The sequence below is a fragment of the Gouania willdenowi genome, chromosome 24, assembly GCF_900634775.1.
Source record: "Gouania willdenowi chromosome 24, fGouWil2.1, whole genome shotgun sequence".
Lineage (NCBI taxonomy): Eukaryota > Metazoa > Chordata > Actinopteri > Blenniiformes > Gobiesocidae > Gouania > Gouania willdenowi.
Window position 1 is genome coordinate 3,942,540 of NC_041066.1, and position 288,358 is coordinate 4,230,897.

At 39.4% G+C, this 288,358-nt stretch overlaps 6 protein-coding genes across 13 annotated transcripts; 4 read left to right on the plus strand and 2 right to left on the minus strand.

Moving 5' to 3' along the window:
* Positions 1 to 9,356: 9,356 nt before the first annotated feature.
* enah (ENAH actin regulator) lies at positions 9,357 to 80,294 on the plus strand. 6 transcript variants are annotated; one of them, XM_028440015.1, is made up of 14 exons: positions 9,357 to 9,626; positions 37,118 to 37,283; positions 44,916 to 45,093; positions 45,364 to 45,436; positions 50,130 to 50,368; positions 60,171 to 60,953; positions 62,192 to 62,499; positions 64,280 to 64,422; positions 64,544 to 64,592; positions 66,158 to 66,209; positions 68,136 to 68,202; positions 71,339 to 71,423; positions 76,431 to 76,488; positions 79,254 to 80,294. In XM_028440015.1, exons 1-14 carry the CDS (start codon positions 9,622 to 9,624, stop codon positions 79,289 to 79,291), a joined length of 2,244 nt encoding a protein of 747 aa, XP_028295816.1. In that variant the 5' UTR covers positions 9,357 to 9,621; the 3' UTR covers positions 79,292 to 80,294. The 6 variants fall into 6 exon arrangements, with proteins under 6 accessions (XP_028295816.1, XP_028295817.1, XP_028295815.1 ...); XM_028440016.1 differs by lacking the exon at positions 9,357 to 9,626 and adding an exon at positions 25,797 to 26,071; XM_028440014.1 differs by lacking the exon at positions 9,357 to 9,626 and adding an exon at positions 25,798 to 25,997.
* A 982-nt stretch (positions 80,295 to 81,276) lies between these two features.
* Positions 81,277 to 125,910, plus strand: lbr (lamin B receptor). Its single transcript, XM_028440021.1, has 13 exons — positions 81,277 to 81,399; positions 104,061 to 104,235; positions 106,679 to 106,876; positions 109,336 to 109,513; positions 110,018 to 110,214; positions 112,938 to 112,992; positions 116,958 to 117,152; positions 117,269 to 117,372; positions 117,543 to 117,668; positions 120,385 to 120,553; positions 120,676 to 120,756; positions 124,210 to 124,332; positions 125,692 to 125,910. Exons 2-13 carry the CDS (start codon positions 104,071 to 104,073, stop codon positions 125,850 to 125,852), a joined length of 1,752 nt encoding a protein of 583 aa, XP_028295822.1. The 5' UTR covers positions 81,277 to 81,399; positions 104,061 to 104,070; the 3' UTR covers positions 125,853 to 125,910.
* A 7,390-nt stretch (positions 125,911 to 133,300) lies between these two features.
* LOC114458044 (cytotardin-like) lies at positions 133,301 to 156,744 on the minus strand. The gene is made up of 12 exons (XM_028440289.1): positions 156,580 to 156,744; positions 156,293 to 156,513; positions 152,076 to 152,218; positions 151,617 to 151,770; positions 150,440 to 150,764; positions 150,195 to 150,378; positions 150,063 to 150,125; positions 134,907 to 135,035; positions 134,693 to 134,806; positions 134,470 to 134,615; positions 134,245 to 134,404; positions 133,301 to 133,306 (listed from the first exon to the last, which is right to left on the minus strand). Exons 6-12 carry the CDS (start codon positions 150,357 to 150,359, stop codon positions 133,301 to 133,303), a joined length of 783 nt encoding a protein of 260 aa, XP_028296090.1. The 5' UTR covers positions 150,360 to 150,378; positions 150,440 to 150,764; positions 151,617 to 151,770; positions 152,076 to 152,218; positions 156,293 to 156,513; positions 156,580 to 156,744.
* A 9,996-nt stretch (positions 156,745 to 166,740) lies between these two features.
* On the minus strand, positions 166,741 to 178,320 carry map1lc3c (microtubule-associated protein 1 light chain 3 gamma). The gene is made up of 4 exons (XM_028439689.1): positions 178,198 to 178,320; positions 171,389 to 171,444; positions 167,112 to 167,218; positions 166,741 to 167,044 (listed from the first exon to the last, which is right to left on the minus strand). Exons 1-4 carry the CDS (start codon positions 178,256 to 178,258, stop codon positions 166,870 to 166,872), a joined length of 399 nt encoding a protein of 132 aa, XP_028295490.1. The 5' UTR covers positions 178,259 to 178,320; the 3' UTR covers positions 166,741 to 166,869.
* Positions 178,321 to 199,314: 20,994 nt separating this feature from the next.
* mcm9 (minichromosome maintenance 9 homologous recombination repair factor) lies at positions 199,315 to 232,355 on the plus strand. Of its 3 annotated transcripts, XM_028439685.1 has the most exons (16): positions 199,315 to 199,332; positions 199,556 to 199,790; positions 207,360 to 207,537; positions 209,025 to 209,184; positions 212,463 to 212,575; positions 214,031 to 214,237; positions 216,100 to 216,181; positions 217,456 to 217,656; positions 217,744 to 217,869; positions 218,467 to 218,586; positions 219,712 to 219,886; positions 221,340 to 221,542; positions 224,688 to 224,891; positions 228,624 to 228,706; positions 229,536 to 229,681; positions 229,869 to 232,337. In XM_028439685.1, the coding sequence occupies exons 3-16, from the start codon at positions 207,370 to 207,372 to the stop codon at positions 231,238 to 231,240; spliced, it is 3,360 nt and encodes a 1,119-aa protein (XP_028295486.1). In that variant the 5' UTR covers positions 199,315 to 199,332; positions 199,556 to 199,790; positions 207,360 to 207,369; the 3' UTR covers positions 231,241 to 232,337. The 3 variants fall into 3 exon arrangements, with proteins under 3 accessions (XP_028295486.1, XP_028295489.1, XP_028295488.1); XM_028439687.1 differs by lacking the exon at positions 199,315 to 199,332 and having other exon boundaries at positions 199,372 to 199,790; positions 212,463 to 212,569; positions 229,869 to 232,334; XM_028439688.1 differs by lacking the exons at positions 199,315 to 199,332; positions 207,360 to 207,537 and having other exon boundaries at positions 199,370 to 199,790; positions 229,869 to 232,355.
* A 7,999-nt stretch (positions 232,356 to 240,354) lies between these two features.
* Positions 240,355 to 247,145, plus strand: gja1b (gap junction protein alpha 1b). The gene is made up of 2 exons (XM_028439767.1): positions 240,355 to 240,512; positions 243,259 to 247,145. Exon 2 carries the CDS (start codon positions 243,275 to 243,277, stop codon positions 244,436 to 244,438), a length of 1,164 nt encoding a protein of 387 aa, XP_028295568.1. The 5' UTR covers positions 240,355 to 240,512; positions 243,259 to 243,274; the 3' UTR covers positions 244,439 to 247,145.
* Positions 247,146 to 288,358: the final 41,213 nt, after the last annotated feature.

Consider the following 288,358-nt stretch of genomic DNA (forward strand, 5'->3'; position numbering starts at 1 on the left):
GAAGGCACGCCAAATAAAAAAAGGAGGAAAGATTGTGAAGATGAAAAGGGAAAAACCTTCCAAACACCTTCGAAAGAGGAACTGTTCTTGAAATAAAGGAATGCTAACAACGTCTGGCAGGGAACAAGGCCAACACGAACTACGATAGAGAGAAGGAGGACAACACAGATGAGAATACACAAAAAAGGATGGTTTTTAGAACAACTCAAGAATGTTTGACCAGAGAGACATGTAAACCCATGTCAATTTGCGATGGTAAAACAGGGGACAGGACCCGGATAAGCAAACTGCTTCTCCTTTTTCGGCATGTACAAAAAAGAAAAAAAAATGTGAAAAAAAAAAGTGAATGTAACCATGTCGGAAATAAACTGAATAAATAAATAAAATAAATAACTGATGATGATGAATGTCTTTATTTGTCATTGTACACATGTACCATGAGATTAAAAACAGCCAACAAAAGTGGCTGAGCAGAGTCCGTGAAGGGTATGAATATGAGATCAGCGCATATGAGAATTCAGAGTGGTTATTGCTTTTGGAAAAAAACTGTTTTTGAGTCTGTTTGTTCTGGCCTTAATGCACCTGTAGCGCCTCCCTGAGGGCAACAGGTCAAACAAGTCAAAGCCAGGGTGGCAGCAGTCTTTGGTGATGGTTTTAGCTCTGTTGAGACAGCGGGAGGTGTAAATGTCCATCAGGGAGGGGAGAGGGCAGCCAATGATTTTTTGTGCTGCCTTTACAACTCTCTGGAGCCTCTCCCTGTCTGCAGCGGTGCAGCTGCCGTACCATACTGTGATACAGTACGTCAGCAGGCTCTCGATCGCTGAGCGGTAGAAGATCAGCAGCAGGTTGGAATTTAGTTTATACCTCCGTGTAGCCGGTGCTGAGCCTTCTTGCAGACTGCCGTGATGTCCTCTGACCAGGACATATCCGCGGAAATGAGGACACCAAGAAACCTGAAGGTGTGGACCCTCTCCATGCACTCACCGTTGATGTACAGGGGGGCTGGGTCTGTGCTATGCTTCCTGAAGTCCATGATGATCTCTCTGGTTTTCTTGGTGTTCAGAGTGAGGTTATTCTCTGAACACCAGGCTGCCAACTTCAGGACCTCCTCTCTGTAGGACGTCTCATCGTCCTTAGAAATGAGTCCGACCACTGTAGTGTCATCGGCAAACTTGACGATTAGATTGTCATTGTGGGCCGACCTGCAGTCGTAGGTGTAGAGGCAGTACAGGAGGGGGCTCAGCACACAGCCCTGTGGGGAGCCGATGCTCAGCGTACGGGTGGAGGAGAGGTGGGGGCCAAGTCTCACATTCTGGGGTCGGTTTGTCAAAAAGTCATTTATCCAGGCACATGTGAGAGGTGGAAGGCCGAGAGTGTTCAGTTTAGTGATAAGTCTGTCCGGAATTATTGTGTTAAAGCCTGAACTGTAATCCACAAAGAGCATCCGAACGTAGCTCTGCCGCTGCTCCATGTGGTTCAGTGCAGAGTGCAGAGCTACAGAAATGGTGTCCTCTGTGGATTTGTTCTCACGATATGCAAACTGGTGTGTGTCAAAGTCCGGGGGAAGATAGTCCTTAATGTGCTGAAGGACCAGTCTCTCAAAGCACTTCATGATTACTGGAGTGAGGGCCACTGGGCGGTAATCGTTCAGGCTGGTGGTGGGGGACTTCTTGGATACTGGGATTATTGTGGCTAATTTTAGGCACGGCGGGATGACTGCCTGGGCCAGGGAGAGGTTGAAGATCCTGGTACAGGTGGGGGCGAGCTGGTAGGTACATGCTCTGAGCACCTTGCCAGGTACTCCGTCTGGGCCAGCAGCTTTCTTAGGGTTCACTGTCAGAAGCACCTGACATTGTGTTTCTGTACAGTGAATGGAGTGGTGCAGGAGCCAGATAGGGGTGGGGGCAGGGCTGGGGCAGATAAGTACTGCTGAGGTGTTTCAAAACGAGCGAAGAAGCAGTTTAACTCCTCAACCAATGCCATGCTCAGGTCTTCTGTGTACACATCACAGCCTCTGAGATTTGTGATGTCTTTTATTCCCCGCCACACTTCCTGTGTGTTGTTGAACAGGTGGGACTCTATGTGCATCCTGTGGTCTGCCTTGGCTCTTTTTGTTCCTCTTTCCAGGTCAGCTCAAGCAGCTCTGTACAGAGCTCTGTCTCCTGATGTGCAAATAAGTCCCAGTCTGTCTGTTCAAAGCAGTCCTGTAGTTTGAGGAGTGCGTTTCCAGTCCAGGTTTTAACAGTCTTAGTGGTGGGCCTAGCCCTACGTCTAAGGGGGGTGTAGGCTGGTAAGAGCAGGAGGGAAAGATGGTCAGACTGGCCAAGGTGGGGGAGGGGAACGGCTATGTACGCATGCTTAATGTTGGTATAAACATGATCCAAAGTGTTCTTCCCCCTAGTAGAACACTTGACTTGACTGCATAACTACTTTGGATTGCTTGGACAGCTTCATCCCTCTCACTGTTTGAGGTCGAGTTATCATACTCACTTCTTCCACCTGTCATCGCCTCTGCTTTCTTGCGCTTTTTTCGAAACAGAAAGATCTCAACGCTGGAGGATGAACGTGTGGAAGCTGCTATAAACTCAGTTTTAGAAGAATCCAGCATTTCCTTTTTGAAAGAGCAAAAGCGAGAGGCGCTTTCACCAGCGGAGTCGTGTTGTTGTAGCCATAGCAGCGTCTCTGCCATGTGATTGGCTAAAACAAATCATGGTGGACAGGCGCTTCGCCCAATCAGCTTCAAGCATTCTGTTCATGTCCCTCCCTGGTTCCGAAAGGATTTGCCTGACTTGGACCCAGACTGATGTGGAAAACTCAGCCGCCACATGTCCACACCTCTGGCATTTATAACACCTGTGTGGAGGGGGTACATAGGCCCTCACTGGATAGCTCATGTATCCTATTATTCTCTGCGGTAGAACCACTTCTTCAAACTCAATCATCATCGACTGACTGTTTACCCTCATTCCATTTCTAGTTGCACATAGCCTTTTTACTCTTTTCACACCTCTTTTCTCCCTTATGTTTTCCTCAAAACTCTCATCCAATCCAAGCCCAGATATTACTCCTCGTACTACGCTGTTCTTTCCAATCATCAACCTATCTAACACCTTCCTCCTACACAAACTCCCCATTTTCATTGCTTTGTCTCTTTGTTCTTTTGTTTTACAAATAATCAGCAAACCCTCATTCCTCACAAACCTCGCCATCTCAATCTCTGCCACCTTATTCTTTAACTCTCTCGTCAACTTTAAAGGATTACTACTCAACATCTTCTCGTTCTCTTTTGATTCTAATCTCAATATTTTCTTGAATCGAGTTTCCTCCTTCTTTCTCCTTACTATCCTTTCTCTCTCCTCACCTCTGCTTCCCTCAAACTCCCGTTTATTCCTTAACCCTGCTGTTCCATCATTCCTTCCTCGATTTCTATATCCTCCTTTATTGCTGTGGGCCAGTTCTGGCTGACAGATGTGATTTGGGTGTTTGTTGTTTTTTTATTTGTTTGGGTGCACATTTTGTATTATACTGTATTGTATTTATGTGGTCTTTACCTAAAAAGACAAAATAAAATAACCTTGAACCTTGTTCGCAGAACTGGGCTATATAAAAGTAACATGAGACTGATGTTTATATCTAAAATAACTACATAGGCTATATTTCACTGCTATGTATTTAGTTTAAATTATACTAGAAGTTACAAATGTAACATACATGGAACAATTAAATGTTTTTTATCTAAATAATGATTGAATATAAATGCCTTGTGTGTGTAGCCATTGCTTTTGCTGCTTTATATTTATGAAAGACTATGGCTAAAATTATGCATTGAGTTTGCAGGAACATACATCTCTGACCATATCTATCAAGTATTGGATTTTATTTTTCAGTGCCCACTGCGACCCGTCCCACTGCACCAACCAAGCTTCAGTATTTGTTGCATTTCAGCTGTCAAGTCTGTCAAATTGGGTTGAACCTGACATGGTCTGCCATACTTTTTATTAGTGTTTTATTAGACCAATAATTGGAGGTCCTGCTCGGCTGGAAATATTGTGAAAAACATCCACTTAAAAAATAACTCTTAAAACACATTTCTACATGATTTTGCATCAATTTAATGCAAAACGAATTAGGTGTTTTCTCACTTTTTACTATTTACTTCATTGGCAATCAACTATTCCATCACGTTATGGCATCAGTCAATATGTCATTCTTTTAAACAAACTGTATACTCATTCCATAGAAAAAAATGATAAAAATCCCTCAGCTGACAATGGCTATAGCACACCTGGATGCAGATGACACCAAATGCCACAAGGACAAGAATAAATAATAAATAAAATAATAAATAAATAAAAAGGTCTATGAGGTGGAGAATGCAGTTGTGCGGAACCTGTACTTTGTTAAGGACTTAGAAGAAGACAGTAAGGTGGAAGCGTTTGGCCATGAATGGACAAGTTGCCCAGCCTCTTTGTTTGAGCCAGATCCATCCCTTGACCAAGGTTACGCAATGCATAAAGGAAACAAGGCAGACAACCTGGTTGCAATCAAAACAGCCCTTGGCAGCTTATGGGGGTGTCATGGCAAATTTGCAGTTGCCCTCATTTGGAGACATGATTTGTGCTCTGGTTGAATGATGAAGTCCTGTCAAAGCATGATGATTTTATAAAAAAGGATATATTATAAACTAAATGAAAAAGAGTACAAAAAAGGTCTTGCATCCTGTAGGAAGGAAAGGCGGCCAGCAACTAACTGGAAAGTGCCACAGCTTAAACTTTATACAGATAGAGAAAAGTCCCACCCTGAGGAGAGGAAAAGGAGGGGTCAGATGCCACCAACAGTGGAGACGTTGAAGCAATGATATCTGTCTTGATAATGTGTGTGCCTCAATTGGTGTGTGTGTGTGTGTGTGTGTGTGTGTGTGTGTGAGTTCGGCCTTAATCAGATGCAGCTTATCTGTGTGCGTAGGTGAAAGAATGTGAGTCGGCCATCTAAACCCTGTGAATGGCATAAAACAAGAATCACATCTTAGGCACTGTTACAGAGCTTTGTTTATCAGAGCTTTGGTATGAGACCTTCAGCAGAGACTGTTTGTTGCTGGCACTGTGAATACAGTAGTGTTGTGGTGGTCAAGAGCGGTCTTGGTCTCGAGACCAAATTTTAAAGGTCTTGGTCTTGTCTCGGACTCTGAAGCGTTTTGACTCGGTCTTGTCTCGGACTCGGGATTTTCCGTCAAGACCGTTCGAGACCAGCACTAATTCCTGCTATTTTTAAACTTTTTTATAATGTGATAATAACACGGAGAAGAATGGGATAAAACAATCTTTTATTCATTCTTTAATCCACCTCGTATAATGACCACAACCTTCCTTAATGTGACTGAGTGACACACTCATACGTGTGTGACTACGGTGTCAGTTTGGACCGCGGAGCGCAAGGGAGATATGAACTAATAACCGGTAAAAATCCCAGTAAAACTCCAGAAAACAATAACCAGTAATAAATATTATCTCCCTGGTAAAGACAGTAGCTCTAATAACAGGTAAAATGATAAACTGATGATATTACAGCCTGTGAAGGCTGGATAGGGGACGCACTTACTCTGCTTCTGGGTCCTAGTGCCAGCCGAACGGTGAAGCCTGTTCCGTTTACCGTGTGTACTGAGGTCTGTGTGTGTTTAATAAGTTTGTGTGTGTTTAATAAGTCCGTGTGTGTCCGTGTGAAAGTCCACATGTTTATGCCTCTGTCCATCCACTCTTTTCATTAAATCCATGTCTTTTAAGGCTTTATTACATAATGTCGGCTGTAGTCCGGGCCGCCGCCATCTTGGTTTATGTCGTCACCAGCGCGTCATCGCCGCAGAGTTGCACTAGCACAGAATGAGCCAAATAACTGTAAAGAGGTCTTATATGAGTCTATTTTCTTTTTAAAGTGGTGTTTTTTTGTGTGTCTTTAGACTCCAATTACATTTATGTATATAATATGTTCCCCACAATATAAACAGGTTCACAATATAGTTATTTTTTATAGTTTCTGTTTCCACTGTATCCAGAATAATAATAATTATCAACAAGAACTATTGATTAATTTGTCACATGACTGTTCCAGGGTTTGAGTTTGTTTTATTTAGTTTCACATCTACCTGTAGCTCTTTGTTTTTTACACTGATGACAACTTGTTTGTAGTTTTATTTCAGAAAGTTTCACTTTTACAGTTACAGTTGGAAACCTTTGTTAATTGAATATCCTAGTTACATTACAGCAACCAAATTAAACTATATCAACTAAGTGAATTAATAAAAATGGCCTGTGTAAAGGCTTTTTCAAACTAAAAAATTATCTTGTGAACTCTGTGACCTGTTGACCTGCAAAACTCAAAGAATCAGAATCAAGAATCATTATTTCTTGGCAGAAATACTTTTAAACACTTGCTGTACATTCAGCTGACATAAAAATATTGTTTTCAAATATGTAGAATAATTGTGAATTTATCAGTAGCAGTAATGGTTTTAATATTTTAGTTAATTTTTTGCAGGCACCTTTTTTGTCCATCAAATGTATTTAAAATAAACTAAAATTAAAGAGAGAATGTTATTTAACTGTTGAACCTTGCCATAATTTTATTTATTCATAGATTTTTTTAAATTGGAAAAAAAAAATGTTTACGGTCTTGGTCTTGGTCTCGGTCTCGGCTTGTCTCGGTCTTGGTCTTGACTCGGTCTCGGCTCCTGAAAGTCTTGGTCTTGTCTTGGTCTCGGGGCATTCTGGTCTCGGGCAAGTCTTGGTCTCGGATAGTGTGGTCTTGAACACAACACTAGAATACAGCACAATCTGTCTGTACTGTGGGTAATCTAATCTAACATGTCTTGACAAAGGAGAACGTCTCTGTTCAAATATAATGCAGTCATTGTGTATAAACACATGACAAATTGTACACATGAAGGCACATTTGATGATATAATGATTGATATAATAATTGCCATAACAGGGGGAAGTGAACAAACTACCACCTTCTGACAAGCCTGTTGTAATGGTAGTAGATGCCATGGCGTTCATTCAACGTTACCAACATCTTAGGAGCAGCACCTTCCATGAACTGCAAGAAAGATACCTGAGGCAGCTCCTTGGAATCCTCCCAGAGAAGTGTGACTGCATCCACTTTGTTGGTGATCAATATGATGTCTCCCCTGCAGAGAGTCTGAAAGGTGAGTAATGAGAAAAGAGGACGAAGACCTGCCCCAGCTACATGAAGGAGTACAAGCCACATTATTCTCTACCTATACCTGAATGGAAAGGCTCCTTTCACAATCCACTGAATAACACAAATCTGTTGAACTACATGGGAGGAGCATGGGCAGCTAAGAACTAGTCACATCCTGCAGAATTTACACTTATTATTGGTGGAATCTTTTGTGATCCTGGTTGCACTGTCCTCTTGTCAGTGGATTGTCAGGTTGAGCTTCCAGAACTTTCCTGTGAGAAACATGAGGAGGCAAATACAAGGATCACATTGCATACTCAGTGCAAATTCTGCACCAAAAACGGGCTGTAGTGGTTGCGACTGACACAGATGTGATTATCATGTGCATGTACTACATCACAAACGGATGGGCTGCAGGAGCTGTTGGTGAAGAGGATGGATATCTTCCTTCCTGTTCATGCCATCACAGAAGCTCTGGCAGAGAAGTATGATGTTGCAGCTTCAGATTTTACATCCCTTTTCCTCAGGACCTACATATTTACCGGATGTGACATAGTGAGCTATCTGTACAGAAGAGGTAGTACTCTGGATGCACTGCGAGCCCATCTCTTTGTGAGAATCAAAGGAGACATGTGTTGTCTTCCACCAACTGAAGATGCCTTCCTATTACACATTATTCAGAACTCAAGCACAGCAAATACTGCCGTTGTAAGAAAAGCATGTGTCCCTGTGTTCCCGAGGATGCTGCGCATGTCTCTGCACCGGGGACCCAAACAGATATTCAAGGATTGAACTTGAAGACAGGAACACTTAAGTGGGCCATGTGTGTGTGTCTCTCTGTGTGTGTCTGTGTGTGTGTGTGTGTGTGTGGGGGGGGGGTGTTCTGTTGATCACCAATTGGTAATTAAATATATTGACTGATGACATAAATTGGTGGAATAATTGATTGCTAATGAAATTAAGATGTAAACGCCAATTTTTTTTGCATTAAATTGATCCAAAATCATGTAGAATTGTGTTTTAAGAGTTATTTTTTCAGTGTATGTTGTCAGCACATGTGTTCTGTGTATCTGGAATGCATTTATTGACAGCCTACCCAACCCACTGAGGATTTTAGGGGGAAAAAAATCGTTTTTCACATTTTTCTGATAAAAATACAGGGTGTATACACTTTTTTTGCAATATTTTCAGCAGTGCAGACCCTCCGATTTTTGGTCCTTAGGCTCAAAGTTAACAGAAAAAACACAAATACAAAGTATGGCAGGTCATTTTTGAGACTTTGGCTCCCCGACTACTTGGAAGTCATTTCTATTCCATAACCTTCTTGGCAGAGGTAATCATTTTGAATATAATATTGTTGCTATTGGCTAGAACAATTAAAGTGGAATATGCACCATCAGACCTTGGTAGTGAAGATGATTACATTTCTATATTACAGTGCTATTAAAATATAAAATGATTTTTAAAGCCTCGAAATATAGTTTACTTTTGGTCAATAGTGTTTTCTCAATTACATTGTCCTAAAATCCTCGAATAGAAATCTCAAACGTCATTTGATCTCCACGTAGCACCGGTAATTTTCATTACTGCACATGTGTTGAACAGATTGCAGATTTTGTGTCAGGCCATTCATGTCTATACTTTCCTTTCAGCATGTCTTGGCTAAGCAACCAACAAAACAGCAACATAGCCAACTCTGTTGTCAGGGCAACCCCTGCAGAACCATCTGAGGCAAGTTGCGTCAAATGCTGCATTTACGTACCATACGACATGTCTAACACACACTAACCACAATGACATTAAAACAGTCCACAAAAAATCTTTATCAACGAAATCCACGTTACAAGAGCTGTAGCAGTAGAGTAGGAATTATCACTGCTTCCTAATCAATGCACTGCGCGTTATCACTATGATAAGAAGGACAGTACACTGACATACAATTACAGAAATTCAATATGTTTTGCTCGCAAAAACGTACCCCCATAATCTTCATTTGAACTGAACATATTCTTCTTCCATGATTAGTAATGCATGCGTTTTAATGTACAAACTCTAGAGTGATTTTCTATTCCGGTTTGTGGTTGGACCGTTAGTTTTCAGTGTGTCCGTAAACGCAGCACATGTTGCCGCAGCACGTTGATATCCGTGCGGCTCAGCGCCGCATCACAGCCGGCCGAGTGCGCACAGAGCCCGGCTCTATGCCCAGCTCCATCATGCTGGATCTTCTGCACACCGTCACCGCCATGTAGTAGCTCACGTCTTTCAAAAACGTGTTTTTAGTTTATTTTTTCTGTACTTTCACGAGGTAGACTGGAAACTACACAGCTAAGCTCCACGTCTGTCCTCGTCTGTGTGCTTTGACTGTTAACAGCACGGAGAACTTCGTCTGCATCTGCTGCCATTCGGCCTGACGGCAGCTTCACCATGAGGTAAGAGGTGTTGCTGTGTGCCAGTGATAATGTTGGTGTTGGTGTGTGACAGTGCAGTTCATGTGTGCCAGTGTTTGGGTTCATGTGTGTCCGTGGTGGTGTTGATGTAAATTAGTGTTGTGTGCCAGTGTTGTGTCAATGTTAATGTGTCAGTGTTGGGTGTTGGGGTTATTGTGTGTCACTTCTGATGAAATAAATGAATAAACATAGATACAAAAAACAACCCCCCCCAAACAAACAAGTCATCCTATTTGTTAAAACAAACCAAACACGAAGAATACAACTCAAATACTTAAAATTAACTATAATTGCACAACATTAAAATGCCAAGCTGATGCCTTTTTACCTTTCTCTTCCTTGGAAATGAACTTTTCTTGTTGAATAAAGTGCAATTCCAACAGTTTGGAGAACTTAAATAATTTATTTATATATGAAATTAACTTTTCTACCTTTACTGGAATATAACATTAACAGTTCAAACTTTTGCCCTACCTTTAGGTAAAAAGTCCTTTGTTTTTGTCCTTAGTTTGACTAGGTACAATGAATGCATCAAACACGCTCATACACACAAGCGGGGGAGGGAAAAGACAAGGATGAAGAGACCACATGTCCAAACACTTTATGAAGTGCTTTTGTTGCACTTGATAAAGTTTTTAAAGTTGACAAGCAGGACATTTGTTTTTGTTTTTATTTATTAAATTGTATCTGCATCTGGTGCATTTAAAATCTAGTATACCATATTGTTTCATCTTAAAAATGCCTTAAAATTTTACATTAAGTAAAGAAAGTCAACTTCTGTTAGCATTACTTCATGTTGTAAATTGTTTACTTAATAATAATAATCACTTTATCAGCCTTCATTTTCATGAAAGTACGTACACAAAATTACTGTAGTTATCTGCTTTTAACCCATCGCTGAAGAGCAGGGATGGGCACTATACCACTGGTGGAGCAGTGCCAGTTAGGGTTAAGGACTTTCTCCGTTAGGCAACAACTATTAAGTGGTTAAGGACTATCCAACGGCTATTTGACCAAATCTTGGACCCACGTGCAGAGGAACGAGGACATCAATGATCTCAAACAAAAAGCCTTTTACTGTGAAACACAGATATTCCAAAATACAAAGTACAAAAGAAACAGGAAATAATGACTCTAAAGGCTTGACTATACTTAAAACCAAATCTAAATGATGGAGCAGACATCAGAAGGATGAGCAGGAAGAACAAGCAGCACTCCTATGAGTGAGGGAGCTACTTGAGGAAGGAAGATGAGACTCATCTGTGAGGAACCACGAGGAAGGAGAGGGGCTAGTTCAGGGGTCTGCAACCTTTACTCTCAAAAGAGCCATTTTGCCCCATCTCACCTCGATTTAAGTTCAACTGGAGCCAAAAAAAAAAATGTAGACAACTTAGTGTATAAAATTATATACAGTTAAAATTATATAGGATAATGTGATGTAAAGAATATTTTTTAGATAATGTATTTGAAGGGCTACAAAAAAAATGACATGTCAGTCAAGACATGCTAATTGCTAATTTCTTGACATATCAAGCATGCATATTTAGCCGGCATGTTGGCAGTTAAATGACTTGGTCTCCACACAATTGAAATGTATATTTACTTCTAGAATAGTCTTTTAGTTGATTTAGTTATCTTACCAGGGATTTAAAACTTAAAGTTAACCACAGGCGCAAGGAAAGTTAAAGGTCTGTAGATGTTTCAGGAGGTGAAGTAGGAACGTGGCTGAGTCATTGCACAATGTGGTTGATTTTTAGTTTGACAAATAGTTATATCGTGATTTTATTTGGTGTCAAAATCATTCATCATTAATACCCTCTGTAAGAAAATAATTTTCTATTTCAATATTTTTGAAAGCTATAGGGAGCCATATGAGGCTCCAGAGCCGTAGGTTGCAGACCCCTGGGCTAGTTAATCTTGCTCAAACCTACTGACAAAACTTAGAAGTGAACAAACACAAGACACATGCAGTTTGTACTCCATAGTTGCTTTTATTTGCTTTTTTACACTGTGTTTTTCCTTCCGGGATTTCTGACCTATCAGATGGTGGTGATTTGCACATGGCGTTTGTTTACAACTTTGTAGAACTACAGGCTGTTGCACTGTGAATACAAACAACCCAAATTAAATGTACAACAATTGTATCCATTTAGCCTCTAAATTGCACAAAATAAACAAGTCGCAGATGTGAATACAGCCTTAAAACCCTTAAAAACTACTAAACTTAAATTCCTCAAAACAAGGCTTACAGGAAAATAAAAGAAACCCCAACTTAAATATTAAAGCAGTTTGACTTGTTTGTAGCAAGAGTCTATTTCTTAAACCATGTACAGGCGATGAGCTGTGTGCTCAGAGCCGCTCCTGACCAAATTGGGGCCCTAAGCGAGTTGGTATCCCCAGGCCCCGAACTCACAGCATCTCTAATGTATCACCGGTACATAATGATTGTATTAAAACATGATTAATGTACGTAAACCTAAACATTCAAAGTAATTAAATAGATTAAGTAGTTTATATTCAAATTATAGAAAAAGTTCTACTAACTTAATTATGTCAAGTTGGTGTAACGTCCTTTTTTGAGTTACTTTAACGAATACTTTTGGAGTAAATGGAACTATATTTGCTTATAAGTAAGCATAACTTAAAAATACAACTTTTGTACAACTTAATAGAATTAAGTAATTCGGTGAATGATGAAGTCTAAAGTGTTCTGAGTGGACAGTGAATCTCTGCTCTTTCTCCTGGGCCTATAAATGAAGTTAGAAATCCAGGAGCGTTATTTCAGTCACATGGCTGCTTGACAGAAGTCAGGCGTGTTCAAGTACCATTGATAGTAAAAGTACAATGGCGGACGTTCCAGCAGAAGTCCCCATCGCGGCACAACAGTTACACAGCAAAGCAAGTGGAAAAAAGAAGACCGATGTGGAGAAGCAACAGTTTATACATACTCTGGAAGAACGGACCACTTTGCATCCTCGCAAATCCCCTTGTTGACTGCGCAGGGTCTGCCCACTCTCAGAGGGAGTGAGAACAGACGGGATCAATCGCATGGAAACTAAAGAAGCTTATTTAAGGTGAATTAATTTTACAGTCTGGATACGGAGTGATGGTTGTCACCAGACCTCGGTTTTTAGGGGGGCATGTAAAAAGCATGGGTGGGCACATTTATCATTAGTCTAATTTTTTTTTTTTTGAGCATCACTGACACAATTCCATACTTGGGCTTGGATATATACAGAGGCACACTGATATGATAATTGCCACCAAGTAGGCGTGCACTTACATATTTTTTAAACAATTGGCTTTAAAAAAACAAAGAAAACATGTTATACTATGATATATGTTGCAGTTTATCCAGGAGACCCCTGAAATGATGCCAGTCCCCACACCCACACACACACACACACACACACACACACACACAATTTGAACTTCCTTTAAGTAGAGGCGGCGGCTATGGCATCTTCTCTCCAGTTCATCCTGTTTAAGTAAGGAGATGGCGTTTCTATGCAAACGCAAGCTGAATCAGCTGGGCCTTTCGTTTGGGCAGCATACTTCACCAATGCTCCAAGAACATGTTTTTAAGTGTTGAAAATTAGTTTTTACAGGTGGCTGTTGATGCTCCTCATGTTAGAGCAAGGCAGTAAGCTGAAATGCAATGTCAAATGTGCTGAGGACATTGGAGATTGTCCATTTCTTTTTGGGGAACTGGGGTGTCACTCATCTTCCTCATCAGGAATTCACAAGCCACCGTAAATTCAATTTCAACTACGTCATAACCAGCCAATCTGAGAAGAGGAGTTAGATTTATTATGTTTATTTATTTCTAAATAATATCAATAAATCAATAAGTCAAACAAATTATTAATCCACAACTATTTCATGATGGAACATTCTCTTGTCACTGAGCTAATTAGCACATGGAAACGTTAACTCTAGCTTCACTAATTGACTAAGCCAGTCACCTGTGTTCAAGACAGAAGCTGTTTGTGTCAAAAATAGCTGTCAAAAATTCAGTAATAAAGTAATAAACCAACCATGCGCCAAGACACCATGGTTGGTTGTTTTTAACAATGATTTTTTTTTTGGCTCCATAAGTGAAAAACTGATGCCATTTTTGCATTGTCTCCAATTGTAAGCATGAGAGCAAAATCAGTTTGGTTTGTGTAGGACAGTCTGAAGATGAGCTGTAGCAAGTTTGGCATAAATTGAGTAAAAATTGTGGGAGATTAGTAATACGTTTGAGTGAACAAAAGTTTTTTCAGTATTGGGGCTACAATATACTGAAAGTTGCAAATCTGTACCACATATTTTGTATAATTTGTAGTAAATGTTTTAGATTGTGAACTTTAGAAGCTTTCTGTAGTGCCACCTTTAGGACTATTGCAGCTGGGGCAAACTAGGATGGGCCAGGAGTACAGACTTGTAAAAGAGATTATTAATCTCAATGTGGTTCTCCTGACTAAATAAAGGCAAATGAAATGGGACTGGACCTTTGGTGATTGTTTACTCGTGGGAAGTGAGATTTCCTCAGAAGAACAAGAAGAACTTGCAGGACAATTAGGAAATGCATAAGACTTTGTATATCTTCAACTATCATCCATCCATCCATTTTCTGACCCACTTGGTCCTTTGCAGGGTCACGGGGCTCTGCTGGTGCTTATCTCCAGCTCTCATCAGGCACTTGGCAGGAGTACACCCCACTGGGTGCCAGTCAATTGCAGTCCTATATCATGCTATATTAAGACCTTCCAAAATCAACTACAGACACATATGGGTAATATTTTACATTTTTGAAAAATAAAATACTAATTTATTAAGAAATATGACATTTTCTTTCAACCCGGTGGTTGAGACGTACGGTTTCTCGGATCGTCGCCTCCTCTTTAGGAAGTTTGAAAAAATTCTGAGGACTTTCGCAGTTGAACACGCAGTTTTGGTTGCCAGACGTTATCTTTTGTTACAAAAACAGACTGTTTATTTTCCCTGTGCAGACTGGATAAGAATAGACAATGACCATCCAAACAGATGTTCTTTGGCTGCTCGCATGCCTCTAGCACCAGAGAGAATGAGTATGTATGTTCACTGTGGAGGCGCTGCACTTCCTGGAGGGGACGGTTCAGAATGCTAGTGACATCACTAGCATTTGAACCTCTCATTTTTCAGAAGAGGGCAAAGAAGCAGCTCAGAGAGCAGGATTATTGAGGATTTCTCAGAGATGCAAGAAGGAATCCCAATAATACTTCAGGGGTGTTTTTGATAAGGAATTAACATTGTAACAAGGTTAAAAGCTCAAAAAGTTAATGGCATATTGACTGATAACATAAATTGGTGGAATAATTGATTGCCAATGAAATTAAGATGAAAACTCCTAATTTTTTTTGCATTAGATTGATGCAAAATCATGTAGAAATGTGTTTCAAGAGTTAGGGCTTGAACAAGAAACATGTTTTTTTCTCCAAATCAGCCAATTTTGACTCCAAAAGCTTGTTCTTTTATGATGTTCCTTACATTCAGCAAAGGCTATAACTAGTCCACGAGAATATGATTTGCAGGTCTCCCATAGAACAGAGGGATTGTGCATAGAGAATGAATTAATAGAATAGCAAACATTAAATTCAGAGAGAAAAAAGGAAATAAATTTGTTATTTAAAGGTGCAGTCTGCAACACTTATAAAAGTGACTTTTTGTCATATTTGCTAAAGCTGTCACTATGTAAGGACAGCTTTACATCAAACTAGTAGTTTGTGTGGAGAAAAACAGGCTCATTGAGTCCCTCTTGCTGCTCCCTTTGGCAGATTGCCAGAATGCACCGCGACTGAGCAAAAAGAAGCAATCAGAGTCAGAATTGTGTTTGATGGACTGTCTGACAGCTGTTGCTCACAGTCCCTGCCCCTCCACACATTTGTGAAACCAATATCATGTCAAGCAGAGGCGAGCACCTTTGCTTGTCTTGAAGGAGGGTGAGAGCCTGGTGGACACTTGTCAAGGGATGGATTGAGGTGGCAGTTAAAGTCTCCCCCTGTCACAGAGTCCTGAGACTTTAAGTTTTGTTAAACATTTGGACAAAAAGTGTGGGGGTGGGACGTATTCAGAATATTCCTTTAATAATGACATATATCTTCCCTGACTATCCTTTGCACATTCTAGACACCTAAATGCTACCTTCTTAGCAATCAGAATAGCTACACCACTACCGAAAGAGGAGTATGATACCTGCCCTACCCAATTTCTTCACAGCTTTGCCCTCCAAATGTGTCTCTTGTAGAAGAGGAATAGATATGTTTTCTTTTTTCTTTTCTTTTTTTACATTTTACAGGTTTTTGAAGGCCACAGACGTTTCAGGAGAAAATCTTTAGTGTATTCGGACAGTGATGTGCAGTGAGGTTTGTGGCTAGTGAGGCACTGACTTTTTCGATTGATTATTGATTGATTATACTACACAGTAGTATAAATTAATGACTTTATTAATCCCCGAGGGGAAATTCAGTTTCAGTTACATCCCAACCGAGAAACAAGAAAAAACAATCAAATATAACATGGGGGGACAGGAATGGGAGAAATGTGGAGCAGCCAGCAGCAGGGCAGCGCTCCGTTTCTGAGATGAGAAATATGGAACAATGGGTAAGAAGAAGAGGTAAAAAACACAAAACCAAACTAGGCCCTTGTAGAGAGGGGCAGAGTTTGGAATCATGGAAAAACTCCTCAGCAAATATCCAAAACCAACAAACACAACATTCATTTCAATACAACTGCACATTAGCACCAGGGGGATGGGTCTTTAGGATGGGTAGTTTGCAGATCAGCCACAGGGGGCACTGCCCTTACGGCCTCGCCTCTTGCTACCATCTGCAGGGAAGAAGGAAGGGTTGGAGCTGGAGGAGATGGTGAAAAAAAAAACAGGTTGTGTGGGGGGGGTGATCATGTGAGCGTATGCCTGTTTTCTGAGACTCTGCTGCAGTCTCTCACAGTTCTCCAACGCCAATGACGTGGGATGGGATTGCCGTAGAGATGACCTTGACTAAGATCAAAGGTGTTCATGGGAAAGTGAGGGAAAAGTCAGAGTGTTGAATCAATCAACATACCGTCCATGGAAGAGTGTGGAGAAGAAAAACAGACCTTGACAACAGGCTGTTTATCTCAGGGGGGCGAATGAATGAAGATAAGTTGTTTTCAGATGGGCTAGTCACAACATTGACTATCACCCCTATTGTTCCTGGTCATTCATATTCAATAATGTGGCCATTTCCTTTGACACAAACTCTCCATTCCTCCTTAAAAGTTCACCACAGTGGATTCCATCTGAGAGTTCTGAGAGTTTGGCCCTTCCGTTGATGACTAGTGGCTTCCAATAATGCTGCCAAGAATTTTGCGATAAATGCCAGTTCAAATCAGCAGAAGATTTGTTATCATAATTCCAATCTGGTGAACGTTTTCCACATCCTCAGGATATACGGGCTCTCCCATTGCCCGTCCTCCTTGTTGAGGAATTTGACCAATAGCGTTGAGAGATCAATTTGATGTTTGAGATTTAGAATCGGGATGCAGATAGAAGCTCATATTAGATTAAGACGAGACAAAAACAAAACAAATAACCATGAAATATTAGCTTGAATAACTTTTAGCAGTACAAAAACGTTTTTATTATTGACCTTTTTTAAACCCAAACAAACTACGACACAGTGACGTCATGAACCGCTGACCTGACCCGGAACTGGAAGTACTGCGGTCAATACTGCGCACAATACCGGGAGGGAGCCGTAATTTTAAAATTAAAATGAACGTTTTGAATGTTTTGCAACACCAAATTACTCCAAAATAACAGATGCACACACATGGTATTTGGAAGCCGTTGACAGAGTTTCAGGTCGAACAGACACTGCGCCGGGGAGATATTCGCTCCACAAACATGCACACACGCATACACAGAACTTTTTTGCTTTCATAGTCAGAACAGACACTGCTTTGGGGAGATTTTTGCTCCACAAACACACACACGCACACAGAACTTTCTTGTTTTTATAGGTAGATATGTCCCCATTATTCAACATTAACTTGGCAGCTTGTACATTGAATACTGGTTGTGTTTTATATCTCATATCACCAAAATTCTAAATTAAATAGACGAGTACAGTAGGAGTGTGATGATATCTCGATACGGCGATATATCGCAATATTTTTTTCACTGAAATGTGCAGGTAGGTCTTCACAGAAATTTTTGTCACTGTTTGTTGAAGGAACCAATTTTTTGTTCACTGGAATATTGCACTCTAATGGGGTCACTGGTAACAAAACCTTTTTTGTTTACAGAAAGCACTATTGGAGTACATATTCATTTAGATTAGTATGTTGACACCTATTTACAAAAGGTTGCACTAAAATAGTGTCACTGTTCATAGGGCACTTTTCCAATTTATTGTCTTTCAAAGATATAGTGTGTGTGTGTGTGTGTGTGTGTGTGTGTGTGTGTGTGTGTGTGTGTGTGTGTGTTGCGTGCGTGCGTGCGTGACTTGCTACTCCTCCGTGGGCACGGCCAATGTGTGAGACTTGAGAGCTTTGCTAGTATATCAGTGTGAGTCCAGCTGCTCAGACACCCCACCCCCCAAAAATACGGAACAATCAAAAAGTATGTTTCGTCAAAAGAGAAGTCCACTCAAAACTTGTGAAACAGCTCTTTCTATCTCTCACTCGTGTGTCTGCGGTCCGTGTCTGCTTGGCTGTGTGCGCGCACATCCGGTGCTACTCCAGGTCTTCAACGATTGGCTCTGGCCGCACACTTGACTTCAGCTTACCACTGTGATTGGCTCTGGCACGCACCGGAGCAGAGCTGTGCACTGAGGTTAAAAGCTGAATAGGTTTCACTTCTGGGTAAACATGAATGTGCCTAACCTTGCCTGCAAGATGGATTCTCCTGGTGTTCACAAACACCAGAATCCATCTTGTGCTGCTCCTTCCCTGTCTGGGTGTGATGAAGGCAGAAGCATTGAAGTAAAACTGGCGCATGCGCAATTGCAGGGAAAGGAACTAGCTGGGGTACCGCTTTTTGCATAGCTCTGAATCAAAACAGAAAGATATCGATGCAGGTGGATGAACGTATGGAAGCTGCTATAAACTCAGTTTTAGAAGAATCCTGCATTTCCTTTTTGAAATTGCAACAGCGAGAGGCGCTTTGTACATTTTTGGACTGCAAAGACTGTTTTAGACTGTTTTCACCAGCGGAGCCTTGGTGAAAACATATGTTGTAGCCATAGCAGCGTATCTGCCGTGTGATTGGCTAAAACAAATCATGGTGGACAGGCGCTTTGCCCAATCAGCTTCAAGCATTTTCTTCATGTCCCTCCCTGGTTCCGAAAGGATTCGCCTGACACGGACCTAGATTGAAATGGAGAACTCAAGTTAGAGGGAGGGCTACACATCAATCTGGCTCTTGCCAGGTTAGAATGTGCCCTCCAGGCTAAATAAAATTTAAATAAACGTTTTTGCAACACCATATAAGTCAGAAATAATGGATGCACACACTTTCAGGTCGAACAGACACTGCGTTAGGGAGATATTTGCTACACACACACACACACAGACGGTCCTTGATTTATTAGATAGATATAGAGTTGAGAATACTACCCTGGTTCAGGGTAGCATTTAATTACTTAATTAATAGAGAACAACACTGAATGGTTATTCTTCCATAAATTTGCAAATTTTGCATGGGGTCCCTCAGGGCTCTATCTTGGGCCCTTTATTGTTTCTAATTTTATATAAATGATCTACCCACATCTTGCAAACATTTTTTCCTATATTATTTGCTGATGACGCTACGCTTATAATAACTCACAATGACTTTAATCACTTGATTGAATGTGCAAATGATGAGCTATCGTCAATCTCTAAATGGTTTCAACTAGGGATGTAACGATTCACTCAACTCCCGATACGATTCGATTCACGATACTGGGTTCACGATACGATTCTCTCACGATTTATTTTACAAAATGGGACTGTATATAAATGACTGAAAAATATTCCTTTATTTTTTTTGGGAAAATACTATACTATTTTTCATTGTCAAAATAATCCCTTGATAAACTATTCAAAACAATGCAATTTAACTAACAAATAAATCTTGAATGAAATAAATAAAGAAATAATACAAATGAAGAAGAAGCTTATTATTTAAATTCTGGTTCTATGGTAAACAATACAAAACTGCATAATAGTTCTTTTTCTTTTTAAAAGTGCAACTGAAAATGTATTTTGTGCCTTAACAATTGGACTTAAAAAAAAAAAGTAATTTTACTGTATTTAGGTCAGATATTTGTTTGGACCAGCAGAGGGCGCTGGTAACCCAGTGGTCAGTTGGCATGCAGATATTTTGCAGTGAAGAAGAGATGCTATGCTAGCAGACAGAGCTAATAGAAAAACGTGACTTTTACAGATATTCACGTAATATTACAGATATTCTTTTGGTGCTAAAGGGGTAAGGAATCATTTATGAATATGTTTGAGAGTAGAAGATGGCCAGAAAGAAAGTATTAGCAGATTTTGCTCGCCGCCAACACTGCTGGTTAAAAAAAGTACTGCGATTCGATTTTCACAGCATCGATGTGAACCGTGATACCTATGAATCGATTTTTAACTGCCTTACGATTAATCGTTACATCCCTAGTTTCAACTTAATAAATATAACAAATGTAACTTCATGATCTTTTGCAATATAAACAAATCTTATCCTAAACAGTATCAGAATCAGAAATGTTTAATTTAATGGCCATGTACAGTTTTAAGGACAGTACAAGGAGTTTGTCTTGGTAGTTGGTGCACAAAACAAACAAACAAAAAAAATAAAAAAAACAAAGAACAACCCAGCAACAACAATAATAATAATAATGATAAATATAAAGGATGAGGGATAAATAAAGGATAGATAGAGAATAAAGGATAAATAGGATAAATATATATATATATATATATTCAGTGGGTGACTTGGGGTGTGTTCATGTGGATGGTGGCAGAGGGAAAGAAGCTGTTTTTGTGTCTGGAGGTTCTGGTCCTGATGGACCGAAACCTCCTTCCAGAAGGGAGAGATTGAAACAGTTTATGACCGGGGTGGGAGGAGTCGGCCATGATCTTTCCTGCACGCCTCAAAATCCTGGAGGCGTACAGGTCCTGGAGGGAGGGCAGATTGCAGCCGATGACCTTCTCTGCAGAGTGGATGATACGCTGCAGTCTGGCCTTGTCCTTGGCCGTAGCTGCAGTGTACCAGATGGTGATGGAGGAGCAGAGGATGGACTGGATGGTAGAGCTGTAGAAGTTCACCATCATCTTTGTTGGCAGACTGAACTTCTTCAGCTGCTGCAGGAAGTACATCCTCTGCTGAGCTTTTTTGATAAGGGAGCTGATGTTCAGCTGCCACTTGAGGTCCTGAGTGATGATGGTCCCCAGGAAGCAGAAGTACTCCACATAGCTCACTGAAGAGTCTCCCAGGGTGAGGGGGGTGAGGTGAGGCAAGCAAAGTTATAAATTTTGCAAGTCAGTACCACTACATTTTTGGGAATATTAGTTGATGAAAAACTGAGTTGGTCAAATCACAGACTTCATTTGCAAAAGAACTGCAAAGATGACTGGAATATTACAAAAAGTGTGCCCTTTAGTAGTTCCTCTGGTCATTTAACTTTATACAGCTTTTTATTTCCTTATCTAAATTATTGCACTATCTGTCTTGGCAGTATAATACCTCCCCATCTCAAGAAAGTACGTATTATTCAGAAAAGGTTTTTAAAATTAATTTCACATTCAAACTAATTTTCTACGTCAACTCCGCTTTTTACCAGTATGTGATTCTACCAATTCACACATTCAACATCTATCAGACACAAGTTTATTTATCGTAAGCAACATGTTTCTGTCACTTTTCAAAGTTTTTTTCACATTCACTTCAAATATACCGTACAAGACACAGTAATGACAATAACTATTCTCTATAGCTACCCTTTGCCTGTACATCAAATCACCAATTCAACATATCCTATAGAGGCCCTCTGCTCTAGAATAGTTTACCTCCTCCGATAAGATCCATATCCTTCTACTCACTCTTTAAAAGGCAGTTAAAAAAACATCTTATCATCCATGAATCCTCTTACATTACACCAAATTACTTCTTGTATTTTTATTTTATCTTCAATTGATATTTTGTTCGATATTTTTATTTGTCTTTTGATATTAATATTTGTAAACTTTATTTATATATTAGTTTTCCACTTATATTATCTTCTTGCTTCTCTCGACGAGGACAGTCGCACTCTCTGTTTCTCCCTCCCTTCCATTCTTATCTCTCTCCCAGCTGCTGCTTTGTCTGGTCTTGTGAGCCTAACAAGAGCCTCTCTCTGCAACTCATCCAAAACCAGAAAAATGAAACTAATTAGTTGATCTCTCAGTGCTATCGATCAGATTTTTTCGACGAAAAGAACCGGGGGTGGTGAACCCGCATGTCCAAGCGGGACGTTTGCGGCTGGATACACACTTGACCCTTGGAACAAGTGGCGAGTTGTGTGTCTGTCCATCCTTTCCATGGAAGACGTGGAGGACATCTACATGATTGGAATAATGATAGTAGGCATGCTGCTGATCGGAGCTGGTGGCTTCCTAATCTATCGAAAAGTCGGTACTACGCTGGCGACTGTTTTGGAAAAGCTGCCAGTGATTTCTGAAGGATGTAGCAGGGCTCTGAACACTCAGACTCATGTGTTGATCGATATCAAAAGCAAGCTGCTTTTGGATCATCTACGCGTTATGGATAACAACTTGGAGAAGTTGGAGACCCGGCTTGGAAGTGGAAACTAGGCCACTCATTGGATTACAGCAGAGAGACCCAGGGCAGAAGGCTATTGGAAATTGACAGAGCCTGTATCAAATCACATTGCTTATTTCCCTTTCAGCTCCCCAGCCAGCCAAGGTTGTCTCAACTCTCAACACCAGGAAGTTTCTGCAGACGGCGGCTCTTACCCCCACTCCCTCCCCCCGCTCCTTCCCTACATTCCCACCTGGAACTGTTGATGCTGAACTTTTCCACACGTCATCTGGTTGTCAGTAACGCAGCTACAGGTCTTCAACTTCAAATGCCTCGTTGGCCATCTTTCCCCACCTCCCATCCGCAGCTGCATGGAGGCGTGGTTGCAGCGCCCATTGGCAGCGCGCCCATGTCCCCAAACGGCTGGAATCCTGCTGTTCTTCCCACCTGACCCCCTCCCCCAGCCAACCTCCCACCCAACCCTTCCCACATGCCTTGTCTCGAGTTGTTTGACTGTGTCATGCTTACATTTGTTTGCGGAGGCGTGTTTTTTTTCCTGGTTTCACACTGCTTTCTCTGTTTAGGGAAATCAGTTTCAAACTGGCAGTTTTTTTTCCCCTCACCCCTCCTCTCCTCCTGTTGTTGATCCCTTTTTCACCTAAATATGTGGGCGCCTCAAATGGCTGCTCCGGTGTGTTGATGTGTCTTCTTTCACTGCAACTACCAAATCTAATTCCTCGTATTGTTCTAAACTGTACCTGTGTGCTAAATAAATAAATGAATTGAAATGAAACTCTATTACACACAGACATATTTGGCCATGGAAGAACATTATATTCATAGCGCCTCAGAGACAGTGCATTTGCACTGCACCCTCAATGTTTCCTTAATTTCCCATTGCATTTCTTAAATTCATTCTCTATAAAAATTAAACTGCGGTGTATTCATGGTCTTATCTTTACTTGTAAATTAAGTCCATTCACCTATACTTCTGGACAAAAATATCCGTGACTTTGTTGTAAAAGTCCTTATCTTCTTTTAGTTTTTAGTCTCTCCGTCTCAATAGAGTTTACCAGTGATGTGCCATGAGCACTGGGGTTGGGTAGGCAGGGCGTTGCAAATCGAGACCACCAATGTCAACACAAATGACAATTTCATATGTTTCTGCTGGCAAGTGTTAATTCAATTCAATACAATTCAACTTTATTTGTATAGCGCAATTTACAACAAAGTAATCTCAAAAATATAAAATTCATAATAAGAAAGAAAAAAAACCCAACAAGGACCACATGAAAAAGCATTTAGCCATCTAACAAAATGAACATTTTAAAACACCATTATAAAGAAACATAAATAATTATTTAATATAGCCTCCATACTCTCCCAACAAGATATATCTCATGACACGACAGCGCGTCCATTGTTTGTGTTGGAAACACAGAAAGACGGAGAAAATGACAATAACAACAACTCAGAACAGCCTCAGTGAGGCGCATCCACAAAGTCAATCCTTCCTTTGACTGTGGAAAATACAAACAATTTTCTGACCGTACCTTTGCTGAAGGTCTGGTAGCTCAGGTGTTGGTCTCCCATCTTTTAAAAGCTGTAGTTTTCCTCAAAAGAAAGTTGTTTTATCGTCTCTAGCTCATCGTCCTTCCTGTAGTGTCATCCCACTTCTAGCCAGAGAACAGAGAAAGAGCTGCCTTTTTACGTAAATGCATGCGCAAACACATAAAAACAACACATAAAAACATGCTATGGGAGTAGAGGCAGAACAGCAATGTGCTTTTGGGAGGAGGTGTGGCCTCCTCCTGCCTTACAGCGGAGCGACACTTGTGCAGCGTTTCTGCCGTACCAGGAAATAGTGATGTTAAGTCATTTGGGCTATGAAAAGCACAAAATGCTGACACTTTCAAACTCATAGGTACTGTAGGCTATTGGAAATTGAAAAATAAATCATTTATAATTATATTATAATTAAAACAAATAATCAATTCACCCTTGGATAGGCACTGCCTACCTTGCCTTCCCTGACTGCACGTCACTGGAGATTACTGCCAGGGATGAAAGTATTCCTTGGTCTTGGCCTTATTAGCCTCACGCTCCGTGACGTCATATAACACGTGAAATACATTACCTATTCTAGTGAGGACTTATAACAAATGTGTCTACAAACACTACATTGGTGCTAAATGGTTAGAAAGCAAAAGGCATATGCTCAACCAAATTTGTGAGGGATTGCACAATCTGAGATGAGGCTCAACTTGTTGCTGCCTCACCTTGCCTCCCGCAGAGAAAATATCGCAAATTCAGTGATTTTCTTCTAAAAAAATGATTGAAATGTTTTCGAATCATACAGAAAGTACATTTATTGCACAGATCAGTAGAAAAATATTTATTTTATTTGATCATTAATTTTTTTAACTTTTGATAGTGACAGGTGGGGCTTTGCTTCCCCTGACTGCATGTCTCTGTATTCGATTGGATATACTTACCAAATGCTGAAAAAAAATAATAAAGCAGGGAACAGCAGGCACCCCACAACATTTACTTTGAGCCAGTCAGCTAAATATATGTTACAGAAAGTACCCATCCTCAGGAATCATTGTATATAGAGGAGTGACAACAGTTGGGATGGTACCCAGTTCAGATGTTTTATATGCAAAGCCATAATGTGAGCCAAAAAAAAGCATAATTTAACCACAAGTCAGAAAAAGAAACGATGCTCTCAGAAAAAGATGAAAAGAAAAACAAGGGGTTACCACACCACCTGTCTGTAAACCGTTCGACGGTCATCAAAATGTTCATTTGTAAGCAAAGTTTTAAGGAGACATTATAAGCAGGTAAACTTATTGTAAGTGAAAACTATCCTACCAACAGTGTTCCTCAATGAAAAGTCACCAGTAGTTATTCAGGCAGGAGGATACAAAAGCACAAGTCATTACATTAAGTGATTTGGCGAGAGCTGGATCGAGTCTCTCCCAGGTGTTCAGCTCCAGTTGGTTGCCATCTTGTGCATCTCCTCCATGACCAGGCTGTGCAGCACCTTTGTCTTTATTTTTTCTCATTCCGGTCATATTGTCAAATTATTCCTGCCAATAGTTTTTTAGAGACATAGCCAACAACATACGTTTACAAAAAGTCTGTGTCACTAGAAGTCCTAATTCCTGACATAAGCCAGGTTGAAGCTGTGTTGAGGTCAGAATAACTATTTTGAGATGATTGAGAGAGATAGTCATTGGCCGGCGTATTTAGACATTCTGACATACCTCTCACAGCTGTTCCATTTTTAGCTCGGGCTCCAGTAAGCTGGGTTCATCGGTGCAAGTGGGGCGGGTGGGCGGGCAGGAGGGGTGGAGACCTTGCTGCTGGTCTTGTGGTTGGAGGAATGCCTCCTCACTGTTGCTGTCCGTCTGAACTTATGTTCACAGTTCTTCTTTGCTAAGCAACTGCTCAGGCCGTCAGGAAAGTGGACACTCCAAAGAATTGCACCAATCTGTTACAGCGAGCCTTTTCTTGTAACTGCTGGTCCTAGATTTACGCTTTGACTTCAGGATGACTCGTGACTCGTAAGTTTCAACATCCAACTGCTGACACACCATAGTAGATCAAAATATAATGGAGCTGAATTTAATCTCAACCTGTAAGTATTTTGACTTCTCAAACACATTTACTTCAGATGGTACAGACTGTAACAGGTAGCTCTACTACTGAGGAAGTAGCATTCATTACTATTTACCTATTGCTATATAGTAGAGATGTAAGTTGTGTCCATATAAGAGGCCATTATATTTATAGCGCTGCAGAGGCTGTGAAGCTCCTCTTAAACATTTTAAAGCTCTGTTAAAAGGGAGATTTTTCTGTTGTGGCTTTACATTTGGATGTTTCAGCAGCGTGGTTGATAAACTCATAATAATGAAACTATAGATTCATAACAGTTGATTGATTCATGTTGCCTTTACTTAATAATGACCTCTACATAAAGGCCTCCAGTGTGGACATCTTTTGGCACCTGTTGCTGGATTTCTTGCCAGTTTACCCAGCAACAATGATGTAATTGTCCAGACTGTGAAACCAAAGTAGTGTAGGTCAAATAACAACACAGAGTCATGTGCCTGTAACAGAGAGGGGTAGTGGTCTGCTGCCTGTGTGTGTGTGCCTCCAGGCTTTCAGTGGTGCTTTTTCCTTATGTCTCAGATTTAACATTTATATTTAGTAGCAGCAGAGCCATCTCTTGCCATGTGGAAAATGCTGTTTTGGGGCCTTCAGTTTGCATAACCCGATGGAGTTACTTAATCCATTGAGCAATGGTGACAAAGTAAATGGTGATGTCCATAAACTGCATGAGAAACACACACAGCAGGATGAAGAACACTGTGAATATGAAATGTCATCAGAAAAAATTGAGTTTTCAAACCTTACAAAAGATTGCTGCTTACAAAAAAAACCTCTTTACGGACATTACTGAAAACAGATGGAAAACGCAGAATTCAAGTTCTGAAATGGAAAAAGCAACCTTCAGAACTAGGGTTATTTTCCACTTTATTTAAAATATGGCCTCAGTATAACACGGAAATACATCCATTGCATGTTTTAAGATATTATCAAATATTTGCACATTATTTTCCCAGGTTATGAACGTTTAGGATGTGCAACAAATATGTCCAATTTTACTGCACCTCTGAGGTGGTCATAAGGAGCACTGGTGTACCTCAAGGCACTGTTTTGGCACTATTCCTCTTTACACTCTTCATCTCGGACTTCAGGTTCAACTCTGGCTCCTGCCACTTTCAGAAGTTCTCCGATGACTCTTCCATCGTCGTTGCATTAGCAATGATAATGAAGAGGAGTGTATGAAGGAAGGATGTGATGTGAGAGCTTGTAGAATGTGATGTGAGCTTGTGTATAAAAAATCCACACACGTGAAATAAATTTAATGTCACAGATGATGGGAAAAATTTAGAGATTGATATTTGATATTTACACATAAAGTTACAGCTGCAAACTTGTAATCCAACATTTATTCACGTTATTTAATTACTTGTGTGAATGATTGTTTACAACCACAACTCTCCGGTTACAACTTCTCCAATCTGCCGCTACAGATGCACAAACTACTTTTCTCGTGTTAATCTGTGCTGCTTGAGTTTTGCAACACTTTTTGCGAGATGTCTGTAGCAAAACTGATTCGTGCTTGTAGAAGTGGCCCCTCCCCTCCCCACTCCCCAATGTGTGGGATCAGAAGCGAGGATTTGGAGACAGTGGTCTGTGACTTTTTAGCGCAGCAGCCGGTGATCTGACCGAAACAACGTCATTTTTCTTCACTGTAAAGGCAGGATGCTGAAATTTGCCTCCACATATTGTTAGAAAAACATTGTTAGAGTCAGTCAAAAAGAGTCATGGAAAGTGTTTAAATTTAGGTAAACGCTATGTGGAGATGAGGATCGAGAGCTGACAATTGATGCTGTGGCCAAGCCCATTTGTGGCATTATGTGGTTGTTGTTTTCCCTTTGGAAAGAACAACATGCACACTGAATGATGCAAACAGGATCATAAATCTTATGAACTGAAGGTGATGATGATAGTAAGCAGGGTTGCACAGAACTTTGGTGGGTGGTGGGGGGATATTTCATCACAGTGGGCTTAAAATAAACAGGTTAACAGGATGATCCCTATGTTTATTCAAGCCATGTCTGACTAAGCTGCCTTTTTCTTTTCATAAAACTAAAATCATGCTGAAGAGGTGCAGTTCAGCCAAACCACTTCTCACTGTCTTGGCTAAGTGCGCGTCCAACGTCCACCTTCCTTTAGAACAGTGGTTCCCAAACTTCTGACAGTCCCGTACCCTTTCAGACATTTAACCTGAAGCCATGTTCCCCCTACTCCTGCACACTTAAAAAAACATAATAATGTAATGTCATACAATGTAGTCCTACAGTTACATATTATTCAGAATTTTACTTATTCTGTTAGGGGTCTATTCTCCTGCAGTTACGCACTTCTCTTCAACGCGTATTCTCCGGTCCAGGCTGCTGACACGCCCACCGCGCATAAGGAGCCAAAAGCACGTATGTGTGAATGAAGGTGGGCTGAAGGAAAGGAGGTGGTGATGTCGGAACATGGAGTTTTCCCAACGCTTGTAAATGTCATTGAAATCTGTGAAAATGATAAAGTTCACTTTTAATTTGAAATGCCTTCATTGATAAACAGGTTGATTTGATCAGATTATTGCAGTGTGACTGAGGATCGGCCGCATTCTGTCTGAGTCAGTTAAAATCTCTCTCCTCGATCATCATCATCATCATCATCATCATCATCGCTGTAAAGATTGACTGAGTTAGATGCGCTGGAGATATGAGGAAATAACCCGGACGCAGAGCGTCCTGCTTTAATACAGAGGGATGTTTGCAGTGAAACAGAACTATTGGCTTCCATAATATGCTGTTTTAAATATAAATTGTTTAAAGCGACCTGAGCTGAGCCTCATTAATATATATGTGGGAACAGTTTGTGTTCCATCCTCATCTGCATATGACAGCTTGTTTCACTCTGTAGTGAATCAAACTGTGACTTTACGTTGGACATAGTATGAAAATAGTTGAATCACAATTACCAATGTGGACAGAAGGAAAGGAGGCGGTGATGTCATTTTTTTTGTGCTGTTTAGAAATCACGGAACATGGAGTTTTCCCAACGCTTGTAAATGTCATTGAAATCCATGAAAATGACAGTTCACTTTTAATTTGAAACACTTCATTGATAAACAATGTAACAGGTTGATTTTATCAGATCATTGATCAGATTTGACTGAGTGTGACTGAATCACAGTTAAAATCTCTTTCCTTGATCATCATCATCATCATCGCTGTAAAGCGTGACCGAGTTAGATGCGCTAGAGATATGAGGAAATAACCCGGCCGCAGAGCGTCCTGCTTTAATACATAGGGATGTTTGCAGTGAAACAGAACTATTGTAATACACAGTTTTAAATATAAATTTGAAGTGACCTGAGCTGAGCCTCATTATTATATATGTGGGAACAGTTTCTAGTCCATCCTCATCGCATATGACCGCTTGTTTCACTCTGTAATGGAGCAAACTGTGACTTTATGTTGGAAATAGCTGAATCTCTTTGACCAACATGGACAGAAGTCTGCGTCTGTCAGAGTTTTAATTATTCACGCAGCAGCAGCTGAGTTATCACACCTGCTGCTGCCCGATGCAACTTAACGTAACTCCATATTTCTAGTGCAATATAATGTTTCACCTTATCGGGGCACTGCACTACACCAGGGTTAGAAGCTCGTAAGAGGAAAAGGACTTACACACACCGGAGAATGCACGTAAAGCCAGATTTGAATGGGAACACCCACATTTAAGGGCTGCTCCACCCAGAGTGCATAACTAGGATGGAGGCACGTAGTGACTGACTTAAGTACAGGGAAAGAATAGCACACAGCCAAAAACAGCACCGCTGCGCAGCTTTTTGGACTTACACACATGGGAGAATAGAGCCCTTATTGAATAATATACAGTCTCCTCCAAAAGTATTGGAATGGCAAGGTCAAATCCTTTGTTTTTGTTGTATACTGAAGATATACACTGCTCCTCAGGGATGGGTTAAATGCAGAGGACAAATACTATGTATGTAATAACTTTACATGGCCAATTAAAGGCGAAAGCCCCGATTTAATCTTTTTTAATATTTGGGTTTCAGATGAAAACATGAATATGAGACTGAAGTTCAGAATTCCAGCTTTTATTTCATGGTATTTACATCTAGATGTGTTAAACAACTCAGGACAGAGTACCTTTAGTTTGAACCCACCCACTTTTCAAGTCAGCAAAAGTATTGGAACAGACATTATTAAAATAACTTAAAGTGAATAACATTTAATATTTGGTGGCATAACCCTTACTTGCAATAACTGCATCAAGCCTGCGACCCATTGACTTCACCAGACTGTTGCATTCTTCAGTTGAAATGCTTTTCCAGGCCTGTACTGCAGCCTCTTTCAGTTCTTGTTGGTTTCTGGGGGTTTCTCCCTTCAGTCTCCTCTTCAGGAGGTAAAATGCATGCTCTTTTTGGGTTAAGAGCGACCGTGGCTCAGGTGGTAGTGGGTCGTCTTCTGATCGAGAGGTACCTGACTATGTGTCGAAGTGTCCTTGGGCAAGACACTGAACCCTAAGTTGCTCCCAGTGGTCGACTAGCGCCTTGCATGGCAGTCCTGTCCCACTGGTGTGTGAATGTGAGAGTGATTGGGTGAATGAGCTGATATGTAAAGCGCTTTGAGATTGCTTCAGTGTGGTGATAAAGCGCTATATGAAATCAAGTCCATTTACCATTTACCATTTAAGGTTCCTGTCTAAGACCTTCCACTTTTTCCCCCTGATGAAGTCATTAGTTGTGTTGGCAGTGTGTTTTGGGTAGGTCTGTAACGATTCACTCAACTCCCAATACGTTTCGATTCACAATACTGGATTCACGATACAATTCTCTCACGATTTTTTTTTCCAAAATGAGACTGTAGACAAATGATGACTGAAAAATATTCCTTTATGTTTATCGGAAAAAGACTAGAAAATAATGTTCTATTTTCCTTTATCTTTCATTGTCAAAATAATCCCTAGATAAACTATTCAAAACAATGCAATTTAACTAAAAATAAATCCTTAATGAAATAAACTAGTACAATGCCCGTCGGAAGTATGCATTCATGTGGGAGCATAAGTACAGTTGTCAATTATGGCCAAATGAGAATATGTTTGAAGGTTGGATGTACAAAGAGGTGTACATACTCTGTACTATGTAGTGTTATAAAGGGGTATATTCGTGGGTGCCAAGTAAAATAGCGTGTGCAATTTCCCTGGTTTAATTTTATGGGACATACGCATGATAAATGTGTTTGTTTTTTTTTATACTCATTTTTATTTATTTTTTGTTTGATGTATTTTTCTGTATTGTATGTTTTTTGGAGTAATTATGCATATTTTTGTATCTTTCTGTTGTGTTTTTGTGCATTTTTTGTATAATTATTGTTTTTTGTTGCCATTCTAGTGTGATTCTGGAGTAATTTTGTGTATTTTGGTTTTTTTTTTTGGTGTAGTTTTGTGCCTTTCTGTTGTCATTTGGTGTATAAATGTTTATTTTTTTGTGTATTTTGAGTCATTTTCATATTTTTTGTACACTTATTGTTTAGTTTTGTTTTATTTTACTCATTTAGTATATTTTTATTATAAATACTGTGTGTGTATGTGTGTGTGTGTGTGCGTGTGCGTGTGGCAAATATCTCCCTGACGCGGTGCCTGTTCGACCTGAAACTCAGTCGACGGGTTCCAAATACCCCAAGTGTGTGTATCTGTTATTTTTGAGTAATTTGATCATTTCCAAATGTTTATTTTCATTTTATTTCACTTCTGGACAGCACGGCAAGTGAAACCTATTCAGCATTTGACCTCAGAGTGTGAGGGGGTGCTACCGCACCATCTATATCTATTTCACTGTACAGCTTCACTCCTGAGCAAGAGTCATGTGTGCAGCCAGAGTCAATCGCTGTGCACACAGCCAAGCAGACACAGACTGTAAACACACGAGTGAGAGAGAGGAAGATAGTTTAGAGGGGGGAGGGGCTTCTGAGCATCCATGCTCACACTGATATACTAGCATTAGCCAACCAAATCACAAGCTGTCTGGTTCTTCAGACAGAGAAATGTTCCTTTTTTGTGAGCGGATGGGTCCACAACACGGCCCCACTATGATTAACGTTTGTTTTGCGCAAAAGAGAGAGAGAGTGGTGTTGCAAAACGTTTATTTTTCGTGATACTTTCGGGTGTCTCTTTCTCTCTCTTTTTTCTTTTTTAAATCTCTCAACAACCTGACGATTATGTGTGACGCGCGCACGTGTGAGAGAGAGATAGAGGTAGACACACACATTATGTGCATGACGCGTGTGTAAGAGATAATGCACGGAGGAGGTGGAGGTACACACACACACACATACCCGTTTTTATCACACCGTGAGGACCAATGACAGAATGGTGTCTTATGGGATCCACCCTTTCTGAAGGTCATACATATCTGATTTTAACTTCTAAAATCATGAAAAATTTAAGGGAACACACAAATCACTTGAAACATCTAACACTGACTGAAAAAGTTCAAACCTGAATTTTCCCCCCAGTCCCCACAGGGAAGAGTTATTGAGTAATAGTTTATTAGATTGTAGCCAGGATTGAACTGCATTGAAGTCATGCTGAATAGAGTGATCAATATCTGAGATATTAGATTTTGCAGAATAAATCACGGTGTCATCAGCATAAAGTTGGATGTTACAGTCATTGCATGCAAGAGGGAGATCATTAATAAATATTGAAAATAAAAGTGGGCCAAGAGAAAAACCCTGCGGAACGCCTATCTCAATAAATAAAAATTCAGAGTAGCTGCCATTGTAAAACACACACTGTTGCCGATGATGAAGGTAAGAATTGAACCAGAGGAGCGAAGACCTATCCAGGCATATAAAATGAAGCTTGTCTAAAAGCAAATAGTGATCGACCATATCAAACGCTTTGGTGAGATCTATAAATAAAGCACCAGTAAGCAGATTATTGTCAAAGCCAGAAAAAATATCATCGGTAAATTTTAATAAAGCAGATGTAGTAGAGAAGTGTTTTCTAAAGCCAGATTGAAATGGAGATAAGAGGTTTTTACTTAGGTCCGTGATAGGATCCTGGAAGATCATAAAACGCAGTTCGAATCAATGTGATTATAAGACACAGAATATAACAGCGGGGCGTGCTACTAGTCCCGCCGGACCCTATTGCGGAGACTCTGATGTAAAATTTGCAAGATGGAAGTGCCCCTAAGTGCTGTATTTTGGCTTCAGGAACGTTGAGTGGGAACAGCTACAGTGCATTCCCACTGATCCCACCTCTGCTGCGCACCTGTGAATACAGACTATAAGCAACAGCAGGTTTTGCGATGCCACAGTCAGGAAATATGTGTTTGCTCCTTAATGCTAATGCCATTCTGATTGAGGCTTTACGTAGTTCCAGTGTGGTCTGCCTCCACAACTTCACCTTTATCATCTATCTTCAGCTAAGGGGTTAACTCCCTTGCTTGAATCACAGCAGTCATTGAGTATAACATGGGACTCTGGTTTAATTCAACAGCTGCATCGTTTATTTTGCCAATCACTCAAAAACAGCATACAGCTTTTAATCGGTTTGCTCCAGTCACACATGTTCCCTCACTCAGCACAGTGGTCGAGTGAGCAGCACATTCATTCGCAGTTAAAGGGCCACACACCTACACGCACACCCACTAACAACAAATGTTTGTTATTATCCCGAAAGATTGTACTGTACAAGTATCACGGAAGGAATTTGGTCGTTATCTTAAAAAAAAACAATCTGAATTCATATGATTGGATCGGTGATTAGTGATTGTTTGTTTTTAAACTCACTGATCGGTGATTGGCCCAAAAATCCTGATTTTGTGTGGTTTTTTTGGGATTTGTGTATTTTTGTTGTAAAGATGTATAGTTTGCATTAATGCTCATTTGATTATTTTATATTTTATATATATATCTTTTATACACGGAATTAAAATGTAAGAAGTACTTTTTATTTCATTTTACAATTAAATTGGTTTTATAGTTTCTTTCTAGGGCGACCGTGGCTCAGGTGGTAGTGGGTCGTCTTCTGATCGAGAGGTTGGGGGTTCGATCCCAGTACCTGACTATGTGTCGAAGTGTCCTTGGGCAAGACACTGAACCCAAAGTTGCTCCCAGTGGTCGACTAGCGCCTTGCATGGCAGTCCTGTCCCACTGGTGTGTGAATGTGAGAGTGAATGGGTGAATGAGCTGATATGTAAAGTGCTTTGAGACTGCTTCAGTGTGGTGATAAAGCGCTATATAAATACAAGTCCATTTACCATTCTCACGATTGAAAAATTTGACTTTTAACCTTTGAAGTAATGAGTATTTTTTGAGTCATTTTGTGAGATACAGTCGGTGCAATGAACACACATGCACACGTATACTTTTATAAAATGAATATCACTAATGTCATAAAATAATTTTAATTATTACATGTTTAGTTTAAACAAGTATAAATTCAAAATGATATATTTTATATATTGTTGTTCTTGTCCAAATATTCAAGAGAGCACTTATGACTCTCTCAAGTGAAACAAATAATAAACCATAACATTGTTATGTTTAATAATACTCTGTATTAATTCTTGAAAATGGTCAGCTACGTCTCAAAACCTTAAAATTTCTGCCACACCTCGACATGCAACACACCTCAACGTGCGCCACGTCCCAAGGTGTGGTTGCGAGGACCCGTTCATCGTTGCTTGCAGCTTTAATTGTAATTGAACTTTATTAATTGAGAATGGAATTGTAATTTGCTTTCAGGGGATAAAAATATAATCATAATTTAATTGTAATTGTGAAAAAAGCTGGCCACTATAATCGTGATTTAATTGTAATCAAACATGGATAATTGAAGATGTAATTGTAACTGAAAATTTTATTTGACTCCAACCCTCCCTCACTGTAAATTACAATATTTCTACGTAAGGCCATTATTTATTATTAAAACTATTACATAGTTATTACATTTATTAGCTTGACAAACCACTGTTAACTGCAAGTAGAACAACAGAGTAACAGGTGAGAGTGGAGGATTTATGGCTTTCTTCCTGCAAGTGCAACGTTTAACTCTTTTTCTCTCTTTTATTCTCCCTCAATGTAAGAGAATGACCAAAAAATATACAATATTTTTTTTTAATTAAACATAATTTAACTAGGAACAGCCATTGTTGATAATCTTTAAAATAGAAAATGTAATTATTCATTAAATCAGTTAAACTAGAAAACAAGCATGCTAAAATGTTTATAGATAATATAAAAGAAAAAGTAAAAAAATAAATAAAAAATATCATTTTTTATTTATGTAAAACCATTTATGTATGGTTTGATGATCTATAATTTATTTCTTTTTAAACATACTTATAGATTTGTTTTACTATTTACCTCTAACAACATTGCATTCTATGTTATTGAGTTGTTTTCTGTTTAGGTTATCATGCAAGGATATTGATATTTCGTTTTGCCAAATATGGTTGTTTAATCATTCAATAAAAAAATGAAAAAAAAAAAAAATGTAACAAAATAAAGTTTGTTGCTCTTTCAAAACATGACCCCCTGAAGACAAATCAATCTGTCATCAAATGTGTTTTCAGTCATTTTTTGAATGAACCATGTGCCTGATTGGGCGACTTTGCACGCTGGTTTTGTCCAATTGCCCTGGATTAATCTTTTTCCCCGGAGCATTTAACACACACAAGTACACACAAGTGCTCGGCTGCTTGGGGCTTCCTCGGATGTGTGTATGGGGGGCGGTGGCTGCCTCTCGGCCTGGGATCTTGGGGGAATCTGGGGGGTTGCCTGGGGCTCCCTGGCCTCCGCTCTTTCTGCTGGCCTGGCTGCATCTGCGGGCCCAGGGCAGTTCCTGGGATTGCAGTAGCGGTTTTTTTTTTTTTTTTTGCACATACACTGGTCTATGATGCACTGGCACGCCTTGGGATGTGGGATAAAACTCATACTGGGCTTAACCTTAGACACGTTAATCCCAAATACCTGCTTTAGGTACTACCATTCACTCATTCCCCCTGTTCACAGCCACCACCATTATAGCTAAGCCTCACACTTGTCACCATACTGGCTGGATTACACAACATAATAAGCACAATATACTCTACAACCTCACATCTCACCCTCACTGCAAAACAGTCTATTCTTCCCCACCATTTCTATTTCATGCCTTGAGTCTCTTCTCCCTGCTCCCTTTCTCCTCCCCTTTCCCCTTCCCCTCCACTTAGGTGTAACACTGCTCTCCCTTTTTATATCCTCCCTCTAATAAAAGTTTTCTTACCCTTCCTTAGGGAGGGCTGGTGATGGTCACAATTAAGCAATAAAATAAAAAAATGTATTTTATTGCAATAACAAAATATGCGTTGCTGTCTCATAATGATTGCACTTCCTGTGGTGTTGACCTTTGACAGCATGTGCAGACAAGTAAAAAAAAAATAAAATAAAAAAATAACACACACAAGTAACCCAATTTAATTACAATTACAATAGATTCATTAAAATGCAGTATGAGTAAAGTGAAAGTTTTGCTGATGACTTGATATGAGGCATTGTCAAAAAAGGGGAGTTTTATTAATGTCTGAGGGAGCATGACTTCACAAAACATCACAGTAATCACTTATATTCAGCAGTGCATTATGGACGATACAGAATAGATTAGCTGACTTTTGAGGATATTTTCTGTTTCCTAAATATGTCAAAGTGCATGCACAGTGTCTATGGAGAGTGTTGGGCTTCTCCTTTCTTCCTCTGTGCTTCCAGTGATTTTGGGTGGTCCTGACTGTGTGAGGTGTTTGGCTGACACTGCAGCTACAAACTAAACATGCCCTTTGGGTTAGAGCTGCACAGCAGAGGCTCAAAGCTAAATTTTGCATTGTAGGATAGTTTTATTGATGAGTCCTGATTCATCAATAACAAGTTACGTATTTGTTGGCACAATAATGAAAGGGATCTCAGGGCTTGATGGAACCAAATGGTTTGTTGCTCATAATTTGGAGACTAACTTAATTTATTTTTCTTTTCTTTAGTGAACAGAGTATCTGCCAGGCGCGAGCAGCAGTCATGGTGTATGACGATGCCAATAAGAAGTGGGTTCCAGCTGGTGGCTCTACAGGCTTCAGCAGAGTCCATATTTATCACCATACGGGCAACAATGCCTTCCGTGTGGTGGGCCGCAAAATCCAGGACCATCAGGTAAGTGGATAAGACAGAGTGGGACTTATGCACTCATGGTGCTTATGATGTCCATTCAATCCTCAGTTCTCAAACTTGTTCAAAGAGAAAAACATAAAAACAATCTAAATGTTCTTCAAGTCGTGCTTCGTGTTTGCACAAGGGCAAAGGAGTGTAATTTTTTCAGTTTGGATTTACGAGCAATAACCAAAGGCCAGAACAATTTGGGCTCACTGAGCATTATCTTTACTGTTCAATTCAATTAAAATGTGCAATAATGTACAATTAGTAATCTTGTAGCACTCATCACAAAATATGAAATTGTTTAGAAAAAAAACAATACTTCCACGTGAACAAGCATTAGCGACAATGGGGAGAAAAAACTCCCTTTTAACGGGAAGAATTCTCCAGCAGAACCAGGCTCAGAGGTGGCAGCCATCTACCTCGAATAGTTGGGGATATTGGACAGAAAGAGAAGAAAAGAACAGGATAGAGAGAAAGAACACCACAGTGTCACAGACCAGTTGAGCCACAAACCACAGATCAGGAATCTGCCAACTCTAGCACCAAGACAGCTGAAACAGAAAAAGAGAGGTCAAGGAGAAAGCACAGACTGCAGTATTAGTAGGTCTGCCTACATGGCAACACCTGGTGCTAGAGTATGTGCGAGTGGAATCAAGGAGCTTACAAATTTCAATCAATGGAAATCTCCTTACTGATCATGACAAAATTACAAATGCTTTCAATACCTTTTTTATTCAGTCTGTACAGGAATTATCTTCAATATGTACTCCACCTCAATGTATTTCACTAGCATCAAGCCATGAATCTCAAGGGTCTTTCTTTTCTGAAATTACTCAAAAAGATCTTATCAATACACTACACTTAATGCCTTACATGCCCGTTTGCTTATCTGGGTCCCGTCCCCTGTTTTACCATCGCAAATTTACATGGGTTTACATGTCTCTCTGGTCAAACATTCTTGAGTTGTTTTGAACAGTCCTTTTTTGTGTATTCTCATCTGTAGTCAGTGTTGTCTTTTTTTTAATTTTTTTTTTTATTCCTCCTCCTCTCTATCGTTGTTTGTGTTGGCCTTGTTCCCTGCCAGACGTTGTTAGCATTCCTCCAGTTCAAGAATAGTTCCTCTTTCGAAGGTGTTTGGAAGGTTTTTCCCTTTTCAGCCATAATGTCACCACTCGGGAATGTCTCTTTTGGACACACAAGTTTGCTGCTTGTTTTGTCTCTACATCAAGGTTAATCCAGCTGTTGTTAGTTCTATTGGCAGTGTTGTATTTTCCACTGTTAGATTTAACTTGTATAAACACATTATTATATCTTAGTTCATAAGCAAGGTAGTAATTTCATTGTACAGGAAAACGTGTTTCTAACTGCACATATGACAATAAACACTTTGAATTTAAATTTAATTTAATCCTTAATCACCCCACCACTTAGCAATTGAAATCAATAAATGACAGACCTTTTTTACTCTTCGTTTCCACATTTAATTCAGTCTCCTTAAAATAATCACAGTCTGAGTTTTGTTTCCAGTGTTTATATAGATCTGGGTCCATATCCATGATTACCATCAGTAATGTTGTTGTTTAGGTGGATCTTTCGTATTTTCCCAAGTCTTCCATTGTTTTGATGAGGATTGGTTTTCCGTTCTCTTCTCCCAGTGGTGTGATGTAAATCCTGCAGTTCCTTGTCCACGTCTTTAGAATCTTTCCTCCATTTTTTTATTTGGCGTGCCGTCCATGTGATGCTTGCATTTTTTTTTGTTAGGGTTTCATTTATAAAAACCTTCGTTTCCTTCAGCTTTCTTCCTTGCTTCAGTAGTTCTCCTTTGAATTTCATATTCGTGAAGGTTATTTTTACAGGTCTGTTATAATTTTTCTTTGGCAGGTGATGGCAGGAGTTGATGTTGTCAGGGTTCAGGACAATGTCCTTCGACTCCAGGTAGTCAATGACCTGTTGTTCAATCGATTTTGTTTCTTCGTCACTCGCGTAACTCCTGGGTTTTATCTTTAGGCCTGTGATGATGACATCTTTCTCTCTTTCCTTTTGTTCCAGCTGTTCAACCCTGGCGTTCAACAATTTTATCTCTTCAGCATTTCTTTCATTCTTTTCTTTCAGTACCTTTGCTTCGCTTTGTAGGTTTTCCAGTGAGTTTTCCAGCGTCTTTTCCAACGACTTTATCTCGGCAGATAGGTTTCGTAGACCCTCGCGTATCATCTCCTTGACCTCTTCCAAACCCGAATTGGGTTCTGAAGGGCCTCCCTGTGGTTTTTTCACCATTTTCCTTCAGTCTTGGGCCCAATTTTTCAGGCTGTTCAGCTGTAGCCAGCTGTAGCCAAGGTCGTGTTATCGAAGCGAATGAAAACACGTCTGCTCTCTCCAAACCCAGAGATTTTTCTATATTACTTGAAAAAACACTAAACAACTAAATTGTGGACTATCTTGAGACTAACAACCTACTCACAGAGTAGTTTCCGATTCCAAAGGTCTACCATGTTCGCACTGTTCTTGTTCACTGAACAAATATGGGCTTCCCTGAACAAGGGGCACACCATGGGAGCGGTGTACATAGATAAAATCTGGGCCGCTGGGCTGCTTTATGGGAGCACCACAAGGCAGTATTCTGGGCCCCCTGCCAGATATATATAAATGATCTCCCACATGCAGTAAACCACTCACAAATGCTGCTCTATGCAGATGATACAGTGATTTTTGTATCTGGCCCAAACACAGAGGTCATTAATCAAAAGCTCATTTCAGATTTACAGTCCTTGCATGGCTGGCTCCAAGACAATCATTTAACTATCAACACTAAGAAAACAGAATGCATGTACTTCCATTCACCACGGAAACACCTATCAATCTCCAACCCCCATTTCATTGCACACCAAAAACTCTCAACTTTATTAAACTATAAATCCCGTGGCTAGCCTCTACAACAGAGCATACAAGATCCACCACAGGCTCGCTGGTTGGACCTACCATTGCACTGTTTTATCATATTCTGGTAGGCACCAGTGACTTTCCAGAGCCATCGGATTAAGCTCTACTTCCATTTGCTCAACAACTCCCCATCAGCCTCACTGTCTGCTCTGTTTCTAAGACCCAGCTCTTGATCCGAGCGTTCAACCAGATCCACCACAATCTAAATCTTACCCATACCTAACTACAGGAACACCTACGGACAAAATTCCTTTCTCTGTGAGCTCACCAGGGCCTGGAACAGGATCGCCATAAGATCCATACAGTCTCCTGGACTTTTAAAAAGACTGTGGTGAAATATCTGGCCGACGGCTATCGTTGTGACCACTAGTGACGGACACTGTAGCCTCACACCAGTGTGTTTCTCCTTTCGTCTGTGACTATGTTTTGTGTAGTGTTAAGCTGATGTTGAATGCTGTGTTTGTGTGTTCTGCAGAGCAGGAACCTACTGAAAATCAGTTTGTACTGAGCCATTTTCTTTTAAATCTTTCCTGCTTAATAAATAAAATGAAATAAATGAGTACGTGGACAACAGTGTAAATGGTGTGTAAACAGTTTGGTGGTTATGGTACAGGGGTAAGATGTCACTTCTGTGCCTGTGTGGACAGCACCTGTTGGAGGACTATGTGTAGATATCCGTATCGAGCAATACTTATATCGGTCTCGTATCAGAAGTAAAAAAGTTGAATCAGGACATCCCGAATAAAAACTGTAGACATAATATACGTAGATGCCGCTTCGACTGCTGCAGCCCACTAGAGCATTGCGTCTACAGGTCGGCCATCTTGGAACAGTGGCAATTTCTCCTACAGTGCGTTACATCTATAGAGGAATCATGTGCTTACACAATTAAAGTTCTCATAAATCGTTCAACTCTCAAGCAGTTTTCAGGGGATTTGTTTGAAACAAACGTCAGACATGATAGATTAGTTAGATAGATAGACAGACAGACAGACAGACAGACATAAACAGAACAAAAGGAACCCAGAAACTGCTCAGGTTTTTATTGACAACATTGCTTAAGGCTATACATTGCATTTGACAATTATTATTATTGTATAATTGTACTACTACTGTATTATTGCTATTACTATTTTTATAATATAATTAATTCTCATATTATTTTTTGTTATTAATGTTTTATATTATAGTTACTGGTATTCTCATTGTAGTATTATTATTGATATTGCCATATTATTAGTATATTATATTCTTATATTACATTATTATTATTATTATTATTATTATTAATATTACTTCCACTATTCATATTATATCCCGGACCTCTCAGTTGCCACAAAACCTTCCCGTTTTACTGCTAGTTCCCATTGTCTCCTTGAACTATTGTCTTTGAGACATTTTAAACATGTGAGCAATGTAGCTGAAAGAAAGAGTTGTCTACAACATGAATAGTTAAATAATTAATAAGGCCTGTAGACACGTCCCTCCACAGGGATATATACATATACAGTATATCAGAATCAGAATCTACTCTATTGGCCACGTAATGTATGTTATACACACGAGGAATTTGACTTGGTGAACTGTGCTCTCTCTAATAATGTATACATTAAATCATAACAATCAACTCGAAAAAATATATAAACATAAATATAAACAGTAGTTAGACTAATATGTGCAAAACTAAATAAAATAATATAACAGATAAGATAATAATAATAATAATAATAATAATAATAATAATAATAATAATAATAATACTAGTAATAATAATAATAAGATAATAGTGCAGTGATGAGTAGTGCAGGTGAACATTTAAATTAAATAGTATGTACATGAACATTCTCAGTGATAGATTGATCCAGGGTTGTTATGTTTAGTTCCATTGTTATTTCACAGAAACAGGTCTGACACTCATTGACTGTTTAGCGTTGATCAGAGTTACAGCCTGGGGGAAGAAACTGTTTTTATGGTGGGTTGTTTTGGCGTACAGTGATCTGTAGTGTCTGCCGAAGGGGAGGAGTTTGAACAGATTGTGTGCAGGGGGTGAGGGATCTGCAGTGATGTTACCTGCCCGTTTCCTGACCCTGGACAGATATAAGTCTTGGATGGAGGGCAGATCGACACCAATGATCTTTTCTGCAGTCCTGATTATCCGTTGTAGTCTGTGTCTGTCTAGTTTGGTTGCAGATCCAAACCAGACAGTGATGGAGGTGCACAGAACAGACTGAATGATGGAGATGTAGAACATGATCAGCATCTCCTGGGGCAGGTTGAACTTCCTCTGCTGTGCCTTTTTTCTGGTTGTGACTATGTGGGAGGTCCACTTTAGGTCCTGTGAGACTGTGGTTGCCAGGAACCTGAAGGAGTCCATTGTTAATACAATTATGTGATTAGAATGTGGTAGGCTGACCTTTATTAACATTGAAATGCTGTGAACATTCCTACTAGGGCTGGGTGATATGGACCAAAACTCATATCTCAATATTTTTTCTCAAAATTGTGATACAAGATATAGATCTGGATAATTTTATTTCAAATCAAGTCTAAACTGGAAAGACAATTCTGGGTTAAATTTGCTGATGCAAAATGCCACACAGGCTAATTTATTAACAAACAGCTGATCAATATGTGCCACCAGCCTAAATGAAAACATAAACGATATATGAAGCACATGTGTTTATTTAATATACTTACAGTTCATATACAAGTCAACACATTGCATATTTACTGTTAATTTTGCATTGCTTGTCCTTAAGTTAGACATGTTATGCTAATAAATTAACATTTTATTTTCTTTACGTATTTTCTTTAAATTTCTCATGCTCACTCATGTGGTTCTCTGGTATTCACTAATGACTTATTAGACACATTTGTAGCAGACTTTACATTCTTTAACACTTTTTGAAAGCAGTGTAGGAGGATAAAACTGCACACACACACACAATTCTGGCAGAAAGGTGGTTTCTCTCAATCAAAAATTCTAGATTCATAGTCCATAATTTTAATTTTGGTAAAGTTTTATTAATTTCATTACTTTAACTTTTCCTTTTTCCTCCTACTCCTCCTCCTCAGATGGCTAGAAAACCCCTATAAATCCCAAGTTCACACAAACATCAAAAACACTGTGTATATATGTGTATATACCACACATCCATGTCTAAAATGTACATTTTGTGTGATACCAATGAGTCAAAATAACTTTGAATAATTGTGAAACTGCCTATTTTATCATCATCCATGTATTTATGTCACTAGCCTGTAAAATAAAAATGCACATATTGTAAATGCTGATTTTTCATGCTGACTTACGCCGTTCCTTCCACCGTAGGAGACGCTAAAATCTCAGTTACTAATCTTACAGAAAGTGTAACTGTGTCCCATCCTGCTGCTCTTTAGGAAGGTAAACTCTATGTCCCATTTTACAAGGTATTTACACCAGTTCTTTGTTTTTTTTCGCCGGAACGTCTTCATTCATCATCTCTTTTCTGAATCTAATTGTATTTTTACAGCACTTGCTTCATCCAGAGACCATGCTGCAATATCAGCTCCTATGCTACCTTATATCGTATGATGCTAACAGTGTTCACTGGTTCACTGAAGTAGCATTCACAAAGATGATTGTTGTTAATATTTGGCACATTTTTGCTGAAAAATGTCGTGATTGAGGTGTAACGTCTTTAATTGATGCCCTGCTTCCTCCCGTGGGGTCCGGTCTGGGTCCAGTTTGGCCCAGTTTGCCGTCACCCCCTCCGATGCGCCCCCCTAGGTACCCAGCAGGGAGGCGGATTCAATTTCTCCGGAGTACACACGTTAATCCTGGTTTACCCTTGTCTCGAGTGCAAAGAGAATATATGTTTGGTGTCGTGGGCTTTTAAGTTTGGGAACCCCTGCTTTATGGTGTCTAATAGAGCGTACACTCACCCACAGCCCCCTGCAGTAGTGGATGTGCCATTACCCCCCACATCACCCCCTCCGATCGGCATCGTGCCACACCCCCCACCCCACTAATTGAGAAGGGCTGCCTTAACCAAAACCGTGCCTGTCTTGGCATCACCTGTATCCAACCTCCACCACTCTTCCCCCACGATAAGGGGGGGTGGTGGTGGATTGTGTTTGAATGCAATTTAGCTTCAGGGTTTTGTTACTAGTCTCGTCCTTTTTTGAATAAGTGAGTTTTAAATTTAGCCTTAAAGAATAGCAGTGGAAAGAATAGCAGCTTCCCGTACTGAGATTGGGAGCTGGTTCTAAAGGCGAGGAGCCTGGTAGCTGATTATCTGCTTCCTGTTCTCCTGTTAGTGTGCGTGAGTTTGAGGAAAAGTGCTGTAAGCATTAATGTAGGGATTAAATAGTAGTGGCCAGTGGCTACAAGTTATTAATAATGGCATTAAAAAGTTATTATTTTACAGAGCACTGATAATCCTGCTATTTTTGTTCAGTTGTATTAGGAGGGTTACTGAAACTGACTTTTGACTTGATATGGCACAGCCCCTCCAAGAATATTTTTCACCAGTCGCCACTGGTGGTGGCATAATGAACATTTTTGTTGAGTGATATTTGAGTTCTTTTTTGGTAAATGCAGACAAACCTTTATCTATATTCTACTGATTTTTGAAAGAAGAGAACATGAGAACCTTTCGTAGTTATCATTCATTGTGTATGTTGTTTCCTCCTTAACCACATTTTGGGTAGGTGGTGATAAACTGTGCCATTCCCAAGGGGCTGAAGTACAACCAGGCTACACAGACCTTCCACCAGTGGCGTGATACCAGACAGGTCTACGGACTTAATTTTGGCAGTAAGGAGGATGCTAATGTCTTTGCCAGTGCCATGCTGCATGCACTGGAGGTACTCACGTCCCAAGAACCAGGTGAGATTAGCCCACACTGGACAATGTGATTAAAAAATAAGCCTCAATGTTGCATTAACACTAGCTATATAAGCTATATAATTTTATATTTGACTTAAAAAAATCAGGCTCTGATTGGTTATTACTGCAAGCAAACACATGCATATTTGTCAATAAAAAGTCGTTTTAACAAAAGAAAACAAATTCAGGCTGCTGAAAAATGGAGGACTTCTTTTATAATGACTTAGTTGATTGTCTAAGATAAGTAGCTTTTGTTTTTCATTTCTACAGGCCCCATTTTGTGCAGACAGAGCCCACAAGGTCAAAATGGCCCCACACAAGAGGAAACGGAAACACAGAGAAGGTAAGCCAAGAAAATAACATCAAGTGCATTGTCATCATTGAAATGGCAGTATAGGAAAATAAAACATTTTAATTTCTATCTATCTATAAAAGCAAAATAGGTCTGTGTGTGTGTGTGCGGGTGTAGTGAATATCTCCCCGACGTGGTATGAATTCAAACTGAAACGTAGTCAACGGCTTCCAAATACCCCAAGTGTGTGCATCTGTTATTTTGGAGTAATTTGGTGTAGCAAAAACGTTCATTTTAATTTTAAGATTACAGCTCACTCTCGGTATTGAGCGCGATATTGAGCGCGCTACTTCCGGTTTCTTGTCTAATGACGTCACTGTGTCGCAGTTTGTTTGGGTGAAGAAAAAAAAAGGTCAATATTGAAAACGTTTTTGTAGTGATAAAATGAATTTAAGTTAATATTTCATGGTTATTTAAAATTATTCCAGTGATGGCAAACTTCCTTTAAATCGCGGGTCACGGACTTCACTTCCTCCTCCGTCTCCATGACTGTGGGCGGTGGTTGTGCTGACGGCCATTAGCCGACCATATCACAAACTATCTGCTTCTTCAGACAGAGGAATGTAACTTTTTTGTGAGCGGATGGGTCCACAACACGGCTCTACTATGATTATTGTTTGTTCTGCGTCAGGGTGAGTGTTTCTTCTTATATTATTCTAAGTGTTACGAAAGATGCTAGCAGCTACAATGTAAACACACACACACACACTGTGCATGATGCGCGCGCGTGTGAGAGATAACGTACGGAGGAGATGGAGGTAGACACACACACACAGTATTTATAATGAAAATATACTAAATGAGTAAAATAAAACAAAAAACTAAACAATATGTATAGAAAAAGTACACAAAACGGCAACATAAATGCACAAAATATAGAAAAAGGCTCCATAAACACACATGACTCCAAAAAACATACATTACAGAAAAATACACCAAACAGCAACAAAAAATATGAAAATGACTCAAGATACACAAAATTAAATATTTATACTAAAAATGACAACAGAAATGCACAAAACTACACCAAAAAAGATCCAAAAATACACAAAATGACTCAAGAATCACAATACAATGGCAACAAAAAACAATAATTATACAAAAAATGCCCAAAAGGACAACAGAAAGATACAAAAATACACATAATGATACATTACAGAAAAATACACCAAACAAAAAAATATATAAAAATTAGTAAAAAAAAAACAAACACATTTATCATGCGCATGTCTCATAGAATTAAACCATGGAAAGGAAGAGCCGCAGAGAGAATATGAGTCATCGATTTCAAAGAAGGTAGAGAAGGCAGAGCAGAATTTCTGAATAAGAAAAGGCTCCCGTCTCTATCCAATGAACAACAGGCTGCTCTGTGTCGGCCGATAAGCAAGGATGAAGTCTCAGAGGCTATATCCACTTTCAGGGGAGGCAAGGCCCCTGGACCAGACGGCCCAGGGACCTGAATTTTTTAAAACATTTGGTAAGATATTAGTCGGCCCCCTAACAAACCTGTTTTTAGATTCTTTTGACAGGGGCTGTCTTCCCCCCACCTTAAACCTTGCCAATATTTCTGTAATTTTGAACAAGGACAAACCACCTGATGTGTGTGGGTCTTATGGCCTATCAGTCTGATATCTGTTGATAGTAAGCTGCTCTCAAAACTTCTTGCCAGGCGGTTGGAAGACTTACTTCCAACTCTTATTAACTCAGACCAGACAGGCTTTGTTCACTGGTGCTTCTCAACTAGCAATGTCAGAAGGCTTTTCTTTTTTTTTTTTACTTGTCTGCACATGCTGTCAAAGGTTGACACTACAAGAAGTGCAATCATTATGAGACAGCAATGCATGTTTTGTTTTAAATTGATTTATTTTATTGCTTCACTATATATCGCAGCAGCCAATAAGGAGGCACCTTCGTGGGTGCTGCTCACCCCTCCTTTCTCTAAATCCTGTGATTGGAGCAGGAGGGGGTGACCACTAAGACTTTTGTCTTCCGGGGTTTTATTAACTAAAATAATTAATTATAAGGCACAGACAGCATGCAGACATACGATTTTTTCTGAAATTATTACTTTTACGATATGCTATATGATGCTATTAATAATTTTTGAATTAAAGAAAATAAATAGAGCGCCCTCTGAGAAGTGACTTTCTGAGCAGTTCTGAAATCGGACCATTTTGGGGCCTACTTATGCATATTCATGAGTGGGCGTGTCTATAGAGACTGATCAGTGATCACCAAAGTGACTTTATTTTTGCTATCCACACACTGCTGTTATTGTTTTCAGCCAAAAAACTTCACATTACAGTAAAACACATGGCTATTTAAGCGGCTATTGTTATTTTGAGTCTGTATTAGCTCTTCAGGGTCCGTGCATCTCAGCAGCAGCAGCAATCATTCAAACTCTAAGCCACTGCTAAGCCACTTTCTCCTCTTCCATTAACTACAGGAATAGTGCATTGAAGGTGGTAAACATTTGTTTTCTCCAACCGCTGCGTTGGATTGTGTCACAAACACGTCAGATCAGCAATACGAGGTGATAGAACAATGCGCCGAACCACAAGAGCAGAGTGCTCTTCCGCATGAACAAATAGTACTTGCACTACAGTGTACGTTCACTGTGGAGGCACGGCACCAGCAGCAGGAAAGTTCTGTATTTAGTTTTACTGGTACCCATCACTCCTTCGTTAGTGAGACAAGCAATGGCGGACTTTCACAAAAGTTTTGTCACGGCAAATTTGCAGTTGACCTCATTTGGAGACATGATTTATTGCTCAGGTTGAATGATGGAGTCCAGGCGAGGCATTGATGATTTTATAAAAAAGATTTATTATAAAATAAAATAAAAAGGAGTAAAAGAGAAGCTTCCATCCTGAAAGAATGAAAGGCAAAAGGCTCGTGGCAGAGCAAAAAGGCAAGACCCGCTCTAACTAACAGTTTCACAGCTTAAGCTTTTATACAGATAACAGAAAAGTTCCACCCTGAGGTAAGGGAGAAGGGGGGAGTCAGATGCCCAACAGTGGAAACATTTGAGGATGATGAAGACGTGTATATTATGAGGAAGATTGGGCGCCACTCTTATCTATCCTTGATCGTGTGTGCGTTCGTGTATATCTGCATGTGAGTTTGAGTTTTGGCCTTCAGCAGAGACTCTGTGTTGCACTGAGTACAATACGATCTGTACTGTTTAATCTAACATGATTCAGCTGTTCAAAAGTGCAAAGAGTAATGGAGTCATCATGTATTAAAACATGACAAATTGTACACATGAACATACATTTGACGATATGATGATGAATATAAAAATTGCCATAACATTTTCATCAGGTTGGGGGTGGAGTTAACTTTGACTTTTTACATCACAAATCTGGGAAATTTTAAATGGAGCAATTTTCTCTGTTGTAAGACTTACAAAGACCACAAAAAAAATGACGGGATGGATTTATTTCACATTTTGTGTGCCGGTGGACACTCAAGTTAGCTCATATGTGAGTGCGTGCGTGCGTGCGCGCGCGCGCTCGCTACCTGTCGCTACCTCCATCTCCTCCGTAGGTCCTCTCTCACACACACACGCATCAGCGTGTCACAGTTTAATAATACATTCCTCCTTTTGTTCTATATATGCTAGTACAGTGCCCGTCGGAAGTATGTATTAAGATAGTGGGGGCTTAAGTAGAGTTGTCAATTATGGCCAAATGAGTACGTGTTTGAAGGTTGGATGTACAAAGAGGTAGTACATACTCTGTACTCTGTAGTGTTATAAAGGGGTATATTTGCAGGTGCAAAGTAAAATAGCGTGTGCAATTTCCCTGGTTTAATTCTGTGGGAGATGCGCATGATAAATGTGTTTGCTATTGTAATGTGTATTTTTCTGTATATTTGTTGGAGTCATTATGTATATTTCTTTTTGTTGTCTTTTTGTGCATTTTTTGTTTTTTTGCTGGACATAGAATCGTGTTTAGGCATTAAATACATTATATTGATATTTAATCCTTATCACCTATATAAGTGCATTGCATTTTTTTTTTTATGGTATCAAAACCGTTGCTGGTCGACCAATGAAAATCTTGGTATCGACCAATTAGTCAACAAAACAACCAAAGTTGGCAGCCCTAGACACTAGTGTTACCATTCCTACATTAGTCTCCTAACCGTGGTTAAGGGACACAGGGGAGATCCGTCTTTTGTAGGACTTCACGTTTGTTAGTATTAGTAATAGCACAGAAAGAACAGGCTGTTTTGCTGCTGAAGAGTTGTGCTTGAAATATGCACACTAAATTTGCTACCTGCCCCAGTCCCTGTGTCTGTCTCTCACTGGCATCCCAGGCACACACACACCCATCTGACCCTAACATATTTTCTGGTCATATGCTTGCAGATCTGAGGCAACGGGAGCTCAACAGCGCCACCGTACTCCTAATGTAAAACAATGGCAATTTGGGGTGATGAGAACAAAGGGCAACTAAAATGCATTCTGACTGCTGGAAATGGGGAAAAAACATGTTTTTTATATTAAGTAAAATTTCAAATATGGGTAGCGGGCCAATACCAATCGCGTGCTGGCCAACTTTAGCCAACGGGCCCCGAATTGGACGGCCCTGATATATAGTAATAAATGCTTGTTGAAAAAATATGTTTTCCTCTTTTAAAATAAAATAGTCGAGTACTGAGTCTTTCTCTCTTTCAGGCAAATTCAAGAGCTGCAGAGACAGAAAGAGATGGAGCGGGAACATCAGGAACAGGATTTCCTGGAGAAACGAATGCTGGAGCAACTGGAGCTGGAAGGCGAGCCACACAGGAGGGAGCTTCAGGCAGAGAGGCACAGATTGGAGTCGTGGGAAAGTGATCAGCAGGAGGTGGTAGAGGGGGAGAAAGGAGAAAGAGAACAGCCAGTTTGGGAGAGAGGGAGATGCAGCTCCAATGCAGGTGAGTGTAAATGACCTGTTTCTAAATTAATAATGCAAATTAGCCTTATCGTCTTACAGATTAACTGTTAACAAAATATATGACTGCATCAACAGTTTAGTATCTTAATTATTGTGTTACAGTGTTGTTATATGCCCACATTAAAAGTATCATTATGGTAATGAAAAATGTTTTTAATTTACAAATGTTTTCCCTATAAAACATGTGATTGAATATGTACCAAGTGTTTTAATAAATTGAACAGGCAGATACAGTTGTGTGCAAAGTTATTCAAACTCATTGCAGAGAATGACTGGCCTTTTGATTGTTTTTTTTATCTTGTTTGTAAGGGTATCTTACAAGGGCTTGCAAATTAGACTAATTAGTGTACTGCCTTTTCTAATATATGAGCAAATGTCCTTTTTGCTATCACCTTGTAAGAATATAAGGGTAATTAATAATGGGTTATATGAATGAGAAGATTAATTATGATTATTAATATTAGCTCCATGGATGCCACCTCTTAAAAAGAGGAAATATGTCAAAGTTTTTCTTTAGAATAAACCCTATATTGAACCAGGGAAGTAGATTCGTACAGCACATCTACACCTTAATGGAACAACCTTTTATTTGCATATTTCAATAAGAAACGAGAACAATGTGGTGATTAACTCAAGATGAAATTCATTTCTAAGCTAATTAAAGTGAGGATTATAAATAGTAATGTGAATCACTAATGTAAACTAAATATTGTAAAATAAAATAAAAAAATAAAATCATAAAGCAAGCTCATAAAAACAAAGAGGGAAAGACAGACAGGGGATAACGGACAAACATATGACATGGTGCATGTGTGACACGTATTGGGGTGTTGTGTGTTTGTAGGAATGGGTGTTTTGTATGAGGATGTATTGCGGTTTAAGTGAGTCAGTTTTGCTAGTCCAATGTTCGCTGGTCCATACCTTGAGATGCGGTCCGGGTTGGACCTGGTGGCTGAAATGAAAGAACTGGAAACATGAGGTAGCGCGTTTGAGCGTTAACGCCTGCGTCCAAAACTGAAGTTTTGTGAGCGGCGCGTCTTTTTAAACAAAACCTGAGACACCTATTGTAATCGCTCGGATTTTTATTAGGGGGCCAAGCCCGTGGGGCCAGGGAACCATGTGTGTAAGCATACGCGGTTCCTAGGGCCAGCGGTGCTAGGAACCCTATTGTTATTGTTCCGATTATTACCTTTTATAGTTCCGTTGTTAAAAGTGTTGCTGCAGGCTAAACTGTGCAAGGGAGGGTGGTGCCCTTTGGAGGGTGGGTCCAAAACCCCGAGGGGACCTTGGACGCAAAAACTCACATAAGTCTGCCTGCAGGTGGTGCTATAACAAATGTAAACGCGTTTTGGCCTATAACTCCCACACCGTATGTCACACCATCAAAAACTTCATATCCACAGATTCCCTGAATAGCACTGAATCACCTGGGATAGACCACGTCCATTTCCACTTAACTTTTGTTGGAGCAAAATAGCAAAAACTGTAAAACATACTTTTTCAAACTACTCCTTGGGATTTTGTCCAATCAGCGTGAAACTTGGCACGTAGAGTCTTCAGTTGGACCTGATTTAAAGTTCAGGGAATAATTTTGTTTGGGCAAAATATGCACAAATTATTAACGAGTTAAATTTTATAGCTTGCTATGAAAATGCGAACTGGTACATATCTCGGTCAAAATAAATGCTAACACCACCAAATCTGAGATCCTTGGTTGGCATGTGACTGTGGGGGTACACAGCAAATTCGAATAATGTAGGCCACTAGGGGGCGCTGCAAATAAGGGATGTTTATATCTCTTAAATGGCACAACCGATTTTTACCAAATTTGGTGGGTATGACCTCGGGTCGCTCCTGGGACCGTATGTCGAAGATAATCACGATTGGTCAAAGTGGGCATGGCTTATTATGACATAACATATAAATAAACAAATATTTATTTCAGCTGAATTATTGTGTTGAGGGCTGTGAAATTTACAGGGTAGTTATAGAAGACCACACAGACCACCCATACCAAAAATTGCACCACTAGGTGGCGCTATAGTTGCAAACACATTTTGGCCTCAAACTTTCACATTTTAATTCACATCTTCATAAACTTCATATCTTCAGTTGGACCTGATCTAAAGTTCAGCAAAGAAATTTGTTGGCTCAAAATATGCGTGAGCAAAATTTGAATAATTTACGCCACTAGGGGGTGCTGTAAATATGGGAAATGTATATCTCTTAAATGACACGACCGATTTTTACCAATTTTGGTGCGTATGACCATGGGTTGCTCCTGAGGCCGTAACTCAAAGTTAATCGCAATTGGTCAAAGTAGGGGTGGCTTATTACAACATACACAACAAACATTAAATTTAACTGAAGTATTATGTTAAGGGCTGTGAAATTTACAGGGTACATATAGAAAAGCACAAATACCATCCATACCAAAAAGTGTGCCACAAGGTGGCGCTATAATGGGTGCAAACACATTTTGGCCTCTAACTTTGACAATTTAATTCACATCTTCATAAACTTCATATCCACGTGTTCCTTACATAGAGTTGCATCTTCTGACATAGGCCACGCTCACTCCCACGGCATATTGCTCTTTGTAAGTCACTACACATCAAAAACCTACTTTTTCGAACTCCTTCTTGGGGTGTTGAATGTTTTATCATGTAAAGCACATTGAGTTGCCTTCAGTATGAAATGTGCTATACAAATACAGTACATTTGCCTTGCCTTGCCTTGCCTTGCCTTAGACCTGATCTAAAGTTGATAAAAAAATGTGCTGGCTCAAAATATGCTTGAATAATTACAGAGTACAGTTTTCTAGCTCGCTATAAAAATGTATAACTGTTGCATATCTCGGTCAAAATAATTGCCAACAGCACCAAATCTCAGATCCTTCGTTGGTATGTGACTGAGGTATGAGCCAAATTTGAATGTTTTAGGCCTCTTGGGAGCACTGCAATTATGAGAAATGTATACATCTTAAATGGCATGACCGATTTTTACCAAATTTGGTGGGTATGAATTTGGGTTGCTCTTGGGGCCGTATCTCAAAGTTAAGTACAATTGGTCAAAGTGGGTGTGCTTGTTACAGCATAACATATAAATAAACAAACATTTATTTCAGGTGAAGTATTATGTTGAGGGCTGTGAAATTTACAAGTTACATATAGAAGAGCACACAGACCACCCATACCAAATAATGCACCACTTGGTATCGCTATAATGGGTGCAAATGCATTTTGGCTTGTAACTTTCACATTTTAAATAACGTCTTCCAAAACTTCATATTTACCTATTCACTGCAAATGGCACATTGGCCTGTGTCCTGAGGCTCGCCCCAAGCCCGTCATCCTTCGTGACGGACTTCCATGGGCTCCGCGAAACCTGGGGGCCGAGTCGCATGGGAAGGCTTGGCCCCCTTTCATGCTTGCAGTTCTAGTTATAACTGTAATTGTAATTTAAAAAATCTGTTGCTGTCATAGTCATAATTCAATTCTAATTGACATCTTTACTTTGTAATTGTAATTGCCATAAAAATTCTATTAAAAATTGTCAATTATGATTTAACGCAAAACATTAGGAACCATGTTACAGTTCTATGTACAGTTCTACACATATGTAGTTAATAATTATTAAAATGTGTTTCATATCAAGCTTTCCCACATTATACAATAAAAAAGAAATGTGAAATCGAGGGCTATACTGACACAAAAAAGGCTCAAATGCCCACACCAAAATTATTAAAACCTCTATTTTAATTGATTAGAAAGCCTAACAAGGTAACCAATAGATAGAAAATAAATTAAATGATAGATATTTGTTTTTAGTGTATTCTACAGCTGATTTCAGACCCATTATCATAAGATAAGCTAACACAAGAGGAAATGTTAAAAAATGATACTCTGTAGCCTATATTAACAATTTAGCCATTCTTATCAAAGTGTCTTGAATATGAATCAAATAAACACAAAGAAAATAATAATTCATTATCTTTTATATATCTTCTTTCAAACAAAAAGTGCACTTAACATGTCCACTTTAAAAATACAGCATGAAATAATAAATACTACAACAATGTGGTGTTAAAGGTAGTAGAAAACTTCAAAGTGTTTTGCAAATTCTAATTCTGTCTAAAGGCATTCCATTAGCAGGAATGCAGAAACGTAGTGCTTATTATGACAGATGCAATAATATTTGGGTAAGATTTTACTGTTCCACACTGAGAAATATGAAGAGTTTAATGTACAAAATGTCAATCAGTGTATTTTACTCACTTAGTGTGAAACCTGGGCCTTTTTGGATGAGCACAGAGCTGATATCCTGGCAGGAATTGAAGAAAGAAACACACGAAGGTCTTCCTCAATGGCTATCAGTCTCTCTCTGTTTTTAGTTTTTATAGCAGTCAAGCTTGAGAAGCTCACCTCACACAGATATGTCGCGGAAAATGGGAGCAATGTCAAAATAGCTTTGTTTGCCAGAATGGGGAACTCCTTGGCAGCAGTCAACCAAAAACTGTCCAAAGGTAGATCAGCAAAGCTTAGCTTGAAACCACGATTTTGTCTCAGTTCAGTTAGTTCCTCCTGCTCGTGTAAAGTCATGTCCTTTCCAACAACTGCTGAGCTGTATGGGTCCCTATCCCAGTCAAGACTGTCCGTGGAGGCTGAATAGAAATAAAATGACATCTTTTCCTCCAGAGTTTTCAGATGTTTACCTATTATCTCACACAGTGCAGCAGTGTAAACATGTTGCCATTTCTTGGTGAGTGGGAACATTTCAAGGTTGCCGCTTTCCAGATGTTGTTGCCAGAGGTGCATCTTTGAACGGAAGCCACTTATTTTATACGTACTTGTGAGCAAGTTTTTGTTTCATGTGTTCAGTTCATTCAGATGATGAAAAATATCCGCCAGATATGCCAGCCTTGCACACCACTCATCCCTTGCAAGCAGCTTTGCGTAATCGGATCCCTCATTTGTCAGAAATACTTTAAGTTTCTCCCGCAGCTCATACACACCGGCCAGAACCTTGCCGCGCGACAACCATCGGACCTCCGTATGGAACAGCAGGGCCTTATGATCCGCTCCCATTTCCTCACACAAAGATGCAAATATGCGGCTTTTCACAGGACGTGTCTTTACTAAGTTTATCATGTGCACAACATCATTCAACACAAGGGTTAGGTCTGCTGGTAAAGTCTTGGCCATTGGTCGAAGCCTTTGGTGCACCCGACCATGACTGCGGCTCCATCAGTGCAGACACTCGTGCAGTTTTCCCACTTAAGTCCTCCTTGTTCAAGATATTGTGATGTGACCCGAAAAATTTCCTCTCCTGTCGTTCTTTCTGGCAATGTCTCGCAAAATAGGAAGTTTTCTCTGATTGCGTCTCCATCCACAAAACGCACACTGGCCAAGAGTTGAGCATGTCCACTAATATCCGTATACTCATCAAGTTGCAGAGCAAATTTCTCACTGATATGGATCTTTTCCAAAACCACACCTTCGATGTCTGCAGACATGTCAGCAATATGTCTAGAAATGGTGTTATCTGAGAGAGGGACTTTGGCTATTTCTTTAACCGCTTCAGGTCTGAGCATCTCATTTACAATACAATTTACAATTTATTAACGTCTCTGCCACAGTGTGGGACCTTTTTGATTTAGCTACAAGTTCAGCTACGTGGTAGCTGGCTTTAGAGGGCTCTCTCATTTACCTTTGTGGTTTTTCTCATAAATGTTGCCTGCTTCTCCGTGTGTTCACGCAGGCGAACAAAATAGTCCACATTCTTGTTTTTAAGCGAAGGGTGTTTCGTTTGGAGATGGCGTTTAAGCTTGCTTGGTACCATAGTACAGTTAGATAGCTTTTCATCACACACCAAGCACAACGGAATCGGTGTCGTTGCATCCCCGGTGAAAGTAAATCCAAATGAAAGGTAACTCTCGCTGTATTACCTCGAGCTCACCGTCTTTGCTTTCTTTTGACCTCCACTCATACTAGGGCTTTCATCGGGATCCGAATTTTGTCCAGGGCCCAGTTAGCATTTTTCCTCTTCAAAAACCTATCCATCATTGACACCGCAGTCTCACTAGCCAAAATGCTGTCACCGCCACCTGTCACATTCATGCATCACTAATTCTCTTGTCTCAATGTACAATGCAATACGCTGCCAGTCACTACTACAGCGCAGACACTCGACAATGGCATATTATTTACAGATAATTCATTATTTGTTTTCAAAAAATGTTTTTAGACCAATTAGGTGAAATAGCATAATTTCCCACGGCACACCTGACGATCACACTGGTTGAAAAACACTGATTTGTTTCTACTCAGTAATTATGATTTATTGTAATAGAACTTTAGTAATTGAGAAGAAAATTGTTATTGACTTTCTGAGGTTAAAACATAAATGTAATTCAATTGTAATTGGAAAAAATGCTGGTCACTGTCATCGGAATTCAATTGTAATTGAACTCTGTAATTGACCATTTTTAAATTACAATTACGTTTTCAATTATCCATGCTCAATTACAATGCAGTTACGATTACGTTGACTAGCATTTTTCTACTAATCCACTCCTTTTTTATTTGTTGGCTCAACTGGAAAGCTGAGTAGCAAAGCTAACTAGCTACAAGTAGCTAACTAGCAGAAGAATGGCTCTTTCCACAACAGAATACAGTAACCTTCTCCAAAATATTACTGAACTGGAGACTACAGTGCAAGGAATATTACTAAAGTAAAGGTTAATGGACACTATGGATATGTGAATGAAATGACAATGCACAGCGGAGAGGATAAAGCTAACTTGCTACTAGCCAGTGCTAACAAAGCTATCAGATCTAAGGAGGATCCTGTTCCCGTTGATAAGCTGACAGGTGCAAGTTCACCCTTGAATACTCTTGGAGCTAAGCCTAAGAGAAAGTCATATCTGCTTCAAAGGCTAACGGGCCGAGCAAAGCGCCCTGATATCAGTAATGACACGGACTGGCCGGCACTCCCTTCCCATAGCGCTGCCTCATGTAGAATTGGACAATCAATTCGCCCCACTGCTGAATGACCTAGGATCCTGCTCTAATGAGGGCAGCACACAACATTCTAGAACTGTGAGGATTGAAAGAACTTCAGGAAAACAAAAGCTCCTTGGTAAGCCAAAGCAACAACCTCACACACTGATCGTGGGAGCCATTTCTGTTAAAGAAGATGTTCAGCAACAATGGGAATGTGATCTGCTTACCTAATGACACAGCATCAGGCTGACAAAACCTTGCATATTATTGCATATTACCCACATTTGAAAATTGTTGTGATTAGTTTTGGATTAAATTAATCCCCCAAAAGAGCATCAAACAGCTACAGCTGATTCAAAACGCTGCAGCTTGGGTCTTAACCAGAACAAAGAGGTCAGAACACATTACTCCAGTTTTAAAATCTTTACACTGGCTCCCAGTCAGCCTCAGAATAGACTTTAAAATTCTGCTGCTGGTGTAAAAATCTGTGAATGGGTTTGGTCCAGAATATATCAGTGACATGTTAGTCAGGTATGAACCCAGCAGGTCTCTCAGATCTATGGACACAGGTCAGATAGTAGAGCTCACAGTGAACATGGTGATGCTGTGTTTAGTTGCTATGCTGCAAAGAAGCTGAGCTGAAGTCAGCATCCAATGTGAACATTTTTAAATTATAGTTAATGGCATTCTTTTTCTCTACTGCGTATGATTGAGAGGGAGATTTTTGGTTATGTTGTTGTTGAAGTAATGTTGCCTTGTGCATGGAATGTGATATACAAATAATTTTGCCTTGCCTTGCCTAATTACAATTAAAATTACAAATATTATTTTCCCCCTGAAATCCGTTACAATTACTGGTACGTTCTCAATTAATAAAGATCAATTACAATTACTCACAATTATTGAGCCATTAATAAATAAGGCCATAAAAGTTAACCTTCTTCTTGTGTTAGCTTTCTGTTAGCATCTCTTATGATAACGAGTCCGTTATGACCCATGTCTTAAATCATCTGTAAAATACAGAAACAAATATTGTCATCCAATTTGTTTTTAATCTGTTGGTTACATTGTTAGGCTTCATTATTCATGACAATATTGGTATTGATATTTTTGCTGTGGGTGTCTGAGCCTTTTTTGCTTAAGTATACCCCTAGACTAAATGTTTAAATAGTAATGATCCTCAAGAAAACTAACAGGAAAACTTGATATGAAACATATTTTAATAATTGTTATCTACATATGCCTATGTGTAAGCCATAGAACTATAACACGGTTCCCCAGTTTTGCATTTAATTACATTGTAAATTACAGTTTTAATAGAATTGTTCATTCCAATTCCAATTACAAAATCAATTATCTGAACTCACTTACAATTTAATTATGATTACAACAGCAACATATTTTTTCAATTCCAATTACATTATGTCATAATTTTAATGAACTATTGATTACGCAATTACAATTATAATTGACCCCATCGCTGGTGCTTACATTAGGTCTTACCTGATTTCTCAGATTTTCCTTTTTATTTAAGGTTTTCGTAGTACTTTTTCCCATATTTTCTTTAATGTGGTGTTATTTATTACTACGGAAAACAAAAGAATGTGTGTTGGAGCTAATTCTGGTGTGTATGAAGCTGTTATTGTAAGCTCTTGTTTTACATTGGAGCAGTCGCAGCTTGCAGTCAGCTGCACTGTTAGCATATGCAACGGAGATCACACTCAAATGAGTAAAAAAAGAGAGGGGACTCGTCTGGGAGAACACTGGAGGAAAATCCACTAGTAGACAAGACAAGAGACCTTCATTTGTCCCACAGTGTGTAAAGTTGATTTGTTAAAAAGAAAATATCACTTCATACTTTGGGAATAAATAAACAAAATATCAATAATAAGAGTAGAAAATGTTATAATTCAGTAGAACAACAAGCACTGATCATAGAGGCCAGGCTCAACCACAGCAGATCACACCTATGTTGCCTCTGACAAGCTTCAGAGTGTCAGGGTGGAAGAGGCAGGATCTACTGACATGGTGAGGCACAATCAAGTAGCTGGCAAAAAGTACAGGAACATCTGTACCCAATATGAACTGGAATCTCTCAAATCCATTTGGGACACACCACAAAGGTGGTTAAGAACAACAAAGTAACTCTCAGTAACTCGATCCTCTCATGTGTCCCCCTCGCTTCTTACGCTGTGCTGCGTACCATGCTGTGTTTCTATAGCCCCGCACCAATGCTGAGATGAGACTGAAGCTACAAAAACCAAATCAATCAGCTCCCAATCAGGAGCTGACTCTAGAAAACTGTATGTATTCTTTTTGACGTATAACCACTTATAATTTGGTGGTTAAACCTTTCCTGCTTTAATATCAAGCAGCATCACAAAGGCTTTGTCTGTCCTGCTCACTCCAGTAGAACCTCAGCCTAGGAACGTACACACAACCCACAATTAAAGCTTGTATTCTTTCTCTGTACTTAACTGCATTATCAGCTTCACTTATTTTTTTTCCTGCCATTGAATGCCTTGTCTTTCTTTGACATGTCTTTCCCTCTCCTGTCTTTGTGATGGCCTCTTCTTCCTGCTTTCTTTATTTTATGTCTCTTCTGCCCTGATGTGTCCTGTGTTTCTCTCTCTCTCTCTCTCTCTCTCTCTCTCTCTCTCTCTCTCTCTCTCTCTCTCTCTCTCTCTCTCTCTCTCTCTCTCTCTCTCTCTCTCTCTCTCTCTCTCTCTCTCTCTCTCTCTCTCTCTCTCTCTCTCTCTCTCACACACACACACACAGCCTTTGAAAGCACAGTTTCTAGTGAAACAACTCAAGAGCATAGCAATACACCTTTCACACATGATGCTCCTTCCAGACAAACTTTTCCTGTTTCTGGGATAACATCACCTTGTTCGGTTGCTCCTCCAACACCACCGCTCAGGCACTCTGCCTCTCGCTTTTCCACCTCTCTCGGTTCTGCATTTCACCCTGTCCTTCCTCAATATGCAACTGTTCCAAGGCGACAGCAGGCCTTCTCCCAAGCCCCTACTCCTACCACTATACCCAAATCTGTAGTATGGTCCTCATGCACTATTATTCCTTTGCCTCCCTCACCACCTGTCATGATAAGCAGCCCCCCAGGGAGGGCTACAGGTACAAGGCCATTCATTCCTGTTGTAGTGCCTTCCCCTCTCTCCCAAAAGCCCCATTTACCATCTCCAAACAGGCCTCCAATGTTCTCTGTACCATCTCCTGTGACCATATCCCACAGCCACAGCATTCATGGAATCACTTGTCCCACTCCCCCTCCTCCACTGACACCTCCTCCTCTTACCTGTACCTTAGCCTCCCCTGTGTCTTCCTCCTCTGTCTTGTCTTCCCCCTCCTCATCCCAGGCCCCTGGTGTGCCCTCTCCTTCCACAGAACCTAATGCGGCGGCTATCAAAACACCTGCCTCTGCTGAAAACATGTCCCTTCCCATTGGCCTGGGCCTGTTGGAGTCAATAGAATCAGACACACCCACTGTCACATCCCCGGAGCCTCAGCCAGCTCAGGGAGACTTCTGTCAGCCTCAGCCTGAGGGTAAGGTCTTCTGCTCAGATTTTCATCTCTTTTTATCACTGCTGCACTACACACTTCCTCGTTCCCAGGGTAAACTGTGAAAATGTTATTATAAAAACGCACTCGATTACGACTGTTATTACAATCTAATGGTATCAAAATTAACCCTTGCGACTAAATTCAATGTCATGACAAATAATAGAAAGCTTTTCCATTTCATCTATTTGAAAAAAAACTAGGCCACATTAGCTTGGCCTTATAAAAATAAAAAAGGCTTTGTGCTAGTGTAATTATTGTATTTTACATCGACAGATCATCTGAAGAAACTAATAGTAGATAGATAGATAGATAGATAAATAGTTTTATTGATCCACCGTCATGGCTGCTCACATCAGATAAAGTGCAGTGAAAAAGACAAAAAAAGGCAACACACAGAAAACTCCCAAAAAACACCTGAAAACTAGTGCAATGAAGATAAGTAAGCAATACAATAACAGAAGCTATATATAAAATGAAATATAATTAGAAAAATATAAATATAAAAAATAGTATAAAAGGTATAAAGGATACAGATTATATACATATTTACAGGCAGGGGCAAGGATATATATTTACATATTAAGTACAATGCCCCAAGACTGTTTTATTGTACAGTCATACAGCGGTGGTGATCAATGACCTGCTGTCACTACACCCACAGTGTAGGACTGAGTAATAGTAACTTCTTCTTCTTCTTCTTTGGTTGTTAATGGCATTTCGCACCCAAAACATTGCATTACTCGCCACCTTTAGGAGAAGAGCTGCTGTGCAGAACCCCATATATGGATGGTTCGCTTCTGGAGCTGAGCGTGCAGGAGCTGAGTGTGCAGGAGCTGCAGCTGGACCCCTCTCCTGTTGAGGGACAAAAAGCCTTTTTGTGTGATTTTTGGTTTAATATGGCTATGCCTCTCCTATTGTTCTGGAAAGCAATTTCCATTACAATTGTCTTGACCGTTTTGGAGAGAGTGCACAAAGACATTAGGCTGCAGCTCATGCGGATATTCATTCTTGGAATTGTATTGCTTGCACAGTTTCTGCGAGCTCATAAAGTACAATATTTATTATATTCCAATGAAAACAGGAATTTTGAAAATTGACAAATGTTAAGTATTTTATTATGGAGGTTGCCTCAGTGATTACGGTTCTAGACTTCTGATCATGGTTTATTTATAATCATTATTTCTCATATTTTCCCAACCTTGATTTTTTACCCTACACAGACATGGGGTTACCTACTCAGAATAGTGCTCCACTCCAAGCATACAGCGAAGCCGCAACCTCTGTAGCCAACACACCGAATGTGTCTTCTCCCCACCCTCTACCACCTCCACCTCCACCTCCACCACTCCCACGTGCATTGACCCCAGGCGGGATGACTCTTCCAATAGGCCCACCTCCTCCTCCTGGAGCTCCACCACTCCCACCTGCACCTCCTCTTCCCAGTGGACTGTTTTCTCCTGCAGAGGACCGCCCTTTTGCAGGCCTTGCTGTTGCTCTTGCTGGAGCAAAGCTGCGTAAAGTGACAAGGGTGAGTCATTAAACATTTCGAACGAGCAAGGCTAAGCTAACCACATTCATATTTTTTGAAAGATTTAGTTTGTGGTGCAGTGCCCCACCATTCGTATCCACATAACAAGGACAAATCACATATTAAAAGTGGACTAAAACTTGACAATAAGGAGCTACAGCTCAACTTTGAAAACTAGAAAAGAAAAAGAAACACCCTAAGTAAGAAAATTGTTTGAGACAAAAAAGGCTTTTTCAACTTTGAAAACTGCAGTTAAGTGTTCAGAAAAACATAAAAGAATAAAATCTCAATAAACAAAGTAAAACAAGGAAAAAATACACTTTAACAGAGGAAAATAAATGGGGTCAAAGAATAAATAAAAACAACGAATATCTTTACATGCAATATCATATTCAATATGAGAGTATTTAAGGTATGCTAACAGTGATAAAACTATTGATTTAGTTTTGCATTGTGGTATTTTAATTGTCATGGGAGAAGCTGGACATCAGTGCAGTGAATGTCCGTATACTCTAACTGCACGATGTACAGAGGGTCTGTTTACTGCACTGCTTTAAAATCTGTTTTAGGAAGGTTTCAGCCCCATAAAGCCAAGCAGTGTGATACAGAAGACAAGGCGCATGTATTTGTAAAGCACATTATTTACACAAGGCCATTCAGTGTGTTTAACATGATTGAAAATTCCAACAGAAAACAGGAAGGTAAAGAAAGTTATAGCTTTGTATCAAAGGGTAATGAGGACAGTTTTTTTATGCAGAAAAAAATGCTTTCCCTTGTTTTTATACATTACAACTTAACATTTTGCACCAAAAGTGTATTTATTGTCAAGTACTGTTACCGGAACTTTGAGTTAATGTCAGCTGAGTTTAGCAATAACGACACAACTGCTGGTGACTACCATCATTGGTCATTCGGGTCAGTTACCTTTTCAACGTAGTAGACGTACAGAAAATAAAAATAAACCAAACATGCGGAGAAATACAGTAAATTGTGTATTATTGTTATCTTTTTCAGTTTTTTAGGTTTTTATTTTCTAATTCTTGCAACACTTGTTAAAAGCATTTCTATTATTGTTCTATAAGTATACAAATTGTGTTACAAGAACCAAGAGATTTACACAAGTGGTGTATAAGTAATTGATATGATATAAAACTGATACTGTGATAATTTGCATTTAAAGGGGCTGTTTATTATAAATTTAAAGTAAGCCATACTTCTTGCTTATTTATTTACAGGTATATTTTAAAGGGACAGAAATCATTTCTTACGACATACTGAGTAAAATATTAATTGGTCATTGGTCTTATAGCTCCAGATTAATTTTCAGATGGTCCCTACAGAAATTTGAATATAAATGGTAAATATGCAACAGAACAATTGTGGCTTGTGAAAATGGTGCATAGCCTCTAACTTTGTTAAAGCACCATGGCTAGTGAGCAAAAGGGTATTTGGTGAAGCTCAGGATAAAGTCAGATGTCAGATATATTTATATCAAGGTTGTTCCTTCAATCAAAAATAAAATGTTCATTTAAAAAAGCACTTCAATGAAAAAAAAAGAAAGAGTTTGAATGCAAAAAAAAATCTAAAACCCAAATATTGTATTTGAGCACTTTTTTACTTTGATCAAAAACATTAATGATTGAATAATAGACACATTTACAAACAATGTATCTTTCCGAAAAGTTTTTTTCTTTAATGCTGACACCCCATTGAAGCTTTAATTGTTGTCGCATTCTTTGTCAGTAATCTCTTCAATAATGGTTTGTTCTTGAATATTAAGAATGAGGATGCAGGGGCAGCCCTTGCAGCAACCATGTCAGGATTAGCTGTGGCTGTGGCTACTAAAGCTGATACCAGAGGCAATGGTCTACAGCCTGCAGGCGGAGGACTTATGGAAGAGATGAGCGCCCTTTTGGCTAGGAGGTAATGTCTCAAATTCTCAGCATCGGGTTGGGCTAATCCACATATTAATGAGATAATGCCAGATGTGGTTCCACTGCCAATTGTCAGACTAATGCTTGTGTTTGACCTTTTTTCTATGTAGAAGAAGAATTGCAGAGAGAGGCTCAACACCTGAACCTGAACAGAAATCAGTAGGTCTTAAGACTTCCTCGAAGATTTGAACAAACTTCATTCAAACTCTTTGTCATGGTGAACTCTGAATCAGAGTTGGAATGTTTTTGGAGGCAAACAAAAGCTCAAATTCTATGTAATTAACCCTGTTTGTGTATTAACGTGTGTGAAAGCCAGGGCTACAAATATTATACTCTTTAGTTTTTTTTTTTCAAGGATTTCTATTTGTAGTACATTTGTAAATAGAAATTGCTTTAAAGAGATTTGTGCAACATTACAAAACAAATTTACTGCTAGAACTGGCTCCGAGAACGGGGATGCTAAGTCATGTGGTGAATTGGTTTTGCTCTATAATATTTAGGTTTTTTAGGCTTAGAATTTAGGCTTTCCTGTGATGATTGGAAAGTTTTTAAAGGTGCAGTCCGCAACTCTCAGATCCCTCTCTCCCCCTCCCTCCCTCCCCGCAGCTCTTTTGCCCTGCCTCCAAACTTTTCAAAGTTCCTCCCTCAGAGGAGTTAACAAGCTAACGTTAGTCCGAAAGCAACATCACAGTAATATAACATGCTCTGTTAAAAGCATAGTACTGCAGCACTTCTCTCTCTCAATGTGCACACACCTCAGCAGCAGCAGCAGCAATAACACAGTGTCACTTACAGCAGCTCAAATGGAGGCTGCTGTTTGCACAAAAGCAATACATGGATTACAGAGTTATAGTGTAACAATTACAAATCAAACATAATGTAAATCAAGCAGCAGTAATTACTGTACGTTTCAAGCAGAATAGTCACCAATTCCATCTTCTACTCCTCCAGACCATACACTGTGAAAAAGACGGCGCTCTAGCCCTGGGAAAGGGGCGGGAACTGTGAGCAACAGCTGGACCTTGTTCTAATATATGATGTATATTGAATATATATATATATTCAAACACAATCCTGGCTCTCATTGGTTCATTTTGCCCGGTCGCGGTGCATTCTGGCAATCTGCCAAAGGCTGCAGGAGCAGCAGGGGGACTCAATGAGCCAGTTTTTTTTCACATAAACTACTAGTTTCATGTAAAGTTGTCCTTACATAGCGACAGCTTTAACAAATATGACAAAAAGTTACTTTTATAAAAGTTGCAGATTGCACCTTTAAGGATAATAAAAGTATTATTATTGATTTAATAAATAAAACTTTTGTCTGATAAAATCTTTTGATCCTTTAAAGATTAACTGATTGTTACAATTAAGCCTATTGTTCTCATCTACTCGGTAACATTTCAATTTACGACCTGATTTCTTGTTTTGCCAACACTATTGTTTAATGTTTTTGTCTGAGCTGTCATATTGCTTTTAGTACAGTTGAGGATGTGTGAACTTCTTTGGGTTATTGGCCCATAGTTGGAACTGGGGACTTACTTTGGAGGGAACAATATATGCAATTTATAAAAATACACACACAGCAACGGCACATCAACTTTTTGTTTTTGTAATAATTTACTGGTCCCAATCAGATTCATAGTGCACAATAATGGAATTCTGCCTGATTTTTGTGTGTAACCCTGGATTAGAATGCATTGACATATGAACCCTTTTCCCAACAGGATGATGGAGAAACAAGCACTGCAGCTAAATTATCAGCTTGTAGCACACCAGGTAAGAATGTAAAGACAGAGGGGATTGTCCCAAATGATAAAGCAAAACATATGGCCCTTTCATATTCTGGAACCCATGACCATCAGACCCTGGAGCAGGGTTAAATATGAAAGGAGTTGGCTGACTGGACTTAAGCTTGCTCACCTACCCACTCATATATCCATGTGTCATCTTCATTCTGAGTAAATGTTAAATGGACTTGATTTATATATCGCATTTATTATGAAGTATAGTTCCAACACTAAGCTTATTCACAAACCAATAGCACAGAGTTGCCATGCAAGACACGCAATCATTTGGAGCAACTTGGAATTAATTGTCTTGGCCATGGACACTTCGACAGATAGGCAGTTAGAGCCTTGACATTGAAACCACAAATAGATGAGGAGGTGGGGTTTATGACCTATACTGCAGCCAGTCAGCAGGGGGAGTTCTAAAAATAAAAGCTTCACTCCACCGTAGAGATTGTCCCGTTCATTCTTTTTACAGTCTATGGTACAGACATATCTTGTGTGTATTCCCGTCTGTCTCTGCGTGTGCTTGGACGTGTGTGTGCATCTTACTGCTGTGTGCGGGAGGTGGTGGAAGAGCTGGGCTGTAGGTCTGTGTGTGAGCTTCACGTCGTGAGTGTGTGTGCTTGTGATTGTAGTGACACATCTCAGCTGACCGGCTGCCTGACTGGGCGTGTCTTACAGAAGTAACGCCCATAACCAAGGCATTTTTTAAAAAAGCCCCCCCCCCCAGTGGGAGGTCAGTAGAATGCAGGGGTTTAGTTACTCTTTAAATTAAGATGAAGAACATGCAGGCAGCAGGATGGCAACAGGTTCCCTGCAGCTTAGACCGCCTGTCCCCTAATTATGATGATCACATAATAATAATGATAAATTTATTCATAGAGCGCTTTCAATCAAAGTACTGTACATCAATCACAGTGCTGTACATCAAATAGATCAGTCATTAAACATATTAAAATAATCACAACAATAGTATGAAAGACATACATAAAAAAGGGAATTTTAGGACTCATACGTCACAGTATACAAATAGGTTTTTAGCTTTGCCTTTAAACATCAATGGAGGGACCCAGGCTAATTTCAGCGGGTAAACTGTTCCATAGCAATGGAGCACGAGATGAAAAAGCACGTTCCCTTTAAGGACCTTTGGGACATTTAGAAGCCCAGTTCCTTGGGATCTCAAACTCCTGAGTTGGAATGCCATTTACAGTTTTATTCGTTACCATCAGTACCTTAAAATCTGCTCTGACCTGAACTGGTAGCCAGTGAAGAGAGGCCAGGACAGGAGTAATATGCCCATATCTACTGAAGCCAGTGAGAACCCGAGCTGCTGCGTTCTTTACCATCTGCACACCGCGGAAGCTCTTTTTGGGCAAATCAGACAAAAGCACATTACAGTAGTCTAAGCGTGATGACACAAACAAATTAATAAGGACCTCAGCATCCTGAGACAATAGAATGGCTTTAATCTTGACAATATTTCTGAGATGGAAAAAGGCCAATCTTGTCACCTCTTTTATATGACAAATAAATGAGAAAGTTTGGTCCAAGACCATTTACAATGAATAACATGATTGTCCACTGAAAGGTTGAGGTTATCAATATACATCATGTTAGAACAAGGTCCAGAGCATGATTAGAATGATTAATTTGTTTGTTTATTTATTATTTGTTTTATTTTTGGGATTAAAGATGCTCAGAGAGAGGCTTTCCAATTAATTGTGGCTAAATTTGGTTTTAGGAATGACTAACAGACTAAAGTGCTAAACTGCTACCATTCCGTCACCATATGATGGGTATTATAACTGGGAGAAGTGGCTTCATTAAGATCTACATACTCCTCATTTTTAAGCCAGGCCATACTAGAAATCACTTGTTTGATAGCATTACTGTTTATTTTGTGGCTCTCTAGACATGCCTCGGAAACCTTGGGAACGGACAAACGCCATGAACGGGAACATGTCTCCTGTTATTGGAAGGTATAACCTCCTTTTTCTTTTGTACTTTAATTCTAGATTGTATTATCAATAATTCAATGCCATTACATTTCTTTGACATGTGCATTTAGTTTGACAAAGACTATTGGACTTAACTATTTACACTTAAGTTTCAGCTATTCTTTTGTTTTTTGTTTTTTTTACCTTGTCAGCACATGCTGTCAAAGGCCAACGCGGCATGTTGTGCAATTCTTTCACTACAACAATGCATGTTTTGTTATTGCTATTATATAAATGAGGTTATTTTATTGTATAATTGTGACCAGCACTACCCCTCCCTAAGGAAGGGTAAGAAAAACTTTATTACAGGGAGAATATAAAAGAGAGAGCAGTGTTACACCTAGGTGAGGGGGAAGGGGTGGGGAAGAGTCTGATGTTTTAAGGTGAGAGTGCAGTGAGATGTTATAGTTGTACATGTTGGGTTTATTGTGTTGTGTAATCAGTTAAGCCAGTCTGGTGACAAGTGTGGAGAAATTGAAGCGAGTGACACAGCACCCAACTTAAGTATAATGATGGTGGTCAACGTGTCTAAGATTAAGCCCAATACGAGCTTATCCCACAGCCCAAGGCATGCCAGTGCATCCACAACCAATGTGTGTGCAAGAGTCACCTCTGCTAACCCAGGCGCTGCCCCAGGCTCGAAACTGCAGCCAGGCCGGCAGCAACAACCGGAGCTAAGGCTTTCCAGGCCACCCCCCCACGACAGAGCAGCCCCTCCCAGACACCCTAGAGACCCCAGGCCGAGAGGCAGCCGCCACCCCACGTACACACCCGAGAAATCACCAAGGAGCCGAGGACCCAGCGCACCCCGCCACCGCCCCAACCCCCCACCTCGAGGAGAATCCACATCACACAGTTTATTTTCAACAAATTTCCAAGACACTTTTGGTTGATGATCAAAACTCACTGTCGGATGGTTCTCTTTAAGGGTCACATTGAGACGGACAGTGATTACTTAAATCTTTGATCAGTGATCAGATTGGGGTCAACAAACACGACAGACTGACAGCAATTCATTACACACACAAGGGTTAGGATGGAGTGCTAACAAGATGATTGGAAACAAATGAGGAGCCCATGGAAGAAAAAGGAGAGTGAAGGAGCACACAGTAACACAACATTAAAGGGGACATATGGTTTTAAATCCTTCCTTTTTAGATATAAATCATACAGTTGTGGCCTATATAAAGCGGAACTGCACTGCTTGGGTCTGAATTCCTCATTATTATAGCTCCACAGGCCCTTTTTCTACCCCTTTTCTGATGTGCTTCTTAAGAGCAACTTGTTTTGGTGCGGTCTCTTTAAATGCAAATGAGACACTTTATACCCCGCCCCCTCTCCAGGTTCAACTCCACCCTGCTCGGCCATTTTTGTAGTTTGATAGAAGAGATATGGCTATGTAGCGGCGCAGAAAAAGTTTATTCACACGTTATTTACACAATGTCAACAACGGAATACTTGTCCATCCAGCTTTACATGTTTGAGCCAGAGTTTGACCCGGCGGAGCGAGATGAAAATGAAGATGATGAACCTGCAGAGCCCTAACAAGTGAGCTAACACAGGCACCGAGCTAACGCTAGCGCCAAGCTAACGTCACGAAATGCATTATAATACAGTCTTTTCGGAGACAAAAACGGCAAAATGAAATGACTAATGAAAACTTTAGACTTAAATTAAATCACGTAGGCCATATCATCAAGGATCTAAAATGAGGACACAGCGCTAACATATGAAGACGGTGCAACTGCTAATGCTAACAAAACAATGACAGGGACGTCTTATCATCACACTTTTTAGCGTTATTTACAGCTTACCAAAGTGCTCTGTTCGTCGTCTCTAAAGATAGAAGGAATTGACCCCTCAATCAGACAAAGTCTTTCGGCAAATCCTTCTTTATACTGGCGGAGGTTGCTGAAGCAGTCATCCTTGAAGTGCTGCGCGCACACAAAAATGACATTACCCACAGATGTGGGTACATTTCCGTCAAAAATAAAACTCAACCAGGCACTTTGAAAAGGTTCTGATGCTGGGAGACGTTGTAATGAAGCGTGTGGGTTACTACATACAACAATCAAACATTTTGATTTCTCCTCTCGTAACTTCTGCATCCTGAAGCTAAGACTACAAAATAAAAGCGAGAAATAAAAATGGCGGATTGCTCGAAGTGTTGGGCCTGGAGTCGATGTCCTAATTTGGCAGTTCCGCTGACGTTATTGTTCAAAAAACGTAATAGAGAATCGAAAAATCGAAACAGATTGAAAAATATGACCAAAACAGAATATAAAGATATCAACGGAGCACCTGAAGAGATTAATTTGAACTTTTCTGTGCTTCTAAACAATCTAAATATACATCAAAATTCATTTAAGGGCTAAAAAAGTGGATTTAGCATGATATGTCCCCTTTAACCAACAAGAAAGAAATCAAAATAAAAAGGTTTGTGAAAACTCAGTTCCACATTATTGCCAACAGTGTTTTTCTACTGCAGCATATACAAAAAAAATGTTTTTTTCCCCCCCTCAAGAATAGAAAATAATTTTTTGACAAGTCTCATCCTGGTATCCTACAGTAATGCTGCTCCACAATAGCAATTATTCACCATGAGACAACAACGTTCTTTAGTTTTATCAGATGATAGTTTCCTATGTTCTGTTGTATGGACAGTGTTTTATCCAGTCCATCATTTTTATGTGGACTGTAATGTGCTTTGAGGGCATTTCACACCAGCCTGAAACAGATGAGTATACTTAAAATTGTGCTGTGTTTAATGGCCTTTGTTTTGCATGGTCCTTTTTATTACTTTTTCTTTGATTTAACTTTTTTTATTAATTGTTACCATTATTCAAATATCCAAGTGAACCTACCAATTTTAGTCCATCCTCAATCAGAAGATGTTGTCTCTCCAAAAAGATGCAGAAATATGATAATTGTAGGATTTTTTATTCTGTTAAAGTTTCAGAAGCTACTGACTTTCTGTTGTTTCAAACCAAACATTGCTTGGTGCGTTCACCTGCCGTCATGCAAATGTATCAACTGGGATTCACGTACCTGATAAAATAATATAATCACCTCTGTCTATTTTTAAATTTTTTCTTTTTTTCCCTCTTCTCTTTTAAAGGTCTAAATCCATTCCAACACCATCTGCATTCACAGGAGCCAATGGAGTACCAACAGAGTCTGTTGATTATGAAAAACTGAAACAGGTAAATGAACAAATGAATGACGGAATTTAAAAGTGGCAATTCATTGTAGGACACCTTGCATAAGTGTCTATTACAATCGTGCTCTTTCAGGGTTAGGACAGATTCCTCCACACCAAATCTTGTTTAAACTAATTAAAAGCTTTAGGACTTAAAAGTTTGAATCTGCACAAATCTGCCTTTCATAATTTGTTAGCAATGTCATGGCAAAGACTTTCTTTTGAACGTCTTTGAACAAGACGAAGTAGGAACTGCCTGATAAATTAAGGTTTAAATCAACCCAATGTTGGTTTTTCATTCGAATGACAGTGGCTATACTTCTTGCTTCCCAACTTAGTGCCTGTACATTGGAGTTTACTCCGGTAGACAAGAGGGAAGCCTCCCTCCGCCTTAGGGTGGGGGAACGGATCCTGACTGTTGTTTGTGCCTATGGACCAAATAGCAGCTCAGAGTATCGACCCTTTTTGGATTCCTAAGAGGGAGTACTGGAGAGTGCTCCTTCTGGGGATTCCCTCTTTCTGCTGGGAGACTTCAACGCTCACGTTGGCAATGACAGTGAGACCTGGGGGGCCGTGTTTGGGAGGAACGTCCCCAGAACCCGAGCGTTAATTTGTTGTTGGACTTCTGTGCTCGTAACAGATTATTCATAACAAACACCATGTTCAGGCATAAGGGTGTCCATATGTGTACTTGGCACCCGGACACCCTAGGCCGCAGTTTGATGATCAACTTCGTAATCGTGTCGTCTAACTTGCGGCCGTATGTCTTGGACACTTTGGGTAAAGAGAGGGGCAGAGCTGTCAACAGATCACCACCTGGTCGTGAGTTGGCTCCGATGGCGGGGGAAGATGCCGGTTAGATCTGGCAGACCCAAACATATTGTGAGGGTCTGCTGGCATGCCTGGCAGAGTCTCCCGTCAGAAGGAGCTTCAACTCCCACCTCCGGGAAAACTTCAACCATGTCTCGGTGGAGGCAGGGGACATTGAGTCAGAGTGGGCCATGTTCCATGTTTCTGTTGTTGACCAGTGCTGTGGTCGTAAGGTAGTCAGTGCCTGTCGTGGCGGCAACACCCAAACGCGTTGGTGGACACCAGGGGTGAGGGATGCTGTCAAGCTGAAGACGGAAGGGGGAGGGGGAAGCAGTGCATCGTCAACACTATGTATGGTGCAGATGATGCGCTGCTGACTTCGACTCGAGACATTGCAGATCAGTGGAAAGAACACTTCAAAGATCTCCACAATCTTACCGACACGCCTTACCATGAGGAAGCAGAGCCTGGGGACCCGGGAGTGGACTTTCCTATCTCTGGGGCTGAGGTTGCTGAGGTGGTTAAAAAGCTCCCCGGTGGCAGGGCCCCATGGGTGGATGAGATCCGCCCGGAGTTCCTCAACGTCCTGGATGTTGTTGGGCTGTCATTATTGACACGACTCTGCAGCATTGCGTGGACATCGGGTCAGTGCCCCTGGATTGGCATTTTTTAAGAAGGGGGATTGGAGGGTGTGTTCCAACTAAAGAGGGATCACACTCCTCAGCCTCCCCTCTCAGGCCTATTCAGTGGTACTGGAGAGGAGGGTCCGCCGGATAGTTAAACCCCAGATCCAGGAGGAGCAATGTGATTTTCGTCTTGCTTGCGGAACTGTGGACCAGCTCTACACCCTGAGCAAGGTCCTTGAGGGTGCTGTACCAATCCACATGTGTTTTGTGGACCTGGAGAAGGCATTCGACCGTGTCCTTCGGGGTTCTTTTGTTGGGGGTCCTCCGTGAGTACGAGGTATCAGTCCCTGTACGCCGGCAGTAAGTCGAACTCGTTTCCAGTGAGGGTTGGACTCTGCCAAGGCTGTTTTTTGTCACAGATTCTCTTAATAACTTTTATGGACAGAATTTCTAGCCGCAGTCAGGGTGGTGAGGGGGTCAGATTTTGGGGCCTCAGGATTGCATCACTGTTTTTTTCAGATAATGTGGTCCTGTGACCTTCAACTCTCACAGGTTCGGTTTGCAGCCGAGAGTGAAGCGGTGGGGATGAGAATTAGCACCTCCAAATCCGAGTCCGTGGTTCTCGACTGGAAATAGGTGAAGTGCCTTCTTTAGGTTGGAGATGAGGTCCTGCCCCAAGTGGAGGAGTTCAAGTACCTCTGGGTTTTGTTGACGAGTGACGGAAGGGTGGAGCGAGAGATTGACAGGCGGATTGGTGTGGCGTCTGCAGTGATGCAGAGTCTACACCGATCCGTCATGGTAAAGAGGGAGCTTCGCCAAAAGGCGAAGCTCTCAATTTACAGGTCGATCTATGTTCCTGCCCTCACCTATGTTCATGAGCTTTGGGACATGACCGAAAGAACAAGATCGCGAGTACAAGCGGCTGAAATGAGTTTCCACCGCAGAGTGGCTGGGCTCTCCCTTAGAAATAGGGGAGTAGTTCAGTCATCCGGGAGGTGCTCGAAGTAGAGCCGCTGCTCCTCCGCATTGCGAAGAGCGAGATGAGGTGGCTCGGGCACCTAATTAGGATGCCCCCTGGATGCATCCCCAGTGAGGCATCCATGGAACGTCCCTTCGGAAGGAAGATCCAAGATATGCTGGAGAGACTGTCTCTCGACTGGCCTGAGAAGGCCTGGCGGACCATGGATGTACGCCCGAGTATGTTTGAGCCTTAAGTCCAAACATCTGTTCACTTGCTTATTCACTTGGCATCAATCCGCAATGGCTCAGATGGCCTGGATCATGCTAATGAGCCACACAATATATAAAAAATCTCCACATTCTCCAAATATTAGTATCTATACAAGGTTTTTCCTCATTTTGAGCTGCTGGAGATGATAATATTTTAACAGATATAGGTAGTGTAGGCCTCATAGATCAGTAAATCGAAGAACATTTGCTTGAAGAAAGATATGAAAGGTCTAATTTGCTGCTTGAAAGTTTATTTTTTATCTCCAATGTAAACACAAAAAAGGTGTCCAGTGAATCGTTGTCCTCCTTGTCTGACAAAGAAACACAAGAAATCACGGTAAGAATGAAGTAAAAACCCATCAGTCTACAGGGCTCCGCATCCCACAAAGCAATGCACAATTTTCAACAATGTCAGTAAACCAAGTGTTTAGTTACAGTAGCGATCAAAACAAACATTCTAGTGCAAATGCAACCTTTTACATCTTTATTTCAAGCAAATGATCTTCAATTAATTGATTCATGTGGCCTACACTATGGATTTAGCTGATAAAAGAATTGTCTCCAGCAGCTTTAAACATAAATTCTTAGTCAGCTTTAGAACAGACCCAACCCAATTGCAGTTGAAGACAGACGGAATTCTCTTTTTCATGTGAAATACGATTTAATTAATAATCGTTATAGTTTGTGCATTTAGTCATTTAACTTTCTCAAAAATACCTTTTAATCCATCAAAAAAAAAATATCTATTACATTTTTAATTTGTTACATTAAAACAGTTTGTAAAAAATATTTATTAGTATGTATTAAAAGTAAAAATCTGGAGGATTGGGTACACGTATGTTTTATTGTTCATCAGCCATATTAATGAAATCTAATTCGTTGCAAATCATCTCTTTTGGTGCATTATGATTTATAAACATTGCTTATGCCTAAAAACATTTACTACACAACAGTTAAGGATCTATAAATTACTATTGGAAATAATCAATCTGACCAATGTTTAAACTCACAAACAACAGAAAAGGACGAAACGTAAGCCTTCCAGTAGAAAAATAAACATAGTTGTTTGGATGAAGTTACATTCTATAGAATTGTTTCTTGCAAAATTCCTTCTTTTTTTCAAACCAAACAAATGTCTTAATTTTTCTCCTCCTTTGACACTATGAATGGATGAGGTCACCCATGTCCGTCTCTGTGTGAGTGTGTGTGACATCAGCCATGTGGAGGCAAATAACATGCGTTTGTGTTGTACGTGTGTACATAATATAATTTGTAATATACCATATTCATTTTAAATATATATGATATTTTCTACATTCAAGCTAAATAAATAATAATGGATTTAATAAAAGACTCTTGTACAACAGTTTTCATGTTGAATTTTATGCATCTGTAACCTTTTGCTTTAAATCAAGTGCACACCTTCATTAAAGTGGCACCAACACTATATGTGCACTAGGGATGTAACGATTCACTCAACTCCCGATACGATTCGATTCACGATATTGGGTTCACGATACGATTCTCTCACGATTTATTTTACAAAATGAGACTGTAGACAAATGATGATTGAAAAATATTCCTTTATTTTTTTGGGGGGAAAAAAAACAAGAAAATACTGTACTATTTTCCTTTTATTTTTCATTGTCAAAAGACAAAACTGTTCAAAATAATGCAATTTAACTAAAAATATATCTTGAATTAAATAAATAAAGGAATAATGCAAATGAAGAAGAAGCTTATTAATTTAAATTCTGGTTCTATAATAAACAATGCAAAACTGCATAATAGTTATTTTTCTTTTTAAAAGTGCAACTGAAAATGTATTTTGTGCCTTAACAATTGGACTTAAAAAAAAAGTCTTTGCCCTGTATTTACGTCAGATATTTGTTTGGACCAGCAGAGGGCACTGGTAACCCCGTGGTCGGTTGGCATGCAGCTAATCTAGCAGTGAAGAAGAGATGCTATGCTAGCAGACAGAGCTAATAGAATAACGTGACTTTTACAGATATTCATGTAATATTACAGATATTCTTTCGGTGCTAAAGGGGTAAGGAATCATTTATTAACATATTTAAGAGTAGAAGGCAGCCAGAAAGAAAGTATTAGCAGACTCCGCCGCCGCCTACACTTCTGGATAAAAAACCCTGCTGGTTAAAAAAGGTACTGCGATTCAATTTTCAGAAGATCGATATCAATCGTGATACCTATGAATCGATTTTTAACTGCCTTACGATTAATCGTTACATCCCTATTGTGCACCATTTTAAAGGTGGTGGTAACTTAGAAAACATGTGCAATTTTTGTAAGTGTGTTTGAAAAATAACATTCTCATTGTATTTTAGGACATTCTTGAGGAGATGAGGCGGGAGCTGTCCAAACTAAAAGAGGAGCTTATCGATGGTAACTATCACTGAAATTTATCACTAAACACACCAAAGGTATTCTACAAGTAACTCTTTAAGAGATGTACTGTACGTGTATTTGCTTTGTTTATCCAACATATATTACCAAAGCATAAGAAACTTGACTTATTGTTCCTAATTTCTATTTTTATTAATTAAGGTAGAGAACAGCAACAAGAGTAAAATATTCACCATCTTCACTAATGATTTGCTTTTTATTATATACCTCTTGTCCGGGTCGGGACAATTTTCCCCCTAGTGGCAGGTCAGCAGAAAGCAGGGGTTTAGTTACTCTTTAATAAGTGGTTTTTTTTGTTTTGTTTTTTTCATTCTTACTGTGATTTCTTGTTTTTCTTTACTAAACAAGGAGGACAGTGATTTGCTTGACAATGTTTTTTTCTGGTTTATTGAGAGCATGTTCCCTGTGATGACGTCATTCCCAAAGATTTAGTCCATTTTCAGGTGTTTTTGTCGACAGCCACAAAATAAACATCTGCTATTGTTTGCCGCATCTTTTAGTTTGTGAAAACAGAACGTGTGTGTTGGGAAGTCACTTTGGCAGTGTATATCAATGGCATCAGTAGTGGATGAAAACAACTTTGGGATGAAATACAGGTACAGTTAAAAAGGTTTAGTTATCATCGCAAGCAGCTTTAAAATATTTTATTTAATGTTGTGTAAAATCAATACAAATATTTTAAAAAGGCTTTTTTGTTTTGTTTTTCATTCCTACTATGCTGCAAGCAGTAACTCCCCCCATCCCCTCCTGCATTGGCCATTATGAAATCATTTTGGAAAGAAACCTACAATGGTCACAATTACATCAGAGCTTTAAAGCTGCAGTTTGTAAGTTTTATTTGGTCAAAAATCTATAATCATCTCATTATATTGTATTGCATATTGTAATCCAAAGTGTTCTGAGTGGACAGTGAATTTCTTCATGGCATGTTTTCCAGAAGAAGTCTCTAATGCAGCTTTTGGCACAGTGGTTACATGGCAAAGTAAGAGGAAAAAGGAAGACCGAGGTGGAGAAGCAACAGAATAAAGGCACAAACGTGTTCAGTAGGAACAGAGTCTGCGGAGTCGGTGTGTGCGGCGGACTGCGAGCGATTCGCTTTCAGTTAGCACAGTCCGCCCCGAGTCAGAGAGAGATAGTGATATCAGACGGAATAAATAGCAATTCATCTGCAGTGTGGACAGCGTGTCTGCTCTGATCAGCTAAGATCGGCTGCAGCTTGGCTTCTTGTGTTTGAGGAGCGGCTGTGAGCCTTTACTATCCTCACAGCAATGAGTGATACAAGCTTTCATGTCTCTAAAACATTGAAAAACTCTCCAATAGCACAAGATAAAGTCCATACATTTGTTACTAGTCTCTATGGAGAAAACAGTCGCAGAGAGTTATACAGTGTGCACATGCACAGGAAGACCGGTGAGGTTATTTCAGGAGGGGAGAGGGGAGCGTGGAGTGCCTCACGATTGTACATACCGCAGCTTTAATTCCCCTTTAATTCAGAGTCTTCTGATTAAGAGGTTAGGGGTTTAAATCCCAGTCTAAATCTGTCTATGTGTCGAAGTGTATTTGGGCAAGACACGAACCCTAAGTTGCTCCCATTGGTCGACTGCCTTACGATTAATCGTTACATCCCTATTGTGCACCCTTGTGCACCCTTTTAAAGGTGGTGGTAACTTAGAAAACATGGCAGCTCAGTCCCATTGGTGTGTAAATGTGAGTGTGAATTGGTAAATGAGCTAATATTGTAAAGCACTTTGAGACTACTTTAGTGTGGGGATAAAGTAATATATACTGTAAGTCAAGACCATTTACCCTTTATCTCCCTTCCCCTCCTCAGTTGACGTAAGTGAAACAGAATGGCTGTGTTGTAAATGTACTACTCATACGAAGTCTGACATCAAAAATAGTATGTAGTGCATTCACATTAGATAGTTTGCAAGAAATAAACAGTTCGATTAGTTTGTAACCAGAAGTTTTGTCAGTAGCACAATGGCAGGTTTCCGAAATGTCGGCATGAAATGTGTTTTCCGTGAGTTTTATGGATCAAATTACCACATGTTGATATTCTACTTGGTCACTTTCTTGCTTAAAATGTTTTCAGAACTTTCAAAGGTGGCGAATCAGTGAAGATATTTAGCCTCAGTGTGCTTCAGGTTTTTGTCATTGTAGGTTCAAAATGCATCTTGGGAAACTTCGAAGTATACTTAAGGGGAAACACTCATCATCCTAATCCTCCTAACCATACTTATAGTATATAGTAGACAGTATATACTTAATGGCTGTGTAGTGTGTAGTATGTTAGTATGTGAGTTCGAACACAGCCTATGTTTTTGTCGAGCTGCTGTTTCAAAACTACAATCAAAACAAATGTGAAAATAATACTTATTATGTGGTCTTCTATGTTGTAGCCAAAAAGAAAGGGTTTGTTGTGTGTTTTTCCCCATAGACGTGATATGTCACATTTGCCCCCTGTCCAGTCAGAACCCTTCCCAACCCCCAGACCTAAAGCGGAATTGAATAATCAATTTGGAATTACTATTTCCATGTAAATATGAAGCAGAATACTTTAATTCTGAATTATTTAATTCCCATATAAAAAACATCATGTGTCCGTGGCCAATATGTTTGAAATGCTATTGAGAAACAATCAGGATCAGATTCAAAATCAAGAGTAACATATTAGACTGTTTAGCCATGTATATCATGTATCATATTTTAAATAAATCTGCATGTTTTCTGTCTTTTCTCAGCAATCAGAGAGGAACTGGGCAAACCAAGGACCGAGTGAAGGACCCAGGCTCTCCATTATTCATGTCTTCTGCATCTCAGTGACTTTACTGACAAGTGTTTGATAATGCAGTCTGCAGACAATCTGCACTGTCCATTTCTGACAATAGGATATTGAAAAAAGAAGCACCAAAGGGATTTGGAAAATGAAGTGGAACGTATGTCATTTATAAAAAAAAAAAATGTTAAGTCATTTACAGCGTTCACGTAGCCCTGCCTAATGTCGATACACACTAATCTGCATCGCTTTGATCCTGTTCAGAGCCTTGCACAGTCTAAAAAAGGTCATCTTTTTATATAAAAATGTTTGTTTTTTTGTATAACCACAAGTACAAACCTGCTCATAAATATTGAATTTCACACTACTTGTAGTTTAGTACTCATGACTTCTGTGATAGCTCATTAAAGTCATTTTAATAAAGCGTTGTGAGATGCTACATTTTCTCTGTAATACTGTACAAATGTGTTTGGTACAATCAGGATGGCTAACGTGGATATTGAATATAAATAATGCAGACGAGAGCGTACATTGATCTATAAAGCATAATATTTATTCAGTATGTCTAATGTAGTGATGTCTGTAATCTAGTGTGTGGAATCTCTTAAATCTGTGACTCTTACCTTGGCGAAGGGAAAGTGTATCAGTTTTTTGTAATCATGCCTTTGCCTCTCTAAAGGGATACTCCATTTTATTATTTTTTTACAAATACTGTATGTCCCAAAATAATCCAGCTGTTCTTTTTAGAAGACCTGTGCTTAAAAACTGCCTTCTATTGATACATAGTCTTTTTTATTGTCTTTTAAAAATGGGACTTATTGCAGTTAAAAGAACCAGTGAAGAACCCATCTTGGATGACATGCAAAGGATTTGGTTAATGACGCGCACTGGGTGTACAACCGTTGACTTTATGTTGTGCAGCCCATTATTTTTAATGTGATTGTGGCTTCTTTGTTTTTTGTATTAGCACAGAGAAGCAGAGCAAAATAATAAGGTCCAGACTCTTTTTTTGCCATGTTTTAATTTCTCTGAAGATATTATTCAGGATGGTATGAGTCACCATACCATTTCCTAACTTTCCTTCTCTCAGAGGTGCTGATTTAGAGATTCATTCATGAATTCTTTAAACCATTGAAATCTATCATCGACTATCAACATGTTGTCCACCTCACTACACACAGAAAATAACCACAAAAACACAGGCATGTCCCTTTCACTCTCAAACATTGTTTTATGTTCATTCACATTTACACTTCAGTACTTTGCTTCAGACTGAATTATCACTTTATGCATGTGTTATTTGACAAAACAGAATGAAGTTTCTGATACAAAAATTAAATGACTCATGAATAAAAATGTTGAAAATTGTTAGGGTTGCCTAAACGTCTTCATACAACTGTATGTAAGAAAATGCAGCAGTTCCTAATATACAGATTTTGCCGATTGCACAGAAAAGGCCAAAAATAAACACAATTGAATTTTGCTATTAAAGCTGTAAAAACCCGGTGTATTTTTATTGTAAGACAATCTTAATTTGTTCAAGGAAGCAACATGTGATTTCACTGAGAAAGTCAATAGCTATTGTAATGTGGATTAGAGAATGGTACCCTATAGTTAGGAACTGTACCTAAAGGTAAAACATGTTATTGGAATAATAAAATCCTTAATCCAATTTACCAAGTAAACTTTAATTACAAATTATTTAGTACAAAACAGAGCACTTAACAGTTAATGAGATCACTGAAATATTGGGAAAAAATACAATTTTTAAAACATGTTACAACTTGTCGCTTTTACTTCGATTTATTTAAACGTGTGCTCCAATGAGGAAAGCAAGATAACGTTAATAACCTGACAACCAATCCTACCGTGGGTAGCGTTTACTGATAACCAATCAGAGCTTAGAATCAGTTTAAAAAGAACGCTGGATAAACCAATCGGAATGCTTCGCGCCTTAGCCACTCAGTAGTGTTCTTTGCTCTGGGTGGGTGGGACAAACAGTTTGCGTCAAACTAAAGCAGTTATTGATTCTCTACGCAGGAGTTGGATTATTCATACTTTTGTCTTTTTCTGAAACTTTACACCTTAAAGACATATTAGCCATTAACAAGGTGAGTGCATCTTTCTTTCACAGTTGGTTAGTGTAAAATGTTTGACCTGTTTCTCTTTGTGTGGAAGTTGCGGGAGTTAACGGATGCGGGTAAACAAGGATGGAGGCTCCGACTAATTTCTGGAAGCCTAGCGTAGATCGTATTTAAAGAATGATAAACGTTGCGTACGTGAAGTATTTTATGCGCTCGGAACCTTTAATTTTAATTTTTACGCATCTGAGTTGATGAATATGTTTTTCACAGCTGTTATTGTAACAGAAACTTTTCTAGAATTTAGGTTGGCAGAGCTTGAAAATAAAGGTAAATTAAGTCTAGTTACTGTGTGGCCTTTTGCACTATGTTACATCCCCGTTAATCAGTCATTCTTTAATTAGACCTTTACTGTTACTGCTGGATTCAATTCATTTCATCCGTTTGCATCTGGGTCACTCACTAATTTGAGTCATATGAAATCCTTTATCCGTTTCTGATGGCTTCGTGGGAATCAGCGAGCCGAGTCATTAAACCGTATCGTTTGACTCCAGAGTGGTTCCAGTAGGTCAAGTCTACATACGGAGAGTTTGCTGACCGCAGTTGTTCCCATAGAAAGACATTTCTATTAATATCACATTCATATGGTTGTGCCATTTGTGTGATCACCGGGAGCGTTTTATCATAAATCAGCGTGTTTCTAAGTCTTTGCATCAAAGAGGAAGACCATTACGTAAACGACGTACGATTTGTCGGTCTAAATATGTATAAGTATTGGGACGATAGTGTCCATGATACGATAAACGATAACGATAAATACGTTTTGGAAATGTAAAAAAAGACAAAAAAAAAAAAATGCTGGTGGGATAAATTATACATAGTTTCTTACTCTGTGTCTGACTTTATCAACTCAATAGGGATATAAAAGAAATATAATTAACAATAACATAAACAAAATAAGACCAATTTTTGCTATTTAAAGTGCAAAAAATGGGCAAATGAAATGCAAAAACAAAAACTGACAGTTCATGCCAGTTCAAAAAAAAAAAAAAAAAAAAATCCTCTGCATGAACTTTACATTACACTTTTTGAAAACATTAAACTAGAACAGTCTTCTACACAGCCTAGAATTAAGATATGCACCTGTTCTTTCTTAAAAATGTTAACATTAGGGCTGAACGATTTTGGAAGATAGTCTAATTGCGTTTTTTTCCCCCCTCAATGTTGCTATTGTGATTTAATTTGCAATTATTTTTTTAAGGTCTTCTTCTCATATATTTTTCAACAAACATAATCAATGTAATGTTTTCTAATAAACATTATCAGATGTATTATACATAAATTGTTCTTTCTTATAGGCTAGGTTTATGTTAAGATAAAGGAAAATGAAGCAAGAATTTATATTAAAGACAGTTTATGTATCTACTTAATTACAGTTGCAAACTTAAATACTTTGACCTGCAGTTTTGTAAGCATTCGCCATGACGTAACACAATTCTCTCAAACAGAATTAAAAACTAAAGTGCAGGAAAACTAAGAAGAACAAATTGCACATTTTTTAGGTTAATCAAATTCCCAATAAACACAAAAGTGTTTGTTCTTATTAAAGTTTAGCATACGTGGTTCCTAGGACCAGTGGTGCTAGGAACCCTATTGTAATCGCTCGGATTATTATTATTATTATATTTATTTTTTATTATTATGTTTCCCCCGGTAAAAGTGGTGCTGCAGGCTAAACCATGCAAGGTAGGGTGATGCCCTTTGGATGGTGGGTCCAGACCCCCGCGTATCTTGGACGCAAAAACTCACATATGTCCGCCAGCAGGTGGCGCTATAACAAAGGTCAACGCGTTTTTGGCCTATAACTCCCACACATTTTTGAATGTTGCACATTCAAAACTTCATATCCACAGATTCCTTGAATGGCACTGAATCACCTGGGCTAGGCCACGCCCATGAACTTTTCTCAGAGCAAAATCGCGAAAACTGTAAAACCTACTTTTTTGAACTACTCCTTGGGATTTTGTCCAATCAGCGTAAAACTTTGCACGTAGAGTCTTCAGTTGGACCTGATCTAAAGTTCAGCAAATAATTTTGTTCGAGCAAAATACGCCCAAATTATTAACGAGTAAATTTTTCTAGCTGGCTATAAAAGCACTAACTGGTGCATATCTCGGTCAAAATAAATGCTAACAACAGCAAATTTGAGATCCTTGGTTGTAGGAATGTGCGATATTTTATCATTTATGATTTATCATCAAAAATATTCTCACTGGTAAGAATATGTCATCCCACGATATAAACGATAAATTCCCATGTCGGAAATTAGCGAGGGCCTCTGGCCATTTGTCCCTCAATTTAGCCAAGAATGCCCATAAAATCCTTGTTCCACAGGCCAAAACTGCCCCTGTATGTTTTCAACTTATTATTCTCTGCAGCGGAATGCTGTTTACGGGAGCTCCTCAGCGTATCCTCCGCGGTCGCGGTGTGCACCACGCCTCCTGCCCTCAGCTCTCACACCCACAGATGGCTACCAGAATCTCCCGACCTGCGGTACATCATGGACCGCTACTTGGTTAAACCCAGATAACCATCCAACAAAGTGAACCAATCCAAGTTCCTCCGTCATGTCCACCCAAAGTTCCACAAACACAGGGACAGAGATGAACCCATTGCAACAATTATGAACTGGGAACTCAACTAAAGCTAACTATGCTAAGTTAACCTACCGACACACAGACTGGGCTAAGAGCTAATGCTAACCACTCCATATAAGGGAACAGGCCAAATAAAAAGAACACTTCTTTCTGTCATAAAGCCACAGAGAGCCATCGATTTGTTCATGGTCAGATTTAACACTTGTATGGAAGGATAAAAGCTAAACATGTCACACGTTGTGTGAAATAAATGTTAGCATAAATATAATTGTCACTATTTATCCATCCAAACTTGTGAAACGCAATATTTTTTCATTATATTTCACGCATTCACAAGACAAAGCTGGTCCCATTAGACTAATGTAACTATTAAGATTATTACACCAAAATATACTGAATGATTAAATCATCAGCTTGATCTTGTTTTTATTATAAAAAATCAGAGCGTTATTTATTAACCATAACTTTATGTAACTCATAATATGAATAAAACAAGATTCAGCAACAGTAAAAACACTGATGGAGTTAATTTTGCTTTTCATGTGCTTTTTTTGTTGTTGTAGAAAATAACTTTATTTTAAGTGAGGAAATAAATTAATTTCGTACAATAACACTTAGTGATCCGCATGCACTGATGTATTCCATAAAATATCAGCTCATGAGCTCCTTGAGTCAGCAGCTGTTGTAGCATTTTTTAATGGGTCGATGTATTCAAATGTATTTGTGTTTGTAAGGAACCTGTTTACACTTTAAGTTGGGAATTGTTTTATTTATTTATAGTTTTTTTTTATTTATCGTGATGTTTATTGTTATTGTGATAAATACCAGAAATTATTGGGATAATGTTTTTAATCCATATCGCCCATCCCTACTTGGTTGTCATGTGACTGTAAAGGTATGTGCCAAAGTTGAATAATGTAGGCCACTAGGGGGTGCTGCAAATATGGGATATTTATATCTCTTAAATGGCAAGACCAATTTTTACCAAATTTGGTGGGTATGACCTTGGGTTGCTCCTGAGGCCATATCTCAAAGTTCATTGCGATTGGTCAAAGTGGGTGTGGCTTATTACATCATAACATATAAATAAACATTTATTTCAGCTGAATTATTATGTGACGTACTTCCATGGGCTCCGCAAAACCTGGGGGTCGAGTCGCGCGGGAATGCTTAGCCCCCTTTCATAACTGCTTGCAGTTCTAGTTAGGGGGCCTAGCCCGCTGGGCCTGGAGACTGCTTTTGTAAGCACCTGTTTTTATTAAAAAGTTGTATTCAGTGCATACAACTGACAGCAGTTCAGCAAACTCATCCATGAATTCTCCAGAATAATTTGGGGGTCTATAAACGACTAAAAACTCTTGAATCACCCTTCAGTAAGAAGACATATATTCAAAGGAGATAAAATCACCAAATAGGGATGTAACGATTAATCGTAAGGCAGTTAAAAATCGATTCATAGGTATCACGATTGATATCGATCTTATGCAAATTGAATCGCAGTACTTTTTTTAACCAGCAGGGTTTTTTATCCAGAAGTGTAGGCGGCGGCGGAGTCTGCTAATACTTTCTTTCTGGCTGCCTTCTACTCTTAAATATGTTGATAAATGATTCATTACCCCTTTAGCACCGAAAGAATATCTGCAATATTACATGAATATCTGTAAAAGCCACGTTATTCTATTAGCTCTGTCTGCTAGCATAGCATCTCTTCTTCACTGCTCGATTAGCTGCATGCCAACCGACCACTGGGTTACCAGCGCCCTCTGCTGGTCCAAACAAATGTCTGACGTAAATACAGGGCAATGACGTTTTTTTTTTTTTTTTAAAGTCCAATCGTTAAGGCACAAAATACATTTTCAGTTGCACTTTTAAAAAGAAAAAGAACTGTTATGCAGTTTTGCATTGTTTATTATAGAACCAGAATTTAAATTAATAAGCTTCTTCTTCATTTGTTTTATCCCTTTATTTATTTAATTCAAGATTTATTTTTAGTTAAATTGCATTATTTTGAATAGTTTATCAAGGGATTCTTTTGACAATGAAAAATAAAAGGAAAATAGGACAGTATTTTCTAGTTTTTTTCCCCCCCAAAAAATAAAGGAATATTTTTCAATCATCATTTGTCTACAGTCTCATTTTGTAAAATAAATTGTGAGAGAATCGTATCGTGAACCCAGTATCGTGAATCGAATCGTATCGGGAGTTGAGTGAATCGTTACATCCCTATCACCAAATGTTATTTCTTTGCACTGAAATATTGATTTAAAAATGGCAGCAACTCCACCACCTTTCCTGCAAGTATGACACATTGAAATAAAGAAAGTCTTGTAGTGCACTATTCATTGAGAATAGTATTACTGATACCATCATTCAACCACGTTTCATTAACAAGTAAAAAGTCCAAGTGATGTCAAAATAATAACATTAATTAGTAGTGACTTGTTAACGAGATCTAACAATTAGAACTGCTCATTTTAAAGACTTTAATGGAGACACTGGTGGACTTTTTGGATGAAATATTATAGGAGTCAAATTTTTATCTCTATTAAGCTTTTTGTTTTTCTTTAATTTAACAATTTTACCTGTGTTACCTGTCACCACAGGAATTAAAGAAGCTGCATTAACTCCATAAGGCCTTGACTTTTTCTGGTTGTTCCTAAAAATAGAGGTATTGCAGTCCGGACCCAGCACACATCAGACCCGTGTTGCTCTAATTTGAACACAGCTGGCCTGAGGAGAAGAGTGATCCTGGGCCTGGTATCGTCGAGGAGGGATGGGTTCTGCTGATTGATTCTTTAGAGGAGATAAGATGGGATGTTGCGATATTTACTAGGGATGTAACGATTCACTCAACTCCCGATACGATTCGATTCACAATACTGGGTTCACGATACGATTCTCTTACGATTTATTTTACAAAATATTCCTTGATTTTTTTTTGTTGGGAAAATACTGTACTATTTTTTTTTTTATTTTTCATTGTCAAAAGAATCCCTTGATAAACTATTTAAAACAATGCAATTTAACTAAAAAATAAATCTTGAATGAAATAAATAAAGGAATAATACAAATGAAGAAGAAGCCTAATAATTTAAATTCTGGTTCTATAGTAAACAATACAAAACTGCATAATAGTTATTTTTCTTTTTAGAAGTGCAACTGAAAATGTATGTTGTGCCTTAACAATTGGACTTTAAAAAAAAACAGTCATTGTATTGTATTTGCGTCAGATATTTGTTTGATTCCAGCAGAGGGCGCTGGTAACCCAGTGGTCGGTTGGTATGCAGATATTATAGCAGTGAAGAAGAGATGCTATGCTAGCAGACAGAGCTAATAGAAAAATGTGACTTTTACAGATATTCACGTAATATTACAGATATTCTTTCAGTACCAAAGGGGTAAGGAATCATTTATGAACATGTTTAAGAGTAGATGGCGGCCAGAAAGAAAGTATTAGCAGATTCCGCCGGCCGCCAACACTTCTGGATAGCGCCCTCTGCTGTTTAAAAAAAGTACTGCGATTCAAATCGATTTTTAACTGCCTCACGATTAATCGTTACATCCCTAATATTTACTATTGCAACAACACAACATCAGTAGGGTAAAACTAACATGCCTCATGGCTTGTGAGACATGTTAGCTTTGTGCCAGCCAGAACCAGCTTGTTTATCTGGGCAGTTAAATCCAAGAAGGCAGGGGTAGGAGAGAAGCTGGATGAGGTGGAAGTAGGTGAATTTTGGGGTGAAGCAGGTGGGTCCTGAGATATGGGGGGTGAGTTGACCTCTTCATTTTGGCGATTTTGATTTCTTGCTGGAAGCTCATCAACTCCATGTTCTTTCCTTGTTGTTTGGTTCTCCGATGGTACATGTCCTCTGTCTTTATCAGGACTGATAGCAGTGTGACTGGTGAAGTAAAATAAGTTGGATGTGAAAATTTTCACTCCAGCCTTGTTTAGACACAGTCCAGCTGCTCTAAAAAGATGACAACGTTCCAAAAATAAGAACATTTTCTATAAAATTTGTGAAAGGGCAACACAAGCCGAAGACAAAAATTTATTCAGAGAGTAAATCCTTGAGAATTTCAGATCTTCTTTGCGGACTGGAGGTATCGGGCCACTGATAAACACTTTAGGCTGCAAACAGCTCACAGTTTTTAGCAGATGGGTGAAATCCTGCTTTAACACCTCAGACGCCTTGGCTAAATCATTTAATCCAAAATGAATCACAACATTTTTCAAATGTGGGTAATCTGCAACAATATGCAAGATTTTGTCAGCCAGGTCTGATACTGTGTCATTAAGTAAGCAGATCACATTCACGTTGCTGCTAAACATCTTCTGAGCATCTTTAACAGAAACGTCTCCCACTATCAGTGTGTGAGGTTGTTGCTTTGGCTTACCAAGGAGCTTTTGTTTTCCTGAAGCACTTTCAGTAGGGATTAGGGATGTAATGATTAATCGTAAGGCAGTTAAAAATCGATTCATAGGTATCACGATTCACATCGATACTGTGAAAATTGAATCGCAGTACTTTTTTCAAACAGCAGAGGGCTATATATATTTATCCTTCTCTTGTCCAGAAGTGTTGGTGGCGGGCCGAATCTGCTCCTACTTTCTTTCTGGCCACCTTCTACTCTTTAAACATGTTCATAAATGATTCCTTACCCCTTTAGCACCGAAAGAATATCTGTAATATTACGTGAATATCTGTAAAAGTCAGTCGTTTTTCTATTAGCTCTGTCTGCTAGCATAGCATCTCTTCTTCACTGCTTGAATCTCTGCATGCCAACTGACTGCTGGGTTACCAGCGCCCTCTGCTAGTCCAAACAAATATCTGATGTAAATACAATGCAATGACTGTTTTTTTTTTTTTTTTTAAGTCCAATTGTTAAGGCACTAAATACATTTTCAGTTGCACTTTTAAAAAGAAAAAGAACTATTATGCAGTTTTGCATTGTTTACTATAGAACCAGAATTTAAATTAATAAGCTTCTTAATTTGTATTATTCCTTTATTTATTTCATTCAAAATTTATTTTTTACTTAAATTGCATTGTTTTAAATAGTTTATCAAGGGATTCTTTTGACAATGAAAAATAAAAGGAAAATAGTACAGTAAAGGATAGGGATGTAACGATTAATCGTAAGGCAGTTAAAAATTGATTCATAGGTATCACAATTCACATCGATGCCCTGAAAATTGAATCGCAGTACTTTTTTTTATCCTTCTTGTCTAAAAGTGTAGTCAGCGGGCGGAATCTGCTACTACTTTCTTTCTGGCCGCCATCTACCTTAAACATGTACATAAATGATTCCTTACCCCTTTAGGATTGAAAGAATATCTGTAATATTACGTGAATATCTGTAAAAGTCACGTTTTTCTATTAACTCTGTCTGCTAGCATAGCATCTCTTCTTCACTGCTCGATTAGCTGCATGCCAACCGACCACTGGGTTGCCAGCGCCCTCTGCTGGTCCAAACTAATATCTGACGTAAATATATTACAGACTGTCTTTTTTTTTTTTTTTTTTTTAAAGTCCAATTGTTAAGGCACAAAATACATTTTCAGTTGCACTTTTAAAAAGAAAAGGAACTATTATGTAGTTTTGCATTGTTTACTATAGAACCAGAATTTAAATTAACTAGTACAGTGCCCGTCGGAAGTATGCATTCATGTGGGAGCATAAGGAGTATATTTGCGGGAGTGAAATGTGGGTGCAATTTTCCTGGTTTAATTCTATGGGACATGCGCATGACTTCATCATCACTTTTATATTTTTTTGTTGGGTGTATTTTTCTGTAACATATGTTTTTTGGAGTCGTGTATTTGTGTATTTTTTTGTTGTGTTTTTGTGCATAAATGTTTGCTGTTTTTTATTTTTGTTTTTTGGAGCTGTGTATTTTTGTATAATTATTGTTTTTTGTTGCTATTGAAATGTAATTCAGGAGTCATTTTTTGTATAAATCTTCAGTTTTGTGTATTTTGAGCCATTTTCATAATGTAATGTATGTTTTTTGAAGTCTAGTACAGTGCCCGTCGGAAGTATGTATTCATATAGTGGGCGCTTAAGTAGAGTTGTCAATTATGAGCATAAAAATAACATACTCTGTATCATTATAGAGGGGTACATTTGCAGTTGCACAGTAAAATAGCGTATGCAATTTTCCTGGTTTAATTCTATGAGACATGCGCATGATGAATGTGTTGTTTTTTTTAATTTTATTATTCATTTATTATATATTTTTTTGTTTGATGTATTTTTCTGTAATATTTTTTGGAGTCATTTTGTGTGTTTTTGCAGCCTTTTGTATATTTTTGTGCATTTCTGTTGTTGTTTTGTGTACTTCCTGTATAAATATTGTTTAGTTTTTTGTTTTACGTCATTTGTGCATTTTTTGTATAATTATTGTTTTTTGTTGCATTTGTAGTGTGATTCTGGAGTCATTTTGTATCTTTTTTTAGTGTAGTTTTTTGCATCTCTGTTGTCTTTTGTGTATTTTTTTATATAAATCCTTAGTTTTGTGTATTTTGAGTCATTTTCATATTTTTGTTGTTTGGTGTGTGTGTTTGGGGGGGAGGGGGGTGAATCCATTCTAAATTCATGCGTACCAGTCCATCCACGTGTACCTGCCTAACTTTCACTGAATTTATCTATTTTCAGTAGTTAGGTGTAGGGGCAGGTGTGACGTGAGTGAAGCTGCAGTAATCATCAGGTGACCTTCACTATGTAGCGACATGTAAACACTTAGATCTGACTCAGAGCGTAATACTGCAGTCCCTACCACCCTATGGACGGGTGTCATGACACAGACTGTAACCAGACTAAATGGTGGTCCGTTATACACTCACATACTTGCACGCAGGTCACGTAGACGGTGATCGATAGTGAAGCGCACCTGATCAATGTGTGTGCGTGAGACTCTCGCATTGGCATGTAACAACATTACCAGATGTACTGAAAAGTCTCTCTGATGGTGAGCAACTCGCTGGTATACAGAGGTATTTTGTGGCCAATTGACTCAAGAGCGGGAAGTTGACCTGATGAATACGCCACCAAGATAGAGGGTCATCTTTGCTGTCAATGTTTTTGGCTTCTTTTGGATGTCTCCAGGTTGATCCATGTGGTCACGTTGAGCATCATGGCTTTGCTCCTTAAATATAGAATTTCAAATTAGTAAATTATTAGATTGTTATTTAACAAAGTTTGAACATATTTATGTGTTGTGTGTAGACACCATTTACCTTTGGAAATGTTGCTTCAGTTTCTGATATCACTCTGTCTTTGATGTCATGCAAGTTGTGACTGCTAATGTACCCTGCTTTAAACCGAGGATCCATGAGGCAGGCCATATCCAGCAGTTATTGTGTGGTCAATGTATTTTGACATTAAGTAGTCCAGGATCTTCTTCCTAATGGATTTTGTCAAATCACTGTCGAGTTATTTTGCAGCAAGGACTGAGGTGTTGAAAACGTGTAGTACTGGATTCACATATGAAATGCTAACATAGCTTTCACTTGAAAGAGCATCAGTGAATTCTTGTAGAGGCTGCAATGCCTGGTCTTATGGATTTCAGTACATCCACATTCTGCCAAGTTGGAACCAAATGTCTCGACTTCTTATCAGCTGACAGGACGTCACTCAGGGCTTTCTGCTGCTCAAGAACTCTCTGTATCATCTGTTGTCTAGATCCCCACCTGGTAGGGCATTCTGTTATCAAAGCATGCTCTGGGAGGTTGTGGTCTCTCTGCGTTTTTCAGGGCAGTCTTCTCCTTCCAACTATGGGAGAAGTGTCCCACCAACTTCTTGCAAAGTCCAACAGCTCTTATAATGCGATCATCACCTTTGACTGCATTCTCTGAAACAAAATACACAAATACAAGAAAAGTTTAATTCCAAATGCATTTTTTACTGAAATAAATACATAAATAAACGCAAAATAATTTCAACTTGCAGTACAGAAACATTTTAAAGTTAAATGTGGTCACTTAATTGTTATAACACATTAAGAATGTGTTAAAGGCTGTGGCTATTGTTATGGCTATTGTTATGATGCATCTGAATGATAGACCCGGTGACTATTGTTCACCTATTGAACTATTGTTCCGATGCGCCCCTCATTGGCTAGTTTAGGTGAAGTGACTAAGTAACTTTCAGTGAGTTAAACTTTCAGTTTCATTTTAGCTAATATTTATTTTTAACTACTTAAAAATGTTTAACTAGTTAAAAAAATGTAACTAGTTAAACATTTTTAACTAGTTAAAAATAAATATTAGGGTGCACACGTCACTTAAACTAGCTAATGAGGGGCGCATCAGAACAATAGGGGTCTATCGTTCTGATGCATCATAACAATAGCCACAGCCTTATCATAAACACTCACCAATGGCCAGATGTAAGCGATGACCAAAGTGCTGCAGTCTGAGCCAGTTGTTGATCTCGGCAGCCTTCACCACATTCGTTCTATTTTCGGTTGTGATGGCCACTTGTTTGTGTTCAGGCAAGTTTCAGTTGCTCAAAACATCCCGCAGGGCAGCAGCAATGTTTTCCCCGGTGTGTGAGTTGAGAAAGTAAGCAACTTCCAGGCAGCGCGTACGGAGTCAGGGCTCAAGACTGCGACCAAAATGGTCGCATATGCGAGTATATTTTCAGTATGTGTGAGTGAAAACACCAATGTGCTCCTTTGGAGTGTGCGCGGTCCGCTATGAACGGAGCCAGGCATAACGAGCCCTTCACTGAGAGTGCGCTCACAACTATTCAAACAATGCAATTTAACTAAAAATAAATCTTGAATGAAATAAATAAAGAAATAATACAAATGAAGAAGCCTATTCATTTAAATTCTGGTTCCATAGTAAACAATACAAAACTGCATAATAGTTATTTTTCTTTTTAAAAGTGCAACTGAAAATGTATTTTGTGACTTAACAATTGGACCTTAAAAAAAAAAAAACAGTCTGCACTGTATTTGCGGCAGATATTTGTTTGAACCAGCAGAGGGCGCTGGTAATCCAGTGGTCGGTTGGCATGCAGCTAAGTGCAGTGAAGAAGAGATGCTACGCTAGCAGACAGAGTTAATAGAAAAACGTGACTTTTACAGATATTCACTTAATATTACAGATATTCTTTTGGTGCTAAAGGGGTAAGGAATCATTTATGAATATGTTTAAGAGTAGAAGGCGGCCAGAAAGAAAGTATTAGCAGATTTCGCCCGCCGCCATGACTTCTGGATTGCGCCCTCTGCTGGTTAAAAAAAGTACTGCGATTCAATTTTCACAGCATCGATGTGAACCTTGATACCTATGAATCGATTTTTAACTGCCTTACGATTAATCGTTACATCCCTAAAAAACACTATTCTGGAAGAAAATATAGATTTTAATTGTGTGGGAACAGATTCATTTAACCACCAATGTGACAGTTAAATATGCATGCTTTATGTGTGGCAAGAAATGAGCAAAATTAGCATGTGTTGACCACATGATCATGGGTTATCAAATTCAAGTTACTTTTTGTAGACTTTCAAATACATTAGCTTCAAATACATTAACTTCTTTATATAACATTGTGTTCATGTAAACTGAGATGTGTAAGAATTTGAAGATGAAAGATACTGTTTTTTTTCTTGATGTCAATTTATTAAATTTTATTTTAAACTGTTTTTAAGTTTTCATTTACATGATCAATATAAATCAAATCAAATTAAATCAAACATTATTCTGTATAATTTTAACTGTATATAATTTAATACACTGTATTGTCTTCATTGAGAAGGTATTTTTTTGGCTCCAGGAGGACTTTAATCCAGGTGAGATGAGGTTAAATGGTTCATTGTAGAGTAAAGGTTGCAGATCGCTGACCAGGGGAAGAGGGTTAGGAGACCCCACTATAAGAGCTGGACCCTCTGAATTTAATTCCATGGGGTGAAGCAATGCAGATGCTGAGTTGGTTATGCTACTGTTCAAGTACAGCTTTTCTGCAAAATAAAAAAAAAAACAGAATACATGTAACCTGTTGTTTTGCTTTGCTGTTATTTAAAAAAAATTGTTACATCTTCTTTTAAAATTATATCAAATAAATTACCTGTTATTTCAGCCACTGCTTGTTGCAGAAAAACTTAACATTGACACAAACACCTGAAAACATTTTGCAAATATCTCAAGTTATTGTCAATCTTTACTTCATACAACACTACGGTACGCCAGTTAAGTCAACTATTCATCAGCATGCGTAACTATGCTGTACCCTACCCCCACCCCACCCCCCATTCAAAAAAAGGGGGCGACCAAATTCTGTGCAAAGTTAGTGGAAAAGTTAGTGTAGAGCCCTGTTCAAAAAGTGAACAGTGATGCTCATATAGGGCTCAGTAGTTCAACTGGAACACAAGTCTGTGGTGCTAGCGTAAAAGTCCACTTCAATAAGCTCTGCTTTTACAGACTTCACACATGTGTCGTACATCTCCGGAATGGCAACTGATATCTCCGCTCGAACTCCTTTACCATTTCCAAAAAACCCTCTTTACACACAACATTAATGGAGAGTGTGCATTTTGCTATGTATCGCATAATGGCTGTAGTTAAAGCTTTGTGTCGCTTCGAAGTTTTATCATAATGAGCGACAGACGCGAAACTTGCATTAATGCTCGTTTGCAAATGTGCCTTTCGTTTGCCTGACTTTTCTGGTGTAGGCTGTGGAGTTTTAGATTGTAAATATACAGCATGAAGTTCCTTGTGGTTGTGTTGAAGGTAGCTGTGGAGATTCGTCGTGTTTCCTCTCGAAGTCGCCACCAGTCTCTCAGGGAGCTCAACTGTGTGGACACTTTTAAAAATCTGTTGAAGACTTCACTTTTCAGAAAAGCTTTTAGTTAACTGGATTTAAAAAATTTTATTATCCATTAATGTTGCTGCTCTTAAGATGTTTATGCACCCATGTTTTATTATTCTATTATGATGTTGCATTTGTATTTTTACCACAACTCTGTACAGCACTTTGTGATTTTATCTGTAAAAAGGGCTTTATAAATAAATTACTTACTTACTTACTTTCTATTTTTCGGCATGACCTGCAAAGTACTTGCGTCTGTGATACGTCTTGTGTTGTAAAACCAAGGTAGTCCCAAATTCTGGAGGTGCAATGTCTTTTAGCAACAAGTTTGTCTCTACTTTCCTCTTCATTCGCCTCGTCGTCTCCCGCCATCCTTGTTTTCATATGGAAGGTCTTTTTCCTCTGCCTCTACTGAGAGCGTGCTCGCACTGGCCAATAGCAAAGCGGCATCTTGCTTGAGACACATTTAAGGTGGCGCCGTTAAGGTCGCGCCGGATTAATGAAAGTGCGCTTGTAAAAATACACAATAATAGGGATATTGCATGTGCCAATATTGCGAGGATGATATTTTTTCAATATATTTTTCAGCCTATTTATTCCTGGTTATTGTTTTTGGAGTTTTTATTTACTGGTGATTAGGTCCTATCTCTCATTCCAAAGTGTATTATTGTCAAGCTGTTGCTTCAAAACTACAATCAAAATAAAGGTGAAAACATTTCTCATGTGTGGTGTACTGTGTTACAGCTGACAATAAAATGATTGTTGTGCGTTTTTCCCGATAGATGCCTGTCCAATCAGAGCCTAAAGTGGAATTACCTAAAGCCGAATAAACCGGTTTTCCATGTAAACATCAGTTCGGGAATGACTATTTCCATGTAAACACGAAGCAGAACACTTTAATTCCAAATGATTTAAATCAGAATAACTAATTCCGAATTTAAAAACATCAACTAACCGTGGCCATTTTTGGGTTGCATCTCATCTTCAGGTGCATCTGAGAATGTAATGAATGAAATAGATTTATTTAAAGTGGCGCTTTGTAAGTGAGCTTTGAGACACCGCTTTCACTACGTTTAGCAGGGACTGTCTGATCAGCAGTTCCCCTGTGCTGTGTGTTGCTTTTCTATAGTGATTCTCTCTGGGCTCTTTTCTCTAATGCTGACCTTGCTTGCCCCACTTCATTGTGTCTTTCACAATGGGCATTTTGGTTGGATTCTGCTGTTGGTGGTTTCTCATTCATGTTATCTTTCTGTTGTTTACTTTCTCTCTCAACATTTAATGAGGCAAATCAAAACAAAGGCTGGAGCTAAAACTTATTTGTTGAAATGGTGAAGGATCATGATGAATGTAGTTATAGTGTGAGGTATGAGGCTTTACACCAGGGGTGCCAGGGTGAATTGGGCCAGATTTTTTTCAAGCTAGACCTCAGGGGGCCGAATTACACTTTCGGCCTGAAAGACCAAACACTGACTCAACACATGGATATGCTGCTTGAAATCATTCTTGAAGGCCTATACATCAAAAATAAATTGCATTGGCATCACAATAGCCTCACAATGAGGCCTACAATTACATAGCAAGTTACCCTCTAAAAACTAAACATTGTCCTATCCATACAAGTAGCCAACATTTATAAATGACAAATGCAACAAAATAGATAAAACACATTTCCTATAAATAATACAAGTGTAAACTGTAAATTACTTTGATCATATTTATTGAAGGCTTGCACATGAAAACATTCCAATGCATAAGTAGGCCAATTAAAAGAAGGCCAGGCCAAGTAGGCCTAAATGAGTCACAGTAGACCAAGTGACTGAATATCCAGTAGGAGTTAGTAAAACAAAAAGGTTCTTGAAAAAATAGCCAAATATGACCTATCTTTAAACATTACATTGGCTCAATAAAAGATGGCACATTAACTTTGCCAGTCAACACCAGTAAACTCCAACCCACATTTCCACACACCCATGCCTATGGCACTAGCCTACTGTACAGCCTACATTAGTCAACCCCAACCACTTTTATTCCCTCCCACCCATATAACACAGGATTATGTTGACACCTTTTAACTTCCACCAGTGTAGCTCAGCTGCAGCTGAGGCGGGCAAAAGCAGACCAACTGACGATTTCCACGAAAATGAAAGGGGACATATTATGCTATTTTTCACCCAACTCCATTTGTTCTAAGAACCCCAACAACATAGTATTTGAGGTTTACTTCCCCAAACCCACCTGTTTTCTGGAGTTTTAGCCCTCTGAAAAGCGACTTTCTGACCAATTCTAAAACCAGGCTGTTTGAGTGGGCGTGTCTATTGACGCGGACTCCACATGTGAGTTGATCACTAGCAACTTCATTTTGCTATTCACACACTCTTGTTGTTGTTTTTATTTAAAAAACTGCACATTACAGTAAAACATATAGCTATTTAAGGGTATATTGAGATTCACAATTCATCAGCATGCATAGCCATAGCCATGTGACCTGTTTGCATTTGTGTTCGTTTCTGTAAATGCATTCACCTGACACTTTCCAGCCATCGTACGATTCCACACCAAAGACAGACACACTTCAGAAAAACAAGCATCTTTCTTCACACTGATACTGTGGAGGACCTCATCAGAATCAGAATAGAGGGGCCAGAACTGATGGACTATGATGCCAGGCGAGATGTTCAGCTGTGGTTCTTCCAGGGGAAGAGGGATGGGAGACCCCACTATAAGATATATATTATTATCCCCCACCACAAAGTGGAAGGGGGATATGTTTGAGCTCTGTCCATCCGTCCGATTTAAAGGGGACAGCTTTTCTCAGAAACCAATTAAGATAGGATAACCAAATTCGATGTGTGGCTGCAGGGTATCAATACCTTGACGGAGTTCCAAAATGAGAAGCGCGCAATTATTTTTTCTGGAGTTATTGCCCTTGTTTTGGTTGTTTTTACTCTGTTCGAGGTATCTTCAAAGGGGACAGCCTTTCCTTTAAACCGTTTAAGATAGTAATTTTATATTCTGATGTGATAATATTTTCTTATGTATGCCATTTAGGAAAAGGTTTTGAGTTATAATGAGAACCAATTTGGCAGAGGATGTTGATGCTGACTATGTCTTTTTGTTATATATATTATTGTTGTATAAGAGCTGGCCCCTCTGAATTGAATTCCATTGGGTGAAGCAATACAGATGTTGAGTTGGTTATGCTACTGTTAAGTTAGCCACCACCCCGCTCCAAAAAAAAAAGGGGTGCGACCAAATGCTGTGTCGGTGCGACCAATTGGTAGCACCAGTGCCAACACTGGAAAAGTTTGTGTAGAGCCCTGAGGTCCCACATAATACCTCATTTAAATTTGAAAAGTGTGTCTTGGAATCAATCAGTTTTTTTAATAAAATGTTATAACTTGTCTATACAGTGTCTGTGAGTATTTATTAGTGGAGGACCTGGTCTGCCCATCTTTGTTGGAGACAATAAATATATCCCTATCAATAGGCTACGTGCCACAGTCCTTTAAAGTAGCTGTAATCAAACCCCTTCTCAAAAAACCTACTCTTGATTCCAGCACTTTAGCAAACTACAGGCCTATATCTAATCTTCCTTTTATTTCAAAGATTCTTGAGAAAGTTGTGGCGGCTCAGCTCTGTGACTTCCTTCAAAACAACAACCTGTTCGAGGACTTCCAGTCAGGTTTTAGAGCTCAACACAGCACAGGGACTGCTTTAGTTAAAGTAACTAATGATCTACTCTGGGCTTCAGATGAAGGACGACTCTCAGTGCTGGTTTTATTAGATCTTTGTGCAGCTTTTGACACTATAGATCACTATATTCTACTTGAGAGATTAGAGGAATTACTTGGAATCACAGGGACTGCCCTAAACTGGTTTAAGTCCTACCTATCTGATAGGTACCAGTTTGTACACGTGAATAATAGGTCTTCTGTGTACACTAAAGTAAGCTACAGGGTTCCTCAGGGCTCTGTGCTAGGTCCAATCCTCTTCTGTATCTATATGATCCCCCTTGGTAATGTTATGAGAAAATACTCTGTTAACTTTCACTGCTATGCTGATGATACCCAACTGTATGTATCAATGAAGCCAGGTGAGACAAATCAGCTATCTAAACTTGAGGCCTGTCTAAAGGACATTAGGGCCTGGATGGACCAAAATTTTCTTCTTCTTAACTCAGACAAGACTGAGGTCATTGTACTGGGCCCACGACACCTTAGAGAAACCTATGCTAGCCTAACTGCCCTAGATGGCATTACTCTGGCACGAAGCACAACTGTTAGAAACCTTGGGGTTCTATTTGATCAGGATTTATCCTTCAACTCTCACATAAAACAAACTTCAAGAACTGCCTTCTTTCATCTCCATAACATTGCTAAAATCAGATCTATCCTGTCTCAGGGCGACGCCGAAAAGCTAGTCCATGCTTTTGTTACCTCTCGACTGGATTATTGTAATTCTCTTTTAGCAGGCTGCCCGAGCAAGTCGCTTAAGACACTTCAGCTGGTTCAAAATGCTGCAGCACGTGTACTGACTAAAACTAGGAGAAGAGATCACATTACTCCTGTATTAGCCTCTCTGCATTGGCTTCCCATAAAATATAGAATAGAATTCAAGATTCTTCTTCTCAGTTATAAAGCCTGTTACGGCAAATTTGCGGTTGACCTCATTTGGAGACATGATTTATTGCTCTGGTTGAGTGATGGAGTCCAGGCGAGGCATTGATGATTTTATAAAAAAGGTTTATTATAAAACTAAATAAAAAAGAGTACAAAGATGGACAAAATTAGTGACCGCCCGGGCGGACGTCCGATGATCGAGTGGCCCACAGTTCTAACTCATCACGTATAATCCCCCTCAGTCCCCCTCCCTCCTCCCCCCAGGAGATAAAGAGGACAGAGGAGGTGAAAGAAGAGGGTGAAAAGAAACACTTTCTTCTTTAGGTCAAAACAACCAGTTCTCTGGTATCTCCTGATTGTCGTGAGTGTTGGAGGTGTGTGCGTGTATGGTGTTATAGTTAAGATGTAATAGGTATAGACTGCCGGTGGGGGGTCTGGCATGCTCGATTGGAGAGAGGTTGGAGAGGGCGTTAAGAGATAGGTCATTTAGGTGAGAGAGGGACCGGAGAGGGTCCCATTCCTCTCTCAAACACTCCCTCTATGTTTGCTTCTTCCCTTGTGTGTTTGCTCCTGTACTCCTTCTGGCTTTTGTCTTGCAGGTCCGTGGGATCCTTAGTGTGGAGTTACAGAGTTTCAACAACTCTGTCTCCACCCTTTCCTCTGCACACACCCAACACAGCATAATGTGGATGGCTGTTCATCATAGGAATGGGATCCACACAAGGTTCCTGCTGCTTAACAGAAGGTTTTCCTTGCCTCCATGATGAATTCATGTTGGGTGTGGGATACATATGTATGTGTATATACGTATATATGCATATGTGTGTATCCATAAAATGAAGAGTCCGTCCTTAAGACTGCTCTACTGTAAAGTGTCTTGAGATACCATTGATTATGATTTGGCGCTATACAAATAAAAGATTGATTGATTGATTGATTGATTGATTGATTGATTGATTGATTGATTGACCTATACCAAGCAAGAGTAACGACATTCATCATGACCCTTCACCAATTCAACAAGTAACTTTTGGCTTTAAAGTAAGGCTGGAACAAAAAAAAAAACTCAACTTTAGCTTTACTTCACTAAATTTGGCCCTCTGAGAGTTAATTTTCTGAGAAATTATGGTGCTCGCTTGCACGCCCTACAATCCCCCTATGCCGTGAAAAATTCCTGGTGACAACCCTGGTACACACGTCTGCACACACACAGAGACAGATGGGAATACACACATGATGTGTCTGTAAATACACACAGCTTGATGAATCCTCTGATTAGCAGAGAATCTGCTCTTTATAGAAGCACAAGAGTCAAAAACACCACTGCTGCAGCTGGCTGCCGCACACGGAACAGTGGACTTCCCCATTGAGGCTGTGAATGAATGCTCACTGAACCAGCAGTGAAAGTTGATGACTCCAATCCAAAGAATCTGTCTCAGCCACTAGCAAAATTAAATTGTAATAGCCGGCGTTCAACACTTTGAGGCCAGTAACTCATTTTACAACTAAATACTCAAAATTGAAATATTTTTACTAAAATGTGTATAGTGGGACTAGGATTAATAAACAGCACTACTTAAAGGTAGGGTAGATAATTTCCTCCAGATACACTTTTTAAGTTTTTGGTTGACATTGTCTTTATGTGCTGACAGAAATTGAGATCTTATGTGCTCTGAAAAAGGAACGAAGAAAATCCATCATCCGTAGCAGCTGTAAGCCTGTAAAAACGTCAACCAATGAAAAACCAATTGGTTTTTATTAACCAATCACGTCTCCCTGTCTCCCTGCTCGTTCTCGACTTCTTGGGTGCACTAGACCACACTCAAAGTGCGTCACCGGTGACAGAATATAAAACAGATTTTATTCATGTTTTTTTTACATATATAATTATAAAGTTTAGTGTTTACTTACCGCTGAATGAGACAACGTAGTTTCTACACAATACAAGTGATGAGCTGAGGTCCGCTTATGGAGCACCAGTGTTTGTGCATGTGAGTGAGGGGCGTGGCTTTAAAAGGAGCACAAAGGGGAGAGGGCGGATAAAAGTGGAGCACCCGGAGCATGATACGTTCAAAATAATGCTAGTTTTCGAAAATTACCTACCCTGCCTTTAATTCCCAAATACATATGTATTCAGCAGAAAAAAGTGAGTTTGGGGTTTAGTTAATCTTTAACGTTAGATCCAGCGGGAGCCCGACAATACACGTCCTACTCCATTTCGTCTGACTATAGCGACCCCCCCTTTGCATCTTATTTTAAAAAACGGAGCCATACTTTCGACTTGAACCCGCAACTAATGACGTCTTGACACTTGTGTGCACAGTGTTGTGTTCAGGTCCTCCATTGGAACTCGGCAACTCTTCTATTCCCTCACAGTCACAAGGATGCGTTTAGGTACCAAAACATGGTACTGTTTGATCATCCATGAATCAGTACCAGTTAGTACCAAAGGAATTCGCTCTGTACCAAAAAAAAAAACAACCCCAAATTCGGTACCAATCCCTATTCATATGATCGGCTCGGTGATCGGTTTAAAAAAAAAAAAAGGCTTATTGTGTAAAGCCTTTTGATTAATCTGTGACAGGCCAAAGTCGGGCTCTATTTCAGTCCACACAGACATCCAGAGCAGACGCTGACTCTGTTTTCAGAGCCGGTAGACTCTGGAAGCAGAATGGGGCCAGCTGTTCCTCTCTGTCCGAGCTACAAGTCTATTTTTGCCATTCGAGGATAGGTTTTCACTTTTGTGCATTGTGAGTGAAGTGCTTGTACTATGTCATGTCACATAGAGAAACATTGTTGGTGGTGTGAAATGTCTTCGGAGTAAATAAGACTAATAATCAATTCAATGGGAGCATCTACAAAAGTTTTTATCACGGCATTGACGTCATTAATCGGATCGACATTACAAGACATTACAGCTAATCACACTAATTGTATAAAATGCTAAATATTGTCCGATCTTTTATCGCTAATCAGATTGTGGAAAGCCTAGGCTGCCTAATAGTAATTCCTAAAATAGCTTCTGTAGCACTTTGTAAAAAGATCTCTGATTGGGTGTAAAAGAGCATGTTTTCTGAAGCTTAACTACAGAGCCAAGAGGAAGCGCAGAGGTCCAGTGTCCTCGTAGAACACTTTGAATTACAATATGCTGAAAGGTTATTATGGATTTTTGACCAAATGGCGGCAAAAAAATATATACATGCTTCAGGCTTATCAGATTACTCAAAAGAGAATAGAGACAAAATTGGTTGAATAATCAGTAGGGATGTAACGATTCACTCAACTCCCGATACGATTTTAGTCACGATTTATTGTACAAAATGGGACTGTAGACAAATTATGACTGAAAAATATTCATTTATTTTTTTGGGGAAAAAACTAGAAAATATTGTACTTTTTTCATTGTCAAAAGACTCCCTTGATAAACTATTCAAAACAATGCAATTTAACTAAAAATAAATCTTGAATGAAAAAAAAAAAAAAGGAATAATACAAATGAAGAAGAAGCTTATTAATTTAAATTCTGGTTCTATAGTAAACAATGCAAAACTGCATAACAGTTCTTTTTCTTTTTAAAAGTGCAACTGAAAATGTATTTAGTGCCTTCACAATTGGACTTTAAAAAAAAAAAAAAACAGTCATTGCATTGTATTTACATCAGATATTTGTTTGGACTAGTGCTGGTACCCCAGTAGTCGGTTGGCATGCAGACAGAGCTAATAGAAAAACGACTGACTTTTACAGATATTCACCTAATATTACAGATATTCTTTCGGTGCTAAAGGGGTAAGGAATCATTTATGAACATGTTTAAGAGTAGAAGGTGGCCAGAAAGAAAGTAGTAGCAGATTCCGCCCGCCGCCAACACTTCTGGACAAGAGAAGGATAAATATATATAGCCCTCTGCTGTTTGAAAAAAGTACTGCGATTCAATTTTCACAGTATCGATGTGAACTGTGATACCTACGAATCGATTTTTAACTGCCTCACGATTAATCGTTACTTCCCGAATAATCAGTTACTAAAAGTATTGTTTTCTGCAGCACTAAAAATTTACTACTGTTCAGTATTAGAAGAGAAACATCCATCCATCTTCATACCCGCTTATTCCCGTTTAACAGGGTCGCCGGGGTCTGCCGGTGCCAATCTCCGGCTCTCATCGGGCGCTGGGCGGGGGTACATCACAGGGCAACACAGACAGACAACCATTCACTTTCTCATTCACTCCTATGGGCAATTTAGAGACTCCAATCAACCTTACAGTCATGTTTTTGGATTGTGGGAGGAAGCCGGAGGACCCGGAGGAAACCCACGCAGCATGGGGAGAACATGCAAACTCCACACAGAAAGGACCCTAGTCCACCCCAGGGCTTGAACCCAGGACCTTCTTGCTGTGGGGCGGACGTGCTAACCACTAAGAGCCCAAGAGAAACATTAGTCGGATAAAATAAAAAAAACAGTTCATGGGAGCTGAACATTATGATTGAAATGATTTAATTTTACTACTTTTTTTCACATCTTGGGGCAAAGTTTCATTCATGCTTTCTTCTTTTTGTATTTTCTTTTTACTTTATATTATTCTCTTTCCCCCTTAGGTTGGTGAAAATGCCTCCTGTCAAGTACCAGAGAGGAGAAATGGTGATGGGGCGCTGGCCAGGCAGCAGTTTATACTATGAGGTTAAAGTGCTGGGCTTTGATTCTAAAAGTGAATCCTACACTGTCATCTACAAAGATGGTACAGAGCTAGAACTCATGGAGCAAGATATTAAGGTACAACCTATGCCACAGTTGAGTTATTTTTTCATAATACAACCACAATGTTAAGGTAAAGTTTCATTTCCTGCTGTAAGGCAAGGCTATTTCATTTGTATAGCAAATTTCATACACAAGCAATTCAAGGTGCTTCCTTTGACAAAGCCTCGGACAATAATTAATCAATAAATCACACGGTAAATGAAATCCAGCTTGATAATTGTGTTGGCCTAGCAGGGTTCTTGCCAACGCTAATGAGTGTAGGGGCCTCCGACACTGTGAGTTTGATCCCCTACGTTCTGATTATGTTTTATGTTGTTTTATCCTTTTTACCTTCGACCAAGGGTATTGCCATCAGTTTGTCCGTCCGTCCGTCTGTCTGTGTGTGGAGTGCAATACCCACCAACCATTCTCACACCAAAATATTGGTACTATCGGGGGGATTCCAGGTAATGAAAAAAGATTCTGGTCGGTTGATTTTTGGCGAAAAAAACGCGTTTTTGAGGATTTTTAAAAAAAACTGTTGTGTACTGATTTTAAAGAAGGAAAGGGCTGGACCATTGATTCCTTGCTGTAAGGTGACATTCACTCATGGCTTCAGATTTGTGCTTAAATCCTTCCGATCTGATAATTAAAAAAAAAAAGTCTATTTTTGGACTGATTTTATATGTAGGTGTAAATCTGAATTCATAACCCAGCAACAATTCATGCATCAAAACATTGGTACTAATATGGGGATTCTAGGTAATTAAGACAATGTTCCAGTCGGATAGTTTTTGGTAAAAAAAAAACAGCATTTTTGACGATTTTGAATTTTTTTTTTTGTCGTGTACTGATTTTAAAGAAGGAAAGGAGGTGGACCATTGATACCTTGCTGTAAGGTGACATTCACTCAGTGATCCTAATTGTTGGCAAAAAATGTTTATCTTTGTGTTTGTCACAGAAACTACTACGTAATAAAATTCTATGCATAAACAGTTTTATTCCCCTACCGGTATTATAAATGTAATGGATGAACCATTTCCAACTATAAATTCACTGAAGTGCTTAGCTTGGTCACAATAAATCAATGTAAATTTTTTTTTGTGACAGTTAATATTTTGAGGATTTTTCAAATGTCAGGCTGAGGGTTTTCAACTGCTGGCGCTATGTTTTAATTTGCACCATCGTAATAACTGTTGCACGCTTGGAAAACGGTCTTCCAAGCGTGCATGGATTGTTATAATGCTCTTTTTTATTTGCATAACTGAAAAACTCACTGCACCACATATTTACTACAGGCAAATTAAACAGCGCTCAACTTTAATAACGCATAAGTTGTTGACAAAAAACTCGGGGGCAATTATGCCCCGTGGAACAAGGTTTTTAGGGGCATTCGTATCGCACATTCTTATAATAACTATCATTTATTTATTAATTACAATTGTGAATTTATCAGATACTATTATCCAAAGTATATAAACAGTTACCACTTCTAACACACGCACACATGCGCTGTAATAATGGCCTTCTGAGGACTGTCCTTTTAAGGGCCATGGTAACATAAAGTCAGACTTGAGTCAGACCTGCCTTCTTCCTGATTTGTACTGAGTGCATGGACGAAGCTTTACGTTATTTTTCTGTTATCATCCCGTCTAAAACGACATATAATGAGCTTCCCTTGCATACATTAAACATGCAGTGTGACTGTAATGAGTTGTTTTGAGTCCTGTTTACAACGTTATCGACCCGTGAAGATCTCTACCTCTACAGCGCACACACTCACACACACACACACACACACACAGTGTTTTACTGAACATTCCTTACAAAGCACACTTTGCTGCTGGTCATCTGACACTCTAAAGCCAAACCATTTCCAATTTTTTTACTTGGGTGGCGGACTCTTTCTCCTTGTTGTCACTGCAGATGTCAGCATCTCTTCTTCACTGCATGAATATATGCATGCCACCCAACCACTGGGTTACCAGCGCCCTCTGCTGGTCCAATCAAATATCTGACGTTAATACAGTGAAATTATTATTTTTTTTTTTAAAGTCTAATTGTTAAGGCACAAAATACATTTTCAGTTGCACTTTTAAAAAGAAAAAGAACTATTATGCAGAACCAGAATTTAAATTAATAGGCTTCTTCTTTATTTGTATTATTCCTTTATTTATTTCATTTAAGATTTATTTTTAGTTAAATTGCATTGTTTTGAATAGTTTATCAAGGGATTCTTTTGACAATGAAAAATAAAAGGAAAATAGTACAGTATTTTCTAGTTTTTTTTTTTTTTTCCCAAAAAAATTAAAGGAATATTTTTCAGTCATCATTTGTCTACAGTCCCATTTTGTAAAATAAATTGTGAGAGAATCGTATCGTGAACCCAGTATCGTGAATCGAATCGTATCGGGAGTTGAGTGAATCGTTACATCCCTAATGACTAATTTGACCTTTTTGTTCCACTGTTTTCCCTTAGAGTACTGCTGGTTTCCTGTCTCGGTCCCGGTCTCGTTCCCGTTCACCGGGTCGCCGTCGGAGTGGGTCACGCTCTCCTTCAAGAACTACACGCGGTTCTTCTCGTAAATCCACAGCTTTAGGTGTTGCAGCATCAACAGATGCTGCTCCATCATCTGTAAAGGACTCAAAAATGAAGGATTTTGAAGAAGACATGCTGGTAATTGATCTATTCTGATGGAGGTTTAGTATGCTATGCAACTGTAGAATGTAGTAAGTTTTAATTAAAAAAAATTAAATGATTAAGAAATTCAAGACCAGAAGGGTCAAAACACAAAAGGATCAATGTAGGACAAAATCTTTTTTTTTTAAAACAGTACCTGTAGTGAAAATGTAAATAACAAAAAAATTATTTATTGTATGAATGATGTACAAAATATGTGCACATTAAAAGGGCTTTTTAGAACGATTTTATACCTTGGGGCATAAACTATGTAGAGTCGCAATTTTTGGTCATGATATGACGTGTTTACGTTTGCTAATTCCTGTTAGCTGTTGCTTGGCAACAGTGTTTCGTTGATCTACATTTTCTGAACAATGGCGTAAAGCCAATGGTTGCAACAAGAGAAAAACCCAGAAGAAACGTTTCTTTTGCGTCTCTAAGCAATATACATACATTCGCTTTTCGGTGAAATTCATAGTTTTGAACTCAAATTAGGTCATTTATGTGAATCGTTTAAATTCGATGAGTTTTTTCTTTGGGGGGGGGGGGGGGGGGTACTAGGCCGGTTTCACTTGACAAATTTGATCAAATTAAGTTGATCACAACTTAGTAAATCTGCAAAACTCATACTGGGCTTAACTTTAGACACGTTAATCCCAAATACCTGCTATAGGTACTACCACTCACTCATTCCCCCTGTCCACAGCCACCACCATTATAGCTAAGCTTCACACTTGTCACCATACTGGCTCGATTACACAACATAATAAGCACAATATATTCTACAACTTCACATCTCACCCTCACTGTAAAACAATCTATTCTTCCCCACCCTTTCTATTTCCTACCTTGAGTCTCTCCTCCCTGCTCCCTTTCCCCTCCCCCTCCCTCTCCTCTTAGGTGTAACACTGCTCTCCCTTTTTATATCCTCCCTCTAATAAAATATTTCTTACCCTTCCTTAGGGAGGGCTGGTGATGGTCACAGTTAAGCAATAAAATAAATCAATTTATTTTATTGCAATAACAAAACATCCTTTGCTGTCTCATAATGATTGCACTTCTTTTAGTGTTGACCTTTGACAGCATGTGCAGACAAGAAAGAAAAAAGAAAATAGACTAAAAAATAAAATGAAAAAAAAAACTGATATGGAAAACACAGAATTAGAAAAAATAAAATGTATTTTATAGTGCCCTATGTAAGTTCTGTTAATGTTGGCCAGTTATTACAATTCAATTGAACTTCACTTATATAGAGCAGAATACAACAAAGTCATCTCAAAGCGCTTAGCAATATAACATTTATATTAAGAAAGAAGGAACCCTACGATGAAAGTGCAGTGCAGCTGAGAACAAAGCAAAAGCAGTGGAGAAAGAAAGAGGGACTGGTAAAAAGCACATTAATCAACAAAGAAAGCTTGAGGCTTGTCCAGCCCAAAAGAGGAGTGAAACAAGGCACATGATGGAAACAGTTAAAAGGACTATGAAACCAGTAGCTCAGCAGTAGTGGTGTTAAGTAACAAAGCGAATAACTGTACCAATGTTAGGTACTTTTACTTCAACATCACAATTCTTCATATAAATTGTTGTTTTTCACCAACCACAACTTGAGTGGCGTGAATACATGTTTTTTTCCTTGAAGAAAATATTGTATTTTGCCTTAGTGTACTCTTCAGTGTTCAAGATTGCCTAATTTTTGTATTAAAATTTAAAAAAAAACTCTCTGGGAGAGGATCCCGTACGATGGATTTTTTTAAACCTTTTTCACACCTTTGGTGTTTGCATGTCTGAATATAACGACACTAAGTCAGAGTTAGCCAGACGGCTTCACATCGGTACAAGATACACACTTAAAATGTTTCTGTTTGGACAAAATTCGGTGGTATGCAAGGACCGCTTAAAGCCAAACTGCTCTGAGAGGGATCTGCAGGCTAAGCTAATGGGCACAAAGCCAAAGTTACGTATAAAACCAGACGTGGTGCTGAGAAAGGTGATATTTAATCCTCTCCCAACATACATCCTGGATGCTGCACTTTATCACACGGCTGCTTCATGCCGAGAACAAAAAAACTACTCTTCCCACAATGTAAACAGACCTGCTCTGCCTTTACCTCCCACATTGCACCATTTCTATAAAGCGACAGGCCATGCCGATCAACACAAGAATCAGAATGTCCAAAATGGCGGCTCTCCATAATTTATGCCTGAAGGTATAAAATCATTCTAAAAAATAATTTTAATGTGTTTAAAAAAAAAAAAAAGTGCACAAATTTTGTTTATTGGTGTTTTATTAAACACAGTTTTTGTTATATACATCACTACAGGTACCCTTTAATCCATAACTGCCAGGCTACACATGCTGTAATAAAAAAAAACTAAATACATCAAAAAATTATACATTTAAAATAACAATTCCTTTTTGGTGCAAAACTGTGATTTATTAAGTTTTTCTTTTTTAGAAAACCAATGCCAATGTGGAGCCAACACCTGATAGGAACCAACATCGTTATAATCTTCGCAGACGGAGGGATGATAGCGAAAAAAAGGAAAGAAAACCAAATCTACAAGAAGACAGTAACAGGAACACTGTTGTTTCAGGTGACGCTTCCACCCCGCTCGACTTTGGTGGTAAGATTGGTGAGTAATAACGATAGTCATTGGATGCTGTGTATCAGTTTAGGCTGAAAGTGCTTTTCAAATGTTCGTTTAATTTTAGGAACATTAATGTGTATTGTTTGTGGTATATTTCCTGAACATTTAAACAATTAAAACCAAAACGAATTTTTAAATTTTGGTACCGTTTGATCAAATAAAAAGAATAACTATCTGTTGAAAACTAGATAGCATATTTCCAGTGTTCCTTTGTAGCATCCCTTTTTTGTCTCCATTTTTAACTTTAGTTGGTAATCTGTGTAGTGTAACTGTTTTACAACATACATAACTTGCAAACGTTATATAATGCAAAATTGTAGCAATCACCAGCTCTTCCTTAAGGTAGGATAGGATTAACTTTATTAGGTATTGATATATATTTATTGTTATTCTTGTTTGGTATTATATATACTTCTACAAATGCTGCATATTTTTTAAATCCATGACAGGTATCTTTTGTGTTTTTTTTCTTTCTTTAATTCTATCCAGGAGCCTACTTTTGGCTACTTTTTCTCCCTGCGTGGGTTTTGTTCATGATACTCCAAGGTGACCTCGAAGATCCCAGTCTGGTTAACGCACCTCCACCTTTGCCATCACTTGACAGTCTTTGGGATTACCAGAGTTTTGGCTTTGTCGTTCTGTGGATTGTATTCCAGGCCTTACTCTACATTTTGCCTGTAGGGAAGGTCTGTAACTTATTTATATACTTTTTTAATCACTTGATGTAACAATGAGCTATTAGTAAAGTCAAATCAGGACTCAATAAAGAAATTATTGAATAACAAATCACAGATCACCCAATAAAAAATAACTAAATCCAAATTACTCCAATTTTATATTGGAAAAAATGTAGTTGGATTCCAACTATTGCTATTGCTATTCTAGCGGTTTCTTCAGTGTTCTGTCTTACACTCTTGAGTCCAAAGGCTAAAGCTTGAACTAACTGCTAAAGGCGGTAATCACCTGTTGTTATGAAAGCAGCCAACCTCTGTAACTCTGTGTTACACAGGGATCTAGGGCTGGACCATATTCTGCTACAGTGATACATGTATACTGTACATGTAAAAGTTATCATCCATGATATGGAATCAAACAATATCATTTATACCAAGGGAGTAATATTTGTTTGAATATTGGGGGGGGTCAAGAATTAATCCCCTCCGTGGGATCTTGGGGTCCTTCCCAAGAAAAATTTTAACAAAATGCATGCAATTTCCTGCATGCATCCTGGTGCATTTTGATACGGAGCCCCTAAAGGGACACAAGTGATTTATTTATTTTTTATTTTATTGCGTGCTCACGTAAAAGATACACGCGAGCACTTGTACGAGTATTGCGTAAGCAAGCACGTAAAGGTAATTGTTAACCCTAACCATAAGGCTGAAATAAAGCTTTACCAGATCCTCTAACATGATTAACTCCTTACGAGCAGAGCATGCAGCCTGATGACTGACGTTTATAAGTGCACATATAAAATGTTTTATGCTTAAAACTATTACGTACTCCCTTAAAACTATTTTTATGTGCTCATGTATTAGTTTTGTGTGGAACTTTTACGTGAGCACGCAATAAAAAATATATATATCCTTGTCCCTTTAGGGCTCAGTATTTTGGGTTCATGAGCAAGTAAAGATTTTGATAAAAACGTTGGTACAATAATCTTACTGAACTCAGCCGCACTTCTGTCACAACAGTAAATGATGAATAAACAAACTTTATTTCTTTACTTTTTATTTCATGTTGCAACAAATAAATCATAGAATTACAGGGTTGATACAGGTAGAAGCAAGTCAAATTCAATGCTTTTTAATGCCCAAATACTATATTTTAATGCCACAAATGCAGAAAAAAATCAGCGCATATTTCATTTAAGATTTGAAGACAATTGATCAGAGGAAAGAGAATTGGAGAAAACTAAAGTGTTAAATTGATATCACATCTCATTTTGTCAGATGTACGTGTTATTCACTCCACAGTGACAGTAAACAGGCTTGTATGTTATTATTTTCTATACACTACCTGTGACCCAGATGTAACCTGTGGTATGCTGCGACCATCGGAAGCATAGATATTATATACTGGCGACTGGTCGGAAGTAGGTCGCCAGTTAATTTGAACCAAAACAAAGTCATAGTTCTGGACTCTGAAGGCACCACGCTGAAGTTTGGCTCCACAGATTGTTTGAAAAATGTTCTTAGAGTAATATGTGAACAAAAATAATTATGGAGATAGCTTCTCCGTGTGTAAATTCAGGTAAACGCGGTCACAAGTTAACTTGGAAACAGTGCAATTCCGCTGCGTCCTCCAGTAAAAACGGTATGTAGAGATTAGAATTGTTTGCTGACAGCTGATCAGTGGCCAAGCGGTTAATGCGGTAAGGATTTTTTTTTTCTCATTGACGCAGGATCGACTTTCAGTGGAAGCGACTCAACTGTTTGTTTATTTATTTGTACGACACAGATCATATACAGTAGGTGTTCATTGCTCTATTGTTTCATCATATTTTACACAATGTGTAAAAATGCAAAGACCACTTTGCACCGAGAAGACCGGTGTTGTACATGTGAAGTGTCCGCACACAGAGCTGCAAACACAATCACATATTAACATTTTAAACAGTTGTACAACATAAATAAAACTTACCTGGCATGAACAAGGGCAGTTTAGCACCCTGCTGCCGCAACTAGCCACACTACCGGCAGTCGGTCGCAAGGTAAAATGGCCGCCACTTACACTATAACACCCCAAAAACTTCCACCCATTCTACTGAGAGGCGCGCCGTAAAATAGACACAGAGTGCAAGGATATTCCCAGGAAGACTATAACACTTTTAATATAAATGCGTTACATATTTTGTCATTAAATGGTTGTAAAATACATCACACATCAACATAGGAAATTTTAAATTAAATGTTTTGGAATTCATGTTTGGACAAATACATTTGGATATTAAATTAGTTAGGTTTGAACTATGATTTATACTATTATCGATTTTTTTTTTTTAAGCTATTTTACGCAAAGTATAAATACGTACTTTTTTTAATTTATTTTTTCCATCTCACCCAAATAACTCCCTGCAGTGCTTCTCTCCCTTAGAGCAAACTGACTCTGCACTCACATGATTTATATTACAGAGACAACATAATAAAGGACACAGACTGCAAGTTATAGTCCGTCTTTGTATCATGTGAAGCAGAAAACTGCAATATGCAGAGAATGGTGAAAACAAGTTCTAAAACGCGGTTGTGGTTCAGTGTCAGCTGTTTCATGGGTGGTGGTAACACAAACTGATGACACTGGGTTGGTTTTACTAACTAAGGGGATTATCAAATCTTTTTTAGTTTTCAACGATAAATGTGTTTGTTACTAGCGATGTTTTATGTTCTTGTTTTGTTTGTTTTTTGTCTAGCTCAGTGAAGGCATGCCTCTGAGGACTGGGGAGAGGCTGAAGTATAGAACTAATGGTGGGTATAAGTGTGTATCTATCTGATAATTGGCAGAAAGTCTTAAAGAGATCCTCCACTGTTTTTACAAATGTGGCCTCAAACCTTTGTAATGTCCTTATCAGAAGATCTATGCTTAACAAAACAAATTATTTTGCTGCCATGTTGAAATGACGTCATTGATGACGCGAATCGCCCCATTTAATCCATTGAGTTCTATAGGAGAAAAAGCTTTCAGGATCATTTAGCAGCTTTTTCAGTCAAAATCTCAACTTGTGCTGCTTTGGGTTGCTCTAAAAATCAGTAAAAGTAAAAAACCTCTTGTCTACCGAAATTTGATAAACAAAATCTGTGAGCTGAAAAAATCAGTGCCTGCATGGGGCGACAGTTCAGACTCTGCTGTTTCGTAGACGCATGAAGAAGAGCTCCAGTTGCATGTAAATACCATAAACTGTAAAAAGAATGGAAGACTCACGAGGAAGTGAAGCTTTTTTTTTTTTAGAGCTCCCCCTGCTGACTGGCTGCAGTATAGATCATAAACCCTGCCTCCTCAATGATAACAGGATGGGATGTTGGTCAAACTGTAAAGTTAAAATACTCGTCACATGTTTTTTTTTTTTCAAACCTAAACTTTGCTGTGATCATATTTTATCACCCTACATTGTGTTCAAGTGCTCATTTTTTTGTGAAGTTTGTTTTAAATAAGTTATTTGAAGTTGAAAAATGGGATTCGACGTCATATATGACGATGATTGACAGCCGATGATTGGGCAGTACACAAAATGGGCAGGGCGTGCTGCTTGGGCTCCTCCTGCCAGACCCTACTGCGCAGACTCTGGCTCCAAATTACGTAAAATTTGCAAGATGGAAGCGCCCCTATGTGCTGTATTTTGGCTTCAAGAACGTTGAGTAGTAACAGCCACAGTGCACGCCCACTGGTAAATACAGGCAACCATGATCGGACTGCTACACATTTCTACCACAACAAAGTTACAATAACATGGAGGTCAGTAAGAGCAGCAGCTATAGATGAGATTTATAATGCTCCTAAAAACTTCAAGTCATGCATGTAAAAATGGTAAACTTCACCAGACACAAGTGGTCTGTAAAGAATGCCGTGCTGCTAAACTTCACAGAGACTGAGGGGCTCACTCTTATCGATATGGCCCTGCTGCTCCCCCCAGCTCAGATTCGTCCGGGCTCCAGCTAAACTGCTGAGAAAAGTATCAGAAATGACTCTAGCAGCTCCCTCTAACAGTGATAAAGCCATAACTGACACCAGATCTGTTTTTGAAAGTGTATTTCATTTTATTGTTTTATTTTGTTTGTCTTATGGACATTAAATATGACTCAGGGAGGGTCTGTTTACAGCAGCTGTGACTAGTGATAAATAATAGTTTGCTTATTTCTTTACACAAGCAGTTCTGAAAGCTTATTCATATTGGAAATGTTAATGCTTTCTGCTGTGTTAGTCTAATACCTGCTGAAGAGTTTATATTAGTATATGTGTGGCAGTCAGGAATATGGACATTGTACTATTATTTTACGTGTCACTTTAAATCACTCATTGAGAGTGACGTTGTTCCACTGTTTACTGTTTAAGTTGTGACAGTGTGATAAACAGATTCCAAATGTGAGGAACCCATTCCTGTTCGTCATGTTGAATCTGGTTCCAGATCCCAACGCTACTTGTAAAAAAGCCTGATTTTTTGTTGTGCTTTTTAAGAGGCCAAAAATAATGCGCTTTTTTGTTAAATTTGCTGCTTATAAGGAATACAATAAATCCTCTGCCTCAAGTACCACTGAATTACAGCTTCTTATTTTCTATTTCAATTTTTGGTATAATTTCTTCTAAATGCATTGAATCGCATCATATCGCACAAAATCACATTGTATCGCAATGTGTAGAATTTAATTGCCAAATCGTATCGAATCGGTAACGAGTGACTCGTATCACCAAAGGATTTAATGTATCGTATTGCTGGTAGTGTCAACGTGCGTATCGAATCGTTGTCAGTGATGAAGATTCACATGCTTAATCAGTGAGATGTTAGTCAGGTATGAACCCAGCAGGTTCCTCAGATCTACTTACACAGGTCAGATAGTGGCGCAGAGTTCACAGCAAACATGGTGATGCTGCTTTTAGTTGTTATGCTGAAAAGAAGTCTGCATCCAATGTTAACATGTTCAATCCACTACTTTTCCAGAGTTCTCGTCAGGACTGTTGTGCATAAGGGCCCCCGACGTTGGAATTTTGCTCCCCTATGAAGTAATATCACCTTCTGCGTTCAGTTTTCAGCAGCGGAGGGGGGATTTTCTGTTGTTTTTTCTTCTTGAATTGGTACCATTTTAATAATTGTTGCACACATGGACACAAAAAGGACTTTCGGTCGGGCACAGGTTGTTTAAGCACTTTAATCTGCATAACCGAGAAACACATACATCAGCCGCACCATCTATTTAACGCGGGCAAATTATCGGATGCCCCTGTCTTTACCTTTAGTTGATAGGGCGTGTCCATAACAGTCCAAATTTTACTGCGGGTATAAATTATTTATATATAATAAAATGTTATTTCTTGTCTATATATATATGTATATGTACCAGGCATAAGTATCTCTTTACTTACATTCATCACCAATTGATTTGATTTAATTTAATTTCAAACATGAACACAACAGCAGTGTATTTACCACAATGCAAATGATAGTCATTTAAAGAAATCAAACAAAGCAAAGTGAGAATAACTGCTTACAAAGTCATGCACATGAAGCAAGTACATGTTCGAAAAGGAGTAGGAGGAAGTATAAACTTATGATCCTACCTTTTGTGATAACGAATAACTTTTGGCTTTAAAGTAAGGCAGTAACAAAGATTAAAAAAAAACAAAAAACTTTAGTTTTATTTCACCATATTTGTCCCTCAAAGAGTTATACATGTCAAAGTTTTCCACACCAGTGGCTCTCGCTCGCACACCATGCGATCCCTTTACGCTGTGAAAAATTCCTGGTGATAACCCTGTTTTCTCTACTGTTTATGATTGAGATGATGGTTTTGATGCTTCATGCAAGTAAAAACTTAAGTTTAAGTTGTAAACTTTTTGTGTTTTATCAAAGCAATCAACACTTATCACATTTTGTAAGGTAATATTTTTCTTTGTTGTAACAATGTTTCAAACAGTAAATCTTATAATGTTGGAAAGCCTGTTTATTTCTCTGTGAAATGGTGCTATATTCATAAAGAACATGTATTTATGGGATGAGCAGCAGAGCAAAGGATGTGAACAATATGCAAAATGTATTTATTTAAAGGGCGCCATGTATATTAACGAACATTTAAATGCAAATATGCCAGAATAAGCCAAAAGCTACTTTCCATCTGCATCTACAAATGAAAAATACAAAAAATGAACAACACGGTAGAAGAATTGGACAACTGACACACACCAATGACAGTAACAAAGAACACAGAGTGTTTTTTAGGATTGTCTTTAAAAGTGTTAATTGTGGTACAGTCTCTTATTGGAGCTGGAATCTTATTCTATACCTCAGTACACTTTGTGTGTCTGTGTGATACTGTCACTACCAGTGGAGGCTTTGGGTATTCTCCCACTGGTACTGGATTGGAGCATAATGAACTCACCCAAAGACAGTGGAGCAGAATCTTATACAAAGAGCAAGCAAGTTTAAACTTTCTAGAATAATCAAAATTTAAAATATTGTATTTCTGTAGAATAGGGCAGTAATGGGATGGAAATTATTTTCTGTTCAGTGCTTTTTTAGGTACCAACTAAATTACTTCAACTTACGGCAATTGCAGTCAAAGCAACTATAACCTTTTTAAGCTGTCTTGGTACGTTATCAGTTATTTCTTTAATTCACTCTTACCATTTCATATCCGGTTGTGTATAAACAAACCTATTTTAGGTTTCCTAATTTTGTCTATCACTTCTGATGTCTATGTGTTTTACTTTTGTACCTTTGCAGGTTTCTTTGCCCTAATGGTAACCGCTCTAGCTGTGGCAATAGCAGTACACGAGGGTGTTGATCTCACCTACGTTTACAACAACTTCTTGCAACTTGCTGTGGCAGCCTTCCTTATTTCCGTCCTTCTTAGCTGTTATTGTTACGGCCACTCTCGCAATGCTAACTCAGAGCAGCTAGCCCTTGGAGGAAACTCAGGTAGGATATCAGTTAGCTCTTTTGCTTCTCACAGTGTGGAATCCTGTGCAATTTAATCTTATAATTCACATGTTTCCCTTAAATTACATCTTACAAATATCACTTTTTTCCCCCAGGGAATGTGGCTTATGACTTTTTCAAGGGACGCGAGCTCAATCCTCGCATCAAAAATTTTGATCTAAAGTTTTTTTGTGAAATGCGTCCCGGGCTAATTGGCTGGGTGAGTCGCCTTGGGAAACTGTTATGTTATTCAAAGGTTTTTTCTTTCAAATTATTACACCTGTATAGAATATTCCTCAATGCCATGGTGTATATGTATATTTTTGTCATGTCATCCTGTATATATTAAAGGTGAATTTGTGATAACATTTATTTTTTTTTTGTATTCAGTGTTTGATCAACTTTGCCATGGCAGTGACTGAGATGAAACTGCATAATCTGGATAGTCCATCATGTTCCATGATCCTGGTGAATCTGTTCCAGCTGCTCTATGTGTTGGATGGCCTCTGGAATGAAGTATGTGCTTAAAATTAGCCCAAAGTGTTGATGAAACATTTTTGAAAATTTTTACCTGCTACAATCATATTAAACCAACAAACCAGTATTTTGTGACATTCTGCCCAACACTGTGTCAGATTACAGAGTGCCTTAGAACGAGCAACTTACCATATTTTTCGGACTATAAAGCGCACTTAAAATCCTTTAATTTTCTCAAAAATCGACAGTACGCCTTTTAGCCTTTTGTATGAAATTAACGTCAAAATGTTTTAGTACAACTTTGGTAAACTATGAAGCTGCACCGCTTGATGGATTTTTGGCGCTTCAGGGCTACCATAGTCTGGCACCTCATGGAGTGATATGTACCAGTACTGTGCTTCAACATACTGAACTGAAAAAGTGAGTGTAATGTTTTATATTTTATGTGTTAAACCTGAACAATGTTGCGACTTATTGTCAATGAGTTGAATAAAGTTTAACTTATCTGACTATTTTGTTTCGCTTAATGAGCCTTAATGATAATAATAATAATAATAATAACAAACCGGTGCGCCTTATAGTCCAAAACAATACGGTAAATTAGTTTTTTTTAGCAACTTTCTTTGACAATAAAACTTTGATAATGTAACACAAATAACATTAAATGCCATTAGTGTGTAACTCTAAGGTTATACTTTTACTCGTGCAATGCCCGTAGGAAGTATGTATTGCTATAGAAAGTGGGATTTTTTCATGGATGGTAAAATGAGGTTGTGTTTGAAGGTGGGACGTGCATTTTTTCTTTTATAGCCATTAAGAAAAAGCAAAAACAGTAATGCAACAGCATGGTATTTGTGTTTTGAAGGCTATATCTGCTTAGATTTCTGTTTTGAGGATAATTAAAGGGTATGTATGGTTCAATATTGTAGTAAATATAAATTTGTTATCCATCATGGTTATGCTGTTGCATTGGTGTTAAACAAAAACCCTTAGTATTTTTTAAACAAACATGTTAAGTTTTGAATTATTTGTTTTAGGACAGAAATTGGTATGGTAGATAGAGAATGACGTCTGTTGTAGCACAGTGATGATTTAATTAAATCGAGAAATTGTTCAGTAATGGTGAGGGTCAGTGTTAGTGAGGGTCATTTAAAGGGCGGACAGTTCCTTCGGCCTGCAGGCTCGTGCTTACAACACGCACTTATTCACATACATGCACACAGAGAGAGAGAAACTCGCACATTTAAGACACTGTGAGACAGTGTAACTTACAGAATCCACAACAGTCACAGAATGTGAGCGAACCTCTATTTACTGCTCCAGTTTGCGCTGCAGGTCCAAATCTGTGCTTGTGTGCAAATATGAATGTGTGAAGTAGTTTAACAGTGTCAATATCAAAGCCAGCATAGGCTCATCCACAGTGGTGATGTCATCAGTTCAAACTCCACAGTGATGATGTCATCCTTCCCAGGTCTCCAGTGATTAGCTCTGGCGCACACATGACCGTACTTGCTCCGCTCCCCGTGGACATATTTTTGAAACAATTCATTACCGGTATTATTGCAGTCCAAACAAATCTGACGTCGCACACCTTTGAACTAGAGTTTTGATCGGACCCAAAAAATCCAGCCCGACCCGACCCGACCCCACAGGCATAAAGCCCGACCCTTTTAACTTAAATTGTAGGCTCGAGCCTGGAACAAACTCGACGTAAATTATTATTTTATTGAACGTATTGCAGCCGGTAAATTAGTATCGCGGTGCCTCGGGAGAGAGGGGGGCGCGCACACACGCACCGCAGCCCAAAAGGTATTGTAATGACGTGACTCGAACCGTTATCACAGTTTTATAGGCTTTAATAGAGGTTGTAGTAACGCCAAAAATAAACAAACACACAAAGGACCGTCATACACTCACACTACCGCTTACGCCTGCCCTTTCCCGAGCCTCCCAGCAAATCAACATTCAGAACACATGTAAACAAAGACACACATTGCCAGAGAAAGCTGCACGTAACCATGATGCTTTCTCGGCCATAGGAAATATCAACATCAGTTAACCACTGAATACACACAAAAAGTTAAAAAATTAAGCCCGAGTCCGGCCCGACTTAACAGCTGAGTGGGAAACTGAATCTAATCTCTACTTTGAACCAAGCAGCAGCCATGTTGAAAGTGTCAGCTCTGTCTGAGATATTTAAGTCACACACACACACAGACAGAGATTTCTTGCTTTATAGATAGATATCTGATACTATTACTCAACAGATAATGTTTTTGTCAACTGGAACTGTGCTGCTAACTAAGGATGTTATCAACTCCTGTTCTTTTAATCTGATGTTTTGTATATTTTGTGGATTTTTTTTCTAACCCCCACACACACACTCGTGCCCTTAATGATACATCGTATGAATATCGCGATATCTTTTTGCACAATGTATCGTCCCACCTATATATAATACATGTATATTTTACTTAATATATGAGTCTAAACAGTGTTTATGAGCAGTTATGGTCAGGCATGAAGGAAATTATTATACAAAGAGAATTAAAATCCTGATAAATGTATTCCTTACATTTCAGGGTTTTGCCAACATTTTTCGAAATTTTGTGTAACATAAGAGTTAAAGTCTAGTAATAATTTTAATTAAATAATACTAAAAATGATCAAGTGTTTTCACCACTGTAGTGAAATTAATTCAATATTGAAATCACATGAGCTGTAAATAAATGTAAAAAAAAAAAATTATCACCAGGAAGCAATTCTGACGACAATGGACCTGATGCATGATGGCTTTGGCTTCATGTTGGCGTTTGGCGATCTTGTATGGGTTCCTTTCACGTACACGCTACAAGCTTTTTACCTGGTCAACCATCCTAATCCACTCAGCCCTCCTGCAGCCGCAGCCATCGTCCTACTTAAGCGTGAGTTCTTTCAACCTAATGCTAATAATTGAATTGTTGGTACAACTAATTACACCATCAATAAGGAGTCATATTTTTTTTAAATAGTAATATTAACATTTCCTCCTTGTTTTTTGTTTCAGTCATCGGCTTTTATATCTTCAGAAAATCCAATTCTGAGAAGAATACGTTCAGAAAAAACCCATCAGACTCCAAACTTTCCTGTAAGTTCTCCCTGAGGGAAAAAGGTTAACATTCTGTGAGAATATGCATGTTTGTTTTAAACAGTGTTTTAGCTTTACAAGGCAGATCTATTTGTTTGGCTCATTTAAAACACTAACTCAATGTTTACTGCATCTATGCAGCATGATAATGATAGATTTTATTTGTATTGCACTTTGCATCAGCAGATGCTACAGTCAGGGTGTGCAGTTGGAAATTAATATTATGGCAAAGCATACATTTATTAAAATGAATTTTCCTGCAAATATACAGAAATTTGTAAACATTTTTACAACACAAGTCATCTGATATTGGTATTAAAAACATCTGGTCTCACACCTACAAGCATTGCCACTGTTTACAGCCCCCCAAGCAGCACAATGACTTTTTAAATTAATTTTCATCCCTCCTCACCCACCTTTCCACTCTCTCACCTAATGTATTTTGACGTGATTTTAACATACACATGGACAATACTGCTCTTCCTCTCACCAAAGACTTCTCCTCATCCCTCAGTTTCAGCTTCCAAAAATGATCTGATTTTCCCACAAACATAAAAGGCCAAACCCTGGAATTAATCTGCTGCTCTGGAGACACCCCCACCAACTGCACTGCTGATTAACTGCATATTACAGACCATTTTCTTTTTTCATTCAACATCACCGTCCGCCTCTCCATTACTAAGCCAACTCGTGTCATCACCTTTCGTAACATTAAAAACATCAACATGGACTCCCTCTGCCCCAGCATTGACAGTCTAACCCCGGACACCTTTTCCTCCCCTGATGAACTCACAGTACAATAATGGCCTCATCTGCATTCTTAACTCACTTGTCCCTCTCAAATCACGTTCTGTTTCCTTAAACCATTTCTTCCCTTGGTTCACCCCCAAATTACGCACCTTGATATCCAAAGGTTGTTAGCTTGAGAGGCTTTACAGGAAATCCGGTCTCACTATCCACAAAGACTTGTATACAGCTCATTTATCTCACTACAAGAATCCGTTTCTTCATTGATTAATAAGGCTAATAACATCCACCAGCACTTATCGCACATGACAACCCCCGCCCCCCCCCCCCTCCCTCTGAACTGCTTCAGCCCAGGCAACCGTTTTCCTCCGCCGCTCTCTCACTTCACTGCCATCCAGGTTCACCCCGTCATCACTTCCTGACTCGATTTTTGCAACTCACTCCTTTTCGGTGTCCCTCACAAATCCCTCCAATAGCTCCAACTGGTCCAGAACTCTGCAGCCCATATCATAACCGGAACTCCCTCTGACCACATCTCCCCTATCCTTCAGCAGCTCCATTGGCTCCCCATCAAGTTAGAATCATCTTCAAAATCCTCCTGTACACTTTCAAGGCCATCATTAACCTCGCCCCTCTTACCTGTCTGAGCTCCTTCATATCATTACTCCCTCTGTCTCCCTCAGGTCTTCATCCTCCATCCACCTCATTGTACCCACTGTGCGCCTCAGTACCATGGGGAGCAGAGCTTTTAGTCCCTCTGCTCCCAAACTCCCTCCCACCCGACATCAGAAACATTGATACCTAACCCCTTTTTGAATCTATGTTTTAAAAGAATTCTGTAAGAAACGGGGATAGTGTTACCGGGAAGAGAAACAAAGAACTCGTGGCCCTTCCTTAGGCATTGTCATTGCAAAAAGCCTCGATAGTTTTAACAAAACAGCAGGAATGTTCTCTGTTTGAGATCGATGTTGACAGTTGTCAGATGACAATTACAGATCCCATAGAGCTGAGAAAAGGTTGGGAGAATAATGGCCATAATGGAATAATGGCAAATAAATGCCCCCCTGCATGTACATAGATATAAATACTTATTTGATTCACAAGGATAAGCAAAACTTGCTGTCACGTACTGAACAATGGGAACCTTAAAATGACCTTACGCAATGTAAATACTGTAATAGTAGGTTGTTCCACTATGATAGTATGACTTTATCAGGCTTTGTTGACAACATGGGTAGTCGTGAACTCTAACCCAGAACACATTGACCCGCATGTGTACTGATAACGCTGACTTTGCTTATTCTCATTCCTAATTTCGCCTACATTGCTGTTTTTCTTTTCTCTTGTTCTTTGTATTATTATGTTTTTAATATATTGCACTGTTTTTATTATTCTGTTTTTATTGTTAAGTGTCTTTGGGTGGCTTGAAAGGCACTTTTAATTAAAATTAAATATTGTTATTATTTGATTATTAACTGTAATATAATGAGTACCTTCCTAATAGGAAGTTCCTAATATAAGTTCTCATTTATGGCAGGTTGTATTTCTTTGTTCTGTTAAAGTTACTGTAAACTGTTTCTACAGAAAGACAAAGAAAGGCTGCTAATGTAGGTAGAAATAGTATTGAGGCTGGTGGCAGACCTTCTACATAAATAGCAAGGTCTGAACATTTGCCCTCCAGCCATGAGGGGGTACCTCTAAAATCAGAGCCTTGGCTTGCACTTTTGAAATGTTAGTGTTGCATTCTGTTGTGTGGCGTATAAACACCAAGGATTAGTAAATTGATTAACTGCATCAGAGCTGTAAAGTTTTCCAAATAAAATTAAAGTTTCAGTGTGATATTCACAATGTACAGCTAACATTTTCAAACATGACAGAAAATTACATCATGAAAACATTAAAAGCTACTAGTCAAATGCAAGGATGAAAACTAAAGAAAGAATAAGAAGAAGAATTCTTCCAAATGCATTTTTGAACAAGAAACATGCATGTTTATTTTTTAAAGGCCTTGATCAATGGCAGTGATTACAACTGAAGAACTAAAAAAGGCTCCTTGTACAAAAAAGATAAAAATAAAATACTAAACAAACAACACAATTCTACAATTCCTTTAAAATGCACCAGTGGTGAATTTTAAATGAGAGCATTATCTGAACATCATTTAAAATACTACAGGTTTTGTTTGGTTGTTTTCCCTCAAATTCATTTTGGAGCAAACAGGAGTTCATTAAACATGTTTCTACAGCTGGTCAATAATCAACTAAATAATAATCATAAGTTGGTTTTCTTGCCACTGGATGTTGAAACTGTAGTGCTACAGGTTTAACACAGTACCACAGTGTTTCTGGACCCCATCTGCAATCTCACACTAGTAATGCTTCCAAATGACCAAAGTGCTGTTTTTTTTTGCTGGTTAAATCCCTTTATTTTGCTTGTGATTCCACTGATGACGTTTCAAAACACTTTACAGAGCTAAGGAGACAGCATGTATGTGTGAAATAGCTCACTGCAGATCCTGGGGCAGTTTTGATCACATGATCACGTTGTCTAATCATTTTTTGATCGAAATTGTGATTTCAATTGTTTTGTACATATTTTCCCTTTCTTTGATTGTGGGCTGAGCAACATTTGTTTTACTAAATCAAATGTACACACTGTTTTTTTTTTTAAACACTATTGATTAAACGCCGATGTGTTTCTCTGCAGGCATGAGAACTATTCCCACAGCTACAGGAAAGAGTCTCCTGACCTCTGGCTGGTGGGGCGTGGTCCGCCACCCAAATTATCTTGGAGACCTAATTATGGCTTTGTCCTGGTCTCTTCCCTGTGGTGAGTTTGTCAATCAATCAATCAATCTTTTATTTGTATAGCGCCAAATCATAACCAATGGTATCTCAAGACACTTTACAGTAGAGCAGTCTTAAGGACGGACTCTTCATTTTATGGATACACACATATGCATATATACGTATATACACATACATATGTATCCCACACCCAACATGAATTCATCATGGTGGCAAGGAAAACCTTCTGTTAAGCAGCAGGAACCTTGTGTGGATCCCATTCCTATGATGAACAGCCATCCACGTTATGCTGTTTGTGACTGAAAACACTTGGATTATCACTTACAATAAAGACTGGCATCATTTGTTCCTTTCAGGAGCATTATTGTTCCCAAAAATTAAATTCCATTTTCCTTTGAATTAATTGTCTGAAATAACTCATCCTCATCATACATGGTTAACATGTGCTTACTGTATATACTTGTGAGTTCCACAAAATCTGTTTTTATCATTATAACACTTAGAAAAAAACCATAGAAAGTAGTGTAGGACTTATCAGCTCTGATACATTGTACAAACTCACAAATATAGATACAGATGAGAGACAACTGTTTTTAGTAAGTGTTGCTAAATTGCTGTGTCGGTTGTGTTTGGGTTTTTTTTTTTAACTAATAGTTGGTTTGTGTAAAATATGACATAATTGGTAAATTGTACAACCATGTTACATGTTTTATGAGTAGTTAAAAGATGTTAGTGGCTAGTAAAAAAGGAACATAATGATTTTCTCTGAAATGTAATGAAAATGAAACAATTAACAATAAATTAGCTAAAATTTAAATGTAAATATTTCCTTTTTTAAGTCACTCCTAGTCTTCATCATTGTACACTCTAAAGTATAACTGAAAATGTATTATCTAAAATGTGGTTTTCAAACTTCTGATTCTTCAGTACCTTGCTTGCAGTTTCACAAAGGTTGGTGATCCCTCGAGTAGAAGCTTTCCAATGATGTATCATACATCTATATCAAAATATTCTTCAAGATTTGCCTGAATGTCAGCTTCTAGTTTTTGCAGCTAGTGAGAAAAGCAGGGCCAAAGTTTCACCACCAAAAGAAAGACTTTATAAACTACATCCTGTATGCTGCCCCCTAGTGGAATGTAAACAACAAGCAGAATGAATGATAGGAAATGATATTTTTGAAGAGAGCTACTTTAGAATGCAGACCTGCAGGAACCTTTAGCGGCTTTGCTTATAAATGTATTGTGGAATTCAAACAGTCAACTTTTAGTCTTAATCAGTCTCTGTTGTTTGATGGTGATTTAAGACAATCATGGGGATTAAATGTGTACAGTGTGTAGATGTAAGTTCTTGCTATGAATCAGGTTGTGTTCTCCTTCCTCAGGCTTTAGCCACATCCTGCCTTGGTACTACATGATCTACTTCATTATCCTGCTCGTGCATCGAGAGTCCCGTGATATGAGTGAGTGCAAGAGGAAGTATGGATCTGCCTGGGACGAGTATTGTCAGACCGTTCCTTACAGGATTATTCCCTGGGTCTACTAAAGCTCTCTGCAGTCCATCCTCCAGGACTGCTCATCATTTTTATTACATACTGTAGATATTAATACCAAGATGAAGACAGAATCATTCAAGTCTGATTGAAGCGAAACATAAAAGAACCCCAGTGACAAACATTACAATCATCAATGTTATTGACTTTCACTTCCTGTTTTAACTTTGTCATGTTCAAAAGATTAAACCTCCCGCTCCCACATTTTTTAGGGAGTGGTTCAAATTAACTCTGAGACTGACTCCTGAGCTGAGGAGTTTTACAGAAAGTTTGAGGAGACTCAAAGTACAGCCCAAAACCTTTTTTTTCTGCTGAATTCATATATGATTCAGTATGAAATAATGTAGTTTATTGATCCTAGTCCTACTCACATTTTAGTCAAAGTATTTAAATTTAGCGTTTTTAGTTGTAAAATGTCAGAGACTGCCCTCTATGGGTTAAACACGGGCTATTACAATTTCAGGACAGCACAAAAATATATCATGTCTCAGACCACTTTCAATGACAGACTTATATGCGTTGGATCTATTTACGCGTGGTGGGCCTGTCAGGAGCCTGGATTGAAAATTATGCGTAGAAGATTCGCGCGTAACTGCAGCGGCTGAAAAAAAAAACCTGCTGAAGTCCAGAATCATAATTCCTTTATTAATCCCAGGGGGAAATTGCTTTTGTTACAGCCACTTTAGAAAAAAAAATCACAAATAAAAGAATAAAATGTTTAACAAAGACGTTAAATAAGTGTATAATTAAGTAAAAGACTGTTAAAAAATAAGGATCAGATACACACACATTACAGTAGTAAAAAATAAAGTAAGATAGACAATACTACTAATAATGATAATACAAATTATATACAAATATGATATTTACAAAAATAATACAAATATGATACAGATGTTTACAACAATCAAGCTGTGAGGTTACAGACTGGAGAATAGGGTCTAGTGAGCACAGCTCAGCTTTGGACTGCTGTGTCTGGGCGTGTCTTAACTGCTCCAGGAGCAACTCCCTGAATCACCCCTTGTGGCAGGTCAGCCAAAACCTGGGGTTGTACTTAGCTTCTCTTAGGTTTGACCTTTCAGATCTATTCGAACAAGCATCAGTGCCGACAGTCTTTTAAAGCACAAAATAATTTTCAGTGTGTGTTATTGACAATGGTGGGTGCAGCTAAAGCTCTGGCTTACTTTCAGCAAGGGTTGGGCTGTGCTTCGTTCTCTGCCTATCAACAAATGTTAAACACATGGACGTGCTGATGATAATTTCTTACAGATGGATGTGTTTTTATCTTTAGGGTTGTTGTGCGAACTTAATATAGTTAAGATTTTTAGTTGAAGTTTTTATTCAATTTACTCGTGTTTTATAAATAAAGTAGGCATTCATAGTTTTCTCCTTTAGTTTTGGCTTTGCTACCTCAGGGTTTTGTTACTTTGTTTTTATGGTGCTTCAAAATGCATGGCCAAATAAAATGCACAGAAAATAAGGACTTGTTTATTTTTATTTAGATTTTTCCTTTCTGATGCCCTTTGGCGATAAACTTAAAATCATTGGGAAGTCTGATTATCTTCCTTTTTAAACATCTTGTGCATTTATTATAAAAGTAGCACATGTTTAGGGGTTTGCCCCGATGAAATGTTTCTATCGATGCCAAATCGCTTTTCTTTGCTTTAGAAAAAGGCCAGTTAGTTGATCATTAAAATGAGTCATTCTAGCCTTTTATAATGTGTTCATTCTTCAAGCAACTTTTCTCACCAGTCAAACCAGGGAGAGGATCAAATGAAATGAAATTGAAAAACAAAGGAAAAGCCTACCAAACACACATTTCCTTACTTCTCTGCACACAATGCAAACACACACCTCTGTCTGTTCGTGTTGTCACTACTTAATGTTTACTTGTTTAAAATGAAGGATTTCTGAATTAAAAAGCTGAATGTAGAAGGAAATGTACACATTTTTGTTATTCACTATGCAACTGCTATACAATTTCTACATTTCATTTCAAATGTACTGCTCTGAATCTTCAGCATTAGGGCAACGGTGTAATGCTTTGTCTAAATTCAACATATGCCATTTTTAATTATATTCATCTTCATATGTTGACTGTGTTTGTGACTGACATGCATTTGCAAAACCAAAAAAGTATTTTTAACTTATGGATGTGTAGGTGATGACACAAAAAGCAATGTCAATTTACTTGTTTATGTAGCATTTTATTGTCCTGTTGACAAATGCTTTTTAGAAAAAGAGTGTCAATTTGTAATGTTTGAATAGTGAAATAAATTCATTTTTTGATTCAAGCTCCCTTTGTGTTTTATAGCTAACAAAAAAACAGAAAACAGGTCCTTATTACCTAAAAGAAGAGAGATTAATATTGTCCCAATTGTCACGCTATGAAAAACAGACAAACTCAAGTGACCCAAAGGAAATGGGAGAAAAAAGTTCATTAAATAAATGTATTCATATAAATCGACAAACCAAAATGATTCTGAAAGCCAGAAGTTGACAGAAAGCCAACTGAGGGTGTTGAATTCTGAAGAAAGTTCAACTCCTGAGCGAAGCTTTATTCTCTTTATAAACTCTTGCCCAGCTGATCCTCATCATCTCTGAGCTGAGCCACTCACCATAGGTGTCCGCAATGATTCTAAAGAGCTGCTGTGGAAACCCCAACAACTCAATAATATAAGAAATACACAATTTAATTATCAAATCAATAACAACACAAGTCACATTTATTGGAACATGAACAAATCATGCTCTTCCTGAGCACCATCATTAGAACAGTATCCCTAACCTTCTCTGTTGGGCCCACTTTTTGAGAAATGAAGAATTTCCTGGGCATCCATCACCAAAAAATGGGTAAAAACATATTACCTAAAAGATTTGACTATTCTCTTTCAAAACTCAATTAAAAAACTACATAAAATGAGCAATCATATTTTAGAAGAGTATAAAGTTATTTGAGTGCAAAGGAAAAAAAAATAAACACTAGCGCAACCCTTCAGTTTATTTGCCATTTTCAGTATAAAACCACATTGGAAAAAAAGGTGCAAGTAGCTCAAAGTGCACTATCAAACATTCATTCATAAAACACAGAAGATGGTCTTAAAAACAAACAAGCCACATAGTTAAATAAGTTAAAAAGGTTACAAGAGAGTTTAAAAATGAAGTTTGTGAAGCGCAACTAAAAGGTAAAAGAAGGGAGGAGTTCAAACAAGCCCCTTAAAGGACGCAGCATGTCCTTAATGATGGCTACTGCCCTTTGTTTATAAATGTCCTCAAGAACAAAAAGTTCCACACCGATGGTCCTACTGGCAGAGCGGACAATGCGATTAGCTTTCTTTTCTTTTGCCGTAGCATTTCCAAACCACTCTGTGATTGCAGAAGTAAGAAGACTTTCTATACCACAGTGGTACAAATATAAAATAATCTGCTTATTTAGAGTAAATTCTTTTGTTTTATGCAGAACGAAAAGCTGCTGGCGAGACTTTTCCACGACAGCACTTATATTTGAACTCCAGCTCATTCGACAATGTCACACCAAGAAATTCACACTTTTCAAAAATTTTGACCTCAGCACCATTTACAAAAACAGGTGCAAGTACAGGTTTACTTTTACTAAAATCAAAGACCAACTCGAAGGTTTTTGAGGTGTTCAGAGTCAAATTGTTTTGCTCACTCCAGGACATTAAATTTTGCACCTCTGTTCTGTAAAAAGAGTCATCAAACCAAGAAGAGTGAACACAACGATAACATTTAACAAAGCTGAGTAATCCAACTCTGTTACTAATTTCTGTCTGAAATGTCTTAGGAATCATTCATATCAACGTTTAGCCTCAATCCTACTTAATATCCCTTTATACAGTATGTGGACGTGAATGAAGCATTTCCTTTGAGTAACCACTACTGTCAAACATGTTGACGTCTTCAAACGTATGTTTCATTTTATTTTTATGGCATCTGCATTTTTTAAATCACCTTTTATTCTATTTTTTTCCTTGTCTGCACAAGCTGTTAAAGTCAACAATACATGAAGTACAATCTTTTTACGACAGCAATGCATGTCTTGTTATTGCAATAAAATAAATGAATAACCTTTTATTCCTGACAGGAAAGCTTACAGAGAACAGTCTGTATAGTTTGGGTTGAGGATCTCTTTAACAGTGTGTAGTAGGGATGTATCGATTAATCCTAAGACAGTTAAAAATCGATTCATAGGTATCACGATTGACATCGATACTTTGAAAATTGAATGACAATACTTTTTTTAAACATGTTTATCCTTCTCTTGTCCAGCAGTGTACGCGGTGGGCAGAATCTGCTACTACTTTCTTTCTGGCCGCCGTCTACTCTTAAACATGTTAATAAATGATTCCTTACTCCTTTAGCACCGAAATAATATCTGTAATATTACGTGAATATCTGTAAAAGTTACGTTTTTCTATTAGCTCTGTCTGCTAGCATAGCATCTCTTCTTCACTGCAAGAATCTGCATGCCAACCGACCACTGGGTTACCAGCGCCCTCTGCTGGTCCAAACAAATCTCTGGTGTAAATCAGTGCAATGATGGTCCAATTGAAAGTCCAATTGTTAAGGCACAAAATACATTTTCAGTTGCACTTTTAAAAAGAAAAATTACTATTATGTAGTTTAAACCATAATTTAAATTAATAGGTTTCTTCATTTGTATTATTCCTTTATTTATTTCATTCAAGATTTATTTTTAGTTAAATTGCATTGTTTTGAATAGTTTATCAAGGGATTCTTTTGACAATGAAAAATAAAAGGAAAATAGTACAGTATTTTCTAGTTTTTTTCCCAAAAAGAAAAAAAAGAATATTTTTCAATACAGGGCGACCGTGGCTCAGGTGGTAGAGGGTCGTCTTCTGATCAAGAGGTTGGGGGTTCGATCCCAGTGCCTGACTATGTGTAGAAGTGTCCTTGGGCAAGACATTGAACCCTAAGTTGCTCCCAGTGGTCGACTAGCGCCTTGCATGGCAGTCCTGTCCCACTGATGTGTGAATGTGAGAGTGATTGGGTGAATGAGCTGATATGTAAAGCGCTTTGAGACTGCTTCAGTGTGGTGATAAAGCGCTATATAAAATCAAGTCCATTTACCATTTACCATTCAATCATCATTTGTCTACAGTCCCATTTTGTAAAATAAATCGTGAGAGAATCGTATCGTGAACCCAGTATCGTGAATCGAATCATATCAGGAGTTGAGTGAATCGTTACATCCCTAGTGTGTAGTATATGCTGGCACTGCCTTTGGGCCTACAGTCTATAGATATACAGTATAAAGACTGAGGGATGAGCAATGAATGAGAGGCAGATCTATAAGGTCACGATTTGTCGAATAGATTTTTAATGAGATTTTTTTTTTTTTTTTTTTTAAATATTCTGAAGAAGAAGATTGTCATTTGGAGCAGTTAACCTGCACCTGTCAGTTCTTCTTTTGGGGATGAAGAAGTTTGAGATGGAACAATTTCCTTTAATAGTCCATCCTGTTTGCATCAGGGACAAAAAGAATACATGAAAAGTGTTTTTTGTTAAAAGGTGGACATGTTCCATTACCTGTACAGCTTGTATTTTTAGGCTGTTCTCTTCAGAGCAGTGTTTGAATTCAGATTCACTGACAGTTTTGGTGTTGGAATGATTTTACCAACATCTCATGTTGCAGCAACGACAGCTGATGAGAGAAGACACACACACACACACACACACTTATTGACTACCAAAATACAAGCTTCTGACAAGGGGTATCACTGCAGAGCCAAGTAATAAATCCAGAGAAGCAGCAAAGTGAAAATGGGAATAAGTCTGACCTCTGTGAAAAACTGGAACGTTTCCTGAACATGGTTTTTGTGACTCAGAGCAGTAAGGGTTTCCTGTTTTTCCACCTTCAGGACTCTCTGAAGATCTGTGTACTTGCTTGCCAGCTGCTGGTTCTCTTTCAATGCTGCCGTCAGCTTGTCCTTCAAACACTTCAGTTATAAAGTGTGCAGTGAAGCAGTAAAGGTAGAAATCTATGTAACTGCTCCATCACTAAAGAAACCTGAAGGTTTTTATTTGTCTATTGCTTAGAGTAACAAGATCACAGAGAGCAAAACTCCGCCAAGTGCTAAATCTCCTCTTTACCAGGTACTGGCAGTAATCTGAATCTCTGATCATTGATCCAGATCGTGGTACCATGATCATTCACACTTTAAAAGCTTGGAACAAATGTACAGTATATCCCCATTAATAACCATAGAGTAGGTTTAAATCTATGAACACATTTTTTTCAAAAGAAATTTGATAAAATGCACAATTCGGATTAAATCCAGGTGAGACCTGGTGGCATAATTGAGGAACCAACTCAACAAGACAGTCAAATTTCATAAAGATTGGTCATTTCCCCAATGATGAAAGATGGGGATTTTTAGATTTTTGAAACTGATCCAGAATCAATATATTGATATGGATCCTTCCAAAATTTTATGGAATCTTCCATGGTCTCTAAGGTTTATCTTTAATTAAAACTCGTACAGTGCCTGTCGGAAGTATGCATTCATGTGGGAGTATAAGTAGAGTTGTCAATTATGGCCAAATGAGAATATGTTTGAAGGTAGGATGTACAAAGTGGTGTACATACTCTGTAGTGTTATAAAGTGCAATTTCCCTGGTTTAATTTTATGGGACATGCGCATGATAAAGGTGTTTGTTGGTTTTTTTCATTTTTATATTTTCTTTTTTGTTTGATGTATTTTTCTGTAATGTATGTTTTTAGAGTCATTATGTGCATTTTTTGTGTAATTATTGTTTTTTGTTGCCACTGTCGTGTGATTCTGGAGTCATTTTGTGTATTTTTGTATCTTTTTTGGTGTAGTTTTGTGCATTTTTTTATAAATAGTTTTGTGTATTTTGAGTCATTTTCATATGTTTGTTGTTGTTTGGTGTATTTTTCTGTATTGTGTTTTTTTTGGAGTCATTTTGTGTGTTTTTGGAGCCTTTTTGTATAATTTTATGCATTTCTGTTGTCATTTTGTGTAGTTTTTGTATAAATGTTTAGTTTTTTGTTTTATTTTACTCATTGTTCGTGTGTATGTGTGTGTGTGTGTACATACACACATCCATCTCCTCTGTGCATTATCTCTCACACGCGCGTGTCTTGCACATAATCCGTCGCAGGTTGTTAAGAGAGACGCGGAAGTACCACGAAAAATAAACGTTTTGCAAGACCAAAGTTGCAACTCTATTTTTTTTTTTTTTTTACTGTCTGCACATGCAGTCAAAGGTCAACACTACAACAAGTGCAATCTTTTTTAGACAGCAATGCATTTTTTGTTATTGCAATTAAATAAATTGCATTATTTTATTGCATAATTGTGACCATCACCAGCCCTCCCAAAGGAAGGGGAAGAAACGCTTTATTAAAGGTTGAATATAAAAAGAGAGGGCAGTGTTACACCTGGGTGAGGGGATGGGGGGAGGGGAGCAGGGAAGAGGGATTCAAGGTAGAGAAATAGAAGGGTGGTGAAGAGTTGATTACTGTAAAGTGAGTGTTTTTTTTTTTTTTTCACCCCCCCGCCCCACCCACCCCCAAGGGCCCAGCCAGACCGCCACGCCGGCATGCGGCGTGTGCAAACCAGAGGCGGTAATTTAGGTCGCAACTCTCTCTAAATGGCTCTTTGTGTGAGTTCAGAATTTTCATCCCGGTGTAGTGCATACACGCGCATCAGCTGTGTGTGTGTTTACATAGTAGCTGCTAGCATCTTTCATAGCACATAGAATAATATAAGAAGAAAGAGTCACCCTTGCTCAGAACAAGCAATAATCATAGTGGAGCCGTGTTGTGAACCCATCCGCTGACAGAAACGTTACATTCCTCTGTCTGAAAACCTTAAAATTAACATTCTGACCATTTTGCTACACCAAATTACTCCAAAATAACAGATACACACACTTAGGGTATTTGGAAGCCATTGACTAAGTTTCAGGTCGAACTCACACCACATCAGGGAGATATTTGCTACACACACACACACCTTTCTGTCTTTATAGTATAGATGTCAAAATCAATTAGGTACTTTTGACGTAATCCTGCTAACAGACAAACAAACAAGTAAACACCGGTGAAAATATTCTGAAAGGAATGAAGCAGTACATACTGTATATACTGAATACAAACTTGAGAACATCACTGCACGAGAGGTTTGTGTTTCATAAAGCAAACTTAGTTCCTCTTTCTGGTTTTTACAGCCTAAACCTTTAAAATAATAAGAATAAGCCTAACAATAGGCCAGTCTTTTGTCCCACTATTAAAACTCAAAGCTCTAAAAAAGTGAGTTTAAAGAATAATCTTTCATCGTTCTTCTATAAATATGCTGATAAACAGTCATGTTCTACCTGCGTCTTTTTCACTTGCTCTGTTGTTGCTGCTCGGTGATTACTGTAGATCCACTCAGACCTCTGAGTGTGTTGGTCGCTCGAATCCATCAGTGTTTGAACGTGGCTCATCAATAAAGCAGCTGCTTTGTGCTTGTACTCGACCACCTTCAAACTTTTTCTGAAGAAAGAAAAGGAAATGTTGCTTTCTTCTTTTGGAAGCCCTGACACTGACAGTGGACTCACTGAAGCTGAGCGATTACTTCTGGCATGTTTTCCACCATCGTCTGCACTGCAGTTGATGAACTGTGGAATTCTTCCCTTTTCTCTATTACATCAGTTATTAGAGCCTCTGTTTGTTCAAAGGTGTTTCTGATGGCCTGTTCCTGAGCCTGTTAGATACCAAACACTGTGATAACATTTAAATGATGAAGAAAAGATTTGAAACTAAAGTAAAGGTTGTTCTTACCTGAGCTGATCTCAGCTGATCCTGCAGCTCGTTCTTCTGCTTCTCAATTCTGAATAAGGTCTGACTGTGTTCATACTCAAACATTTCCAAACCTTCTGTCAACTTTAACATTTTCTACACAAAGAAAAAATATGACCTTTATTTAATTCCACAGGACTGAACATTTTTCCATCATCCAACAACCAAACTGTGAAAGATTTTAAAATGTGAGTACCTCCAATTTATTCTCCAAAGCCTTTGCTGCAACAGACACACCCTCAAAGTCTGTATCAAGCTGTTTGTTGGTTTTAGCCAAAGTTCTCTGCAGATTCTTCAGTTCGCTGTTTATTTGGACACACTGAGTCTGGAGAATTACAGAAAGACAAAACACGTACAGCTTCATTTGCTCAGTGTGACTGGATGCTTTTCCCTTTTAAGGGGCCAGGGAGGCAGCCTAAACTTCCAGGAAACTATTGTTCTTCTGAGGAAAATGTGCCATAAACTACCAAAGTTCGCACAAAGGTTTCCTCACTGATCAGTTTGCCTCAGCTGCAAAAACAGGTCAATCGTCCTAAAGGTGGTGGTACAGCAAGTCTTTAAAACAGTGGTTCCCACAACCCTTCAGACATTTAACCTGAAGCCATGTATGCCCTACTCCCCCCAATGTAATATCATATATAATAATATTTTACAGTGAAAGTTGTCTCTGAATTTTGCCAATCCTGTTCAATTCAATTCAACTTTATTTATATAACGCTAATTACAACAAAAGTAATCTCAAAGCGCTATCAAAATATAAAAATTGTAAGAAAAAGGAAAAAAAAAAACCAAATCCACATGAACAAGCATAAGCAACAGTGGGAAGAAAAAACTCCCTTCTAACAGTTTTTTTTTTTTAATATATATAATATAGTGTTGGTGTACTATTTAATGTATATATGTACTACTATATAATCTTAGTTTTTAGTTCCTAATTTTTTTAGGTTTAGAGCTTTGTGGTTAGGTTAATGCTATTATACGGTACAGTAGTCCCTTGCTATATTACGGTTCACCTTTCATGGCTTTTGTGTTTTTACATTGCGATTTTGGATGCATTTTTTTTTTTTTTTACAGCGTATGAACATGCATTGTGTTCTGCGTCCTGATTGGCTAATGCTGCGTTCACCCACCAGCCACACATCCAACTCGGTGAGTTTCACTGCCTGCTAAAGCGAGGAGCTGCGCTCCTTTTTCTCCTCTCATAACATAAACCACCAGTGAAAAAAGCTGGTGTGATTAGCAGCTAATGCTATCCTAGCTCAGTACTACAGAGATAACTTTTACCTGCTACTACCACCTCCTAACTGATTCTCCTCCACGCCTAATCCTTCCTAGTCTGGTCCCGGTTATAAAGGCCTTGTCATACAGCTCTAGGTGGTCACACACGGCTTCTACTGCATGGTTGAATGGGTGAACAGATCGATGTCTGTGTTGAAGGCCTGACGTCATCGTCAACAAAGACTGAATGCGTTCGACATCAATGTCTGATCGCTAGCAGTGTGACTCTAAAGTGCTGTGTTTGAAAACAGGTTTATGTTTTAAAATTTACAAAGGTTTGAACTTTGAGAGAAATGCCAATTGCTGTCTGAGAACTGTGTATAAAGTGTGTGGTGAGGGGTTTTACAGCCTTAAAACATAAGTTATTTTTAGAACGTAACACCTGCGATAAACGAGGGACTACTGTATACACTTTAGCAAATAAGTAGGTTTTGAGTTTACCGTACTAAGACTGGGAGCTGGTTCCAAAGGCGAGGAGCCTGGTAGCTAAATGCTCTGCCTCCTGTTCTATTTCTAGACACGTTTGGAACTTCCAGTAGACCACCAAATTGAGAGCGGAGAGTTCTGCCCGGACAATAGGGAACTAACAGGTCCTTAAGATATATGCGCCCTGGAGAGGATTGTGATACAAAACCCATTCAAAAATGTGGGGGAGATTCACAAAGAGTGGACTGCAGCTGGAGTCAGTGCTTCAAGAACCACCACGCACAGACGTATGCAAGACATGGGTTTCAGCTGTCGCATTCCTTGTGTCAAGCCACTCTTGAACAAGAGACAGCATCAGAAGCGTCTCGCCTGGGCTGAAGACAAAAAGGACTGGACTGCTGCTGAGTGGTCCTAAGTTCTGTTCTCTGATTAAAGTACATTTTGCATGTCCTTTGGAAATCAAGGTCCCAGAGTCTGGAGGAAGAGAGAAGAGGCACAGAATCCACATTGCTTGAGGTCAAGTGTAAAGTTTCCACAGTCAGTGATGATTTGGGGTGCCGTGGCATGTGTTGGTCCATGGTGTTTCCTTAGGTCCAAGGTCAACGCAGCCGTTTACCAGGAAGTTTTAGAGTACTTCATGCTTCCTGCTGCTGACCAACTTTATGGAGATGCACATTTCATTTTCCTACAGGACTTGGCACCTGCACACAGTGCCAAAGCTACCAGTACCTGGTTTAAGGACCATGGTATCCCTACCTCCAGCTCTTCCGGGGTGACCCCGAGACGCTCCCAGGCCAGCCGAGAGACATAGTCTCTCCAGCGTGTCCTGGGTCTTCCCCGGGGCCTCCTTCCGGAGGGACGTGCCCTGAACGCCTCACTAGGGAGGCGTTCAGGGGGCATCCTAATTAGGTGCCCGAGCCACCTCATCTGGCTATTCTCGATGCGGAGGAGCAGCGACTCTACTTTGAGCCCCTCCCGAATGACTGAGCTTCTCAACCTATCTCTAAGGGAGAGCCCAGCCACCCTACGGAGGAAACTAATTTTGGCCGCTTGTACCCGTGATCTTGTTCTTTCGGTCATGACCCAAAGTTCATGACCATAGGTGAGGGTTGAAACGTAGACCGACCTTTAAATCGAGAGCTTCGCTTTTTGGCTCAGCTCCCTTTGACGGACCGGTGCAGACTCCGCATCACTGCAGACGCCGCACCAATCCGCCTGTCGATCTCTCGCTCCATCCTTCCCTCATTCGTGAACAAGACCCCGAGGTACTTGAACTCCTCCACCTGGGGCAGAACCTCATCTCCAAGAGAAGGCACTCCACCTTTTTCTGGTTGAGAACCATGGACTTGGGTTTGGAGGTGCTGATTCTCATTCCGGCCGCTTCACACTCGGCTGCGAACCGATCTAGTGAGAGTTGAAGGTCACGGTATGTTGGAGCCAACAGGACCACATCATCTGCAAAAAACAGTGATGCAATACTGAGCCCCCCGAACCGGACCCCCTCAATGCCCTGACTGTGCCTAGAAATTCTGTCCATAAAAGTTATGAACAGAATCGGTGAAAAAGGGGTCTTCGAAGTATTCCCCCCACCTATCCACAACGTCTCGAGTCGAGGTCAGCAGCGCACCATCCGCACCATACATAGTGTTGACGGTGCACTGCTTCCCCCTCCTGAGACGCCGGATGGTGGTCCAGAATCTCTTCGAAGCCGTCCGGAAGTCGTTCTCCATGGCCTCACCAAACTCCTCCCATGTCCGGGCTTTTGCCTCGGCGACCGCCGTGGCTGCACTCCGCTTGGCCCGTCGGTACCTGTCTGCTGCCTCCGGAGTCCCACAGGCCAAAAAGGCCCGGTAGGACTCCTTCTTCAGCTTGACGGCATCCCTCACCCCCGGTGTCCACCAACGGGTTCGGGTATTGCCGCCACGACAGGCACCGACTACCTTGCGGCCACAGCACCAATCAGCCGCCTCAGCAACAGAGGCACGGAACATTGCCCACTCTGACTCAATGTCCCCCGCTTTCTCCGAGACATGGTTGAAGTTTTCCCGGAGGTGGGAGTTGAAGCTCCTTCTGACGGGAGACTTTGCCAGGCGTTCCCAGCAGACCCTCACTATACGTTTGGGTCTGCCAGGTCTAACCGGCATCCTCCCCCGCCATCGGAGCCAACTCACCACCAGGTGGTGATCAGTTGACAGCTCCGCCCCTCTCTTTACCCGAGTGTCCAAGACATGCGGCCGCAAGTCCGATGACACGACTACGAAGTCGATCATCGAACTGTGGCCTAGGGTGTCCTGGTGCCAAGTGCACATATGGACACCCTTATGCTTGAACATGGTGTTTGTTATGGACAATCTGTGACGAGCACAGAAGTCCAACAACAAAACACCGCTCGGGTTCCGATCAGGGGGGCCGTTCCTCCCAATCACGCCCCTCCAGGTCTCACTGTCGCTGCCAACGTGAGCGTTGAAGTCCCCCAGCAGAACGAGGGAATCCCCAGAAGGAGCACTCTCCAGTACTCCCTCTAAGGAATCCAAGAAGGGTGGATACTCCGAGCTGCTGTTTGGCCCATAGGCACAAACAACAGTCATGATCCATCCCCCCACCTGAAGGTGGAGGGAGGCTACCCTCTCGTCTACCGGGGTAAACTCCAACGTACAGGCACTAAGTCGGGGGGCAAGAAGTATAGCCACCCCGGCCCCTCTCACTATTGGCGACTCCAGAGTAGAAGAGAGTCCAACCCCTGTCGAGAAGGCTGGTTCCAGAGCCCTTGTTATGTGTCGAGGTGAGACTGACTATATCTAGTCTGAACTTCTCCACCTCGCACACAAGCTCAGGCTCCTTCCCCGCCAGAGAGGTGACATTCCACGTACCTAACGCTAGCTTCTGTAGCCGGGGATCAGATCGCCAAGGCCCCCGCCCTGGACGACTGCCCGATCCACATTGCACCGGCCTCATATGATCCCTCCTGCGGGTGGTGGGCCTACGGGAGGGCGGGCCCACATCGTCCTTTCGGGCTCTGCCCGGCCGGGGCCCGTGGGCAAAGCCTCGGCCACCAGGCGCTGGTGGGGCCCCGGTAGCGCCAATCCGGGCAACGTGAACTGCCTTTGTTGTTTCATGTACATATATGGCTATTGAACCGCTCTTAGTCGGACCCGTCACCTGGGACCTGTTTGCCTTGGGAGACCCTACCAGGGACATTAAGCCCCCGACAACACAGCTCCCAGGATCATTTGGGTACTCAAACCCCTCCACCATGTTAAGGTGGCGGTTCATGAAGGAGTCAGTCTTAAGTAATATTCTAATTTTCTGAGATACTGAATTTGGGATTTTCATTAGTTGTCAGTTTAAATCATCAAAATTAAAAGAAATAAATATTTGAAATATATCAGTCTGTGTGTAATGAATGAATACTGGATTTACTGAAATAAATCAACTTTTTCATGATAATCTAATTTTATGACCAGCACCTGTAAACATAAACAAGCTCGTCAAATCTGTTGAAATTGTATTTCCAACCTAAAGTATTAGTAATGTTATTCCAGACATCGTTAGTGTTTTAATAGTGTTCTTATTATTAATATTACACATTCGGACTCAAGGAGGCCAATCCGAGCACTTTTAAAAACTGATGGGAGCAGCTCAGCAAGGGCACTCACCTCGCTTCCACCCCTGGTTAAGGAAAACACAGACTACCTGGGTCTCCAGCGGGCGGATTTGGATTCTACCCGGGATTGATACCAAGCACTTAAAACTGATGGGAGAAGCCATATCAAAGCGACAGTCCTCCTCTGCTTACACACTCCTCTACCATTGATGGGACTCTCTGAACGACAGGCCTTGACTTGCAGGGTCTCCAGTGGACTCTACCCGGGAACGACGCACATATTCGGACTCAGGAGACCATGGCTTTCCGCTAATCTGAGCACTTTTGTAAAACCAATGTGAGAAACAGTATCAAAGCGACAAACCTCCTCTGCTTCCACACTCCATTCCTAAGCTTTTAACTTTTGATTGTTATGTATTTACTTTATTGCTGTTGTTGGTTTCTTTTTTTGACTTGTGCATTTGTTTTAACAACTGTGAAGTGTTTGAGTTTTTGAAAAGCTCTTATAAATAGCAAGTAAAATTTATTTCTATAGCACCTTCCTTAGTCAAAAAGCCACACAGTGTTTCACAACACAGATTACAAGCAAAAAACAGTACACAGCATAAAAGGCCATGGCAGCCCAAGATAAGCTAATTAAAAGCTTGAACAAATAAAAAAGTCTTTAGTTGGCTTTTGAAGTTGTCAACAAAGTCAATAGAACGCAGAGAGAGCAACAGCCTGGAAAGATCTGTCTCCTCTGGTCCGAAAACAAGTGTGAGGAACCATCAGCAGATACTGATCCACAGACCTCAGGGCCCGAGCAGGATCAGATCACTAATGTAAGAAGGACGCTGACCCTGCAAGGCTTTGAAGGCAAGAACCAGAATTTTAAAATGTATCCTATAAGACAGTGGCAGCCAATTAAACTTTTTTTAGAATAGGGGATATGTGAGTCCTCCTATTTGTACGGGTCAGAATTCTAGCTGCAGAGTTTTGTACTAGTTGCAGACGACACAGTTCCTTCTTGTTCAGATATGTGAATAAACTATTAGAATAGTCTAAACGTGAAGACACAAAAGTATGAATGATTAGCTCCAAATCATTCTGTGACACCATTTTCCTGAGTTTAGATATTTTTCTTAGTTGGAAGAAGCAGTTCCTCGTCAGCTGCTTACAGTGCTGCACTAATGACATGTCTTTGTCAAAGACGACGTCTAAGTTTCTAAGGCTTGGTTTAGCTGACTGGCCTACGTCACCCAAGTACTGTTTAATCAGAATCAGAATTAGAATTCCTTTATTAATCCCAGGGGGAAATGCTTTTGTTACTGCCACAGACAAAAAAAATCACAAATAAAAGAATAAAAATGTTAAAGACAAAAGAAAGAATAAACAATAAATAACTGTATAATTAAGTAAAAGACTGTTAAAAATAGGGATCAGAAACACAAAGTAGTAGAAAATAAAGTAGGATAGATAACAATAATAATAATAATAATAATAATATACAAATATATACCAATATGATTCAGATATTTACAAAAATAATACAAATATACAAATATGATTTAGATATGTACAACAATCAAGCTATGAGGTTATAGTGATAAATCATACAGTTTGATTGCCACAGGCAGGAATGATTTCCTGTGGCGTTCTGTGGAGCACCGTGGTCGGATCAGCCTTGTGCTGAAGATGCTTCTGTGACTGACCAGCACATCATGGAGTGGGTGGGACTCATTGACCAAGATGGATTTAACTTTGAACAGGCTCCTCCTCTCTGTCACCACTGTCAGAGAGTCCAACTTAATCCCCACAACATCACTGGCCCTGCGGATGAGTCTGTTGGTGTCTGTGACCCTCAGTCTGCTCCCCAATGAAACAACAGCGTAGAGGATCACACTCGCCACCACTGACTCATAAAAAATCCTCAGCATTTTCCTGCAGACGTTGAAGAACCTCAGCCGTCTCTCAGAAAATAGAGGCGGCTTTGGCCCTTCCTGTAGAGGGAGTCAGTGTTCTTCCCCCAGTCCAGTTTATTGTCAATCACCACTCCCAGGTATTTGTACTTCTCCACAATGTCCACACTGACCCCCTGGATGGAGATAGGGCTGACTGGCCTCTTGATTCTCCTCAGGTCCACAATCAGCTCCTTAGCCTTTGAAACACTGAGCTGTAGATGGTTCCGCTCACTTCATGTGACAAAGCCGTCCACAGCAGCCCTGTACTCCACCTCGTCCCCCTCCCTGATACATGCAACCACTGTCACATGTCTGCATATCAGTCCATTTACAGCTTTTTATGGTCACTTTTTACTGGATCCAGACTGAGATAGCGCTCCGTCCGCTCCCGTGCACCATCGCCTCAGCAGTCCTCCAGCTGTTTTGCACCGAGCCTGCGCGCACATGCACCTAATTTAGTATGCATACGTCACACGAAATGGGTCTATATAACCCCTGTATAAATCTGCATGATGGGTGACTGCCCATATTACCAGTCTTTCCAGCGTATCAAAACAATGCTATTTACTGCTTTATATAAAGAAACACAATTAATGTTATGCAGATTTTAGTTCAGTTTTGGTTCAGCCCTCCATAATATTTTCTTGTTCTCATTTGGCCCCATGTAAAAAACAATTGCCCACCCCTGGTCAACGGTGTCGAAGGCTAAGGACAGATCCACGAGAACTAGAACAGTGTGTTTTCCAGAATCAGCACTGGAAGTCACTGACACTTTCAGTAAAGCCGTTTCCATAAAGTGTTTTTTACGAAAACCGGACTGAAACGTTTCATGGATATTACTTTGATCCAGGAAAAATGTAAGCTGATCACAGACCACCTTCTCAAGTATCTTAGACAGGAACGGGAGTTTAGAAATAGGCCTGAAATTATTGAGGTCCGTGGGGTCTAAACTTGCTTTTTTAAGTAGTGGCTCCACTATGGCGTGCATGAAAGCAGTTGGAAAGACACCAGTGGACAGGGAGAGGTTAACCATTTTGGTAACCCCAGGGCCAATCAAACACTTTTAAAGAGCCTAAAAGGAAGGACGCAGATGAACAAGAGGAGGGCTTCATCTATATCGGCAAATGTCACGGTCCTAAATGAGTATCACATGCTGGAGACAGGCTAAAAGACTGCAGAGGTACCACATGGAAGGGGCGGGATTTTATCCTTAATTATCTTAATTTTATCAGTAAAAAATCTCACAAAGGCATTGCTGTCAGCTTAAAAAAAACAGGGGTAACTGGAGCAGCAGGACATACAAGATAATTTATTGTGTCAATCAACACTTTGGGATTTTTCTTGTTCAGTGTTAGGAGTTGACGGAGATAGACAGATCTGGCATTCACAACCATTTCATTGTATGGTGACATAAAATCCCTGAGATAGAGCCTGTGCACCTCAAGGTTTGTGGATTTCCACACGCGTTCAGTCTTTCGACACAGTCTTTTAAGAATTAGGATGTCTTCATTAATCCAAGGGCACACTTTTTTGTGTAGTGGATTTAACAGGAGCCACCTGATCCAAAATAGTTACACAATGATTGTTAAAACAGTGAATGAAATTGTTCACATCGAAGCACTCCATGAATAAAAGAGGGTCAAACATGTCAGAAAATCTCTCTGTAGTGTTAGCAGCAACAACACGCCTTTGAGACCTGACTTCTGATGGCTTGGGCTCAGGACTAAAGTGCAGATCACACAAAACAAGACAATGAACACTCCAAATGGACACGCTTAAAATGTCTAGCCCAAGTGTAAAAACGAAGTCTAAGATATGTCCTTTTTGGTGAGTGGGCTCAGAAACATATTGCTGATAATGAAAAGCTTCAGTCAGTGTTAGGAGTTCCATTGCGTAGCAAGATGAGCTGTCATTAATGTGAAGGTTTAAATCCCCAAGGATTAAAACAGAATCCAACTTTATCATAGAAGATAAAAAGTCACTAAAATCCTTTAAGAAGACAGCAGCAAGGCCAGGAGAACGGTAGATCAACACACAGTAGAAAGGAGTTGAAGAACCCACCTTGACCATCTGTGATTCAAAAGAAGCAAAGTCTTGAGACTAGATCACTTTGCACGTGTAGTCATCCCTGTCCACAATAGCCAGTCCACCACCACAGCGGCAGGGGCGGCGAGTTCATTTAGATGAATAATTTCTTCCTCTCTCTGCCAAGTCTCAGAAAGGCACATAAAATCCAGCTCTTTTCTTAGAAAAAGGTCGTTCAAAGAAAAAGACCTATTCACTATTGAACGAGCATTTAACAATCCAAATGTGGAATGTGGATATCCGTGGTGCATGGAGGGATTGGTCGAAGGCACGTCCAGCGGTCACGTGGGCTCCAGCTGGTTCTTTGCGGGTAGAACCGATGTAAACACGAAAGTAGAAGATGGCGACAAAGGACCACCACTCCAGTGCTGTGAAGGGTCCAGGGCACCCGTTGAAGTCCGAGCAGGCGGCAGCATGGACACGCTGTCGCGCACGTTGAGGAGAGGAATCCGGCGCAGGCACCAAGCGCATTTCCGACGACCTAAAATGGCGGAACCCAAACGTGATGCAGCGCACCTTCGACTGACCTGGACTCCCGACCGTGAGCCTCTTTTCCTTGGTCTCCTGCGGACCTAGCCCAGCAGCCAAAATAGCAGCAAGTATTTAGGTGAGTCCGGATCGATAATAAAAGGGGGAGGAAACGCTTGTTTGTACCTGTCCTGTGTATCAAAGAGGCCCTCCATCGACTCTCTGATGCTTAACAGAGAGTCCCGATTATAAGTCCGAAAAGCCAAGGCACATTCATTTGTTATTAGGGCTATGATCACATACGCTGGAACAATGACCATTAAAAATCTACACAGCAGGAGACACATCATGAGTAGGGTAAAACTAACCTGTCTCACAACGGTCCTGAACAACCCAGTGGTCAATAAAATGTATTATTATTATTGATGGGACAAGCAAGATTTCCGAGTGTGAAAAGGACAGAATGAGTAAATTTACGAGGTACACCATTCACTAACCAGGTCCATGATTATTTTTATTAAGCTAACATTTTAATTACATTTACAAATATGAAGAAGTGTACAAAATGAACAGGTCGATAAGTGAACTGGAGTAACATCATCCGCTGAAACAGTTTGAAAAGTCAGGAAAAAAACAGAGCTTTCAGCTCGTGTGCAGCATTAGCTTTAGCAGCTGACTGGGTCTTTCTGCCTCAGAGACCGATACCACTTTTACGCAAAAAAATATTTCAAGGAATCAACGCTCCAACGAGTAAAATAATCATAATCTCTGTCAGACTTGCTTCCTACACCATCAACCATGGCAAGTTTATCCCTCTTGACCTTTGACCTAATGCGGAAGAACTGAACCAGTGCAAGAGTGTGAAAAGGCTCATAGGTCACTGACTGTTCCATGGGCTGTAATTGAACATCCGCCATCACCACTTCTTTATTTCCAGAGCTACAACGTCACTCTCCCAACGTGTGCTCCGTACAAAATTCCTGTGATCATAACAAACAAAATTGAAACAAGATGTGCTCATTTCCCCCAAGACCATCATTGCTGACATTGGTCCATCATCAACCATCCTGTTCCAGCAGATAGCGGACACTAAGTCAGTTCAAAAGGCTTCCCCGAACTCTACTCTGGATTTTAATTTTAGTGATTGACCTATTCCCACCAAATGGAAAGAGCGCATAATCACAAAGTTAAACCAGATGCCTGAAGTGTTCTCTCATCATGACTTGGACTTTGGCAGTACAGACCGTGTGAAACATCATATCAAACTCCATGATGAGACTCCTTTTAAGCAACGAGCCAGACCAATCCATCCACGCGACATTGAAGTTGTTTGAAGTCATCTTCAAGACTGGTGTTATTGAAGCCGGTGTAATCAGAGTCTGAGTCACCGTTTGCATTATTGTTGTCTGTAAGCGGAACCTGCAACCTCTCAAGATCGCCTCCGCTCTCCTAATCCTAGAGGCGTCTTCCTCTACGTTAACAGGCAGTGGTTTACTGTCTTGGATCTTAAATCCGGGTATTACCAGATCCACATGGCCAAAGAACACAAAGCAAAGACTGCAACAAATGCCCCCAGTACATTCCAGAGGCTCATGGAGCGGTGTATGGGTGATTTAAATGTTAGAGAGGTCCTGGTATTCTTGGACAACATTATTGTCTTTTGTGCCACTCTAGAGGAACATGAAAAGCAGTTGCTGCAGGTGCTCAACCGACTTAAAGAATAACTAAACCCCTGCTTTCTGCTGAGCTGCCACTAGGAGGGAAATTCAAGAAATGCCTCTAATTTCCTTCCTGCTGTAGCAGTAAGACACGCCCACTCTGGCTACCCAGCGCTGTACGCAGAGAAAGACGGTAATGCACACACAGCAAGTTCATAAGCTGAAATTTGTCACTCCAACCACAAGCACATGCAATCACGACGTGAAGCTCACACACAGCCTTACAGACACCACTCAGGGACAAACAGCTCTGCTCTCTCACCACCTCTCACTCAGCAATATGATGGACACACCCGTCCGCGCACATGCAGAGACAGAAGGGAATACACACATAGCATAGATGTGTCTTTAAATACACACACAGCTTGATGAACCCTCTGAGCACAGAATCTGCTTTTTATAGAAACATGCAGCATTAGACTTCCTTAGTCAATCAATGCTCACTGAGGGTTGTGATTGGAGGAAACCCTCTCCCTTCCTCTCAACTTTTATAGGAGGGGTGGGGCCAACAAGGAAAGTTGATGATGCAGGGGAATCTTAAAGAATCAGTTTCAGCCAATAGCAAAATTAAGTTGTAATAGCCAGCATCCGTAACCCTTAGAGGCCAGTATATCGGACATTTTACAACTAAATGCGCAAAATTTAAATAATTTTACTAAAATGTGAAGAGTGGGACTAGGATCAATCAACAGCACTACTGAATACCCAAATATATATCTATTCAGCAGAAAAAAGTTGGTTTGGGGTTTAGTTATTCTTTAAAGACTTTGGCCTAAAATTGTCCCCTGAAAAATGCAAGTTTCTTCGGTCCAGTGTACGGTATTTAGGAGGTGTTGTGTCTGAGGTAGGTGTACAAACTGATCTTGAGAAAATATCTGTCCTAAAATCCTGGCTAGTTCCCCAAAACCTTAAGGAACTTTGTTCATTCCTTCGGTTTACGTTACATAATAGCAGATTTATTAAGGATTATGCCACCATAGTGAAACCTCTCAATAACCTTACTCATGGCTATGTACCTGTATGATGGTCTAATAAAGAGAGATTTTTGGAGAAAGGTGGACTTCTGGCTGTCAAATGGCTTTCAATGCTGTGATTGCCAAATTAACATCTGCCCCTGTTCTTGGATTCGCCAATTCACAGTTGCCTTACATACTGCAGACAGATGCCAGCACAACAGGATTGGGAGCAGTGTTATACCAAGAGCAGAATGGCCAGCTCAGGGTCAAGGCCTGTCTCCCAGTGAGTCTCGATATCCGGTTCACAAGATTGAATTCCTTGCCTTAAAATGGAGTATGACAAAAAAGTTACACCACTATCTTTATGGGGCCAACTTTACTGTGATCACAGACAATAACCCTCTAACATATGTCTTGACTTCTGCCTATGTCTCGTTCCTGTAAGGAGTGGGATATTGTCCAATGCCTTGCAGAGCCAATAATAGAAGATATTTCCCTTGACATTGTGGATGCCATTTGTCAAAGCGGCCTGGTGAGGACACACCACCATCCCAGCATGGTTCAGACTGATGTCACTCTAGCCGAGTCACTGGCCGCTTCTGTCAACGTCAGAAGGTAAGGTCTACTCTGAGAATGTCACCACGGTAACAATCTCCATGAACTGAACCTGCTCGCTGGTAGGTTTTTTGTCCAAGAAACCTTGGATTTCTACCTGGCTCTGCCCACTCGAACACCGCTTCTCAAGGAACACTTTAATTTATCTTGACACTCTTCTTGTACCACACATTTGTAACATCACACACCACAGACGTGCGCTCACATTGTTACAAATGTGTGCTGCTTTACATTTTTTTTTGCAAACAGTAGTTTTCTGTATAATATTGGGGATGCAGAGCATTTAGGGAAAGGCACTGTATGTAAAGGGGGTGCAACAGCACGCTTCTAAGCATAGGGTTAGGGGTTTGAATCCAGCCTGTGCCATCTTTTTTATGATGTCTGCTTGGGATGTCTAGAATATATCTTTTTTGGACATCCAGACGACTCTTACATTACATTCAAAGTCAATGTAAATGATGCAACATCAAGCAGCCGTCACTGTCTTTAGAGCCGAGGCTGCAGCCCTCTCACTGTAGCAGGAGGGCTGTACACTTCCTCAACTTACTGGGGCCAAATGAAAGTGGAATACTCTTGAATACTGTTTACTGCAAGACCTGCACATATGCTTCTGCATGCATCTGTAGAACCAATCAGTACTTTAGTTCACTGTGCTTGTCTTCTTTCAGTCTCTAAACCACTAAAACAAACATTGATATGTCATTTCTATAAAAAAAAAAAAAAAAAATAGGTTTTCACTTTCGGGTCGGAATCGGACAACAAAATGCGGCCAGATAACACAGTAACTTATTTACTCGCTGTTCATGTGACTGTTTACTGCAAGACCTGCACACATGCTTCAGTAGTTTAGTTCACTGTGCTTGTCTTCTTTCAGTCTCCAAGTCGTTTTTTTCTCCTTCTTCTAGATTTCCGGCAGTAGGCCGCCTCTCCAAGCTGTTGAGAACACGCACCAGCATCATTTGATGTCACAATCAGCGTCAAAATGTATCACACAATCTGCCCAAGGCAAAAGGGAGAAATGTGTGTGGCCTCATTCTCTTTGGTTTTGAGCACTTCATCACACATGAGCATCAAAAGACTTAAAATTAATGTTTGTTTTTCACAAATCCTGCCCAAGGTGACATTACCATGCGCTAATTAGTTCAGTGACAAGTATGGTCTCTTGTGCCAGAAATTGTGAGTTCCAGCATAAAATGCACATTATGATGCCACCGTTTTTCATCTTCATACACTCTGCTTATTCATCAGAATTGCCTAACTTGCTTAAAATTGCCTAGCCCCGACAGTTTCTGCGCAGCAACTATAAATAAACATTGTTCTCTTCTGTGTGCATCATTTCCTTTATGAACTCAATAAAATATGTGAGCCACTCCTGTAAGAAACACATCAGGATTGAATGTTATCTGATGTGATGCTTACGCTCAGTTGGACATTAGGAGTTTGACACTTGACTAAAGAAATGCTTTTTGCTGCTCCTCGGGGATGGGTTACAGTGTTCATTTTGATTTAGTTTTAATTAAGTCATAGTCTTGACTAAAATGCAACTTCATCTTTGTCATAAGGACTGTTTCAGTTGTAGTCTAGAGTTAGTCAACAAAATGACATTGGGATTTTAATCGATTTGTTACGGTTACAGTAGACTAAAATATATAGGATAAGAGTTTATGCATTTTTTAAAAAAGATTTAATTAGCATTCATGATATAAGAATGGTATTAATATTTATAAATACACAAACATATTTGATGTGCTCAATGCGTAAGACCACATGATTACATGAGTTCTGATTTAATTTCATTTCATGCGACAAAATCCAACCCGCTTGCTCCTTTTCTTTAGGATTGCAGGGGGCTGCTGGTGTCTATCTCCAGCTTTATTTGAGCACTAGGCGGGGTACACACTGGACAGGACATTCACTCCTACAGGCAATCTAGAAACTCCAATCAATCTACAGTCATGTTTTGGATGGTGGGAGGAAGCCGAAGAAAACCCGGAGAAAACCCACACAAGCATGGGGAGAACAAGCAAACTCCACACAAAAAAGAGACAAGTGTTCACCCCAGGGCTTGAACCTAGAACCTTGTTGCTGTGAGGTGACTGTAGTCATCAAAAACTAGGACAAAAAAATTTTGTCAACAAAAAAAAAAAGATGAGTTAAAGACCCTTTAAGTTGGTATGCTGTTGTAAAGAAAACATGCGTTACGTCACATAGTGAACCAATACTGTTAAGTCACAACAGGTTACACCGACAGTGCGAGCGGACCTTAAGCAGCTGTTGGGAGACTATGTGAGCATTCAGGTCTTTCCTCAAGTTTTCAATCAGCTTCTGTAAAAGAGAAAGATAAACAAAGTCACTGCAGTGACATTCACATGGCGGTAACGAGGCAGTGCTGACCTGAGTGTTCTGTTCCTCAGTGAAGCTTGTTCTCTCCTGTTCCTCCAGCATCGCACTGGTCACACTGTGCTGGGCAGCGGCCTGATTCACTTCTGCTTTGGCCTTTTCCCACTGCTCAGCGTTGCTGTTAATTTTCTGAATCATTTGTTTCCTCTCCTCATGCATCTGCCTCACTGCACTCTCGCTGACAATCACACAGTGAAGTTAATGTGTGCTCATAGGAGGTAGTTTAGCTGCTAACTAACCTGTCACTGATCTTTGCCTCGTAGTCCAATAAATGCTGTTTCTGTTGCAGGTTTTCTCTCACAATGACCAAAGAAAGGTTTTGTTTGAAATGAAGTTGCTCTTTAGTGTGAGAGACAATTTCTTCTCCCTCCAGCCACTGAGAAACATGAATATAACTGAGAAATGGGATGCTAAAGAACCAAACCTAATCCTACAGTAGTGTATTTTTTAAGAAGCACTTATCCATACCTTTTTGTCCACAACATCTTGCAGGGAAGATAATGTCTCTTTTAATTCTCTGTTAGACTTTATTTTAACCTCCACTCTTTGAAGTAATCGTGAAATCTGAAAATAAAGGACGTGAACATTTGTTAGAGTTTTGTAAAGCTCTAAAGTAGTAGTAGTAATGTACATGCTTGCAGATAAAAAAAACCTGGAAAAATTAGGAGAGTTTCTGTAACACCGTTTTCCTTTTTAGCAGGTTTAAAGCTGCAGGGGACAATCCCTAACATTTTTAAACCATACCTGTATCGTTTAAAAGTCGTTCTCATCCACTAGTGATACCAATGTGACCCCAAAAACTCTGCCAAATTGACATTTCTACTGTTCACATTGATTGAAAGATAACATTGATTGACAAAACAATAGCAGATGACGGCCCAAACAAAGTCTTGTGGAGTGACGTCATATCACGGGAAACACCATAAACATAAACAAATACTTTTGATGAGTTGATCTGTGAGGCCTATGTCTTTTTCATTTGGTTTCTCCTTCAGCTAATGTGTAAATAGACAAACTTCCACTCACAACTTTTATTTTATTTATTCATTATTGTCTAGTTTTCCATTTATACAATTCTAATTTTGGTTATTTATTTTAAATACCTATATGCTGTGTGTTTAATTTTATGTATATTATTTATTTACTTTCAATTTATTTTATAAATTGTGTTTACAATTTTACATTTTACGTGTATATTTCGATATATATATGGGTATGTGTCTATGTGTGGCTTTTTCATTTTAATCTTATGGGTATCCAATTGCTTTTATTGACTGTGTTTAACACTATTGTTGCTATTATTCATACTATTACTATAAGTTGAGTGCCAAAAATGTGCAATAAAAAGAGTTAAAAAAAAAAACTAAAGAAAAGTTTCCTCTGATTATCTATAAAGACAGCAGTAAGTGCAGTTACCTCCTCCTCTGTAGTTTTCTCCTTCTGCATCATTTCAGGGATGTAAAGAGTGATCACAGCTCGCTTTTCCATCAGTAGGGAAATTCTACTTTGAGCAGCACTTCTTTCAACACAGATATCTTCTTCAAGCTGCCTGAGCTCATTTAAGTCTCCTCTGCACAGAGAAATACAGTTTCTATTCTTTTTAAACATGACTTAAATCACTGTGAATGAATGCCATGTTTGTTAAAGGTGCTGCCTTCATGTCACACAAAGCTGTACCTATCTGAATCTACAGTTCTGTGTAATAAGTGACTGCATGCATCCAGGGACCATCTTAGGGTCTGATAATATTCTCACTTATCTCTAAGAGCTGATAGATTATTGTGCAGAATAAAGTAGGTTCACGAGTGTTCAGTGAATCCTGGTAAACACCGTCTCTCCGTAACTTACACTTTAGCTTTGAAAGTTTACACTCACACTTTCTTTTCCAGCTGATTCTTCTTTGCCAACAGTGCCTTTTCAAAGCTGCTCTTTTCTTGATGCAAATCAAAATCCATCTTTTTGAAATCTTTTTCAATCAGCGCAAGATCACTTTGTTTTTTACTCCAAACTGCTTCAGCCTACAGGCACACAAACAGAAAGCATTAACGTTTAATTTTCCATGTTTTGCCTGCATGGGAATTACACAACAACTCTGTCTCTACTGAGATGTAAAAAATGGTGGTAAAAAAAAAAAGAAACCTAATATCGGATGTAATGTTTTTTTATTTATTAAGTTTATTTTTCAGGGTCTTCTAATTTATCTTTTATTTATTTTATTCAATTGTAGAATGTTAAAATGTCTGTAACCCATTGGTTAATACATACTGCTGCTGACCAGTGGCGGATGGTGTATTTTCCTCTAGGAGGGGCTTCAACTCCAAAATAGACATTCACCAAAAACAGGGTTTGTATAGCTTTGAACAAAAAAGTAAGGGAAATTGCAGTCACAAAACTGCTTTCAAACTAAGCCCATTTATTGCCACAGAACACATAAACAAGCAAGGACAAATGTAGTTTATACAATAGAGAGTGTGTGTGTGTCAGGGTTATTATACGTCTTGAAATGTAATATGTTTATTTTGTTTTTAAGATTTTTTTAGTTTTAGTTTAACAAGTAATTAAATTAAAACAGGGGTGAAAAAAGAAAGTGGTAAATGAAACTACATATTTTAAGACCTGACAAAATTATGGATATATTCAAGATTTGAAATCATCAAATTTAGTTTGTTCCTAGTTTGTTCATGTTTCTTTGCCTTTTCTGAAAAGTGTTTTAAATGGGTCATACCTGTCTTTATCAATGCTGGGTAGGTAGGGAAAGCAAAATATAAAATTTCTCTTACTTCATTTTAGGCCTTCATTTTGTCTAAAAAAAAAAAACAAACTCAGATTTAAAGATAATGCGAGTTTTGATTTGATTTTTTTTTTTCAATGCACTTAAAATGACTGCAGAAATCAGATATATTGTCAAAAGTACAACTTTATTGCTGTGATTGGCCTCAAAAGTTAAAATGCATAGAACAATCCCAAATAAAAAGTAAATGACAATCAACAATTTCAAGCTTTAACCCAGGTTTAAGCAAAAGTGCAACAGCAACTTCACAGTAGCTTCAATTTTCTGGTTGAGAAATCGAATAACTACATATTTTATAACATATAACATTACAATAAAAATAATAAATTCTTCCTTTAGCATCTCAGCATTGTGTGGATAAAGTAGTAGGCACACATATAGCCTACTCAAAAGGTAAACAAAGAGAGTTCTGGCTCACATCGCGTTGCGGTAACTCACAAGGACAAACGGAAAAAAATTCAGAAAAAACTGTGGTGGGAAAAAAATTTAATTAATCAAAAAAAAATAATTAATTAAAAAAAACTGGAAACTTTGCATTGCTGCGACAATGCAAATCCACAGGTAACTAACAGCATTTTGTTCAGTAATTGAAGATTTAACAAAGAAATATTTAGAGTTACAGAGACTTGAACCAGGGTCCTCATGATGATAGCTTGAATGAAGGAACAGGCTTTTATCACACTGAGCTTAAAGTATAATTTAAAAAAAGTAAAAGATTGTAGCAACATTTTAAGCTATATATTGTAGCTCCATCACTTCATCGCTCTAGTGATGTCATTACCAGGGAACAATTGGGTGTGTGAGAGCAGCAGGGTGACAGGGGAGACAACTGGCTGATCACTTATCATAAACAGTGCCGCTTTTACGGTATAAATGTGGGTGCCGCAAATTGTTGCTCCGGTTGTTGATGTGTATTCTTTCGCTGCAACTACCAAGTCAAATTCCTAGTATTGTTCTAAACTGCACCTGGTAAATAAAGCATTGTGAATCTGATTCTAAATGGTCAACTTACGGAGTTACTAAAGGATGAGTTCACTCAGAATGTAGGCTTATTCAAGATGGTAACCACTTTCATTTTTCCCAGGTACATTTAGGAAACCTCCCGCTGCCCATCTCGGAAGCAAAGCAGGTCTGGGTTTGGTTAGTAGTTGGATGGGAGACCACTGAGAATTCCAGGTGCCACAGTGGGGTGGCAGTCACCCCAGTGGTATCTGTCATTGTGTCCTTGGGCAAGGCACTTCACCTACATTGCCTAGTATGAATGTAGTGTGTGAGTGAGTGTTGGCGGTGGTCGGGGGGGCGATGGCGCACTATGGCAGCCTCGCTTCCGTCAGTCTTCCCCAGGGCAGCTGTGGCTACAATAGTAGTTTACCACCACTAAGTGTGGAGTGAAAGAAAAATACCTTAATTCTGTAAAGCAACTTTAAGTGTCTATGATGAAGCGCTATATAAAATTGATGCATTATAATTATCTCATTGTAGCGGAAGGGAGGCGCTGCTGCCTCGGCGGTGTGGAGTGTTTACGACAGTGACAAAAGCAATAGGGACCTTTAGGGCGAGCGCTAAGCACAAGTTACTTGGTTCTGCTTTAATTGGGATAAATCATCATGGTGTAAACAGGAAAACAGGAAAGTGACATTATCATCAGCACATGGACATGCTGTTAATGTCACACTTTGACTGGTTTTTGTGTTGGATTTTTGTGCTTATGTTGAGGTGCACCTTGGAGGAGATACTCTCATTCAAAGTGGAGTGGGTGTGTCTGTGGAGTGGGTGTGTGTGTGTGTTTTGTTCTAGTATGATTCACTTTGTGATACACCCATACACTTACTAGCCATGTCTGTATGTCTTTGAGTTCTCCTTGTGAATACGTTTCATGGACTGAAATGTTGACCTTGATGATTTGGACTGGGTTGGATGCTGACCACAGCAGATGTCCTGCGAACCATGATTCATGTCCATCGACCTCAAGGATGCGTACTTCCCCATCCCAATTGCTCAGAAACACAGGCATTTTCTGGACTTCTGCCTATGTGGCCACCACTGGCAGTTCAGCGTGCTGCCATTCGGGCTCTCTTTCTCTCCAAGGGTCTTCATGAGGTGTGTGGCTGCAACCCTTGCACCTCTACAGTCTCAAGGCACTCGGACCGAGGTGCACACATCAATGTGTTGGAGCTTTGTGCAGTTCACCTGGCACTCAGGCACTTTTTGCCACACCCGAGGGACAAGCGTGTCCTTGAAAAATTTAAATTGTTTTAATGATTGGGCTGTGATAAACATACGTAGCCTATGCTTTCACATATCTCAACTGTACATCTTTCTATTCTAATGCAGAATGACCCAGTACGGTCAGACATGTCAACAATGTATCACATAAATCATCAGGGTGGCATCAAGTCTGCACGGCTGCTGGAAGTGGCAAGGGAGCTCCCCCCCAATCAGCATACGAGCGATGCATATGCCGGGAGAGGTGAACCACTTGGCAGACTTCCTCTCCCATCAGAAACCTCTGTCCAGGGAGTGGCGCCTCCGCACATAGGTGACAAACATTTTATGGAGCCTATTCGACAGAGCAGAAGTGGACTTCTTTGCTTCAGGGGGGTTGACCCACGGTCCTCTGTGGTGTTCATTCTCTGAGATATTCAATCCTCTTGGCCAGGAAGCATTGGCTCATTCTTGGCCAGATGCCCTTTTGGACGCCTTCGCTTTTTTCCTCCTGCTTGTAGCTCCCTTCTGGCCAGGGAGGGGCTGGTTCTGCTGCATGACCTCTTTAGCGGCACACCGGGGAGCCTTCCTGACAGGAGGGATCTCCTGTCAAACTGGCAAAGCAGATCTGGCACCCCAATCCGTGACGCCTTCAACTGTGCCTTTGGCCACAGGGAGGCCTAAGACGCTGCTAAGCACCTGTGCAGACCCTGTCAGATATACTATAATGAATTCAAAAGCACCATTTACTCGCCTCCAGTACAGGAACAGACAGAAACTATTTTCTGACTGGTGTACAAGGCGGGATGAGGACCCAGTGCCAACTATTCTGGACTTCCTCCAGTCCATTCTGGACAAAGGGCGATCTCATTCAACACTGAAAGTCTCTGTCGCAGCAATATCTTGTCAATATATCATGGTCAACAATGGCACAGGCTGGTGTCCCTATTCTTGAAAGCGGCTTGGCGGTTGCATTTGGGAATGTGTTGAGTGTGTGGGTGTTGTTGGAGGTGTGACCACATCACATTTTTCATCATTTTATACAGATATCCTGGAAATTGTGAAGGGTTCCCTTACTTCAGTGTGTGTGTGTTACCTCCATCAGCAGCCTTTGGATCACCTTGATGGTTGCTCGTTTAGAGTCCATGTTTTCTCGGATGATGGGAATCTGTGTGTGGTTAAAGTTGACGTCAGTGTTCAGGAGCTGGTTTAATCGCTCAATCTCCCACATGCTCTGCTGGACTTTGTCCACTTTCTGTCTCTCCGCTTTCAGGTGAAGCTTCAGTTGACTAATGTCTCTAACGCAGACCTCTTGCTCTGAAAGTGATGAAGCAATTGTTTTCGTCAATGAAAAAGATGGAGAAAGACAAAATAACCCCTGACCTTTGTAGATTGCAAAGCTGTGCTCTCTCTGAGTCTTCAGGGAAATGTTGTGAAGTTTGTCCTCCAGAAACCTTTTCCTACTCTTCTCTTTGGTAAGAGCTTCTTGTGCTTCCTGCCGATCGGCCTCAAGACGCTCCACCAGATGAACAACTTCATCCAACACGTCATGAATTCTTTTCCACAGCGGCCATGAAGAAGAAGCGTCTATGGAACCAGCAGCCTCTGAGAGGCCAACAAACAGGTGCAGTGAGAGTGGTGCAAACCCAGGAAAACAAACTTCAAACTTCCAAAGAATTTATTGTCTCAATGAATTGATTCAAAGCCATGTGATGAGATGATTACATAAATCTGTGATGAATTAAAAATCCCCCTCCTTTGGTGTCTTTAATTTAATTATTATTATGGACTGTAGTTGAAGGGGATGGTTCAAGTCATCAAATTCAAATCTTTCCAACATGTTAAGTCTTTAAATGAATAATAATGAATACATGAGATCAGCTCAAGAACTGTGAGGAAAACTCTTGTTAAAGCTTTATTCCTGCAGCTTCAGCCACAATTTATAGCTCAAATGTTGCTACAATCTTCTTAATTTATAACTAGTGCAGTGCCCGTAGGAAGTATGTATTGCTATAGCAAAGTGGAAGGCTAAGTAGCTTTTTCATGGATGGCCAAATGAGGTTGTGTTTGAAGTTGGGATGTTATCACTGTAGAGGTATGACTGATGACATCATCACTGTGGCGGTGGGACTGATGACATCATCACTGTGAATGTGTAAAGCATTTATAAAATAATTTATGAACGGTATCATTGCAGTCCAAACAAATCCAACATTGAACACCCTTGAATCTAGCAGCAGCCATGTTGAAACTCTTAGGTCAGTCTGATCCTGATCCGCAGAGATATTTGTGAAATACACACACACACACACACACACACACACACACACACACACACACACACACACACACACACACACACACACACACACACACACACACACACACACACACACACACACACACACACACACACACACACACACACACGTCATGTATAGAACATGTATGATTAAACTCGACAAGATTTCTCGTCGTGTTAAAAATCTGTCTCGCAAGATTTTTTTTTGTGCGCTATCCAAACTTCTAATTGTGACCTGTGGGGGGAGGAATGCGCCTTTGCTACATCTAGCATGCCAGCACCTAAAGCAGGAGAAGCAAAAGAAGAAGATGAGGAGGAGGAAATTTTAGTTCTAGTTTCAATTTGCGGAAGAAGAAGTTTATCAACAGTAAAAAGAACATGGCTGTGTAGTTGCAGCATGTTGTAAATGACATACTATGTTTACACTATTTGCACGCTGTATTGACAGAATAGATTTGGTTTGGCACATAATATTGTTTGCACTTGAAAAAAAGAAAGGATTATATTATTTTATTTTACATTTTAGTTTTAGTTTCAATTCGTGGAAGAAGTGTATTAAAAGCTCATGCTTACATCATGCATTTAAAGAGTTGTAATAAAACATTTCAAAATGCATGTGCAACTTGGTTAAATAAAAGTCTGTTGGTCCAGTCATATATTTTGTGAATGTAGTTTTCTTAAAATCTCGTCTCGTTTTTGTGAACCCAATACCAGGTCTCGTCTCGTGAGCTGAGTGTATCGTCACACCCTTAGAATCAGTGTTTGGAATAACGGCGTTTAAAATAACGGCGTTTAAAATAACGGCGTTAGGTAACGCCGTTTGTTTTTCAGTAACGGGGTAATCTAACTAAAAAATGCAAATTTATGTTAATGTTAGCTAATGCTACTGCTAAGCTAATGCAGTGTGACGTGGGCCAACACCTGCATCCTCACTTGCATTTTCTTCAGGAAATGCAAATATTCTAGTTATTATTATTTACACATGGAGTGTTACTACTACAGCCCATAATAACCCTGACATACAGCTCTTTGGATCAGCTTCTTAACATTAAACATTAAACTCTTTGACAGTCAAACAACACACAGACACACACACTGACCGTATTTATCGCTCACAGTGATGGAAAAGCCTTTAACGAAGAGCTCCTCACACTCCTCAGACTGTGAGTAAAACCTGTACAGATCATGGTCAATGGAGCTTAATCCTTCTCAATGAGTAAAACACAAAGATAAAATTTACCTCAAAGCTTTGGTTCGATGCCATCCTCCATCCCTCTGTTGTGGGGGATTTCCTAACTAATATTAAAGAAGAAAAAAAATGACAAGCCCATTTGTTAGGACACAAACCGTATGAGTCCACACTGCATGGGTCGTTTGCAACCTTCTGACTCCAGCTCTCCATGATTGACTTCAGCTCCTGCACGTGAAAAACTGCTGTACTCAGACACACTGATGGACTGCAGAGCCAAACACGAGGGTGACGTCGACCAGAGCAGACATTCTTGACATCAAACTCATCTGGAAACACAGTTTAAAGAGTAGCCCTACCTGTACTATTCATACATATATATATGTATGTAGCATGAAATGTGTTTAATATCTTACCAATAAACAAAATATGTGCACATTTATTAAAAAAAACAACCAAGAAAACACTTTAGAAAGTGTCTATTGGTACGGTTACCAAAGTAAAAGTATGTAGCGTCTTAAAGTTAGGTTTAGGATTAGGTTTAGGGTTAGGTTATAACCCAATATTGCAACAGTTTTATGGTTAGGGTTAGGTTTAGGGTAAGGTTGAGTCTTAGTCACGTGACCTAAACTGGCCAATGACTGACCTATCAAGTGACCTAAACTGGCCAAATAGGGACAATGGGTACGGATAGAATGTCCTTATATTGATACGGCAACCGTACGAATAGCCACTGCCAACATTTTAAATATGGTAGTTTTTTTTTTTTTATATATAGCTTTGATACCATAAAATTGTGTGTAAATGATGCACATCTACCCTCTGTAGATCATATTTAATGTATTTTTGTGTGTACATTTTATGTCACACTTGCTTTGGCAACACATGTTTATCATCCCAAAAAAGCTTTTTTTTTTTTATTTGAATCTGTGCAGTTATTTCAGAAGCCACACAAAATAAGACTAACCACGCATGTTGTCCCTGGACCGCCAATAAGCCTATGTCTGCTGTATTGTACCATGAACCCAGTATATTTTAATAAACTGTTATCTTATCAACTGACAGATTATTAAAATAATAATGTTTCTTCACACTGTGAAACTAAAACACTTTAATTTCATCTTTAGAATTTGAGAAAACTTTATAGTGAGACTCAATTATCTTCGGAGTGCGAGAACAATAGACTTGTCCAATCAATAAATAAAATTATCTCAGTGAGTTGAATGTCTTAAATTTTTTTTAGCTTCACAGACAAAGGTTTTTACCTTTAAAATATTTATACAATGTTCTTTATTTACAGTATTACTTTCAAAGGGTTTTACTCACCCTTCTCGCTCAGTCCGTCTCTGGTGGAAAAACTCAGAGGCTCTAAGTCAGGCATCTTGGTTAGTTCAGGTGACCTCAGACATTAAACAGAGTGTGCTGTGTTCACAGAGCTCTCAGATGAACTTTCACCACTACAGTGATGACTAATTGATGCTAAAGTGAAAGCAGATCAGTTAGAGCGACAAACAATACAGTGAAAGCACAGATCAGTTTACAAAGCCCATTACATTTTCAATCTGCGCTTTTTGTTGCTTAGCAACGACTGAGGCTTGTTCGTAAGCAGCTCGTTCAGCTCAGTGTTTATGAACTGCTGCCTGTGAACGCATAATGTGAGGGACGAAATGACATAGCTGGACAAATCAATCAATCAATCAATCAATCTTTATTTGTATAGCGCCAAATCATAACCAATGGTATCTCAAGGCACTTTACAGTAGAGCAGTCTTAAGGACGGACTCTTCATTTTATGGATACACACATATGCATATATACGTATATACACATACATATGTATCCCACACCCAACATGAATTCATCATGGCGGCAAGGAAAACCTTCTGTTAAGCAGCAGGAACCTTGTGTGGATCCCATTCCTATGATGAACAGCCATCCACGTTATGCTGTGTTGGGTGTGTGCAGAGGAAAGGGTGGAGACAGAGCCGCTGAGTCTCTGTAACTCCACACTGAGGATCCCACGGACCTGCAAGACAAAAGCCAGAAGGAGTACAGGAGCAAACACACAAGGGAGTAAGCAGACATAGAGGGAGTGTTTGAAAGAGGAATGGGACCCTCTCCGGTCCCTCTCTAACCTAAATGACCTCTCTCTTAACGCCCTCTCCAACCTCTCTCCAACCGAGCATGCCAGACCCCCCCCCCCGGCAGTCTATGCCTATTGCATCTTAATTATGAGCTATGAGCTGGTTCCTAACTAAAAGCTTTATCAAAGAGGAATGTTTTGAGCCTAACCTTAAAGGTAGAGAGGGTGTCTGCCCCCCGAACCGTGGTTGGTAGATGGTTCCAGAGAAGTGGGGCCTGATAACTGAAAGCTCTTCCTCCTATACTACTTTTAGAGATGAATGGAACAACGAGTAGTCCAGCATTTTGAGAGCGTAGTGTTCTGGGGGGATTGTATGGCACTACAAGCTCCTTGAGATAGACTGGTGCCTGTCCATTTAGGGCTTTATAAGTGAGAAGAAGAATCTTGAATTCTATTCTATATTTTATGGGAAGCCAATGCAGAGAGGCTAATACAGGAGTAATGTGATCTCTTCTCCTAGTTTTAGTCAGTACACGTGCTGCAGCATTTTGAACCAGCTGAAGTGTCTTAAGCGACTTGCTCGGGCAGCCTGCTAAAAGAGAATTACAATAATCCAGTCTAGAGGTAACAAAAGCATGGACTAGTTTTTCGGCGTCGCCCTGAGACAGGATAGATCTGATTTTAGCAATGTTACGGAGATGAAAGAAGGCAGTTCTTGAAGTTTGTTTTATGTGAGAGTTGAAGGATAAGTCCTGATCAAATAGAACCCCAAGGTTTCTAACAGTTGTGCTTTGTGCCAGAGTAATGCCATCTAGGGCAGTTAGGCTAGCATAGGTTTCTCTAAGGTGTCGCGGGCCCAGTACAATGACCTCAGTCTTGTCTGAGTTGAGAAGAAGAAAATTTTGGTCCATCCAGGCCCTAATGTCCTTTAGACAGGCCTCAAGTTTAGATAGCTGATTTGTCTCACCTGACTTCATTGATACATACAGTTGGGTATCATCAGCATAGCAGTGGAAGTTAACAGAGTATTTTCTCATAACATTACCAAGGGGGATCATATAGATACAGAAGAGGATTGGACCTAGCACAGAGCCCTGAGGAACCCCGTAGCTTACTTTAGTGTACACAGAAGACTTATTATTCACGTGTACAAACTGGTACCTATCAGATAGGTAGGACTTAAACCAGTTTAGGGCAGTCCCTGTGATTCCAAGTAATTTCTCTAATCTCTCTAGTAGAATATAGTGATCTATAGTGTCAAAAGCTGCACAAAGTACTCATGTTTACTTTAGCACAGATACTTCTTGTAAAAAACTACTCCAAAACAAGTAAAAGTATATCAAAGCTACTAAAGTATTTGCAAAAGTAATTAGATGTAAGTAATGAAAGTTTTTAAAAAAAATCCTCATCAATATTGCAAATAAGAAAACACTGATGCACGATCTGTTACATGTTTATAGTACTGTTACTGTAAAATGACTGAATAACACTGTGGTGTTTCATTAAGTACCATAACATTTAGGTTTGAGTTTAATAAAATCACATTAAACCAACAAAATTACCATTATTCACAGAATTAATATTAGCTCAACATTACACAAATAAAAGTAGGAAGTCTGAGTTAACTAATTCAGCTCAATTAATTAATACAACTGTTTTGCCAAATTTTAAGTCTAACCAACAACTGTATTATCATTTAGGCATCATGAGTTGGCTTCAGTTTCCCTGAAGAACTAATTAAATGCAATGTTCAGTGTATCTGGGCGACCGTGGCTCAGGTGGTAGAGGGTCGTCTTCTGATCGAGAGGTTGGGCAAGACACTGAACCCTAAGTTGCTCCCAGTGGTCGACTTGCGCCTTGCATGGCAGTCCTGTCCCACTGGTGTGTGAATGTGAGAGTGATTGGGTGAATGAGCTGATATGTAGAGCGCTTTGAGACTGCTTCAGTGTGGTGATAAAGCGCTATATAAAATCTAGTCCATTTACCATTTACACATCTTTTGTTTACATGCCTCTCTCTGGTCTGCTCTTGCAATGACAAGCATTAAAGCTATGGCACAACTGGGAAAACCAATGATGATCAACAGGAAAAGATTTGTGAATGAAACCTAAGCTGACATGACAGTTGAACAATCATATTGTCTTTTGCTCTCTGCATTTATCCCATTTGTAGGAGTGATGAGCCATAGCACGGTTTGGAGAGCTTTCTTAAATGCTCAGAAGTCACTTAACTTTAAACTATCTCATTTATATCGATTAATTATTAAGAATTTCAGGAGGACCCTCTTTAATCTCAGGCGACCCAGATTGGGCCACCAACCCAATGTTGAGAATCCTTAATTTTACCTTTAAAAATGTCTAAACCCAGTGAAAGTGTTTTGTGGCCTTGCACACTAAGTGCCGGTGGGGGAAGAAAAGGGTTGGGGGGTTTTGAGGTATATCATTTTCCTATGATAAAATACAAATCAAAAACCAGAGGGACGTTGGCCCTCTCGTTTCCCTTTTTTTTTTTTTTTTTACATAAGAATAAATTTGAATTCTTAAAACCATATGATAAATATCATTGGGAAATCACTTATCTGATCATTTTGGATGTGTCTCCGTTTTCCTCTCTCGTGCCCACCTGCTTTTGTGCCCTCCAGCCTCCTCGACCTCCTCCTCCTCAGCCATAAAGGTCAAAGCCAGGGTCAACTGTACGCTCCCTTTGGAAATTTGAAGATTTGTCCAGTTTCGCAGTGGGATTGGAAGTCTCTGTAGTCTCTGGAATAGATATTATGTTAGAACATCCACAATATGTCATATTGTCACGTGTCTATTTCAATCTATTTCGCCTTTGCTTCTCAGTTATAGTTATGGACAATACTTCCCTTTAATTCTCATCCTTCATCATAAGAAGCAGTGACCAGGCATGACGGCTGTAGGAGGCAGGATCGAAGTCGAAAAGGCGGTGGCATTTTCTGTTAGGAAACACTCAGAAACAGAAAGAGGGGAAAACATTAAGACTTAGATGAATCATTTAAAATTGGACTTTTCTTTTGTAGGATTTGATTTGTCTCCTTCAATTATACAGCCAGCGTCCTGTATATTGAAAAAAAACCCACAATAACAACAACAAAGATGAAGACAGACAAGCGCGCACAAGAATAGAAGTATACATATACAGCAACAAAAACATGGACACTGAACATGAGCAGTAAGGTCAAAGCAACTAATTCCAGTGAAAGTGGTATATTAAAAAAAATAAATAAAAAAAAATACGTCGTTTGGTGCTTTTAAACACCCAGAAAAATAACCTTTAAAATTGTTAAACCATTTAGAAGTCCCACAGCCAAAAATCATTATTCCATTAACAAGCAGCAGTGAAATCTGAGCACCCCACTACATAATTGGCATAAATCAGAGAGAAGATCCCATGCCTGAACCCAGGAGGAAAGGAAGGTGTAGAGTGTAGGCCTCATCTGACCCACCAGCGGCGATAGCCAGTCCACCTCCTCTCTCGTGGTCAATGAGCTCTTATTGCCTCCCATGCTTGGCAACCTTTTAGCCGTGATCAATCGCTTTTCACTGGCCAGTGCTTCGGAACACCGTTCGTATCAATAGCGAACACAAACTCGACTGTATTTAGACTAATTGTCTATTCCCGAGTCTTCGCAACGCCGTCCGGAACACACTATTCAATCAGAAAGTAAAAAACAATCTGGGAGCCTGAGGGGTTTGCTGCATCTAAACGGGACCTCCCTCTAATCCGCTTCTACCGGATTCCTACCTAATTGGAATTCGGGAGCGATTCTATACATTGACAAGGGCAGCCTCTAACAACCCTCACTCTAAGGGAACGTACAATATTAATATCGTAGACTGAAAATTTTTTTCAGAACAATATTCGGTTACCAAGCATGTATCAAATCAGGTGGACCGCTATCTCCTGGCAAGACAGTATGGCATGTTCAGTGAGTCAAGGATGGTGTCCGGGAGAGAGAAGCATTTCCCAGGAATTGTCCCGAAAGGAAAGACCCCCAAAGAGCGGTTCCCCTGTCAAGGTCCATCCTTATTTTGTTTTTGCACATTAAAACCAGGACTTCTTGTTTGAAAAGTAAATCTCTATGTCCTCATAGCAAATAATAGGACAGTTATCTCAGGAAAAAAATTGTCAAAATGTAAACTTGATTTTACTCAATTTTCCTGAAACTGAGTAAAAACAAAAGGGTAAAAGAAGAATCGTTCAGAAATAACAAAGGTATTGTAAAGGAGAAAATCGTGCAGGCTAAAAAAAAAAAAATCCAAATATAAAAATGAGTAAAAAACAAACATTTATCATGCACATGTCCCGTACAATTAAACCAGGGAAATCGTACACGCTTTCATTTTGCACCTGCAAATATACCCCTTTCTAACACTAGAGTATGTACACCTCTTTCTACATCCAACCTTCAAACACTCATTTGACCAGAATTGACAACTCTACTTAAGCCCCCACATGAATACTGGTTCAAAGTAAATAGGAAAATGAGGTTCCGCATCAAGAGGAGGGGAAGGTTTGAAGAGGGGATGGAGTGGTATAGAGAGGGGCGATGAGGTGAGGTGTGCAGGAGGGAGAGAGAAGGGGGGAGGGTGATGCAAGTTAATTATGTAGAGGTGATATTGCTTTTGTCACATTTTCCTTACAAAGCGTTTGTATAAGTTCTAAGAACAGATGTGATTTTGATGTTTTGTGAATAAGTTGTTACTCAGTACTTTTTCACTCTTACTCAAATATTTGGGATGACGACTTTTAGTTGAGTAAAATTCATTTACTTGCAACAGTGCTTTTACTCAAGTACCGTTTTTGGCTACTCTACCCACCTCTGGCCCTACAGTGAAATTTGTCTCTGTTTTCAAAGGATAGGTAAAATTAATCTTATTCAGAATTATCACTCGTTTACTTTATTTGATTTATTAGCCTAATGGCATTTTTTTAAATAATCTAACAAGTTGATTGAACACAGCAGTTATACAATGCATTAATCACCCTGATACACAACTCACTACAATTTTAATTAGAATTGTGAGGTTCACTAAAGTGTTTGAATTTCATATTTGCACTTTTGTGATTAAATTGTTTCAGTGTCAGGCTATATGAGGGGGATCTGCATGTGTAATAGCATGGAGGCTTCTGACTGTTGCTGGATTTATATTCTAGTTTCAAATGTTACACTGTTTTATCATTTTTATTCACATACCCCCTATAATAAATTGTTATGTGAGGTACCCCACTTTTGGAAATCTCTTCAATACAAACTAGGTTAATGTACTGTACATGCATAAGTTCTAAAGGGATCTACATCGCACAATTTTATTTTCTGTGTTTTAAACTTTTTAGGTCCAAAGTTTCAAATAGAACTGAATGGACAAAGGAAATGTTTGCCCCATAAGCAAGTTTTTAGTCTTTCGTTTCAGCAGGTGCCTATACTGTAATTAGTGAGGACACAACCTTTATCAAAAAAGCATGTTCATGATTCACCAGAAAGCTTTGTGGTCAAACACTGCACACAGCAAACTTTCACATGGTATTGAAAATCACAGATTACATAAAAGTTTGGGACGTATTCAGGCAAAAGCGATATGATTTTACAGCTGTAAAAGCTGCTGGTTAATGTCAATTTAAAAAACATAAGCCTACTACAAAGAACAGACATTTTTAAGAGCAGTAACATTTATGACCGATATTTAAGAGAAATGGCCCCATTTACATAGAAAAAGTTTCTTTGAGTTCAGCTCATTAAAATGATGCAAAACAAACAAACGTATTACAATTTATTCATGTATAGGTTAAGCAATAAAAAATCAAGTTCAATTCATCAATATTACAAATCAGCTTAGCAAGAAATGTCTTAAGTTGTAAAGAATAATTTTCTGCCTTTTACAGATTAATTCATCCCGTTCTGAAGGTTAGCAGTCTGAAATACAATTGAAAAACTATAAAGGACCTCAAGAGACTACATTTCCAAATGTCGAATTACATTAAATGTTAAAACAGGTTCAACCTGATCATTTATTAGATAAACTCTGTAAAATCAGATAATATTTACAGCATGCTTCATATTTACAGCACCGTGAGAGCTCAGAGTGGTTTGCTGTGCCCGAACATCTCCTGCGAGGCATAGGTGATGTAGAGGAAACCGTCGTCGTCCTGATGCTCTCTGTAAACTTGAGCCATGGTCAGAGACATGCTGGCCAACCCACTGCCATCAATCAGCAGGTAAAAAGCTTGAGTTGGCAGCAGAGACATCCGGTTCCTGACACACAGTCAAACTTTGTATTTAGCCAACATGATCTCCAGCTGGAATTGAGAACAGACATTACCTGATGATTGTGACAAACTGTGTCATGGTGAGTTCATGAGGAACCAGGAACTTTGTCTTGTCGAGGGGAGGCAGGAACTTCTCCCTGTCATAGCGTTCAATGATTACCTGACAAGAATGAAAGGAACTGTATTCAGGTTTAATAAACTGACCATCATTAATAGGACAACGTTCAGAAAATGTTCACAGAAAATTAAATCAAATTTTTCTGAAGGTTTTTAGGCCGTCGAGAGCTAAACGTGGTCATTTCACTGAGCAAAGTTTTGGTTGGAACAGTCATATTTGGCAAAAAAGACACTCAACTGCTGAATATATTAGCTGTGATCTGATTTAAGTCATGTTTTATATATACATATGAAAATAACATGTTAGGCCTAGTGTAAATGCAATGGCCCACTGGAGGCCTGTACTACGAAGCTGGATTTTCTCTTATCGAGGCAACTTTAGAACCCTGGGTATTCTGTACTACAACACTGGTTACCCATCTTCTAAATCACCACAGTAATTTTATGCTAAAGGAATTAACTACTCTGGGGTTCTCTTGGAAAATGAGAGAACTGATTACACACCTCTATATGTCCAAGTTACGGTCCAGATGTATACTGACGACACAATCATCATGTGCCCACTAAAACATCCAGTCTGGCAGGTAAGAATTTCCCGCAGGCTTTATTGAACATCTCTGAATGGCTTAAGTAATCCCACCTAACTCAGAAACCGTTTAGTAAACATTCAATGTGCTTCGCTTTGCACAACAAGCTCACACATCATGTATTTGAGTTCAGCATTAGGAATGAAATCATTGCTGACATGAATGAGTCAAGTACCTTGGCATCATCTTGGTTTAGTACATCTGCAACAAGGTCAGACCAAATCGTAATTGCTTTCATTCTATCAGAAGGAACCTGTTCCGAGCAACCAAATTGTACATGAATGCAATGACTTTCTCATCTGTCATATTGCATCACAAGCATTTCACACACTGTTATGGCAATTATTATATTCATCATCATATTGTCAAATGTGTGTTCATGTGTACAATTTGTCATGTTTTAATACACAATGACTGCATTACTCTTTGCACTTTTAAACAGCTGAGTCATGTTAGATTAACAATACAGATCGTAATGTATCCACAGTGCAACACAGTCTCTGTCTGAAGGCCAAACTCAAACTCACATGCAGATATACACGCACACACCATCAAGGACAGATACCAGTGGTGCAGACCTTCCTCATAATATACACGTCTTCATCATCCTCCAACGTTTCCACTGTTGGGAACATCTGACTCCCTCCTTTTCTTTCTCTCAGGGTGCAACTTTTTTCCCTCTCTGTATAAAAGCTTAAACTGTGAAACTGTTGGGCAGTCCTGTATACCCTGAGCCGGGGACAAGACCTTTTGGACCATCCCGCTTAGTTTCTGGCCGCCTTTCCTCCCAACAGGATGGGATACTTCTTTTGTACTCTTTTTCATTTAGTTTATAATAAATCCTTTTCTTATAAAATCATCACGCTTCAACTGGACTCCATTCAACCAGAGCAATAAATCATGTCTCCAAATGAGGTCAAACGCAAATTTGCCGTGACAACACTAAACATAAAATTGTAACATAGAAGCAGGCAATTAAAACCATGGACTGGAAACCAATGAGATTGCATCACTGCCACATTTTAAGAAAACTACCTTCTTACCTTTGACAATTTTATGATTTTTTTTTTTTTTTTTTTTTTTAAATGGCTGAACAATCATGTGTCACGACTGTTTTCTAAACTGGCCACTGGTGTCAGAATGATCACATGAGCCTCCACCAGTGGAGACTGCCTTGTCCCAAGATGCAGAACTTCATTTGGTCATTCTACCCTCTGTAAAAGGAGCAAAACCCAGTCATCTAAAATTAGATGACTAGTGGCAATACTTTTGTCAAAGAACTCAAAATGTGTAAAATCAACAGTGTTCACATTAAAGATACAGTCTGCAACTTCTATAAAAGTGACTGTCATATTTGCTGAAGCTGTCACTATATAAAAACAGCTTTACATCAAACTAGTAATTTGTGTGAAAAAACAAGCTCATTGAGTCCCCCCTGCTGCTCTTTTGGCAGATTGCCAGAATGCACCACGACTGAGCAAAAAAAAAAAACAATCAGAGCCAGGATTGTGTTTGATGGGCTGTCTGACAGCTGTTGCTCACAGACTCCGCCCCTTTCACGGGGCTGTCTTTTTTACAGTGTATGGTCTGGAGGGGTAAAACATGGAATTAGCAACTTTTCTGCTTGAAAGGTAATTAATGCTGCTTGATTTACATTATGTTTGATTGTTACACTAGAACTCTGTGGTGTGCATGTGTTGATGTGTGTGCAGCAGCCTCCGTGTAGCTGCTGTAAGTGACACTGTTGCTGAGGTGTGTGCACAGAGAGAGAAGCACTGCAGTAATATGCTTTTAACAGTGCATGTTATATTACTGTGATGTTGCTGTCTGGCTAACGTTAGCTCCTCTGAGGGAGGCAGGGCAAGAGAGCAGCGGGGAGGGGGGATCTGAGAGTCACGGACCTTTAATAGTTTTAACTGGAATCTTGCTTGCCAGTGTTGCCTCTGCTCTATAACTGATTGTATTAACTTTGGACAAAACATTAAACAAATATAATAATCAGTGCATTATTTCCACTTTATTACTCCTGTTGCTTTTAACCCTTTAGAAGCCTCCTGTGGACAGGTGTTGTAAATTAGCACATGTGCAAACACTTAAATCAATACATCTGGGCAACCTATGCAATTGTGACGTCCACATGAAAGAAATAAATCAAATATTAAAACAGCAAGACTGGTAATAAACCATTGCTGAATGAGCAGCAGGATAAGATAAGCGTCCCTGTTAGCCTGATCAGGAACAGGCACGGTAACTGCTATTGTTTGCCTTTGATGAAACAGTATCAGATAAACTCTGATCTAGGTTTGGTGAAATACACCCCAGGGCATTGTGATTAACCAGATAAACCCTGGAGGTTTTTTCCAGACTCTGAAAGTGGTCCATAATGGTTAACAGTAACTCCTGCATTAAGCCCTCTGACTACAGTGTATTCCAGCTCAGCCAGTCACTGTCACCGAATGGAAGCGTTCACAAAGCGTAAGGTACTGTAGACTCATTCCTGCCATTAAAAAACCCATCATGTTTTACTGAATAGCAGCTTTGAATTTAAACCTAAGAAAAAAGGGGAAACGCTGCTGCTGCCTTCAGAAGGAAAACCTTGAATATTGAGGTGAATATTTACTTTTAGTTTGTTTTAAAATATTTGTCCATCTCTACCAACTAATGAAGCCAAGACTTTTAAAGGACAATGACTGAACAATAGCCTGTGATAGAAAACAGGCGTATAACACGATTCTCATATTAGCATTTTAGGTTACAGATGGTTTCCATACCAAAATTGCCACTAATAATGACATAAGATGCTTCAATTAATTCATTTTAATACAAGCATATTTAGTAGAACTACAAAACTGAGATGAAGCAATGTGAAAAGGTTAAAAATCAAGCTGTGTGCTAATGCAGGATCATTCAGCATTATGACTACTCATCTATGGTCATGTTTTTTCCCCCTTTTTAAAAAAAAATAAAAATCAAGATAAAGCATCTTTTAGTGTTCAGGAACAAGGAGGAGTTGGGGCAGCTTTCAGTCAACACCCCCCACAATTTACACTATTATTTTAAATCTAAAACTCAGTCGACAGAGCCTGGCCTCCAAACATCAGCATGATGAACTATATTTATTCTGCTAAGTGCAAAAAACAATGAAACAGAGGCCACTCACTGAATGTCAAAAAACACATTTAGAAAAAACAAAACAAAACAGTTTAGTTTACCAAAATTCTAGCTAGGAGGAAATCAAAATACATTAAATGTTTTAATTTAATGTAGCCTAATGCATTCAGATCTTCATTTTATCTTTTAAAAAAGACAGAGTTAAACAACAGATTGTGCTGACAGCTGATACAGGTGTTCATGTTGACATAAAAACAGAAAACGCCAAAACCACCAAAAAAAAAAAAAAAAAAAAAAAAAATCAACTTCAGGGTTATGTGAAAATACACCAACTGTAAAACTGTACTTCATACAGACTGTAAACCTCTTACATTGTTTGATGAGAAATCTAATGTGCAGCTTAAATATAAAGTCACTTATAATACAGAAAGCATCAACCCTTAGTTCACAAATTCATTTACAGTCAGAGTAGGCAAAAACAAAGAACTCCCAAAGGTAAAATACTTAAGACTTACTGGGATTTTGTTGGGAAACTTGGATCTGATCCCAGCAACTTCCTGTTGTCTGATTGCTGGGGGACACACACAATTAATAGTCAGTACTTTCAATGCTCTACGCATGTGTGTAATAATTTACAAAAAGTACGTTATTAGACCTGCAGTGGTTCCTAACCTGGGTTCAAGCACACCCCAGAAGTTCATTGAGTTAGTCTCAGGGGTCAGACTTTAAAAATGTTGTGCACAAAACACATCTAAATTAATGTAAATTCAAATAATCAAAATCCTCAGTCAGTCACTGGAATTACAAGGCATCGGATATGGTTGAGCTCTCAAATAGGTTTTTTTTTTTTTTTTTTTTAACTCCTCCATCTATCTGAGTCGTCAGCAAAATTTTGAGGCTGTGTCCGAATAGTCCCTCCCATCTCCTTTCCTGTTCACTTTCCCTTAACCACGTGAATGACGTCCCAATGTTAAGGAAAGCTGTTAGAGTTAGGGAAAGGCCATCACATTTTGACAGTCGGACCACACTTCCACTAGGTGACGTAATCCAGCGGGGGCAAAGGTTAGCAATGTCTGCCGTGATGAAAAAACTACAAATTTCCAAAAATTGACTACTAAAATCGCATTCATAGCACTTTCACCTATTCCTTTAACTGCTGTGCTGATATAAACAAAAATATCACAAGGTTTGAATTTAAATCAAAGGAAAAGAGGCTACGAGAAAAAAATCAAACTGAAAAAACATCGCATTGAGAATGGTTGCTCACACTCCCCTTCCACTCAGAAGTCAACATGAGTCCAAAATAAGTAGGATTTTACAAAATATATAGACGAAGATATAGGCCTACACATGTACAACCACACAAAGCAATCCTAGGTGAATGAAATATGTTGAATAAAACAATGTGACTAAAAATGTCTGATACTTTTTTTGAACGACAGAGTGCTCCGCTTTATGTCAGTTATATTCTGATAATATGGTTTGCATATCATAAGATATAGGTTTTAGATTTAAAGTTGTTCAATGAGTAATATTGCATTGGTAACTTACCCTTTTTCAGTCTTTGAGTTTCCATGAACTGATAAATTAGCGCGTCTCTAAATGTTGCTGCATGGAATTGTAGGGCAGCATTATCTTGTCTCCTTTAGTAAAGGATGTCTCAGTGTTTCCTAGTTAGCCTAGGAAACACTGAGGCATCCTTTACTAAAGGAGGTTATAAAGGATGCACTCCTCACACGACTGCCATTTTAGCTCACAGCCTGCTCACTTCCCAGTTTTGATTACTGCAACTCTTTCCTTTTAGGGTCTCCCCTAGAAACCTTTCTGGATCACATGCACCCCTTGCAGCCATGTCAAGCCAAATATGTGGGTGCCATCATAATCTCACCCCATTCCATCCTCCTGCCCACACCCTCAGATCCTCTTCATCATCCTCTGCTAAACCCTTAAATGTTTGTATTTTCATAGATTATTTTTTCCAATTTCACAATGTCTGTTATTATTGATCAATCTGCTAATATTGTCAATACTATTTAAACAAGCATTTATTATTGAGATGAAGTCAGTATGTGTCATTCGGTATAATGCCCCCCTCCTTCCTCTGACGACTCTATCAATAAATAGATTTGACATTACCATCACAGATTTATGGCACTGTTGTAGTCTGACCTGCAAGTGTCGCTGGATTTAATGTATGATGTTTTCTAACTAATCCACCAGGTAAAAAAACACTTTACAATATCAAATTAACCTGAAACTTCACCCCCAAATTCTTCACAGGGATTCAAAGAGAACCAATATAACTGTACTTCGTGAGCAAACGTCTGACTATGGCAAGCCGTTTTAACATCTAATCAGTAGGACTTACATTTGTGCCACTAGAAACTGAATTTGAATAGTGGGTATTGAATTTCAAAGTATCAAAATAGAATTTACTCTTGAAACTGAATTAGTAACTTGAAATTGCATTTTTTTTTCCGGTTGAAAAAAAAAAAACTCATCTTAGTACATTCTAAAAAAAAAAAAAAAAAAAAAAAACAAATTCTTCTCAAATTCACTACACGGAGAAACTTCCGGTGCGCGAAGTTGAGCAATCAATCACTGATTCATGGAACTCCTGTTAACGTCTACAAAAACTCCTTTATGGGCCAGTGAGGGTGTGACCATCTGCTACGATATATATTATTGAACATTTTCAAAAACATAAACTGAGGATAATAAATTCAAAAGCAAAGAATGAAAAACAAAGGGATACAAAGGAGAAAAACAAAACATTGCAAAACAAAGTGCGTCAAGGGCTTCCATATGAGTTTGGTATATATATATATGAAAATAAAAATATAAATTGGAGCATAGGCACATCAAGAGGAGATCAGTATTAAATATAGCATCAAATGGTCAGTCTGTAAACAAAAACTGACAAGTCTGGTGCGATAGGACATTTTATTTCTTAGTCAGCTTTGGATAAGGAAAAGAAAGAGGCATGTACATTAACTCACTCAGTGTCATTGACGAAATTACTCGTCATTTCAAATCCAAACGCTCAGTACTATTGACGAGATAACTCGTCATTTGCGTTTCTTCACGGGGATTACTAGAAAACACTCTGGCGGCGGTCCCTCGTCAATATCTAAGCTGTGGGGAGTTGTAGTGACCAACTGTGCCCTGAAGATGGCAGCAGTACACCTTTAGATGAGAAATTAGCCACTGATGCTACCCAGCAAAGCAGGAAAGAGCAGGAACGAGGGAGATTATGGCGCTACAGAGTGATATTGTGACATATCCAGCAGCTCACAGCTCCACATACTAACACAGAACATGTGTGGACCTGAGTAGATTATTGATAATGTTGTGATCGTGAGATAAAAACAACTAACCGGGCCAAACGAGTCATCACTGCATGTCAGGAGGAGGGGGGGAGGGGGGGGTACAAAATACCCCCTGCCTGTGAGCAAAATAAGTGACACGAAGGAGGTAGCAGCGCACCTTTGGATGAGAGATCATCCCTGTTCAGCAGAGCTCAGAGGGAGAGAGGAAAGGCATTTACGGGACAGAAAATGGCGCTACGTACAGAGTTGACGTTCCCAGCAGCGCCCATTCGACCAGAGCATGTGTGGAACTCATGGATAGTGTGGCGATGGTGAGATAAAACAATAAAAAAACGGGGAGGAGGAAGTTGCGTCAGTGCAGACTGACGGGAGAGAAAGTTGGAGGAATGCCATAACACAGTAAGAAATCAATTCAACTCTGACCCACAGCAAATTAATAATTTTGCCATCAAAAGCCCAGTCTCAGTGTTTTTTATATAAGGAAACAATGTTCAGATGCTAGAGTTGTCACTAAAGCAAAAAAAAAAAAAAAAAAAAAAGCTTTAAAATCACTGACAGGGTTTTTTTTTTTTTTTTTTTTTTTTTAAAAAGGCTGTTTTCTCAGCTTTTTGCTCTGAAACTGAAGATTTGTGTAAAACTTGCTCTATTCAACAGCTATTTTCCGAAAAAAAAAAATTTTCAGAAAATAGAGGCTTCAACCTTTCAGAATCTGGTGTCAGATTTCAGATAGTCATAGTAGTAATTCAGTCAAAATGCTCAAAAACAGCTGGCACCAAGGGGGGTAGAAAATCCGAAAATGGCTGGCACTGAATGAGTTAACATATCCTCATAGGTACATACACAGGTGAACATTAACACACTTCAAATTAAAAAAAAAAAAAAAAAAAGAAAAAAAAGATTGTGTCTAAACATAACTTCAATGCAAATTTACTAGTCTGTTTTTAGAGCTATAGATGTATAATAAATATTTTTTATTATAGATATTTATGGTCACACCCCAAATGGGCCGTAAAGGAGTTTTTGTAGACGTAAACAGGAGTTCCATGAATCAGTGATTGATTGCTCAAATCTCAGACCGGAAGTGCGTCTCGTGTAGTGAAATCTGAATTTGAGAAGCCAAAATATACTGCATTTTTGGAATGTACTAAGATTAATTTTTTTCAACAGGAAAAAATGCAATGTAGAAATTCGTTCAGCAATCCTCATTAGGTTGAAAACCGAATTGAAATGACCAGGAACGTTATCAGGCTTCTGCAGAGCTTGATGGTGAGTTAATCATATAAATCAGGTGTGTTGGAAGAGGGAAACATCTAAAACATGTTGGATAGGGGCTCTTGAAGACCAGGATTGGGCACCCCTGCTCTAAATAGAAAAATAAAAATTTTCATTGCTTAATTAAAAAAAAAAAAAAAAAATCAATCAATTAAGTATAAACTTTGACTGTTTTCATTAGTTAATTTTTTATTAATTAATTATTTCAACATGCATTTTACTGTAGCTCTGACGAGATGTTAGAATGTAACATTCTAATAACATTGCTCCAACGGACTTATTTTGTAAACCAGAAGTTCCCACTGAAACGGTTGCACTTGTGGTAGCTTTCTGACTGTGAATGTGTAACTACGAGACACGGACAAAAAACTGGAATAAAAGAACTAAATTACAGCACAGACTGAGTTATTCTTAGTTACCCAGGCATAACAGTTCTAACACTGAGCAGGTGAAGAGGATTAAAGCTGATCACGTTCTCGCGGAGCGCTGCTGCACTGCACGAAACACGGACGGAGCTTTACAGGCACAGCAAAGTTAAACTGGCCCTAGAGGTTCTGGAGTTAGGAGTCATTGATAATTTGCGTTGTTTTAGATGGTGTTTGTGGTGGTTTAAGATGAGTTTATGAGCCAGGACAGGAGGAGAGAGGGCGGTGCGCCTAATAAGCGGTCCCCGGAAACATTTCCCCATAAAAACGGTGACGACGTTTCATGCCGATTTCGTGCATTTTTGCATTTAAGCGTTTTTATTGGTCGATTCCGTCCGCGATTCCGTTAAAGCGGATTTTATAGGGCCCTACATTACTGACTTAACGGCATCTACATTGTGTCCTCTGATAATGTAGTTAGCTAGTATGGACAGAAAATGCCAGGGTTGAATTTTTGTCCCAGTCTACCCCTGCTGTTAACTAATGTGGTTGTAGAACTTCAGTATAAAAGCAATAATCACTCTCGTGGTTGTGCTGAAATAACAGCACTGGTGTTGATTATCTACGGCATTTGGCCTTGTGCCTATGACCGAATCGCACCAGTGCTGATATTTCATGACAACAGCACTCCCTCTCGTGTGATATTGCTTAATTAACATTGTGACGAGTGAGAATAGATTTGCAGATAAGAAAAACTACAAATGCAATACTAGTTAAAATTACATTATGGATAAGTGGACTTGGAAATATGACTGGGCTTGAGACTGCGAGTAAATTGGTCGCATATCCGAGTAAAAATTTCATCTGGTCGCATCTGTGCGAGTGGGAGAGCGCACTGAGCTCACTGGGCATAGTGATGGAGTGCGTGTGGGGCACAGAGCGGAGAACTAACACAATTCCACATCAAAGCGGAGGACCTCATCAGAATCAGCATGAAGGGGCCTGAACTGATGGACCATGATGCCAGGCCACATGTTCAGCTGTGGTTCTCCAGGGCAGCGGTCTGCAACCTGCGGCCTAATGTGGCTCTTTGACTCATGCAATGGCTCCTTATTGCTTTGAAAAAACTATTGAAATAAAGTTTTTTTTTTTTTTTACAGAAGCTATTAATGACAAATAAAATCAAGATATAACAATTTGTTAACCTAAAATAAATCACGTTGTGCAATAACTTGGTCACATTCCTACTTCACCTCCTGCAACATCTACAGACCATCAACTTTCCTGCACCTGTGGTTAACCTTAAGTTTTAAATCCCTGGTAAGATAACTAAAACAAAAACACTATTCTGGAAGAAAAAAGAGATTTTAATTGTGTGGGAACAGATTCATTTAACCGTCAATGTGCCGGTTAAATATGCATGCTTTATGTGTGGCAAGAAATGAGCAATTAGCATGTGTTGATCATGAGTTATCAAATTCAAGTTACTTTTTGTAGCCTTCCAAATAAACAAAACATTTTTCATATGGCATTGTGTTCATGTAAACTGAGATGCATAAGAATTTGAAGATGCAAGATACTGTTTTGTTTCTTCTTATTTTAAACTTTCTATTTACATGATCAATAAAAAAAATCAAGTCAAATTAAATCAAATATTAATCTATATCATTTTAACTGTCTATAATTTAATACACTATTGTCTTAATTGAGAAGGTATTTTTTGGCTCCAGGAGGATGGTTCCTTTGAGAGTAAAGTTTGCAGACCCCTGACCAGGGAAAGAGGGTTAGGAGATCCCACTATAAGAGCTGGACCCTCTGAATTTAATTCCATGGGGTGAAGCAATGCAGATACTAAATTGGTTATGCTACTGTCAACTTAATTCAAGTACAGTCAGTAAAGTCAACTACTCAGCATGCAAGGCTTAAAATTTTTTTTTTAAAAAAGGGTGCGACCAAATTCTTTCCTGGTACAACAACTGAGAAAGTTAGTCTCACCAGTGCCACCACAGGAAAAGTTGGTGTATGACATGTCAAATTGAATTATCTGTAATTAAATTTGAATGGAAGTCAATGGGACATTTTGACTAGTTGTAATGACGTTTTAAATGACAGTTTCCACTAGTTAAAACTGAGTTGTTGACATCTACAATTAAAAGTGTAACTAATGAGAATAGAATAGTAGCTATTAAGTAGAATTGCTAGTCAAATTTACATTATGGAACTACAACATGTCAAAATTGAATTATAAATATTTATAATTGCAAGTATTGCTACTTATTAAATGTTAAAACGGCTTGCTATACATACCCTGGTCATTCAATGTAACAGTGACGAATTTCAACGCAACATCAGCCTTACCGAAGCTTTTCCGCTGTTTAAAGGCTTTGCTGTGAAGCTGAACTTTATCCAACGGAGGCATATTCACCCAGTCTGCAGCGAGCACAGCCTCACGACCACAAACACCAGAGCACACTGAGCGGCATATCGCGCACGGGTGTAGACAATCAGCTATTTAGCACATCTATCCAATCAGAGGCCATCAGTTTACTACGGTGGCCCTGAAGCGCAAACCACATAAACAAATCACAAAACACAACTATAACTTTTAAAAAACACTACAAAAAAACAAAAAACACAACTACAAATTGAAAAAACACAACCACAATTTAAAAAAACACTGCAACAAAACACAACTACAAATTAAAAAACACAACCACAAATTAAAAAAAACACTTCAACAAAACACAACTACAAATTGAAAAACACAACCACAAATTAAAAAACACAACCACAAAACACAACTACAAATTAAAAAACACAACCACAAAACACAACTACAAATTGAAAAACACAACCACAATTTAAAAAACACTGCAACAAAACACAACTACAAATTAAAAAACACAACCACAAATTAAAAAAAAAAAAAACACTACAACAAAACACAACTACAAATTGAAAAACACAGCCACAAATTAAAAACACAACTAGAAATTGAAAAACACAACCACAAGTTAAAAAAACACGACCACAAAACACAACTCCAAATTGAAAAACACAACCACAAAATACAACTACAAATTGAAATACACAACCACCTTATCTTAAACCAAAGTAACATAACGTGAAGCTGTTATTACTATACCTTAAAAAAAAGTGTAACCATAGCTTAAACAAAAGTGCTGCTTTGCATTTTTGTTGCATTTCTGTAACACACTTGTTCCTTTCTGCTACACACTTGTTCATGCACACAACACAATATTTCATACATAAGACACTTAGTTCAAAAAGGAAATCTCAGGGTACCATTGGAAAAACACATCTATTCAAAATAAAACACACATTTGGCAATTGAAAATACCTAGACACACAACAGAAAATATTTAGTGACAATTTTGAACACCAATCAGCAGCTACAAAAAGGCCTCAGTTTTGAAATTTTGAGAACTTTGCAAGCATGGAGGCAGGTAGAGGTAGAGGAAGACAGAGCGAGAGAGAGAGAGCGAGAGAGAGAGAGCGAGAGAGAGAGAGAGAGAGAGAGAGAGCGAGAGAGGGGGGACATGGTCGAAGAAGCCATGCAAGCACAATTATTTCAGATGACATCAGAGCAACTTTGCTGGAGCATGTGATAAACCATGGTCTGACTATGAGGAAAGCTGGGCAGAGAGCCCACCCCAATCTAAGCGAGTTCACAGTTTCATCCATAATGAGGACATTCTGACTGGAAAACAGGTATGTCTTCAACTCTTTACTCTACTCAGACTGTATCTAGAATATTTATAGTACTGTACCATATCACGTTACCGCACTTCATGATGCAGTCGTACAGGATAGACCAGAGCAGCCCAGGTTTGTTGTTGTCTGGGATAATGACGGTTTCCATCAGGCCCTCGTTATTTGCCTTTTCTGAATTCTATATTAGACTTTGCTTGAAGATGGTGTATATGACCGCCAACCACATGCCCGTATGCCTCTTCTGCAGGAAGTGGATATTTTACCAATGCTTAGCGAGAAAATACATTGCTTGTGATGTGGATGAGATCTTGTGGTCAGACCCCAACAGACGGATGGATCCATAAGCCCGCTTGTGCACAAATTTGTTTTTCTGTGTTCATAGTAGTATATTGTTTGTTTTATTTTTTTATTAATTGAATTTACTGTACTGTGAAATACATTACTGTAATTATTTTGAATTGATTATTTCATTTTTTGACTGATGTGTTGCTGCCCATTTGAAAACGTAGTCATATGATAGAAGTGTGTATTATTTTGTCACCACAGTGACATTTTGACAAAGGATTGCTAGGTTTTGATAGCAGAGTTTATATTTGACATAAATGTGGATGGTGGATGTTGTGTCTTATTTGCTTGTGTTTAGAGTTTTGACACAGCGAGCCAAGTTTTGCAAAATGGACTTGGTAAATGGCCTTGATTTTATATAGCGCTTTATCACCACACTGAAGCAGTCTCAAAGCACTTTACATATCAGCTCATTCACCCATTCACTCTCACATTCACACACCAGTGGGACAGGACTGCCATGCAAGGCGCTAGTCGACCACTGGGAGCAACTTAGGGTTCAATGTCTTGCCCAAGGACACTTCGACACATAGTCAAGTACTGGGATCGAACCCCCAACCTCTCGATCAGAAGACGACCCACTACCACCTGAGCCACGGTCAAAACATGTTCAAGCACTACAACAAAACACAAAACATAACTACAAATTGAAAAACACAACTACAAATTAAAAAACACGACAACAAAACACAACTACAATTTAAAAAACACAACTACAAATCGAAAAACAAAACTACAAATCGAAAAATAAAAATACATGAACTCAACCGAAAGAGGTAGGTAGTGGGCAGCATGAGACGCTGATCCAGTGGTGGATCATTCGTTCTTTCGCTCACTCATGGTTTGGAGCGGAGGCAGGTAGCATGTATTGGCAAAACTGTGGGAAAGAGTTGCTTGAGCATTTGCCGAACTTTTGCAGTGGCTGTGGGAAGAAGCTCAAGGAGATATCAACTATCAGCGATGCTCCACAACCTCCAGGTAAGTTACAGTTCTATTTCATCCCTTCTGACCGCCAGAGGTGGTGCATAAAGCACTGGATGATCATCCTTGCACATACGCAGATCAAGAATTAATGACAACAAAGTCACATGTAACACCGGAAGTTCAGTCCCTTTTCACCTTCTCGCGCGCAGGTAGGATGTGTGTGGTTGTGAGCGTTTTGAGCAAACTCCACCAACTTTGCTGTCCTGTTTGTTTCTGGTGGCCCTGAGAATGGTAAGGTCGGAGCTGCGAGCTTTCTTGCCCTCCAAGGGCTGCACAAGCAGCGTTCTCAGCTTTTCTTCATCACCGTTGTGTGTATTGTTCATCAACTGGTGAGTTATTTATTGTGGTTTTTTGCCGTTATTTTTGCTATCGGTAGTTTTAAATATTATAAATATAGCCCACCTTTGTTGTGTGTGCTACTTACTTTGTCGTTGCCTATACGGCTTGTTTGTTTATTAATAATAATAATAATAATAATAATAATAATAAAAACAATATGTATATATATATATATATATATATATATACATAAACTACAGGCATTGCCGTAACACTGCGTTGGCGTTGATTACAGCTGCTTCAGCTTGTTATCAGTTTTTGCCACATTATTATTATTTTTTTGTACAGATTCAACGCTAGCCCCCTTGATTCATTGACTGTTTATTTGAAGAATATCGGCTGTTATCTGTTAGCCTGACACAGCTCGCAAATGGCGTTTTCTGCTCGACCTGGGTTGTGGCCCCGTGCTAAGGCATTCTAGAGACACTAATGGCGTTTTCTGCTCGACCTTACTCTAGCTCGCCATATTGTCTGGACCCTAGTCTTTTTTTGGGGGAGTTGACATCTGGGTATTCTTTTCGGCACCATGTTGGTGCAGACTCTGCTTGGCCTCGCTCCAACCGGAGGAGGGCCATGATTTGTACCCCTTCTGCATTGGTGTGGAAAATCTGCGGGATGCCCCCACCAGCACTAATTGCATGATGATGCCACACTCTGTGAAGGTCGATCGCCTGGCTGCATTCGAGGACCTTCCAGATTGGTGCGCCGCATCTACTGGGGTAACTGAGGGACGGCCAACTACAAACAAACGCACACCCACGGAGACCCAGTCTCGTCCAATGAAGAAGCAGAGAAAGGAGGACTTCGGAGGCAGGTTGTCCATTAAGGTGGACAACCTCACATTGGAGCTGGCTCAAATGAAGGTTCTGCTTCAAAACCTTCAATCCCACATGGAACACAATGTGGTGGTTCCACAGGGACACAAAATGGCCTCTCAGGAGGATGTCCGTGGCCGCATCTGATACCCAGTTTCGGGAGGAGCACAATGTGCTGAGCTATCGAGCCTCAGAGTCTGGTTCTCATAATTCTATGGGCTCTCCTGGCACGGGAGACAAGCCTGTGTCTGTAGCTATAAAGACTGCCCTCACTCGCTTAGGGTTGGATGTGCCACATGCACAACAAGCCCAATCCAGCGCTTTCTTTCAGCGCCAACTGACCGCTACATCTTTTGCTGTTCCTCTTTCGGAGGAATATGTGAAGGAGCTACACGAGTGCTGGACTTATACTGAGGCGTTTTCATGGAGCACAAGGCATGGACGAGCGTTAGCAGCGATGCAAGATGCCGATAAGTTTAGCCTGGGACAGATGCCGGTAGTCGAACCAGTCATTGCATCCCTCAATGTCAAGGGAGCTGGGGCGTTTGATGTCTACCCTGATGCAGACATGACGCCAAGTTTGGTTGGCGCAGTCCCCGCTTTCAGAGGTAAATTGCACAAGGCAACAGTTAGTGGGGCTTCAGAGGCATCATGCGAGTTTGGGAGCTACCTCTTTATCTTCACGGAGGTACTCCTCTACTCCATCAAACCCGTTTCCTGAGTCTCGCCGCCAGGATCACAGACCGGCCACAGAGAGGAGGCCAGAGGGTTCATCTCTGCCCCCACGCCCTTTGCGGTCTGGGCAGTTTTACCAGCGACCCCCCCAAGTCCTCCAGAGGACGGGGGGCATGCAGTTGAGGCACTTCGGCCGGCGGTTTGATATTTTACACCAGGTCAACTCAGGTTCTGGGCTGCCCACACCCCAGATGTTTGGGTACATGCCACACTGTCCAGGGGGTAGCGCATTCAATTCCTCCGCCGGCCTCCTGTTCAGACTTACCGTCATTCACGACCCAGTCAGGGCACAATCACTGTCGGCAGAAATAGGCACCTTAATGGCCAAGGGTACTATTGTGCCATGGACCCCCTGCTGGATCCAGGGGGTTTTTACTCGAGATATTTCCTCGTCCCAAAAAAAACGGGCGACTTGCGCCCAGTTATAGACCTTCGAGGTCTGAACGCATTTTTAAAAGTTCTTCAGTTCAGAATACTGCGTGTCCCGCAGATCCTCCAGGCAATATCACCAGGGGACTGGTTCGCGATGGTCGATTTGAAGGACACTTATTTTCATGTTCCATTTGCACCTCAACATTGTCGGTTCCTTTGGTTTGCTTTTCAAGGGAGGCATTATCAGTTCCGAGTCCTTCCCTTCAGACTCTCCCTGTCTCCTCGAGTGTTCTCCAGATGCATTGCTGCAGCTCTGTCCCCCCTGCAGGTTCGGGGGCTCAAAATCTTGCCTTATCTGGATGACTGGCTAATATGCGCTCCGTCTCGCGAGGAAGCCATTCGGGACATACAAGTTGTGCTCAACTATGCGGCCTCTCTAGGCTTGCGTGTCAACATGAAGAAGAGCAACTTGGTCCCTACACAAGTGACCATTTTTCCTGGGATGGTTTTGGATTCCCAAACCATGAATGCATTCCCCTCACCTCGGCGAGTTCAGGATATTCTGGAAATGCTCCTGCAGTTCCAGCGCGGGAGGGCCCCTATGTCCTCTACCTATGCCTTCTAGGGAAATTGATGGCGGCGTCAACAGTAATTCCTCTGGGCCTTCTGTCTCTTTGTCCATTTCAGATGTGGCTAAATGGCCCACACCTGAATCCCGAGCAACACGATCACAGGCGCAGGTGCCTGCGCGTGTCTTCTCAATGCCTGGTGTCTCTCTTTCAGTGGCGGAAGAGACACTACTTTACACAGGGAGTTCTAATGGGTTCACTTCCAGCTCTACGGGACGTCGTCCACACGGATGCATCTCTCCGGGGCTGGGGAGCAACATGGCAGGGGCGGATGGTACAGGGGATGTGGTCGCCATGGCAACAAAGGCAAGGCATGGCAAGACAAATTTATTTGTATAGCGCATTTCATACACAAGGCAACTCAATTTGCTTGCTTAAACTGTTTTAAACTGTTTAAAATCAATAAGAACATTTATAATCATCAGTAAAATCAATTCAAATCATCAACAAACACATTACATCAACAACATGACCAAAAATCTCCCTCTCAATCATATGCAGTAGAGAAAAAAAGTGCCTTTAACTTTGATTTAAAAATGTTCACATGTGATGCTGACCAGCTCTGCTGGCAGTTTGTTCCACTTCTTTACAGCATAACAACTAAACGCAGCATCACCATGTTTACTGTGAGCTCTGGTCTCCATTATCTGACCTGTGTCCATAGATCTGAAAGACCTGCTGGGTTCATACCTGACTAACATGTCACTGATGTATTCTGGACTAAACCCATTCATTGGTTTATACACCAGCAGCAGAACTTTAAAGTCTATTCTGAGGCTGACTGGGAGCCAGTGTAAAGATTTTAAAACTGGAGTAATGTGTTCTGACCTCTTTATTCTGGTTAAGACCTGAGCTGCAGTGTTCTGAACCAGCTGTAGCTGTTTGATGCTCTTTTGGGGGATTCCTGTCAGAAGACCATTACAATAGTCCAGTCTGCCGGAGATAAAAGCATGGACCAGTTTCTCCTGATCTTTCGGAGTCATTAAACATTTCACTCTGGAGATGTTCTTTAGGTGGTAGGTGGTTTTTGTGATAGATTTGATCTGACTGCTGAATGTAAGATCTGAGTCAATCAGAACACCAAGGTTTTTGACTTGATCTTTAGTTTTTGGTAAATGATAAATGGACTAGATTTTATATAGCGCTTTATCACCACACTGAAGCAGTCTCAAAGCGCTTTACATATCAGCTCATTCACCCAATCACTCTCACATTCACACACCAGTGGGACAGGACTGCCATGCAAGGCGCTAGTCGACCACTAGGAGCAACTTAGGGTTCAGTGTCTTGCCCAAGGACACTTCGACACATAGTTAGGTACTGGGATCGAACCCCCAACCTCTCGATCAGAAGACGACCCACTACCACCTGAGCCACGGTCGCCCTTTTAAAGATCGAGACTCAAGATACTTGCTGATAGCAGTCCCTTTTTCCTTGTTACCAAAGACAATCACCTCCATCTTGACATGGTTTAGTTGAAGGAAGTTTTCACTCATCCAGCAGTTTACTTTTTCTAAGCAGTCACACAACACCTCAATGGGACCATAGTCATCTGGGTGTTGTGTGTCATCTGCGTAGCTCTGATAATCAACCTTACAGTTCTGTAAAATTTGTCCTAAAAGAAGCATATAAAGGCTAAACAGAAGGGGTCCAAGAACAGAGCTCTGAGTAACCCCACAGGACATTGGTAATCTGTCAGATTCAAAGTTTCCAATGCTTACAAAATAACTTCGCTCCTCCAAGTAGGACTTAAACCATTGCATTACTTTTCCATTTAGTCCAACCCATGTTTGCAATCTGTGCAACAAAACTGTATGATCTACAGTGTCAAATGCAGCACTTAGATCCAATAGAATGAGAACAGATACTTTTCCGGAATCAATGTTCAACCTTATGTCATTGATCACTTTGATAAGAGCAGTTTCAGTGCTGTGATGAGAATGAAAACCTGACTGAAATGTATCAAATATTTTGTTGAATGTTAAGAATTGACTCAGTTGGTTGAAGACCACCTTCTCAATGATCTTGGTCATGAATGGATGGTTGATGATTGGTCTATAGTTAGCCAGTATAGAGGCATCCAGTGCTCTCTTTTTTAACAGAGGTTTCACAGCAGCCACTTTCAGGGATTTTGGTACGGTGCCTGATTGGAATGAGCAGTTAATTATCTGACACAAATCAGTGACAATTGACTTTACAACAGTTTTAAAGAAGTTTGAGGGTATTGTGTCAAGGCAACACGTTGATGTATTGAGCTGCTGAACAGTTTCCTCTATTGTTTTTGGGTTCACTGTAATAAACTCTAACATTGTAGTCGACTCATCCCTCAGTGGTTGAAGCTGTTCAAGCTTCTTGTTATTTTGCTGGTTTGTTCTGATGTTTGACCTTATTGATTGTATTTTTTCATTTAAATATACAGCAAATTCATTGCATTTTCCAGCTGACAGTAATTCTAGGGCTATCTGATCTGGGGGAGTTGTGAGCTTTTTAATTACAGAAAACAACGTGCCAGAGTTGTTGACATTTTTGGCAATAATTTCATTAAAGTATTGCTGCCTTGCTTTGAACAAGCCATCATTGGATTTTTGCAGACTTATTTTGTGTAGTTCTAGATGAATTTGGAGTTTTGTTGATCTCCATTTAAGCTCAGCTCTTCTACAGTCAGATTTCAAATTCTGCATTATCTCAGTCCTCCTCCAAGGTGTTTTCTGTGTTTGGTTTTCTCTTTGTTTTGATTGGAGCCACCACATCTATGACATTACAGACTTTTGTATTAAACTCATCCAAAACTGTCTCAGCACTCAATGTTGGTGTCATTGCTATGGCTTCCATAAACTGTGCACTTGTGTTGTCGTTTATTTACCTTTTCTTTAAACACACAGAAGTAGGGGGAACAGATGTTACAGTCTCTCAGTCAAAAAAGAAATGATCCGATAGAGCTAAGTCTCTTACATCAACAGCAGAGATATCAACACCTTTAGAGATAACCAGATCCAAAGTGTGATCTTGAGTGTGTGTCGGACCAGTCACATGTTGTATAAGACCAAAAGTGTCCATTAAAGCATACAGTTCTTGGGCAGTATTGTCTACATGAATATTTAAGTCACCTGTTATTATTAAAAAGTTGTATACAGTGCATACAACTGACAGCAGTTCAGCAAACTAATCCATGAATTCTCCAGAATATTTTGGGGATCTATAAATGACTAAAAACAGAACTCTTAAATCACCCTTCAGTAAGAACGACATATATTCAAAGGAGATAAAATCACCAAATGTTATTTCTTTGCACTGAAATATTTATTTAAAAATGGCAGCAACTCCACCACCTTTCCTGCAAGTACGACACATTGAAATAAATTAAGTCTTGTGGTGCATTTTCATTGAGAATAGTATTACTTATACCATCATTCAACCATGTTTCATTAAGAAATAAAAAGTCCAAGTGATGTGTCAAAATAATTTCATTCATTAGTAGTGACTTGTTAACAAGAGATCTAACATTAAGAAGATCTAATTTTAAAGACTTTACTGGAGACACTGGTGGACTTTTTGGATGACATGTTATAGGAGTCAATTTTTTATCTCTATTAAGCTTTTTGCTTTTCTTTAATTACACAATTTTACCTGTTACCTGTCACCACAGGAATTAAAGAAGCTGCATTAACTCCATAAGGCCCTGACTTTTTCTGGTTGTTCCTAAAAATAGAGGTATTGCAGTCCGGACCCAGCACACATCAGACCTGTGTCACTCTAATTTGAACACAGCTGGCTTGAGGAGAAGAGTGATCCTGGGCCTGGTCTCAGATTGGTTCTTTAGAGTAGATAAGATAGGACCGTGGTGGGGCAAAGGGTGGGGTGTCAGTCTTGTGCCAGCCAGAACCAGCGCATTCATCTGGGCAGTTAAATCCAAGAAGGCAGGGGTATGAGAGAAGCTGGATGAGGTGGAAGTAGGTGAATTTTGGGGTGAAGCAGGTGAGTCCTGAGATGTGGGGGTTGGGACACCATGTTCTTTCCTTGTTGTTTTGTTCTCCGATGGTACATGTTGTGCTCTGTCTTTATCAGGACTGATAGCAGTGTGACTGGTGAAGTAAAATAAGTTGGATGTGAAAAGTTTTACTCCAGCCTTGTTTAGACACAGTCCATCTGCTCTAAAAAGATGACGACGTTCCCAAAAAATATATGATATGACTTTTTCTTAGGCTTAGCTCCCAGAGTATTCCAGGGAGGACTCGCACCTGTTGGCTTATCAACGGGAACAGGATCCTCCCTAGGTCTGATAGCTTTGTTAGCAAGGGCTGGTAGGGAGTTAGCTTTATCCACTCCGCTGTTTTGAAACAGCGGCACAGTTGTATCATTATCATGTCCACAGTGTCCATTAACCTCAATGTTTACTTGCATTCCTCGCACTGTAGTCTCCAGTTCAGTAATCTTTTGGAGAAGACTGCTGTATTCTGTTGTTGAAAGAGCCACTCTTCTGCTAGTTAGCTTGCTACTTGTAGCTAGCTAGCTTGCTACTTAGCTTTCCAGTTGAGCCAGCAAATAAAAAAAAGCAGTAGATGATTACCTCAGAGCCAGAGTCAGATGGTAAATGATAGTGTTTGATGTTGAAGTATCGTATCCTTTCTCAGAAGAAAAAGTTAATGTTTAGTAAATAAATTCCTCTGTGAGCTCCCCTCTGCTCTTTTGCTGCTGTCAGCTCAGCTGCCGTAAGTAAAAGGCAACAAAGGCAACACATCAATGCTCTAGAGATGATGACTGTGGGATTGGCGCTGCGGCACTTTCTCCCACATCTATGAGAAAGACATGTCCTGGTCAGGTCAGACAACACAAGTGTGGTTTTTATATCAACCACCAAGGGGGCATTCAGTCTTGGGGTTTGGTGAAATGAATCACTCAGATCCTGACTTGGGCGGCTCCACGTCTAGCCAGTCTGAAGGCCATGCACATTCCGGGGGTACAGAACATGTCAGCAGATTTCCTTTCCCGGCAGTCACCACTACCGGGAGACTGGAGACTTCACCCGGAGGTGGTGGAACGGGTTTGGCAGACCTTCGGCTAGGCAGAAGTGGACATGTTTTTTCCTGTTTACGCTCTCCCGCTGCTTGCAGCACTCTACTACTGTGTTCTGCTAACGCTAATCAAACTTGTTGTCATTGATTTTCTAGCCTTGAAAACACTTGTTTTAATTTTTTACCGTACAGTTAAACGTACGAAGGTTAAGTAAAAAGCAACCTCGCCTCTTAGAGGCAGTGTAATCTCCTTTAAACTTCCTTTTTGTCCTTAGCTTAGCTTAGCTTAGCTTAAATTTAGAACCTATGGCTTCTCTCTCCTCTCCTCCGCTCTCCTGCCCGGTGTGTCAGATGTTTAGTTACTCCTCGTCCTCCTTTAGGGACAATGGTAGTTGCATAAAGTGTAGCGCACTGTTAGATATGGAGGCGAGGATCAACAATCTGGAGAAGCGGTTCCGCACCCCTGATACCAAACCCGAAGCTAGCAAGCAGGACCTAGTCGGTGCGGACTGTGCGAGCTCTGGCTTAGCTTCCCCCCCGGCCAGCAATGACTGGGTTACTGTCCGTGGTAAGCATAGTCGAAGGTCAAAAAGCCGGTCGGGACACCACCATGTTTACGTCTCAAACAGGTTCTCCCCCCTCCGTGAGGACAACACAGTCACCGGGGAACAAACTCTGATAAATGGCGACTCCATAGTGAGAAATGTGAAGCTAGCGAAGTCAGCGGGCATCGTGAGGGGCATCCCAGGGGCCAGAGCGGGCGACATAGAATCAAATCTAAAGTTGCTGGCAAAGAGTAACCGTAAGTTTGATAGGATAGTCCTCCATGTCGGCACTAATGACTCCCGACGTCGTCAGTCGGAAGCAACCAAAGTGAACATTGAATCAGTTTGTGCTTATGCTCAAACAATGTCGGACTCCGTAATTTTCTCTCGTCCCTTACCAAATCTGACCAGTGATGACATGTATAGCTGCATGTCATCATTTAACCACTGGTTATCGAGGTGGTGTCCAGAAAACGAGGTGGGCTTCATTGATAATTGGAGATGCTTCTGGGGAAAACCGAACCTGATAGGAAGAGATGGAATCCACCCTACATTGGCGGGAGCATCTCTACTATCAGAAAACATGGCACAGTCACTGTTATGACATCTCATGAATGAGACCATGTTACAGAGGTGGAGTCCTCCACGCCCCTCTGCGCTTGCCTTAGGACAGTTTCCCTCCCATTGCTATTATGATAGCTGTGTTCATCGCCATGACAACTGTTGTGATGGTGATGAATATTATTTTATAGAGACGGTGTCTGTCCCCCGACCCAAATTTCACAATGATTTTAACATAAAATCAAATAAAAGAGGTATCAATTATAAAAATCTGAAAAAAATTAAAATCTCAAATATAGAAACACCAAAACATAAAACCATTAGATGTGCTCTATTAAATATTAGATCACTGAGATCCAAATCTCTACTAGTAAATGACCTTATCTCAGAAAATAACTTTGATTTATTCTGTTTAACTGAAACATGGCTGTATCAAGATGAATATGTTAGTTTAAATGAAGCCACTCCTCCCAGTCATTTAAATACTCATATGCCACGAGACATAGGCCGTGGAGGTGGTGTAGCAGCTATTTATCATTCCTCTCTCCTAATCTATCCTAAACCAAAGGCCAATTACACTTCCTTTGAAAGCCTGGTTCTAAATTTATCTCATACTGAATCAAAAACCTGCCAGCCAGTCTTATTTGCGATAATTTACCGTCCTCCAGGCCCTTATTCTGAATTTCTATCAGAATTCTCTGAGTTTATATCAAACTTAGTCCTCAGTTCTGATAAAATACTGATAGTATGAGATTTTAAAATCTATGTTGACAAAGATAGTGATAACCTGAGCTCAGCCTTTATGTCCCTTATAGACTCAGTTGGCTTTTTTCAAACTATTAATGAAGCTACTCATCGTTTAAATCATACTCTTGATCTTGTTCTAACATATGGCCTTGATATTAATGAACTAAAAGTCTACCCTGAAAATCCTCTGCTATCAGATCACTTTTTAATATCTTTTAACATTATCCTAAAGGATCTCGCACTGTGCAATAAAATAGTTACGAGTAGAAATCTGTCCAATAGTGCTGTGGCTAAATTTAAAGAGGCCATTCCTGCTGCCTTAAACTCAGTGCACCATCCAATAAATAACTATGATATTAATTATAACCCCTCTCAACTGGATCTGCTTGTCGATAGCTCTGCTAGTCTACTAAAATCCACCTTGGACTCAATTGCCCCATTGACGGAAAAAACTATTAAACGTCAGAGGAAAGCTCCGTGGTTTAGCTCTGAAACTCGCACACTCAAACAAACAACCCGTAAATTAGAGAGAATGTGGCGCTCCAATAAAACAGAGGAGTCACAAATACTCTGGCAAGAAAGCCATAGTAAATACATGACAGCCTTACGACATACTCCATCTACATACTACTCCTCACTAATTGAAGAAAATAAAAATAATCAGAGGTACCTTTTCAGCACTGTAGCCAGGCTAACACAAAGTCAGAGCTCTATTGAGCCCATGATTCCTCTAGCCCTCAGCTGTGAGGACTTTATGACATTTTTTATCGATAAAATTCATAAGATTAGAGATAAAATTAGCCACTCCCTGCCTTCACCTGGGCCTGCTGTACCATTAAATGTAAATAGGCCTAACCTAAACTGTTTCACACATATAGGACTTCAGGAACTTAACTCTATTATTTCATCCTCCAAACCATCGACCTGCCTTTCAGATCCGATCCCAACTAAGCTGTTTAAAGAAATTGTTCCCCTGGTCTGCCCATCTTTGTTGGAGACAATAAATATATCCCTATCAATAGGCTATGTGCCACAGTCCTTTAAAGTAGCTGTAATCAAACCCCTTCTCAATAAACCTATGCTTGATTCCAGCACTTTAACAAACTACAGGCCTATATCTAATCTTCCTTTTATTTCAAATTTCTTGAGAAAGTTGCTCTGTTACTTCCTTCAAAACAACAGCCTGTTCGAGGACTTCCAGTCAGGTTTTAGAGCTCAACACAGCACAGAGACTGCTTTAGTTAAAGTAACTAATGATCTACTCTGGGTTTCAGATGAAGGACGACTCTCAGTGCTGGTTTTATTAGATCTTAGTGCAGCTTTTGACACTATAGATCACTATATTCTACTAGAGAGATTAGAGGAATTACTTGGAATCACAGGGACTGCCCTAAATTAGTTTAAGTCCTACCTACCTGATAGGTACCAGTTTGTACACGTGAATAATAAGTCTTCTGTGTACACTAAAGTAAGCTACGGGGTTCCTCAGGGCTCTGTGCTAGGTCCAATCCTCTTCTGTATCTATATGCTCCCCCTTGGTAATGTTATGAGAAAATACTCTAATAACTTTCACTGCTATGCTGATGATACCCAACTGTATGTATCAATGAAGCCAGGTGAGACAAATCAGCTATCTAAACTTGAGGCCTGTCTAAAGGACATTAGGGCCTGGATGGACCAAAATTTTCTTCTTCTCAACTCAGACAAGACTGAGGTCATTGTACTGGGCCCACGACACCTTAGAGAAACCTATGCTAGCCTAACTGCCCTAGATGGCATTACTCTGGCACAAAGCACAACTGTTAGAAACCTTGGGGTACTATTTGATCAGGATTTATCCTTCAACTGTCACATAAAACAAACTTCAAGAACTGCCTTCTTTCATCTCCGTAACATTGCTAAAATCAGACCTATCCTGTCTCAGAGCGACGCCGAAAAGCTAGTCCATGCTTTTGTTACCTCTAGACTGGATTATTGTAATTCTCATTTAGCAGGCGGCCCGAGCAAGTCGCTTAAGACACTTCAGCTGGTTCAAAATGCTGCAGTACGTGTACTGACTAAAACTAGGAGAAGAGATCACATTACTCCTGTATTAGCCTCTCTGCATTGGCTTCCCATAAAATATAGAATAGAATTCAAGATTCTTCTTCTCACTTATAAAGCCCTAAATGGACAGGCATCAGTCTATCTCAAGGAGCTTGTAGTGCTATACAATCCCCCCAGAACACTACGCTCTCAAAATGCTGGCCTACTTGTTGTTCCATTTGTCTCTAGAGGTAGTATAGGAGGAAGAGCTTTCAGTTATCAGGCCCCACTTCTCTGGAATCATCTACCAACCACGGTTCGGGGGGCAGACACCCTCTCTACCTTTAAGGTTAGGCTCAAAACATTCCTCTTTGGTAAAGCTTTTAGTTAGGAACCAGCTCATAGCTCATAGTTAAGATGCAATAGGCATAGACTGCCGGGGGGGTCTGGCATGCTCGGTTGGAGAGAGGTTGGAGAGGGCGTTAAGAGAGAGGTCATTTAGGTTATAGAGGGACCGGAGAGGGTCCCATTCCTCTCTCTAACACTCCCTCTATGTCTGCTTCTTCCCTTGTGTGTTTGCTCCTGTACTCCTTCTGGCTTTTGTCTTACAGGTCCGTGGGATCCTCAGTGTGAAGTTACAGAGTCTCAACAACTCTGTCTCCACCCTTTCCTCTGCACACACCCAACACAGCATAACGTGGATGGCTGTTCGTCATAGGAATGGGATCCACACAAGGTTCCTGCTGCTTAACAGAAGGTTTTCCTTGCTGCCATGATGAATTTATGTTGGGTGTGGAATACATATGTATGTGTATATACGTATATATGCATATGTGTGTATCCATAAAATGAAGAGTCCGTCCTTAAGACTGCTCTACTGTAAAGTGTCTTGAGATACCATTGATTATGATTTGGCGCTATACAAATAAAAGATTGATTGATTGATTGATGTTTGCCTCCAAAGAGTCCATGCATTGTCTCCATTGGTTCAGTCTTGTGAACGACACATCTCCCCTGGGCCTGGATGCACTGGCGCACGACTGGCCCAGGACTCTACTGTACACTTTTCCACCGTTTCCCCTGATCTTTCCTACACTGCTCAGGGTCTCTCACGAGGGGCATCAATTGATCCTGTTAGCCCCGTTTTGGCCAGCCAGGACCTGGTTTCCGCTGCTGCGCAGGCTCTGCTGCAGCTTGCCGAAGCGCCTGCCATCCCCGAGGGACCTCCTGTCCCAGTACGGGGGAAGATCTTGCACCCCAATCCTGATTGTCTCCAGTTATGGGTGAGTACAGTGGAGATATAGGCCGTGCTATTGCCATTGCCCGGGCACCGTCCACATGTTGACTGAATGCCAGCAGATGGAGGTTTTTTGACAGGTGGTTTCGGAGCAGGGGTCTTGACTCTGTCCAATGCCCGCTGCTGTCCATAATGGAGTTTTTACAGGACTTCTTCAACCAGGGTCGCTCGCCGTCTACCCTTAGTGTGTATTTTGTCGCAATTTCTTGCTGGCATCATGGTTTTCACGGCCGTTCGGTTGGCAGAGACACTACGATGTCGTCTTTTTTGAAGGGTACCCGTTGCCTCCGTCCTTCCACTCGACTGGTGCCTCCGTCATGAGACCTGTCCCTAGTCCTGGAATCCCTGCGGGACCCTCCATTCGAGCCCTTGGACTAGACTGATTGGAAGTGGCTGTCCTTAAAAACAGCATTTCTATTGGCTATGGCCTCTGGTAAGTGCGTTGGGGAGCTGCAGGCCAAGTCAATTCAAGATACATGCTGTAGGTGGAATGCTGACGGGTCTGGTGTGACAGTCTGGCCTAACGCCTCTTTTCTCCCCAAGGTACTTACTACTACTACCACTGTGCGTCCACTCCAGCTGGTGCGTTTTGGGTCCACGGCTTCGCCCGAGCCTCTGTGTTCTGTTCGTGCTCTTGAATTATATATACGAGCCGACAGCTAGTTTGTCTGCTATGTCAGTCCTCACTTGGGTCGGACCCTGTCGAAACAACGCCTTGCCCATTGGGTTGTAGACGTAATTGAACAGGCCTATCTCTCACGGGGTCATTCTCTACCGGATGGTGTGAGGTGCCACTCGACTCATGGTTTGACCACCTCATAGGCTGCATCGACCGGTGTTCCCCTGGATGTCATTTGTGAAGCAGCTTCATGGACATGTACATCAACTTTCTCGAGGTTCTACAGGGTGAACGTGGCGGTGTCTCACCCACTGGAAGGAGTCCTTCGGCAATATTCATCTACGTCATAAGGTAGGTGTGGTTCTATTGTCATCTTTTTCTCAAATTCCTCGAGACTTTGTTGATATGTATCATCCAGTGCTTTATGCACCGCCTCTGGCGGTCAGAAGGGATGAAATAGAACGAAAAGATATGTAGGTAACCACGGTTCAATGAATCCCGGGTGACCGCCAGAGCGTCCAGTCCATCGGAATCGCTTGCTTGTGAGAAGTTTTGAGGGACTGAGCTTCCAGTGTCACGTGGCTATAGAGACTAGCGTGAGCCACTGGGAGGTCACATGTGACTTTGTTGTCATTAATTCTCAACCTGCGTATGCACAAGGATGATCATCCAGTGCTTTATGCACCACCTCTGGCGGTCATCCAGGATTCATAGAACCGTAGTTACCTACGTAACTTTTCGTTTTTGCCCATTGATTGAACACATTTAGCAAAACTTGGCTTACCTTAAGTCTCTGGATGTTGTAGGACTGTCTTGGGTGACACGTCTCTGCAACATCGCGTGGCATTTGGGGACAGTGCCTCTGGATTGGCAGACCGGGGTGGTGGTCCCTCTCTTCGAGAAGGGGGATCGGAGGGTGTGCTCCAATTACAGAGGGATCACACTCCTCAGCCTCCCTGGCAAGGTCTACTCCAGGGTGCTGGAGAGGAGGATCCAGCCGATAGTCGAACCTCGGATTCAGGAGGAACAATGCGGTTTTTGTCCCGGTCGCGGCACACTGGACCAGCTCTATACCCTTCATCGGGTGCTCGAGGGTTCGTGGGAGTTCGCCCAACCAGTCCACATGTGCTTTGTGGATCTGGAGAAGGCGTTCGACCGTGTCCCTCGTGGTGCCCTGTGGGGGGTGCTGCGGGAGTATGGGGTCCGGGGCCCTTTGCTAAGGGCTGTTCGTTCCCTGTATGACCGCAGCAGGAGCCTGGTTCGCATTGCCGGCAGTAAGTCAGACTTGTTTCCAGTGCATGTTGGTCTCCACCAGGGCTGCCCTTTGTCACCGGTTCTGTTCATTACTTTTATGGTCAGAATTTCTAGGTGCAGCCAGGGACCGGAGGGGGTCCGATTTGGGAACCTTAGAATTTCATCTCTGCTATTTGCAGATGATGTTGTTCTGTTGGCTTCATCAAATCAGGACCTTCAGCGTGCACCGGGGCGGTTTGCAGCCGAGTGTGAAGCAGCCGGGATGAGGATCAGCACCTCCAAATCTGAGGCCATGGTTCTCCACCGGAAAAAGATGACTTCCCCTCTCTGGGTCGGTGGAGAGTCCTTACCTCAAGTGGAGGAGTTCAAGTATCTTGGGGTCTTGTTCACGAGTGAGGGTAGGATGGAGCGAGAGATCAATAGACGGATCTGTGCAGCGTCAGCAGTGATGCGGTTGCTGTATCGGACTGTTGTGGTGAAGAGGGAGCTGAGTCGGGGGGCAAAGCTCTCAATTTACCGATCGATCTACATTCCTATCCTCACCTATGGTCATGAGATTTGGGTAATGACCGAAAGGACAAGATCACGGATACAGGTGGCCTAAATGAGTTTCCTTCGCAGAGTGGCTGGGCGCACCCTTCGGGATTGGGTGAGAAGCTCAGTCACTCGGGAGGAGCTCGGAGTAGAGCCGCTGCTCCTTCACGTTGAAAGGAGCCAGCTGAGGTGTCTTGGGCATTTGTTTCGGATGCCTCTTGGTCGCCTCCCTCGGGAGGTGTTTCAGGCATGTCCTATTGGGAAGAGGCCTCGTGGTAGGCCGAGGACACGCTGGAGGGACTATGTCTCTGAGCTGGCCTGGTGTCGCCTCAGGGTTCCCCCAGAACAGCTGGAGGAGGTGTGCTTATATGCCCAAAATAAATAACATTCAAATAAGTTACATACAAAACATACAAAAAAATGCAAGCATTTAACAATTACATTTGAGTTCCCTTTTTTCAAATAATGCAAAATATATAAATACATATATACACATGTACCTTCTTTCATATACAATATTTAACAAATGCCAAAAAACACAAACATAAATCTACTGCTTCACATACCTCTCTAAAATATATTGTGACATTTTCTGTTTGAAATTAAATAATGTCACTCATTTTTATTTATTTTTTAACAGAATTCCACAAAATAACCCCAAGAACAGACCGACATCTTCGTTTAACTACGAATCTTGCTTTTGGTAAAATAAACATAAATTGATGTTTTATGGCTGTATTTGCTGCTCTGTAGTGAGAAGTATTTTTGAGTATTTATTTTTGTTTTGAACATTATCTGTGTCATTTCATATTAAACAATATCTTTAAATTTCATAAGTTTTGATTGAACAAATAATGGATGTGTGTGGCCATAATATCCTGCTTTGTTTATCAAACGTATACTGCCTTTTTTTGCAATAAGACAACATCATTGATTGTGGTTTTAAAAGTGGTTCCCCAGAGTTCTACACAGTATTGTCATGTATGGCAGTATCAATGTATAATAAATTGTTAGCAAGGAATTGTAAGATTAAGTAAATATTTTGTTTTATATAACACACCAAGAGTTTTTTGAGATTTTTGTCTTTATATAATTTATGTGTTGCCTCCAAGATAATTTATAGTCAATTATGAGTCCTAAGAACTTGGTATCAAAGACACACTCAATTTTATCTCCATTTATTTCAAGTTTTATTTCTTCAAATACTGTAACTCATTTTTGGTTCCAAAAATCATACATTTCGTTTTTGCATTAAGTGATAATTTGTTAACATCAAACCAGCTTTAAAGCACTGTAATTTCTTTTTCTATTTTTTACCAAAAGTTCATTTATTTTTTTCCAGAACAAGGTACGGTTGTATCATCCGCAAACGTAAAAAATGTGAAAAGGTTTGATACATCACAAAGATCATTAATAAAAATTGAAAACAATATAGGACAGTCACAGAACCCTGTGGTATTCCACAAATTACATTTTTAAATCCAGATATTATATTTTTTAATTTAACACATTGTTGCCTATTTTCTAGATCGCTCTTAATCCAAGACAGAGCAGGCCCTCGGGTGCCATACTTATCTAGCTTATCTATTAACTGTCTGTGGCCAATAGTCTCAAAGGCCTTTTTTGCTGTCTTTATTCAGTTCCACAGAAGGCAAGTTTTCACATAAACCAAAAGATGAAATACTCTATTTAAAATCCTGACAGTAATGTATTTTACAGTTTAGTAAATTCAGTTAAAGCAAAAATAAAACAAACATTATACCACTGTAAACACAGAAAAACACAATTGTGCGCATTGCCCTTATGGATCCTGCCATCTCATAAACATCCCAAGCAATGTCTTTTCTCATTAAGCATCGGGGAAAATATACCATTTTCAATTACCCAATGTGTGTTGTGTTGGATTATACCCTGACATGATACCCTGACCCTCCGCGGGAACTTGCATTGCCTCTACGCGGAGCCGACTGTGGCTCGAATGCACAGAAACCGTCTGCACATTGCAACACCAGAAAAAGATACAAAAATAAAAATCAATAACTTCACACTCGAGAGTTGTAGTGTCGTCAAAAATAATTTTACACATTTGTGATCTCTCGTTGTTTATACTACATTGATTGGTTTGAAAAAAACAATACTTTTACATAATTTTGAGGATTTTTAAGTGTAAATATATACTTCTCAAAATTAAACATCCCTTTTGTAAACTGCAGTGTAAAAGAACCCATCATACATACAGTAAATGTCTTCTTGCTGTACAAACTACATGGCTTTGGAAAACGTGCTTTAATGCAATTTTAGTGATTTTTTTTTCCTTTATCATCAAATTAATTAATAAGTATTAACTGTACTATATCATGTTGTAGTCATCAAACTCACAGCACACACAGATGGACTCCTCTTGATTGTACTACAACACTTAGTTTGATTAAATTTGCTTTCATGTAATTTTAGTAATTTTCTATCATTAAATTAAGTAGTAAAATAAGTAACAACTGTACTATATCATGTTGTAGTGTCATTAAACTCAAAGTAAACATTGATGATCTCCTCTTGATTATACTACAACACTTAGTTTGATTAAATGTGCTTTAGGTATTACAATTTGCTTTCATATCATTTCAGGGTTTTCTTTATAATTATCAATAAAGTCACTATTATAGGCTGCAGAGTCACAAACACATCATCATCACATATACTCCATATCATGTCGTATACACTACAGCATTAGATTTGGGAATTGTTCCTTTCACTCAATTTTGAGGATTTATTTTACCTACCAAAAACAACATTTCTTTTTTATACATAGTTTAGTATTAGTACTTTGTTTGAACAGTGGGAGTCTATTTTAGGCAGTACTAAGACAAATCATCTGTCGTTGCTGCAGCAACGACAACGGAAGTCGGTCGTCAGTTAAAATGGTGGCCACTTAAACTATTACACCGGTAAGTAAAGCCCTATTAAACCCCGGAAAACCTGAATAAATATTTACTCACTGGAAAAGATGGTTACTCTAACAACCGGTACAATGATAAACTGGGTGACATTACAGCCTGTGCATGCAGTACGAGGCAGAATTTACTCTGTCTCTGAAATGTTTCCGGGTTTTAGTATCTCCCCGCATTTACTCCGTCTCCGGTATGTCTCTGAAATGTTTCCGGGGTTTAGTATCTCCCTCGTTCAGGCCAGTACTGTTTGCTAACGGATCCAAAATTCCGGAGTAAAAGGTGGCAGTAATGAATCTAAAGCTTGGAGGCCAACCGCTGTAAAACAAAAAGAAGAAGAAGAAGAAGATGTCGAGCAGGAGTGTTTCCGTGTTTGTTCAAGACGAAAACCCGCCAAGTTCCAGGAACAGAAAGTATCTGTAGTGCCGTGAGGAGTTTCATCTGAGTGAGCTAGAGAGGTGTGTTGAATTGTGCTTATTTATTGTACATATTGTTTTATCTATGCTGGTTGTCTAGTTATGTAAAGCTGTACTTGATTGTACTTGTAGGCGTGTGTATCTGTGCGTGGTATAAGAAGGGTTTGCATGTGTATCGATAATTGCTGATTGTTAGACTACTAATGCTTACTTTTACTGTAACGTATGCATTAGTATAAATTGCGTATGTTTTATATTTACTTAATGTGTGTGTGTGTGTGTGTGTGTGTCTGGGTATCATTGGATAATCCCAAATTCATCTGTGAACCAAAATAATTTTTCTTCCTCTCCCTTTCAAACAAGAAAACTGTTTTATCGTTTTAATAAAAAAAAAAACATAAAACAAATCAAAATTGGCCCGTTTTTCGATTGTCGTATGTCCTTTTCTCCTTTCCCTTTTTACATTTGAATATTGAAAAACAGCAGTTTCCATTTCCCATTTTCCTTTTAGAATTGAAAATAGAAAATTAGCTGTTTCCTTTTTCCATTCTGAACTCTGAAACGAAAAACGAAGTCACGTGATATGAGGTCACGTGGTCTTGCTTTTTCAGTCGACATGCGGAAGTGATCGTGTCAGAATAAAAGCATAGAGGGAGAGAGAATATAAAGTAGGCACATGATCTATCACAGAGAATGAGAGAGCATTAAAAAGCCTTACAAAAGCTTCATTCATGTTTTATTTCGACATGAAATTAAGCTGATGCTTGCGACCAGCACGCACGAACGTAGTTACAAAAAATGACCAGCGCGTGGCCCTGTGGAGATATGTTTCTTTGCAGGCATGATTTCATGAATGTTCACGTGTAAAAAAAAATACACACAGAGCAGGCATGGTTTATTTATTATTATTATTATTATTATTATTATTATTATTATTATTATTATTATCAGTTTTTATTTAAATTTGCATTTATTATATTTAAATAATTACAAGATTAAACACTATATGATTCCATAAGGCAAATCAATATACAATATAAAAAGTGCAGTGTGTTACGAGGAAGAAAAAATGGGCACAATGAACATCCGAAAGTAGGTCAGAATTACTGTAACTATCTATAGGTTTACAAGCAAAAAAGGAGATAAGTTTCTCCTCAATCCAACTTGCATCACAAGATTATTATCTATTGGCAATCATGAATCAAATGTATTATCATATCTGGTACATTTACAACATCTATTTTGTATTTATTTACTTTTTGTCATTTTTGTTGTTGGTATTAAATACCTGGACAAACTTAAAGGTGCCTTAATAGAGGGCATTTTTGCAGTTAGTAAAGACAGTTTGAAGTCTTTTTTGTGAGGTCAGGATTCTGATGGCCTGGGGAATGAAACTATTGCTGGACTTTGTAGTTCTGTGTCTGATGCTGTGGAACATGTGTCAAACTCAAGGCCCGGGGGGAAAATCTGTCCCTTTAGAGCATCAAATTCTGCCCGCAGGATAAAGTTGGAATTACAGAAAACATGAATCATCAACTCTGTCACTGTTTCATAGCTGACATTCTGAACATTTAGCTTGATTTCCTAACATTTAGCTTATTTCTTTCATTTGATTTGTTTTATTTCATTGTTAAAGATGTGTAAACATGGGAAAAAAAATCTAAATAAAAAAGTTAAATCTAAATCAAAATGTTCAATCTAAATATTAAACCTAAATCTAAACATTTAATCTAAATCTAAATTTGCTGAGAGTACCGGCATGCTGAATGTCAACTCACTTTTGCCAGTGATGAAGACACCAAGGATGCAGAGACCTTGGAGGGTGGGGTGTGTGGAGTGTGGGCGGGGATTGACAGGCATTGACCAGCCAACCTTATATAATTTAGCTTTACACTCTGCGTCTGAGTTAACATTTAGGGCCTGTACTACAAAGCTAGATAAGTGAAGCCTTAACGGGATTCACCTAATTTAACATTCTCCGTCAGACAGAAGCTGGACTATGAAGCACAATACAAACTTGCTAATTTAACCCAGGTGATTTCAGACAGGCTGCATGCACGCTCCTGTGACAGGGGTGGAGATTACAGATTCAGACCAATCACAAACACATAGACACTGTGTAGGGCAATTTACTTTACAATTGATAAACAATTCTTTAAAAATATTAGTGATGTAACGATTAATTGTAAGGCAGTTCAAAATCGATTCATAGGTATTACGGTTCACATCGATTCTGTGAAAATTGAATCGCAGTACTTTTTTTAAACAGCTGTCCAGAAGTGTTGGCGGCGAGCGAAATCTGCTAATACTTTTTTTCTGGCCGCCTTCTACTCTTAAACATATTCATAAATGATTCCTTACCCCTTTAGCACCGAAAGAATATCTGTAATATTACGTGAATATCTGTAAAAGTCACGTTTTTTTATTAGCTCTGTCTGCTAGCATAGCATCTCTTCTTCTCTGCAAGATATCTGCATGCCAACCGACCACTGGGTTACCAGCGCCCTCTGCTGGTTCAAACAAATATCTGACCTAAATACAGTGAAATGACTGTTTTTTTTTAAAGTCCAATTGTTAAGTCACACAATACATTTTCAGTTGCACTTTTAAAAAGAAAAATAACTATTATGCAGTTTTGTATTGTTTACTATAGAACCAGAATTTAAATAATAAGCTTCTTCTTCATTTGTATTATTCCTTTATTTATTTCATTCAAGATTTATTTTTAGTTAAATTGCATTGTTTTGAATAGTTTATGAAGGGTTTCTTTTGACAATGAAAAATAGTATCATATTTTCCCAAAAAAAATAAAGGAATATTTTTCAGTCATTTATATACAGTCCCATTTTGAAAATAAATCGTGAGAGAATCGTATCGTGAACCCAGTATTGTGAATCGAATCGTATCGGGAGTTGAGTGAATCGTTACATCCCTAAAAAATATGCAGAATTAAAATCCATAATTCAGACCAAAAACAACAGTGTTGCTGCAGAAAAAGCAGGAACTAAGGAACACAGACAGGAAGCTGCTTAATGTGTAAAAGCGTGAGATTATCCAATATGAATCCATGAGATGATAAACGGACAGCGCTCTGATCAGTTTCACTTTATTACAGCACACACGTTTTATTCACTTAGTCCTCAATTTATCACTCACACACTGGGATGAGAGCACATTGTTTGTTCCTGCTGTCAGTGTCACTATAGGATGTGGTGTATGTAGGAATGAAAGAATGAATGATCAGGGTGCCTCATTCACTGCTGGATAGTGGGGCCTGGAAGTCATGGTCTGTTTGTGATACGGACGGTTCATTCCTTCATCTACAGCGGACTGTAGATCAGTCCATCAGAGGTAAAGCTTTTCCTAAAGGATGTCAATGGTAAACAAAAAGATTGCATTTATCCATCAATAATCTTTCGTTCCTAAATGCAGCTGTCAGATCTGCACCAACCAGGATCTTCTAACAATATACAGCTCATTTTACAAGTGAATTGATTGGTCAGAAGTCTTTGGTCGCTCAGATCTTATCCAGCACTAAACCTGTTCCCAACCAGATTAGGTGTTCACCGTAAATTACCATTTTGATTTAGCCCAGAAGGAAGTTAGTCAGCATCATGGTATAGGACACACCGATTAAATCCCGGAAGATAGCGCGATAAGAGGGAATCCAGCTTCATAGTACAGTCCCTTAGATTTAGATTTAACATTCCTGTTGAACTTTTACATTTCGATTTTCCATTTATATTTAACTTGTACATTTAGATTTACCATTTATATTTAACTTTTACATTTCGATATACCATTTCTATTTAACTTTTATGTTTACACATCTTCTTTTAAAATTATATAAAATAAATGATGTCATTTATTTTATATAATTTTGTTATTGCAGCCACTGCTTGTTGCAGAAAAACTTAATATTGACACTAAAACATTCAAACATTTAGCAAATATATCTCGGGTCATTATTAATCTTTACTACATACAAAACTATGGTACGCCAGTTAATTTAACTATTGAGATTAACTTTTGTTATTGACCAAATACTTATTTTCCACCATAACTTGCAAACAAATTCATTAAAAATCCTACAATGTGATTTTTAAATACTTTTTTGCCCCACTGTATATCCAGTGGAGGGTGATGTGGGTAATAGCATGAATGTGTTTGCCCCTAACAACTTAATATAATAGGCACAGTGAAGGCTCATGGCACAATACAATAAGTAACAATGCTTGTCAGAATCACAAAAGCATGCAAAGTTAAAGTCTGGTAAGTTATGATAAAGCTATTGTACATATTTAAAGTCTAGGCCTATTCATATGAAACACAATAGAGCTAGAAACCCCTATATTGTAACCTAAAGCATTATGACATGACAAGACGCACAATCTCATTCTTTTTGTTTCTATTCTTTTATTTTATTTTAATTAAAGCTCACAGCACAAAGCTGGCATGCCTTGGACAGACATAACTCAGCCACGGTGTAGCACCAGGAGCAGTTCCATTTTTAGTAATCGTTATAGCGCCTTGATTGCCTTTGACATGATCTGACGTGTTTGTGACCCAATGCGACACAGGGTAGGAAAAAACAAATGATTATCACCTTAAATGCACTATTCCTGCAGAAGAGGAGAGAAGGAGAAGAAAGTGACTTAGCAACTGAATGTTCATTCACGCCGGATGCTTTTCGGGCATCAAAATCGCGCCTAACGCCCCTAGTTGAACTCTTGTGCTCATTGAATCAGACGCTTGTCACCGAGGTTGAATCGTTTCAGCCTGACCCGGGGTTTCCACTGGATATGTCTCCGCTGCGCCATGAGACAGAGCAGTTCTCACGATATTTATATAATCGCGTGAAAACGCAGTTAAAGGTATGTGTTATAAACGCAACAATAAACAGTTAAACAGGTCAGTGTTGCTAACGAAGGAGAACAAGAAGGTTGGACTCTCTGGAATTGTCATAGCCACATTTTTTAGCAACAGCCAACAGAGCAGAGATAAAACTGCACCAGTAAAACATGAACTAAATCTATATATATCGGTGCAGTTACAGTATGAGCGGAAAAAAATGTGATTTTGTTTTTACACATTATGACGTCTTGGTGATGTATTTACGTGAAATATAATCTGCAGTGTTTTATTTTGAAAAGTAACCCGATATTTTATTGCGGAATACGTGCTTAATTTCCTGTTTAGCTTAATTTGCTCTGTACTGATTGATGCGTCGTGCTCCGGTGTCCACCAGAAATAGAAGTCCTGCGTATTTCTGGCGTAGGGCACCGGACTACCGCATCCAGGAAGGAGCAGACAAGCACCGCAGCGGATCCGGTGGAATAGAACACATAAAGTGGAAACCAATCAGCTCCGGTGGCATGGCGGTGGCGGTGACGTAACGCAGCGAAGCCGCATCCAGTGGAAATTGGGGGTTAGTGAACGTATATATCGCTCAAATGATGGAGATGGAAGAAAAAACCTCACTATCTGAGGTTAGGTCATTGCAGTTGTGAAAACCTCAATATCAATGCGATTAAGGTTAATCGTTCAGCATTAGACCTTATCCTGCGTTTTTGTGTGGATGACAGGCCAAACTGTAGAAAAATATATATGTTTTAGCAGATACCTGGCTACGTGTGGACAGGGCCTTACAAGGCCAGGAGAAGGAGCAGAGTGTCACTGTTCACTCAGAATTCTTTGGATTACAATGTACTCAAAGATGATTATGGATTTTTAACCAAATAACGGCAAAAAAAACTTCCATACTGCAGCTTTAAGCGTGCACATACTGCTTTTGGACTCTACATTAACGTTCAAAGCTCCTTAGTCATGTTGAGCATCCAGTCTACTTGCCACATGTTTAAGATTTTGTTTGGAAACCCAAATTGTCACTGGTGGAAATAATTAACAATTCAGTTATCAGTAATTGTATTACGTATATAACAATTGGATCATTTTGCCTTGAAAGCTTAGAAAGATGTCTTTTTTACCATCAAAAACTACCTGTATATTAAAGGGGACATATCATGCTAAATCCACTTTTTTAGCCCTTAAATGCATTTTGTTGTATATTTAGAGTGCTTAGAAGTACAGAAAAAATCAAATTAGTCTCTTCAGGTGCTCCGTACATATCTTTATATTCTGTTTTGCTCATATTTTTCAATCTGTTTCGATTTTTCTATTTTCTATTACGTTTTTTGAACTATTACATCACAGTATTTGCAGCGGAACTGCCAAATTAGTACATCAACTCCAGGTCCAACACTTCGAGCAATCCGCCATTTTTATTTCTCGCTTTTATTTTGTAGTCCAAGCTCAAGGATGCCGAAGTTACGAGAGGATAAGTCAAAATGTTGGGTTGTTGGATGTAGTAACCCACACGCTTCATTACACCGTTTCCCAGCATCAGAACTTTTTCGAAGTGCCTGGTTGAGTTTTATTATTCACGGAAATGTACCCACATCTGTGGGTAAGGTCATTTTTGTGCGCGTGAAGCACTTCAAGGATGACTGCTTCATCAACCTCCGCCAGTATAAAGAAGGATTTGCCGAAAGACTTTGTCTGATTGAGGGTTCAATTCCTTCTATCTTTGGAGACGACGAACAGAGCACTTCGGTAAGCTGTAAATAACGCTAAAAAGTGTGATGATAAGACGTCCCTGTCATTGTTTTGTTAGCATTAGCAGTTGCACCGTCTTCAGACTTCATATGTTCGCGCTGTGTGCTTGTTTTAGATCCTTGATGATATGACCTACGTGGTTTAATTTAAGTCTAAAGTTTTCATTAGTCATTTCATTTTGCCATTTTTGTCTTTGAAAAGACTGTATTAAAATGCATTTCGTGACGTTAGCTTGGCGCTAGCGTTAGCTCGGTGCTTGTGTTAGCTCACTTGTTAGGGCTCTGCAGGTTCATCATCTTCATTTTCATCTCGCTCCGCTGGGTCAGACTCTGGCTCAAACATGTAAAGCTGGATGGACAAGTCTTCCGTTGTTGACATTGTGTAAATAACGTGTGAATAAACTTTTTCTGCGCCGCTACATAGCCATATCTCTTCTATCAAACTACAAAAATGGCCGAGCAGGGTGGCGTTGAACCGAGTGTCACCTGAAGAGGGGGCGGGGTATGGAGTGTCTCATTTGCATTTAAAGAGACCGCACCAAAACGAGTTGCTCTCAGAAGCACATCAGAAAAGGGGTAGAAAAGGGGCCTGTGGAGCTATAATAATGAGGAATTCAGACCCAAGCATTGCAGTTTCGCTTTATATAGACCACAACTGTATGATTTATATGTAAAAAGGAAGGATTTAAAACCATGATATGTCCCCTTTAATTAAGGATGCCCAATTCAACTTTTTCACTTTACTTAGTGTTTTGATGTAATAGATAAACAATAGTTATTTTAATTGGAACAGGTCAATTAGACCTGACCTAAAACAAATCAGAATGAAAACAGATTTTCATTCATTTTCTACAAACTTTTTTTGGTGCTGTTTATTTATTTTTATTTTTTATGTTTTTGAATGTCAAGTTGCTGCTGGGAATGTATTAAGATTAGTTGGTGGTGTTGTTAAATGCTTTGTAATATTCAATTACCTTCTCTACCTTTTTAATTGCAGGTCCAAGTGTATGATCATGTTGAGTCCAGAACAGGTGACCTTAATTGACAGGGTATTTGAATCCTACCTCACTGAACATCATGGTGGAGACATAAACCAGCTAATTGCGAATGGTCATGAACAGACTCATCACACAGTGGTGGTAAATGCCATGACATTGTTCGAGGCAAATATGGAGGTAATGACACTGAATACAGGACAAATGTGAATGGAAATTTTAAATAAAATGAGAACAAGATTAATATTGAGTTTTATGTTGTGTTTTGTTTATGTTACTTTGCATGTAGTTAGTAAAGCCAGCTTTCAGATAAGGGATGTGTGCAAAATGTTTTTTTTTTAATTTATTGTTTTTTTGCCATTCTTCTGTTTCACACACATGTATGAAAGTATGAAACAGTTTTGTTTTTTTTTGCATGCATACTGTCAGCCATACAAATACATACGTATATCATCGCTCCCCAGTGAACACAAAATCAGCACCAGCAGTTCTACACACAGACTTAAATACGTGCAAAACATGCACACTCATCCTTCTAATCAAGGTCGCAACAACACAGAAACTCTTGATCACCAAATTACATGCTCACTTGGAAACCCAAAACACTTCAGGCCTTTGCTACGATGCAACATAATTATATCCTGGATTTATCTCCATTAGCAGGCTTCACCTAATCAAACATTCTCTGTCAAAGAAGTCCTATGAATCTAGATATGAACTCGCTAAGTTAAGCGAGTTGATTTCAGCCTGCTACGTGTGCGCTCTTGTGACAGGGTTGGAGATTGCAGCGTCAGACTAATCACAATCAGAGAGAAACTGTAGATCAACTTGTGTTACAATTGAGGAATAATTTTTTACAAAATATGAAGAATTAAAATCAATAATTCAGACCAAAAACAACACTGTTGCTGCAGAAAAAGCAGCAAGTAATGAATGCATGAATTGATGAGTGTTAATGCTTAAATTAGTGAGATTATAAACAAAGAATTAACAGACACTGATTAGTTTTTACTTTCACTTTTACTTTGTCTGTGGCTCTGATGCTGTGTTCATACAGCTCAGCCTACATTATAAGGTGGACAATATTTGTATTTTATATTATCTTACAGAGGACTGAGGCTCTCTGCGTTACCACAGAATGCATGAATAAATTAATTCATTCATTTATTGGTCTGAATTTCTGAAAGCACCTGATGCACACAGGTTTTATCAGCTGAGTAATGTAGGTCAGTCCATCAGATAAAAATCTACGTTTTCTATAGGAAGTCATCAGTAAATGAAGGGATTGCATCACTGTCTAATTATTCTTTCTCTTCTGTCAACTGTCAGGTCAGATCCACACAGTGACGTGTTCACATTATAATCCTTCTAATATTGGGCAGGTCTTTATCCAAGGGAACTGATTGGTCTGGTGGTGGGATTTGCACACATACACTCAGATCCTAGCTAGAACAAAACCTAGTCCTGACCAGGTTAATCGTTCAGCCTAAGTTACCATAGTGATTTAGCTCCCTAAGAAGTTAACTAGCTTTGTAGGACAACAAACACCGATTAAATCCAGGTAGTTAGCTCGATAAGAGGAAATCTAGTTTTTTAATATAGGCCCTTAGTAAACCCCACGCACAAACAGTTTTTTTTTTTCTGATTTCTGTTTGTTGTGCTTGCAGGTGGGTGACTATTTTAATGCTTATCCTGATGATGTCCTTGCCATATTTGATCAAGTACTGCAAAGGAAGGCCAATGATTTATTGGATAATATGTCTCTCAAACACAATGGGCAAGACAGTTCGAAGAAAATGAGACATGCTTTTCATGCACGGATTACAGGTGAGTTACCAATATAACAATAATTTCAATTATCTATATTTAGTTTGCTCTTGCTGTTGTTTGGTATCTACAGCTTGGAACTGCTGCACATTTTTTTTAATAGTGCATATATAGCCTAGAATACATTTTTAGACATGTTTTTTTAAAGAAAGTAAATGTTTATTGAATATTCTGAAATGTTTTAGATATTCCAGTAGCCTTTGCTTTTCAAAAAAAGGACAACAAAGTTTTTTTTATTTATATTAGTCCTTCAAATAAAACAAAACTTGCATTCCAAAAAAAACCCCCCTAAAGTGCATTAAAGGGGAGGTATGATGAAATAAATCACTTTATAATGGTTTTGCTACAGTGATATACATCCCTTTAGCCTCATTCATAAGGCCAAAGTTGAAATAGTTCTGTTTTTTCCTTCCCTTGTTATTCCACATTTTGTAAAGTCAGCTTTAAATGGGCGAGTTGGATTTTGCCCATGTTGGCAGGTGACGTCACCTAACACACGCCCTGCAGTTATGCGCCTCTCTCCTGCGCGTATTCTCCGGTCCAGGCTCCTGACACGTTCACCACGTGTAAATCAACCAAAAGCTCGTAGTCTGTCAATGAAGGCGGTCTGAAGCAAAGGAGGTGAACTGTGCCACAATGTCATTATTTTTGGGGCTGTCTAGAAATCACGGAATATGGAGTTTTCCTAATGCTTGTAAATGCCATTGAAATCCGTGAATGATAATGATAAAGCACACTTTTAATTTGAAACGCCTGTGTTGATAAACAATGTAACAGGTTGATTTGATCAGATTATTGCAGGGTGAAGATCGGCCCAATTTGGCTGCATTTTTCTGCCCGAACCACCATTAAAATCTCTCTTTTTTTCCCCTCATACTAACGACAGATTAATGTTTGTTTGTGTGGAAAATCTGATTTTATGAACTTCTTACATTCCTGCATTCAGAAAAGATAAGCTCGCATTAGTCATCATTATCATCATCTGTCATCAATGTTTCACTTGTTATTTACTCTTGTAGTGGATCAAACTATGGCTTTACGTTATACACAGTGTTAAAATACGGTAGTTGGACAGCAGTCTGACGTCTGTCAGAGTTTCATTGTAACGAGCTGCTTCAACCGACATACACACCGCGGCACACAGCTGATCAGCTCCGCAACGCAGCATACACCATCCTCCCAGGATAAGGAGAGGACGGCACGGATAGATTATAATGAAATGTAACACATTTTGTCCCGTCTCAAACTGGTAAATGTGAAACATATTAGAAATGCTGTTGCTCAATCTTTTGGCATGCTTGTGTTGCTTTCCCCACCACCCCAATGACAGCGTCGCTTTGGATAGATTCTTTCTAGGAGTTTCTTTTCCAATATTTGGAGTCCATGTGGCTTAAATTGTAACCCAGTCCAAACTTCTAGTGCAATGTAATATTTCACCTTATTGGGGTGCTGCACTTATTCCAGGTTCAAAAGCACGTAAGAGGAAAAGAACTTTAGCAGACGGGAGAATATGCGCAAGGCCAGATTTGAATGGGAACGCCCACATTTAATGGAAGCTCCACCCAGAGTGCGTAACTGGGATGGAGGCGCGCAGTGACTGACTTAAAGCTGATATCTGGAGTTTTTGAGAGGACGACTCGATGTCCCGCCCTCAACAGCTCCATTTCCTCCTCCTGCAAACTACCAGAAGCCACGCCTCTACTTTTCTGCATGTGTATCGCAGACATCACAAGGTTGCATTGATATAGGTCTATGGGTGAGGTAAGAGCCAAAATCACATTTACCTGCCTACTGTTGTGACGCGCGGCCTTGTTTCTGTGCACAGTTCCGCATTCACTTTGATTGACAGTCTCAAAAGGAAGTCGAAGCCTATTGGCTGGGCGCACTTGGCTATCGTTTCCATTTGTATAGGGGTCTATAGGACGAAGGAGAGACTTATATACATTAATATATATGAATGACCACCGACAGTAGACCATAGTAAAAGACTAGTTAGGTATATTTTCGCATTTCAAAAAAATCATACATAAACATAGATTTCTCAGAAACTCCTGATATCAGCTTTAAGTACAGGGGGAGAATAGCGCGCAGCCAAAAACAGCGCTGCTGCGTGGCTTTTCTGACTTACGCGCATGGGAGAATAGATCCCTAATTGTTTAACCTCAGATTCAGACTGACAATGTGGCTGTTTTCTGGGCCTTGAGACAGTTTACTCCTCAGCCGATGTTCAATACTCAAATATTAACCGATAAAGTGCCGATAATATTGTGCGCTAGTTCTAGTCGTCTCATTGAATTGTGACTTTGCAAGACTGCACTTACTTGGGGAGTTTTGAGCCAAGGTCTGCATCCTCATGCCTGAGGCCATAGCAGTTATCAGATAGCAGTTGATTTTCAATTTTGGGTATAGTTGGACCCTTATCTATGGTCATGAACCAGTAACAACCAATAGAATTAGATACCGTGGGGCAAAAAAGTTTTTAGTCAGCCCCCAATTGTGCAAGTACTCCCACTTAAAAAGATGAGATGCATGTAATTTTCATCATAGAAATACCTCAACTATGAGAGACAAAATGAGACAAAAAATCCAGAAAATCACTTTGTAGGATTTTTTATGAATTAATTGTTAAATCCCTCGGTAAAATAAGTATTTAGTCACCTACAAACAAGCAAGATTTCTGGCTCTCACCGACCTTTAACTTCTTCTTTAAGAGGCTCCTCTATCCTCCATTCATTACCTGTATAGAAAATGTTTGACCTCTCATTGCCAACAAAGGGAACATTACAAAGTATTGAGATTAACTTTTGTAATAGACCAAATACATATTTTCCTAATAATTTGCAAATAAATTCATAAAATCCTACAATGTGATTTTCTGGATTTTTTTTAATCTCATTTTGTCTCTCATAGTTGAGGTATACCTATGACGAAAATTACAGGCCTCTCATCTTTTGAAGTGAGAGACCTTGCACATTTGGTGGCTGACTAAATACTTTTTTGCCCCACTGTACTGTAAACCAGTAGCTCCCAAACTTTTCACAGTCCCGTCCCCCTTCTGACATTTATCCTGAACCCATGTACCCACTACTCCTGAACACTTAAAAACATAATAATGTAATGTCATATATAATGTAGCCCAATGTGAAATATGTCTCAGAATTTTACCTACACTGTTGAGGAATAATATATCATTAAAAAATATATTTTTAATATCATTTTTTTAAAAAAAAAAAGTATTATTTTATTCTGAATAATAAACTCGATTTATTTTTTTTAAGGTCTCCCAGTGTGTCCAGAATTGACCAGAGATACCATTCCCAGGTCCAGAGATGTTGGACACTTTTTGTCTGTGACTGGAATTGTCATTCGTACAAGTGTTGCCAAGGTAAAGGTATAAAAATTATTATTGCATATTTTTATACACATGGAAAATATGTTTGCAAGTATTTAAGCAATCTTTGAATAATGGAGGAGAAAACCTAATTCATATTTCATAATTATTAGGCTTTACACCGATCTGATCAGCTATATCAGATCGGCCGATATTTAACATTTTATGCAATTATTGTAATCGGCTGTAATGTTTTTATTCGTTGATCTTTATGTAGATGCTCCCATAGCATTTTTTTAATTCGTCTCATTTACACAGACAACTTCTTCCCCACTGACATGTTTGCTCTATGTGACAGAGCTTTATAGTATTTCACTCGCATTTGTGCATGTAGGTGAAAACCTATGCGCAAAAGTGTCACTCAGATGAGCGCCGGTCTACTTCCCGAGTCTAACGGCTCTTAAAGCGGGGGCTCTGTGTGCATGTGTGTGTGTTTTATTCAGCCCTTGCAACTTTCAGATCCCTCCCTTCCCCTCCCCCCTGCTGCTCTCTTGCCCTGCCTCCAAAGTCCCTCCCTCAGAGGAGCTAACATCACAGTAATATAACATGCACTGTTAAAAGCATATTACTGCAGTGCCTCTCTCTCTCAATGTGAACAAACCAATCTAGCAGCAGCAACAACACAGTGTCACTTACAGCAGCCCTCACGGAGGCTGCGGTGGGAGTAGCGCGCACATGAACAAACAACACATGCACTATAGAGTTCTAGTGTAACAATTACAAATCAAACATAATGTAATTCAAGCAGCAGTAATTACCTTTCAAGCAGAAAAGTTGCCAATTCCATCTTCTACTCATCCAGACCATACACCATATGCTGTCCCCACCCCGGAAAGGAGCGGGGACTGTGAGCAACAGCCGTTAAAGAGTCCATCAAATACAATCCTGGCTCTGATTGGTTCTTTTTGGTCGGTCGCTGGGCATTCTGGAAATCTGTCAAAGGCAGCAGGAGCAGCAGGGGGGACTCAATGAGCCTGTTTTTTTTCACACAAACTACTAGTTTCATGTACAGTTGTCCTTACATAGTGACAGCTTTAGCAAATATGAAAAAAAGTCGCTTTTGTAAGAATTAGGGACTGCAATTTTAAAAACCAGCTTTACTTGACCCGCAGCTACTGACGTCATGATGCTCTTGTGCGTGCAATGGCACCAGAATCAGCAACTCTTCCATTCCCTCACAGTCACAAGGATGCGTTTAGGCACCAAAATCTGGTAGCGTTTAAGTTTCCGTGAATCAGTATCAGGTGGGACTGATTACGGAATTCAGTCGGTACCTAAAAAAAACCCTGAATTCGGTACCCATCTCGACTCATGATTGGTTTTTTAAACTTACTGATCGGTGATCAGGCCAAAATCCTGACTTTACTGTGTAAAGCCTAATAATAACCGAGAAAATATTGACAATATCTTAAATGATTTTATATTAACAGAAATGCACTCTTTGCCCATTCTCAGGTTCTGGAGTATGAGCGTGATTACATGTGCTCAAAATGCGGCCAAGTGTTCACAGTACAGGCAGATTTTGATCAGTACTATACTTTTGTCCCACCGATGTTCTGCCCTATTTCTGATGGATGCAACTCATGCAAATTCAGTTGTCTCTCCGGAGGATGTCAACCTGCTTCATGTAGAGATTATCAGGAAATCAAGATACAAGAGCAAGTATGATGGTCATGAATCACCCTTTTCATGTTCTCAAATGAAAAATGAAATGTTTAGTTTTTTTCTACTGAGTGTTAAAATATAAGCTGCATCAGAGGTTCATTAGGTTACTTATTTAAAAATTTTAAAAAGGGTAATCACTGTCATTTAAAGGGACCCTTCACTGTTCTTACAAATGTAGCCAAAAAGCTTCTAAATGAATTTGAGCTGTGCTTAAGAAAAGGCCTTGTTATGCACCATAATCATATTGTCTTTTAAAGATGGAGTTAGCGCTACAAACAAACCAATACTGCCGTGGCAAAGTTGAGAAATGTGGATGTGAATTGCATTAAAACAAAATATTAGAAGGATATTTATAATTATACAGCAGTTAGTTCCCTCCAAGTAATTTGATTGGACAACAGACATTCCAAGAGTGCTGATATAGAGTATATATTAATTAATTAATTAATTAATTAATTAATTCTGCTATATTAATTAAAAATCTCCCTCAGTTATACACAGTAGAGAAAAAAAGTGCCTTTAACTTTGATTTAAATGTTCACGTGATTCTGATTTCAGCTCTGCTGGCAGTTTGTTCTACTTCTTTGCAGCATAACAACTAAAAGCACCTTTACCGTGTTTGCTGTGAACTCTGGGCTCTGACCCATGCCCATTGATCTGAGAGACCTGCTGGTTTCATACCTGACTAGCATCTCACTGATGGATTCTGGACCCTAACCCATTCACAGATTTATACACCAGCAGCAGAACTTTAAAGTTTATTCTGAGGCTGACTGGGATCCAGTGTAAAGATTTTAAAACTGGAGTAATGTGCCCTCACCTCTTTGTTCTGGTTAAGACCCGAGCTGCAGCGTTTTGAACCAGCTGTAGCTGTTTGATGCTCTTTTGGGGGATTCCTGTTAGAAGACCATTACAATAGTCCCGTCTGCTGGATATAAAAGCATCGACCAGTTTCTTTTGATCTTCCTGAGTCATTAAACCTTTCACTCTGGAGATGTCAGGGTTAAACGGGCCCTGCTCTCCAGCCATGAGCCCTGGAACACCACCACACACACACACACACCAGTAAGATGCACAGACAGCGACAAGAAGTACACGCATGTCCACGCGCACATAGAGACAGATGGGGATATGCACACAATGTGTCACACATTTATTGATGAACCCTCTGATTAGATCAGAATCACAAACAAAAGCCACAAACATTACCGCAGAAAAATTGAGTTTTGCATTCGAGCTGTCAATCAATGCTCATTGAGGGCTGTGATAGGAGGAAACCCTCCTCCCAGCTTTTATAAGCGGGCGGGGCCGACAGTGACGCATGATGGTCAGAATGACACCATCTAATCTCTCTCAGCCAATAGCCAAATCCAGTTGTAATAGCTGGCGTTCATCCCTTAGAGGGCAGTCACTCTGACATTTTACAACAAAATACTCAAAATTAAAATACTTCTATTGAAATGTTAAAAGTTGGACTTGGATCAGTCAACAGCACTACGTAATACGCAGTACATTTGTATTCAGCAGAAAAAAGTGAGTTTGGGGTTTAGTTGCTCTTTAAATACTTTTGATGTAATTCTGCTAATGGAAAAACAAATAAACACCAGTGAAAATAGTCTCCTTGGTGGAAGTAGTAATTTTATTTATTGGTTATGTCCTCAATGAAAATTTCAGCTATATGTTGTAAACGTCAATGGTATGATTGTCAAATGGTTCTTTTAAACTATATATTGAATGCAAAATGTTTTGTTTTTACTCAACTGAAAGTTTAAGATTTATCATAAATGAGAATGATTTCTGCAGAATTCACACATCCTAATTTATGTTTTCAGTGTATTGTCCTCATTCTTTTACTTCAGGTGCAGAGGCTTTCAGTGGGCAGCATTCCTCGTACTTTAGTAGTGGTTCTAGAAGATGACTTGGTCGATAGTTGTAAATCTGGTAAGAGATGGTGTTATGCTTCCAACCCACCCAAATGGTTACGAAAAAATAATGTCTCGTAGAGATCATAATTAAACTAGAAGCTTGTTGCACATACATTATATATCTTGTGTATTTTTTATAACCTGTACAGTTCGACAGCATCTTCCGGTGCTGTTTCCAGGTCAACTCTGACTTCAGAAAAACCACCGTGCTGCCACCTTGGGCATTCAAAATAATTGCCCATTATAAAAAGACTTCATTTTCATTATAAGTAATATTTTCCAGAGCTTTACTGAACACCTATAAATTGTGGGATACATTTTTCAGGTGTTCATATTTTTATATTGCTTATAATAAAGCAATTTTAATGTTACTACAGCCAACAATATTTTATAAAGGTGAGACGAAATATTGTGTGCCAATATGTCCCAATATTATAACATCACAAGATCTGTCTTCGATGGTACAAGTGTTATCACAATATCATAAAGGGGCTACATCTGTCCCTAGTGAGCATGTTATTTCACCTGCAAAAGACATTTATGTTAATGTTTACTTCAATTTGTATATCCTCTTGAGTTGGAAAGGTCATACCGAAAGCTAAGTAAACAAATAAAAGCAGTTAATTTTCCAACTAAAATGTTTCTTCTTTCCCCCTCCTTCCCAAAATATTGCATCGTTATCGTGAGCCCATTATTGTTCATTGTATAGTATTGTGAACTCTGTTAGTAGGTCAACGTTCAGGATAATTCAAGCCTTTCCTCCTTTTGAAAAACATTAGATGCATGCTAAACAGTACTCTGGCCTACAAGAGCTGCAGTTGGATTTCTGCTGATGCATTAGGCCAGTGTTTCCCAATTGTTTTTATTCTTTCCTTCTTAACGCGAGGACCCCTTTGTTCATGTTATCCATTGTTTATTTGTGTTAGCGCAGGCTCATCTGAACACTTTCCTGTGTCTGGTCCAACATTAAGCATGGATTTAAACCCTTTTCTTATCTGTTTCTGATGTTTTGGCTGATTTAAAGTTGGAACTTTACCTTTTGATGTATTGTATTTTAAAGAGTTGTGCCACTATTTATTTTTGATGGATGATGAAAATGTCTGTGTGCATGTAGGAATTTGTCCTCAAATTTTAGAAATTCATTTGACAAATGTTTCCTTGTACCTTTTTGTATGTGTTTAAGTAGTCCTACGGGTGCACGTACCCCTGGTTGGGAACCACTGCATTAAGCTACAAAACTTAACCATCATTTTTGCTACTGAATAAATGTCAGTGCTGTTTGCATTCCAGGAGATGATGTAACTGTTTACGGGGTGAATTCCCTCCGCTGGAGACCTTTTAATGATAACACTTGCTGTGACATGGAGCTTGTTCTTAAGGCTAACAACATAGAAGTGAACAATAGCCAGAACACAGCCGCTCTGCTTGTAAAGGATGTTCAAAAAGAATTTGAAGACTTCTGGAACAGCTACAAACATAATCCCATAGCTGGTATGTACATGTATTGCCACAAAACACATTATCACTCTTACTATTTGAAATGAAAGATATTTTTGCTTTATTTACTCTTGTTTGCAGGAAGGAACCACATTCTTTTAAGCCTGTGTCCACAGGTTTTTGGCATGTATGTGGTAAAACTGGCAGTGGCTCTGGTATTGGCCGGTGGGGTGCAGAGGACAGACGCCTCTGGCACCAGAATCAGGGGTATCTGTCTTGTACCTCATTAAGTGAAATATTTTAGAAAAAGTTACACTTTATTTTCTGTCACCATATTTGTCTTGTGGCAATTATGGGTTTGGTTTCTGAGCACCTTATCAGACATTGCCTGCAGACATACCTGCAAAATAGCATTACCTCGAAGAGAGAAGAAATCTGATCAAATAATTTTGAATAAAGATTTCCAAAGCCAACAAAATGTGTCCCTCTTAGTAACAGTGAAACACATTTGGGTGCATTTCCATTTTTAAATTGAAAAACAAGCAGGAAAGCCTGTTACAGGGGATGAGATATTCTGCTATTTTTGGGTCTTCAACACTGCGCCTGGATAACAACTATCTGTCCTGTTTTAGATGTTTTCCTGATTATATTACGGAGTTGAAAACGCTGCAATAGTCCAGTCAATAACTCTGAATATATTGCTTTTGTAATTGAATAAAAACCATAAAGCACCATATTTTATCACTCTGATTTTTTTAAATATATGATAAACTCACCTGGTTGGCATTATCTTTGTCTTTCTTCATTCCAGGTACATATGCCTCATGTGTCACACAATGGGCTTTTCTTTCATGTTCTGTTTAGGTGAATGCCATATGTTGCTGATAGGTGACCCTGGGACAGGAAAGTCTCAGTTTCTCAAGTATGCGGCAAAAATCATATCTCGCTCAGTGCTGACAGCCGGAATTGGATCCACAAATGCTGGTAGGTATATGAAAGTTTCAGATAATTCTTAATGTTTGTTATTTATCCATCAGTTTTGTCATAAAAACAAGTCAGATAAGTATTATGGATGCACCAAAATGAAAATTATTGGGCAAAACGAAAATTAAAAATGGGGAAACTAAGGCAGAAAATCTAAATAACTTATGCCAATTATTAATACTATTGTGTTTATGGCTATGATGGTGTATATAACTAATAACCTAAAACCAAGGCATTGCAAGTTAAAATTAATGCTTTAAAGAAAAAATCTATTAAAAAATATTTAGCACTGAAGTTCCAACAATGCACATTATAAAATAAAATACAAGATAGAAAATTTGTATCTCGACTCCACTCATGTCTATTAAACATACCGTACATGCCTATAACTGACTGGGCTGCTGAAAGAGTAAAGTAAAATATTTTCTTTCATAAATGCACAAATTATGTTCTTGATGAAGTGTTGCTCCTCTGCTTAATCACAGTAAAGTCTGTTTCTCATTGAGAAGATGAACTGGAGCACTGAACAGTCTCTGATCTCCTGATCTGTGTGCGTCTCCATCTCCAAGCAGGTTCTCCCCATCCATCACAGATCATTTATTTTGTGCGCTGCTTTACTCCCACATTCAAGTAATGATCTTTATGAAGCAGCTCAACTACAGTCAAGATGAAGTGCAGAGGATCCAAATAGATCTTGGTAAAATGTGTGCTGTGCTGATGGACTCTAAAGCCTGATTTATGCTTCTGATGTGTATTTCGGATTTTTTGGAGGCTCGCGTCAGGCTACTGCGTAGAGGTCCGTGTCGACGCACAGATCTACATGTAGTTACAGCATCAACATAGATAGCACTTAAGAGTGAACTTTTTATTGTTCTCACCCTGTGGTCCGTCTCAAGCTCTGCTTAGATGGTGCTTCAGTACTCAGATATACAGAAATACATCCACACCACAGACACTTTGGCCCATATCAAGACAAGCACAGGCTGGTCATTGTGTTAGCTCCCGTCATCACATCCTGTTTTGGTGAAAAAAGTGTTAAATTGTTTTGTGCCTGATCACTAATAAGTATTTGGTATGTCCTTCATCGGAAACTATCTTGTTGCGTTTGTGTATTATTTCCAAAAGGACTAACAGTTGCAGCAGTGAAGGATGGAGGTGACTGGCATCTGGAGGCAGGAGCCCTCGTGTTGTCAGATGGAGGTTTGTGCTGCATTGACGAGTTCAACAGCATTAAAGAGCATGATCGTATCAGCATCCATGAAGCTATGGAGCAACAGTCGATTAGTGTGGCCAAAGCAGGGTAAGAACCCAATGTGTCCTAAATTAATCTTCTGCCTCTTCAATGGTTATGTCATGTTATTGTAACATGTTGAATTGTTAACATGAAATATAATAAAAATGAAAGCAGTTTATTGATTGTGGTATCACCTTTTGAAGTTTGCACTCAAATCCTTCCCAACCTTGTAGTTATTCTGCCTGTTAAATAACTTGCACATGGACTTTAACCCTCTTTTTTGGGGGCAAAGTTAATGCTAATTTGAACATGTACACGGGAACAAAACTGTGTTGCTAGAAAATATCAAATGCACCAACAGTATTCCTTTCGTTCTTCTTTCAGTCTTTGTGAGGGAAAGAAAAGGTGTATTTCGTCACCTTTTCTCACTGATGCTATTTCACAAAAACAAACCTATTTTTCGAGAAACTAAAGCTATACAGCAGGCATACTCACTGTTTTCTTATTTGAAGGACATTTCCACACATTTCCTGACTTCTATAATTACAGTAACTTTTGCCTAAATGTAGTAGACATCAGTCAATGCATCCCTAATGTGTTGTTGTTCTGTGACTGCTTAGCTGATCCATTCAACTGTACGTGTACTGTTGAGTGCACACCGACGTGCCAGTGACTCCACAATAGAGATTGTTGCATATCTAGTACTTCCTACTAAAAACTCTTTAACTTTCATACTTATTAGTTGCTTGTGACTCCCTCTCAAAGAAGAAAAAATGTAATTAAAGGGATTGTAGTAGGTAGTTGTATATAAATGCTACTTGTTGTAAACAAAATTGTTTATAAAGTCAAACTTTAAAATATGAACACTTTTAAGCTCTGTTCCTAAAATAATGGATTTAATTTGTTAAGCTCTTCATATAGAATGATGCCTTTAGTTCAGCCTTTATTAAGCAGTAGGCATAATACGAGTTGGCTAGCTTGTTGTCTTGCACACACAATGTAATGAACATGTATAGTAGGTGGTGATATGCACCTATTGAAGTTGGTTGCAACACATCAATAACCAAGAAAGGAACCCATGGGCAATTGGAGAATTTGCTGGTCAGCAGTTTTATGGACAAGTGGTTAGATTTTTTCTGTGTAGATGAGAGCCTTCAGAGTCTTTAAGTCAGTTCCCTGGAGTTTTTTTTCTTTTTCAAGCTAAATAATTTATTTCAATTTTAACTTTTTTTTTGTTTTTTTCAATTATTGTGAAATTGCAGTAGTTTTTTGCTACAAATGTAAATAGTCTTGGTAAGCAATCTGCAACATCACAATCAAAGAAGAGTTGGAACAGGGCATGAAATAATAAGTTTTATACCCCTGATTGATCATTTTCAATAGATGATAAACACTTATTCTTCCTTTGGAGCTGTCTTCTTTTCAATAACCATTCATGACTTATTTGCAATTATCTTGTGTGAATACAAATATTTATTCTGTTTTGACAATTTTTACCCTACCTCTAACTTTTCTGCAGCATTGTTTGTAAGCTGAACACTCGGACCTCCATCCTGGCCGCTGCCAACCCTAAAGGCCACTACAACGCCAATGAGCCGTTGTCTGTGAACGTGGCTTTGGCCAGTCCTTTGCTGAGTCGCTTTGATCTCGTGCTTGTTCTGCTTGACACCAGGAATGCAGAGTGGGACAGCATTATCTCCTCCTTTATTTTAGAGGACAAAGGTAAACTATTTTTCCTGACAAAGAGATTATGTCAATGATTTCTCACGGGTTAAGAAAAAGACATGACGATAAAAAATTATTGTATATAAACTGTCGGAGGAAAAGTCAGACACTTGCTCTGGCTGTCGATATTGGCTTTTATTACTGCATTTAGCCAAATAATGGTAGCTAACCTTTGCATACCTTCAAGTTACAGGGGATTCTGGATAAACAATGTTTTGACTTGTTTCTTTGTCAGTTCGGACGTCCAATTGCACAACTTTCCAACATTTGTGCTGAGCAAATGAATTTATGGTCTCTGTGCATTGGAGGGCTCTAGAAGCCATTAACTGGACCATTAAACTAGAGCCAGTACATGAATTACATTAAAGAAAATCTTGACAAGAGCACCTTGTGCTCATTAGCATCAGCCCATCACCTGGACTCTGCCCTTCCTGCTCCCCCCACTTCCCCCCCTACCTCACTCTCTGACCCCCCCACCTACCCTGAAGATCAATGAAAGAGATGTGTGCCAGCTATTCAAGAGACAAAAGATCAAAAAGGCTCCAGGACCAGACGGAGTGTCTCCCTCCTGCCTTGAAAGCCTGTGCTGAGCAGCTGGCCCCCATCTTCACACGGATCTTCAATACATCACTGGAGCTGTGTGAAGTACCATCCTGCTTCAAAAGCTCCAGCATCATCCCAGTCCCAAAGAAACCTGCCATCACAGGACTTAATGACTATCGACCCATTGCCCTGACGTCCGTAGTCATGAAGTCCTTTGAGAGGCTGGTACTGAGCCACCTGAAGTACATCACAGGACCCCTGCTGGACCCCCTGCAGTTTGCCTATCGGGCAAACAGGTCTGTCGAGGATGCAGTCAACATGGGACTGAACTACATCCTGCATCACCTCGACTCCCCAGGGACCTACGCTAGGATCCTGTTTGTGGATTTCAGCTCTGCGTTCAACACCATCATCCCGGACATCCTTCACCAGAAACTCACCCAGCTCACAGTGCCGGCCTCCACCTGTCAGTGGATCACCAACTTCCTGACTGACAGGAAGCAGCAAGTAAGGCTGGGAAGCATCACATCCAGCACCTGGTCACTCAGCACTGGCGCCCCCCAGGGGTGTGTTCTCTCCCCACTGCTATTCTCCCTCTACACCAATGACTGCACCTCAGGGGACCCCTCTGTGAAACTCCTGAAGTTTGCAGACGACACCACCATCATCGGTCTCATCAGGGATGGGGACGAGTCTGCCTTCAGACGGGAGGTGGAACAGCTGGCTCTCTGGTGCAGTCAGAACCATCTGGAACTGAACCCACTCAAGACTGTGGAGATGACAGTGGACTTCAGGAGAAATCCCCCCCCACTCACCCCCCTTACCATTCTGAATAGCAAAGTGGCTACCGTGGACTCCTTCAGGTTCCTGGGATCCACAATCTCACAGGACCTGAAGTGGACCTCCCACATAGACACAACCAGGAAAAAGGCACAGCAGAGGATGTACTTCCTGCGTCAGCTGAGGAAGTTCAACCTGCCCCAGGAGCTGCTGATAATGTTCTACACCTCCATCATTCAGTCTGTTCTGTGCACCTCCATCACTGTCTGGTTTGGATCTTCAACCAAACTAGACAGACACAGACTACAAAGGATAGTCAGGAATGCAGAAAAGATCATTGGTGTTGATCTGCCCTCCATCCAAGACTTATACCTGTCCAGGGTCAGGAAACGGGCAGGTAGCATCACTGCAGACCCCTCACACCCTGCACACAATCTGTTTAAACTCCTCCCCTCAGGCAGACGCTACAGATCACTGTACGCCAAAACTACCCGCCATAAAAACAGTTTCTTCCCTCAGGCTGTCACTCTGATCAACACTATACAGTCAAAGAGTGTCGGACCTGTTTCTGTTACTGTGAAATAACCTGGAACTAAACATATCAACCCTGGAACAACTTGTCACTGTGAATGTTCATGGACATAACTTTTTCATTTAAATGTTCACCTATTTGCACTACTCATCAATGCACTACTGCACTATTATCTTATTATTATTATTATTGTATTCTTATTTTATTTCATTATTATTATTATTATTATTATTATTATTATTATTATTATTATTATTATCTTGTTATTTTTTATTTAGTTTGCACATATTAGTCTAACTACTCTTATATTTATGTTTATACTTCTTTTTTTTCTTTTTATTTTTCTCTATTTTATATATTTTTCTTTTTTCTAGTTGATTGTTATTACTTAATGTTATACTACCTGAGAGAGCACAGGTCACCAAAAGAAATTCCTCGTGTGTATTCATTCACCCCTGGCCAATAAAGTTGATTCTGATTCTGATTCTGATTCTTGAGAGCGCAAACCTCCGCCATTTTGAATAATCGCGATGAAATGCACAATTGGAATCCGATCCATTCTAGGTGAAACTCAGTGAAAAACTGAGTCAAATTTCATAAGAGTTTGGTCAATTATGAGCCGGGATATTATTTTTTTAAATTATGCCAATGATGAGAGATGGGAGTTTTTCAATTTTTTAAACTGATCCAGAATCAGTATGTTAATCCTCTCCAAATTTAATGGAATCTTCCATGGTGTTTTAGGCATATCTTTGTTAAAAATGTGTTCAAAATCAGTTAATACTTTAGAAATAATCCTGCTAACCGACCAACATATATAAACGCCGGTGAAAATACACCACTTTTCCTCTTAGCTAGTTGTGCCTATACTGTATGTCAACAGTTAGGGTTCCATGTGTCCTGTGTAACATCATAGAAGGAATTGTGTGGATACATGCAAGTATGTAAAATGAGATAAAAAGCCACAGGAATGTTTAATATATTTAAACATTCTAGACAGACAAATGATCCTTCTTAATTCCATGCAGTCAAACATGTTTTGTTGTTCATCAGACTTAAGCTTTCAATTCAAATAAATAATAGCAAAAAAATTCTTAAAGATCAACTGTCTTCCTGAATTGTAAACATAGGGCTCAATGAAAGAAGAACTCATACAGATTTGTTTCATGATATCTACGAGTGATTTAGACACATCAGATACTGATAAATTACTGCAGCTCTTATTGTCTCAACCACTTTGTCAAAAGGATTATAAATGTTGAAGTATCTTCCTCTATTGGTTTTAAGGTCTTCCCTCTGAGTCTTCCAGTCTCTGGTCCATGGAGAAGATGAAGGCTTATTTTACAGTGATTAAAGGATTGAAGCCACAGGTTTCCGAAGAGGCCAACCTCATCTTAACGCGCTACTTCCAACTCCAGAGACAGAGTAATGGCCGTAATGCTGCACGAACAACCATTCGAATGCTGGAAAGTCTCAGCCGGCTGGCAGAAGGTAAGGAGCAAGTTCAGTGTTTATCTAAAACATTTTTGATTTCTAATAAAGCTACAGATGGTTTAAATTTTGTTGTTAAAACCAGATGGTAGGAATGTCATCAGAAAATGCATTCAGGTAATTTCTCCATGCTACAAGCATCGTTGTACAATGGTAGGAAAGATTAGATTGTTTTTTAAAGTAAAAACCAAATGCCAAAGTTTGCAATTAGGATGACTTGTTGAAGAGAGATCTAATCTAGATGATTGCTGCATCGGTCATTGGATTCTGGTTGCAGGGTTGGGGTCAATTATAATTGCAACTGCATAATTGATAATTAATTACAATTGGCATAATTATAGTCATCATTGTAATTGAAATAATCTGTTGCTGTAAACATAATTGAATTGTAATTGAGTTCAGATAAGTCTTTGTAATTGTAATTGACATGAAAATCTATACAAAATATATATATATATATATATAATTATTAAAAACAAAATAAAAAAAATTATAAATATAATTATTAAAACATGTTTCATATCAAGTTCTCTCACTACCTGTGAGTGAATCTTCACACCCATACAGGTGGTAAGGGCAGAAGGGTTAGTGGGTTAACCATAGGATATCATAGAATTGTATATAAATAGGGACAATACAAATTTATAGAGTAATGCTGTGAATGTAAATGACTTTAGTACAAAGAATGTATAGCTATTGCTAAATTCTAAAGGTGTAACAATACATGTATTTGTATTGAACTGTTTCGGCACCGGACATTCGATTTGGGTACAGGGTTGTGCACGGGTGAGTTCCCGGAACGGAAGTTGCGTGTGTTTACTTCCGCCTGCAGCTACATGTGCAGACCTTGTACGTCATGGCTAACACTAGCGAGAAACCATAGCTGCTGGAGGACCCTCCCCTGTCGCCAAAGTCTCCTACTTGGGAACACTTCGGCTTCCTGGTGAAATATTGTAACGGAGAAAGACCAGAGGATAAAACGAGGGCAGTGTGCCGACATTGTTCAGCTGAGGTCGAGTATCCTGGAGTATCGAGTTTCCTGGAACACGACGAACATGCTAACTCACTTGAAACGGCACCACCCGAGTGTGAATCTCACTGCGATAAGAAAGAAAGTTAAAGCATAACCATGCATGCTGATGAATAGTTGACTTAACTGGCGTACCGTAGTTGAAGTAAAGATTGACAGTGACTTGAGATATATTTGCAAAATGTTTTAATGTTTTAGTGTCAATGCTTTTTCTTATTATGAGAATTTTATTATTCTCATAATAATTATTTTATTTTTTTATATTTTGACAAGTGCATTGAGATGACTTTGTTGTAAATTGATTTATACAAATAAAGTTGATTTGAATTGAATTAACACTTGCCAGCAGAAACGTATGAAAATGTCATTGGTGGCCTCGATTTGCAACATGCCTACCCAACCCTAGTGGTCACGGCACGTCACTGATGCTCAGGCAGAGCATTTTCATCCTTCTCACGGTCAAGCTCTGTCAAAGCGATTATCAAAACAACAACACTCTTTCTGATTGGCTCTTTGCACTGACAAGCATTTAAAGCTAGAACTGGGACAACCCGTATGAGGATCAACAGAAACATTTTAGTATCAGAACTGAAGCAATGAAAAACCTGAGCTAACAGGAGAGACAAAGTACTGAATACCAACAGTATTTATAGAAATGTAGGGGAGTAGTACTACATCAAACAAAACAACAAAAGTGAAGAACAGACATATTTACAGTGTATACACAAATCAACAATGATGATGCAAGGTAAAATAACAAACAAACAAACATGAGGGCAAATCAGAGTCTTGTAAATGCAGTGAGAGTTATGTGTGACGAGAGTGGGGCAGATAGATAGCTGGATTAAATAATCTTGTATTTTGTTTAGAAAAGCCACGGGGTTATATTTGAATCACGGAAGAGTGAACCATTTATGTAGAGTTTTTGAACGGAGAGAACTGCTCTTTTTCCTTCGATGATGTATTGTTTCCTGATGGGGAGAATTACTTTTGTCTGTCTATAATTTTATGGGGGAATTGATTGTTCATGCCGTACGCTGTGTCTTTAAGTCGTATTCCCTGACGTTGGACCAGCTGTTTGTGTTTGAAAAGTTCAAACTTGGCGACGATGGGACGGGGGTGCCTGTTAGCGGTGTTTTTTGGCCCGATGCGGTGGACACGTAAAGTAATATTCTTTGTTGTATTGATGGGTATTTTGAGGTGAGTGACCATGAACTCTGGGATCAGCTGCTCCGGGTTGTCGTCCTGTATGTTTTTGGTGATTCCAGGAAAAACTATGTTAACTCTCATGATACGTGCTTGCAGATCTAAGAGTATTTCTTTCATTTCCTTGTTTTCTTTTGTGATGATGATTTGCGATGTCAGTGTTTTAAGGGTGGATTGGAGCGATTTGTTTTCCTGTGTGAGATTAGTGATTTGTTCCTGACTGAATTTGAGGCTGTTGCGCAAGTGTTGAAACTATTGGTGTAAAATTTCAGTGAGAGCGATACAGTTATTATTGATGACCTGTCACTGACCTCAGGACAGCAGGGTTTATCTGGAGAGATGTGAATGGAATGAGATGGTCGACGTCTCTTGCCTTGTGGTGTGGAGGTGAGGTTGGTGGTTGAATCTGAGGATTGTCGAGGGTCAGCTATGGTGATCAGACAGTAAAAGCAGCTATTGATGTAATCCTCCAAAGCTTCCAGTTTTGACGGTGTTGGTATTAGTGGCTTTGCTTTGCTTGATTGATTGTGCTTGAATAAAGTTGATGATTTTTTGGTTTTAATTAATTGAGATATCAGTCCTTACCAACCCCGGTCGGACTGTCAGAGTGACGTCATTTCCTCTTAACTCTAAAACTTGAACGGACGGCAGCAGTAAATCTAGTTTAAAGACTTAATATTTTATATACGTACTGTCAATGACTGACTTAGCTTTGAGCCAAACGAATCACCGTCTACATTTTTAGGCAATCTTTAGGACAAATTTACCACAAACTACTCAATAAAATACTGTCCTTTCTTGTAATTGAAACACAATTATGCTGCAGAGACCATTTAATCACACCTCTGACAGCAGGAGTCAATAACTAGTTAGCTACATTTTACAAATGGGACAGTATTTACTTGCTATGTATTGGCATTATAGCTGCATTTTTTGTTTTAAATGCTCTCATTATTTTCAGTTTGTGGAGTAGGAAACCATGTTCGACAGACAGGAAGGAGTTCCAGAGAGCTTACATGAAATAGCATAGGAAATTGTGGAGGTGGCACTTATGACAAAATGGCAAGAGGGTAAACAGGACTTAAAAAGTTGGGGACCACTGGTTTGAAGGACAATTGTGTTACTCGGTAATTGATTTTAATCAAAAGTGGCCTACTGGTGGAAATGAGTCTGAGGACCTGGTCTGGGAGTTGGCCTATGGCCATTAGAAAGAAGGGATCTCCTTCTTTTTACTTGATGGTCTTTTTATTTCATGGTCTGACACATTTAATGTGGCCCTCATGAAACTGGTACAAGTCTTTATACTTCATAATTTTTCCTGCTTTGGGCACTTTCAGGACTTAAAAGATCTACTGCTAATGTCTTGGTACAGATACTACTGTATTTAGTCAATGCTGTTTTGGTAGAAACTAGTGAATAAATGATTATCTGACAATTAAAATTTTCTGTATCTTTGCTAATAAATCTGTAATATAATTTTTTTGTTGATTCTCCAGCTCACGCCAGAATCATGTTTCGAGAGAGTGTAACCATTGAAGATGCTTTAACGGCTGTGTCTGTCATGGAATGCTCCATGCAGGTAAGTTGAAATTCTTACATCAGTAATGATGTATCAGTACCAACATTTTAACAAGCATAAATTTAATTTGAAACATATATTTAAAGATTAGAGTCAGATATATGATCAATAAGGGATCCACGTGTGATCACTTATTGACTCTATTTCAATGTTTTGTTTGTTTTTGCACTGCATTGTTTTTATTGATGTAACTAAATGAACTTTTAGACATTATTACGAATCCGTATATTTGTTACAAATGTATAGAAACATTACATGCATCTGAAGTTCTCAATGATCTGGACTAAAAAGCTGTACAACAATGAGTAATCTTTTCACATTGGATGGATATGTTTTTTTCTATTCTGCTAAAGAAATGTTTAAATGAGTGTTGCTTTTTGTTGCCATATTCAGTGCCCGTTTGTGCATTCAGGGTCTGGTTTGGAAGTAATTTGACAGGTTTCATCATGCTACGCTCCTCCGACAACTCACAGCGACATGCTGCAACCCACATTTTCTACAACTCAAATAAAAACAACACAATGCCTTGCCTCTTGTAGTCACAAAGCTTTGCTGCTTCTCAATTCTAAAAGATCTTGGAGGCAGGTCCTTGCCCTGACGAAGGCCATAATGGCTCAAACGCGTAGGAGTTTTTATTGTTCCTATTCTATAGCACTAACCTTAATAAAGGCTTTTTAAGATTGCCTCCGAGTGCCACAGAAATCTTTTGGAATTAAGTATACTTAGGTCCCCACTCCGAAGAGCACCTGGGGAACTCCTCACACCCATGCAGCAGTCCATGCCAAGCTGTTTCTAAGTGACTAACCAAGGACTTTGCTCTTTTTTCTAGGGTGGTGCTCTGTTGGGAAATGTTAATACATTGCTCACATCCTTCCCAGAAGAACCTGATCAGCAGTATCAGTATCAGTGTCAGCAGTTGCTCACTAAATTAAACTTGCCAATGCTCCTTCATAAAGAGATGGACCGACTGGGCAGGTGAGGCCAGTTTGTGCTTTGATAAGTCCCCGATTACGTTCATGTCCTTAGAACAACTAATAATTCATACTTTTTTTTGTCGATTGGAATGCCTATGGATTTCTGATATTTTTTAGTACTTGGTTATTATTGAAAGTGCAAAATGTTGAATGGAAATATTTTTCTGTATTTGCTTTGCTCCCTCAAGGCTAAAAAGCAATGTCTCTGAGGAACTTCTAAATGGGCCTTCAAACACCAGAATCCAGAACAAAGTTAATGACATGACCATTACCCTGAACGAGGTCACAGACATCTTTCATCCTGACTCTTCACCGCCTTTACTTCATGATGTGTGTATAAGAACATCAACTCCAGAGAAACCAAATTGGAAACCAGCATCAGTTCAGTCTGACGTGTCTACTATAACCCAAAAACTAAGCTCTCAGTTGTCAAAGGATCATTCCAATAACTCAACAGTAAACCGTGATTTTTCCTCAAGAATTATTAATACTAATACATCTGCATTGGAAGAACAACAACAAAGTACTAAAAATAGCGAAAACAACCAAGGCAAAAAAATTACAATTCAAAGCAATAAACTACCATCTGTCAGGCATGAAACACAACCCATTATCTCTCCACCTATAGATGACCAAATCAGCAGTCCACCTCCACCAATGGTACAAAATGATGGAAACCACACTAAGGAGAGAAGCATCTGTGCTGCTATTGGTGTGAATATGGCAGCTGAAACTGAGTCGCATTCAGACTTGCATGCAAAGTTGTCAGGTTTCATGTTTAAACCAAGAAAAATAAGGGGTCGAGGAGACAATGATGACATCCCTGAGACAAAGAAAAATCTAAAACCAAACACAAAGAATACATCAAAGCAGGACAGTCGAGGAGATTCAGTCAGCTCACTTACAAAAATATTGGCCAAAAGCAGGAGATGTAAGACTGGTCAGGGTGCATCTGAACTGGACTGCATTACTTCTTTGGCCATGCCAAGGAACACAATAAAAAGAAACAAGACTGATCAAACAGAAAATTTGAGTCATGTAGGGGAGCAGACAGATGTGACAAAAATTAATACCTCTATAGCCCGAATATCAAATGCTTCAGCACCAGTTAAACCAATCCAGATCTCAAGGGCTCCCATGACCACTGTGGTCTCGGCAAAGACAAAGCTTTCCCGATTTGCTTTTCCAAATGAACCTGCAACAAATGAAACACATGAGAGAGACTTAAGTAAAAGCATAGACTCTCATTCAGAAATCAAAGGCAGACTCGGTTCTCCCTGGAAAAGCCAAGTGACTGAGTCACCCAATCAAAGCTTTACATTCAAAGCAAAAAGGAAAGAGTCTGTTTATATGGCAGGAGACCAGCGAGTGTCTGTTGATGCATTTGCAGTTCACAGTCCATCTAGAGAAAAGAAAAGGAAATGTTTTGATCAAGGCTCTTTAACACATGGCCCTGCTGCTTCCAGCTGTATTTTTTCTGGACTATTGTCCTCCACTGATCTAAGTCATGATGCCTTTGACACAGACTGGGGCCAAGAGGCTTTCAAGAAAGTAATCTAAAATTTAAGCATTGTGCCTCAACATCATAACTGGAAATGATTTTCAATCAATAATAAGAAAATGTTTTGATAAACACTAAACATATCTATGGCTAATTAAATGTAACTGTTAGGTTAGATTATACGTCTGTATTGTCAAGAAATTGTTAAAATTGCTGTGGATTCAGATGCAAAATATTTTTGTTCTTTGATATCTGTGCCTTTTGTTACATGATGCGGCCACATACTGTTATTTACAGAGAAAGATTGTTTTGTTTTAAAATTAATAAAATAAACTTGTTACTGTAATCCCTATTTCACATAGAAGTTGATGGCAAAAGAATGAATATGTAAAATTTGGGCTACTCGGGTTTCATCTTTTGAACCTCTTATTCTCTGTCAATCTTTTTTTCTCTTTAGTGATGTACCCACAGAGAAGCTACACAAAGCATTTGAGAGTTTGAGATTAAGAGACTCCAGGGATTTGATACTTTCACTCGCAGATTTTGACAACATTTTAAATAAAGATGCCATTGAAGATTCCATTGATGGAGGGTATGCTGATCAATATACTGGATCAATTTCAAATATTGAAAAATCGCTATCTCTCATTGACAAAAATTCATGTCTTGGTTTTTAATTGACTGATCTTTATGAACCTTTATATAACAGATAGTTTATTCATTCCAATTAGGGGAAATTCATGTGCCCAGTAGCAGACAGCGTGTACCCTACATTCACACGCGCACACACACACACACACACTCATTCATAAATAAATCAATAAAATGTTAAAACTTACTAACAATAGTAATATAGCTACAAACTAGCAGGACCCATTGTACAGTCTTATAGCCGCTAGGATAAATACCTCCTAAACCTTTTAGTCCTGCACATGGACAGGATCATATCAGTGCGGCTATTTTTTTGTGCAACCACTGTGTCTTGTAGGGAGTGACTGCTGCCTGATGAGCTGATGGAGCCCTGTGGGTCTGTCCAAATTTGGATGTGTGTGGAGTTAGATATAACTCCATTCTGCAACATTCGCCACACTTGCGGTGCCGTGTACTGTAACGGTATGACCAACAGTAGCACACACCCACAGATTGTGACCAAGCGTCACAGAGCATGGCCAGTCACCTCTGACCTGTTCCATTTTTTCTTTTGCTCTCAGTGTGTAGCCTCAAGGTGCTGGACTTGGAATAGAACCGTCCATGCATGGTGAGCTTTCAGAGCTTGATCTCAGTGGCTTCAATATCCTCCTTTGGCCAACTTTAGCTGGAGCATGTTTCCAGTGCTTGCTCCTCCATGGCGATGACAGAAGCTGCACCAAAAGATACCTTTTCTCAAGAGACGACTGTCGGAGAGAAGGGTCCTCAGATCACAACTACTTGCTCTGTCCAAGACTTCAGAACAAGAAGAAGCCTAACAATAATGAAGACTGGAGCAAGGCGAAAGTGGAAGCAGGAGGTTTGGAGCTGACTGACGAGCAAGAAAAGTTATTCGCTGAACTGCCTCCAGAGCTGAAAACAAAGTACAAAGAAGCCTTCTCAAACAAGGTCTTGAGAACCGTATGCGCTTGCACTTTTCGCAAACCAAAGGAATGCCCGGTCATAATGATGCTGCTAAAAGCAACAACAAACTCTGGTAGTCTAATTGTTATTGGTATGATACCAATTATATCTCATAATATATAAAGCTGCAAAGCGTCTCGGGCTCAATGGCGAGAACGTTAAGTTGGTCGTCCAAGGGATCGGAGAGATGGAGAAGACAGTTGCCACCAAAGGGTATACCCTGAGGCTACGGGTACGGAATCCCAAAGGTTTGGTGGAGGAGCATAAGCTCATCTGCTACGGTCTGGAAAGCATCGCAAAGGTGACCCGGGCTGTCATGCCACAGAGATTAAGGAGATTCTTCCCAGGGGTTGCGCTTCAAGACCTGGTCCGCCCCAAGGAGATTGACTTGTTCATTAGCCACAGGAAAGGTTGCCTGGTTCCCCAGCCAATAAAAAAGGTAGGAAACATTGTCCTCTGGGATGGCCCCCTGGGGAAGACCGTCGGTGGAACTCATCCCGGCCTTCTCGATGAGATAGACCTGGAGGTAAACAAGTGTAAAACCCACTTTGCTCGTTCATTGAGAATGGCTTCAAGGCCGTACAGGGTGATTCTTGTGGACGTGCAGGGGAAACGATCCTTCGAAGCATGGAAAGACGCCCTGAGAGAGCCGGAATGGAAGGCTATGTACAAGGAGCAGATCCATGAGATGGTCTCGGGAAGGGCCACTGCTACAGCTAACCTTCCCCAGGTTTCAGCCCCGGTGGTAGAGCACCGGGTCCTGATGGAAGGTCGCTGCATGGGTAATGCCCTGATATCCCACAAGGACTCCGAGAAACCACCAGAGCTTGAAACAGCTAACCTTCCCCAGGTCTCAGCCCCGGTAGTAGAGCACCGGGTCCTGATGGAAGACAGCTGTGGGGGTGACACCCTGGCATCCCACAGGGACTGATGTTACTGCCAATTTCTTTCTTTGCCTCGCCATGTACTGACTCATGTGCCTACTTATCTTGTCTGCAATGATACCTGACAGGAGCTTCCATATAGTGTAAACAAACAGGTTATTGGCCAGCAGTTGAATGGGACATTTCTCTTCTGGGCAACTTCATTATCATGACTGTCCTGACTTTTTGAGTCATCCATTCTGGTTACGTCCCGTCCCATTCAGCTGCTAGGCATTCACGGAGTGTTATTGGCTTGTTCAGCCAGTATGAATGGATCATATTAGGGCCCGGTGTTGTCCAGCTCTTGATTTTTGATGCTCTTTCCTCGATGGAACTCCTAAACCAAAGTAAACTGCACATTTCTTCATTAATCACCATGCAAAGTTGAACAATTGTTAGCAGATTAAAGCTATACAGTGGTCTTGCAATGTAAACCCAGGTAAAGACATTAAGCAGCTAATGGAGGAAATAAAATAAACAGACACTCTGCTGCGTTTCAGATCACCATCACAGACATTAAGAATCAGCTGCCAGCCTGGCTTTTATTAAACACGCCCACAATCAACATTGTACAGATAACATCAATCAATCATTAAATGAAACAAACAACATTAAGGTTACCCATAATAAACAAAACATTCAATAATTGAAGGCACATACTAACAACAATAATATATATCTTTTTTTAAACGGGTAAAGAGAGGGGCGGAGCTGTCAACTGATCACCACCTGGTGGTGAGTTGCCTCCGATGGCAGGGGAAGATGCCAGTTAGACCTGGCAGACCCAAACGTATTGTGAGGGTCTGCTGGGGATGCCTGGCAGAGTCTCCCGTCAGAAGGAGCTTCAACTCCCCCCTCGGGGAAAACTTCAACCATGTCTCAGGGGATGCAGAGGACCTGCAAACTCAACACTCTCCCCACCAACCTGGTCGCATTCTGTCTTCCCTGTCTCTGTCATTTCATTACAGACATTATTCACTCTTCTCGTTTTGTCCAGTGTAATTCCATTATTGCTTAATACAGCTATATTAACTCCAATACTCAAGAAACCTAGTTCTGACCCAAACAACTACAATAATTTCCGACCAATCTCTAATCACCCATTTTTTTCCAAAGTACAAGTACAAATCCACATCCATCTCACTAGCAATAACCTCTACGAACAGTTCCAATCTGGTTTCCATCCATAACACAGCACAATATTCTCAGGAAACATGGACTCGACTTCCACTGCTACACAGATGACACCCAACTCTATCCCTCCTCCAAGCCCAACATGCCTCTGCCTCCCTCCTCAACCCTAGACTGTCTGAACAACCTCAAAACCTGGTTCACTCACAATTTCCTCAAATTAAATGGCAATAAAACTGAACTCCTGCTAGTTTACACTAAATTTACACTTTCTAAATTTCACAGTTTTTTTTTTAAACATCGACAACACCATTGTCCACCCCTCAGGTTAAGAGTCTAGGTGTCATCCTCAACAGCACCTTCCCCTTCTCCGCTCATATTAACAGGTTCACCCGGAGTGCTTACTACCATCTCCTCATTATAAATCGTCTCCACCCATCACTCACCCATAACAGCTCTTCCATTTTGGTCAATGTACTTATCACATCCCGCTTTGTTTACTGTAACAATCCAATTCCCTTCATGAACTGCAACTTGTCCAGAATTCAGCTGCCAGAATTATCTCCCGTATCCCCTAATCTCAGCATATCACCCCAGTGCTCAAACAACTTCACTGGCTCTCGGTCCAATTCCGTATCATATTCAAAGCCCTACTGCTCACCTTCAAATCCCTTTACAATCTTGCCCCAACTTTCCTCACTAATCTCATTGAGTCCTATTCACCCTCCCGTACACTTAGGTCCCCTCCAGGTCGCTCTGCTCCGCCTCTGGAATGCTCTCCCCCTGGAAAGTTGCTCCAATTCATCTCTCTCAATGTTCAAATCCAATCTCAAAACTCACCTTTTTAAACAAGCCTTCCCTTCATGTTATGCTCCTCTTTCATTTTATTTATTTAAATTAATTAGCCTACTGGCCTTTTCAATGAGAACCAGTCTATTTATACTATTTTTCTACAATAGTTTCTATTATACTAGAAACTGTGAAATACAACTCACTACAACTTTAACGAGAAGTGAGAGGTTGAGAACACTGAAAATCCACATTCACACAATGTTGTCACGCTGTTTTTAATTTTATTCATGTACCCCCATAACAATTTGCGTACCGAACTATGGTGTAGACATTCTGAAGACGTGTTGTAGTAAGTTGAGTGTTATTTGTGGGAGGAGGTGATTTTAAAGGGTTTTACAGCTACATTATAATAAAAGTTGCAAATCTGTTCCACACATATGGTTGATTTGTTGTGAACTTTTGAAATTCTTAACTTTAGAGGCTTTTAGCACCACCCTTGGGACAATTGGCCTGTTTGTTCAGCTGAGGCGAACTGGCATGGGATCATACCTTTGTGCAAAATGATTTCCATGCCTGGAAGTAGGATTTCCTCAGAAGAGAAGTTTCCCGGAAGCTTATGCTTCTCAATGAGACTCAAACAATGTGGCACAAAAGCCTTTGCTTGTTTGAGACAATCGATGTACATTAGGTCTTTTTTTCAAAACATTTAACTATCAAAGTATTCTAAATAGTTAAGCTGATAACGAACAGGAGTTTCATGTCAGTGAATGTTATTGATGCTCTTAACTCAGTATCAGAACCAGTGGTGGCTGGCCAATAGAGGGCGCTACCACTCACCATGTTAGTTTGAGAATATGAATTAAAATTAAAAAAAATTACAACAAATTAAATATACTACAAAACAAATTTGTATCTGTATTTAGACAATCAGAATAAAAAATGTATAGATAATGATGGTGAGTAAAGTTGTTTTGTTCATCTGTGTCGATTGGTGACGTGTTTCCGCCCTGGGGTGCATAAATCTTTTCCCATTAACTGTCATTAAAAACATGCGGAGTAACTCATCTTCAATACAAACCATTGAGCAGCCTTGGAGCGCACATTTTTTGCGCTCAAAGTTGTATGTAGCCTGGTCATTTACACAACACTGTTGTTACAGTTGTCTGTCATAAAGTGTGGCTGATTGACAGGTCAAGCCGCAGGAGTTGGAGACAACAGAAAGAAGCAAAATGATGAAAGAAAAATGTATTTATTAAGTAATATTACTAACATTAATACCTTTCAAGAGGAGAACATATGAGGAGAAGCTGCATAAAAGAGCTCAGACCTGAACAGCCAAACATCATAATTCATCATCAGTCCAAAGACAAAGGGGGACAATAGAGGGTTTTCACCGCGTCATTAAAGCAGATCCTGAAAATCAAAAGATAGGAAATGGTGAATTATTGCCATTTTTTTGGTTGCACTAATTGGAGAGACTGTGAAAAACATTTGGATTTTTTTGACTGGCAAAAGTTATAACAAATCAGGGAGGACAATGTCTAAAGTTATCAGAGAAAAGGAGTGGTTAGCGAAGCTAAACCAGGATCTACAAGGCAAAAATCTGGACAACGTCTGAATTTGTTTGACCCATTTCTTGTCAGGTAAGTGACTTGTTAGCAGCAGCTCTTAACTAATTTTCTAGTGTGATAATATAATTCATATCAAGCTGTATGTGGCATTATTGACTCGATATATACACATTTAATAGCCTGCCACAATAGCAACACAGTTCTTAAAACGTCGAGCTAAAATGTGCTGCATTTGTCATTGTATTCCAGGTAAAAGGTCTGACCTTTATGAAAAGGATGACCCAGATTGGGTTTGGGTTAAAACCGTGTAGTTGACGATATCAGGATACACAATAGAAGAAAGGCTTTTCGTTTCATCATTGATCCAAGACAAAGGAGCCAACCGGATCTGCACCACCAATAAACAGTAACTTTTTCAAAGATTGTGCCCTTTCTTGCAGACCAAGTCCTTCCCTGTATGCCTTTGCATCTATAACACATTTTTAAGAGCTTTTCTGTGGTTTCAGACATTTATCGTGTTTATCTCCGAGTGCCTCCAATATGGCCACACATCCGGGTTACAGCCCAAAATGTGACGTAGGTGAAGACCCTTTATAGACACTTTTTCCAGAACCTGTTAAGGCCTAGCTAACTGCATGTAACAAGGCTAATGCGTCATTCTGCTTTCCATGCCTCTTTTTTCAAACATCAGGATCAGACCCAATATGGATAAATATGGTTTAAAGCATTTTTCAGAAAAGGCAAAGAAACATGAACAAACACGAACAAACTATATTTGATGATTTCAAATCTTGAATTAGGGCTGGGCGATATGGCCTTTTATAAATACCGCGATATTTTTAGGCCATGTCACGATACACGATATATATCTCGATATTTTGCATTACCCTTGAATTAACACTTTGATGCACAAAATCACACCAGTATGATGATTCTATATGTCTACATTAAAACATTCTTGGTCATACTGCATTAATATATGCCAATTTTAAACTTTCATGCAAAAAAGGGGATATCACAACTAAGTCAAAGTTGACATAACTGTATTTATTAAACAGTGAGTGGCTCAAACATAAAATTGTCAACAGAAAGTGCACGTTCTGTGCAAAATTGTCACAGAGACATTTCAAAACAAGACATTAGTGCAGGATGCAACTCACATGGCATTTCAAAACACAAAATTAAAGTGCACTTTTTGTACATAATGCCACTACAATATTTTAAAACAAATAGTGCCCTTTTGTGCATGTTGTCATTAAGATGACATTTCAAAACACTAAATTTAAGTGCACCTTTTGTGCATAATGCCACTAAGATATTTATAAAAAAAAAAAAAAAAAAAAGTCCGCGAGTTTAACGGTATGGTCATTTTCAACACCGCACAGACTACAAGCTGCGATATATCGAGTATATTCGATATATCGCCCAGCGCTATCTTGAATATATCCAAATTTTGTAATCTAAATTCTGTATGTTAATTTACCACTTCTTTTGTCACCACCTTTAATAATAATAATAATAATAGTTTATATAAAAAACAGTAATATAATATAATATAACAAGCGGGTCTGCAAGTGAATGGATGGATAATTGTATATAATATAAGGCTCTGACCGGAACCTAACTGAACTCATGTTAGGACAGTTGTGGCTACAGACATAACTGTATTGTTCCATTTTAATCACTAGATGGTAGTATCCCCTCATGACAAAAATGCGTGCTTTCACATCACTAGTAATGGAATTGGACTCAAGAAGAGTAAAGACGCTGATTAAATTTGCATTCTTGGTGCGAAATAGGTGTCTAATACCCAGCACTGGAGCTTACAAGACAAGCTATCACATTATGTATCATTTTATTTGCTATGCTCATTCATGTGGCTCAAGTCAGCATCTCTTGTCTAATGTGAGCATAAAGCACTAAGTAAGAAGCAAGTGTCACATCTATTCAAGTAATTTCATTGTGGATGCATCATCGCAGGTTTACAGTGTTTTATAAAACATTCACTGTCACCTATAGACAAGTGGCCCTCAGACCAAAAAACAACAAAAATGACTCCAAAAAGGTCAAAAGCATAGTGCGATATTAAAACTTCACAGTTGTTGTCAATGGTATCCTGATGTTTGGGTATAGGAGCCTACCTTTCCATAACTGCTACATCTGTCTCCAGAAGACATTGTCCAAAGGTCTAAATTACTGCCAGAAAATACATACATGTTAATATTGTTTAAAAGGACAAGTTCAAATCTAAAATCTGGACTGTAGTAGTTTGATAATGCATAAATACGATTAAAAATAATAATAATACCGTCATGATTACATGATTTTAGACTCTTTAAAAGAGTTTCTATTTATTGTATTCTATTCTATTTATAGTGTATGACTTTTTATGTCATTGCATTTTAAAATTATTTTTCATATCCCTATTGAGTGGAAAAAAATCATACCTAGAGTAATCAGTCAGATAAAATCAATGTTATTTGTCTAAATGCATTTCATATGTGACTTTTTCCCCTTTCCAGAAATAGTGTGTTGTTATCCTGAGCCCAGTTATTGTATTGTGAACTTCTTATATCGTGCCACCCTCGAGAACATTTCAAAAGGTTGGATTTAGAGTTTGATTTTATATATGTAGGTGTAATATATTTATTGGAAACGTACAATTCTATAACAATCATAAATGAATGAATGGCAATACATTTATTGTAATGAAGTTGATGACTTATATGGTATAATTATGTACTGATGCAGGCGCTGTTGAATACATATATATCGATGCATATTGTATATAATAAATCATTCATTTATATAACAAGTAACCGTAATATTGTAATGAATTAGCGGGTGGGAATTAAAGAGTTTATAGGCCTGTACGTCTTCCTGCTCCCTTTCTAACTAATCTTTTTTATTTATTTATTTTTTAAATCGTTTTATGTATTTTTCTTTTTCTTAATTTTTGGTGCGATGTTTAATTTTTTTTTTTTTTTTTTAATTAATTAATTTATTTATTTTAATATATCTTTTCTATATATCTACGACGGTTGCAGTGTTATGAGAAGTGGTCTTGGTGTTTTTAAAGCGGAGTGCACTCAGCTCTTTGTTTCCCATCAGCGCTGCTCTCCCTGACGTATGAATCAGGTGACTCCAACTTCTCGGACGGGGCCGTTAAAAAGGGAGTTTGACAAGTTCTCCCCACTTTTCCTCCTGCGCCCAAACTCGGGCTTTCACTCCGTCCCAGCTTTGTGCGTGGTCGTGGCAGAGGGACTCTTCCTGAGCGCCCTCAGTGTGGTGTGTCTTTTCCAGGTAAGAGTGTATGAGAGGAAGGACCCGTTAACGGGTCACCGGGCTGTGAGTTTGTCCTCCACTTTGACGACTTTCTAAAGGGAATGGATTGTAAGGCTTTTCTTTAGAACAGAGAGGAGCTGTCATTTGCTCTTTATTCCTAACGTTTGTGTCACACTTCAGAGGTTTTTCCATCCCACTCTGTGACAGCCTGTGTTCATCCTTGAGGAATCTGAGAGAACTAGATGTGAACTTTTTCCACAGACAGAGGTGATGTAGAAGGAAATCCTCAAGTTTCAGTTATCCTGCCTGATCTTGTGACAATCAAAACCCTTAAAGCAGTGCCATTTCTGAGAGGTCTGCTCTCACAGGGGCTCATTGTGTCCCACTTCATTGTTCTACTATGTCTTGATCATTTACAGCAGATAAACTCAGTCATGGAGAAAGTGGCGGGATAGATTCTCTGTAAAAAAAAAAAAAAAAAAACTTGCACTGTATTTTCTTGGATTCCTTGGTTTTTCAATGTTCTTGTTTTAACATTTTGCTTGTGATTGAAACAAAGTGCTTCGCAGAATAATAATAGATTTAGTGTCTTTTCAATTGGAGAGGATAGCGTATGGTTTAATCTAAAGGCAGAGTGACACCAAGTCTTCACATACACATACACTAACTCCTGTTCAGGAAGTTTCTTACTGAACCACTTGGAACAGGCCTGGCTCTTTCTTGTACCAATAACACAGGCAGTCAGCTCTTTACTATGCAGCATTTTAAACCTCACCAGGCCTATAATCTTAAGACTTAGAAAACAAGGTAAACAGTGAATAAAGCTACATACATTATTGAGGAGAATCAACCTAAATGTAATGCAGTCTGCTGTGTTATGTCTTGTGTGTAATTCACTTGAGCTTTAAAACCAGTTATCCTTTTTTGATTACCTAAGTGGAGTTATTTTGCCTTTAACCCATTTTTCCTCATCGTACTCACAGCTGGATTCAAACCTCCAGCCGTCCTCTCTTATTAGGCTCCCACTCCCCCTTATAGTATATAAGGTCCTTAGAGCATATAAGGTCCAAAGCTCTGCCTGTTGGAAATGTCTTACTAATCTGTTACATGCAGAGCAGTGGCTCTTTCTCCTTGTATGAGGTCAGGTCATTCATGTAAAAGTTCAGACATGCTCCTAATAACACAGATTACTTCTTAATTTGTATTTTGATATGTAACAAAGGACATGTGAGATAAATGAAATATGTTGTGCCTTTCAACTCAAAGGTTATCAGATCCAATATTTGTTAAAATCAATAAAACTGTATACTTTATTGAAAAAAATGTAATAAAACACTTAAATTTATTCTGCATATTATCCTAGTAATCCAAAAGGATAGTAAAGTAAAAGGACCAGTTAGATTAAGACCATTAAGAAGAATGGTGTTTGTTTAAACATTGACATGTCATCATCTACATTAAGATAATTAGACATGAACAATCTATTTCTTTACTAATTAACAATGAATGAGTTTTGGGTTAATAAAACTTAGAAAGCATACATCAATCTTTACCTCTTTATTAAACAACAACAAAGAAATATCTGCTGTATGACAGTTTGATCTACATTCTGGGCTAAATTTAGGCTTAAAGCTTAACCATGATTTAATGTATTTGCCTCCAACACATTTCTAGTGTTTTCATGAACTGATAGTTGCAGCAAAACAATGGTAAACAATTATTTTTGGGTTTACAAAGAAACATCTGAATCTGGTCGTATTTTAATGTCTCACAAAGTGAGGTGATACCCCGGGTAATAACGGTAACAACCTAGAACAAAAACACAAGAAATCATGGTAAGAATGAAGTAAAAACAGTTCTATGGATCCGTCTACGGGACTCCACATCCCACAATTCAACGTGCAAAATTTTTCCAACAACGTCAATAAGACAGTGTATACAGTGAAGATGAAATCAAACTTCTGAGCAGCAATTTGAACCTTTTACACATCTTTTTAGTAAATGATCTTGATTTATTATCTACAGTATGTCTTAATCTGATTAAAAAAAACAAAACAAAAAAACAATTGTCTCCAGCAGTTTTAATGTTTACGTTTGTACATGCCATTAAAATATCTGGAAACAGCTTGTACTTTATGCTAATTTGGTGGATTTAAGTAATTACTCACTTTCTTTTTCCAATGAATTTAATGCACATGAGGCTGACTGTGTGCATGTAATTGTAATGAACAGAAACTATGATGGACACCCAGGAAATCATGTTTTTGTCAGAATGTTTGCAGTGAACAGTAGTTAAGTGTTTTCCAAGAGATCAGTTAGTGACTGGGACTGGTCCATGATGGTGCAGACTCGTTTTCTGTCATTGATGTCAGAAGCAGCACATTTAATGTGTTTGAAAACTTTCACTTCTAGTGATGAATTGTGAAATTTATTTTTTTAGATCTGTTTGGATAAGATGGGTGACTGTTTTGTTTTTGACATCTTGCTTATCTGAGCAACAAAGGCAGGATTTCTGTGTCAATTTTTAATATTTACTACTTTTTAGTGAGCAATCAAAGTTACGTTGTTTTTTTTTGTTTTTGTTTTTTTTTTTGCTGTTTTTGTCAGACGTCTTTCCAAACTTACCTTTGTTCATAGAGTATAAAACATTTGATCAAAATGTTCCACTACCACTACCTCTTAAAACTCTTGACAAAAGTCTTAGCCACATGAGTTGTTCTTGGGTCCTGCCAACTAAACACTTCTTTTCTCTCATTTTGACTAGATACCACTCCTTGAAAATGGGTGACTGGAGTGCTCTGGGTCGACTGCTGGACAAGGTCCAGGCCTACTCGACAGCAGGAGGGAAAGTGTGGCTGTCAGTACTCTTCATCTTCAGGATCCTGGTACTTGGTACTGCGGTGGAATCGGCCTGGGGCGATGAGCAGTCGGCCTTTAAATGTAACACCCAGCAGCCTGGCTGTGAAAACGTCTGCTATGATAAATCCTTCCCCATTTCTCACGTACGTTTCTGGGTACTCCAGATCATTTTTGTGTCGACACCCACCCTTTTGTACCTGGCCCACGTTTTTTATCTGAACAGGAAAGAACAGAAACTTAACAGGAAAGAAGAGGTGCTAAAAGCTGTGCAAAACGATGGCGGGGACGTGGACCTACCATTGAAGAAAATCGAGTTAAAAAAACACAAGTATGGCATTGAAGAGCATGGCAAAGTGAAGATGAAAGGGGCTCTACTCAGAACCTATATCTTCAGCATATTCTTCAAGTCCATGTTCGAGGTGGGCTTCTTGGTCATACAGTGGTACATATATGGTTTCAGCCTCTCTGCAGTCTATACATGTGAGAGGTCCCCGTGCCCACACAGGGTCGACTGCTTTTTGTCTCGGCCAACAGAGAAGACGGTTTTCATCATCTTCATGCTGGTGGTTTCGTTGGTGTCCTTGGTGCTTAATGTCATTGAGCTGTTCTATGTGTTTTTCAAGAGGATCAAGGATCGTGTTAAGGGCAAACAGCCTCCTACTCTGTATCCAAGTGGAGGCACATTGAGTCCTACACCTAAAGAGCTGTCCACGACTAAATATGCCTATTATAATGGCTGTTCTTCCCCAACTGCCCCACTCTCACCCTTGTCCCCCCCTGGCTACAAACTGGCCACAGGGGAGCGAGGTACTGGCTCATGTCGTAATTATAACAAGCAAGCCAATGAGCAAAACTGGGCTAACTACTCTACTGAGCAGAACCGGCTGGGACAGCATGGTGGAGGAAGCACTATTTCAAACTCCCACGCACAAGCGTTTGACTTCCCTGATGATACCCAGGAGCATAAGAAACTGTCCTCAGCGGGACACGAGATGCAGCCTCTGGCATTAATGGAAGCTCGGCCTTGTAGCCGGGCCAGCAGCAGGATGAGCAGTCGAGCCAGACCGGATGACCTGGATGTGTAAGGGAGGTTTCTCTGTGGCTGATGGTGTGTGTGCCTTCGGCCGGAGAATGGGAAACAATTGATTACGTGATTCATGTCAGAGGTGGGACAAACTTCAAACCTCATTGACAGTAAAGAGACTCTTAAACCTGGTATGTAACACATTCCAAGGTATAAGTCACTAATATTTTTACCAACCTTTGTAATAGTGGCATTAAGGTAGAGCACAGGACAGCTACTAAACTGGAGTACAGAATGACAGGATTTATTTTCCAAGGTAACATTAAATTTGTAGCTTGGTTGTTTTGTTTTTTTCTACACTATTACAACAACTAAAACACAATTGATATCTGACTAAAAGTTTGATCTTTATAGAGTTCAATTGTTGCTGTGTCTGCAACAGATGCTTAAACTTTGCAGGACACAAATGAAGCTACAGGATGAACTTTTTCTCTCTTATCGTTCTGACTCCTGAAACTCTCCAGTCGACCTCTTTCATATGTCGGCTATTGCACGAAGTGGTTCCTCTACCTTCTAATCTTAAATGTCATTGTATACTGTATGTTCTGAAACTACAGAAGATTGTTAGCGGTGAATGTTCTGATTAAAATGCTCCCGGTGTCGATTTAGACCCATTTTTGTTCCCTGGTAGTAAATCACTTTGTTTTCCAGAAGATTAGAGGATAACCTTGATTTCAGAGCACAGTTACAACAGGTCCACTGTGAGGAAACAACCCATGTCCTAATACACTGTACTTTTTCAGGTCAGGCTAATTCATAATAGAAAACAGCCAGCGAAACACTTTGTTAGACCTGTGTGATATCCCTACTGTATATCCATGGTACATTTTAACTATACAGTAAACGCAGTGGCCATTAAGGGTAGAAATATTTATTTGGATTTTAAATGTGCTTTTACTGTGAAGTTGATCCGTGCAGTACCATTAAAATGAACAAAGGCAATGCAACTAAAAACTCTTAGAATGCATACAATAAGAGTCCAGCAGGTTTTCCATGTGTCCCTGTTCAAACACAGCTCAGAGGCTTGTTTGCTGCTTCAGGAGTGAAGGAGTGTGGGGGCAGGGAGACATCTAAAACCTGGTGGACTGCTGAGCCTCCAGGACCGGGTTTAGACACCCAAAGTACATGTTTATACTTAATGTAGAAGAACTTTAAAGTGCCGTTCATGTCCATGAACAAAATGTATGCAAGTAAGTATGTATGTAAGTTAGATACAGAGTTTTGGGCAAAAGCAAACACAACAGAAAAGCCACTTGTCTGAACAGCAGTCGTGTCGTTTCCTTTGCTGTCTTTTGCAACAAATGTGATCACTTCTGTGAAGTCCAACACAAACACTAAAAACAAATGAAAGAAAGATGACAAATGATGTACAAGGCTAGAAAAATCTGCATTGAGGATTTCATATCTTCAAATTAGAATTTAATACATTAATGTTCGTCCACCTATAGGCCACTTATTCCTGATTTTGGGTTTGATATTTTGGTTTATTGAGACAAACAATTTTTCACAACCCATTAATATAGGCTATACACTTATAAACAACACATAACTCAAGTGTCATTTGTTTCATTGTTACAGGAAAGTTCATGTTCTAAAAGATGAGTGTGACCACAACAAACAAAATCATTTTTAAACAAACAGTCATTGTTGATTGGCTATTTGCTAACTACTACCTAGTATATCATTCAGGAACAATATCTACATTAGCATAAACAAGGATGTGTTGTTCTTTATCACACACAACTGTAAGAAACTGTTTTTAGATCACTTTGGAGGAATTTGAGACCATACTTCGGTTCTTTATTCACTGTCTTACTTAACCAATCAGTTCCCAAAAAACTATATTTATTGACATTCCTTTTTCTTTCCTAATTGTACGTCAACACTGGCTGTAATTTCCTGATAAACTTTGAATATGTCTGGGATTTAAGGTTTTGTGTATTATGGGATGTGTGAGAGTTGTGGGGTTCCTGGTTCAGGCCACTAGAACGCACGTTTTGTGAAAGAAATGTACTTTATTACTGAGAGTCATTTAGTTCAATGTTAATCTTATCTCTCTTTATCTGTGAGTGCGTCATGAACAGAGTTCGAAGAAATATTGTGTTGTGATTTAAAATGTTTTTTTTCCTTTTTTTTCAGATTTAATGTAAACATTGATGCTTGACCATTAGATATGTGGTAACATAAATCTTGCTAACTGTGTCACAATAAAATGTGAGTTTTTAGAAGACCGCTTATAGTCTGGACTAATATTTAGTCACTTTTTTATTGTAACGTCAAAGTAGCGCCACGACTACCAAACTCTTGGATTATTCATAATTTAGATTTCTTTTATCCTTGTTGCATTTTCTTAAACCATCAATTGATCGTAGTCTTGTTGGTACTTAAACATAGATTTTACTATTACAATGGCAATTGCACTGAGGTTTTGGTGATAGGGGGCTAATGTTATGCAGAAAGTAAGTGGTCAAAGTTGACAGTCATGTTACTAATTTATTGTAAACAAAATATCCTTGTGTGGATACTGAGCAAAAGCCTTTTGTGATGTTCACTTACTGATCACAGCAAACACCATTTGATGCTGTTATCTGAAATATGAAAAGTCTACGGGATCCACTGTTATACAGTGTCAGTGCATGATAGCATAAACAAAGTCCATCAATGTACCTGTGAAAGGTCATATTAACCAATAAAAGTTTCTCTCTCAATCACTGGCTGGTATGCCTTTAATCTAGGACATCGGTATCCTAACTTTACCACATTTCCTTTCTTTACTAAGGAGTTTGAGAATGAACAATTTGATTAGTAAAACTTGTTTATTCCAAGCCAACTTTTTAGTCTCACTGAACTCCTTGTTGGTACATCTCATGATTAAAAAATGGGATCTAGTGCTCATTTCCCCTCCAGTAACTCTTTCACAGAGAAGCTGTTATTCCAAAGCTTTTTTTTTTTTTATTTTTTTAAAATCAAATTCACACATTTTTGTCATTATATACACTACAGGCCACACATTTTTGAACACCCCAACTTTTGAGATTGTTCTCTGAAATAAAACAATAGAATAAATAATCTAATTAGGTTAAAACATAATTTATGCTTGGACTTCATCTAAGTAGCCTCCTTCAGCAAATGTAACAGCTGAACACACTCTTGGCATTCTTTTTACAATGTAAACTAAATATTCATCAAAATGTTCTTCCAACAGTTCCCATAAATTGAGGTTTATTTTAGTCAGATAAGGTTTTTCAGGAAATGTTTATCTCCTGACATATTTTGACTGTCAACTGCCAGTCTTCGTCAGAGGAGTTCTGCTGATTGCCTTTGATGGTTCCTTTGAAGTTCCACTTGACTCATTCATTTTGTCTTCTCTTTGAACAGTCCAAAAAGAAGACAAAATTAACAGCATGTTATGTTAAATTTTCAATTTTAAGTAACCTTTTCCTTTTTTAAAGATACCTCTGGCACTTCACCGTGTACTATTTCAAGCTATTCGAATGGACTTGGACGACTTGGAAAATCTGTGTTCTAAAACTTTCGCATGCATTCCTGTATATTCTAATGGTGAGGAAAATACGCGTTTTTATCTGTGTGCCAACTCTTAAAATAATTTTGCAGAACCTACTCTATCAGAGTGAGTTAGAGATTAAAAGAAACTATTCACTTGCTTTTTAAATCTAAATCCTTATCACATTTACTGAGTTAAAAATGGCATTTCTGCATGTCTGCCAAACATCAAGCCACAATTGACACACATGAACCCTTTCACACACATTGGCCAGACAAAAGACACTTTGAATGCAAGTGTGAAAGAATTCTTTGAAACTGTCCTTGGGTCTCTCTCTCACCCTCTCTCTTTTTTTTTTAGAACATAGACTTAACAATAATTTAAATTAATCTGGAAATTATGAAAAATAATGTATCTTTCCTAACCTCTATATTCCTGTGTGTGTGTGTGTTTGTGTTTTTTTTTGCCTATTACTGTCACTTCATATTAGACACAGCGCAGTGTCTGTTGATTTTGCTTTACTTACTTTTTTCTGCTTCATCTTTGATCCTCTGGATCAGCCTTTATAACCGTCTTCTGGTTCTCACTACTTTTGTTTTTCTCAATAAACTCTGCTTCAATAATTTCTACATGCAAGTCTGTCCCCTGCCTGACAAAACCTACTGTATTATTGTAAATTTCTACCTTGCTTGTTTTGGGGAAATATACAATGTACTACACCTACTATTACATTATTAACAGTGTTGGGAGTAACTCAGTTACTTTATAATGCATTACTAATCAAATTTCGGCAATATTATAGCCGTTACAAATCTCAGTAACGCGTGTTACAACGCATTTTAACCTGAAATGTAAAAAACAGCACCAGTAACTTCAAGAAACACCTGGACCGGTGCCACGGTAACACCAAGTTGAGGGAGAGAGATGTTGTCGCGGCGAAGAGAGCAGAGGACGAAAGTGCGGAAAAGAGTCAGACAAAGCAGTGTCTCTCGGTCTTATGTGCTACTTGAACCAAGAGAAATGAGGAGACTGGTGGCAGAGTATGTGGTGGAGGATATACAGCCTCTGTCAACAGTGGAATCGCTAGCTTTTAAAAAGCTTGTTGGCAAGGTAAGCTAACATTATAGAGAGTGGTACCATACAGTATGGTCGCTGGGTTATGCAGCTATCTAGTGTGTTATTATTACAAACAGCGACACAAACGCAGTACGTGACACCGGCGTATGGCTGATACTGAGGCTCATACAGATCAGATTCCTGCTCTTAAATGAAGTTTTTGGTTTTTGTAGAGACATTCACAGTAGAAATGCTGCTAGCTGGCAGCTAAAAACAACAGCAGAGCTTACGGGAGCCACCGCCGCTGTCATACTGATGGCAGTTGAAAATGATACATTTCCCTGGATTGTTTTATGCTTAGTTATTTTTTCTGTTTATTGGCTTTATGACTGGTTTGTATTGAGAGCTCATAGAAAATAGAATTACAATCTTACTGGTCATTATGCTAGCAGCAGTAAAAAACAGTGCACTAAAAAAGCCGACTGATATTGTAAATTAACATGTAACATTTAAAAGGTTACCAATCCCAGTGCATGTCAGCTTTGTGCTGTGAGCTTTAATTAAAAGAGAATAAAAGAATAGAATAAAAAAGAAAGAGATTGTGCGTCTTGTCATGTCATAAGGCTATAGGTCACATGATAGTTGTTTCTAGCTCTATTGTGTCTCACATGAATAGGCTTAGACTTTAAATATTTACGACATCTTGATCATAACTTACCAGAGTTTAACTTTGTCTCCTTTTGTGATTCTGACGGTCATTGTTACTTATTGCATTGCACCATGAGCCTTCACTGTGCCTATTATATTAAGTTGTTAGTAGCCTACACAGTCATGCTATTACCACATCACCCTCGACTGGATGTATAATCAGCTGCAATAAAGTTATTACTTCTTTCTGCTCCTTTTCATTCATATGTGAAATGCTGTTGTTGCATTTACTTTTTAAATGAATGAAATAAACAATAAAATGAAATGAAATGAATAAACTATTATTTAGCATTTTAGAATGCTAGTCATACTTCTGCGGTTATTTTGGTAAAAGTAACCCAAAAAGTAATGTAACGCATTATAATTCAGAGACAGTGATATTGTAATGTAACTAATTACTTTTAAATGACAGTAACTACTAATATGTAATGTATTACATTTTGAAATTAACATGCCCAACACTAATTATCAATAACTATCACACACCTGATTAAAGTGAGTTTTCCTGTTCTCTATCCTGCACGTGTCACTGATGCCATGATTCCCACTAAACTGAGAACTTTGCCCACAATTTGAACAAATGGAACCACAGGTGTAAATCTCATCTTGGGGATATTTGATGGAGGCTGAAGAGGGAACCTTTTTGATGTAGTCCTGTCTAGGGCCTTGTGGGTCAGAGTTTACAGAGTCCGTGTCTGATTGGATGAACAGTTTTTTTTCAAACACATTGAAAGGACTTTTTTAAGAACAGTTTTATACCTTGGGGCATAAACTTTGGGGAGCCGCCATTTTTGTCAGTATATATGATGAATGTTTGTTGATTGCTGTTAGCTGTTGCTAGGCAACAGTGTTGTGTTGGTCTACACTACAGGCTGAATGATGATTTACTGAGCTGCAGTGTGATGCAGTACAGATGCTAACTTATCATTGTCCAGCGCTGGGTCACATTTCTCAACAATGGCAGCGTGTAAACAAATGGTGGCTTTAACAACAAGGGAAAAATTGATCAGAAACATTTCTTTTACATCTCTCAGCCAAATAACGACACTAAGTCAGAGTTAGCCAAGCCATTGGCTCAATATTTTTAGTACGAGATACACACCTAAAACGTTTCCGTTCAGACAAAAGTCAGTGGTATGCGAGGACCGCTTCAAGCCGAGCTGCTATGAGAGGCATCTGCGGGTTGAGCTAATGGGTACCAAGCCAAAGTTACATCTGAAACCAGATGCAATCCTGACAGAATTCCTTCACACAAAGTCCTTCAAATGCAGCTTGCAAACTTGCTTGTTCAGAGCTACTACATTTCTGCTTACAGGGAATACTATGGGTGGCTGTCATGTCACTAAATGCATCCCCACCAGATTGTTCCTTCTCATTTCCTCGTGGCTAAATGATGAACTATCTCCGGAGAACTTAGCTGTTTGTTAGGTGCAATCAGGTGCTGCTCCTCGGAGGTAGTGGCGCATCATCCCGTCAATGAGCAGATATCCTTTCATGCAGCTTTCATTACAGTTGCTAGTCATATTTTTGCACTTCCAACACCTAATTCTGCAAGCTGAGTGGGTGCAGGTAGGCAGAAGCAGTTAGTTACTGAGAAAGGTGATATTTAATCCTGTAACATACAACCTTGATGGTGCACTTTTATCATTGAAGGAGAGGTTACACAGTGCTGCTTCACGCCGAGAGCAAACAGAAAAATTACACTTCCCACAATGTAAACAGACCTGTATCATCTCTACCTCCCACAATTCACCATTTACTTAAAATGACAGGCCATATTGATCAACGATAGTGCATCATATCCTGAGCAAAATAGCGGCTCTCCATAGTTTACAGGGTTCTCACCAGGACTGTTGAGTGTAGGGGCCCCCTACGCTGGGATTTGGATGCCTCACACTATGATGTCGGCCCTTACGCTTTTCTGTTGTTTTTTCCTTTTTTAATTGGTACTGACTTAATAACTGTTGCACACTTAGAAATAAAATGGCCTTTCAGGTGTGCATGGGTTGTTTTAACTCTCTTCTTAATCTGCATAACCGAGAAACACATACATTAACTGCGCCGTCTGTTTTAAAGGTGTCAGTACTTCCGTAGCTCGTCTGCCAGTCTCATCTCAAAGGTCGTCTTCATCTCTCCTGCTCTGTTTCATCAGGCGGGTGAAATGCAAGTCACAACATTTAATGCGGGTCGATGTGAGAAATGCATGCGAGCAGTGTTTTGTGTGACACAACAGACTCCACGCGGTGGTAAAATCTGAGCTTTGTACTTAATTGGCCTGGTGGACTCCTCGCGGACTCAGGTCCACGGATGTCTGCCCAAGTATGTTTGAGCTATTATCACAACAAAAACAATCAACTAAATAAAACAATAGAAAAATATAAAATTAATGAGTCATGGCCCACCGTGTCCATAACAGTTTTAATATTACTGAATAAATTGTTATTTCTTGTCTATACATTTTCTCTGAGTATTAATTTGTCAAGGACTTATGCCAAGCATGAGAAACTCTCTAACTCCATTCATCATGTGCCTTCATGAATTAAAAAATAACCTTTGGCTTTAAAGTAAGGCTGTAACCAAGATATAAAAATGGCAATGGGAAAATACTAAGTATAGTATGACATTGGTTGCTTGTCCATTTTCAGGTATTCCACATGCAAAATAACTACCCAACATGTGTTATTTATGTGTGTTAGTACAGCCAGCAAACCTGGAAATTGTGACTCAGACCAATAAAGCTGTGTAAATGCTCCAAAATAACACTTTATTTGAAATAAAATGCTTCTGAAACTTTGAACTCCACTTTGGCCAATTCTGACTTGGTTTCCTTTTTGTACATTCAGTATATTTGTTCTCTCTCTCCCTCAGCTCTTCCTCTTCCATGCATTCCTCTCACCAAGGTTACTGCTTTTCTCGGAGCCGCTTTCCCAGTTACACACTTCCTCCATAGAAAATAAGCTGTGTGTATTCTGCCTTTCTTTTGCTGCTATGCAAAATGTTAAACAGGCTTCTCTGGATTTCTGACAGGTGTGTTTAAATGTAAAATATATTGAACTTTGAAATTTACTTTTTTGTTATGATGATAAAGAATTTTGAAAATAAATTGGCTTACAAATACTGCTGAACTGCATGGATTGAAGCTCTTGAGTGATCTGTGATCATAAACCTAGCACAATTCAAACGTGTGTGTGTGTGTGTGTGTGTGTGTGTGTGTGTGTGTGTGTGTGTGTGTGTGTGTGTGTGTGTGTGTGTGTGTGTGTGTGTGTGTGTGATGCAGCCACCTTGCAAATGCAAATGATGGTCAGTGTCAGTAGAATTACTTTTTCTTACTACCGCCAAGAAGGTAATATTGTTGGTTTGTCTGTAAGCAGGATTACGTCAAAGAGATTTTGACAAAGTTTTAACAAAAGACAAACCTTACACCAATGCAAGATTCAATATACTGATTCTGGATCAGTTTAAAAAAAGAAAAAAAAGGAAATTCATATTCCGATTCATAATTGACTGATCTTTATGAAATTGGACTCAGATATGTCGGGTTGTTGCTCAAATCCCTACAGTTTCATCTGGATTGGATCTAGCATTTCCTCATACAGTACATTTTGACTAATGTTATTAATGGGGAACAAAATGGCTTCCAAGCCTTTACATGTTGAATGATCATGATACCATGAGCAGGATCACTGATCCAGATAACTGACAATATCTGGCAAATATAATATTTTGCATTTGGCGGAAGTTTGCGCTTTAAATTCTCTTCTTGCCCATATTATGGAGTATGTTATAAGATATTTTCTACCTTTTTTCTTGTAGTAGTCTGTAGACAATGTCACATCATATTCTTTTGCTTTCCAAGTTTTACCTGAAGGTGCTACTGTAGAAAGAATTAGGCTATTGGCGCAAGATTCTATGTGAATCAAGGTGTTATAAAAAGTCTTCAAACATATTCAGAATGTTTTTGTTTTTGTTTTGTTTTTTGTGTGTTTTTTTCAAACATATAATGTTTTAACAATGTTTGTCTGTTGGTTATAAAGTGCATATGAACTTAGTTTTTCAGTTCGGTTTCATTATGCTGTGCTGAGATTTTTAGGTAGCATTGTATTACTCTGCATTTTTTGCAATGAAGAAAACAGTCCAATGTATCATGAAACCCAGAGCAGTGCTCAATAAGACTCCCACATTTATCACAGGCAGAATGAAGTGCAGGAGGTGACCTAGAGGCCTCCAACATACTTTTCCCTCAGTTACCAGTGAGAACTATTTAGTTCTACTACAAGACTAGAAGAAGAGACTTCCTGTTTTTTTTTCATTGTGACATCTCGTGTGATTATGAGCTCTCAAACCATGTAGAAGACCGTTTATAGTGTGACATAAAACTAGCCTTCATGGTTTGTAACAAGGTGAATTTAAAAATCAACAAATATTGTAACCAAAGTTTGTTTGTTTTAAATTTTGACTTTTTAAAGTATTGTTTATTGTTGAATGCAGCATTTAATGAAGTCTTTCAGGTTAAACGGTGGTTTTTAAATCAGAGAATGTGCTTTGGTATCACAGATGCCAGCAGTTGGTATGCATTGTCCAGCTGAGTAAATGAGACATCTTGTTCATGTTGGTCTGTTTTCTTCCTCCCCCTCTTATTTCCTTTGGTGATCCAACAGCACAGCAGGTGCTTTGATTACTCCCTTTGCTCATGAACCCATGTACCGTATAACAACAACATTACAAAAATAATTGTATATTAACCTCCAAAATAATTAGTTTTTTTATGGGTAAAAAATATCAATCAATCAAACAGGTTATTTTTATTATATCAATCTTAACCAAATGTTTACCAAAGAAACAATAGGCAATAATTACAGATGAATAAAAGGAGTCATTTTGTAAAAAATCTAAATAAATGACTTTGTAATTATTTGTATTTTAATGTGACATTTTCTTCAGAAAATGACCGAAAGTGAAAGACATTAGAAACTATTTTGTAAATGCATTTCAAATGTTATTTATTTATTTGTATCCACAGTTCGTATAAATCGTTTAAAAAATAAAATAGAATAAAAAAATCTATTCTAATAGTATAATATAATTCCTTTCTGTTTATGTCGATCACTGCAGCCACAATAAACACAACTGTATCAAAAGCAGGGCTGAGTTCTAAGAGAGCAAATTGTGACCAATTGTGACCAAAATGCAACTTTGTTTTAATCAACATTTTGTCATCAAGACTATTTCACTAATAGTCTAGTTTTAGTCAACTAAATGACATTAACATTTTATTTGACTAAATCTGTAACAGATATAGTCAACTAAAATATAAAGCACACAAGTTTATGCATTCTACCCCTAATCAACCTGATATGGGATGGTACTAATGTTTGTAAATTGTAATGTTTTTTATCATTATTTTTTAGGCCTTGCATGTAGTGTAGCTCGATTAATGTGGCTTTTTTTTTTTAATATTAACAAATAGTACCAAATATACAGATAAATAAAAGTAAAAATAATATAGGAATACATATTTAATGGTTAATTTATATTTACCTATATGAATTAAATATACATAAAAGAATGCTGTAAGATAAAGACATGAAAAGAATGAACTTTTTTCTTCCACCATGTTTGGCACCTCCTGGATGAACAGCACCCTCATGCTGCGTTCACAACGGATGCGTCAGGAAATGTTTGTGCGACCAGATTACATACAAAGTCAATGGATAGATGCATCTCAGAGGCAAAATCTTTCCTGAGTGGCGGTGCAGTCCGATCCGCACCTCAAAAGCGTTGGTCGTGCGAGCGCACTCCCGATTTTTCATCATATTTGCACTTTTACACATTTGCTTGAGTTGAAAATATTAAACTCCTGAAACTGTTTCGCATGACGAAAGCCAATACGAGTCTTCGTTGACAATGACATCAGGCTGTCAACACAGACCGGTCTGTTCACCCATTCAACCATGGAATAGAAGCTGTGTGTCACAGCCTTTATAACCGAACCGGACTTGGAGTGGAGGAGAATCAGCGAGGAGGTGGTAGTAGCAGGTAAAAGTTCTCTTTGTAGTTTTTTTAATCTTTGAAAGCCCCGCTGTCCGCCGTCCAGTAATCCCCACCAGTTGTGTTTTGAGGGCGCCATGGTGCACTCCGATTGGACAACCGTGACGTAATGAAAAATAGAGGAGTTCTTACGATATTTATAAATCGCGCGAGAACGCAGTTAAAGGTATGTTATAAAGGTAAAAATATAATCTGAAGTGTTTTATTTTGAAAAGTAACCAGATATTTTATTGCGGAGTACGTGCTTAATTTCCTGTTTAGCTTCATTTGCTCTGTGCTGATGGTCCAGAACCTATGCAGTTAGGCCGAGCCCATTTGACTCCAAAAGAGTTACAACGTCGCCGGCAAGCCGGTGAGTGCCTCTATTGTGGCAAATCAGGACATTTCCTGGCCAGCTGTCCAACACGGCCAAAAGACCGGGCTCATCCGTAAGTGTGGGGTTACAGATGAGCCAACCTGTTCCCACCGTTAAGACTCCAGTACGTTTTCAGATCCAGGCCTCTTTGTGTGTTAATACCCTGTCTATTCCCCTACTGGCCCTGATTGATTCTGGTGCAGAAGATAATTTCTTGGACCAGCTGGTGGCACTTCAGGCTGGCATCGAGCTGGAGACTCTGAGCGCCCCTGTTTCCACACTGGCGCTGGATGGTAGGTTACTGGCCCGAGTAACTCACAAGACTGCGCCGGTAAATTTAGTCCTGTCTGGGAATCATAGAGAACAGATACAATTTTATATACTCTCAGCACCCACTACGCCCTTGATTCTGGGTCATCCTTGGTTGGTTCAGCACAACCCTACCATTGATTGGAAGGAAGGGCGTGTGACTAGTTGGGGCAACTTATGTCATTCTAATTGTTTGCTTTCTGCCCTGCCTCCACTAGAAGGATTTACTGTTGCCGGTGACGCTGAGAATGGTCCAGATCTGACAAACATTCCTGAAGTATATCATGACCTGCAGGAAGTATTCAGTCAGTCAAAAGCTGTGTCTCTCCCACCACATAGACCATATGATTGCGCCATCGACCTCATTCCGGGGGCACAGCTTCCATCAAGCAGACTCTACAATGTATCCAAGCCAGAACGGGAGGCCATGGAGAAATACATTGCAGAATCCCTGGCTGCGGGACTTATTCGTCCTTGGTGCTGGTTTTTTCTTTGTCCCTAAGAAAGACAGATCTTTGAGACCTTGTATTGATTTTCGGGGCCTTAATAACATTACAATCAAGAACAAATACCCCTTGCCTGTTCTAGATTCTGCATTCACCCCACTTCAAGGTGCCACCGTGTTTACTAAGTTGGACCTCAGAAATGCATATCATTTGGTGCGCATAAAGGAAGGGCATGAATGGAAAACTGCCTTTAAAACACCCATGGGACACTTTGAGTACCAGGTGATGCCTTTTGGACTCACAAACGCCCCCGCAGTTTTTCAGTCCCTCATCAATGATGTACTAAGAGACTTTCTTAATCGTTTTGTTTTTGTCTATTTGGACGATATCCTGAATTTTTTCGCAGACCCAGGCCGAGCATCATGACCATGTTCGACGAGTACTGCAAAGACTGTTGGAGAACAAACTTTTTGTGAAGGCGGAGAATGTATTCCATGCAACTAAGGTCAGTTTTCTGGGATTTATTATAAAGAGTGGTCAAGTCGAAGCAGATCCTGAAAGAGTCAAAGCAGTGGTTGAGTGGCCTGTACCAAGAACCAGAAAACAGCTCCAGAGATTTTTGGGGTTTGCCAATTTTTATCGCCGATTTATTAAGGACTTCAGTCGTGTTGCTTCTCCGTTAACCAAACTCACCTCTCCCTCCCTGCAGTTCTCCTGGTCCCCTGAAGCTGACTCAGCCTTTAATCGTCTAAAGAACCTGTTTACGTCTGCACCAGTGCTGAAGAGCCCTGACCCCACAAAGCAGTTCATTGTAGAGGTGGATGCGTCTGACTCCGGGGTGGGTGCTGTTCTCTCTCAGAGGTCTGGTGCAGAGGGACTCGTTCATCCATGTGCCTTCTTCTCACGCCGGTTGTCCCCTGCTGAACGAAACTACGACATTGGCAACCGTGAGTTACTAGCTGTTAAAATGGCATTAGAAGAATGGAGACATTGGTTGGAGGGGGCTGAACAACTTTTTTTAGTTTGGACGGACCATAAAAATTTAGCATACGTTCAATCTGCTAAACGTTTAAACCCTCGTCAAGCACGCTGGGCACTGTTTTTTAGTCGCTTCAACTTTGTTCTTACTTATCGTCCTGGATCTAAGAACATCAAACCAGACTCTCTGTCCAGACAATTCTCTACAGAAGAACCCCAATGTGAATCTGACCCCATTTTGGCCCCAGCCCAAGTTGTTGCAGCAGTTACCTGGGAGATAAGGAACCTCATAGAAGAGGCCCAGCGCACACAGCCAGATCCAGGCCAAGGCCCTCCTGGCAAGATGTTTGTCCCAGATTCAGCCCGTTCAAAAGTGCTGCAGTGGACACATGCCAGTCGCTTTTCCTGCCACCCGGGTGTCAACCGTACCCTTTCACTACTTCGTCGCTTCTTCTGGTGGCCCTCCATAGAAAAGGACACACGATCGTATGTCACAGCCTGTCAAGTGTGTGCTCGTGGGAAGCCCAGTCACCGTCCCCCATCTGGACTTCTTCAACCCCTGCCTGTTCCATCTAGACCCTGGTCGCATATTGCAGTGGATTTTGTGACTGGCTTACCTCCCTCACAAGGTAAAACCACCATTCTAACGATAGTAGATCAGTTTTCCAAGGCTGCACATTTTGTTGCCCTGCCCAAGCTTCCCACAGCAAAGGAAACTGCTGATTTACTGGTTAGTAATGTTGTTCGTCTGCATGGAATACCTACAGATATTGTTTCCGACCGTGGATCACAGTTTACATCCCATGTTTGGAAAGCTTTTTGTCTGTCACTAGGTGCCGCGGTCAGTCTCTCATCAGGTTTCCACCCGCAGACTAATGGGCAGACGGAGAGAACAAATCAAGATCTGGAATCGGCACTCCGTTGTGTGGTTGCCTCTAATACTGCTACTTGGAGTGTGTACCTACCCTGGGTCGAATGTTCCCACAACTCCTTGGTTTCAAGTGCCACAGGTTTGTCCCCTTTTGAGGCTTCACTTGGTTACCAACCTCCCTTGTTTCCTGAACAGGAGCAGGAGCTGGCCGTTTCATCCATCCAACATCACATGCAACGTTGCAAAGGCGTCTGGCATCGTACCAGGACAGCTCTTCTAAGGACTGCTCTTCGTACTAAAGCAAGGGCGGACAGGCACAGAGTTGATGCCCCTCAATATCAGCTAGGTCAGGAAGTGTGACTCTCCAGCAAAGACATTCCATTGAAGACGGATAGTCGCAAACTCTCCCCCCGCTTCCTGGGTCCCTTCAGGATTGAGAGGATAATCAGTCCCACAGCGGTTCGTCTGAAATTGCCTTCTTCGCTACGTGTGCATCCTACGTTTCATGTGTCACAGATTAAGCCGGTACTAACAAATGACCTTTGCCCTCCGGCCGTTCCCCCTCCTCCCACCCGGGCCGTCGATGCCAAGCCTGCGTATACTGTGCGTAGGTTGCTGGACGTGCGGCACCGTGGTAGGGGACTGCAGTACCTGGTTGATTGGGAGGGGTATGGTCCTGAGGAGAGGTCGTGGGTTCCACGTTCCTGGATCTTGGACGCTGACCTGGTACGTGGGTTCCATGCTGCCCGTCCTGACGGGTCCAGGCGGCCGCCAGGAGGCGTCCGTTAGAGGGGGGTACTGTCATGATTTGGTGGCTCCTCCCTCCTGTGTCCTCTGTCTTCCCCTCCCTCTTGTTCCTGTCTGTCCTTGTTGGTGTGGAGTGGGGAGGAGTCGGCACTGCTGCTGGAGCTCGTTACTCACCTGCAGCTCATCACCACCAACAGGCTCCAGCATATAACCTGGTCTTCTCCTCCACTCGACGCTAGATCGTCAGTTATCCCACGTGGTACCTTTGTTTTTTGGCTCAGTTCCAAGTGTTTGTACTTTCTGGCTCCTGAAGTTTCAGCCTTGGGTTTCACCTGCTAATACTTACCTCTCATCTGCACAGATATTGATTCACCTCCAGACTCTGCCCTGCTGCCTCCACGGTTGGCTCCTGGACTGCGACTACCTTCATTTTTGGTCTCAATAAAGTCTGTTACATTTTTGACTTGACTGGTCTGATTGGGTGTTTGCTCGGCTCCGCAACAGCTGATTGGTGTGTCGTGCTCCGGTGTCCGCCAGAAATAGAAGCCCTGCGTATATCTGGCGTAGGACACCAGACTACCGCAGCTGGGAAGGAGCTGACACGCAGCGCGGCCGACCCGGTGGAAATTCACACATAGACTAAAGTGGAAACCTATCAGCTACGGTGGCGTGGCGGAGACGTAATGCAGCGGAGCCGCATCCAGTGGAAATTGGGGGTCATGTATACTCCGCCAGCCATATTTCCCAGCATGCACTTAGAACACGCGCATGATTCCTTTATTGTTATTACCATTTTGTAAAATTGTTTTTTCCTTTTCTTTTTCACTTATTATCATTTTCCAATTATTGTCATTAATCATTGAATTAACAAATCTATTTATCTAGTTCATCTTTCTACCATTAGCCAAATATTATTATTTTTCTTTCTTTCTTTCGTTCTTTATTTATTTTTCAAAATTATTACTATTTTGTAAATATGTTTTTCCTTTTCCCTTTATTTATTATTAATATCTCTGTGGTAAAGGGCAGCCACAACAACCATACCTGTCCAATCCAGTATAAATGATCCTTTATAATTGCTTGGGAAAATTGCCTGTATCGTCTCAGGATTTTTGTCACAGGTGCTTTTGGCCATCCAATTAGCCTTGACCAGATTACCTATTCATGTCAATATATAAACAAAACACACACACACACACACATTTATTGTAATTACATTTTTGTTAATTTTTTTTAAATCACCAAATGTTTAATCGCGTTACAAAATAATTAATATTTACAACAATGACATCTACTCAATGATACATATTATTTTCTTTGATGTTTATAGTGGAGCGCACATACTCCGCACTGTTGCGCACAATGTTGTCAGGAAGTTTGCTGTGTCTCAAAACGTATGCGAAGTCCGCACTTGCACACTCTGCAAGTCTGTTCTCCAAGTTTGCTCCCACGAGTCTGTACCCAGGAGTTCTGCATACTTAGAATTGAGAAATGACTCAGGACCTGGCACTGCAGATCCATGATATGCTGTGATTATATGTATTTCATATCAACAATGCACTGTCATCTGTACGTGTACCCTTCAAATTATGTTTCTGATAGAAAGTATTACATCCTTGGGACCTTTCACTTTCATGGATATGCAGTTCTCACCAATTTTAAATACCAGACGGAAAAACATGTAGGTCTACTTTAGACAACTAGACAATGCCTAATCCATGTAACTACTTTTTTAAATTGGCTAGTGAAGTATCACTGACTATAGTTAGCTATAGGTCTTTGCCTCACATGGTTCCACTTTGCTAGCTTGAAAACAAATTGCCCCAAATTTTGTTGGGGGAGAGGTTTTTTTTTTTAGTTTTTTTTTTTTACAGGTTTTGGCTGGCATAGCTACACTATAATCAATTGCTTCTTTGAGAAAAGCACTGACTTGGCAGAAAACTCCATGAGATATGTGAAACCGACTCACAGGTATGCACACACTGAAACAAATTTAATCTGTAAAAAAAAAAGGGCAATGCTGCCAAACCGACAAAAGTTCACTCGTTTATGTCCTTGTAGCCTTTCTATGTGATGGATTTCAGGGTTGCCATTGGTACCTTACATTGCCACACAGCAAGGAGAACTGGGTTCAATCCACAGTGGGTACTGTAAGGAGTCTGCAAGTTTTCCCATTTGTGTGGGGCTGTGTTCATGAGGTGGCAGAGGAAAGAAGCTGTTTTTGTGCCTGGAAGTTCTGGTCCTGATGGACAGAAACCTCCTTCCAGAGGGGAGAGATTGAAACAGTTTGTGTCCGAGGTGGGAGGAGTCGGCCACAATCTTTCCTGCAGGCCTCAGAATCCTGGAGGTGTACAGAACCTGGAGGGAGGGCAGATTGCAGCCGATGATCTTCTCATGGAGCTAAGCTAATGCTTTTGCTACTATTTTTCCGCCTGATTGACTCCTGGTCATGGCCGAGGCACACCCGGTTGCCCGTCCACCCCGACCCCGGCTGCCGCGCCAACCCCCGGCAAAGAGGGCCGACGACGGTGGGGGGGGATCTCCACCGACGCAGCAAGGAGGGCCAAGCGTGGGCTCTCCGGCAGCGGGGAGAGGAGGGCTGCGGCTGCTCCTCCAGCCGCGGCATGAGCCCAACCCTAGCCCGATCGATACTTATCCTGAAGTTACAGGTCAACTACTGTCTACATACACAACCCAAAGACAAGGGAGGCTGGCCCGACTGACTGACTGTTGATTTTTGCGACAGTGCTCCGGCGCTTGCTATGAAAGTTACACAGTGTGCCTTTAATGCTGCATTTATACCGGATGCGTCACGAAATGTCCATACGTCCAGATTACATACAAAGCCAATGGATAGATGCGTTCCAGAAATCTTTCCTGTACGGCGGTGCGGTCCGATCCACACGTCAAGACCGTTGGCCGTGTGAGCGCGCTCCCGATTTTACGCATAAATCGTACATTCGCAAGAGTTGAAAATATTGAACTCCTGCGACTGTTTTGCATGACAAAAGCCAATTAGAGTCTTTGTTGACGATATCGTCAGGCCGTCAACATGGACGCCGGTCTGTTCACCCATTCAACCATGAAGTAGAAGCTGTGTGACCACCTGGAGCTGTATGACACAGCCTTTATAACTGGGGCCGTACCAGTAGTTTTCATCTTTGAAAGTTGGCACTGAGCTAGGATAGCATTAGCCGCTAATCACACTGGTTCACTGGTGGTTTATGTTTATGAGAGGAGAAAAAGGAGTGCAGCTTCTCACTTCAGCAGGCAGTGAAACTCACCGAGTTGGATGTGTTGCTGATGGGCGGTGCTTCGCTTCATATGCACGTCTGAAGCGAATGGGGACATTTTTTGATCCTGCGGACCCTGCGGTACGTTTCGTGCGGCAGATGCATCTGGTGCCGCAGAAGACGCATTCGGTGTGAATGCAGCATAAGACCTGACAAAATATAATTTAAGACCTAGTTTACAAGATATGAACATATTCAAGATTTTAAATCAAATTTATTTTGTTCCTAGTTTGTTAATGTTTCTTTGGCTTTTCTGAAAAGTGCTTTAAATCGGTCATACCGTCATGTTAGGTCCGATCCTGATGTTTGAAAAAGGAGGCAGGGAAAGCAGACTAACTTTCTCTTTCTTCATTTTGCTTCTATGTCTATCGTCTCCAACTCCCACGGCTTCACCTGTCTATCAGCCTTTTGTGACTTTATGACTGATGACTGTGACATCAGCCCCTCCAATGGCGGGAAGGTGGTGTTACTGTAACTGAGTGGCTGCATTCAACTCTACGCAGCCGCAAACTGTCTCTGGGTTTGCTTGTATTGAAGAGGAGTTACTGTGCATGTACAACTTTTAAGGGTAAATGGTAAAGATTAGTGCACCCCAAAGCGGAAACACGTAACTAATCAGACACAGATGAACAAAACAACTTTACTCATCATCATTATCTATATATCTATTCTGATTATCTAAATATAGATGTAAATTTGTTTCATAGTATTTTTAATTCATTATTATTATTCTAATTTTATGTCTGACTCAAACAATCATGGATGATGAGTGGTGGGGCGGCGGCCTAGCACCCTCTATTGGCCAGCCCCCACTGATTTAAGCAATATCACACTAGGGGGAATGATGCAGCCTTGTGCCTTTGATAATTACACCAGTGCTAATATTCAGCACAACAGCACGACCTTGAGTGTGATACTGCTTTTATACAACAGTTCTACATGTACAGGTGCATACTGACTGTGTTAGTATGTATGACAGACACACTGGGGATGATTAGTCGAGCTGTTAACTTTTGCTCCCTGAATAAGCTCCTAGACCTCCCCATATAATTTAGGTATGTGTTTGGGAACACTGTGACCTCAGTAGTAAAGTCTGATAAGAGACAGAAAGAAGTAGATAACACAAAGGCAGTGTGCCGACGTTGCACTGCTGTGATCAGGGATTTTGAAAATGTGCTCTGAAGTTAATTCTTCTGACAAAATGCATTACATTTGAATTACTTACTACGAGCAGAATTCTTCAATGTTGGGCAAAAGTGTTTTCTAAAAAATGTATCTGACAATGCCTGATAAGTTAGTACTGGTAATGTGTTATTGGGTCATAATGTATCGTAAAAATGGTATTTGAAAATGCACTAACTGGGATTGTTTAAGCTGCGCATGTACAGTATATTAATGCAACTGTGTGTATAATAAAGTGGTATATACAGTATGTATAATGTTAACTGCTAATGTTGGGAAACCTCTCTTTTGTGAGCTTGGGGCCCAAATTGTCAGGTACAAAGATGCACAGGATGCCATCATGGTAGTAGTTTCTTCATTCTTTATCATCCTTTAATTTATATCATCCGAAACAAAATCAAGTTTGCTTGCAATTGAACATCAAAACCTCGTTAAACACAATAAATCAGGCGATACTCAAAGACTTAGTCATTTTCCAAACACGAGTGGTTTTTTTGGTCGACTAACTAGTTTTATTAGTTTATAGACTAATTTGTTTTAAATAAATGAAAGTGTAGTGTATTTTATATAAAGCAGAGCTGCCAACTCTCAAACTTTTGCAGAGAGACACACGCACTTTGGTGGTTTCACACGCACTCACACCACATCCAATTTCTCACGCAAAATAATTTGGTTTTTGCCTGTCACGAGGCAACTCGCTGTCGCTCGTTTCTTTTCAACGACTCACGCCCCGACAGCAGATGGCAATGATTAATTAATGTTGCTTTGCTGCTAGTGATAAGTATATAAACCATGCTGCACCTCAAAATAGTGTAACTTTCAAGCTGCACAGGCTGTAGTGGTCTACTATCAAACCTAAAAACAAGAAGAAGAAGAAACTGCAATCTGAAGAAGATAAAGAAGTTAGTGTCGGCAGAGGACATACCTGAGTGAACTACAGTTACCTGGAAGTCTGAGAGCATCTGCATTGATTTAAGTAGGAACAATGAAATGAAGGCAAATAATTACACCTATTCATGTTCTTGAACTTTGAAAGAAGGGGCTTATTCATTTGTGTGTGTGTGTGAAGATTTACGTGTAGTAAGTTTATGGTTAATTTTCGTTTACTTTTCTTCCTTAATGGTTCACATTAAACCTGGAATTGATAAAGTCAAATCAAATAAACATGTACGCTGCATTGCACGAATCCTTCATACTATAGTTCAATGGAGCCTTATTAGAAGATATACATAGAAGATATATCTATGTATAAGATTCCTGAGCTAATTGAGAAGATGATGTGTGCAGGGGCATATCGAGATCCCCCTGTGGGCCCTAGGCAGGAAGGACTATGGGGTCTCCCGGCCCCAGAATGATGATGAATGAAGTACAGGATGACTGATCAGTAAAGAAATGCTTTATTAAATAATAAACATATAAAGTAAATAATAAATAACATAACTAAACTGAATGCAAATTTTGCACACAATATAGAGGTATGCTGTCGTTGTTGTTGTTGTTGTGGTCCAAAAAACTTCAATAAAGCACCTTGAGGAAGAAAAATGAAAAGAGCACAATGTATTTGGTGCATACATGCATAAAGTAAAGTAAAGAACTGTGCGTGCTACACAAACACTAAACATTTGAGATATGTATGGAATAATTAATGAACATCTATTTGCAGTAACAACTTTAATGCTTCATTTTAACATTGTATTTAATGTAACATTTAGGCTATAGCAGAACATGGATATATTACTATATTATCTTTCAATTCTAAATACAAATTAGACACACAGGCTAGACAAAACTGACAGCAGGATTGATGCTGGTACTGTATCAGTTTTAGCATTTGACAACAAATACTTTATTCTGGAAAAAAATATAATTGGCAGCAAAGGACTAACTTATTGTGTGGCTATGAATCTGCAGTATGTACACAGCCATTGGCAACAAGACTTGTGACATACCGCATATACAAAGCTGAACTGTCTTAAAATAACGCTGATAAAATTGGTGTAAAGTAAGAATAAATATGTGCTCTAAGTTTGTCATACCACAGAAGTGTGTTGTTAACCACACTGTCAAATTTGAACAATTAATTTATACATATAAACACACTTATGAATGCGTTAGTAGAAAATGCAGTTGCAGAGGGCTCTGGAATGATGGCAGTGGAAAATAACACATTGACTTTAATGGAAACGTATCAGCTCCGTTTCTGTTACACAGCAGATACACAGCAGTCACGCATTCAATGGAAATTGGGGGTTGCACTTTATCTATTTAAACCATTAAACTTCATTAATTTTGTTTAACTTCCGCTCTTTATATTGACTGGTACAGTGCCCGTCGGAAGTATGCATTCATGTGCGTATTTTTGTATCTTTCTGTTGTGTTTTTGTGCATTGTGCTCGTCGGAAGTATGTATTCATGTGGGAGCATAAGGGGTATATTTGCGGGTGCAAAATGTGGGTGCAGTTTTCCTGGTTTAATTCTATGGGACATGTGCATGACTTGATCACTTTTATATTTTTTTTGTATGGTGTATTTTTCTGTAACATGTTTTTTGGAGTTATGTGTATTTGTGTATCTTTCTGTTGTCTTTTTGTGCTTAAATGTTTGCTGTTTTTTATTTTAATTTTTTTGTAATGTATGTTTTTTTGGAGTCATGTGTATTTTTGTATAATAATGTAAATATTGTTTTTGTTGCTATTGTAGTGTGATTCAGGAGTAATTTTGTGTATTTTTCTGTAAATGTATGTTTTTTTTGAAGTCGAGTACAGTGCCCGTCAGAAATATGCATTCATATAGTGGGAGCTTAAGAAGAGTTGTCAATTATGGGCATAATAATAACATACTCCGTAGCATTATAAAGGGGTATATTTGCAGGTGCAAAGTAAAATAGCGTGTGCAATTTCCCTGGTTTAATTCTATGAGACATGCACATGATAAATGTGTTGGGGTTTTTTTGTTTTTTTAACTCATTTTTATATTTTTTTCATTTGGTGTTTTTTCTGTAATGTACAATGCTCGTCGGAAGTATGCATTCATGTGGGATTATAAGTATTTAGTTTAGTTTATTTTGAGTAATTTTCATGTTTTTGTTGTCGTTTGGTGTATTTTTCTGTCTTTTGTGTAATTTTTGTATAAATATTTAGTTTTGTGTATTTTGAGTGATTTTCATAGTTTTTGTTGTCATTTAGTGTGTGTGTGCCTGCCTAACTTTCACTAAACGTATCTATTTTCAGTGGTTAGGTGTAGTGGCAGATGTGTCGTGAGTGAAGCTGCAGTAATCATCAGGCGGGCTTCACTATGTAGCACCGTTTACTGATCTGACTCAACACTACAGTCACTACCACCCAATGGACGGGTGTCGTGACACAGACTGTAACCGGACTAAATGGTGGTACACACATAGACACGTAGACGGTGATCGATAGTGAAGCACACCTGATCTGTGTGTGTGTGAGAGACTCTCTACCTTGGCCACAAATCTCCTCCCTTGGTTCTCCCTCACACACACACGCTGCTGAGAAATGTGAAGCTTTCAGAATAGCAGCCATTGCCGTCAATAACTTCCGGGTGAGGTCTGTCCGGTCTAAATAACGAACGGTCAAACTAACATGAAAATAAACGTTTCGAAATGTCATCACCAAATAAAGAACAGTAAAAAAGTATTTTTCCTCAAAAGAGAAAAGAGAAGTCCACGGGAGCTCATGCACGCACCGGAAGTGAGCTATGCTGTGAAATAGATATAGATGTGCGCTAGCGCCCCCTCACACCCTGAGGTCAAAAGTTGAATAGGTTTCATTTCGGGGCCATCCAGAAGTGAAATAAAATTAAAATAAACATTTTGAAATGACCAAATTACTCCAAAATAACAGATACACACACTCAAGGTATTTTGAACCCGTTGACTGAGTTTCAGGTCGAACTCGCATCGCGTCGGGGAGATATTTGCTCCACACACACATCCACACAGACATTTCTGTCATTATTGTATAGTACAGATAGTATAGATAATTACAGCTTTTTTTTTTTTTTTACTGTCAAATACAGCATGGTTTCAGCAACAGCTTTTGCATTTGCATTCATTCTCATTTGAATGTTCTTCAGGAAATTCATGCAGCCTTTTGTAATAAGTATTGGATTGATAGTCACCCAAACCTAGTATCTTCTTCAAATAACTCAGTAGACAAAAAACCCAATTATTCTGAGATCTTGTGCCATTACTAACAATTTTCAGCACAAAGAAGAACAAGCAGTGATGTGCAGTCAGGGTAGGCAAGGTAGGCAGTGCCTACCCAAGGGTGAATTGATATTTTGATTATTTGTTTTAATTATGATATAATTATAAATTATTTATTTTTCCATTTCCAATAGCCTACAGTACCTATAAGTTTGAAAGTGTCGGCATTTTGTGCGTTTCATAGCCCAAATTACTAAACAGCGCTATTTCCTGGAATGACTGCCGTCTCACTCCGCTGTAAGGCAAGAGGAGAGGATGCCACGCCCAAAAGCACACGGCTGCTCTGTCTCTGTTCCGATAGCGTGCTTTTACATGTTTGCGCATGCGCAGTCAGTTCCCCAAGATGACAACCATTTTAACCGCGCTATGCTAAATGCTATACGTAAGTTCACAGTGCATTAGTGAATTGATCCCATGTGACCGCTGCTGCCACGTTCTCTCTCACTCTAGTGAGTGGGCGTGATAACACTACAGTCATGATGACAGCGCTAGAGACGATAGAGAAACTTTTTTTGGAGGAAAAACGAGAGCTTTTAAAAGATGGGAGACCAACACCTGAGCTACCAGACCTTCAGCAAAGTTAAGGTCAGAAAATGTTTCAATGTTTCCACAGTGAATGGTACAAAAGGAAGGATTGGCTTTGTAGATGAGCCTCACTGAGGCTGTTCCGAGTTGTTGTTGTCATTTTCTCCGTGTTTCTGTGTTTCCAACACAAACAATGGCTGTGCTGCCGTGTCATGAGATATATCTTCTTGGGAGAGTATGGAGGCTATATTGAATAATTGTTTATGTTTCTTTAATGGTGTTTTACAATGTTAATTTTGTTAAATGGCTAAATACTTGTTCATGTGGATCTTGTTGGGTTTTTTCTTTCTTATAATGAATTTTATATTTTGATAAGTGCATTGAGATGACTTTGCTGTAAATTGCTTTATACAAATAAAGTTCATTTGAATTAACACTTGCCAGCAGAAACATATGAAATTGTCATTGGTGGTCTCGATTTGCAACGTGCCTACCCAACCCTAGTGGTCACAGCACGTCATTGGGAACATGCTATCCTACAAGTGATGGTATGGCCTTAGATTAGTGTTGATCTCACCAAAAAGGATCTGATGATGGTCATGACTTTGCCATTGTGGAATCAAACGTAACGAAAAATCAAATATTACTGTAATTTAAACACAAAAAACCCTAGAACAGTCAGTAGCAGTCATACTTCTGTTGTGCAATTTTGGAGGAGCAATGAGCTGGGACGACACTCTTTGCAGAACTCACACCAGGAGAGTGGAACTGAGGTCTTTGAGTGCATGTTTTTCCTGTTACATGGTAACACTCACATTCCCCACTCACACTCAAATAGATCTTTGTTTCTAGACTTCATCCTGACTAATCAGACTGGCTGACCACAGTAAAGGAGAAGATAAGTGAAAGAAAAATAAAGTAGATTATCATTTGGATGTTTTTAGGCCCAAAGGGTATTATGCGTTGAATCTGTCCACTTACAATTAAATTAGTTAACCCAGGGGAACTTTTGATCAAATTAAATTCTTATTCCCAAACATTATTATTTCTGCCTCCTTAACTTGGTTTCAGCAGAGATGGCTCAACTCTTCATTCTGAGTAGTGTTTTTTTTTTTTTAGAACATTATTTTTCTCTTTTTAACAGTAAACATGAAAAATTACGTTACAGAATGTTCCTCGACAGCAAGACAGAATATAAATGACAATGTAATGAAAAAATAAAATAAATAATAGTACATTATAATGAAATAAAATAAGGAAAAACATGTTGGATCCCAGAAAACTGAACAAAGCCGACATGAGACAAATACACAAATAAAATGATTAGCAATCAGTGTTTTTTTTAGCACTCTGAGGGGCAGATTCACTAATTTTTTCCAGTTATTAAAACGTGTGCAAACGTCACTTCACATGTTAATAAGGGGTACAAACCCCAGGGAATCAGGGCTGCATATGTTCAGTGCGTAACAATGTACTCACAATCCATTTAACGATCCATTCCTTCTGATGAATATGTATTGTAGGCGATTCTCATAAGGGGCTCAAAAAATGGGAAGGGGAAATGCAAAAAAATGTATGCCGTGGACGCAATGCAACTCATCAAACCTGAAACTGTTTGCGGTGACTGTTTCTGTGCCAAAAATACTACCACCCAGAGACAGGTGCAAACTCACACACAGAGAACTCAGCTGCAGTGAATGTTGACTTGAACACAGCAGAGATGAAAAAAATAATATGGAATAACATTAGGTTTTAAAGTTCATTAAACAGCATTTTTATTTGTTTGACATTATGCAACATTGTTTGAAAAGTCTTTTGTCTGTGTCTTTACTGTAGATCGGGGTCTCAAACTTACTTTACCTGGGGGCTGAGTCTGGGTTAGGCTAGACAGTAGCCTCTTACTGTCCTCACAGCACTGAGTGATACGTGCTTTCATGTCTCTAAAACATCTGAATACTTTCCACTAACACAAGATAAAGTCCCTACATTTGTTACTAGTCTCTATGGAGAAAACTGTCGTAAAAGGTTCTACAGTGTGTGCATGCACGCAAGCGTTCACAAGAAGACCGGTGAGGTTCGTTCAGGATGGGAGGGGGAGCGTGGACATAGGCGGAGTTTAAGATTCTTGCCAAGGGGGCAGCAAAAAAATAAATAATTAAATATTTAGAATGTCTCAAGTTTTGATTCACAAATAAGGAATGAAAACAAATGTACTAATCTAACAGTTTTTATTAATATTATTTTTCTAAGTTTTAAAAGCTGTATTATGGACCTGCTAAAATAAATCCAAAATGAAGCTTGAAATGTTCAACATCCACTGTAACTTAAAGAGTGAGAAAGAGAAATTGCTAAAATTAAGCATGATAGATCACACAACACTCGATGCATGTGCTTTAATATGGGAGATACACTTTAACATGGAGGGAGAGACTTGCTGTCAGTTGTTAATCACTAAGTTAAACAACAGGTTGGAAAGAATAAAAGGATCCATATGGATTAAAAGCATTTAAAAATCCAACAGATGTAGATTATGGCATTTAAAGTCTCTAGCAACGTAACTCCACCTTCGCTGATTGTCTATCTGCTCCCGTGGCCGATTTTGTCGCGGGGGAGGAGGGCGAGTAGATTTGCACAACGCCGCTCAATCCACCGCTTTATATACAGACAAGAGTACACTGAGCGCAGGGTTTGCTCGTTCTCTGTTCCAGCCACTTGTTTTCTCGGTGAATCACGACAAACAGCAGACTTAGGGGTCTACAAATCACCCGCGGTGTCCGCCATGTTGTAAACAAACAAAACTCTGAGCTATATGAGAAGCAAGAGGGTCTAATGTCATCGGCTACTGGTCCTTTAAAACTTTCGTGGTTTTATTTTGTAAACCTTTGAATTTTATATTGCCATTTTCATTTACTGTGTTTTTGGCACTAAACATATGTGTATATGATGTACATTATATTAAGAATTTTATTTTTTTTAATGAATTTAGGAAAACTTAAATGAAAACTTTTGATCACTAGGGGGGCAATGCTCCCCCTGCCTCCCCCGCAAATTCTGTGTATGAGCGTGGAGCCTCTCACAATTCTACAAGCTGCAGCTTTAATTCAATTTTACGGTGGCCGGGAAGTGTCAGGTGAATGCATTTACAGAAACGAACACAAATGCAAACAGGTCACAACATGAATGCAAACCGGCCACAACGGAAGTGTTTCCGATGGACCGGTATTACAGTCAGATGGGTATTATGATATGATAGCCTGATATGAAAAATATAAGAGTATCCTAATCAACTTTCACTTACTTTCATACGCATTTCAGTGTCTTCTTCTTGTTCTTCTCTGTTCTTGTGGGTTAAAAACATCCACCAGAAACGTGTCCGTCTGTAATACCGGTCCATCGGAAACACTTCCGTTGTGGCCATTTTGCATTCGTGTTGTGACCTTTTTGCATTTGTGTTCATTCGTTTCTGTAAATGCATTCACCTGACACTTCCCAGTCACCGTACAATTTAATGTTAGACCATGGCATTGCTACAATTTAAATATATTTTTATTTGTTCTTTTTTATAAACTATATTGTAATGTATAAATTACTCAGAGGTTTGCTGCAATGTTCGTATGTTCATACTCTCGATAGCTTCCCGTTATCTGCTGCATTCAGACTCATTCGTGTCCTTTCTTTGAGCAGGACAAACACTAGAAGCAGCCGCTGTTAGTTTGTTTTGATGGAATAATTCCACGCAGATGCAGGGAAGTAAGATGTATACAATTTATTTATTTGAATTGAATTTAAATTACATTACATTTTTTGCATCGCTTCTATGATTGGGAAAAAATGTATTGCATGGAGAAAATCCATGTGGATCACTGCCCATTGTGAACCCAAGACTTCCTTATAAAGAAAGTTTGTCCTCGAATATGTCAATTGCAAAGTTGTATTGTAATGTGGTGTACTTAAAACAAGGAATTACACTACAATTGCATTTATTTGTCAATATTTCATTCCAACCAACTCTCCATCATTTCGCTGGGGACATGTCTCATATTGTAGGTGTTTGTCACAGATTTTGGGGGCTCTCACTTAAAACACTGTGGTCCAAGGCAGTGCTAGCTTTACCTCAGCGCTCCTTGTCTGCAACAGAAAGGAGATTATTAAAAAGCAAATCATGTGAAAAATATTAAAACATCAAGTGATTTTTGATTGAATGAATGTCTTAGCAGCAGACTCAAGGTTCATAGAAATACGCTATTACATACAAAAATAATCACAACAGTTCAAATTTTTAAAGATTAAATCGGGGCTTTCGTCTTTAATTGGCCATGTAATGTTAGTACATTAATGGAATTCGTCCTCTGCATTTAACCCATCCCTGATGAACATTAGATTAGACAAGGCATTTGTTTCATTTACTATGTATTTATGCTGATATAACCTACACGTGCAATTCAGCTACTAGCAGTGTTCATAACACTGCTAGTAGCTGAATAAGAGTTTTAAATAATTTAATGTCTAGCACAGACACAAACATGTAGGAGTGGGGGGGAAAAAAATCATATCACGATTTATTCTTTGTAAAATCACGATTAAAAAAAACCAATTCACTTACTTAAAATCATCACCCTAAATGGAAAAAAGGAATAAAAGATAATTTAAGACAAGGTCATTTTCAAATATATAGGGAGGGCTGGTGATGGTCACAATTAAGCAATAAAATAAATCAATTTATTTTATTGCAATAACAAAACATGCATTGCTGTCTCATAAAGATTGCACTTCTAAAAAAAAAAGAAAAAAGTTATAGATTATTTAAAGTTGTTCAAGACATATTATTGAGAACTTGGATGATCTCCTTTACTTGTCAGTGCTTGAGTGTGCGTGTCCCTTTAAATGTTGTCGCCGCAAGGAATTGTGGGTCATCATTATCTCGTCTCCTTTGGTCAAGGATGTATCAGTGTTTCCTAGGCTAAAGGAGGTAAAAAAGGAAGAATTGAGCCTCTTTTCCTGAGCTTAAAGAGAACTGGGACGCTCTTTATCATGGTCACCACTTAAACACTTTCGGGGGTTAAGGAACAGTGAAAAGAGATAGGAGCAGTGACGTGCCGTGACCACTAGGGTTGGGTACGTTGCAAATCGAGACCACCAATGACAATTTCATATGTTTCTGATGGCAAGTGTTAATTCAATTCAAATGAACTTTATTTGTACAAAGCAATTTATACCAAAGTCATCTCAATGCACTTATCAAAATATAAAATTCATAATAAGAAAGAAAAACCCAACAAGATCCACATGAACAAGTATTTAGCAATCTAACAAAATCAACATTGTAAAACACCATTAAAGAAACGTAAACAATTATTTTAATATAGCCTCCATACTCTCCCAACAAGATATATCTCATGACACGGCAGCACATCCATTGTTTGTGTTGGAAAAACAGAAACACGGAGAAAATGACAACAACTACAACTCAGAACAGCCTCAGTGAGGAGCATCCACAAAGCCAATCCTTCCTTTTGTTCCATTCACTGTGAAAAGTATGAAACATTTTCTGACCTTACCTTTGCTTAAGGTCTGGTAGCTCAGGTGTTGGTCTCCCATCTTTTAAAAGCTGTCGTTTTTCCTCAAAAAAAAAGTTTCTTTATCGTCTCTAGCGCTGTCATCATGACTGTAGTGTTATCCCGCCCACTAGCTAGAGAACGTAGCAGCAGCGGTCACATGGAATCAATTCACTAATGTACTGTGAACTTACGTATAGCATTTAGCATAGCGCGGTTACGTCCAATGACAGCTCTCTATGCTGCCTTTGGACGTAAATGATTGTCATTTTGGGGAACTGACTGCGCATGTGCAAACACATAAAAACACGCAATGGGAACAGAGGCAGAGGAGCCGTGGGGAGGGGGCGTGGCCTCCTCCTGCCTTACAGCGGAGTGAGACGGCAGCCGTTCCAGTAAATAGCGCTGTTTAGTAATTTGGGCTATAAAACGCACAAAAACTTATAGGTACTGTTGGCTATTGGAAATGGAAAAATTAATAATTTATAATTATATTATAATTAAAACAAATAATCAAAATATAAATTAATTCTTGGGTCGGCACTGCCTACTTTGCCTACCCTGACAGCACGTCACTGGATAGGAGGGACTATTCGGACGATTTTCTCCTACTTTGGCAGTGATGCACTTATGTCAGGTGCCACCTAACATTAAACAAAATGTAGACAAAGTTGAAGGAGCAATGCCCATAATCAAGGCATTTTTGGAATTTCCCCCTTGTGGCAGGTCAGCAAAAACCTGGTGGTGAACTTACACTTTAACCCCACAACAGGGAAATTCACTTTACTTGTTACAGCAGCCAAAGATCAAAAAGTAAAAGGAAAATACACAATATGCAGAAAGGAAAACATTTGGCAGTAAAATAAACCTATTAAAGAAATACAAGATATTTAGGTGGTAGAGGGTTCGTCTTCTGATCAAGAGGTTAGGGGTTCGATCCTAGTGCTGTACCTATCTACACCTAAGTGTCCTTAGGCAAGACACTGAACTTGATGCAGGCTCCAACACTTAACGATTCACACCCATTTGATCACAGTTTCTAACCATATTATTCACTCACAAACGTCACATGTGGCTGAAAATGAATTATCTGCAATAGTTCTGTCCCAAGGAATAAAACTGTTCAGGAACAGACTTTTAAGGTTTTTGTTGTTTTAATTTAAAGAATGTGTACATCTTTGATTGATTGTTAATTTATACTATATGATTGATGTTGTGAACATGAATTTAACAGGTACCCTTTATATGTACATTTTTGTTTACCATGTCTGCATATGTGGTCATATGTAGTGAACACTTTCATGTGCAGTCAAAGTAAATGTCAGACCAACTGACTGACTTGAGATGTGCTTTGATTGTGTTTTGGAATCAAGACTCGTGTTATTTATAAAAGTGCATGATTTCACTTTTGTTTTTGGATAAAGAAAATAAAGGAAATACAATTTGGGCCAAAAACACATCATCCGAGCCCTACTTTGTTGATGTTATTTTGACAGCGTTACAGAAGTAATCATCACTGCACCAGGTTAACTTTACTGTGTTTACACATGTTTGTGCATGCTGTCAAGTTAGTGCACATTTTTACTTGTGCAAAATTGTAAATTAAGCCCACATTCTGTTTGATTTGTACAGTGAGGGACTGATTTATTAAGATGCTCTCATCTTAAACTGCACCAACACTCATTTCAATAAATGAATATTTTAAATTTGTTTATCATTTGTAGGCTACAAAATAAATGTAAATAACGGTGCTCCACATTTATAAGCCTTTTCACACTCTGGAAGTGCACATGCGTGACCTGCGGGGGTCATAGGTCAAGAGGTATAAAAATGTAAACACAACGCTGTTTGTGCTATGCGCTGAGATTTTCAGCAGACTTTTTGTACGATAATAATAATCTATCTGATAATCCAATATATTACAAGTGCAACACTCAGACTGCAGTCACTCACTTATACCAACTTTCAACAAACACGTTTCATTGAATATTTGGGCTTTTATTAGGTCGGGCTTCAGGACTCAAAACGCCACTCTCTTTGTTCTTGTTGTTGTGTACACCAGTTAGAATCACTACTCCTCTGTTATTCGTGAACGGATCGGCCTAAAATTTGGTCGGTATAATCTATGTATGCTCGGAGCCCGATTTTTTTAGTGTTTTTAATGGACAAGGAGTCGCAAAAAAAATAATATGCCTGGCATGTTCTATGGTTATGTCAGGCAAAACCAGAATTTTCAGCTCGTGTGCAGCATAAGCTTTAGCAGCTAACTCTGTCTTTCTGTCTTGGAGACTGATGGCACGTTTGCGCAAAAAACATTTTAAGGAATCAAAGCTCCAATGGCAAAAATAATCAAAATCTCTGTCAGACTCGGTTCTTACACCTTCAGCCATGGCAAGTTTATACCTCTTGAACTTTGACTGAACCAGAGCGAGAGTGTGAAAAGGCTTATTGTCCCTGTCAGGGCCCAATCCTTCCGTGGGCCTGATCCTTTCAGATCCTTTCAACACATGCGCAAAACGTGTTTACATCCGCACATTTACGACAGTTTGTGTACTATCTAAAAGGTTGAAACCCTGCTATTAAAAAAGAATTAGAAGTTTATGTTTTGAGTGAATTCTGATTTATTTTTGTTTTTATTCTATTTTATGTTTGGTTTTTTGATTTTCAATGTTGTAAATTGTGTTTTGATCCGTTTGTGTATACAGTATATTGTCTTGTGGTGGTTTTATCTTTTTTAAATTTAAATAACAATTAAAAACACCATCATGGTGGTCACATATTTACTTGCGCACTATTAAAATATTTAACTAATGTCATATGTTTGTTTACATTAAAATATCACGCCCCAGGAGCTCTGTTATAAAGATTGCGAGTGAAGGAAGAGACATAGTCTACGCGCATGTGTTGAAAGGATCCAAAACGATCGGGCCCGAGAAAGGATCGAGAACTGACAGTCCCTGCAAAAATCAGATAGCTCTGATCAGTCTGACCCATCGCTCTGCGCACAACATGCAGAGAGGAAGAGCAGAGCAGAGGAGAGGTACTGCCACACAGGCTGTTTTTTTTTTTTTCATTCTACCTCACACAATTTAAATCACAATTTTGTTAGGTGGCTGGTAATATAGACTATACTTTTGTTTCATAATTCTTGATCAATTACTCTTGATACCAAAAATGTTAACGCAAGCAATAAACATGAATTATTCTGGTTTCCTTTCATTTTCCCTTTGTATTCTGCCAGCAACATCACTGCAGCCATCACTCTGAGTATCACTGTGACTAATACCACCTACATGTGGGAGGTACTAAAATTATGTGCAAAAACAGCTCTAGGTTTAGCCACTTTGATTACACGTCCTGCTTTCACATATTTACATTTTCTCTTTCCTTACTTATAATCATTTCTACGTTGTAATTCAAACTATGACACATGAATGTTGAAATATTGGCCTCTGAAATAAAATTTATTAAGCCCTGCCCTGAATCACACCGAATGGTTCTGTTTACAGCTTTTAGTATCTTTGTGTAAAATAATCCCACAATACTCCACTGATGATTCAGAAAACACTTCTAAGCTTCTTCAGACCCCCCTGTTACTATGATAAATATTTAATTAAAAAAAGATGCACAAATTAAAAATAAATATGTTTTTTCAAAAATGTATGAATTATAAGTGAAATAAATGCCTGAGTGTTTTTTCTGCAATATATTGTATCAGATCTTCTCTGTATATGTATATTTTTTTGGTGGTAGGCTTATTAAGTTTTTGCACCTTTTCATGTTAACATGCTGTTTCACTACGAAGCCTACTTTTTATTTCTACGATTTAAAATATGGCCCTTTAATTAGTACAGTTTCAATAAAATGGACATTATACACACATTTAAATTGTTTTGGGATTTCACTCAACAATGTGATCAATTACACTCTTACATGTTCAATTTCATGATATTTGTCTCAATGGGAATGTAAATGATTACCACTGTACTCCAGTTTGTATTTTTGTCCTGTTTTCCTTCTGAGCAGAATGCAAAAGGAAGTGATTAACTCTACTCAGAGACTGTGGTAAGGGGGCTTAAACTGACAGGTGAAAATTGTAACTTTTCTTAACATGAGAAATGGTTTTGTTTGTCTATTTGTAATTAAAATTAACAAACAATTACAATCTTCATGTAGTCCTTATACAATATTAAATATATTTTAGAAACAATCTTTCAATTAAAAAGAAAGAGGCACAGGAGTAGCTGTAGAACTTTTGAAAACTGCTGTACTAGCTTTTTAAGCGTTTACAGTCAAGATGGAGAAAAAAAGACATGTTTAGCGTTTTCTGAATTATATGGGTGGGGCAGCGAGACGCCTACAAAAGATGATAGTAATTATCTCAAGTCAATAGTCATCTCAAATTGTCACTTTATACTAAGCAGCAAAGAATATTATTATTTACTAAAGTCCCATAGAGTCAGATGTCTCTAGAAGAGGATTTGATGTTTGCTCTCAGCTTTGGATTCTGGGATAATTAGTGCTTGTAGTCTGAATGATGATATAGCACCAATGTGATTACACTGTTACTGTTTTGATGCAGAGACAGTCTGGCCTGCAACACACATTTACCATAGCAAGTAAGCAGGTATGTGCCAGTATTTTGTTATCGTGGGAACCAAAGCTGTGCTTTCCTATGCCAGTAAAGCAGAAAGTTTGTAGTTCCAACACTTGCTGTATGGGTATAATTAAAGAGTAACTGACACACGCACTATATTGATGAATACTTTTATAGGGGCTCTATCTACATCATTGGTTAAGGTGAGTTGAAAGCCATTCATACATGCTTTTCACAGAGTTTTGGTACTATTTACAAATAATTAATGTTTAATGTTGTGAGGCAGTTGTACACAGAATTTTGATGGCTTTCCCCTCCCTGATCTGGAGGACTTGTTCCTTGGTATCCAGACACAGCATGCAGTTCCTCTTTGTAGACAAGAAGCAAGAGGTGATATCATCAGGTACCTCTCCGCAGTTTGTACTTTCACCTCTTACCAGAATTTATCTTGGGTAGAAGCTCTACCTGCATGGATGCATAAAAGTGGTTAACCACAATGCTTCTGTTCGTTTATGCACACACACACACACACACACACACACACACACACACACACACTTCTGTAAAGGCAGTATTGTAACTTCTGCAGCAGTCTAAGTGTAAGGCAAATTAACACTTATACTACAAAAAGATTGGATTTATTATGAGCACAAACGCTAATTGGAGCATCTTCTCTGGGAGGTGAAAGTACTAATGGTAGACTTGGTTGCCCATCTCTTTTCTCGTTTAACGTGGTGCAAATTGTCACCTGGTTATGGAATCGTGTAATTCAGAGGGTCAAAGGTCAGTGAACCTGCTGAAACTCTGCATCTCTCTCTCTCTTCACTCTTTCTTCGTTATCCAGGATCAGGCCCTTGGCTTTGAGGAACTTGTTGACTTTGACAGATGCATCAGTTTAGTAGTCAGTGATGGGGTCTGGAAATAGGCAGTAATACTATCTCGGCTACAGGTGGATCTTACAGCTTTAACTCTCTGCATATAGTTCTTTGGATCAATGAAATCCTGAAACTTCAAGAGGGAGGTACAAGCCCACTGGATGAAGTCTACAAAGTCTTCAAAGATTACAATTTGGCCCACAATGGTGTGCATGACAGTAGCATTGTGCTAGCAGTTACCCCTCAAATGTTCAAGCACTTCCTGCCGCTATTCAGAACCTTTGGAAAAGAAAAAAGCTTTGGCAACGCCTGGTTCCTTCTTTTGTAAGCTCTGGAGGTGCCAGCCCATCTTTGATTATAATAGTACAGTAAAGTCTCTTGTCAACGACTCGCTTACCATGTTTTCTTTTGGATGGAAAAAAAGTAACCTCGTTCTCAGCATCCTGACCCGACATCACGGCAGTAGTTGCCTGTTTGTTTCCGGACATAGTACGGTGCCTCGGTGTGTAAGCAAGTGGACCATGGTCTTTCCAAACTGAAGCCTTGACTGTCAGAGAGTACCTTTCAGGAGCAAAGTCATTCTTGATTGGGACCCGCTTTTGCAGCAGCGGAGCTTGGGCAAATACACACTGGCCTGTCTTCCCTCTAAAGGTTTCACAATGTACCCCAGAATGCTACAGGCCATTTTTCCATGAGGGGACGTCCTCGAGACTGTTTTCACAGATGCAAGTTCTCTAGATGTCTCACACACACACACACACACACACACACACACACACACACACACACACACGCATACACACACACACACACACACACACACACACACACACACACACACACACACACACACACACACACACACACACACACACACACACACATTTCTGTAAAGGCAGTATTATAACTTCTGCAGCAGTCAAAGTGTAATGCAAATGAACACTTATACTACAAAAACAGTGGATTTATTATGAGCACAAACGCTCTGATCTGTCTGGATACTGGACGAGTTGTGCCTTACAGAGCTCTTCCTTTTCCTTTGCCCTCCTCTAACATTTTTCAGGGACATCCTGAAGACACACAATGGCAGGGAACAAAGTCTGTCAATCGTTCCCAAGCAGCCCCCCCTTGAATCACACAATTATTAATATCACACTGTTTCTATACTAAATTTGAAATGTTGAAGAGTTTGTTAGTTTGACAGTCTTGTTTGAAACTTCACAAATCGGTAAGTTGGATTTGATTACAATAGATGACGTGAAAAATCATATTGCAAGTGCATTAACACTACAAAGGTTTGTAATGTTTGCTTTTCTTCTGTAAATAAATTGACTGACACTAAAATATAAAAATAAAGTTGTTTGATCCCTTTAGATGTCCTCTGTATAAAAAGGCGACAATTGTAACAATAGTATTTTATGAAAAGCGAATGGTGTGTGGCATTTGTGGTTGATAGGAGACAGAAACGAATGTTATTTTATTTTCTACTTCAAGTAGATGTTCTTGTTTTCCTTCTTTTTACTGAATGCTTTTGAAGTGTTCTGTGCTCTTATCATTGGAATGTACTGCTCCTTATGCACCTTTACAGCTTTAAACCACTCCTTGTTTTTTTGTGCACATATAAATGTACAAATGATATGCATCTCAAATTAAATAAAGAGACATTGGCAGTGCACAGCTATGTCAATTAGTGCATTCCGATACCAACAAGCTAAATAAGATTACGCACATTGGCTTTCCATGAGCTCAGGCATGACATTTAATTTGCCTTAAATGATTTAAACGTGGGGCATCACGGCAGTGTAGTGATTAGCACATCTGCCTCACAGCATGAAGGTCTTGGGTTTAAAGACTGGGACAAAATCTTAGGTTCTTTCAGTTTGGAGTTTGCATGTTCTCCCTGTGCTTGTGCGTGTGTAGGTCACATCACCTTATTTTTAGGATAAATAGATAAAAATATTCTTTGTCACATATGTACAAGTACATACAGTATATGAATTTTATTCTCTGCTTTTAACTCATCCCTGAGTAGCAGTGAGCAGCCACGATGTAGTGTAACATCAGTGATGGCCCACAATGGATTTGAGCGCTTCAGGTGCAAGCCCAGTTACTTAACTATTAGGCCACCAAGTTAGTTTAGAAGTAAAATTAGTTTAAAAAAAAAAAAAAGAAATAAAATGATGAAATACATTATTACAGCATTACATGTGTTTCAAACAAAAAAACAATAAGTGTTTGAAACCAATTGTATTGGAGTATTATTGACAAGGAGTATTTGTACTAAAGAAATGTGCTCTGTTCACCAATGCACCACATAAGTGCTCCCCTGGCTATAGAATTTTAAGTTAAACACTGCAGTTTTCTACAGCAATAAAAAATGTCTTTCATGATCTTTAATGATACTGTATGTTTGAGGTTAAATAAGAAATTATAAAAAATTGTTACAAAAACATCTTTCGTTCATGTCTGCTCACCCATAGAGACAATCTGTTTTTGATGGACTTCTCTTCCTATTTATTTGCCTTGACACATCTGCTCAAACAGCCCTCCACAATGATCAGTGACTGTTTATTTGACGGATTAGGCCATCTGTGCTGACTGTGTGCTTTGTTTTCGCACTCCTGGCTGTTACAGGGAACTCTGATATGACAACAATAACAGTAAGGTGAATCCTTTCATTTTGATTGAATAACAGTGGGGTTGCCGTGAATTGTTGGCTCAGTACAGCTGCATGCCGTTGAACCAGCAGGCGGTGAGGATGTGAAGAATAACAGCACATGCTATTCCATATCAAAGTTTATAACATTAGTTACAAGGGTGGTAAATAAAACACATTTAACATACATTTTCTCAAACAGATTTTTTAAGGTGGGTGAACTGGCTAAATCACCAGCTTTTTCCTTTTTCAAAATATGGCATTGTTTACATGAGCTCTTTATTTTCTATCGTATTGTATCATGAACTTCGTCAAGCTCCTACTTCTAGCATTCACTTTATCAGAAGTTGTATACTGCTTAGAGTCTTTTATATGAAACAATAGTAAGAGGTAAGGGAAACATGATAACACATTACAAAAGTGGTATAACAAAAGTACAGCCACATCTGAAAACACTTATGATAAAATTTAGAGCTAAGCACTTCTACAACTCAAATAAAAAGAAAAGTCAATTATTATTAAAAAAACAAAACATACAACACAGTGGTTGCTTTCAAATCTGCTCTGAATGTGTATGTTACCCATCTCCTATGTCACACCAAACAATACTGGGAAGTAGAAATATGAGCTGAGAGGCAGGAAGGATAAGAGTTAGTGTGTTTCCTCTGGTTTTCCTCTGCGTATTGAATCTAAGGGAGTACACTTTGTATTTGAGGTGTTGGGTGTGGCGCATCACTTGGGTCAAAAATGCCACGAGAAAAAATAAATATAAAACAAGGGGAGTGATAAAGAGTGAAAATAAGAGAGGAAGGAAGAATAAGCAAATTAGATAAGATGGGAATTGATGAACTAGGAAAGAACAAAGGAATAAAAAGAGAGATAAAGAGCAAAAACAAATGGAAGGAAGGGCAGAGACGTTGGAAATCATTCCTCTGTTTTTACAGATAGATTCATGGAGTGATCCTTCTTTTTGGTTACATTTTCTTTTGCTCATCCATGTTTGGGTCATAGAGGCACCTCTTTAATGAAGCTGAGAAGGTCCCATTCCAAACAACTTCCACCAGCTTCTTTGTGAATCCCAGTGTTTCTTTAGGCCTGGAGGTCTCTGCTCTCAGCTGAAAATGCTCAGAACACATTTAAAAGGATGCTGAGCTTCTCATCCTATCTCTAAGGCTGACCTTGGTTCCCTACAGATAAAAATCCTTCTGGAGGCTTTTTCTGACAATCTTGTTTTTTCAGGGACTGCATATCTATAGCTGACGACTATAGGTAATGATTGTACTGTTGATCATCCAGTAAAGAGTGATCTTAGCCCTTTAGCTTAGCTCTCTCTTTACAACAATGCATGTTAAAGGAGAATAGGGCAGGATTTGTGAAAAAATGAATATACATTTTAAGTATTTTAATGCTAATGGGTGATGAAAATTTCAAAACCAAAGATAATGAGCCCACACACATTTCTCCCTATTGCCTTGAGCAGACTGTGTGATGCAGTTTGTACTGTAATTCCGGGCCCAAATTTCCCACGCAGTTCTGCAGACGTAATGTCAAATGACACTGATACACGTTCTCGACAGCTTGGAGAGGCGTCCACTCTGCCGGAAAATAAAGAAGAAGAAAACGACTTGGAGGCTGGAAGAAGACAAACACGGTGGACCAAACTACTGTTTGGTACCGTAGAGGCTTGCAGGGGCATGCGTATGCTGTCACATTAGTTTCAAAAAGCCACATGTGTGAAAACAACAACGTGAACATAAAACTTGTGGTTAGCAAGCGGGCACGTGCTTGAAATAAATTCTCGCATTCATGTACGCGGGCCGTCACTTTCTGCACACTCAAAATCACTTTCTGCTTGCTGGAATGTGAATTAAGTGGCTACTCTCGCCGTTACTTTCTGCGTGCTGTTGGTAACTCCCTGCCCTCTCAACATCACTTTCTGCTTGCTACATTAGGCCAATCACTTTTTCAGATTAATAGCCAGATTTGACTAGGCTTAGTTGATCCTCATCCGAGTCGTTTCATTATTGGTTGGAATCATCTAAGCAAGTGCTGAGAGTTGGCGTTGGTCGAGGAAAAGAGAACTTTTCTGATCCCATAGCAAGAGTTAATAATTTTTTATTTTTTTTTTTGCCTAAGTGGGGAAACCCAGAAATCACAAAAGATACATTAGCCTGCCACTATGCTCAATATAAATTTTAGCAGTTTTAACTCCTGTATGCTGCTAATGTCCATAAAGACATTGTGGATTTTGGGTAGTCCTGGGTCTTTTTTGGCTGTGCTGGTGAGGGTTTGGGATCTGTAGGATCCTTTTCTCATGCACTGAGCAGTTCTACATCTCTCCACATTTTTTTTTACAATAAACTTTGATGCTTTGACTATCTTTCTTTCTCTTGCAATCAGCTCTTTCTCTCTTTTCTCCTTCTCTCTATCCATTTTCTCTTTAGTTATCCTGATGTTGGAGTTGACAGTCATGGATCTATGGACCACTGTTTCATCGGCTTCTGATACTCTGATGTTCTTTCCCTCCATCCTGTTCTGTTCTCCTCTTCCTGTCAACAAACCCCAACCAGTCCTGCAGATGGCTTCCACCTCTGAATCCTGTTCGGCTGGAGGTTTCTTCCTGTTGAAAGGGAGTTTTTCCTCTCCATCATGTTTTTTTGTAATACTTTTTTTCTTATTATGTATTCATTGTTATATTTATAAGTACAGTGACATTACTTTTTTTGCATTTGGTGCTATATAAAGAAAAATAAAGACAATGTGTATGATCTATGGGCTCATGCAGACATTTAGATTAAAGGGTAGAAATCACAAAATGCTGTTAGATATATCATGGTGGTGCCCAGCCCTAAAATAACCCATATATTAAACTTTAACTCTGAAAACGACCACGTAATATGCTACTAGCCAGAGAGGTGTACCTTAAGGATTTAATCAACCGCTTTTTGTATAATCCACTATGGGGGATTCAGCAAGCACGTGAGCCACAACCCAGCATGCTAAAAGGAAGAAGGTGGACTCCCACACAGATTAATCGGATCTTAAGACCACAGACATCCCGGTCAGTGTGCAGGACACGCTGGTCGTTGGGGGCATGCTGTATCAGGAGATCAAGGCTCTGAACTTCAGTTTAAGCTATTATCAATATTATTATCATTATGTGTGTCAATGCAAGGCACATCAGCTAATATTTTCAATGCAATGAAGAGTTTTAGCACACGGTAATTTGTATGTATTTTTTTGTGTTGTGAAGTATTGAAGAAATAGGTTTTTTTTTGATTATTTTTTGCATACTGAAGGGTAAACTTGTTATCATGTATCCTAGACCAGCGGTCTCCAACCTTTTCAAGTCCAAGATCCCTGACCGACACATATTCGGACTCAGACCTTTTCGTTGATGACGTGGTTGGCCCGATCTGAGCACTTTTAAATTTGTATTTCACATATGAATATTGCATTTATCAATGGTTGAATCACACATTTGTATCGTGCGATTACACGTGAATTAGCGGGATCTCCTGAGTCCTTGCTGCTCTCTGCTTGCTGCAACAGATGTGCAGCAAATGGAGGCGGTGGGGACTGCTGGACTGCAGATTGCGCTGAAGTCACACAGCCAAGCAGTTTCGGTCCAGATACGCATCCAGTGGAAATCCAGGGTCACACCCCGCAAATGTTCGGCACTAAAGAGGAAAACACCATTACATCACACGTTTATCCTTTACATCAATGAACTAATGAACAGTTCATCACTGTTGTCATGCTGTGGCTGTGTGCTCTCTGACCGTTGCAACTGAGGTGTCCCAGCAATCACACACTTTCATACACGGGAGAAGCGATCTACAGGGAATGTTTCAAAGATCTATCAGTCGATCGCGATCAACGGGTTGGCGACAACTGTCCGAGACCAAACAAAATCATTTTTTTGTTTCTTATAATCCGCATAAATCATGTGAATGTGGGAGGCTGAAGCTGCACATTGACATCATTATGGCTGGTCTGTATTGCAAAAAATGTTTTCTCTCCCAGCTATTTTTATGAAGTGAAAAGTGCATTTTCAGCTCCAATCAAAAAAGCTACGGAATTTAGGAAAATTGTTGAACTTGCTTTCAGGTTTTTAAATGTTTTAAATTATTAGTTTTCCAAAGTTATTGAAATAATCAAACTTTTATGGAGCCTGTTATTACACTAAGATGGCATATGATGGACTATCAAATTAACCTGGGTAAGAATATCTCAATTAAATGTGATGTTTTGAATCATCTGTGTGTTTTTGTGCCTCCCAAACTAAACTAGCAGCAAGGTTCTAGCCATGGGCCTGACAGGCCTCCTCCAGGCGCTCTCTCTAATAGGTGCTAATTGCTTTCTATTCACACTGCTCAGTAGCCCAAAGGAATGTGGCTGTTATTACTGTAGTGGTTTGGAGCAATGAGCCATCAGCACATTCTTCTAGTCACAATCAAAACATGTCTCATGCACCAACGGAAGCTTGAAAGTAACTGAAGTTTTCTGATCAGCATATGTACCATGTTGGATAAAGTATTCATAGTAGTCATAAAGTATTCCCCTAAAATGAAAACATCAAAAATGTTCCTCTGCAATCCTTTTTCACGTCTGCCTTTAAGATCTCTTGCAAAAATAAGTAAAAAGTAAATTTTGCATAATAGACCCTTTCGTAATCGCACAATGGGCTGGTGAGGGGGTAAGTTGTGATAAACACAGGTTTGAAGCAGGCTTCTTACAAAGTTGTAACTAGCCTAGCATCAACATCACAAGCAACAGTGAAGCTGCAGAGAAAGGAAAGCTAGAAAGACCTCCTGAAAACACCAGCCAGTCATCCTTGTGCACTCATCACATGGCAGTGTTTTTGTACAAGTCCAATTATATGAGAACAGATAGCAAGAGCTGCATTTTCATACTTATTTAAAACTGAAATTGTGTAAGAACTTGTAGAAAGGAAATCTTAAGTTTCAGTGGAAGGTGCTGTTGAAAGAAAGAGAATCTAAACAAATACTAGAATTGCCTGGTTTAAGCCAACAGTGATTCACTTGACACCATTTTTATTGTAGTTTGTTCACAGTATTCATGTGATATCACTTCACTCACAGACATTTAGTTTCGGCCGGAGTTGGATCTTCCTGTGTTAACCCCAAAATCAACATCTGCCATTGTTTTGAAACAACTTTCAGTCTCTGAAAACACCAGAAATGTGTAAGAAGGTCACTTTGGTAAAGTTTTTCAGGACAACCACAACAAATCACGTTAAGAATGAAGTAAAAACACTTCTATGCATTTGTCTACAGCACTCCATATCCTATAATGCAATGTGCAAACCTTTTCCGACAACAATGTTAACAAACCAAGTGATTAAAGTGGAGATCAAAACAAACTTTTGAGCATTTTTACATCTTTTTTGGGGCAAATAATTGATTTATTGATCTTTAAGGCCCTACACTGTTTCTTGAAATGATAACAAATGATTGTCCTTAGTAATTTCTATGCACGTGATACATTATAAATCCCCTGTCTTTTTTATTTTGATTTTTTTTTATAAATTACTCCTATTCTTAATCAGCATCTTCTTGTCATCCCATTGCATTGAAACCCATGAATGCTTCATTCAATGTTAGTGGTTCTGTAACAAAGCATGCAGTGGCATAATCATCAACTGTTACTGTGTAGGGTTTTCGTCTTTGATGTTTGACTTATGCTCATTGTTCAGTTCCTCACAGGACGCATGTCCATACAGAGGAAACACAACCCACAATTCTCTGGGAGCTGAACTAAAAGTCTGTTGACATAGATTGTTCTCTACAGGAAACACATGTAATTCCTGAAAACACTGTTTAAATTCAGGAAAATGACGCCACAATGAAGTAGGTGTAAAATGCTATGACACGTAATTATATTTTACAATACTTACTGAGAAAAATGGAAAAGAAAAACCTAAAATTCATACAAGGCCAAATGTTCAACTGCATTGACCA

Bases quoted from the DNA above. Each gene is read 5' to 3' on its own strand.
- lbr (XM_028440021.1), top strand. From the start codon at position 104,071: ATGCCTCCTGTCAAGTACCAGAGAGGAGAAATGGTGATGGGGCGCTGG. The intron at 104,236-106,678 runs GTACAACCTATG...GTTTTCCCTTAG, and splicing joins TCATGGAGCAAGATATTAAG to AGTACTGCTGGTTTCCTGTC. The intron at 117,373-117,542 runs GTGAGTCGCCTT...TTTTGTATTCAG, and splicing joins GTCCCGGGCTAATTGGCTGG to TGTTTGATCAACTTTGCCAT.
- gja1b (XM_028439767.1), top strand. From the start codon at position 243,275: ATGGGTGACTGGAGTGCTCTGGGTCGACTGCTGGACAAGGTCCAGGCC.
- enah (XM_028440014.1), top strand. The intron at 66,210-68,135 runs GTAAGAATGTAA...GTGGCTCTCTAG, and splicing joins ATCAGCTTGTAGCACACCAG to ACATGCCTCGGAAACCTTGG. The intron at 76,489-79,253 runs GTAACTATCACT...GTCTTTTCTCAG, and splicing joins AAAAGAGGAGCTTATCGATG to CAATCAGAGAGGAACTGGGC.
- LOC114458044 (XM_028440289.1), bottom strand. From the start codon at position 150,359: ATGCATGAGGAGAGGAAACAAATGATTCAGAAAATTAACAGCAACGCT. The intron at 150,126-150,194 runs GTCAGCACTGCC...TCTCTTTTACAG, and splicing joins CTGAGGAACAGAACACTCAG to AAGCTGATTGAAAACTTGAG. The intron at 134,807-134,906 runs GTACTCACATTT...TTCTTTGTGTAG, and splicing joins CTTTGGAGAATAAATTGGAG to AAAATGTTAAAGTTGACAGA.
- mcm9 (XM_028439685.1), top strand. From the start codon at position 207,370: ATGATCATGTTGAGTCCAGAACAGGTGACCTTAATTGACAGGGTATTT. The intron at 209,185-212,462 runs GTGAGTTACCAA...ATTTTTTTTAAG, and splicing joins TTTTCATGCACGGATTACAG to GTCTCCCAGTGTGTCCAGAA. The intron at 216,182-217,455 runs GTAAGAGATGGT...TTTGCATTCCAG, and splicing joins GGTCGATAGTTGTAAATCTG to GAGATGATGTAACTGTTTAC.
- map1lc3c (XM_028439689.1), bottom strand. From the start codon at position 178,258: ATGCCTCCGTTGGATAAAGTTCAGCTTCACAGCAAAGCCTTTAAACAG. The intron at 171,445-178,197 runs GTAAGGCTGATG...TGTGTCCCCCAG, and splicing joins TAAACAGCGGAAAAGCTTCG to CAATCAGACAACAGGAAGTT. The intron at 167,219-171,388 runs GTAAGTCTTAAG...CATTCTTGTCAG, and splicing joins AGTTTCCCAACAAAATCCCA to GTAATCATTGAACGCTATGA.